At 36.3% G+C, this 288,358-nt stretch overlaps 12 protein-coding genes and 1 non-coding gene across 18 annotated transcripts in view; 7 read left to right on the top strand and 6 right to left on the bottom strand.

Annotated features, from left to right (window-relative positions):
- The window catches only part of LOC120631912 (transcriptional adapter 2B), a 10,058-nt gene extending 1,877 nt beyond the window's left edge, over nt 1-8,181 (bottom strand). The window contains exons 1-9 of one of the 4 annotated variants that reach the window (XM_039901599.1): nt 7,985-8,181; nt 7,838-7,897; nt 7,615-7,756; nt 6,187-6,404; nt 5,707-5,779; nt 4,373-4,526; nt 3,005-3,227; nt 823-896; nt 1-88 (exon numbers count right to left, since the gene is read on the bottom strand). The exon at nt 1-88 is cut by the window's left edge and continues 54 nt beyond it. In XM_039901599.1, the coding sequence (XP_039757533.1) occupies nt 1-88; nt 823-896; nt 3,005-3,227; nt 4,373-4,526; nt 5,707-5,779; nt 6,187-6,404; nt 7,615-7,756; nt 7,838-7,897; nt 7,985-8,095 (1,143 nt within the window). In that variant the 5' untranslated portion in view covers nt 8,096-8,181. The remainder of the gene's footprint in view (nt 89-822; nt 897-3,004; nt 3,228-4,372; nt 4,527-5,706; nt 5,780-6,186; nt 6,405-7,614; nt 7,757-7,837; nt 7,898-7,984) is intronic. The other 3 variants (XM_039901600.1, XM_039901601.1, XM_039901602.1) reach the window with 3 other exon arrangements.
- Nucleotides 8,182-9,442: 1,261 nt separating this feature from the next.
- On the bottom strand, nt 9,443-14,127 carry LOC120632232 (adenosylhomocysteinase). Its single transcript, XM_039902036.1, has 4 exons — nt 13,904-14,127; nt 13,038-13,228; nt 10,661-10,813; nt 9,443-10,481 (listed from the first exon to the last, which is right to left on the bottom strand). Exons 1-4 carry the CDS (start codon nt 13,923-13,925, stop codon nt 9,555-9,557), a joined length of 1,293 nt encoding a protein of 430 aa, XP_039757970.1. The 5' UTR covers nt 13,926-14,127; the 3' UTR covers nt 9,443-9,554.
- Nucleotides 14,128-14,330: 203 nt separating this feature from the next.
- LOC120632063 (WD repeat-containing protein 37) lies at nt 14,331-25,405 on the top strand. The gene is made up of 10 exons (XM_039901832.1): nt 14,331-14,744; nt 14,823-14,939; nt 15,809-16,000; nt 16,587-16,759; nt 16,906-17,134; nt 17,623-17,761; nt 18,637-18,706; nt 19,661-19,837; nt 20,718-20,867; nt 21,605-25,405. The coding sequence occupies exons 1-9, from the start codon at nt 14,567-14,569 to the stop codon at nt 20,841-20,843; spliced, it is 1,401 nt and encodes a 466-aa protein (XP_039757766.1). The 5' UTR covers nt 14,331-14,566; the 3' UTR covers nt 20,844-20,867; nt 21,605-25,405.
- Nucleotides 25,406-27,101: 1,696 nt separating this feature from the next.
- Nucleotides 27,102-58,557, top strand: LOC120631922 (probable ATP-dependent RNA helicase spindle-E). Its single transcript, XM_039901623.1, has 26 exons — nt 27,102-27,311; nt 28,204-28,398; nt 28,656-28,877; nt 29,411-29,486; nt 30,547-30,839; nt 31,851-32,065; nt 32,411-32,589; nt 33,977-34,140; nt 35,053-35,220; nt 37,251-37,413; nt 38,476-38,603; nt 40,510-40,719; nt 42,647-42,876; nt 43,480-43,534; nt 44,157-44,248; nt 45,322-45,445; nt 46,789-47,004; nt 47,327-47,542; nt 48,746-48,871; nt 49,431-49,591; nt 50,738-50,857; nt 51,512-51,634; nt 52,767-52,914; nt 54,523-54,644; nt 55,218-55,442; nt 56,205-58,557. Exons 1-26 carry the CDS (start codon nt 27,102-27,104, stop codon nt 56,341-56,343), a joined length of 4,320 nt encoding a protein of 1,439 aa, XP_039757557.1. The 3' UTR covers nt 56,344-58,557.
- On the bottom strand, nt 32,947-33,018 carry Trnad-guc. Its single transcript has one exon. It is a non-coding gene; the product is annotated as a tRNA-Asp (tRNA).
- Nucleotides 58,558-60,703: 2,146 nt separating the features above from the next.
- Nucleotides 60,704-86,098, top strand: LOC120632380 (C-1-tetrahydrofolate synthase, cytoplasmic). Of its 2 annotated transcripts, none has more exons than XM_039902239.1 (15): nt 60,704-60,886; nt 64,031-64,229; nt 65,956-66,092; nt 67,742-67,976; nt 68,634-68,745; nt 73,780-74,005; nt 74,257-74,430; nt 75,261-75,426; nt 76,933-77,236; nt 77,842-78,059; nt 78,627-78,837; nt 79,799-79,947; nt 80,732-80,835; nt 84,936-85,221; nt 85,744-86,098. In XM_039902239.1, exons 1-15 carry the CDS (start codon nt 60,849-60,851, stop codon nt 85,984-85,986), a joined length of 2,802 nt encoding a protein of 933 aa, XP_039758173.1. In that variant the 5' UTR covers nt 60,704-60,848; the 3' UTR covers nt 85,987-86,098. The 2 variants fall into 2 exon arrangements, with proteins under 2 accessions (XP_039758173.1, XP_039758174.1); XM_039902240.1 differs by lacking the exon at nt 60,704-60,886 and adding an exon at nt 62,835-62,900.
- Nucleotides 86,099-89,373: 3,275 nt separating this feature from the next.
- On the bottom strand, nt 89,374-102,037 carry LOC120632172 (G-protein coupled receptor Mth2-like). Its single transcript, XM_039901979.1, has 9 exons — nt 102,019-102,037; nt 101,459-101,759; nt 99,265-99,432; nt 96,160-96,278; nt 94,796-94,874; nt 92,660-92,820; nt 92,366-92,504; nt 91,316-91,405; nt 89,374-90,686 (listed from the first exon to the last, which is right to left on the bottom strand). Exons 1-9 carry the CDS (start codon nt 102,035-102,037, stop codon nt 90,473-90,475), a joined length of 1,290 nt encoding a protein of 429 aa, XP_039757913.1. The 3' UTR covers nt 89,374-90,472.
- A 2,843-nt stretch (nt 102,038-104,880) lies between these two features.
- Nucleotides 104,881-213,944, bottom strand: LOC120631995 (RNA helicase aquarius). The gene is made up of 27 exons (XM_039901724.1): nt 213,776-213,944; nt 212,235-212,335; nt 210,795-210,951; nt 209,591-209,795; nt 208,539-208,731; nt 206,988-207,141; nt 147,592-147,705; nt 146,777-146,880; nt 146,338-146,449; nt 145,615-145,828; nt 140,485-140,533; nt 139,669-139,904; nt 138,720-138,937; nt 127,352-127,521; nt 124,975-125,106; nt 124,028-124,165; nt 122,933-123,024; nt 119,833-120,031; nt 118,906-119,089; nt 116,366-116,490; nt 113,268-113,428; nt 112,832-113,099; nt 111,681-111,852; nt 110,748-110,918; nt 109,946-110,143; nt 106,049-106,222; nt 104,881-105,113 (listed from the first exon to the last, which is right to left on the bottom strand). Exons 1-27 carry the CDS (start codon nt 213,860-213,862, stop codon nt 104,940-104,942), a joined length of 4,302 nt encoding a protein of 1,433 aa, XP_039757658.1. The 5' UTR covers nt 213,863-213,944; the 3' UTR covers nt 104,881-104,939.
- On the top strand, nt 149,145-182,752 carry LOC120631998. The gene is made up of 16 exons (XM_039901727.1): nt 149,145-149,564; nt 149,865-150,035; nt 150,425-150,543; nt 152,458-152,536; nt 153,622-153,782; nt 156,651-156,789; nt 157,651-157,740; nt 158,986-159,191; nt 172,541-172,766; nt 173,117-173,299; nt 175,302-175,417; nt 176,713-176,791; nt 178,436-178,599; nt 179,682-179,826; nt 180,847-180,939; nt 181,811-182,752. The coding sequence occupies exons 1-16, from the start codon at nt 149,287-149,289 to the stop codon at nt 182,016-182,018; spliced, it is 2,457 nt and encodes an 818-aa protein (XP_039757661.1). The 5' UTR covers nt 149,145-149,286; the 3' UTR covers nt 182,019-182,752.
- On the top strand, nt 184,703-189,367 carry LOC120631997. Of its 2 annotated transcripts, XR_005659071.1 has the most exons (4): nt 184,703-184,964; nt 186,440-186,572; nt 187,039-187,283; nt 188,065-189,367. XR_005659071.1 is itself a non-coding variant. In XM_039901726.1 (3 exons), exons 1-3 carry the CDS (start codon nt 184,778-184,780, stop codon nt 188,252-188,254), a joined length of 510 nt encoding a protein of 169 aa, XP_039757660.1. In that variant the 5' UTR covers nt 184,709-184,777; the 3' UTR covers nt 188,255-189,367. The 2 variants fall into 2 exon arrangements, 1 of the variants encoding a protein (XP_039757660.1); XM_039901726.1 differs by lacking the exon at nt 187,039-187,283 and having other exon boundaries at nt 184,709-184,964.
- Nucleotides 191,986-205,705, top strand: LOC120631996 (probable G-protein coupled receptor Mth-like 5). The gene is made up of 8 exons (XM_039901725.1): nt 191,986-192,419; nt 193,037-193,172; nt 193,609-193,789; nt 195,894-196,191; nt 196,546-196,624; nt 197,525-197,721; nt 199,345-199,480; nt 200,844-205,705. Exons 1-8 carry the CDS (start codon nt 192,230-192,232, stop codon nt 201,100-201,102), a joined length of 1,476 nt encoding a protein of 491 aa, XP_039757659.1. The 5' UTR covers nt 191,986-192,229; the 3' UTR covers nt 201,103-205,705.
- Nucleotides 212,227-230,122, top strand: LOC120632171 (zinc finger protein 836-like). The gene is made up of 11 exons (XM_039901978.1): nt 212,227-212,289; nt 214,181-214,577; nt 215,143-215,311; nt 217,698-217,796; nt 218,868-219,034; nt 219,392-219,579; nt 220,349-220,490; nt 223,724-223,849; nt 226,023-226,147; nt 229,373-229,492; nt 229,980-230,122. Exons 2-11 carry the CDS (start codon nt 214,194-214,196, stop codon nt 230,050-230,052), a joined length of 1,593 nt encoding a protein of 530 aa, XP_039757912.1. The 5' UTR covers nt 212,227-212,289; nt 214,181-214,193; the 3' UTR covers nt 230,053-230,122.
- A 9,067-nt stretch (nt 230,123-239,189) lies between these two features.
- On the bottom strand, nt 239,190-276,009 carry LOC120631903. Its single transcript, XM_039901579.1, has 2 exons — nt 275,885-276,009; nt 239,190-239,955 (listed from the first exon to the last, which is right to left on the bottom strand). The coding sequence occupies exons 1-2, from the start codon at nt 275,906-275,908 to the stop codon at nt 239,230-239,232; spliced, it is 750 nt and encodes a 249-aa protein (XP_039757513.1). The 5' UTR covers nt 275,909-276,009; the 3' UTR covers nt 239,190-239,229.
- Between the last annotated feature and the right edge of the window lie 12,349 nt (nt 276,010-288,358).

Below are 288,358 nucleotides of genomic sequence, written 5' to 3'. Positions count from 1 at the left end.
GCAGGAGCTCTTTTTGGAGCAGCCACATGCGGTACTTCCGTCCCGTGTGCACTTTGGGCTGGTGGAACTTAAGCCGCTTTCTGCGTCTCTGTACAGCAAACAAATACATTCTCATTCCAGGTCCAGACGGAATGAAGTCACTAAATGGAATAATGTTGCTTGAACAAACATACGAAACCTTCTGGTAACATTAATGTTTTAATTGAAGCAATCTCGATTGTGTTATTTTATTCTGCTTTTTTAACATAATCTGTAGGAATTTCTGTATACAAAACTGTGTACGGGCAAACTTTATCTGCTACGATTTTTTTTATACATAGGATTTAAACTAAGAAGTATTGAGTTATTATAACACGTAATTGAGCGACGTGCACCAGAGCTTTATAATTCACTCATAAGAGAGGATCTGTAGTGGGAAAGTAACGGCTAGAATGTCCCCATTCTAGCCGAGACATTTTTCTCCCAGGGTAAAGGACAAAAAGTTTTATCAACCGATTGGTGAACCGTGGTGATGTTTAAATAATATACGTGTAATGATCAACAGGGGTAAACTTCTCCTATTGCCGTGCTTTGGCAGTCACATGACAGGGTTTATAATCTGGGGCTATAATTTTTGACTTTTGTCTATGTTAGCCCTGCAGGAAAACTAAACCACTGTTCCGTGCTCAGGATCTCCTTATGCAAGACTTGGCGGTGTGACAGATTGATGTGGTGAAACCTGCTGAGCAATACTTTGTTCCCACTAAAAGTTTGGCGTGGCCAAAGGCAAGCTTATTATAAGCCCGATCGAACGCCATCTATAAAACAATTATGAATAAATACCTTTTTCTTAGAAGCTGCGTGCTGGTCAGCGTTTGATCTTTTATCTGGTGCGTGTCCAGGCACCCACTGCTGCCCTGGCGAATACAATCGTTATACGGAGTCAAACCCACCTAGCGTGTAGGTACTGAAGCTAACGTCTATGTTACTAAACACATCCACTAAACAATTGCCTTAAACTCTGAATGAGTTTTATAATTTCGTAGATAAGTTCTCCATGAATCTTCTCTATGAATGCAGTGGCGTGCATAGAGGGTATGCACAGGGTATGCAGATGGTATAAAATTAAAAAAAAATCAAGTAAGAGTTATAAAAAGCCTATCATTAAGTATTTATAACTTGTACTGTTGATTTTCTTCATTTTATATCATCTGCATACCCTTTGCATACCCTCTATGCACGCCACTGCATCAATGGTCTCGGTATGTCTTTCAATCGATTTAAAGTTTTTGTTACACTGAAGCTTAGGTACCGAAATATCTTGTTGAAATATTTTTTCTGCGTAAACTACAAAAAATGTGTTTTACAGAAGAAAACTTGTTTTCGTTCATCATAAATTTTTGACTTAATTTTTCATGTATGCGTAACCAGTGACGTGCACTGAGTTATTAACCTGGGTATGCATAGAGCATGGAGATTGAATTAAATGGCATATATCCGTCTCCTATACGAGTTATATATCAATTTTAGGGTAAGCAGTGCTTTCGTGCATGTACGATTAAACATTTCAATTGTATACGATTGAAAGCCATCTTCATTGCGTTTAACCAAAATCTTAAAATGTCAATAACACACCTATTTTCTGACTTTTGTACTTGGTATGTTTTAATACGGTAGGTACCTTAAGCCGTCTCTGCGAAAGTGTGCTGATGGACGGAAGGAAAGACATCGAAATGATCCTATATGGGATCCGATTTCTATTGTGATCTATGTGTACTATGGACCCCAAAAAAATATACATTATTGTTTCAAATGAAATTTTCTATTTAAGATAAAAAACTATTCAAATTTGACTTTGTTCAAATGCATGCTGCTACTTTACTTTGTTTACGTATGATATATAACCATGCAAATCAGACTATACTATTTAAATAATATGCACGATTAATTTCGCTTAAGCTCAAAGCATATGAACAATATGAAGCGTGGAACGAATTGACGCCATGCACCCGTTATGTAAAGATGATGGCTGATGACTGATGGCTTAATAAAGCACTGATTTTTTTTTAAATCTTAACAAAAAACGATTGTAAACACAAAACGTAAAAGTGGTAATAAAATTAAAAGTAAATCAGGAACAAACAAAATACGAATATGAAAATGACAATGTAATTATTTAAGACGCCAACGCCGTTATAAGGAACATTATTTTTATGGAAAAACATTTCACTGATTGAGTGTCTGACGACCTCCCTGTAGTGGGGGGGGGGGGGGGGGTTAATCAGTGGTTCAGTCCCCTGTGGGGGCAATTAGGGAAATTATTATTTATGAATTTTCTCTGGTCTGGTCTCGTGGAACGGTTTGGTCGTGGCTAGTAACAACCGTACAGACGAATAGAGAAAAATTTAACATTGTAATATTGTGTGACAAAATTGAAATCTTCTTTTTGTCATTTTTGCAACCTACAAAACAAGGTTTATTATCATCGTCAGCACAATCAAAAAATTAGGAACCAGACCAGAGGGAACATGACCCGTAGTCCACCAAGCTAGCTAATCGCTTTGGATTATGGAGAACACTAATGCCCATTTTCACTTTTGAGATTCCTAGGCATACTTTACACCAATAGTTATGACGTTATTCCGATTACGAACGATAAATATCGATAACAGTAATCAGTCGGATATCGATTACGATATCGATTATTATATCGATTATAACATCGATTATGACATCGATTACTGATATCGATTATGATATCAATTATGATATCGATTCCGATATCGATTATAATATCGATTATGATATCGATCATAATATATTCGCATTCGATTCAGTTGATGCCCAGATTTAATAAAAACCGGTATCAGGCATGCAGATTGCCTCAGGCTGTTTTCCGCCACCGTTAAAGCAAATTTTCCTGACCACTATCACAGCTACAAGGGCAAATATATATTAGTAGTAACTATATAGTATAGTGGAATATCGGGCGTCGGCGTCATATGCAATGCAACAAGCGAAGTACCATCGCGCGTCTCACGTCGAGGTGGTGAGGATGCTTCCTGTGGGCCGCGTGCTGTTCATAGTGAGCGCACTCCTCGAGCCTCGTGACCCCCGCCAGCCGGTACCGATGTAGTTCCGCTAAGCGCACGCGCAGCTCTCTCTCCCGCCACAGCCCAGCCACTACTGCCGCTTGCTCGCTGCGCCCGTAGAACTGGGCAGTCCAGCGCAGGCGCTCTAAAAAATCTCTGTAACAGAGTTGGTGGGTTGTATGCACTGACCTCGTGTGATGACGGAAGATCAGAATAAATAAATAAATATACTACGACAATACACACATCGCCATCTAGTCCCAAAGTAAGCGTAGCTTGTGTTATGGGTACTAAGGTAACTGATGAATATTTTTTATGAATAGTATACATAAATACTTATAATATATAGATAAACACCCAGACAATGAAAAACATTCATGTACATCAGACAAATATTGTCCAGTTGTGGGAATCGAACCCACGGCCGGAAAGGGTCGCTGGCCACTGCGCCAATCGGTCATCACAGTTGCCACCAGCCCACCTCTACCCGCAGATGTCGTACGAGGCGACTTAGTTACCGGAGAGCGGACAGCAGCGTCCTCTCTGCTACTACCATGTATCGCGATCACTAACCCGTCTGCCCAGCGTGGTGTTTTCAAAATTCATAATTTATTTATTTCAAGTAGGCCTACTTTATAAGCACTTTTGAAACGTCAAGTATGTATGTTTGAGTGACTCTACCACACTCTCTGTCTGTCTTTCTCTCTCTCTTTAGTCCAGCAGTGGACTGTTATGAGCTATTGATAAGGGGGCGTCCATAAATTACGTAATGTGTTTTTTTTATTTTCTGTCCCTCCCTCCCCCCTGGTGAGATGTCGTGAGTGAAGTCGAACCCCCTCCCCCATCCCCCAACATCACGTTAGATTTATCAAAATGTTGGATTCTTACGTTAACGCATTGGATTGTTATTGTTAAAAGAAAAAATAAATGGTATAATACAAATATGGTGGTTTGACAGTCAGAAGATGTATAACGTCGAAGTATGAATGAAATTATTTTCTTTCGAACGAATTAGTGAATGATCTTAATCGTATTACGATTGCATTAAAAATTAAATCTTAAGCATCAATACTACTAGCACTATACTAGCGCACGCGGATAAAACATATCGCGAACGTATTATCTTCTGGCTGGCATTTACATTATAACTGAAACTTAATATAGCCGTTAATTTGGGTTAAAATAGCTTTTTAATGATGAAAGAATTGTTAAAGTCAGTTGAGTAGTATTAATGTTTATCAATTACAACAAACAAACAGATCTTTCCTCTTTATAATATTAGTATATAAGTATAGACATACTTTTTCTCTTTGGCAAGTTTCCCAAGTGTCTTTTGTTTGTTTCTCTGGTTATTAAAGAACACCGAAACTAGTTGATAATCTCGAACCAGTCTTTTTCTTCTCGTCCTTTCCCGCAACCGGCGCGTATAAATGTCTACTTGACTCAATTTAAGGGCTGAAATAAAAGTATAGAGTAAAGAACAATTTCATTGGTGCTAATTCTGTTCTCTAATTGGTGCTAATCTGTAATCTCTAAACTAAATTGACATGTTTGAAAAAAGTGCTATCCTTTTCCAGAAAGAGATAAAGAGTGAAAGCACTACTTTTAGACCTGCCTATTTAGTTTTAGCTAACGTAAAACAGAATCGGTGGAAGGTCGGAAAGGATAAGGAAAGAACAACGTAGATCTTTGTCTTTACCATATCCTTACATAGAAGATTTTGTGACACCATGATATCAATTTTGCAGAGCTGAAATAACTTGGCATGGAACGTAACTTACCTACAGTCCCCCATTTTTTTTTTTTACAAAATATATAAAAAAAAAAAAAATTGGAAATAGCTGGGCATGAATACAAATAGTTATGGTAAAAGCTAGCAAAATATAGTGACCCTTAGTAAATAAACTTAAAACTAAAATTAAATATATGAACTGGCTCTATAATATAGTTTTATGGTTATAAAAGTCTGACTTAACAATTATTTATTGTAAAGTCAACATCTCCTGAGGATGCTCCAGTTTCGGAGCGAAACGTTCGTAGAGGGTACATTGCCGAAGATCGGTTTGGTGTGGAGTATAAGGATTAAAGAAATTTTAAATTACACCATACAGATTTTCCTGCTTTTCGCGGAGTATAGCAAATTAAGCTTAATTTTCATAATATATCATGGAAAGTAACCCTTCCCGTTCTATCCAATGGTTATACATGTCTAAACATGAAATCAACCGTAAAAGTGAATCTATGGTATATATTAGTTTTATTTTAAAGATACGTTTTCCCTCTTTAACCCCTAAGCTTTTAAATCTGGAGTAGAATTAACGAAAAACATTAGTCACTCCTGTTGCTATGTGACTAACTTTGATAGTTTATATTTTGGAAACCTGATGTTCTATGACATTTTGTGTTGTTGTTGAAAATTTTGTTTGTGTTGATTCCGAGTATTAGTTTATAAATGTTTATTGCATGGCCGCTACACCTATGCAGTGAATCCATCCATTCAATTTAACTTACATGAAATGTACTATGAAATACCTAGGAAGAGTTTAAGCTCGGAAACCAGTCTCATTCGGAAGATAAAAAAAAATTATCACACAACAATCATACTAAAAACATACAAAATCATACTAAAACTTACCAACATCTAATTCATCATCCTCTGAATTGAGAGACAAGGCAGATATTAATTGCTCGGCTTCATGATCATGCTCCTGAAATACAATTGATTAATGTAAACATCAAATCAATCAGCTTCTATGTTCTATCTTCTCTATGTCTCTAACAAACAATTCAGATTCACTACACACTCACTCACACTCACTCATACACACACTAATCTCATTCACTATATGTATACAATTCTGGTGAAAGAAAGATTTCATTGATTATTAAAATCACTATACCACCCTTAGGAGGCTAACAAAGTAAAATTATATGAGCAGTAGCATTCAATAGTAAAAATTACTGTCAAAATGAATAGGGAGAGAGAGAGAGAGAGAGAGAGAGAGAGAGAGAGAGAGAGAGAGAGAGAGAGAGAGAGAGAGAGAGATCAAGAGTTGTACAACATTACACAAATGCAACATTCTCGACTTGCTAAACAGATAATAGAAAATCTTACCGTTTCAAAATCATCCCTATTTGATGAATAAACAAGTTGAGCAGCTTCGTCCGCTGCTACAGCTAGTGGCTGTAATCGAGAGATGGCACTGGGACTAAGAGGGCCTTCATCTCTATCCGCACATTGCAACAATGGGCGACTAGTGCTTTCTACATTGCCCCATGTTGCCCGTCCTATGCTTCCCTCCAAATATCTAGTTATGTATTCATCTTTTGCCTCTGGAATATTGAGTATTATCAATGGTTTTAAATGGTTGCTGCTGAAAATCTGATTATTGTGTTCATGTCATCACTGCATATGCTGAGCTGTAATCCCATTCTGAGTAGTATTAGTAATGTTTCTATACATGGGATGTGTTTTTTGTAGTACTCAGAACAAAAAAAATAACGTGTGTGTACTTATGGACACGCGATAGACTTTATACTTCTTTGGTGTAACAGGATAAAAATCTTTTCGAAAATTTTATCTTTCGCCTTATTCTGCGTTTGTAGAATAAACTACTCTAACAATAGATAAAGGTATTTAATATGATGAAAGATTTATTATAACATATTATCTAGTTATCGGAAAACCAAGATTCATCAATCAAATTTGAGATTTTTGTTTGTACAATTGAATCAATTAAATCATCGGAATGAGCCGGCAGACTTTGAATTTGCAAACTTGTGGGCTATAGCTAACTTCAGGGTGTCGGATTTTCGTGACAGCGTTACGCGCTTGCATCGCAAGAATTCACTCTCATCATATTTCCCTTAAGCGCCAAATGAAGTATAACTTCAAAAAAAAAATTATTGGTACTACTTGAACATAGCATATTGGGCAGTTTTCTTGATATTACCATCAATCAACTAAAAGTACTGTAATCTAATGTGAAATGCCTTTGCCTCATATGGGGATAGAACTACGCCCATTACCCTATAATGCTGATGACATAATTATGATTATGCTCCCAGATAATAAGTTTCTCAAGTTACATATAACTTTTTAAAACTATCACAATTATATTAACGGTTTCAAAAAATTATTATAATTTCCATAGAAGATATATTTCTGTTTTCATATTATAAGTAATAACAACAGGATTATCTAGGCTTGACAATTTTTAATATGCAAAACTTGCGTATTATGTGCAAGTGAACATGATAATTATAGTTCATTATTATCTATGACCTTAATGGAAACATGCTAGACTTGTCACTATGGATTTTTTTAATGAAAAAGTTGCAGAGTTCTCAGTGTTAATCCCAGCAAATAGTTATAGAAAGTTTTTCAATATTAAGTCAACCTCCTTTCCAACTGGCTTGTATAAGCAAACCAATAATAAAACTATGCAGTATGGTCATAGTCACCATCTCACTGAATGAATTGACTTGCTCTTCAGCATGAAAGCTAGTAGTATAAAAGTGACAATAACAGTGTGAGACATACCATCAGGTGACCGTGTTTCTATGTGTTTAGATATATCTTCCCAGTTACCAAAACCGAATTGTTCTATTGCATCTAAAAGCCTAACTTCCTCATTTGCAGACCAACTACTTCGACCTAAAAAAATACCAAACGCTCCCGAGTCCTAAAAAATTAAATACATAAGTTATTTTTTTTATTATCAACCAAGAATAAATTGCCGATTTTTTGAGTCACATTAATTTACCATAAATTGATAAGAGTGATCATTTTTGTGCGCGCCAATCTCAGCACCCAGCGAAAAACACTGAAAGAAAATGGTACAAAAAATAACTTTAGCCATTCAAAATTTGCGCCAAAACAGTAAACAAAAATGGCAACGATGCTACTTCACCTGCAAACAAATATCAAAATCTTTACATTCTGCACATCTTACACGCACACCATTAATTTCTTCCTGACAATAAGTACAATTGTATTTCGCATACAAATCTGAAAACGACATTTTCTACTCAGAACATCTAGAAATTTGTACGCAAACGCTAACGAGATTTTATTAAAATTACACGACTGCCATTTTTCTGACTATAGACAAAGCAGAGTCGTGACAGAGACCTTAAAGAAAATTAAATCCGTACTTGGTTAAAGCCACAGACTGGTAATGCAAGTTGTATTATTCTCTTTGCTATTGATGCCGCTACCTTATACGTTTTGTTTTCAAAACGTGCAATTGCCCGTGAGGATACAAACACTATAAAATATAAAAATGAAAACATCTAGATTGGAGGGTATAAATATATGTTTTAAAGCGAGTTTAACGTCGACACAAACCTTTGATAGAGGATATAAACGTTACTGTACATTGAGTTTACAAGCAGATAAATGATATAACCAATATATTTAAAATGTATTATTATTATTATTATGTAAGCATAGATAGGCCATCACATAGGCCTTTGAAAAAACCAATGAATTAGGTCCTGTATCTACTGATTTAAGTTATGATGTCTTGAGTATAAAAGAGGTCACTGCCTGCATCCGAGTATTGGACCAAAATATAAATTATTTCTGATAAATACAAAATAACTCATTTAAAATACTCTTACAATATTTGGTTACTTTTATAATGTGTAATACTTACGCACATCCGAGGTGCTATTTAAAAAGAATGCAAAGTAATAATTAATAATCAAAGGAGAATTGACCCGTTTTCAATTTGGACGGACAAGGCAATACCTAAGTAACGCTTAATCAAAGAAGGTATTTTTAAGAATTCCCAGGTATACATTTACCTTTCACTAGGCAACTTACATAATATGGTTATTGCCACAAGGTGTGGTATTTAGTGTATGTGGTATTATATTTTTCACTTCTCATGCTTAGTACGTACTTTAGACTATGTGTAGGCGGACAAAAAGATCAATTTTATGCACTTGTACATAAAAGTATATAGTTACATTTCTTTCTAGTTTATTAAAAAGTTTCATCCTTTTCTCCTTATTCCTTTACTTCTTGATGTTTCAAATACTGGGGGCATTTTAAACATCAAAGAATAAAGGAACTTTCACGAATAAATCACAGAAACTACAAGAAAATAATAACCCAGGTATAGTTTTTTTCTAGACCTTTTTTATGTTCCTCATAATTATAAGAAATTCAATTATTGTCATTTCTTTTGAATCTACCACCATTACCATTTGATCTGATCTGATATAACTATAGTAAACTGCAAAATCTCTTTTTCAGATTAGTGAACCTAAATAATGAATACTTCAATTCACTGTATCTTTTGTTGTTGCAGTCATGGTTTACGGAAAAACTGCAATTGTGGTGGTATTAAATAAAATTATTATTAAAATTGTTAATGATTTATTTTGTGTTTGAATAAACCACACTGTTATTCGAATAGTACAAATTGTTTTTATCGCAAACAATATAATAGAGATTTCATCTTCACATTCAAATCAGTATCTGTAATGGTCTGGTTTATAGGGACCTTCGACAGACACTCCAATATAATTTGCTTGTTTAGGTGTCAATTTTGTAAGTTTAACACCCAAGTGGTCAAGGTGGAGGGCTGCAACTTCTTCGTCTAACTTTTTGGGCAAGGTATGGACGCCGATGGGATATTCATTATGTTTAGTCCATAATTCAATCTGTGCCAGCACTTGGTTAGTAAAAGAATTAGACATGACAAAAGAGGAGTGGCCGGTTGCACATCCTAGATTGACAAGCCTTCCAGATGCAAGGACAATAATATGGTTGCCATTTTCTAATTCATAACGATCAACATGTTGTTTAATATTTACTTTCTTGGCATTCTTATCCAACCAAGCAACATCAATTTCTGTATCAAAGTGGCCAATATTACACACAATTGCATCATCCTTCATAGCTGCGAAATGCTCTTTGGTGATTATTTCAATGTTACCCGTGGTTGTGACAAATATCTGACCTACTTTGGAGGCCTCTTCCATTGTTGTCACTTGGAAACCTTCCATTGCTGCTTGAAGTGCATTAATAGGATCCACCTCTGTGACAATAACCCTTCCTCCAAATCCTTTGAAGGCCTGAGCACATCCCTTGCCAACATCTCCATAACCTGCCACTACACAAACTTTACCAGCAATCATTATATCAGTAGCCCTTTTAAGACCATCCAGAAGAGATTCTCTGCACCCATACAGGTTATCAAATTTGCTCTTTGTAACAGAATCATTAACATTAATTGCTGGGACTTTCAGGAGACCTTCACGGAACATTTTGTATAAGTTGTGTACACCTGTGGTTGTCTCTTCAGAAATTCCTTTTACATTTTCTAAAAGGTGTGGATATTTTGTGTGTACCAAATTAGTCAAATCACCTCCATCATCCAAGATCATGTTCAAAGGCTGAAAGAATTGTAAAATGCATTATTTTTAAGTTTAATGTCAAACAATTATAATGAAAATAACAAGGCCAGTAAGACCCTGTATAAATGTCATTATCGATATCAAATAGTGACGGTTTAATTCACTAAGTGTTTTAAATATATAAATTCTAATGGAACAAAAGATCAACATCAACTAACCTTTCCATCAGAAAAGATCAGAGTTTGCTCAATGCACCAAATATATTCCTCATCTGTCTCTCCTTTCCAAGCATAAATTGGAATCCCCACAGCAACCAACGCAGCTGCTGCTTCATCTTGTGTACTGAATATGTTACTGCTTGACCATTGCACCTATAACAAGTAATATCATTTATTATGTTTTTTAATAAACTATTATTTGCAGTTTTGTTGCCTGGTGGATTACTTTCAAATGAAGGCTACCAATTGCAATATGTTTTTTTTTAATGTTAATATTGAGCTACTATGATATACTTTCTTCCTTTCTTCTTATATACTTGTCAAGAGAATCATTGGTATATCCATTTAATTGTCTGTTCCAGATATATAATACAGGCAGTGAGGTGAACAGAGGTTATCACCAACTTGCGATCTAATGAAACACAAATTTTAGGGCAGACAGGTTAGGTAATAATTTCCCATTAATGTAAGTAAGAATCAATATATTACACCTATTTATTGTTAATAAATAGGTAATATTGAAATGGATTCATGATACAAAAGGAGTATACATATTACATTCAAATACACCTTATGGCAATTAAATTAAAAGGGGCTAATCTCATTAATGAAAGTAACATAAATTGTATCAAAACATTAGATTTATTTACTGTAATGGATTCATGATAGAAATGGAGTATATGACTTTTAGATACCCCTACTGGGAATCAACTAGCTAGTTGATAAAAGATTACAAATATGAAATGTTTTATTTCATCACATGACCCACAGATCAGAGGCGTGTCGTAAATATCGACAAAACAGATAGACAGCTTTTGATAAGGAATGTAAATTTTGACTTCATACAATAACAGAACAAAGATTACATCATATTATTATCTCCGGTGACTTTATCTCGCAACATTCAACTTGAAAATAATATGAATAACTTCAAGATGATAATAACTCAGAAAAAAGGCGATGGTTGACAACGTAATTTTAGGAATTGATTGTGCAATAATATAAAACTACTTATTGTAAGCTGTTAGGTAATTAGATGAAATTACAATCCTTTAATACTCTAAGGAAAACTATGTTTATTGTGTTTTCATTTATGCATTTGCAATTTGTCTTTATCCATCTTAATTAACATAAAAACCTGCAATTTAAAATGTTACATCTCGTTATCATTTAAAATGCTAAATAGCATGTTATACTAGCTTACGTATAAAATACTGACCATATTTTTTTATACTTAATCAGTCTTTTGCAATGACTCATTGCATGTCAATGTTAGAAAAGGCGATGGGAGTAGTTCTTTCTAAAAATCAACCCACTGCCAACATATTAGGACAGCTGTTCCCTGCACCTTTGTCCTTTGTGTTTGTGGTTTTGTTTATAAAGCACCTTGTAGGAACAGTTTCTTTGTGAGATGGGTGGCAGCAAATAGTTAAATGTGCTGGTTAAGCAATGTTAATAAACATGTGAATGCTTGGTAAACAACTGAATTACTATAGGCATTTATAGTTAATTGTTTATTTATTTATTTTAGAGTACCATTCAGTATGGTGCATTTTTTTAGTTTTCTTTAAAACTAAAAAAATAGTAGTCTATCCTTTTTCCTTTAGGTAACGCAAACAGTATAACATATTATTAAAAGCCTGATGAAATATATGGAAAAAGCTGGTATTACAAAGCAGAGAATCTCCCCTAAATAAAGAAAATAAAATAAGAATCCTGTTATCAAATTGCAGTTAAAGATTTGAGATGTATAAAATAACTGAATAGGAACAGTGGTATGTATGAGAAAGCAAAAAAATTATCACTTCCTTATGGCTGAATCACAGCCATTTGATATCAATGTTTACATTAATGCCATAAATTTGCTTATCGGTTTCAATCAAGATAAAAAGTGAATTTACAATTTACTGGGTACATTTGAGTAGTGTGTCCTATCGGGGAGGAGCCCTGTGCCTAGCAAGGAGTCATTAATGGGATGATGATTTTCATTTTACCTATCATCAGGTAAGACCCTGGTCTAGCTTCAAATGTGATTAACACTAACATTACAAAAACAGTTTTTGAAAATGTGTGTTTTTATATTATTTTAAGCTAATTTATCCGGAAATATAAATGACTTAAAATAGAACTTAGAGCACAAAGATTGAACATGTAATCCTTAATAATATTATAAATGCGACAGTGCATTTGTTTGTTTGTCTTTCACACCCTAACCAAGCAATTGATAAACTTGATTATTGGTAAAGAGTTAGTTGAAAGGATGAACATTAACATAAGCTAATTTGTATCCCAAGAAAACCAGTTTTTCATGGGATTCGTAAAAAACCATAATAAACGCAGATGCCTGTGTTAATAAATTTAAAAGAGTATTACTCACTTCAGCTCCTAGCTCTATAAGTGTTTCAATAAGTACTGCAGTTTGAACTGTCATATGTAGACTGCCAGCAATTCTGGCACCTTTGAGTATCTTGCTAGCCCCGTACTTTCTACGGCATGCCATTAAACCAGGCATTTCCTTCTCTGCAAGCATGATCTCATTGCGACCAAGTTCAGCCAACTTTTCATCAGCTGGAAAAGTTAATTTTACAATTAGTTTATGATTATATGTATAACAAAATTTTTTAGAATTTAAGCATCAAATGTACAAAGAAAAAATAAAGAACTTACAAATACAATATTATGATCACTATTTTAGACAAATGACATTCTGAAGAGGTGGTGTGGAGGATTTATGATGTGGAATACGGAATTTTACAGATTTTAATTAAATAGGTAGTTGGCAGACCTAAGAAAAGATGGGCTAATGATATAATCCACATCACTGGTATCCAGTGGATGAAAGCTGCCCAAAACAGAAAAGTGTGGAAAGATATGAAGGAGGCTTTCACCCATCCTATAGAATTCATCTAACATAAGGACTAACATATTAACACTAACTTAAGAATTTATTAAAAATCAAAATAACCAATTACTAACACAAGTAGTTTGTAAGGATTGAAACTTTATTTTTTTTTAATTTAATTGGAATGGAATAAAGATTTATTATTATTAATATAATAATCAAATAGGATGCTGCCTTAAAGGTAACCTATAATGTATTTTTAGAAACATTCCATGGCGAGGCAGAAGCTACTGGGCGACATGAGATATTATAAAATTCATAATCATAGTTAATATACTTTATCTAAAGGGTATAAGGTCTATAACGTCTTTACTAAAGTAAGTAATAAATACCGAACTTACCGATTTTGTATGCGGGTTTCATTTTTGATTATCGAAGAAATTTAAGAAAAAAAAATATTTAAATATCTTCAGTTAACCGAGGTTAATTTTATTAGAAGAAATGTTTAAAATTGGGCACGGATTAGATACAAGAAAAAATATTAAGTTACAATAGTACCACGGCCGGCAAACGTGGTTTTAAAATGGTTGGTAAAAATGAAAACGAAGTATGTAACTATGTGAAACTAAGAACGCACCGCGCGCTTTTTAACATAGACTATGGATCCACACTCCACAGATGGTTTACGTACTCTTTTTGACAAGACTGCATGGGTGACAACCTTTGCCTATCCTGTGTTGAAATTTAATTAGAAAACAACAACTGTCGATGGCTAATGTCAATAATCAATTTGTCAATGTCAAAAAATACTAAAGTAATTTGTTGCGAATTTTAGCAAATAGGAATATTGTTAAAATTTTACACAGATTTATTGAATGATTACTTAAGAGTGTTATGTGTTTTGTCCAATTCGTGGTGCGATTCTAATTTGGTTGCACTAGTTCGTCTTGCCATCTATCTAGTTACAGTTGTAAAATTCGAAATTTGTTTTTATGTTATGTGCAACCGTGTGTAATGAGTTAGGCTAGAAATCCCTCAATTTTATGTAGTATCCTTTTGCGATCATGAAATCAAGTAAGCGTAGACTTCAAGCGCTTACTGAGAGCTCCGATGGAATGCCAAATTATCTTAAAATGGAAGACTCCGAAACATCTATACCTCCCGTTTTCAGGTCTCGGTTACATGAACTTTTTTCACAAATAGAAAAAGAGTTTGACCTTTTATACACTGAAAACCTGAACTGTAAGTATATACAAACATATTTTACCAGTAAATGTGTATTTAATGAAATTAATGTGAGTGTTAACTTAATATTTTCAGTGCAAGAGAAAATAGACATACTTAGTGAGAAACTGGAACGTGAAAGTTATGTTGGAGATAAACAAAACATTGACTACATTGAGTTTGAAACTACAGGAAAGAGTTCTAAAGTAAAATGTAAGATAATTTGGTAAATTACATAGGTATTTTGATTCTGCACTAAAGTGTACTGGACTACAATGACATAATATAATGGTACAGCCTGTGGTGAAATGCCTTGGCCTAGACAATCAAAACTAAAATCCACATAACCCTCCTTAGTTTCATAAAAAAGGCTTAAATTTCACAGGAAAATTAAACAAAGTTGGCTGTAAAGATACACAACTAACAAAATAATATGAAGCTGGTTCAAAAAGAGTTCCATGGTATTATAGCTGTGCTAGGTTATCTTTTTTCTTAGCAGGCAATGCCATATTCCATTTTAATCCTTTTTACTATATTTTCAATTGCTACATTACAATTGCTACAACAAGAAACCTTTAATACTTTATAATTTACTAGCTATTGCCCATTTTGTTTAATGTGATTATTACTTTATATTTAAATAAAAATTATTACTATGACACTAATGTTAGACACTTTTGTTTTTACCAGCGATTTAAAAAGAAAAATTAGAACACACAAGCTGCTATTGCACCTTAACTATGATAGTTAGATATCCCTATATTCCTGACAGACTTTTTTGTAGGAATTAATTAGTACTTTTTTTTAGTAGTACATATGTTTTATGTATCATCAATAGTTTTCTAAGCAGATACCAAGTAATGAATTTTTTAGGCAAAATATTGCTTCTACTCAGTTCTACTCAGTTCTACTACTATTTTCTATTTTTAATTATAGTTGAGACAATCTTATCCGAAGCCCTAACCACTGAGCAATAACCACTTAGACATATAATGTGATGTGCATTGGTAATAAATAAGCAACTTAAGTTGGAACCACTGGAGTGACCATCTTAGCCTTATTGTAATTTGTTTTATTTACAGTGTCTCAAAACAATTCTCAAAAGGTGAAGACAAGTCACAAATTGAAGGTTCAAACTAGTAAGATAGTATCTAGTTTTAAGGCACCTACATACAATTGCCAGCTGGTTCGGGAGTTTACGGGACATAAGGATGGGATTTGGGATCTTTCTACTGCTCGTCCTGGCCAGGCTTTGATTGGGACTGCCTCTGCAGGTAAAATCTATATAAAAATATTGCACACTATACTTTTTACTAAATATTAATACCAGGTGAAAGTGCAGTTAAGGGCAAACATGCTGTGAGCCTAAAAAAATGGCCTGGGAATAACATCATTAGAAGAATTTATTCATTAAATAATACTTCCAAGAGTTTCATTGTATTTTTATAAAAGCAGAGAGTAAATCCACTCACACTTGAATCTTTGTTACATATTTTTAAAAGGTTATGTTTTTTATGCAAAGTTAGTAGATGGACTACAATTCCAACAAACTGGGCAGGACCAGTCTGTTAAAGGAATGTGACCTAGGAAAGGAGGGGCTGAAGATATAATCCATATCAATCAACAATCTGCCCAAGACATAAAAGTGTGGAAAGATATGGAAGAAGCTTTCAACTATCCTATGGGATCCATCTATCATAATATGGACTTACATACTAACACTAATTCAAGAATTTATTGAAAATCACTATAACCATACATACCACAACCACAGAACTAACACAAGTATTTTGTATGGATTGAAACTTTTTTTAAATTTATATGGAATAAGTAAAGCTTTATTATTATGTTCTTTTATAGATCATACAGCTTGTGTATGGAGTGTGGAATGGGGCAAGTGTCTTCTTCAATACACTGGCCACTCGGGTTCTGTGAACTCCATTCGTTTTCACCCAAATCGAGATATTGCACTTACAAGTAGTGGTGACAACACTGCACATGTGTGGCAAGCTGCTGTTAATTGGGATTTACCGGTAACTACTATGATATTATCACTTAGTTTTTTATGTTTTAAAAATGTGATTTAAAGTTAAAATTTCTTTCTGTGCTGTAGTCAAAGGTAGTACTACTGTAGTGGTACAAAAAGTTGTGTATAATATTATCACTTTATTGCTTATAGCGTGGCCAGTCTTCGGAAGAGGAATTAGAAGGGGGAGGAGAAGAAAGTTTAGGAGACAGCGATAGACCAGAAGTGCTTCGGACACCACTTACAGAACTTACTGGTCATTTAGGCGTTGTAGTCGCCGCGGATTGGTTACCAGGTGGTGACCACGTCATCACCGCGTCTTGGGATAGAACAGCTAATTTGTATGATGTTGAGACTGGAGACTGTTTGCAGATACTAACAGGTAATGTTCTTTATTTCGATGGCCGATTGGCGTAGCGGGCAGCGAACCTGCTTTTTGAGTTCAAGGCTGTGGGTTTGATTCCTGCAAGTGGAAAATGTTTGTGTGATGAATATAAACGTTTTTGTGTGTCTGGATGTTTATATGTATATTATAAGTATTTATGTATATCATTCATAAAAATATTAATCAGTCATCTTAAAACCCATACCACCTACGCATATTTTGGGGCTAGATAGTGACGTGTGTACTGTATTAGTATATTATTTTTTTATCAAGTGCAATTTAAAAATAATATTACGTAAATTTAACGCTTAACATTGTTTCCGTAATCAGAAGTGCTTTGACAGCCCCCAGATATGGTAGCTATAGCAATTTTCTATCAAGAAATCATTAGAACTAGTTTCTCGGTATGCACGGTAAGCTGTCAGTCCTACACCTGATCTTCTGTGTTTTTTTAATAAATAAATAACAAATGGCATCGCAATCAGGTCACGATCACGAGTTAACGCACGCGTCCGCCCACCACAATTCGCGCCTCGTGGTGACCGCTTCTCGAGACACCACCTTCCGTCTGTGGGACTTCCGCGAGCCGATACACTCTGTCTCGGTTTTCCAAGGGCACACTGAGTATGTTTTTTTACTACCAAGTATATTATTTTGAATTCACTTATCCATACTAATATTATTAATTCGAAAGTGTGTCTGTCTGTTTGTTACCTATCTTAGGCTCCACCGTTCAGCAAATTTTGATTAAATTTGGCACACATTCGGTTTGATTTATCACAGAAACCGGATGGCAAAAACCACCATCCGGTGGGATTAAATAAATGGTATTTTTCACTTATGCATGGCTTGATTCTACGATTTAACTTAGCTGGTGAAATTTTGCATAAAAATAGTATATAGTTAAATCCAGGAGAGGAGACCATTATCCCGTGAAAAAGGTTTCTAAACATCCAATATTAGCAGCAACCAGTCTCCTGCTATAGCTAATGTATCATAGTTCCTTTTACATTGATTATGGCTTTAAAAATTTAATAGTATTTGGAAGCATAACGTCACTAAAAATTTGTTTTCTAATGATTAGAATTTAATAACGTCCTGCTTTCAAAAATTTCGTAAACTTCCTATCAACTCTTTACCAGCCCACTATTTTGCACGGATCCCCTCCCACGATGATAGGGGGTTAAGTCCACCACATTGGCTCAGTGGGAATTTGTGGAGTGCACATACTTTTGAGAACATTATGGAGGCATCTCAGGCATGCAGATTTCCTCACGATGATTTCCTTTACCGTTGGAGCAACCTTAATTGCACATAACTTAGAAAAGTTGGAGGTGCGCTCTGGGATTCGTCCTCGGCCCCCCGGAAGTGAAGTCGAAGTCCCACCCGCTGACCTATCACCGCTGAATATGTATATTATATTGATTTACGATACGTAAAGTTTAAATATGTACTACGATCATATGATTACTAAGATCTCATGAAGTTTTATTTTCTAGGAGTGTAACATCTGCAGTGTTTACGCGCGAAGACAAAGTTGTCTCCGGATCGGATGATCGATCAGTAAAGGTACGCAATTAATATTTTTTTCACGGTTTTTGGTGTTTCCTGATTCATACAACTAGAATGCCTTCGAGGCAACAGTGAAGAGGCATTTTATAGGCGATCGCGCCTCAACTTAGATCGCTTCGTTGCCGTACATCAGGCGTGATAGTTGTCAAGCGCAAGTCTAACTAGTATAAAAATATAAAAATACTAGAATATACAACCTAAACATATTTATCGATTTATGTCACAAGTTATGACACCTAGAACTAACTTCACGATGTAGAGTTCAGGTGTCGGTGCGCATCGTAAAAATTCACTCATAATTTTTCTCCATCGCGCCAAAAAGAGTATAACTTCAAAAAAAACATTACAGTATCCACCTTATGTCCCTTAGATACGTAACAACTTATCATTTGTCATGCAAGCAATATTGTATCCACCAATTAATGAGTGCAGTCGTGACATAGTTAATTTTAATTGGTTAAGTCAAGGTTAAAAGAAGTTCAAATTCAAAACTTTACATTTTAACTAGATGGGAGTTGGTACTCTACTCGGTTCATGAGTTCAATGACTGTTACGTGTGTATTTAAGCCCGGAGAAAACAAATAAGCAGTATTTTACCCTGTACATGAGAATGGACGTAAAGCAATCCGTCTCGGTTTTTTTTCATTAACACGTGAAAATCGTTAATGCCCACAAATCTGCAGTGCAGTAGCCTGTCAGGTTAATGTTATAATGATATCCTATGGCAGAAGAGGCTGGTGGTATTCAGTGGGAGATTAACTAATGATGATAATGATCATCAGCAGTGGCGTGCACTTCATACATGCACAAAAGCACTGCATACCCAAATTATTTTATATAACTCGTATTGGAGGGGAATATTTCCATTTTATGCCAAGCACCTGCTTTATGCATAGCCTGGTCACAAACCCTGATCATCAGGCCAGTCAAATTTTCATCACTTTTTTCTAGGTATGGGATGTACGTAACATGCGTTCCGCACTGGCAACGATTCGCTCTGACTCCTCGGTAAACCGCGTGGGAGTGAGCGGGAATGGCCTGATAGCAATCCCTCACGATAACCGCCAAGTGAGGATCTTCGACTTGCAAGGGCAGCGTTTGGCGAGATTGCCCCGGTCCAGCCGACAGGTATTTTACACCACTAAACATAAACATCATTCTACGCCACGCAACGCGAACCGTGTAGAGTTAAATCAAATTGGTGTTTTCCGTGATGCGTGCAAAACAGTCAACAAACAGGTTATTATTTACAATGTGTAAAACCACATCTAATACAGCGTGATTACTATACATTTGATGAATTTCTTAATAAAGATTGGAAGCAGCCAACTCCGCTCTCATCTCCCGCAAGATAGAAAAATGATTGTAAATGTTGATGTTGGAAAAGAGCAACTACTGATTTTCTGGCCGGCTCTTCTCGGTAGAATTTGCTTTCCGAACCGGTGGTAGAGTCACAACAAACATACATACTTGACATACTTGACGTTTCATAAGTGCTTATAAAGTAGGTCTACTTGAAATAAATGAATTTGGAATTTTTTTGAATATTACGACATGGGTGTCTTGATTATTTCATCCTTTTTTTTTATATCCTTATATTGCTACCTCATTTCGACGAATGATAGCGTCCCTCTCATTCGTGTATTTTGAATATTGCTGTCGCGAATCACAAAAATTACAGCATCCCTTTTTACTCGCCATAGACTGTGAAGCTTGTATATTTTTTTTTTTACAAATATTAGTCTATTCTGTTATATGCTATGGTTTATGTACATAATTCAAAACAGATAGGTACTCTAAAATGCCTAGCTCGGGATTTAACTGGGGCTTCTTAACCTTAGTCATAGCACTATTTCCATGTTGAACACTATAATATTTGTCCGTTAATTGATAAAAGTATGTATTTTAGTTTATTATGACGTGTAGTAAATATAAGCTATAAATTATATATCAGCTGGTCAAAGCAGCCAACACCAGCCAGCAACTAATACTATAAACTTACTTGTAGGGTCACCGTCGAATGGTAACGTCAGTGACATGGGCTGAAGACATAGCATCCAGCATCAACTTCTTCAGCTGCGGTTTCGACCGTCGCATCCTCGGCTGGTCCATCCAACCTTCCAAGGACAACTGAATCTCTACCTTACGGGCCTACAAGGTATCGTACTGACATTGTGTATTACAGTAAACGCTAGTAAATTAATTTTTAGAATCAATGTATATCATCATCATATCATCCCATAATCGGCCCACTACAGGGCACGGTTCTCCACCCACAATCAGAAAGGTTTAAGGACAGCTTAAATCACACCGGTCCAGTGTCGATTCACACACCTTTGAGAACATTATGGAGAACTCTCAGGCATGCAGGTTTCCTCACCGTTAAATACTATATTGTAATTGATTCTTTGCCAATGGAGACGCTTCTGATTAAAAATCATTCTCATTTAAACGTCTACAAGAATTATCAGTGTATGACAATTTTTTTTAAGATTCACAGAATCTCCGAAATAGACCTATGAGCAGTTGCTCATAATTATAAATTTCATTGTAATTTATGTAGCAAATAAGCAATAAAAAATTACCATCGTAAATTCAGCGTTAGTCCAAAGTTAACTGTAATATAAAAAAAAATATTCGAGCTTCTAAACACTGTGGCTAACAACGCAGTAGAATTGAACATCTTGTTTAGAAACTTTAATTGGTCCATCCAGCGCGGCGCTCTGATTAGAAAGCATAGTAAAAATGAAAATTGTTCAGAATTTGCGACTGTAAAACGAGTAGCATTAGGTGTATTTTTGTTTGTACACCATTGTTCTAAGAAGTACATTTTGATGCGGTTTTTCGCATTACATAGTCTTCACATTATAGCAAGCATTGCATTTTTATTTGCAGGCAACGAAGCCCCGAAGCAGTCGTGGAATTACATATCTCTTAAGCAGATCGGACGTTGACGTCAGAAACTCGTTTTGTATATATATTTTAGTAGTAAGTATAATTGGAATATTTTTAATTTTTGAGTTGAAGTTTAAAATAATAAGGTTGTAAGTAAATATCGGTGCCAATTCTATTGCACACAAGTGACACTAAACTACAGCTAAAATAAGTGCTATACTTTTCTAAATGAATATTCCGAAAAAGGCAGCACTACCTTTATTTCTGGCAATCTAGTTTCAGTCTAGATTTTTATACAACAGAATTGGCACTATTATTTATTCAGGTTAAACATAAAATATCTTTTAGGTATTATGGTGTGGTTTTGAGTTGATTTAAAAACAAAACTATATTTTAGTACATTTTATTAATGCATTTGTGAATAGTAGCAGAACAAAAAACAATTTTTCAGTGATAATAAGATGTTATTAGTAAATATTACTTTGTGATAGAATTAATATTCCTACCTAATATACTGCCTGTATTCTATAATGTGATCTGCGTGATAAGATAATAGACGTTGTTGTAAAGTCAGTTGTACAACCATCCTAAGAAGCGATACGTGTTTTTATTGGGATCAGTATGGTTTACATTACATGTACAGGGTCGGTACATTCCCACACACGTGATATTTGTTTCTCATTCGCACACTATTCGCACGACGCATATTGAGTGAAAGAGAAAGCACTACATCGGCCGTATTAACTCACTTTACTCTCCATTGCCTTTGGTCATTTAAGGTTTATTTAAAATTAGACATGCATTAAAAATGACAAGAGATTTTCATTCTACCTAAATAGACCTTTATTATTTATCCATTTAGTATTTATCCATTGGTCGTTACGATTGACTTCTGGAGGTGTTATCTATAGGATATTATCCCTTAACGCGAAATTTGTTGAGATTTCGGCGGGCCCTCTCCCAATTTAGCATTCGGAAATGGTATTTATTCGGGAGGTCCTAATTAAACTGACAGCTGTAATGTGACAAGAAACGTCTAAAATATGTAAAACAGTTGCTTTGAATTGTTTAGTTTATAATATTTACAATTGATTTTGCACATTTTTGATATAATAATTCATTACTAATCTTATATAATTTGCACAAAATCTTAGGAAAGTGTTGTTATGGAAAAAATATTATTGTTGGATTTTAGAAGTTTACTTATAATTAAGGTTTGATTATTTATAATGTGCTAGTTTGGTATCATGGTAGTATGTAGTTATAAGCAATTTAATGTTTAAAAGATGTATTTGGAGTATGTATAAACAACTTAATATTTAACGTGACCTTGAAGAAATATGTTCTTATTTTTATTTCAAAATAGCGGCCACGCAAATTACACGTACGAATCAATACAAACAATTATTTTATTAGAGTAAATCATATAGACATTAGCGTTAATTTTTCGAAATAACTAACACAAATAAATAAATTAAGTCCATCTGAACACTAAAACCTAATCCTTTAAATTTTATTCTAGAATATTAGATACAGTAAATACTACCTAAAACTTATAAAATAGTCAAAAAAATCTCGTGAAAATCGAACCCTCAAACCATCTTTCGAAAGTTGTAGATTGGTGAAACGCAATGTTTTAAAAAAAACTGATCCTGTATATGTATATATTACGGTTAAAAATAGGCATAGTTATTAATCGTATTACAAATAGAATAAAGAACTAACAAATATTTTTTAATTCCTAAAGCATTTTGAATAATATGTCTTCTGTTAATTATTTTCAACAAGAAATCGTCACTGGCAGCATTGAGCTCAAAGCGTCGATTGCTTCCCAACATTCAAGTTTGGTATGAGATGATAGTTTGCAAAAAAATTACAGCATAAGCCTGTTAGTGTTATCACATATTAAAAATAATATCTTAGCATCACATAATATTATAAAACATATCTTTAGATATACCAGTGGGTAACATATTATTGTTTTGTATAAAACACTTTTTCCTAGTCAGGTATGCTAATGAAAGCTAACATGTAAAATATTTAGATGGGTCTGATGGTTGCTAATAATTAGTGTAGATACAGTATATAAGAAATACAGGGATAAATAAAAAATACAAGGAAGCTTTCCGCGTGGAAGTAGTTTACATTCACACTAACAACTTTTGTTCTACAACATTTTCTTTTTACTCAATAGTTTATGAAATATTAATTAAGATACTCTACTTGTCACAAATCTGTAATGTTGTATCGGTAACAGCGGGCGTACCACGGGTCTATCGTGCGTGCTTGCAGCGGTTTAGCAACAGGGACATGTATTTGGTTTCACAGCGTAATGTCACATTACCGAAATAACATGATTCATGAAACTGAGTTTTGAAAAGTCGCAGAACTAAAGTTGTTAGTATTCATGATAGGAACTACATGGCCGAGTGCTTTCTGGTATTTTTTATTTAACCCTGTACACTCCTTTGCAATTAAAACGGGCACTTTTGATTTATATGAGAAATAGATTTGATGCAACAAAATAAAATAAATATTATTTTCTAATGTAAAAGCACTTCAGTTTGGTAATTAAGTCTATCTTAATTTGTTTTATTTTGATTTTTAGGAAATTACTGATTTTTACCAAAAAAAATTAATTACTGCAATTGACTTTCTCCTTTATTTACTAAAAATTACAAACAATAACACAAAAAAATAGTATCGAGTGTGGCTTCCTATGGCAAAAATAACTGCTGCATAATATAGCAATTTAAAGCGCTACCATGTTCTGTGAGGCAGGGTGTACAGCTCTAACAGTACTTTACAACGTCGGTCCTCAACAAATAAAGAGATTCTGGCTTTATCTGAAAATAAAACCTTGCTCTATTCTACATCGGTCCATGTCGCACAATTTTGAGAAAATCTTTACCTTGCAATACGCACCGTATTACCACGGAGTAATTTAGGACTCCTAGCTGGTCTTCGACAGTGGATATATATCAACTTCTAGAAGTTTCCTCCTTACAGTCCATACGCTAACACTCACATTTCTACCATCTTCAAAATTGTTTTTGATGTTATTGTTGATACTTTCCAATTTCGTAAAGCTCGCCTCACAATATATCGACTGTCTCTGGGCTCAGTACATCATTTTTCTTACTGATAAAGGTTTTGTTTTCAAAGAACTGGTTTCTTAAAACCTAGTCGGACTACGACCAAACCGTTCAGATACATAACATTGAAGATAATCTAAAGTGTTTCTTCTTCTTCTTTTGATTTATGGCCAATTTGAATTAATTGAATGCAAACAAAACCTCTTTTTTAAGATTTCCGTAGTTGTATTGTACAGAAAAGCTTTGGGTGCCAGTTTTTAATGCAAATGAGTTTATATATATAAGATGACGTCATCGTTTATCAGGTGTTTTGATTTTTATAAAGTTTAATTGCTTCTTTAGCCCTATTAATTATTTACCAAAGAACAATTTCTTAATAATGTTAAAATGTTTTGTCTATATAGCTTGAGGCTTGGTATAGGTTTCCTTAGATATTCAAGCTTATTATGTGCCTAACATATGCGTTGTTTTAATATACCTAGCAATTAATTAGTTTTGCAGGTTTCCTTTATGTTAATTATTTTTAAACTTGTCAGGGTGTGGTTGATAGATTCTATTTTAATTATCATATCTTTATAAACTGTGCATGTACTTATTAAATTAGGATTAAATATACAAAATTTTAAATGTATTAACTGTTACCCCAATCTCCCTGTACTATGGTTCATAAATCTCTGTAAAAGAATAAATAAAATTATATTTCATAGTGTGTAGTTTTAACTTTTCCAATATCTAATAACTATTACCGCCAGTCTGCATTCCTTCGTTCGCAAGTATTTAGTAATTTTCTATTTATCAAATCGAAAATTCAATCAAAAAAAATCTAACTATTACATATTTTGTTCCATTAATGTGAGGTGATTGTGATAATTACATTCATTTATTAAAATCTTAAGCTAGGAAGGTTCAGTAGTTCGTTCAGTACTGCTAATTAGAAAGTTTATCTAATTCTTCCATAAAACTTTAAATTAATCGTATTTTTAATCTGTGGTTCACTCCGAACGAAACGGTTAAATTCAAATTCAAAATTCACTCAAATTCAAATTTCAAGTACTAACCTAGGTAGCTTAACTTTATAATCATTTTTGAAACTTCAAGTACTTTCGTTTGTAGTGATTCTACCACCTGTTTGGAAACCAGATTCTACTGAGAACAGCAGGAAACTCAATCCTCCTCACTGTATTGAGTGTGTTTTTACACATTGTTTAAATTTATGCATTGGTATGTTCAGAATTTCTTTAGATGTAAACGCGTATACTCAATCACACAAAGGAGTGCCTTCCGCAGACGATATTCAGATATCACTAATTTATGTCCGTTTCTAGTTAGTCGATTGTTAATATCAGGTTTTTGTTTATAAAGTGTTACAGTAATTTTATAAAGCAGGTAAATAACCAAACTTTTGATAACTATAAATTCATATTTGCCAGATATTTTATTAAATTGATTAGGATTTTACATATACGCTTATAATTATTTTAATAGTTAATAGATTTCAAGAAACAATTTAAGTTATATTTCAATAATAACCAATGTTCATAACATTGAGTTGGTGGGTATTTGGATATAAATACGACTGCATTATTGATACACTTCATCCTCCCGATGTCGTCGAGCCCTGGGGCTCTTCTCATGGCGAGCTTTCGCGCTCGCCCCACTCCCCCGGCAACCCCTCAGGTCGTTAGCGGCAAGTGTCCATCCGAAAATCGAATCGATACACTTCAGTCCTGCATGGTCTCGAACGATGCAAAGATGCACCCGGGGTCTTAGTCGTTTATCAAATGTCACAAGTGCCTCTGACAACGTGTGAATATACATCGAAAATGGGAAGGTACCCAAAATTGAGCCTTGTGCGACATCCTTTAAGGTCCCATAGATTAGGTCTGTTATGATATTACCCTTCGGATATGCATACCCTTCGGATATCACTTAGTTAAATGATAGTAAAATTAAGTGCAACTTTTTTGATCCCAAAGTGGCTTAGTGTTCATAACGTGTTGTGTTCAACGCAATCATATGCTTTGGACAGTTCACCGATTACACCAATGGCATTCTGAAAATGTTCCCAGGCATTGCGATGTAGTTAGGGCGTGACGTCACCTGTGTGTAAGCAAACATTACCGACAGCGTTCTCTCCACGATACTTTCTTCTTATGTTACTTTCGATATCCAGAACTAAAGAAGGGTTTTTTTTACCCTGCGATACATGGCACATCACTGTTGACTTGTTCTAAGATCATTAATCTGTGGGTCTGCGGTATGGAGGGTAGAGGTAGTCTGCGGTCCTTATCTGTGACTGTCAACTTTGAATCAAAATCTAAACTAATGCTATAGTTTGATATCTCTCTATATTAACTTGTTATTGTTTTTGCATTCCGCTCTATGCCTAGTTAAACGAAATAATGGACGAATTAAGGGCATTTTTAAATAATCCTTGCCATTCAAGCCAGGTAACAAAACTTCGAGGTCCACTAACCGGCGGGCATCGTATTACGAAGAATGATACTATAAACGATTTAAACAGACGTGAAGATCACCGGCAATCGGTTGTAGAAAGCGGCACCGATTACGCGTTAGAAATTAAGGAGAGGGAAAACGAAATTTACCTAAAGGTACTGGCTACTGGTTATAATTCCTTTACCGCCTTTTTATAACATCGTCATTCGTTAATATTCAGCTTACCCTACTTTTTACCTACTAAAAAGATTATTAATTTAAATTCATCTATGGACCTCTCAAGAGTTGTTGTTTTGATGTAAAACCTTGATAATGAAAGCTAACAGGTTTTGTAAAATGTAGGATACTAGCTGTTGCCCGCGACTTCGCCTGCGTGTGATTTTGTTTTTTTGATGTCGCATTCAATTTAGTTGTAGTTCTAAAAAATATTAAAGTATTAGTATCGCTAAGCCTAAATGAGGTGTTTGCTGCTGTCCGCTGAGGAGTTCTGTCCTCTATCTCCAACCACATTCATCAGATCTGCACAAAGTTTTGGGCAAAATTTGTCGGAGTTATGGTGTAAAGTTGTCAAACACTTATCCCCTCTGCCAAAGGAACCTACCTTAATGTCGGGATAAAAAGTACCCTATATTACTTCTAAAATTTCCAAGAATATGTGTACAAAGTTTCATGAGGATCGGTTCAGTAGTTTTTGCGTGAAAGCGTAAAAAACAAACTTACATTGACATTTATAATATTAGTAGGGATTAATAGGATTTGTATCCGCTTTGAAAATCCCTACAAAGTACAGCAGCAGACATGTGATTCAATCAAATCCTATTTCTATTCCTCTATTCCAGTCTGAAGGGTGTGGTTGCTTGTGTATTTAGTCTCATGATGCTTAACACCTACATCTCAGATTGATGGACAAAGGGTGACACTTTTCAAAATGTTTCCCTTCTGAGTGTTGCTCTGTCTATAGGCGGTGGGTTTCCTATTCTATATCCGGTCTGTCAATTAGTAGTATAAAAAAAAACAAAAACTGTACTTTTGTGTTGTGTATTCTAGAATGAAAGGGAGCGGGAGAACTTTGAGAGTATTTCTGGTGGCTTGGACTCACTGGAACAGCTGTCATCCTGGGGTGCCTCTATGCCAAATGTGGCCAGATTGACTGAGGAGGCAATGACTGAAGTGTATAGCAAGTACTCTTTTCAGAAGAAAGAAGACACTAAAAACCTTGCCATCAATGCTTTTCATGATGATGTAAGTACATATTAATGCATGAATTGCAATACAACTATGATCTACCTCTATGAACTTGATTGTTTTAACATTATCATAGTTGAGAAGCTGACGTTAGTTGGAAAACTTGGTGAATACTTTAAGATAATGAATATAGCAACCTTTGGTGAAAATGGTCAAACCTCTGAATCCTGCTCTGTTAGGAGGCCTCTGCTCCACTATGAGACAGCTGCAGATGACAAGAATATCACAACTAATAATTTAATATACTTTTTCAGATATTGAACAGAATAACAGCTTATCCAGTAGTTATAATTGAAGGACCTACGGGTTGTGGTAAGACAACCCAAGTACCACAGTGGATTTTAGATGATGCATATAACAGTAGGAAGCCATGTAAGATTGTTGTCACCCAACCGAGGAAAATAGCAGCTATATCTATTGCAAGAAGAGTGGCCCAAGAGAGGGGATGGGATGTTGGTGGGCCTGTTGGTTATCAGGTACATATTGTTATATTTTAGGGAATATAATGTAACATTAATTAATTAACAATTAATTAAATCCTTTGCAAAATTAATTCCTAACAAAATCGAAAATTTAAAAAAAAAGAAAAGTATATTAGAAATAGTACAAAATAAGGCGGACATAAGGTAATGTGTATCATGAGCTACAGTCAAAATGGCTGAAGGTAAAAAATTGGAAATTAAAAGAGGATATTCTTTGGGAACTCTTGAGGTTTTTTTTTAAATTCGACCACCCCAAGAGGGTTAAGTTTTTATGAATGTTTGTCTTGTATAAAGTTATATAACCTGATATTTGGGCTTATGGTTAAATATTAAGAAACACATGTTTGACACCACAGAATTTTATTGATGCATCAAAAACCAATCCACTTAACAGGTGTTAAACTCATGACTGGAAAACAGCAATGCGACTTAGTGGCAGAAATAGGCATGGCGGTAGTACTTCTCCTGACGTGCTCTGTCTGAATGCTCTGATTCTGCTTTTTATCTAGATTTTCATGATTTGACAGGTTGGTCTTGAGAATAGAACAACGAATGATACAAGAATTCATTATGTAACGACAGGAGTGTTACTACAAAAACTAGGTAAGTTCAACGCACACCTAAATTATTTACTTGCCTACCTGTAACATATTGACGGCCGATTGGCGCAGTGGGCAGTGACCCTGCTTTCTGAGTGCAAGGCCGTGGGTTCGATTCCCACAACTGGAAAATGTTTGTGTGAAGAACATGAATGTTTTTAGTGGGTGGGTGGGTTGTTTATATGTATATTATAAGTATTTATGTATATTATTCATAAAAATATTCATCAGTTATCTTAGTACCCGTAACACAAGCTACGCTTACTTTGGGACTAGATGGCGTTGTGTGTACTGTCGTAGTATATTTATTTATATTTATTACAAGTATATACTCCAACATAAAACGTGTAAATGAAAACCGAAATAATACGTTACAGGCTTTACCTCTAAAGGTACATTAGGTACTGTCTCTGAGACTTATCTATGAAACCGAAAACCTAGTTTTCGTGTAAACCACTGTCATGCCATAGTATTGACTGAAAGAAATCAGATGCATCCCAAACATCACATGCAAAATTAAAATCGTGTGACTCCTGTCATTTCATTATGTACGCGTCGCGTAGCGTAGGTACTGTGCCCGTATCGGTCTTTTATCTTCAATAGGGTTGTAATAAGTGAACACTTCTAATGTGTTGAATTAGCTTGTATGGAAAAATAAATATGATTCTTTTGATTTAATATTTTTACAGGGTGATTCCTTATAAAATACACTTGTGCACCCTTCAACAGTAGGTATTTAGTAATTCCATTACACGTTGTATAGTAAACCAGTTCGCAAACTCGAGACTCAAAAAAAAATTCTAAGGTGATAACTTTCAGGTGATAACTATTGACGAACAGTTGATGCATGCCGTAGCTTAATTAGTGAAAGCGCTCAGGCCGCGATTGCCCGAGAGTCGCAGGTTCAAATCCTGTCGGTTCCGAAAATTTTTATATGCATTTTAAATTTATAAAAAACAATATGGTCATCGCCATCCTCTCACTACCATGTACCTACACATTTTTCACGTAATGTACGCATCATAACTTTGATGAAAAATTGATGATAAAATATTCTTTTTCAGTGAATGCAAAAAATATGAATGAATATACACACATAATTCTCGACGAAGTCCACGAGCGCGGGCAAGATATGGATTTCCTACTGTTAGTTGTCAAAAAGCTTCTATACACAGTATCGCCGACTGTGAAAGTGATCCTTATGTCAGCTACATTCAATTGCAAGGCATTTGCGAACTACTTTATGACACCAACACCGCAGGGGCAGCAAATGTCCTTATTCCTAAAAGTAACAAATGACAAGCCCACTTTCACTGTGAAGACATTTTATTTGAACCATTTAAGTAAATTCGGTGCAGTAAGTATTAATAAATTTATTAGTTTCACCCGGCTAAGTTTGTTGTGGGCTTCTTCTTAGACCAGGGCGCGATTGGAACCCTCGTAGCTTTAGTTTTAAGTTTACGATTGTTGTTATCGCCATCACTACTCACTGTATATAATAACGCATCAAAAGTGCCATCTATGTGCCTATTTGAATAAAGAAATATTTGACTTTGACTTTGAGTTAAGCTTTTGACTAGACTTCTAAATTTCCAAAGTGACCGCACGTCAGCAGATAAGATAAGAATATTTGGCAGAAGATGCTACTAACGATTTTGTACGATCATGCCGCGTTTTCTATTATAACTATTCTACCATTTTGTTTAAATTATTTGTTAATAAATTAAATGGTGTAGTAATGTTAAAGACGACGCGACGAGTATCCATCATATTTACAACGCCTGGTGTTATAACATGCCAACCACAACATTGTAATGAAAATGAAATGAAAGTAACTTATTTGTTATCTTAAATTCATTACAATACAAAAGGCTAGGATTCCCATTAAAGTTTAAGAAAACCTGTATTTGGAGGCCTCGCTCTTTCTGATACAAATTTTGTAAAACACTTTAGGATAGGCATTGTAAGATTTACAAAAAGCCTACCCCCCAAGGATTTATAACTCATGCTGGAGATTTTCTTCATCTTATATCATCTGCATACCCTGTGCATACCCTTTATGCACCCCACTGAGTGTTACAACAAATCACTGGGTAACACCCAATGCCATACATTGATGGTATGTTTACCTTCAAATTGCGGGGCAAAAGCAGCTAGGTACGGTTGGTAAATGTGGCGTTTTGTGAGATGGTAGTCTAATTTTTGGGAATACAACATAGTACCGTAAATATAAAATAAAAATGCGTATCGTGGCGTGAATCCACTGGCCTGAAATTCAAAAGCAAAATTTATTCTTTATGCATTGTTTGGTTAATGTATCACATGCAAAGCAGATTCATTAAGTTAATATAAAATACCGTGTATACAGATTCTGCAACAAGCAACACCGAAAACAGATGAGCCAGTTATCTTACCAGAAATGTACCACCTCGTCATAAAGTTGGTCAACGCGTTTGAACAGATTGACAAAAAAGAAGAGTACACAGACAGATCTGAAGCAAATCTACCTTCTGTTCTCATATTTCTACCAGGAATATATGAAATTGAGGAGCTCTATGCATGCCTCATGGATGATAACTTAAAGTGAGTTTTGTTTTTTAGTCCTAATGTATGTTTATCTCATTGTAAATAATACAATATTGTGCGTAAATATTTATATCCACTGTCAGCCTACGATGGCTGCATTCATATTGTGTGCATAGTTGTTGGATCAAGGTTCGGATACAGAAGGCAGCTGTCACTTTGAAGCCCTGACCGCCAGGTGATTGGGCATTCCGAAGCCCCGCAAGCCTAGAAGTGGATATTTTTATTATCAATTTTTATTAGTTTTTTTTTAATGTATATAACTTAACATTGTTAAGAATAAAAAAAGTCCAAATTAATAAGTTATAGATAAAAAAGAAATATGGATATGTATATTTATTAAAGGAAAAAGATAGGCGGTGCTGAATGCGTTTCGTACAAATGGTGGGTGCTGCCATTGCATTCCACCATCACCGCTGACGAGCAAGTAAGGGTGTTCCAAAGAGCGCCCCCCGGTCACCGAAAAATCATTCTCGCCACGAATATTGCCGAGAGCTCCATCACTGTTCCTGATATCAAATACGGTGAGTGAATCTATGCCAATATTAATAGATCTGATGAGTTATTTGTATGCACGTGCTAATGTTCTGCTATGAAACTAACTTTTTTCATTTAATAGCCTTAATAATTTCCTGAGAAGTTTATACACTATTTTAAATCACACTACAACCTATATGAGCCGAGCAAAAAGCCGATAAATTACGAAGATAGCCCCCAATAAATGAGATATTCGGTAATATGAAAACACTTGAGCACACTATAATAATAGCATTTTACAAAAGTCGCAGTTTAGTTCAAATATAATCCTTCCGATTTTTAGGTACAAATAAAAAAAATCAAAAATTTTAAATTGATTGAAAGCTACAAAAATAAAAAAGGTACTCCACGGCGGGGAATCGAACCCCGGTCTCCCGCGTGACAGGCGGGGATACTTACCACTATACTACCGAGGATGTACAATTATGTGTGAAAAATGTGTCTGCACTCATTGGCGACCTTGATGACGCAATCATAAGATAAATACTAAGTCTTTTATTTATCAACTTGATTGTTTTTTAGCGATGTTCTTTTTCTTTATCTTGTTATTAATATACTTACATTTTTATTAAAGATTACCATTAAACTATTAATAAACAAATTATGTTAAAATGTTTTAAATGTCAATTGTTAATAAAAATTTGTTGACGTATTAGATAATATAACTAATATATATGGTTCATTCATGTTAAATATTAACCAATATATAATTATTGTGTTTTCATTGGAAAAAAACCTGTTTCAAGTGAATACTTTCCGATAAGTGTGTTTACTAGGAAGTGTTTTGTTTTTAACCAACTTGAAAAGGGCAGGTTCTTAAATCGATGTGTTTTCGTCGATATTAACGCGGAACGTTAGATCTACGCAAACAATAAAATTATGCAAATATAACCCTATACGTTTCACTAAAGGCTGTTTGTAAATGATTACCTTAGCAACAAGAACTGGATAACTTTTCTTAAGAGTGTCACATACTGGAGCACATACCATGGATGGAGGTACATTGTACAATCATCACCCTAAAACTATTGAACGGTTTTAGAGCATAGACCCACCTCGCGGGTCCAATGCGGATTGGTGGGCTTTAACGACAATTGTCACAAGTTACTGATAATAGCCGCATCCGACGGCTTAACGTGCTCCACGGGGCACTGCCGCTTTCCTAACTCTGGGATTGTACATACAAAACACAATTCCTATAAAAGGTTTGGTCCGTTCTTGGATTTGAACTCAGGACATCGTGATCCGTAATTTAACTTGCTACTAGACCAACGAGGCACAAATGATGGGCAATGAAGTTTTCTAAAGAAATGAATAAGTAGTTATTTATCATTTTTAATGGTTTTTGTTTAGTGTGTTGTTTTCTTTGTACAGTAATTGACTTCTGCCTGATGAAAATACTGGTCGCAGATCAGAACACAAACTTTACATCACTCCAACTGTGCTGGGCCTCGAAGACCAACTGCGAACAGAGAGCGGGACGTGCCGGTCGTGTGCGGGACGGCCGAGTGTATCGACTCGTTACGGATAAGTTTTATGTGAGTTTGCTTATAACAGTTAATGCGTGAAAGTTAACTATTATGCATATAACAGTTAACGCGTGAAAGTTAACTATTATGCATATAACAGTTAACGCGTGAAAGTTAACTATTATATGTATGGAATCGGAAAAGCGCCATCTAGTGTCGATGCTGATTCCTGGTATTATTGAAGAGCAACTTCTTTAGAATGGTGAGATTTCAAACCGGATGCAACGGTAAAAACGACAGAGACACAAATTCGAAAATGTGTAGGATGAAGCCAGCAAAGAATGAGATAGAAATATTCATACTGTTTTATCTGTATTTTTCCTATTTAAGTTACCAAGGAAACCGAATAATATCTAGATAAAGAAACAAACACATAAATTCATGGTCAGAGTGAGATAGAAAACATTATAATTTTTTTTTACCTATTCTAGTTACCATGGAGAATAATAAACCTTACATTTATCCTAATAGATCTGATTTTGGGGACTTTTATCCTCGAAGACATGCCAGCCCCATCACTTTTATTGAGTATCACTAATACTTAATTTGGAGATTTTTTTTTAAAACTAAAAAATTTAAATAATATTCCAGTTTGTAATCCTAATTGTAATAGACAATCTTAAATGTAATGACTTGGATTCACATTTACAACCCATGTGAATTTGTGTTAATTATTGTCCGATATTTTTGTTCTTGCCATACCCATACTAATATGTAACCACGTCTGACCTTAAATTTAAACACAGCTGATGTTATGGTTGTCACAGCGTAATTTTTTTATAACGTCTAATAAACCAGGAAAATGTTTGCGGTACATAACTTTTTTTTTTAACCATGAATACTGAATATCCGGATTTGCATATTACCCCACTTTCCAACGAAATAGCGAAGATCTCGTCCTAATGTTTTTTTTTATTACAGGATCAGTTTTCACAAGAATGCCAACCAGAAATTATCCGATGCCCTCTAGAGCGATTGGTACTTCTAGCCAAAATGTTGGACATGGGTCCGCCCAGTGATATTCTTGCTCTTGCGATGGATCCACCGAACATGTCCAACATACTCCGCACCGTACTCGTGCTCAAGGAGGTAAACACCAGTTTTAGAGCTGTAGTTTAGACTTGTACACTCCTATAACTACAGGCTGCTGTCTGCTAGTTTTTGGGTCTTTTTATCGTGCTGAGTGCATCTACATAAGATTGTAATATAAAATAACTGCAACTAGATGGCGATGTATGTATTGTCTTAGTATATCTCTTTTATTTATTTTTTTATCTATCTTTTAAGGTATAATATAGAATAACTTTATTGCAACTAGATGGCGATGTATGTATTGTCTTAGTATATTTATTTTTTATCTATCTCTTAAGGTATAATATAGAATAACTTTATTGTATGGAGGGTAGAGGTAAGGAGAGTCATCTTATATGGGAGAAAAGTTGAAAAAGTGTCCAGTTGTATGCGCTAAATAACAGTTAAAAAATCCTCCACAATGGCGCTGGTGGATGCACAGGGTATGGTATGAATGTAGCAATCGTAGATGAATTGAAGTATGCCGAGTTAAAAAATTTAATGTCATTATCGACTAAAGTAGTTAATTATTGAGAATTTCAACAACTTACGTTGTACAAAATATTGTGTATAATTTAATACATTTTGACGACACTTTTTCATATACACAGATGATCCTCCTTACCTCTACCCTCCATACTTTATTGGAACTAGATGGTGATGTATCTATTGTCTTAGTATATATCTCTTAAGGTTTAGCCAGCGTTTGCAATCTAAGCTCACAAAAATATGTTTCTTGCGACACCACATTACAGATCTTTGAATTTCTTTTCGCTGCTATAGCATGCATATTTACTTTATATATATTATTAATATAGATCATCTTGGCGCAACGATGAGCGCTAGGAGGTCCCGGGTCCGATTACGGGCAGGGGTATTTGGGAATTTATAATCCTAGTCAAATATTTCTTTATTCAAAAAGCCACATAGATTGCACTTTTGATGCGTACATTACATGTAAAATTTGACACAGAAGTGAGTTGATGTCGATAACTAAATTCGTCAACTTAAAACTAAAGCTACGAGGGTTCCAAACGCGCCCTGGTCCAAAATGAAGCCCACAACAAACTTAGCCAGTTATATTTTTTTTGTTATCACCATCTTACATTTACACCCAAGCATTTTTATCGTTGACGTAGTCCTTAATACGATAATAGGACTTTTCTATAAGCATACGTTTAATACAAACTTTAATTTCTGAACTTTCTCTGGTCTGGTTTGTTTGGAGGCTTTGGCCGTGGCTAGTTACCCTACCGACAAAGACATGCCGCTAAGCGATGTTTGTTCCGGTGCGATGACGCATATATACCGATTAAGGGTATGACTACCATTCTCCCTAACAGGTAAGCCCGCTACCATCTTAGACTGCATTATCACTTACTACCAATTGAGATTGCAGTCCCACAATAGTAGAAAAAAAAAGCCTCCCTTAAGTCTATACTGAAAACTACTGTTACTGAAAACTGCATTAAAATCCGTTCCGCTATTTAAAATATCTAATTTTACGAAGAGCGGTAAATAAACAAATAAATAAAATAAATCAATAAATTTTCTACGAGAATACACATATCGCCATCTAGCCTCAAATTAAGCGTAGCTTGGTACTCAGATGACTGATGAATATTTTTATGAATATACTAGTTTCACCCTGCCAGGCTTCGCTGTGGCACATTTTTATGGAATGATTAAGAAATGAGAAACAAAACAAATAATACATTACATATAAGTTTTATTTTGCACTTATTTGCGGTTGTCAGTCTCGCTTTCGGCAGATGGAGCGGTCACTGGTACACAGCAAAATATTCATATAAATACTTATAATATAAATATAAACACCCAGACCCTGAAAAACATTCATGTTCATCACACAAACATTTTCCAGTTGTGGCTACGAACCCACGGCCTTGGACTCGACGCTGCCCACTGCGCGAACCGGCCGTCTGCTAAGATTATTTAATAAAAAAAATCTATGGCCTAACTTCCCCGGGTAGACTCGCCAGTTAACTCACACTGGTGTTTTATATTACATTGAATACAACTTTTTGCAGGCGGGAGCATTAAAAAAGACACTGTGCGGCGAATGGTCTCGATCAGACGGTGATATCACATACTTGGGTCGTATTATGGCCAAGCTACCTCTCGACGTCAAGGTGTCCAAGCTGATAGTGCTGGGATATATCTTCGGTTGCCTTGAAGAAAGTGTTATAATGGGTGGGTAACTGCTATTGGTGCTAAACTTCTTTGGTCTGGTGGACTCGACACGTCTTTGAGAAATTTATAGAATTCTCAGGCATGCAGATTTCCTCGCGATTTTTTCCCGTTGAAGCAAGCTATATTTAAACGTACATATCTTACAAGAGTTAGTGGTGTCAAAAGTTCTAACCACATTATATACCAACTTTAATCCCTACTAATATTATAAAAGTCAATGTAAGTTTGTTTGTTACGCTTTCACGCAAAAACTTCTTAACCGATCCTCGTGAAACTTTGTACACATATTCTTGGAAGTGTTAGAAGTAATATAGGATACTTTTTATCCCGACATTAAGCTCGGTTCCTTTGGGAGAGGGAATGAAAGTGTTTGACGTTTTCACACCATAACTCCGACAAATTATAACCAATTTAAATAATATGTGGGTTTAATTTTGCCCAAACTTTGTGTAGATCTGATGAATGTGGTTGGAGATAGACGACAGAACTCCTCAGCAGACAGCAGCAAACACCTCATTTAGGCTTAGCGATACTGAATACTTTAATTTTTTTTAGAACTACAACTAAATTGAACGCCACATCAAAGAACAAAATCAAACGTCGCGGGCAACAGCTAGTAGTATTATAAAAAAGAAAAACGGTCTAAATAATTTCAACCATATTGCAATGCTCTGACACGGGGCTTCATGTTTATATGCCTATCTACTATCTTACAATAATGTGTATAGTATTGTGTGATATACATGAAAGCACTAAATAAATGAATTATCTTTATATATATATTTCTTGTGTGCGTGTGTATGTCACTGAACTCCTCCTAAACGGCTGGACCGATTTGAATGATTTTTTTAGTATGCGTTTGGGTGGCACCCTGGATGGTTTAGATTCACAAATCAGCCCGACAGATGGCGTTGGGGTCCGCTAGTTATAGTATAATAATTCATAATAATAATGTATGAAATGATAATGTTTGAAAATATGCTCTGGAAAGTGCAAGCTTCACTTCGCTTCAATAGAGTCCGGCCATGTCACGATCTTAACTAATATATTTGTTATTCTCAGCTGCTGGCATGACTGTGAAGAATGTATTCAGTAGCCCCTTCCGAGAGCGTCTGAACGCTTACAACTCCAAGCTAACATGGGCCGACGGTTCTACGAGTGACTGCATAGCTATTTTGAATGTTTATAAGGTAAACTGACTCACGCCCGTAATAATAAACCGACATCGCGCTAAGAACAGGTTTCTAAGTTCGGAAATCAGATAAGAAAAGTGCCCGATACATTTTATTTTTGGATTCTTTGAAACAGATTATAATAGTTTTAGTTTCTTTCAAAGCGTTTTCCTACTTTTTCAGTCTAATTTGATTTATTAGCAGATATAAGTAATTTCATGTATATTTTAACTGTACTACACTAATTTCGCATGCCATTTTAAAGGTGTATAAGTAGCATATTCTTCGGACTAACGGATCAAGAGACTGATCACTGGGATAAATAAAAACATTTATTTGCAAGAAAGTTTAAACAATATATAGATGTTAGTAAACAATACAGTCAGTTTAGAGGCCATAACACTCCACTAAACTATTAGTGTGCAAATTTGGTTAGTGAAAAGATATTTTTAATTGCGCAATATATTAAAAATAAAGTAACAAATCAATAGAATTAAAAATGATCCTTAACTAATCAATTAAAAACCAACCAATCAAATTAACCATAACTTATATTTAGAACGAAAATCAATCACATTATAATACAGATGCTGTAACATCAAAGCATTTTTTGAGAAGCATTTTACTTGAAAGGCATACATTTCTAGTTATTTTGTTTAATAATCCTTTAAGCCCGCCAACCCTCAAGCAACGTTGGGGGCGGGTATACGAGACGTACAAAACTTGCATATAAGACTTTAACGACCTTTACTAGACTTTGACTAGACGTACTAAACTAGCATAAACGACACTTGCTTCCTGTATACGAGACGTACTAAACTTGCATAAACGACACTTGCTTCCTGTATACGAGACGTACTGAACTTGTATAAACGGCACTTGCTTCCTGTATACGAGATGTACTTTTCTTGCATAAACGACACTTGCTTCCTGTATACGAGACGTACTAAACTAGCATAAATGACACTTGCTTCCTGTATACGAGATGTACTTTTCTTGCATAAACGACTCTTGCTTCCTGTATACGAGACGTACTGAACTTCTATAAACGACACTTGCTTCCTGTATACGAGATGTACTAAACTTGCATAAACGACACTTGCTTCCTGTATACGAGACGTACTGAACTTGTATAAACGGCACTTGCTTCCTGTATACGAGATGTACTTTTCTTGCATAAACGACACTTGCTTCCTGTATACGAGACGTACTAAACTTGCATAAACGACACTTGCTTCCTGTATACGAGACGTACTGAACTTGTATAAACGGCACTTGCTTCCTGTATACGAGATGTACTTTTCTTGCATAAACGACACTTGCTTCCTGTATACGAGACGTACTAAACTTGCATAAAAGTCGCTTACTTCCTGTATACGAGATGAACTAAACTTGCATAAACGACACTTGCTTACTGTATACGAGACGTACTGAACTTGCATAAACGACACTTGTTTCCTGTATACGAGATTTACTAAACTTGCATAAACGACACTTGCTTCCTGTATACGAGAGGTACTGAACTTGTATAAACGGCACTTGCTTCCTGTATACGAGATGTACTTTTCTTGCATAAACGACACTTGCTTCCTGTATACGAGACGGGCTTCCTGTATGCGAGACGTACTAAACTTGCATGTAAGACACTAGCGTCCTGTATACTAGACGTAATAAACTAGCATAAAAGATACTAGCAACCTGTATACGGGACTCACTAAACTTGCATAAAAGACACTACCAACTTGCATACAGGACACTCGATGCAACACAATTGCTTTTCTACGATGTGAAAACCTGAACCGAGAACTTGGCTTGGCACCAATGAAACCGATCGTTACTCTGTTACTCGGCGGAACATTTACACCCGCCCGCTAGGCCCGTCAGTCTCTAATGAAATAAATCATAATTTTCGATTTCGTTAAAGGTGTGGAATCATCTACGTCAGCAAAATCACTTCAAACAGCAAGGCACTAGCGAAGTTCAGTGGGCGAGGCGCTTCTACGTGCAAATACGAGCTCTTAGGGAACTCAACGATTTGGTCAAAGAAATACAGACACGCCTATCGAGGGAAGGAATTGATGCCAGAAACGTTACCTCACCTTGGAACAAACATGAACTTTCTCTGGTACTTAAGGTGAGTTTGAAACTGTTTACTTTTAGTACGGTCTGACTCGCTATAATCGCTTAAAGCAGTACTATTTTAATATTATTGACGCTTGTATTTCTGAAATATAATCCTTACTAGATGTTTCTTTGTCCGCGTTTGTTATGGCTTTTTTTTACAAATCCCGTGGGAACAGTTTGTTCTCCAGGTAGAGCTTATGTTAGGCTCCGTCCTTTCAACTAACTCTATGCCAAAAATCGAGTTGATTGGCTGATTAGATTGTGCGAGAAGGAAGGACAAACAAACAGAAACACTTTCACATTTATAATATTAGTAAGGATTATTTTAGGGACGATATTGTATGCCATATAAAAATGATTTAAGCGATGGCAGTAAAACAAGAAAGAAAATGTGAAATGCATAGCGCAAACCTTAATATACCATTTACATTTACATACAACTATAAAAGAAGAAAAAAAAAAGAAATATATATGGTTAAATATTATTAGCTTGTAGGTAAGCACTATAAAATAAGTAAGACTAATATGTAGGTAATTTGATGTCATGTAAAAGTACTATATACGTATAATCAGCATGCTAGATCAGAAGGTCTAATCACAAAAATAAAATTTATTATATTGCATTTATTACATTGCATCCATAACATCGCATCCATATAGGATTAGGATGCGATGTTGATCGGTTGCGCCGGTGAAACTTTATTTTTATTTATGTTACTCCACTACAAGTTAGCACTGACTGCAATCTCAACTGATGCAGTCTAAGATGGGAGCGGGCTAACCTGTTAGGAAGTATGGCAGTTATATTAAACCCATTCTCCTAATCGGTTTCTACGGAACATCGTACGCTACGGAACGCTAAACCGCCTGGCGTTACGCCTTTGACGGTAGGGTGGTCACTAGCCACGGCCAAAGCCGTACAAAAACTTGAATATAGTGTGATACGGCCGTGTGATGTGGTTTGCAGTCATTGTACTATTATTCCGCAGCTTGCGAACCCGTTTATACAGGGTTAAATAAAAATTCCAGATAGCTCTCGGCCTTGTATTTCGTATCATAAAAACTAACAACTTTTTTTCTACGATTTAGTTACTTACTTCTAATTCACTGTTAATTTAGTTAAAAAAAAATAAATAATTGTTATTTTTGTAAAATGACACATTACACTGTGAAACCAAACACACGATTCGCCAACGTCGCGTAGTCGGGTAATTGACCGCATGATAGAGTCGTGATTCGTGCGCTGTTGCCCATGTTACATTATAGAATAGTAACGAGTATTTTATTTATTTATTTAAACAACTTTATTGCTTGACAAAGGAAAACACACAGGAACACTTACTTTAACATAAATTATGTGCAAAAGGCGGCCTTATCACTAAAAGTGATCTCTTCCAGGCTACCTTCACTAATGGAATAAGGCAATGAGAGACGGGAAATCGCAATACTATACATATAATTACACATACATTTATTCACTAAAAAAATACATAAATAAATAAATAAAAATAGTAAATGTAATAATATAAATGTAATAGTATATATACGTAAATATTTATAGTATTAACATGTTTATAGAGACAAATAGTGCCTCCTTAACGACTTTTAAAAATCGCAAGGGGAGCGCCGAATGTCATCAGGGAGGGCATTCCACAGCGTTGCCGCTTTAACAGTTAAGTACTCCGAATAACTGCGAGAGTTACTTTACCATTCTTAGCATATTTCTCTGGTGGATCGCTGGGAGCCTTGGGATGTGCACGGGCCAAGAAATTTGAAGCGTTCCAGAGTATCTATGTAAAATATTGATTTTTTAATATTTCACAAACTATCCAGTTAAAAAAAGTCGTAGAGCAAAAGTTTTTATGCAAACAACTACAGGCCGGGAGTTTTCTGATATTTCTTATTTAACCCTGTAAATAATCTGTATATTGCCATAGGTTATATTGGCCGGCGCGTTCTACCCTCAATACTTCGTGCAAGGGTCAACAGACGGGGATCGCGAAAGAAACGCGGTACGAGTACTGGGAGGCCTCGATCCCCGCAACAGTGTGTACCTCAGGGGATTCCCCGACGGCCAGCCGGTGGAAGTCTACGCGACAGCTATCAAGAATAAAGTGAGACAGCAGATTGGGGATGAACCCAGAGTGACGTTTGATAAGAACAGCCGGTGAGACTTTTTTTTTGTTTCATATAAATATCAGACTAGCTTTTGCACTCTATTTCATCCACTATTACATGGGCTAAAAACTCCTTCGTTGCCTCTTGCAGGATTTTGATGCGCGCGACGGTATATTGAAGTCTTACCTTTTTACTGGTCTTATCATATAGGAATAGGACGAGAAAATGATAGACATAAATATCTCGTGACACACAGGATAGCTGTGTTGGAGACGAATCATTATAATTTTAGCCCAGGAAAACTAATGGATGGAATTATCTCTATGTAAAATTTCGTCAAGATCTTAGGTAACAAAGGATAGATTTTTGTTCCCGCGTGCTGTGGAAACGGTCACCTGTGCTGTTCCCGGAAAAAATGTATTCAATGTCTTTTTCAGGAATGAGAGCTATCTTTGTGTTAAATTTCATCAAATTCAAGCTGAACATAAACAACAAACATATAAATATTTCTTTTTTGGCATAGAATAATTCGATAGTAACGGGGAATTTTCGATATACTCGTATATAAAATTTAACTAAAAATGTATTTTTATAGTTATAGGTATATTCTTATATGCTACCATGTTATATTTATTGTTAAAGTTTGTTTCAGAAAAGTGTACTTGACTTTCCAAGACAACCAAAACTTGAGAAGTGACCAGGGTGGTGTAAGTGTCAAATACCATATTAATTTTTTTTAGTATTTATGTTTTCAATATATGTTATCTTTATCCCTTAATTGTGTGCAATAAAGAATTTATCTATCCATCTATCTAAATTTTGATATAGCTGTCACGGTATTATTTGAATTTTCTCTGATCTGGTCTAGTTATCACCCGACCGATAAAGACCGTGGAAACCGGTACTGCGTTAAATTTAACCAGCCTAACAGGTTTGTTTGTACTTGCATATTGTCTTATATTGCATAATCACGTACCCTCAGGTGAGATTGCAGTTAAGGGCTAACTTGCCAAATCAAACATTTGCTTCCTGTAAATAACAGTCTAATAATCATTAAAAAGGGTATGTGTTGCGTGCATATATGAAATATTGCGTGTCATAACTTTTCAACTTTCAACTCAATCGTATGCCAGCAATAGCTTAAAAAATAATTACTTTAGAGAGAGTTATTAAGACCTTATCCACCACGCTGCTCTAATGCGGTATGGCGTGCATGTTTTTCACATACTCTTTTGAATTGTGCATAGATGTATTTCGAATTGCTGTAATGATCATTGTATTTGCCATCATCTTCATCAGACTGGTGACAGAAATTGTTTTATTTTCAAGGATCCAACCATACCCGGTCAAGTGTTGTTGCCTGTGTATAAATCAATTAAAGCGAGACAGCTGAGGATGGATATAAGAATACCTTTGCTACCGTACGTATACTTTTTTCATTAAAAAAAAATTAAATTTAGGCTTAGGTATTTTATAAAGTTTATATCTTGATTGTCTTATTTTTTTGTGTTGTAAATGGGCTAGGTATCTGAAGCAGAAAAAATAAAATAATAAAGATGAAAATAAGTACAAGCATTCCGTTTTTTTTTTTTGAGAGAATTCGAGTCTTAATAATTTTTCCAGACTGGAAATTAATCGAATATTTCCAATTTATTCTTTGCTTAACTAAGAGGTAATCAGTGGCATTCATAGAGGGTATGCACAGGGTATGTAGATGATATAAAATGAAGAAAATCTCCAGTACAAGTTATAAAAAACCTAAGGATAGGCATTGTAAGAGTTATAAAAAGCCTACCCGTAAGTATTTATAACTCGCATTTTATATCATCTGCAAACCCTGTGCAAACCCTGTGCATACCCTCTATGCACGCCACTGGGGGTAAGATAACATGCAATGACTGTAAAGGAAGTCCACACAAAATTGTCTTGGAATCTATAGATGGCACAAAGGAATCAGAAGGAAATCTGTTAAGAAAATCCAATCCATCTATTATTTATACATATACATACATTTTTATCTATACTATGTTGCAAATAAAATAGTTGCACTAGTTTTATTAAGTGGGAAAAAAATAATTATACTTTTGATAACTATAAGTACCTGTGAGCGAGGCATTTTGAAGAAGAAGAAGAACCGTTTCTAAAAATGTGCTAATTCATTATTATTTTATTTATTGAAGAAATAATTAAATTTATATTTGATACGCTACACTTGGTATTTCGGTATATTTAATTCGGATGCATTAGCGATACATTTCAGTTATGCGGGGACACTCAGAAAGCGCAAAGATACCTAATGTCTAATGTCCATTTTAATACTCAAATAATATCCGTAATCTATAGATTTATTACTAAGCAACGTTGTTATTTCGCAAAAATATCCATTCTTTTTTTTTACAAATAACAACTTGGCTAACCAACTTATCAACAGTTTACGGATAGATTGAATATAAGAAAACGGATGTCAGTCGTGTCATTTGAATATTTTCTTTAGAATTGAAAAAGCGGTTGCGCTGGCCGAAGGCATTGCAGAGATGAAGAAAAATACGAATATGGACAAAATGGTGCCGCGGCTGCCTGAAATTGATGACACGCATTTTCCCTTGCAAATATCTCAGGTGAGTTCTTGGAATTCCGCAACAAAGTTGCTATTTGCCTCATAAAAAACTGGATAAAGCTCGGAATATCGCAAAACCGAAATGAGATCTTTAGATCTATCTGCAACCTGTTGATAACCAAAGTTGTAGACATACGAGAAGCTCGCCGGGTTCATTGGCATTTCTTGATGAACCCGTTGGTTGATGGACGGTGAACACTGAAAATAACATGAGTGTTTTGAGCTTAATGATAGAAACTAATAAAGATTTAACATCCTCCTAGTAAGCATCAAAATACCTGTGTCTTGTTTTTCTCCAGTTGGGAGACGCCTTTAGTCCAGGTGTGGACTGTAATATGCTTTTGATGATGATGATGAATCCTGTGATGAGTTCAAAAAACCGACAAGTAGACGGATTCGCTATTTTTAGACGGTTAAACCCTACACACCTCGCTGTATGGGCGAATAAGCGGCATTACGACAGTGTGGTTCTGCCATGCGAGAAAACACCGCAGGAAGGAACCTGGTTCCATGATAACATGTGCGTGCAAAAAAAAAAAGGACTTTTGACTAATTCAGTAGGGTTTACATGCGTGACCTTTCTTATTATATTATAAATAAAGTAGTTGTTACACGCGTTCTTCGTCCGCGTGTGTCACGGTTTTTTACAGATCCCGTATTTATTTTACTCTTCGATAGCAACTATGGAGGGTAGAGGTAAGGAGAGTCATCTGTGTATATGAAAAAGTGTCGTCAAAATGTATTAAATTAGGATGGCGCCACATTTGCATCAGGGTAACTCATAAAAGAAGCGCCAAATATAAATATTGTTAGAGTAGGCTTGAAAAATAAACAAGGAAGTATGGAGAGTAAGGTTATATTTACCACAATATTTTGTACAACGTAAGTTGTTGAAATTCTCAATAATTAACTACTTTAGTCGATAATGACATTAAATTTTTTAACTCGGCATACTTCAATTCATCTACGATTGCTACATTCATACCATACCCTGTGCATCCACCAGCGCCATTGTGGAGGATTTTTGAACTGTTATTTAGCGCATACACTGGACACTTTTTCAACTTTTCTCCCATATAAGATGACTCTCCTTACCTCAACCCTCCATAATAGCAACAAAAGACAGGATAAAAAATAAAATAAAAACACCATTGAGTGGTATGTCTTGGTCTGTATAATGTGGGTCATTGTGTGTGCATGTGTACATGCTATTAAATGCGTCTATATACATTATATTTTAAATCGGAATAAATGCTTTCACACTTCTTCAGTGGCTCAGTTTCTTCTTAGAAAGTTTTAATGAATAAAACATTTTTGAAGTCGAATTCGAATTTAAATTTACAGCTGGTTAACATCGGCCGTTTCTGGGTGCAATACGCTGACGATTCAACATCCTCGGAACTGCGTTTGATTCAAACATCGCTGAACCGCAAGCCCTTGCTCTCGTACACAAGCGCTGTTGCCGTGGATGCGCTGGTAGCTGCGCCGTATTCCGACGCCAATGGTACCTTGTTGTTCCGCGCAAGGATAACGCGTCTGCTACCTAACAGTATGATGGAGGTAAGACAGTAGACTCCATTTTAAGGCAAGCAAAGTCTCATAATACGAAGCGTCGCTCTCAACACTTCATTAAATAGGGATCGTGTCTTCTGACGTCATTATAATATCTGGGGAAAATTTTGGGTATATGCCAAGCAAATTTGTCTTGCAGGTTCATAAAATTTACTTACACGTATTCGAAAATTTGTATAACAGGTATTTGTAAAATTTTATGGCACGTGTCGCCATTAGTCTTACCAATGTTGTCAAGCGGGTGTTCGTAATTTTTTCTTGCAGTTATTCGTAAATTTGTCTTGCAGGTATTCTTAAATTTGTCTTTCAGGTATTCTTCATAGATTTCGGAAGCATGGGTCGTGTTGGATCGAACAGCCTAAGAGAGCTTCCATTGGGAGAGTGCAGAGAAATACCTCCCCTAGCGATGCAGTGTGTGCTAAGCAACATCGCGCCCTCACCTCTGTTGCATGCGCATGCGCAGTGGAGTGCGAACGCTGCGCGACTTTTCACTGACCTGGTCTCCAAGGGTCGGCTTCTGGGGAAGGTGAGACATTTTAAATCAATCTACTTAATAAACCGTAAGCGATGTTAGCGCAGAGGGTAGGACTTCGACTTCACTTTCCGGGGGCCGAGTTCGAATCCCAGCTCCCACCTCTAACTTTTTTAAGTTACTAACGTACCCAGCCCGCTTCGCCGGTCTAGATTTTGCTTTATTTTATTTAAACTATAAACTTACATCATTAAATTTTTAATTTAAGTCTCATAATATATTAAATCATTTATTTCTCTCCGTATTCATTCTCTTCTCGAGCGGATGAAGATCATTATCTACACCCATGTACACCCAGCAATAGAATATCATCATAGTAAATAAAAGCTGTATTTGACAGTTTGACAGTTCAAAAATAGGATTGCTCCGATCGTCGCCAAACTTTACAGGATTACTCGCCAGGTCAATCCGGAGATTCCCTGAAAGTTTCATTGAAATCGGTCCAGCCGTTTCGGAGCCTATACGGAACATACCCACACACTTTTTCTTTTATATATATACTCGTAGATAGATGGGCGTTTTTTAAGCAATTAAAATACACTTGTTTCAACGTTGAAAAAAACATCGTGAAGAAACTTGCAACTCCATTATGTTTTCAAGGATGTGTGGAGTCCACCAATCCGCTTTGGGCCAGCGTGGTGGACTAGGGCTTTAACCCTTTCTCATTGTGGGAGGAAACCCGTACCCTGTAGTGGGCCGGTAATGGGTTGATATGATGATGATCATATATGTTTTGATATAATACTGGTTATCAAGAACACAATCTCAAAATTAAAATTTTAAAAAGTAAAGGCTGTCTTACGTAGTACTACCACATTCTACAGTGAAGAATACGTCGAGTAACGCAGCACTTGCTCTTATCCAACATTAACTTTTAATTTTTAAATTTGACAAACAAAATTTTATTTCATGAGAATAAAATAAAATCGGAGTAGCCAGCTTCCATGCAAACTTGTCATTATGAAATGCACCAATTGTATAATAACCTTTATTTAAAACCTAACACATTGTTTCTGGTAAAAGATAATTAAAAATAAAATTTGTGACACATTAGTGATGACAAATTGGTTCAAAGGCAGCATAAATTTTATTTAGTTATTTATACACTAACTTATTATAAGATTACACCATCATGAGTAGCAAATTCCCAGCGTGTTGTAAAACCGATACATTTGTAACTCTTATCATATTTTTCAGATTTATTCGGTAACTCATGGAATAACATCCATTGAACTGTTGGCTGAAGGGGGAAAGATTAGCGTTAATAAGGCGCTTTTAGAAAAAGGTTATGCAGTCACTAGCGAGGAAAGTTACGATTCAAAGGTAAAACTGACTTTTTATAGTATTGTTTTTCCACACATTTAACTTTTTCTTCTTTGTACTATATTGGAACATAAAATTAAATTAATAGTTTGGTGGATAAGAAACGTTCTATATCGATTGTGAACAGCGCTTTGCGGCGGTATGAATTTAATCATTCCCGGTATTTTCGGTACGGTAGGCAGCAGAAAAAAATATAAACAAGTGTTTAATATGACCAGCTGCTTTGAAATTTCTGAATGCAGTAATTAATGTTTGATTTTTTTTATCTCTGGTGTTGTAAGCTTCAAATATTAAGAATATTGCTTACTATTATAGATTAAAATTCGATGATAAAAAAAACTTTTTTATCAAAAAAATTACTTTGCATATTATATAATGTATGCATATCTAATAGACATTTGGGTGTTATGGAAGAATCGATCAACTATTGAGTTCATTTTAAATTTATTAATGAATTAATGAATGAATATACTTTTATTGCACACCACAAAAAATACATAGAACAAAAAGAAAAGTATAACAAAACAACTTATACAATTTTATGTATTTGTGTTGCCAGCTAAATCACGACCTTAGGCAAGTGGCCACAGAACTCAATATGGCTCAAAAGCGTGCATACAATAAGGAGCAAACCGAACTAGCGTTCAGCCAATTGCTTGAATTCGAAGAGCCTAACTACAAGGACTGTATCTCGGACGCGTGTCTTAAAGGACCTGATAGGTTAGTTGTGAAGTTTATAAACTTTCTTTTTAAATTCTGACACAAAAAGAGAATGAGAGAGAGACGTGTGGTTGATTTTAGGCTTTGATGTGATTTGGCAAGGAATTGAACGTTCGCCTTTATAATAAAGCTAAACAGTGTGTTTTCTTAAACCTCAAATCCTCTGTCATGTAACTACGAGTCGAATTTGATTTTTTTTATTGCATTTGATAGTCAAATCGCCGAGCAAGGTAATTAGAGGTTTTTAACATCGCCATTATGAAAAAGTCATAAAGAAAGCTAAGAGGAAACGAACTAATAGCGCGGATGTGCTATGCGACGCGGTGTGTCTGCGTATATTATGTAAAAAATCCGTAGCATTCAAAATTCATTTATTTCAATTAGGCCTAATATAAGCACTTTTGAAACGTCAAGTCTGTCTGTTTGTAGTGACTCTACCACCGGTTCGGAAAGCAGATTCTACTGAGAAGAAGCCGGCAAGACATCAACTATTTTGATTTTACATTTTAACATTCATTTTTGTATCTTGTCAGAGATTAAAGCGGAATCCTTAACGCCCTAACTATTTATCGTTTTGTTAGGGCGTAAAGGCCAATTAAGTGGATTTTGGAATGGAGTGATTTGACAGGCCTAGCTAGTAGCATAGGCTATTTATCCCAGGATAACATACACTTCCCACGGGTTTTGTAGACACCTTAATTAAACCAGACGAAGAAACGCGTTTAGCGGGTAGCTTTCTATTAAAGAAAAATCTATTACATTTTGTTTCAAACTGACCATTTTGACGGCTGATTGGCGCAGTGAGCAGCGACCCTGCTTTCTGAGTCCAAGGCCGTGGGTTCGATTCCCACAACTGCAAAATGTTTGTGTGATCAACATGAATGTTTTTCAGTGTATGTATATTATACGTATTTATGTATATTATCCATAAAAATATTCATCAGTTATCTTAGTACCCATAACACAAGCTACGCTTAATTTGGGACTAGATGGCGGTGTGTGTATTGTCGTAGTATATTTTTTTTTATATTTTACTACATACATTGTACTTTATTTCATTTTATAATTATTAAATGAAGAAAAATCTATTATATTATTTTTCCAAGTTACCATACATTTTACTTTATTAAATTGTTCTGTGCGTAGTCCTCTGGAGTCATCGCTACATAACCTGATGTATGCGAGCCGCGATAAGCAAGTGCATGTTGAATGGAACTCCGTGAACTCTGTTCTTCTTGATACGCAGCCACAAGAGGTTTACGAAAGGTAAATATATTTTATTAACAGTGAGCTTCGAATCCATTGTTTCATTTTCCCACTTCTGATAAAGAGTGAGTAATACGAAGCGAGCCGCTCATTTGCGGGTCGGATGTAATATTTTTCAGTCACTTACACAGTTTTCTTTGTAAGTTGTGTGTATCCGAAACTCTTTATCAGATGTACATGAAATTTAAATGGGACTATATCGCAATAAACACCTTTCGAACAAAAAAGAATTTTGCAAATCCATATAAAGATTTACTGATTTATAAAGATTTTTATTAAGTTATGCCTCCTCTCTTTTGTAGGAAGTTTGTAAAAAAGTAGTTCCAGAGATATAAATAAATGATAGAGGGTACAAAAGGCATGATGACAGTTACAATGAATAATATTATGAAAATTAAGCTTAATTTGCCATACTCCGCGAAAAGCAGAGCATAGCAAATTATAGCAAATTAAGCTTAATTTTCATAATATATCATGGATTTCCGCAAAGTAACGCCAGCTTCTATCCAATCGTTACAAAGAATCGCTAAAATGTATAAGGTGGTGGTTTACAAATCGTACAATATCCTAACGTATTTATACGATTTATTTTTCACAAACCCACGACGTACTTAACCTGTACGTTCCCTATTTTATTGATAAGTGTTGTCATAGATTGCTGGTATCGGCAGAAGTAGGTCAGAATGACGTGAGCAGTAAGCTGACCCTTCGTCACACGACCCTGCTTCCGAACATCAGAGGTCTGCCCGCCATCATTGCGCTACTCTTTTGTCCAGAGTAAGTCATCATTTCTTTACATTTTTCTCCTATTTATTATCTTACTAATGTTATAAATGCGAAATTGTGTTTCTTAGTTTGTTTGTCCTTACCTCACGCTCTATGTCATTAACTTTATTTTTGGCATAGAGTCAGTTGAAAAGAATTAGAGTAATTAATAGCAATATTATGATTTCAGAATTTTCTCTGGTCTGGTCTCGTTGGAGCATTCCGCCGAATCCTATAATGTTATTAATGCGAAATTGTGTTTCTTACTTTGTTTGTCCTCACCGCACGCCCACTCTCATCAACTTTATTTTTGAAATAGTGAAAAGCATTAGAGTTATAGTTATAGATATTACTTATCCTAGCCGAACCAACGTTTCCCACGGGATTCGTAAAAAAACCGTAATAAATAAGGACGAAGAACGCCTGCAATAGCAGTGGCAAGTTAGAGTCCAAGACTGTGGCTTCAATTCCCAAAACTGGAAAATGTTTGTGTGATGAACATGAGTGTTTTTCAGTGTCTGGGTATTTATATGAATGTTATAAGTAGTTATGTATATTATAAAAATCCCGGCTAAGTTTGTTGTGGGCTCTTCTTAGACCAGGGCGCGTTTGGAACCCTCGTAGCTTTAGATTTAAGTTGGCGAACGAAGTTATCACTATCCCGTTACAATTATGTAAACAAATATGTATGAACGCTTCATAAGTGCCTGTGATAGGCCTACATGAATAAAGAAATTTTGAATTTGAATTTGAATTTTATATTATATTGTATATTATAATGTATAATGTATATTATTCATCATTTATCTTAGTACCCATAACACAAGACCCACCCAAAAAAAAAACACCGGCTATTTTCGTTGTGGGCTCAACTCACTTCTATGTCCCGCATCAAAAGTGCCATCTATGTGCCATTTGAATAAATAAGTATTTAACTTCGACAAGCTACGCTTACTTTGGTGCCAGATAGCGATGTGTGTATTGTCATAGTATATTTATTTAATTTTCTTAGACAGCATCATCACTTAGTCAAGATTACAGTCAAGGACTTAAACGAGAAAAAGTGGCTTATGAAGCTCAATGGATTAAAAAGAGAAAAAGTGGCTTATGAAGCTGTATGGATTATTGTTTTTGGGTACCTTAGGGCAGAGCTCCGTCGCGACACCGGCGGGTCTCGTTACGTCAGCGTGCTATGTGGGCTGGGGAGCTCGGAAGATAGCTCACCGCGCTTTCCTGAACACGATATCCTCGTCAACATCGACGCAGAACTCAGCATCGAAGACATCGGTCTCGTACGTATCTTCATACTCATACTATTGATGCTTGTTTCCTTTCACATAGTACAAAGGTCATTAGGTTTTTGACCACACCGTTACCCATTTTTCTTGCACGTTGGAAGGTCGGCAAGTAAAATGTGAGCAGATTTATGGTTTTAAAGAAAAAAATATTAGTCTATGCGATAAATTACTTTTATTTACCCACCTTGCTGCACAGTGCAATTTGACGGGCTATTCCGATTAATGAGTACGTTAACGGTGATAAACAGTGACGACGGATTTACATGATCTACGAGAAAAAGGTCTGACTACGCTCCGGGCTGTTATTAAGAATTTCTTAACAGTGCGTGCACTAAAGGATATTTGTAGGTACACAATCTTCTAATGCGAATTTATATTCAAAAAAGCGAACAACTTCACTGTATGTTGTGAGCGAAGGCTTTAAATTCCTTATAATTTATTTTATTCCAAGCGAAAACTTTTCAACTCCCACAACAATATTATTGTCTTTAAATGTTCTCCACACTTCTTAACTATTAATTAAAAGTAAAATATAGTCAGGATACGCTTAAAATTATTTTATATTAAGCCCTAAATACACAGCATAAACATTTAACTTTAATGTTCAGTCCTCAATGGATGACTCCTATTTAAGTAGTTTGCAACGGGGACGGCGGTATTCCTTTTTTTATATGTAAATAACGTAAAAATATGTAAACGCCTTACCAAGTAAGAGTATCGTTTAAAAACTTATTAACAACCAGTCAATAAAGACAGTCGCCAAATTACTAGAACAAATGCCGCGGGAAGGATTTCTACAAGAATTCATTAAGCTTTGCAGTTAATACACGTACTAAAAGCCTGACCAGGAAATTAAAAAAACCTATTCTGGGGACGCCACTTTGCATTTATACATTTGACAATGTGAAAATGGCGAGGTTCCTTATTTTCCTGGTCAGAGTTTTCCTGCTATTCGATCTGGTATCCTTTCCATGGCATTTAGTTATTTGGTGAATGCCTTGGTGCTCTATTGGTTACTAAGTTTTCGAACGATTCTCGAGTCGGAACAAACATTGTAAAGAAATTCTCAGTAGCGCAGTTAGAGAAACACTTCTCTCGTGGGTTCTAGTAATTTAACGACTGTCTTAATGTATGTAACGAAATTACTCATCTGGAAAACGGATGTTTTATAAATAACTAGCGTACCCAGCCCGCTGCGCCGGGCTAGATTTTGCTTTATTTTATTTAAACAATAAACTTACATGATTAAATTTTAATTTAAGTCTCATAATATATTGAATCATTTATTTCTCTCTTCTATTCTCGTTTCGAGTGGGTGAGGATCATTATCTATCAGAATATCATCATAGTAAATAAAAGGTGTATTTGACAGTTCAAAAATAGGAGTTCTCCTGTCATCACCAAACTTTACAGGATTACTCGCCAGGTCAATCCGGAGATTCCCTGAAAGTTTCATTGAAATCTGCCCAGCCGTTTCAGAGCCTATACGGAAAATACCTACACACTTTCTCTTATATACATAGATTTGTAGGCAAAATTCGTTATATATATATAAGCCAAAGCATAATGATGATGATGATGAGATATTGTTCTCTTGTTCAGATAAATCACATACGCCACTTGATGGATAATATGATGTTTTGCAACGAAGGCCAAGACATTCCTACCACCGACGATGACTTCCGACCTAGAGTTCCGAATTTGATACGCGAGGATCTTATGCAGTAAGTGGGCACTAATATATTTACGAAAAATATTCTGTGTATAGTTAGATGCTTTGTCTAATTTGGGATGATGCTTAGTCTAACTTGTCAATTGTTAATTGTCGTGTGGAAGGCTTTAGCCGTGGCTAGTTACCACCCTACAGACAAAAACGTGCCGCTAAGCGATTTAGTGTTCCGGTGCTATGTCGCGTAGAATCCGAATAGGGGTATGACTACCATACTGCCTAGCAGGTTATCCCGCTACCATCTTAGACTGCATCATCACTTAACATCAGGTCAAATTGCAGTAAAGGGCTAACTTGCAGTGGAAAAAAATTTTAAAACGTAGCTCTGGGCTGGTATAATAATTTCTAACAGAAAAATTATTAGCTAAGCCTTATCTACTCCCAAAGTTTTTTCCACTGTCAGAGCAATGGGCGCGCGGGTGGAAATAATATGAATACGAAACGGTGGTGGACAAGTTAATTTTATCCCTTTTCAGTGGATATAATCGGGATACGAATTTTTTATTTCCTACTTATGCGTGCTGGAATCCGTAGATGAAATGTACGCTAATGAACTGAATTTTCCCAGATTGCTGCTAAAACGACGCAAACATCGCGAACCCGAAATCGTGTTGAACGCGTGGGAGTGGAGGTCCATACCCGAAGACGAGGTTCTTGAGATCACTAAGCCAGACTTTGAGGAAAGGGCGGTTGTGTACCCACTTCACGCGCCCATCGAGTTGTATCCGATACCGAGAGAGCATCTCGTCTTACTGCACAAGGAGAATGAAGAGCTGAAGAGGGTGGTCGCGAGGTAAGGCTAGTATCATTAGTCAGCTACAGAAAAGGGTCACTTTCTGTTATTTTTTAATGTCCTGTGTTGTTGATACAAAATCAGGAATGATTAGAAACAAGTTCTTTGGAGTTTAACTTTTCTCACCCAATAAAGTGATTTTGTAAAAAGTAATTATCACATGTATGAGTAAGTTATACATGTATGTGCCGAAAAGAGAGAGAGAGAGAGATAAGAAAGAAAAAAAGACTTTTATATATAAATATATATATATATAAAATTCGTATATAGGAACGTAAGAAGTGATAACAAATATATGCTTATATCCTTTTTGTTGATACTGTGTTGGTATTGTCACTACGGCATACAAGTCTAACGAAAGAAGAGACTGAAAAACATGTAAGGAACATATGCGTTGGGAAGCGGCGTACAATGATTTGGGGTGCGATGCTTCTCGAAACATTACGCAGAAAAACGCCCGTTGGCGTTTGTCCTGTGGCCAGCACATAACATAGTATCGGTATCCTCTCTGGGCACGATTCTCTTCTCATTGGAGACTAACATAATGGTGCTTACGTTTGCGCGCCCTGCTACTTTGGTACACTTACGATACTTTTATTTTATTCGGAAGAATGCACTATAATCTGATTTTCAAAATATTTATGAATTTTTACAAATGTATCGGTCATCAAAAAAATTAAATTGTAGATTTAATGATTTGATACAGCTTTGACGATAAAAGTAGTCAAGCCTAACAATAATCACAAACACTTTGCTTCCCAGAACGGTCGTGACGTCATCAGCGGAGCTCGTTTGCAAGCTGTGCGCAACAACGCCCATGCCAGCGCACGCGATGCGCATACACCTGTGTTCGAACGCGCATCTCGACAAGGAAGAAGATTTCCGTCTCCTTGAGTCTTAAATTATTCCTTTGGAGACCAAACCACTGTGTTTAATGCTGCTCTCACTCTACTCCTTACGTGCTTTACACCGTCTTCATTCAGTATCGAGACTTCATTCCGTAATTCTTAAGCGATTTTTACGGTTGACACGTTCCGTATCCTTTCAATGAGATTTGCACGTTAAAATCTTGGTGTTCTTTTAAGTCTTGTCAAACGTGTTAAAGTTTAAATTTGTACTACTGTGGCTTTGGTACTCCTTTAAATGAGGAATATTACTCAATTTTACCGTGATATTATAGTGTTTTGATGCTTAAGAATTACGAAATTGCGACTGTGTACATATTATACTACAGGGTGCTAATGACCCTTTTCACTGGTAATGCAGTTAGTGTAGTACCTATAGTGAAGTGCGATCAGTTTTTTACTAACACTGACTGAAGTGCCAATTCTAATAAAAACTACGTCTAATCATTGGGTATGTTAATCATTTTTTTTTTACTGTCAGTTTTAAGTGACTGTAAAGTAGTCCGTTATTGAGTTTGTTGACAAATATGCAATGATTACTATATATGTAAAAGTTAAACATATTAAATTATGGCTCTTCTGGGATATGAGACCAAATAGACATGCAGTCCCGGATTTCTTGAGAAGTATTTTTCTTATATTATGAAGGCCGTCTTCATATTTTATTATAGCATATTAACTAGGAGTAAGTATCCTTCGTAAAATTCCTTTATTGTTTTTTTTTAAATAAGTTTCAAACATATTTCACGTACTCATCGCGTACGGGACACGTATGACATTTTTTTTAATCAAAGGTATATTATCTTTATCATTCATCATCATTTTGTTTGTTTTGTTTTATTTTGTTCCTCGTTACATTGTAGCACATTGTTTCCGGATTTATATATTTGACGACTCAAATCGTCATAATTTTGTGATATTACGTTATTAATTTAAAGTACTTATGTAGATAATATCCTAAATAATAAGATAGTCGCATAGCATTTTGTAAAAAATAGTAAATACATTAATATTGTGGAAATAAGATTAAAATTTACTTACACTTTCTCTAAGAAAACCAACGATAGAGGATCTAATTCAGTTATACTGTACCCTTATCTTAACTGACAGTTTTAAAAATAGTGCTATTATTTTTTAACAGGTAAAATTATAAACAGAATATCACTCTGTCTATAATAATCAATTAAGAGATGTGGGTACAATATAATTAGCACCTGTTTCTATTAATAACTGAATGAAAAAAAATCTAATAACTGTTCTGTGTTCTCAAGGTGATAAAAATATATAAGGCTTTTCCGGAGTCTACTATGTTCCTATAACAATTATCTGCATAAGAATTAAAAAAATGTCCAAAAATGTGAAAGATGTAGATAGAGACTATTAGATTTAAGATTAGAATCTCTTTGTATTTTTTTTTCTTTTCTAAACAAATGCAAACGTCCGACCGGAATGAATGCGATTCATTAATGCGATGGCATGGCATAACGCTGCATTCATTTCTATTTTGATTGCTCGCTGCCACAAACTACAGCAAAACCAAGGCTTCCAAAGTAAATCCAGGATATTGTGCTAATTTGCTTTTTGGGATTGACCAAAAAACACTACATACATTCGCGTTTTCACTAGCGAATTAGTGAAAATAAACTCAATTCTTAAGTGGATTATATGCAGTCCCGCGCAAAATCTCACTGAGAAAGCTGACTAGAAATATTGAATGTAACTTATAACATGTTTGTCCTTGCTCTTCAAGATATGCCTTCCTTTTTGTTGCTTTAAAGGACGATCACGAAAACATCAACTTTTCCACTAGCTAACTTAATTAAAATAGACATAAAATTCGAGAGTGAAGTTCGTATATTTTATGTACACTGACGTCTGATGTCAGTATATTGATTTTTGTGCCTCTGCGATTTCACAAACACAACTGCTTTGTTCTCGGAATCACCCAACAGGTTATATTGGTTACAGAATCATTCCGTTCGGAAATCGCATTCATTTGGGAGATGCGTCGCAATACATTTATGTATTCATTAGTATTATTTTTTTTTAGAAGAAGTCATTGTTTTGAGTTTTAATTATTTGTTATTACTTTATAAGAAAGTGATGATTACTGTTATTGTCCTCGGACACATTTTCTATATTATGTACCTATTAGGTAAACTAAATTAGTTTGATTGAAAATCATTACCTATTTTGAAAAATAAACTAATATACAGTTTATGAAAGCAGTGTTTTAATTCAGTGCCCTTAGTGTTAATACTCTTGTCAATCGGTACGTAATTGATAAATTAAAATAAAAATATCCCTAGACCATTAAAAAATCGCCATATACACCCAAAGTAAGCGTAGAGTAGCGTGTCCTGTGGAGAGATGTCTGATGAATATTTTTATGAATAATATAAATAAAAATTTATTATTATTTAAACACCCAGACACTGAAAAACGTTCATGTTCATCACACAAATATTTTCCAGTTGTGGGAATCGGACCCACAGCCTTGGACTCAAATACTAAAAAAAACCGGCGTATTTGACTCGCGCTAGGTTTCGTATATTGGAAGGAAATTATTTTTTTGTCATAATAATTGACGGACGAAGCAGATGGCCCACCAGACGTTAGGTGGATAAAAACAGCAACATTTCGCAAGGTAATACGATCTACGAAGTGCCGACCTGTGTCCATAAACCATAAACCGGAGGCGTAAGCTTTAAGGCTCTTGCGCCTGTAATTAACCCGATAACTACGCCCCTTTCGACCGAACACAGAAATTTGCATTGTAGTACTTCCCCGGACGACTACTGTCTAACAACTAAAAAATAATAATTATAGTTTTTTTTTTTTTTTTTTTTTTTAATTAAAGCGGTCTCAAGTTACAACCCTTAGGAGTCTAGCAAACTCGAATCTTCCTCGGAGTCCCAGGTTTGGGGCTCGGGGTGACCGTTCAGGGCGTTGGCCCTTTTCGGTGGTGTTCACCGCCCTCTGCTACTACAGACGGGTCACTTGGTAGGACCGTTGGGTCCGCGGAGTCAGGTTCGGGGGAAGAGTCGCGGCAGCGCGATCAAGCCTGCGTTGTGACGCGGCGATCAGCGTTGCTGCGGCGACTTGGCATTTCTTTGGTGGGGCTTGCGCCCGCCGCTCAGCGAGGTCGAGCTTGCCAATGTGAGTTGGCAAGCGCCCAACAGCCAGCGGCGAGGTAGCGTTTAAGGGTCTAGTAGGTCTCGTGGTAGACCTCTAATGTCCGGTGGACGCCGATGGTATGGCGCGATGCCCCTCAAGTGGTGGGATCGCGCTCCGTCGGCGCGCGTGAACATTGAGGTGCTCAGGCGGCGGATGAATTCCTCTATCAGCTTTCAATGTGTAGGTCTCTGGCGATGACCTGGTTCCGTACGAAACGTGGTGCTCTTGTTATCGTGCGTAGCGTAAGCGACTGCTGTGCTTGCAGCGACTTGCGGCCTGCTTCATTGGTCAGCGCGTACCACGCCGGGGCCGCGTAGGTGAGTCGTGTGCGGATGTACGCAAACGAAGTAACGGATCTCTTTATATCTGATTTCATCACGTAGAAATTCTCCGAGCATAGCTCTAACGCCGGCTGAGTGTCTGAGCTTTCTAGCTAATCATACCATGCGTCCATTTACAAAATATCATTTATTTCGTAAATGGACGTGGGTACGATTCCCACAACTGGAAAATGTTTGTGTGATGAACATGAATGTTTTACAGGGTTTGGGTGTTTATCTGTATATTATAAGTATTAATGTGTATTATATTCATTCAAAAAAATATTCATCAGCTATCTTAGTACCCAAAACACAAGCTAAGCTTACTTTGGGGCTAGATGGCGATGTGTGTATTGTCGTTGTATATTTATTTATTTATCATTTTAAAGATAAAAAAACTGTTTGCATTTTACGTATGTTAGAACACGCTAATCTGAGAAAATACCAGTTTTCTTTAAATTATTATTTCTAAAGTCTGTTTATTTAGGAAGGCTACCTTTACACCAATAACATATTACTTTTAGGTCATATGGTTGAAACCACGGAATAGTAAGTACTGCATGTATAGCTAGAGTTTCAGGTAAGGATAAATTTTAGGAATTGCTCCTGCTCCAACGCGTTTATTGCGGCTGTAACCTACTGTTATATCTATAATTAAAACTAACCATCATACCTTCAAATACTGAAAAATATTTCATATATTTATTGACCTTATGTTTTTTTTCGCGTGCTTTTTTGTATTAATTATGATTTAAGTTTTCCTTTGAAATAAATAGTTTTCAGAATGCAGCCTCAGAAAGAGTTAGCTAGGTAACGTTCACTATGTTTATAATTTACCTACATATTCTCAGGTAGAACCGGTTTTGTACCCACATTTCCGAAGACCGCAATTAGTGTGTGGCCTGACGCTAACAGGATCGCTTGTTACCTAGTAGTGTTACTTATTTATCGTGAGTGGCTAGATACATACATTACCTACGCGTAAAACGCCGTCTTACTTAAACATGTGGGAAACGCAAGCGGATTTGGATTCTGTTCTTTTGTAAGTACAAATATCTTATATTTATCTACTTATACCTTATATGTTTTATCATAATGAGATTCTTAATTTGGCAAAAGTTAAGTTGTCCTTACTGTTGTCTGTACAAGAAAATGCCGGGTTTAATATTTTTACATATTTGCACATGACATGAAGGGAGATGTTAGGTTAAAAAATTGAAAAAACGTCCAAAAGAATTGCGTGGGTAGGTATGCTATTCCGGTATTCGCCTTGCATATTGATGGGTAGGAAGCTCATAATTTAGGAAGTCTGCACGCTTCTCTAATTTGGGTGGATGAGCATAAACGATTATTGATTATCGTTATTTTTTGTGTGATGAATGTCATCATCTGATGATGCATTCATAGATTCTTTCGGACTAATTTGTCAGGAGGTTGTCAGGCAAAAAAAATCGTTTCTCTTACTTTCTCTCTGTCTCTTAATATGTGTATAATCTGTAGTTTTTAAGCGGCATCGTGCCGGAACGCTAAATCGCTTGGCGGCACGTCATACTCAGTACGCACGGCTTAAGCCTTCCTACAAGACAAGACTAGAGAATATTCAGACATTACAACTTCCGACATTTTCCTCGCCGGGCACCGAACCCGAACCCTTATAGCACCACAACGCTAACCACCTGTGCCAGGGATCCAATATTATCTCATATCGTAGTGGCCTAGTGATATCTACTAATTAATTAGAGTATCAATCAGAAACTCTAATCTTCTGATTGATACTCTTACTGCTGCTGATAACATGTTAAAAGTTGTAACAGGCTCACCGAGGATGGTGTCGTGCGTGAAGCTCGCCAGTAGTTCAGTTCAAAAGTTCGACGACATACGGGGAAACCTAAGCTAGTGTGAACTACGCGAATTTCCTTACTACTTACTCCGGGTTGCATTGAGACAGTAAATAAATACTTAAGCTAATATTTACCGTGACTGAGACTGTCTTTCCAGAAAATCCCAATTAGTAGATACTTATATATTACTGTTGCAGCTGTTGCCCGCGACTTCGTCTGCGTTTGATTTTGTTTTGAAAGTATTCAGTATCGCTAAGCCTTAAATGAGTATAGTAGTATATATATATATATAACATGTAACTGTCAATTAATTATAGACAAATAATTTGTAATAAAATGAAATTGCGACTATAATTAAAGATCTAAACTATCCTATCTCTTAAGTTGGACCAGACTGCTCACGGTGTGCCAATTTAATTTAAAATCGGTTAAGTAGTTTAGGAGTCCATCGCGGAAGATTTAGACCAGAATTTGAACCCAGGAACTTGCGATCCATAGATGCCGACTACGGAATCAAAGTAATAGTTAAGGTCAAGATAATGCTTAATAATAGTTACTTGTTATTAACTCTACATGCATCACATTAAGTTAAGATAATTACTGTTTGATGATAATGGTTTATCTATATTAGGATTGGTAAAAATACCACCGAACTCTTATTAGATTGGAAACAATTTTAGTCATGTTAGATGTGCTGTGGGATCTTTCGATGTTAAGTTTCTAAATAAAAAAAAAAGGAAAATGAGATTAGATTTTGTTCGATCTTTATTCAAAGATCCTTTTAAAAAATTTTGTACTCAGTGCTTAAGGTAAGTTAACATTGACTTATTTAAGCAACTATTTGTAGATTATAACTATTTGTATATGTTATAAAAATTTCTTAGAAATTTGTATCGAATTTTGGCACTAAATTGGGTTTTAAACTTACGTAAGTTTAATCTTATTTGATGGATTAAACAACACACACGTAGGTACACAATTTCGTACAAGTTTTTTTGTGCTGCGAAAGTAATCTGTAAGTATGATGTAATTTTTTGAATTTGCCCGAACATTGAATTTGTTGCAAGCTGTATCGAGTCCGGGTTATCTAAGGTGACGGACTGAGCAGTAGTCTGTAATCATCAATGAGCTTTAGATATCAGTGGAATTTTCGCTATTTGACAGTCCACTTGTGAGTATGGCGGCAAAAGTGATTTCGGGAACTGAGGTCGCTCGGTATGTCCATAAATATATTTTTTAATTTGGATATAGATAATGCTTGTATGTTTTGTAAACTGACTGATATATATTCGGTGAATTGATTTTCAAACTATTTCCAAAATGCAGTAGCAATTAAATTTTGACTGTACTATGGATTGATACACTTCATCCGACCCACAGAAAACATTGGCTCAAGTTCCCTTCTTTAAATATTTTATATCTCCCAATATTATATTATGTTGAACGAAATCGAATATCATAAAAATACAAATGTGGTACATTTGTTACACTACCTGAAATAAAAAATTGCTCTACTTTCTACCAAAAATACATTTTGAAATATAGCATCTATTGTACAGTATTATTGTAGTGAAGTATTTACCGATTAATCATATAAATGAATTAATATTTATCAATGCAAAAGTACCTTTATTAAACATTTAATTTACTTAAGATTCGCGGGTCGGTAAATAATTGTTACATATTGAGTTTTTATTAAGACATTCTCATCTATACCCTACGTCCATGAATCCCGCTTATAATCAGGCGTTAAGAGCGGGTATAAAGCAAATAAAAATCAAATTTCACCCGCGCGCCTTACTATGTAATGCTACTCGGCAGTCACCGCCCACCGCACGCTCGGATTTTTTGGCACAGTATGCAAAAAATACAGAGAGAAGGTAAAGCTTTGGTCTTACACGCTGGGCTGGATGGCTTTAAAATTTGTGACAATAGCCGAAACCGAAAGCCAAATATATTTGCTTTCGAAGCGACGGGGTATTATACGTACTTATATTATGTCGCACTGCTGGGGCAGTCCAACTCTCTTAAGAGAGGTATAGGTAGAGCTTTGTTGTAGGTGTGTTTGAGAGTGTAGCTGATTAACCCAAATTATTTTAACAGCGTAACGCGGGCTTGTCGGCGTGCCTCGGAATGGGGCTCTGCCAGGAAAAGTTTGATTCTACAATTTGTGAATTTGTTTTGATGTATTTTTAAAAGGAACCCATTTTCCTAACTTGTGTAGGTACTGGAAACAGGAAACCTCTTGCCAGAAAAAAACGCTTACGCCCAGCATTGGTACATTAAAAAACTGAGGATTTTCCTTATAGTTTTAATGCCCACTAGTAATTTTTTTTTTCCACTAGATCTATCGAAAATGACCTGCGCCAGCAAGTGTCGGAGATGCGCCGCTTATCTGCGAGCTTCCAGCCTCGCATGGCGATCGTGCAGGTGGGCGGCCGAGAGGACTCCAACGTGTACATCCGTATGAAGTTGAAGGCGGCTGAGAACATTGGTATCCTGGCCGAGCACATCAAGCTACCCCGAGACTGCACACAACCGGAGGTGAGGCTCGCAAGGCTTTTAATTTTTAGGGTTCCGCACCCAAAGGGTAAATCGGAACTATTATTAAGACTTCTCTGTTCGTACATCTGTCTATTTGTCCGTCTGCCATCAGGCTGTATCTAAGGAACCGCGGTAGTTAGACAGATGAAATTTTCACACATGATGTATTTCTGTTGCCGCATAACAACGAATAAATACTAAGAAACCGAATAAAATAGATATTACGAGTTTTTTTATAGATAGACTTATAGATTTAGTTTACTTATTTACTTAGACTTTACTTTTTATAGATTTTATGGTAATTGGTAGATACGTCTATTTAAACGACACAAAGTACCGTCGTAAATATGCTCAGCTGAAATTCTGTTAGTTTCCCTGACTTTCTTTTGTAAATCCTTAAGTATTGTTACGTTTATCTCCGCGATAAGCTGAAAAGCATGTTTTAAGTATTAAAAGTACCTATATATCATCCTCAAGCATGAAAAAACGTGTTAAGTATTAAAAGTATATATCATCCTCAAGCTATTATCGTGCCTCTGTTAGGTCTATCCTACTTAATAAATCTCGATCTACCGTGACGACTCACCCGCCTGGCGCCTGGCTTCCTCTAAAATCGGTCTATCAAAAATACTCTTCAAATCCAACTTAGAGGCCTACGGGATCGTTTAAAGCGTTTTTATCGAGGGTGCAAACAATAATTTTCCCTAAGTATTTGTTTATGTATTTCCTTAATTTAATCATCCTCCAATAATGAACAATGAATACAGGTATTCATTGTGTTAAAATTTAATTTGATAGTGTAGGTAAACTTTTGGATCTAAATGTATTTATTTACATAAACGACTTTACGATGTTTTTCATAACCGCGATACCCCTTACAGCTGACCTTAGCTGATATGAGCCGAAGCTGCTAGTATCACATGATCTTGAATTGTTTGTTGTTTTCGTTTTATGTTATTGTATTACGCCGAACAAAGCGATGTTATGGAATTGGTCAAACCTAGATATTATTATGACACTAAATATATGAAATGAATAATATACGTAAATACTTATAATACTCGTATATAGATAAACACCCAGACACTGAAAAACATTCATGTTCATCACACAAACATTGTCCAGTTGTGGGAATCGAACCCACGGCCTTGGCTTAGAAAGCAGGGTCGCTGCCCACTGCCAATCGGCCGTCAATCGGCTGCCAATCGGCCGTCAATATTAATTATATATATTTATATATAATGAAGTGTTGATAGCGGAGTGGTTAAAGCATCGGCCTTCCGTTGAGACCGAGTTCTAGCCCCGGCATCAATCACATTTCGGAGTTTTGTGCGTTTTTAATTTAAGCTACTTAATTATCACTTTAAACGGTGAAGGAAATATCGTGAGGAAATCTGCATGCCTGGTTAGATTCACATGCTCTTGAGAACATTACACGATGTTTTCCTTCGTGCTGGACATAGGTCTTTTTTTGGGAGTTCCAAATACCACGGTCTTGTGCCGCTTGGTCCATCCGTCTAACTTGTCGGGGTCTACCAACGTTGCGTTTACCGGTGCGAGGTCGCCATTCCAGCACATTCGGACCGCAACGTCCACAGCGCATTGCTATTTAAGCACCTCGACTCATATAACTTGATAACTCCGGTTCTTCTTCTGATCTCTTATTTCCTGATTTTATCACTGTTTTCTTTATTTTAGCCTATATTTACAAAACATCTTTGCGTAGCTCCTGACCAAGTTGGCGGCCTTAAACGATTCGCCTCTGGTGCACGGCATCATCGTCCAAATGCCTGTCGACTCCATACACTCCATGGACGCTCACCTCATCACCGATGCAGTTTCACCCCAGAAGGACATTGATGGGTATAATGATCATGATTAATTTCTATGTGCAGCCAACACTCAGTAATAAACCAGCATTATGCCAATATCTGGTTCTTAAGATCGGTCAAACTCGAGAATTTTACATTGCCTAATTTACATTGCCCGTACTCGAGAATTTTGTATTAGCTCGATGTTGACTTACGAATAAGGAGGAGGTTATCAATTCTTTTTTTGTCTAAATATGCTATCACAGAACTCTATCATTTATCATCATCATCATCATGTCAACCAATCGACGTCCACTGCTGGACGTAGGTGTTTTGTAGGAAGTTCCACAATACACGGTCCTGGGCCGCTTGCCGCGTGACTCTGAGCTCTTCTTATGAGGCCCATAGTTAGCGACCATGTCTCAGTTCCGTAAGTCATCACTGGAAACACGCACTGTTCGAAGACTTTAGTCTTCAGGCACTGAGGGATTTTGGACGAGATTGAAAACGAGTGTCATTTATAAACTGATTTTAAAAAGATGTTTTTTTTTCATTTGGTATACTTTCGATGTGGTTCCATTTTTATCAGGTCAAGATCTATTCGAAGTTACCTGGAGAAAGAAGGGAACTCTTCAAATATAATAAAGCCACGTCTAGCGATTTGAGTAACTTGAGCATTTGCTTTCGAAAAGTATCATTTGGTCAATTGAAACTGTTGGTAAAAACCACCGATGGCCACAGGAACTATGCAATAATAAGTATTGCACAGGCTGCGATTCGATTATGGTAATAATAATAATAATTATTAACATCTTAAGAAGCTTTCGCTTGGTTGTTGGATTAAGGGTCAGATATAGAAGGCAGTAGTCCTTGAAACGGCGCGTATTGTGAGGAGGTTCCTCACTCTGGAGGCCTAACTGCCGGTTGCACTCAAAACCCCGCAAGCGGCGCTTGGAGATTTTTTCTCATACATTTTTAAATGTTTTTTTTCAAGCATAGTTAAGAATTAAAAAAAAATTAAAATCAATAAATTGTAGATAAATATAATTATAATATTTCAAAGTATGATAGAACTACAATGTCTAGTTCCTTCTTACCTTTTTACCATCAAACTATCGTATCGTAAGATGCTAAAGTTTCGTTAGGTCGTACGAAGCGCTTTGGTTCCCCGTTTCTTAAACTAAAATTACGAGTAGTGAAATTCTCCGAGCGACAAGGAAAGATAGCTAAAGAAGTTGATGAAGAAGTGAAGTAAATGCACACCGCTAGGATCTGGAATGCCCTTCCGACTTCCATTTTCCCCAGTGCCTACAATATGAGTACTTTCAAATTAAGAGTAATAGGCATCTAGGCAAGCGCGCTCCACCTTAGGCTGCATCATCGCTTACGATGGTAAGCGGCGGTTGCAGTTAAGCGCTCGTCGATAAACATAAAAAAAAAAGATTGACGTCAGTTTTGATCTCCCGACTAGCTAAAAACTGTTTGAATTCATTAGAAAAAATTCTGATGAATTGAGAACCACCTCCTTTCTCTACGTCTACGTCTACGTCGGTTAAAAATAGGAAATTATATTTTATATTGCATGCATATATAAAGTACTACCCATGCATATATGCTTGCATGGGAATTACTGTACCCATGCAATTATTTTATGTAAGTATGTTCACATTCTAAGTTCTTCAATTTTATTTTTGTTTTCAGCCTTAATACTATGAATGAAGGGCGAGTTGCCCTCGGCGACATGACAGGTTTCATTCCTTGCACGCCAGCTGGTTGCTTGGAGCTCATCAAGCGTACGGGAACTACTATAGCCGGCAAAACTGCCGTAGTTCTGGGTCGGAGCAGAATTGTTGGCACACCGGTCGCTGAACTGCTAAAATGGGAGCACGCCACCGTTACTGTATGCCATTCGAAGACGAAAAACCTAAGTGAAGTGGTTAGTATTTAAAATTAGGGCTTTAGATACCTAGATACTATTTAATTCACATTTATTACTATTTTTTTTATTTTTCATTTGAAGTTTTAGACAGAATAACGGAATACTATGACAATTTACTGGCTCTTTAAGAAAACATTAAGATGAATTTAAGAACTCCTTCTCATTGTGGAAGGAGACCCGTGCCCCGTAGTGGGCCGGTTATGGGTAGGTATGATGAAGAAACGAAAAACTATAATATGTGTTACCCATATAAATCATTTACATGATTTGTTGATGCTGAACTTGCTTGTTATATAAATCAAAGCCTTTTGCTTAAGAATATACACACACACCCTCTCACACAAACAAAAACACACACTCACATGCGTACCTTGTATAGTAAATAGGTCGTAATTTTGTAAACAAATAATCGTCTGTATAACCTTTTGTATATCGTCGTACTTATATCATGTTTGTTTGTATACGTACATTTCTTTTACATACTGTAATTTGTTAAGTCTATATTTTTAATTGTAATGTAAGAGTGGAGTATGACACAGGGGTAGAAATACTACTTCTTAAAAGAAGGCTTCAGCGAAATATTGAGACTACCTACATTTTTTTAACGTTTTTTTTTAAATTTTTATCATCCAGCTATACAATGATTTGTTGTAGACCAAGACAGCTGACATCCTAGTAGTGGCAATAGGCAGGGCGGAGTTGGTCCGTGGTTCATGGATTAAGCCAGGCGCAGTTGTCATCGACTGCGGAATAAACGCAATTCCTGGTAAGAATTATTTATAGAAACTGACTCGTTAAAAAAATCTTTTTTAAATACCTATTGGATTTTTCGGTCAAGAAAATCTTAGTTCCGTAAAACATCGAGTCAAGGTCAAGTTACGAGTAACAGGTCAAGTTCGATCTTAAGTATTGATTGACCGATACCTGAGAACATGTTCTAAGGTTTGTTAATATATACCTACCTTACCTATATTTATATACGGTACCTTTGTACCAAGCCGCAGTTGGGAAATCGGTCTTGACTGTCCTCTTGCTTCGGAGTTAGGATAGCACGTTAACAGTGGCATGCATAGAGGATATGCACAGGGTATGCGGACGATATAAAATGAATAAAATCTCCAGTACGACTCATAAAAAACTTAAGTATAGGCATTTTAAGAGTTATAAAAAGCCTACACTTAAGTATTTATAGCTCGTACTGGATATTTACTTAATTCTATATCATCTGCATACCCTGTGCATACCCTCTATGCACGCTACTGAACGTTAAGCCATCATCCAAATTATAATCACTAACATGGGTAAAACGCTTAAAGCAATCTAGACCGCAGAATCAAGTCCTTTACCTAGCGGTGGAATAAGTTCAATTCAATTCAATTAAATTTCAATTAAATTTCAATTAAATTCAATTTTATTTATTAATTTGCTGATACAGGTAAATAGGTGTTACAGGAAAAAAATTTACAATAATAATAATAATAACAATCCTTTATTGCCATACACTATTGTTAACACAAGATTAATAACTAAAAGAATCATCAATTAATATTAACAATATGGCAAATGGCCGCAAACTCAGCCTTATGCTGCGCATTAGCAACAATGCTCAGCGCTGATTTTCAGTCTGCACCAGTATCAGACTGAGCAAACAACCGCGACGCCAGAGTAAATTTAAGAAAGAAATTTAAATAAAAAAAAAAAAAATCCAAATAAACTGTAAAAGAGAGCCAATAAAACTAAAACTAACACAAACTTAAATTAAACATTTACAGTAGGTAAATAAAAGTAATTAAAGAAAATAAAATGAAATTGTAGAAAAAACAAAAAATAAATACATAATTATTCCAAACAGTACTCATTTTGCATAGACAAATCTCGCTGCTTCAATTTGTAAGCTAAGGTATAAATTTTGTAGCTTGTGTTTAAATACTATTTCGCCAAGAATATTATCACATGTACGGAACGGAGGAGGAAGATCATTCTAGATCTTGGCCGCAACGAATCGAAAGCAGCCCCTGAACCCTGCCATTTTGTGTTTAGGGGTGGCTAGTTTCCATTTATTAATAACCCGCCTTGTATCATTATCTCTTTGCCAGTCCAGTTTCTCGTACAGGTACGGTAGACACTTACCATGCAGTAACTGTACCACGCCAAATTGGCATGCAAATTGTTTTCAGGGTAGTGTTTAAAATTTTAATTTGTTACTACTAGGTACAATTAAGATATTGGCAATTACAATGTTTATAATAACACAATACAATTAATAAAATAATAAATTACAATTAAGTTTATATGGGCACATGTCAAATAATACAAATAAATTAATAATTACTAACAAATGCCATTTTAAATATTCATCAATAGTATAAAAAGAATGTCGATTTAAATATTGAAATACAATAATCTTTTAAACATTTCACGTCATTTATTAGTGGCTTCATTTCGTCAGGTAATTTATTGAATTTTTTTTATTAAGTATAAATGTGAGAATGATAATTTATCTACTTACCCTCCTATTTAAGTTATATATTGAATGCAAAGGTAAATGACCATATTTTAGTATTTCTTACTGATCAGTGATGGACCACAGTTTCTTTTCATTGTTCTGTCCTGCTGGTTCCACCACCTTCATGGTTCTACTCAAAACAAGAAATTCTTATAGTTTCGTCCTACGAGTACATTATGTTACCCGTTCGTTAGGCAGTCGAGAGGTCCTCGTGAAATCATAAGTCATTCAAATATCTTTTGTAGAGATTTCCACTCTCAACGTATGGTACTGCTCGTATCCAGCGGTAGGTACATACTGTGCTGTTATTTCGTAGTAACTAGAAAGTCATAAAAATTGTGATTTAGGACTCAGAAGAGCTATAAAATATGAAATAAGTAAACTTTATGTGTGTTTTCCGATATTTTAATCACGACTTCACTAAGATGATAACGATTATATTTGTTTCAAGAACGTCTTAGGTTTTTTATTTATTTTTTATTAACTATACTTTTATTAAAATTTACAACCACTAATCAAATTAGTTCTTATTAATTTAAAGAACTTAATAATTTATGATTTACTATTATATATTTGACTTTTCCTTTTTTACAAATTTTCTCACAGAATTAAAAACATACAGAACCCTCATTCCGTTGACGGCCGATTGGCGCAGCGACCCTGCTTTCTGAGTCCAATGCCGTGGGTTCCATTCCCACAACTGGAAAATGTTTGTGTGATGACATTAATGTGTTTAAGTGTCTGGGTGTTTATATATATATTATTCATAAAAATATTCATCAGTTACCTATCTTAGTACCCATAACACAAACTACGCTAACTTTGGGACTAGTTGACGATGTGTGTATTGTCGTAGTATATTTATTTATATTTATTTATTCAGCCATTACCTATTGCATGCAGTGCAGTGTGTCCAAAAACAGTGAAAACGTCGTCTTATTTCGCACCCGCGGAATGTTGCTTGCTCAACTAGCAAACTATTTTCCATTTTCCAATTTTATTGTAAGCGTCTGGAACATTAGAGGTATAATAATTACTGTCGACTACTAAATGGTATGAACCGACTGACTCACCACCTGTTCGAGCAACTCTACTAATTTGGGGTGGTTTTTGATGCTTCAATACGAGAGGTGCTTCTGTATGTTCTTAATTCTTTGAACACCTAAAAGAAACAAGCATTAATTGAATTATTTTTATGGAACTAGTATTTTACAAGTTCATATCACACAACATGGTATGTTGACATTATGCTTGTCTTTGTCTTTGTCTTTTTTCCCTGAACCTGAGGTAAGCAGCTGAACAAACGGCGACAAAACAGCAAACAAATGTTTACAAAATATTTAACGCGTTCAGTGATAAATTGTACAAGCAGGCATCATTAGCACATAATTATGTCCACGCTCACAATTGGTTCATCTCGAACTTTTTATATCTAAACAATTTCGTGTTAGCGTGATAAAAATATTAACATTAATAATATATAATAGATACCTATTTCAAAACTAAATCCAAAGGTAAATAAAAACGTGTAAAATTGTGTATTGTAAATAAAATAAAAACCTGTTTCGCTCTCTAAAAATAAATAAATTACCGACGTATCTATGCAGTGGTTAATCAACTATTTAAATTAATTAATTTGAGTTAGAGAACTTTCAGACAAACTGACATTGCCGCCGCTTGATGATACTTATCGCTTAGTAAGAGCCGCGTATGAATTTTCATCTGTTAATTTCTGCGTAAAAATGTCGTATTTCCTTAGGTATACCAAAACTGGAGTAGTGCTTACTAGTGTTCCTTTTTCGAAATCCGTTCTGCGATAGTATTATTCCACTTTCTTTTATACTGATTGTATTCGTACCCACTGCGGATTGAGTTATCGTTGTAAATAAACGAGTTAAGCTAAGACGATGGACGTTAGTTTTCCAAAGTACTGGTACGATTGCATTGCAGAAAACGCTTTGATACTTCCTCCATGAAGTGAACAGATGACTTAAAACAAGTATTTAACAGGGAGCCGCGGAACACAATTGGAATAACATCGTAGGAACTGTCAAGCCCTAGAAAAGACCACCTATGTATAGAAATGGATGTCAATCGTTAGATGATGATGATGACTCTTATACTAACGATTATATAAAACGGCCGGTATACAATTGACGGCCGATTGGCGAAGTTTTTAGCGACCCTGCTTTCTGAGCCAAAGGCCGAGGGTTCCATTCCCACTACTGGAAAATGTCTGTGTGATGAGCTTGAATGTTTTTCAGTGTCTGGGTGTTAATATGTATATTCTAAGTATTTATGTATGTTATTCATGAAAATTTTCATCAGTCATCTTAGTATACATAACACAAGCTACGCTTACGCTTGGGGCTAGATGGCGATGTGTGTATTGTCGTAGTATATTTATAATTAAAAAAAAAACAAAAGTATCTGGGATATTAACGCACTGTCTACAGACAGCAACGCTGTTCGTCTGTAAGGGCGTTTACCTAAATTATCAAGTATTTTTTAAAGTAAACGACGTATATTCAGGTCTGAAAAATATACTTACCTAAGTTGAAGTCTAAGTACTATAAAAATTAACTTTATTTTTTTTTATTGGCTAAACCTACCTAATTAATATAATGCTTGTTTCGTATTGAACACTTGCGCTAACAATGAAACACGTTTCTAGACTAGAGAATTCACTTTGATGAGACAGACTACATGTTGCATGGTGATAGGTTGTATAGGATTTTTTGGGCATCAAATACACCCTGAGTAGTTCTCAGAAGTTATAGTGAAGTGCTTATAGGTCACGGTTAGTTAAAAAATCTTAATATTTTAAGACCAAGGCGAAGTCGCTCGAGTTTGGACTCCTAGTTGACACTATGTCCACGATAACATCAAATAAGTCGCATCGAGCCGCTGGCATCGCAATACCGTGGAATTTGGAAACCTTTGTGATGTGATTGATGTCAGTCATCTCTTATGTGTGTTCATATAAGTTGATAATATTTATTGGCTATTTATATTTGATATTTAGTGTGATATTTTCTGGTTATTTATATTTATACTAGTAATATTATAAAGTTGAACAGTTTGTTTGGTTAAACGCGGAACTGGAAAATTATTTTTGCGTTGGATAGTTCATTTATCCAGGAAGGCTTTGCATAAATGCAATGGAAGTCATAAGTAGCAGCTAGTGTTTTATATATATAGCCTAGTTAGACGTATTGGCAAAGTGTAATCTCTCTCTGGGTATTTAAATAAACAAATGAATAACGATAATTTAAAAACAAATGTTAAAATCAGATGCATCCAAGAAATCCGGCCAGCGTTTGGTTGGCGACGTGGCATACTCGGAGGCAATAGAAGTAGCGTCGCACGTAACACCGGTGCCCGGCGGAGTGGGTCCGATGACCGTTGCAATGCTAATGAGGAACACTTTGATAGCTGCAAGGCGTCAGCTAGAACGTGCTACAGCATCTGTGTGGCCCCTACAGACCCTGCGTCTTAACACGCTTACCCCTCCACCCAGGTAAATATATCATTAACTTTTCCCCATACTTTAAGATATTTAAGCCCGCAATCACGAGCTGCACCGGCATTAATTTTGTCTGCGTAAGTACGTAAATTAGCTATATAGCTCGTTTGTCAGCCCGAAATAAAATTAAATGCTGCTCTCTCTAAATCTCTGTAAATACGAAATATACTAATAATCAGACCGATTATTGTTGTTCTAGTCAAATTATCATATGTCTTATCAAATCTGAGCCTGTTATTTTACAGTGACATCGTCATAGCACGCTCTCAAAAGCCGAAACACATCAGTCAACTGGCAGAAGAAATCGGCCTTTTCCCCAATGAGGTTTCTCAGTACGGCAACACAAAAGCGAAGATATCGCTTTCCGTACTGGACCGCCTGCGGGATCAACGGGGTGGAAAGTACATCGTCGTTGCTGGGTGAGTAATTTAAAAATACCATATATATATACATATATATATGTATATATAAATAAATTAATTATTTATTTGATTATCTCTAAAATATAATTTTTATTAATACATAACTATAACCTAAAATAAACTATTTAAAAACTAAATAAAATCTAAAACGTCCTCGAAACCACCGCAGCGAGGCACAGTTCCTAAGATGCTGGCAGCATTGCCCCTCTGGATGGCCAAACTAATTCGTTGGCCAAGGTAACTGCCCGCTCTAGGATCACCGGTAGACTCGATAACCCTTTTCGATAATTCTTTGAAATGGGCTCTTGCCTCCGGACCCCACGGTCCCAAAGTCTCTAATATAAATAATATATATATATTAATTAAACTCAATAAAATTGACCACAAAAGTACCTACTAGTAATATATTTTACAAAATATATATTGATCTATTGAAAATTTTGTTATAAAAAAAAAAGCTTCTTGGAGCCAGAATTTTAACAATATTAACTAAAATAGAAGCAGCTGTTACTTTGCAGAATTCCATGATAATTATCTTAATTTGCTAATAGATTCAGCAATTATTAATTGCACCGAATTGTACTCTCTTGCTGTAAATACTTTTTTTTCTTTGGTGTACAATAAAAGTGTATTCATTCATTCATTCAAAGTCCACTTCTCTCCGCACTTGCTTAGAGAGTAAAGATTGAAGAAATTATAAACTACACAGTACTTCAACGTAGATTCTCCTGCTTCTCGCGGTGTATAGCAAATATAACTTAATGTTCATTGCCAATATTAACACTTAGCTATCGTTTTCCTTTGAATTTTAATTATATTTTACGCAGAATAACACCTACTCCACTGGGCGAGGGCAAGAGTACCACTCTTCTAGGGTTGGTGCAAGCTCTGGCCGCTCACCGTGGCCGCAACGCGTTCGCTTGTATGAGACAACCCAGCCAAGGACCAACTTTTGGCGTCAAAGGCGGCGCTGCTGGGGGTGGTTACTCACAGGTACAAAGAAACCCACCATTATTAATAATAATATTTTTTATTTTGGTAATTATGACCAAATTTCAGTTTCTACGCTATTACTAATAATTATACATTTGTACATATCTTTAATATGTTATGGTTAATATGTTCTATGTTATATGTTTATTTTATGTTAATTAAGTTTAAATCTTAATATTTCACTAATGTTTGTGGTACCACCTACTTATTTCGTAAAGCATTTTCTTGTATGCCTTTGGTTGCCTGGAAGAGATCGCTATTTAGCGATAAGGCCGCCAAATTGTACGTTCTACCTTATTGTGCTGTAGTATTTGTATCTCTGTACATTTTCTCTGTGGTGTATAATAAATGTGTTTTAATTCATTCATTCAAAAATAACATTAGATAATAATATAAAATATACAATATAATTACCACTTACAAGTCAGAATTTCTGATTTGTAGATTAAAGAGTGGTCCATCTATTAAAGCCTTCAGAATGGCGTTACTGCTTACCCACGCTATTTTTAGAAATGATGCTATTCGTTTTCTTCTGATAGCAAAAAGTAAACAGTATGAGCCCTCGCGAACATTTCAGGTGCAATATGATAAGTCCAGTAGCATTCTCAAACCATCAGTACTCGTAGGGAGTTAAGGAATGCCTGTGCATATTACAGCGTACCGCCAAAGCCCTACGCTCTCAAATTACATTATTAGTTATAAAGATAGATAGATGATTATTACACAGAAATTCATAGGAAAAAAACATAAACGAGATACAATAATAAATTTATATAACCATTGGTATTCAAAGACGGCCTTATTGCTGATCTTTACTAGACATGGGTTGTCTAAGGAAAGTTATTTAAGAGTATAAAGGGTATTATTAAAGAGGATATAGCGGCGCAATCCATATGTATATACTTATAATAAAAACTGTAACTGAATATATATTGAAATTGACCGGGAGATAATTTATAATCGATACAGAGTCAAAACAGATTTTTATTTTATTTTTGTCTGTCTGTCTGTCTGTCTGTCTGCGTGTGCGTGTGCGTATGCATGTGCGTGTGCATCTTGCTAACGCAGTATACCACGTAAAATAGTAGTAGGTACAGGTAACTACGATGTTTATTATGTTAGCAGTTTTCATGGGTTGATATCCAGATTTCCAGAGATTTTTAAAAATATCTAAATCCACGAGAAGGCGCGGGCATCAGCTAGTATATGAAATTAACTGATTATAAATAAAACTGGTAAAGAGTATGACGTGCGAAAAGATTTTTGAAGATTTCGAAGTGCTTTTTTTTTTATGAAACTTTTTTTTACCTAAATCATTGACGCTAAACACTTAGCATTTCGGCAATATACTATACCGCGTAGGACCATATGAGTGGTTTGGTATAGGTTTAATAAGCTTAAAAGCTACCATACTTCTTTATCTTAAAACTGCTTGGTTACTAAGCATCAGGAAGATTGCAGTACAAGCGCTAATTCTTAGTAATTTTTAAAAATATATCTTAACAGGTTATACCAATGGAAGACTTCAATCTTCATCTCACGGGAGACATTCATGCTGTTACTGCGGCAAATAACCTCTTAGCAGCGCAAATGGATGCCAGAATCTTCCACGAACTCACACAAAAAGACGGTCCGCTGTATGACCGTCTTGTACCAAAGATCAAAGGAGCGAGGAAGTTCTCCGCCGTACAGCTCAGAAGACTGAAGAGATTGGGTATCAACAAAACAGACCCTGATGCTTTGACGCCGGAAGAAAGGACCAAATTCGCTAGACTGAATATCGATACCACAAAAATTATGTGGAACAGAGGTAAGTTCTTGATATTTATAGGTGATAAAGGAAATTGAAGTTCTAACGGCCGATTGGCGCCATTCAGTGGGCAGCGACCCTGTTTTCTGATCCCAAGGCTGTGGGTTTGATTTCCACAACTAAAAAAAAATTTTGTGTGATGAAGTATGAACAAGAATGTTTTTCAGTGCCTCTGTGTATATTATAAGTATTTATTACTAAAGTCTAAATTGAAAATTTATAAAAATATTCATCAGTGATCTTAGTACCCTTATAACAAGCACCCCTTACTTTGGGGCTAGATGGCGATGTGTGTGTTCTCATAGTATATTTATTTATCTTTTATTTTAAAAATTAAGTGTTACCTGATGCCCATGGAATTTTTGATTAGGATAATCCATGGCATAGAGATATTTTCCTACGCTATAAACAGCCCACGATGACTATACTATTTATCAGTATTTGATGATTTATTAAGCTAGTAAATATCATGGAATAAAAGAAATATTCTTTGACTAAAATAAAATTGATTATTTTTTGTATTATTTAACTATAAATACGTACCTACTTAAGTTCATTAACTCGATACAACTGAATATGATTGAAAATAAAATATTTATTTGCAGTTGTTGACCTAAACGACAGATACCTCCGTAAAATAACAATCGGTCAATCCCCCACCGAGAAAGGTTTTACACGGGAAAGTAGTTTCGATATATCTGTAGCATCCGAAATTATGGCTGTGTTGGCCCTGGGCAAAGATGTTGAGGATATCAAGGAGCGACTGTCTAGTATGGTGGTGGCATTGGACAAGAGCGGCAACCCTGTCACTGCAGATGATCTGGTGGGTATTATCATTTTTATAAACCGTATTTATTTTTATTGTTTTTGTACAGCAAGCAGTTGTTTTATTTTGTCGGAACACCCGATCACCCGGATCGGGTGTTACCGCTGTACTCTTTAATCATAAAATGGGCATGCGCAAATGTCTACGCATTCCAGTTAATAAGTAATTCATTTATAGGTTTCTTACTTTGAATAAAATTCCATTGGAGGATATATAAGTTCAGTTTCGTGCGGAAAAAATCATGTTCACAACGAGAAAAACCTGCGTATCTTTCACGCAGCTTTTTCCGCACGAGACCAAAGTTGGTTGTACAGATGCAGTGAACTTATTACGATAATAGCATGTTAAATCAATGCACAGATGTTACATAGGATGAAATTTTAGGTACTAGAGAAGAAACACTTTTTTCAATTCGTAATTTAAAAAAAACCCTTCTCATTGTGGTAGGAGACCCGTGCCCTGTAGTGGTCTGCTAATGGGTTTATATGATGATATAAAAAAAAACAACCAAGTGTAATTTAGGAATAAAATTACTGAAATTTTCTTTATTAAAAAAATCCTTAGGGAATGACTGGTGCTCTGATGGTGTTACTCAAAGACGCGTTCGAACCGACCCTGATGCAATCTCTGGAAGGTACCCCGGTGCTGGTACACACGGGGCCCTTTGCCAACATCGCGCATGGATGTTCTTCAATCCTGGCGGACAAGATCGCCATGAAACTCGCCCGGGCGGACGGTTATGTGGCTACTGAAGCTGGATTCGGATCTGATATTGGTAATTATCTCATAATCTTTTTGTAGATAAAAATAAAGGCTAATTTAATAAACCAGGGCATGAGCAGAATTAAGTCCTATATTTTTTTTTCGGATGTACACCTCTGGGCATTCTGGGAAAAAAATTACTGTAGTAAAAAATTTAATGAAATCTCATAAAATTGACAGTAATTTTATTTATATCCCTACTAATATTATAAATGTGAATGTAAGTTTGTTTGTTACCCTTTCACGTGAAAACTACTGAACCGATCTTCATTAAACTTTTAAAACATATTCTTGGAGGTATTAGAAATAATATAGTATACTTTTCACTAAAAAAAAAAATACGTAAGATAAAAAAATGTTTGTACTACATACCTAGTCATAGTTACATAGTGGAACATAGTGGTTATATAGGTGTAGACTATGTAGCAGTACGCTGCCTCCCAAAATTACGCGGGCGAAGCCGCAGGGCACATCTAGTCTAGATATATTTATAGAATATAATTTTATTCATCAATTAATGAAAGTCCACTGCTGGACTAAAGGCCTCTCCCAACGTCAGCTGCTGATTTGTTCATAATCATATGAACCGATAGACGTCCATTGATGGCTATACTTAGTATTTTTAGAGAGTTTCAAATTACACAGTTTTATGGCGCTTTCGTGCGTACCAGCGCGCTTGATATCTTCTATCCACCTAATTGGGGTCTCCCAAAACTCCGCTTACCAGTGCAGGGTCGCAATTCCAGCACCTTGGGACCTCAACGTCCACCGTCAGTTCTCAGAGCTATATGCCTTGACAATTGTTACTTTAGCGTCGTAACTCGTTGAGCTGTGTCGGTAACTTTGGGTTTTCTACAAATCTCCTATTTTCTGATTTAATTACGAAGAGATACTCCGAGCATAACTCTCCATGCGCCCGCAGAGTTACTCTGAGCCTCGTACTTCGTTGAACATAGAGTTAATTTTTTGTACAGGTATGGAGAAATTCTTTGACATAAAGTGCAGAGCGAGTGGTGATACTCCGCACTGTGCGGTCATAGTGAGTACGGTACGCGCTCTCAAGATGCACGGAGGTGGTCCCACAGTCAGCCCGGGCTTACCGCTGCATGACGTTTATGTGCAGGTAATAAGGTTTTTGTTTGTACATATACCTTCCTTTTATTGCAATTTGTTTAGTTTATTTTAATTGTAACGGGAAGAGCGGAGTCTTCTGTCACATGGGTAGTAATATTACTCTTTAAGAAGACTTTAGCGATATATACCACTTTGTTTCTTATCGAAATAAACTTTATTATTTTTTATTTTTAATATTAAAATCGTTGGACGTATATGGTCTAAGTTAAACACTTGCCATTTTGTCGGAATGGTTCCGCTACGTTTTTCCACGACATTCTGACATTTTTAAGGTGCCATCACACTTCAATTGACAGCATATTTGTAATTTCGGGTCGTGAAAAAAAGGCAGTAATGTTTATTATGACATTGATTAATGAGGCGATTAATTATGGAAAACCTATCAGCAATTAAAATTACGTACGCCTTATTTGTTCCTTACTTGCCTTTTAAAATTGATTTGATTTGTGTAGTTTGCGTAAATTTATATTTGCCTTAACTTACTATCGTATATAACTTAGAATAATGAAATAAATAGTGAAAACTCTATTGGCAAATGTAAGATCTATATACTTAGTTTGTCCACTGTATAAGCTATTTGTATTCCAAATAAATAACAAAAGAAAAAGTACCGAAGAAGAATCTGAACCGATCACGGTACTTAGTTTTTCTCCTTTAATTATTATTAAATATAGTTTAGGTTTTTGATCAAGTTCTCTCATTCTTCAATAATCAGTTCTCTTATAGAGCACAAGTAAGATTAAACAGTAAAAAAACGATATATTATGTTACAGGAAAATTTGGACTTACTTAGCAAGGGTTTGTGCAATTTGGGTAAGCACATCAGCAACGGAAACAAATTCGGTGTACCAGTAGTGATAGCTGTTAATAGACACGGGTAAGAGGCTCACCTCACATCAATATAAACAACAACTTCACGACAAACTGTATTTCTAAAAATCAAATTAATTGCTATTGAAGTGAAAATTCTTTAGAATCGTTGTGATTTCAAACCGGATGCAACTGAAAAAACGACAGGTAAGAGACACAAATACAAAAGGATTCAGCCGGCGAGAGAATGAGATAGATCACATATTTTTAATGCATGTGTCTGCGCCTGCGTATTAGGAAGTTTTAGTATAAGTGTGTTGATTGTTGATGAATTTTTATTTGTGGCAATATTTTCATCTCCTTGATAAATTAATTTTAAAGTTATGCCAAAAACTAAAGTTAAAAAAAAAACCGCGCACGCGCTGCACTACGGAGTTATAGTGTATTGCTTTGTGTTATAATAATTATTGAAGGGAAATTAGAACCGTTGTGATTTTAAACTCGATGCAACTCAAGGCTTCACGATCAAGAAAGAGACAGATTTATAGACGACACACGTATGGGAGGAGAGTTAAAATACATTACACATTTTGTTTTTTTAAATAAATATCTTTCGAAACGGCTATGAGAATATGTCGTAAAGTGCATATATTAAATACCGCTAGATGATAGAGTTTTGAGATTTTTATAGTAATTATGGAAGCCTCATATGCTTATACACCAGCAACCATGCTTTTTGGAATGCTGCTTTCTATCTATCTATCTTGTAATGAGGCCCGCTTCAGCGGGTGCACTTCGACCCTCCAGGATCTTTTGTGCTCGCCCCGTCCTTGTATCCCCTCACCCTAAATAGCTTCAAATATCCACTCTAAGAGTTTGATTGAAGCTTTTAGGTTGGAGGCACAGTAATTCCATTTCATGACCAGACTAGTAGGAACTTCTAAATGCCATGTTTTTAATACAGACATAACAGATCATCTACCCTTACTACTTTCAATTCAAGGATCCCCAATACAACGAAAAATTGACCAGGGTTTATACACTAGGACCAAAATTGACTATGACGGAATTAAAAATAGCTTAGAGCATTATGACTGGTCTGCTTATTTATCTATTAGGGATGCAAACGAAGCAGCACAAGAACTTACCAATATACTACAAGAAATTATCCTAAAGTTTACTGATACCTTTATAGTATCGAAAAGAAAAAGGCCACTTAAACCGTGGATCACGTATGGTATAATCAAATGTTTTAAAAAACGGGATCGACTACATTTAATTGCAAAAAAAAATCCTGAAAATGGGGAACACAAGTTAAAATAATTATAAACTACAGAAATATGTGTAAAGAAATTGCTAAAAAATTAAAAATAAACTACTACCAAAATAGACTCCGGCAACACAATGGAAAGAATAAACCTACCTGGGATATACTTAAAGACATATGTCAGTTAACCTCTCAAAAAACCACAGCTTCCGATTTATTTGGTTTAACTCCAAACCCAAAAGAATCTCTAGATATAGTTAACAGTTTTTTCACTAGCGTAGGAAGTTCACTTGCCGATGAAATATTAAATAATATAAATAAATCTGAAGAACACATAGTTTCTCTACAAAAAACATGTGCCCATAAAGGGAATTCAATGATGCTAAGCCCTACAGATCCAAAAGAAATTAAAGGTATTCTAGGCAACCTAAAAATACACTGTGCCCCTGGTGATGATGGTGTATCCTCTGGACTTTTGAGAAAGTTTCATGACATCTTATGCTTCCCTATTGACCATCTTTGTAATCTTAGTTTAACATCAGGTACCTTTCCATCAATATTCAAGCAAGCTATTATTATCCCAATTTACAAGAGTGGTGATAAAATGACTGTATCCAACTATAGGCCCATTTCGCTTTTAAAAGTACTAAGTAAGGTATTAGAAAAGGTAGCTAATAACAGACTGTTGAGCTATCTGGAAAACCATAACCTGATATCAAACAAACAATACGGTTTCCGGACGAAAAAGTCCACCGAGGATGCTGTAATATGTTTATCAAATATTGCAACCAAGCACATGGACCAGAGACTCAAATGCCTAGCAGTATTTCTAGACCTCAAAAAAGCGTTTGATACTGTTTCAATACCTCTACTTCTACGGAAAATGGAGTGCCTTGGCATACGGGGAACGCCACTGGCATGGTTTAAGGACTACCTTAAAGGAAGAAGCCAAACAGTCAAAGTTTTGGACTACACTAGCAACACCCAGAAAGTAACACATGGTATACCTCAAGGGAGCACGCTAGGCCCTACACTTTTTTTAATATATGCCAATGAAATGTGTGATTTAGAATTGGATAACGCCCAAATAATTGCATTTGCCGATGACACTGCCATAATATTTCATGGAAGAACATGGGAAGAGACCCGCAAGACAGCTGAAAAAGGACTAGCGAAGATTAGAAAAACACTGGAAAACAATTTACTTACTATAAATGCCCAAAAAACTAAATACATTTGCTTTAGCATCACGCCAGCTACCCAACCGCCTACTAATTTCACACTCAAATTGCACTCTCTTCAGTGTACCACATTGGAATTCCCACCAAATGACTGCTCCTGTGCAATTCTCGATAAAGAGTCTTCCATGAGGTATCTAGGAGTAATAATCGATGAAAATCTAAACTGGCACCCCCACATTACAGCCCTTTCTAATAGAGTCAGAAGACTTATTCCAGTATTTAGAAACCTCCGTGATATTGTCGATAATAAATTGATTACACTCGTTTATAAAGCGCTGTGCCAATCTCTTCTGATCTATTGCATATCAGCTTGGGGAGGAGCCGCTACCACGCATATGACTGAGGTGGAAAGAGCTCAAAGAGCTATTATAAAGGTCATGCTTACTAAGCCCCGCAGATTTCCTACAACTGAACTTTATACAATTTCCAAACTTCTTACAGTACGGCAACTGTATATCCTACGTAGTATTACACGGTACCACCGGACCTATCGAATCCAATCTATTAAAATTTCTCCCCGTCGTCGACCTACAATACATATTCCTCGAACAAACAGTGCATTTGCACAGCGTCAGTTTTTGTACTTAGGGCCATTTTTATATAAAAACATTAATAAAAAACTAAAAATAACACATTTAAATAATTACAATGTTACAAATAAACTCAAGAATATGCTGAGTCATCTAAATTATCAAGCTACCGAAAATATAATTCGTTCGTTAAGGTAAATTAACTAAATATGTATAATATTTTATAGAATATTAATTTGAATAAATAATAAATAATCACCCACACACATGCACGCACACACACACAAACTACACACACACACACACACACACGCATGCTCACACACACACGCATGCTCGCACACACACATAAACACACACACTTATGTACGTATTAAATACGGGCACAGCACATATGGGAAGACACTGACCCCCAAGACACGGGATATCCTAGTTTGGGGGTCCAGGGTAATTTTAGAAAAAACATTGTACTTCTAAGCAAATAAAAACTTTTTATTATTTATTTATTTAATCTTCTGGTTGTGGATAAGCCACTCCCAAGAGGTCCAACCGCTTTCTAGCCAATCCGTCGCATTCACAAAGTAAATGCTCCATGGACTCGACGTCCTCGTTGCAGGCCCTACATGTAGGGTCATCAATTATGCCCATTTTGAGCAGCAGTGTCGAAGTGTCCTGTTATGGCCGCTATGGCGTATCTTGCCTGTCTCCTACTCAGTCTGTTAATCTTGTTTGGAAAACAAGCTCAAGTTGCGCCCAAGAATTTCTTGGAGTGCCTTAGAAGCTGCTTTACGGCAGAAACAATCATGGGGGTAGTAATTCCCCGGACGAGCTTTGTCACGAATAGCTCTAATACTTACTACCAATAGCTATTAATACTATTTCTGTCGATATGTTATCATAATAATATTTATCTCAATAATAACATTCTGCGGATACATTTATTTATTTATACATTACTTTGTTTATCATAAGAAAAAATGAAGACCAATCCGAACGACGTTGTTATATTTAGTTTTAAAAGTGTGTTTTATTTTGTGTTTTCTAATTGCAATTATATTTAGGCCTACTTGAAAGAAATGATCATGACAAAAATAAAAAAAGTTTTAAAAGTTTTTTTAAATTTCACCAGAAATGACACCGAAGCGGAACTCAACATGGTCAAAGAGTACGCAATGAAGAACGGCGCATTCAGTGCAGTCATATGCAACCACTGGGCCAAAGGCGGTGCTGGGGCTTTGGAGTTAGCTGACGCTGTGATCGCTGCTTGCGACTCTTCCTCTACTTTCGAATACCTCTACCCACTGAACATGTCCATCCAGGAGAAGATAAAGAAGATCGCCGAAGAAATGTACGGCGCTGGTCAAATTGAATATTCTAATGAGGTTTTGGAGAAGATTAAGGTGTTCTCTGAAAGGGTAAGTCATAAAATGTGCTAGACTTATGACGAAAAAACTGACTGACTTACTGACCGGGCGCTGACGTGAGTACTACGGTCATAATATATAAGTGGGAGGTCCCGACAATCCCCGGAAAACATATTTTTTTTTACAATCTTGTGAAAGTCTTCGGCCGTAGATAGTTACCATCTTACCACAAATTATGAAGTATATATACTCATGGAATTTACTTATAATTTCAATATATTATTGTAGTCTTAAAATGTTTGGATGCATGTCTAATCTATTCACAACAAACAAACAAATAAATAAATATACAAAGACGTACCGCGTAGCGTTTTAGCGTTCAAGTATTGCTGCGTAGAATATAGCCAGGGGTATAAAACCTCTAACAGGTTAGCCCGCTTCTATCTTAGACGCCGTTATCACTTACCAGAGGAGATTGCAGTCAAGGGCTATTTTGTAGTGGAATGAAAAAAAAATATTAAAGGGGCTGCGAGGTCCAACACTAAAAAAATCACTATAATCATCATTTTACAGGGTTACGACAAACTGCCCATCTGTATGGCCAAGACATCCAACTCTCTAACCGGTGATCCGAGCGTCAAAGGCGCGCCCACGGGCTTCACTCTCCGAATCAATGACATCTTCGTATCAGTGGGCGCCGGCTTCGTGGTGCCCATGGTGGGTGAAATATCTAAAATGCCCGGCCTCCCAACTCGACCCAGCATCTACGACATTGATCTGAACACCCAGAGTGGTGAAATTGAAGGGCTTTTCTAATTTGAATTAAAATCGTTATTTTTATATATAAAAATCTATCTGTGAATGTTGAAAATGTTTATCCTTATTTGAATAACCAATTTTGTTTTATTAAATTAATATTTTCTTAAAAGGTTGTATTATTTTATTAAGTCAGTCTTTATATTAAAAAAAATAACAAGAGGTTTTAATAATTCCGTATCTTTTTATTTTGTTAAGATTAAATAACATTACAATTATAGAAACATAAAATATACACCGACGAGGCCCCAAAACTCTTAAGCCCCGAGGGCTCCGACTAAAACCTTGCGCTATTTACCTACTGTGTTTTCATAGCTAATTATGATGTCGTCCTTAAGATACCCATAAGATTTGCACGCTCGCAATATCCCTTAGACCGCCTTCGCACACCCAAACCATTTTTAACTTTCTCTATTGTTTGTTTTTATTGTACTTTTTTTTATATACTTCGACAATACACACATCGCCATCTAGTCCCAAAGTAAGCGTAGCTTGTGTTATGGGTACTAAGATAACTGATAAATAATATACATAAATACTTATTAATATATAGATAAACACCCAGAATCTGAAAAACATTCATGTTCATCACACTAATATTGTCCAGTTGTGGGAATCGAACCCACGGCCTCGGACTCAGAAAGCAGAGTCGCTGCCCACTGCGTCAATCGGCCGTCTAATTTCTTTTGTATTTTTTTTGTGTGTGTAATTAAGAATTCAATCAAACCTTACGATTGCAAGTATAGTCTTATAAGTACTAAGGGTAGGTCCGAATGAAAGCGGAGCAACGTAAAGAGCCGTAAACGTAAACAATTATCGGCCGTCGCCGGCTGCATGTGTATCTGCACATGCAGCCGGCGACGGCCGATAATTGTCGCTCCTTAGGTGTTCGTACTTTTGACACAGTATAAAGAAAAGACACAGTAAATTCGACGTAGTATATGCTGATATAGTCTAGACAGCATCGAGACTGTCTATAGAGGCGATGTAAGTCACTGACTTCTGAGGCCAGTAGGGTTCGTGTCTCGACTTTCTATAGCGGCTATGTAGGTCTGTTACTATTGAGGAGGCCAGTGAGGGTCCTCCGTCGCCCAGCACAATTCAGCATTTCCAGTACGATTGCTCTGTCTAGATGGCTTCTTCCATCTATCATCATCGTATCAACCGATAGACGTCCACTGCTGGACATAGGTAGGTCTTTTGTAGGGAGTTCCAAATTCCACGGTTTTGTGCCGCTTGGATCCAGCGGCTACCTGCGACGCGCCTAATGTCGTCCGTCCACCTCGTCGGGGGTCGACCAACGCTGCGTTTAACAGTGCGGGGCTGCCATTCCAGCACCTTGGGACCCCAACGTCCATCCCTCCTCGGAACTATGGTTATTGATTAAACCAAACTAGAAATGGTTTCCGTTCGTTTATTTTAATTAAAGTATAAAAATAAATACATGGTGCAGTCGGTAGGATATCAGGTACACTCTACGTTTAGTCCTGCCGTATTGGGGTTTAATTTCAAGGGAATAAATATCAATCAACAACAACACAACAAAACCACGCCAGTTCCCGCCGCTCTGCTATACTTCCCACCGCCACCTCCGCTCCGACCAGCACTGTTGTCGGAGTCGTGGTCTTAGGAAACAATACAAAATCGGCTATACCACAACTCTCTAAACTTAATGAGCTACAGACCTGTCTGTGTTATCTTTTTAACAATATTGTCTGGGATATATTGTATCAGAATTGCCAATTTAGTTTAGAGATTTGAAAACCGGATTAACTCCATTATAAAGATAAGTAATAAATAAAGTTAAATGAATACGTAACATTGTTAATAATATAATTAAGAATAACAAAATAATAATTTAATATGGCACATTTATTATTAACAAATAGACAAGGTTAACTCTTAAGTCTTAGTTAACAAGAACGGTCGACGTTCTGAAACACCTTCGTAAAACGTAGGTTGATTTTTTTTCATATTTACACAGCGATTAAAACCGCGCCATGTCACTCGTCTGCGAATTAGCTTATATAGCTTATTAGCTTTTATATTATTTTATTTTTAATCGTTTGTTTGTCTCTCTGTCTGATCTTACCCTGTAACGTAATGTTAAAAGCAGTAACTGTATGGATAATTTTACAATAAAAACTTTTTATAATAAATATAGGATTGGTCAGGCCAGGTTCGTACCAGGGTGGTACTCGTACCTGGTTCATAGGGACTCTTTACTAGTAAAGAGTCCCTTTGAACCAGGAACGAGTATATGCCACGCAGTATCATAATAACGGGTACGAATAATTAAGGATGATCATAATATAAATATTATAATTGTAGGATCTGCTGATAGCGTCCCCTAGGCACTGGCTCGGCAATGCTCACGACCGTCACAAGTCTACTCTCGCCTGTGGCTCGGGTAATACTGACGTAGTAACATTGCTCAGGAACACACGAGACAGTGTAATCACATACACTACAATAACGAGCTAGAAATCCGTGGCCGAAGATAATTATCTACCTACCGTACCCAAGTGTAACAGCAGTCGGGCTTGATAAAAGAAAAGATTATTATTTAGATAGATCTGCACGGCTAGCTTGGGCAGGAGACAATAATCTCCCAGGGGAAAGGATAAAAAATTATCTTCTCCCACAGCTATATCAACTCTCAGGGCATTGGCGCACAAGTGGAAATATTAATGCACGCCTCATAATTTCATTTATTACAATGAAATTGAGATTATTTGTAAATAATAATTAAACTACTTACATCTAAATAAACCGTGAAAAGCAATAGGTTTCTATTCCTAAATACGCCTATAAAAAAAAACCAACTCGATAAGTGAAGTATTTCGCTCTTTATCGTGACCACAAGATACGGGATCGGACGTCCAAGACAGAACTTTTTAAAACAATTTTTTAATCAGTTTAAATAATAAAAAGAGATTTAAAAATATCATGTGTTAAAAATACTGTTTTTTCTCAACATTTGTCTATTTATATTCACTTATAAAAGCAATAAAGAATAAAAAGTGACCTTTTTAAGTTGGAGAATCACTCTGTGTGCGCTAACTGACAGTAATACCCACCTCAACGCTTCGCTTATGAGGCGTGCAATAATATATTTGTAATAACAAACGGGGGTAAACTTCTCCTATTCCATGTTCCCGCGCTAAAATTATTGTCAAAAAATTTGTGTCTTACTATACCATCTAAAATTATATCCCCCGATTATATCCCCAGACAAGAAATGTAATGAACGTGCCCACCTGCTATAGCGCGGGAACATGGAATAGGAGAAGTTTACCCCCGTTTATTGATACACATATGTTATATGGATATCATTTCCACTTGTGCACAGTGCTCTGAGAGTTGATAAAGCTGTGGGAGAAGATCAATTTATATAGTTCCCCGGGGATATAATTGTCTCCTGCCCATGCTAGTCGTGCTGTGTTAGCCCTGAAGGTGGTATAAGTTACATTATTATAAAAGTTCCACATTGCACTAATACTAGCATCATTTGATAAAGCAGTGTTTGCCTTGCAACGCACGGTCTTAGTTTGAGACGAATCACTAATATGAATAACTAATAATTAAGCAAATAAGCCATTTAATTATTACCATAGATAGGTACTTATTAAACGAATAATGGTCAATGAGACACGGGATTATTGTGGCTTGTGAGTCATAATAATACGGCATTCAACATTATCTACTCCACACCTTGAAAGTCGAATAGCGTGTGATTCCGAAAATATCGCAAATAAGTAGTTAAGTTTCCTATAGATAAATATGTGTATCAGCGGTCAGACGTAAACACCGTTACACGGAAATAGGTGTGCCGGTTTATACGAAAATACTTTTTTTATTTACCTTGCAGACCGTAAGAGTACGTCGATAGGTGCGCTATAAATGTAAATAACTGAAACTGGATGTCCGAGCTTTATAAACACGATAAGTGGATTGGTAGGTACCTCCATACTAATTGGCAATTTTTTATTTATTTTGCCGGTTTTAGACTTTAAAATTTTATTTTGATTACCGGCATCATTGATCTGCTCTCTCAAAAATATTCTTTTATAAACTTTTATAGTTGTTACCTGGTTCAGCTTCAGTAATGATCATTAATGATCGTTTTGATACTTTATTCGACCAGAATTTGAGTGTGCAGCCTTCAAATTGGATCTATTTACCTTAGTTACAAACTAGTACAAATATATTACAATAGTAATATATTTGTACGTACGTATTTTTACAAATACGGATTAACATAGTGAAAACGATTTATCAGAGTGCCAAGTGTGAGATTTTCAAACTATATTTATTTATTCGATCGCGTGAAGGGTAATTACGATTTATTTGGCATCGAAAAAGCGCTATCTAGTGACAGTTCGGTTTCCCAGTCTGTCACTAGATGGAGCTTCTTCGATACCAAACTTTCACGCGCTCGAATAAATAAACGTAGGTAGAAAATCAGACTTGGCATTCAGATAACTTATTTTGTGAGCCTCTCGTGCAGGCCTACTTCAATAGTGTGATTCACCACTTCTTCTTCATCATCACCGACTGCTAGGTGGCGTTCGACGGTACCGGATATGCAGTTCAGCCAGCCCCTCTTGAACATTGCTTTTAACACGCGTTTCCGAAACGCGACGAGCAGCATAAATATTAAAAATCCTTGTAACACATTAAATGCGTCTATAATGGCCCTGAAACGTATGTAAACATTTTTATATTAATAGAATAGTAGGTAAACACCAAGATCTTATTTTCTTGTAGCACACGTTATATTATATCGTTTTACTAAACAATTTCGTCAAATACTAGTCTTTTCGTACTTTTAGATATGAAGAAGTTTGTAGTTGGTAAGTATATAGGTCTCCAGTATTTTATCTAGTCATTCGGATTTCAGATACACTTTGCAATATTATTCTAATTGGTTATATTATTTTGTGATGAAATGAAACGTGAGACGAAAATTAAAGCAATTTTAAAGCTACCTTTCGTAATCTCGATAAACAAGTTTTTGTTATTTATACAAAACGACACGCGCATAGTACATACGCTACAAGACGCGTACCTAATAAAGTGACAGGAGTCACATGATTTTAATTTTGCATGCATTGTTAAGGCTGTATCTAATTTCTTTTAGTAAAAACTATAGCAGTGGTATACTCATAAACTATTAGGTTTTTGGTTTCACAGATAAGTCTCAGAGACAGTAAATAATGAAGCCTGTGAACTATTATTTCGGTTTTCGTTTACATGTTGTAAACTGATATGGGAACACAAACACGAAAACTGTTAATGTACTTTTAAACGATGTTAATTTACTCACCAAATAATACTAGGTTTGCATAACGAACTGATCATTTCAAATATCCACGGCAATCCCATAATTATAATCATTCGAACTGTCATAACGAATCTGTAATTATTTAATTTATCATCATCATCATCATATAAACCCATTACTGGGCTTGGGTCGCCCTCCGCAATGAGAAGGATTTGCGGCCGTAGTCCACCACGCTGGCCCAGTGCGAATTGGTGGTATCCACACGCCTTTGAGAACATTATATTTAACTCTCAGGCATGCAGGTTTCCTCACTATGTTTTCCTTCACAGTTAAAGTCGGATTTTTTGCAAACAAAAATTCATAAGTACCTTGATAGGTTTACATAAATTAAACATATTTGAATTTGATTAAAAGTATGATAGGTATTGAACATATATGTATGTATATATGTATTATACGATACATTTTAAGGTATTTTATAAACTTTTTTTATGAAAGTCGACAATATCTATATAACTACTAGCTGTTGCCCGCGACTTCGTCTGCGTTTGATTTAGTTTTTAAAATATTCAGTATCGTTAAGCCTTAAATGAGTATAGTAGTATATATATGTATAACATGTGACTGTCAATTAATTAAAGACAAATAATTTAAAAATTGCGACTATAATTAAAGATCTAAGCTATCCTATCTCTTAAGTTGGAGCAGACTGCTCACGGTGTGCCAATTTAATTTAAAATCGGTTAAGTAGTTTAGGAGTCCATCGCGGACAAACATCGTGACAGGAGATTTATATATATTAAGATGTTATTGTAAAGCGTTGCGCCCCTTTCGTTATTGTTAAGACTTGCGGCGCAGTGGTGTGCGCTGTGGTATTATAGCAGGAGGTCCCGGATTCGATCCCCGACAGGAATAATTTGGAAATTTACAATTTTAATTTTTTATCTGTGAGTGAGTGGCTGGCGGGAAGCTCTTACGCCAAGGCTTGCCATCCTACCTGCAAAACGTGCCGTGAAGCGATTTAGCGTTCGGTTACGACCTTAGATGCGGTCAAAAATAAAAAAAAAACAGAAGTGAAATAAAAAAACTTACTTATATTTAAGCGCCCTCATATGGGAAGATGCAAACGAAAGCCTCCAGAGGTGAAACGAAATGTAAAAAAATATACAGATGTTGGTAAAGATCAGGATCGCCATCACGCTGTACATATAGTGCCACTGTACTCGCATGTCTGGAATTGAACCATTAATTAAAATTTGTGTCTTACTATACCATCTGTAAGCAATACTACTTTAGGATAACCTTATTAGGTTATTTTCTTTGCATCATTCTCTATGTACCTCGATATAGACACTTTAGACAGGTACCTATATTTATGGTACTTACTATAAAACCAGCATGTGTTCAATCCTATGCCAGGCTTGCGATGGTAGCCTGGGAGAAAATTGATAATAGCCATTGCGACTGTCAAAACTGTTGGGCACCCCCAAGCGTACAGTGCGTACCAGATGAAAGCCTTCCAACCGTAGTCACAGATAGTTGGACGTCTGGAAAGAATTTATAATTTTACTGTTCACTCGCAAGTGTGATTTAAAACGTCGTATGTAACGCGTATGGATTGATCATTACATCCTCGGCTTCCTTATAGAACTGTAATATACTATATACCATACTTGTTGCATAATGTACTATAAGTAATCAGATGAGCTTACGTGAATTTTTGTCGGAATATATTTTTATTACATTACTATGTAGCGATTGTCTGCAACCTGACCTGATGGTGAGTGCTGGCGCAGGCTAGGATCGTGGCTAACCTGATAGGATTACGCTAACCAATGCACCCGGGAGTTCTACATTAGAGAATCCTTGACTCCAAGAATAAAGCTCTTTAGTTGTTTTAGTCGCGTCAAGCAAACAAGTTCTTGGTTGGCCGGACTTGTTAAAGTCATCTTATATATTTACCGATATTCGGTAAATATATAAGTTATACCGATATTTGGTAAATATATTCATAGTTTAATTTAGAATTTAGATATATAAGTATTCAAATTAAAATTGAAATGTTTTCAATTGCAGGTTGAAAAATTTGATCTTGTAATAATAATACTTTACAACCTGCCATTCTATGACAAGCAAATTAAAACAGTACTAAATGGCGTTCGCTTGAATATAATATATACTTACCTACGTAAAAATGATTAGTAATAAATTTCTTTGCTTTTAAAAATTAAATATTAGGCATAGGTTGGTGCCTAGGTTTAGCGAAAACTGGCAGTAGTAGCGTATTTGGATTTCCTAAGTATGGCCTTCGGCTTATACTTAGGTGCCGACCCAGTTAAGTTTGTCTAGCTAGAGATTGTTCTGTTCTTTTATGGTAATGACTAATGAGACACTGGATACGTACATATAGGTATAAAGAAGGTACGTACGCCACATGTATCTACGTCACTTATGCACGCATTGTTTGATTTATTACTCGTAAAATTTAACGCGTAAACCTTGAAAGTTATTGCATTGTAAAGCTGTAATTTTTTATATGTAATTAGGTATCCATAAGGACTCCATTTTTATGTTTACTTAGGTAAGTGGAATTTTCATGTGATAGTGCTTGATTCTGATGATGCAACCTGGTTCTTTGCCACAGCGAAGAAAAAGCGATAGGTTTCGAAGCTATGAGATAGTATTCACTAATGCTTAGTTGTGTGGCAATTTCTAGTTCCCATACAAGCGTTTAGGTTATATCTCTGAAGAAGGATATAAGATTTTATTTATTTAAACATCTATATTGCGTAGTAAAGGATAAATTAAAAATACACATAAAAAAATTTAAAACCAAAAGGCTTTAAATTTTTTTATGTGCCTTATCACTAAAAGCCTTATCACTAAAAGTGTTCTCTTCCAGGTAACCTTAACGGTAGGAATATACATGAGAGACGGGAAATCGCAATAACAATAAAACAATAATAAATTTACACACTAAAGTACATACTAATAATACGTTATATAATAAATTATAAAAAGAAATTAATAATAATTAATTATTAATTATTTATTAATATGTATAATATATACAATTATAAATATCTTCTAAGATCTTCACCTAAAGAAATGAAATCGACGGTATAGCCTTTAATCCATAGAAAATGGTTCTGATTTAACTGAAATATCTTACTCAATCGCCCGATGTAATAATAAATCAAATCTAAAAACTTTAGTAGTGCTTTACCTATCTACAGGGATTCATACAGAATACAGAGTACTCACTTCAATCGGTCATCTGAAGATTTTGTATTAGATTGTTTTAATATTGAGTGTTAATCAGTTTTGATTACGAATTAGATGTCATAAACTAAACTACACGTCGAATTGCAACTTCCAATTTTAGGAGTCGTTTCGACCTTCCTTCTTTTTTGAAAAATTGAAGCGTACTAAATCAATTTTCTTGACTACTGCGATTTACGGTGACATTATGAATTATACGCACCGACGCACCGCTCAGCTTTGCGTTATTATAATACTGACCTTAAATTTATGAGAATCTGTATTGATATGGCGTTCGTCCAAAAGAAGCTTGCAATTATAAAGAAGTAAATGAAGAAACCTGAAAAAAAACAAACAATAAAAAAAAAAAAAAAACAATTTAGGCCACATTCCTACTTCATTATCAAAGGGCGTATTTACCGTAGGTCCAATAGGGCCAAGGGCCAAGGGTAAATGTACTTTTTATCCCGGAAACTGCATAGTTCCAATGGGAAAGATGCGTGATTCTATGATAAATAAAATAAATATACCTACTACGACAATACACACATCGCCATCTAGCCCCAAAGTAAGCATAGCTTGTGTTATGGGTACTAAGATAGCTGTTGAATATTTTTAAGAATATATTACGCATTAATACTTATAATATACAGATAAAAACCCAGACACTGTCACAATCATGTTCATCATACAAACATTTTCCAGTATTGGGAATCGAAACCACACAGCCAGTCAGCCTTGGACTCAGAAAGCAGCGACCCTGCTTTCTGAGTCCAAGGCTGTGGTCGTCTCTAAACGTCTCTAAACGACTAAAATCGTTAAAAAGTAAAGAAACCTAGTTTACAAACTATCACATAGATCGAACCAAGTATACGTTATTATATGAGATAGGTAAGTATGGCTTTTTGTTTTACCCATGTTTTATTTTATTTTCTCGTATTCGGCGGTACCTAATTATAACATCACTGAGACTCAATTCCATAGGTAAGGGCGAAGCATATTAATTAAAACGCGCCACAGTTTAGGGGCGTCCATAAATTACGTGAGGTGTTTTTTAAAATTTTCTGTAACTCCCCTCTGGTGAGATGACGTGAGATTTTTAAAAATATGGGTTTTTCTTACGTTAACGCGTTGGATTGTTTTTGTAAAAAGACCAATGTATCAAAATAGTGTAAGTATATTTTTTTGTTTCGTCAGGAAAAAAAATTTGCGTGATATTGGCCGAGACCTCCCCTCTCTCCAGCGTAAGATTAGATTAGATTTGACTCGACCAATCTCCCTCCCTTAAGCATCTCAAGTATTTTATAAACGAACCCTTTCTGACTTCACGCCAAGTAACTATTACACTATAACTGCTTGGTCCGTCAATTATAATTATTAAAAGAAAAACCAAAGAAAACCAGACATTTTAAAAACTATTTTTTACGATAAAAGTTGTACGAATATTACAAGCAACAGCACAGCAGCTTGTGTTCAATTTTTTTTTTCTCTCTTGCGTGAAGTGTGTCTGGAACCATACGTATATAATACGTATGGTGTAATCACTGATCGTATCGATTTCAAATTGTTACAGTGCGGAATGCCTGCGTGTATAAATGAACACATGTGTTAACTGAGCCACTTACCTCGTGCAGCACATAATCCCATATCAGAGAAGGGAAGATTCAATGTCACTACGCCCAGTATGCTCAGTCCAAGCGCTAAACTTCCGCAAAAATTTATTATGCTCTTCCCTTGTAAATCCCTGAAACATGAAATCAATCAGACATCGTTTTTATCTCGATCACCCAGCAGTAGACCTTTTGACTTCACACACACAAAAAGGTCTACTGCCCTTTTTGTGACAGCGCTCGTCCGGGGTAGTACTACCGCAATGCTTATTGCCTCTAATCAGCATCTCTGTGTTCCAGTTTGTAGGGCGTGGTTGCCGATGTAATAACAGACATATCACCACGGCTTAGATTAATGGACTCTGCGCGGCACTATGTAGGATGTGTTACTTACATACCCTGCGAAGTGTTTCCGTATAAAGGCGATGGGTTACCACTTAGCGAACATCAAGTGAACCATTTGCTATTATTATCTTGGTCCGTCAATTATTACTATAAAGAATAGTTCATTTGAGAGTACAAGAACATCAAAGGAGTACTAGCAGTGGCGTGCGTAGGAATTTGGACCAGGGTAAGCATAAAGAAGTAAAATGGCAAAATCCTCCTCCGTTGCCAGTTATATGAAAATTTTAGGGTATGCAGTGCTTTTGTGCATGTATGAAGTGCACGCCACTGAGTAATAGGACACCATAAAAAACATCGCTATAACTTGATTGGGAGAAATCCTTATAATTTCAAAAAATATACTTCAAGATTTGGTATATACTCGTATATAAGCCTAAATATATCAGTGAGCGTACAAGAACATTGAAATATAATTGTAATGACTTCAAACCACTTTTACGCGTATATATCTGTGCATGTTAACTTGGGTGTGAAATATTGTTTAAAAGTTTGAAATCTTGCATAGAAATAACTTGCATACATAATCTTTACAATACTTTTCAATATGATTGAGCCAAAAAGATAACAAATATGGCGGTACTTGCATAGGTTCATTTTATATATAAATATGTATAAAAAATTATCATATGTGTATGTAATTTATCATTCAATTTTTGAATGACGTGCTTAGCGATAGCGTTTTTCTGGAAAAATTAACGCTTTCCACGGAGTTCTAGAAAAAAGCGACAGTAGCGAAAAACTTCGAAGGATACAGCTAATTGTTAATTCTTTTCTGAAAGCAATTACAGTAAGATAAGTGGCTTAATGTAAGTTAAGCCCCATAAGTGTTTATAGGAAAAAAAAGGTTGACTGAAATGAATGAAAGTTTTTGTGGTTTTTTTTTAATTTTCCATTAGCGAACGAATTCGAGCGCAACCGCTTGAAGGTAGGTACCTAAAACAGTTGTAGTGATTTGCTAGGGCAAAAAAAGATTACATGCGACATTTAATTCATTCAGGAATTCATCTATCATACAGTAACGTCGCTGTAATAATAAATTGAAACACATTGTTGAAAATTATACATTGTTATGTCCAAAATCACCTCAGGAATAATATTGAAGAATTTAGGAATCATATCATTTATCATATTCAAAGCAACGTCGCATATGTGATTTCTTCGAGGAGGGAATCAAAATGTTATCTATAGGTAAGTTTTTCTCAGTTATCTGTGAATGATTAGGATTACTCAGCACGGTTTGTTTGTCGCACGTCACAGCCAAATTTAACATAAAGGTTACGTTTAGATATGATGCGAGGAAATCGCCATGCGAAAACCGAGATTGATTCTGTCATCGATCGATTCTCGGTCTTCTAGACTATCGAGTTATCAGGTAGTTATCTTATAGCTGTCGATCGATCGATTGATTGTCGTTGCTTGAGTGGATGTGTTAACACATTGTTGTGGCCCAGACTATTCCAGTCCTCCAAACTCGGGTGTTGGAATTGCGAACGAATACCGGTAAACACAGCATTGGTCGACCCTTAACGTCGTGGAAAGACGACATCAAACGAGTCGTTGGGAGCCACTGGAAACAAGCGGACCAGGATCGTGGATTTTGGAACGCCCTACAAAAGACGTGTCCAGCGCCCATAGCTTGTTGACAAATTAAGCTTTTTTATAGTAATAATTGATGCGGTCCAGCAATAGATGGCCTACCTGAACCATCGACTTTAAACAGAGCAACACTTCACTTGCTGTATGCACAAAATAGGAACACATCTTACAATGTGCCGCCGTAGGTCCATAAACCTGAAACCTAGGTGGTAAGATTTCTGTGCCCGTAATAACACCGGTACTAACAACGCTTCTGTAACACGGTACTGCTGCTTTGCATGTAAATGAGCATGAAGGTACTTTCCCAAACGAGCTCTGTCACTAATAGCTCTAAGTTGCTACTACAACATGTCATTCTAGTCTTTAAATTCAGACCCTTTTTAGCAGTTGGTTATCGCTAGCGTTCGCGTTTAGTATGAAGACGTTAGACGTTTTGAAACATTATAAAAGAAAACCATATTTTTACAGGTTTGCTATCCCTGACCTCGATTTGTACATATTCATTGTACTTCTAATTTGCACCAAACCTTACTGTGTCTGTGATATGCCTCTTTCTTGCCCATCTTATGAAAAAGTAGGCGAGTGCTCAGTTAAGAGACTGATAACTGGTGAACACAAGCAGTGGCGTGCATAGAGGGTATGCACAGGGTATACAGATGATATAAAATGAAGAAAATGTCCAGTATGAGTTATAAAAAACTTAGGTATAGGGATTGTAAGAGTTATAAAAAATCCTATCCTTGAGTATTTATATCTCGTACTGGAGATTTTCTCCATTTAATATCATTTGCATACCCTGTGCATACCCTGTGCACGCAACTGAGCACAACGTTCTATTTTTACAACATAATGCAAAAATAGTAATGATAAACGAGATAGATAAAATGAAACATTTTCTTCTGCATTTTGTGATGGAAGTATAGTTTTCACGGATTGCTATGGCAACAGAAAAAAGGTCGAAGTAATAATAAAACAACGTATAATGGCATGGCAATGTTAATAATGTGTACGTACTGTTTCATATTGCACTTTACGGAACCCTTCGTGGGCGAGTACTACTAACAATTAGCATGTTTTTATAGGTGGATGTGTAAATGGCTTGAAAATAATATTATCTACCTCATTTCAGGGAGCGCACAGTAAACTATCGCAGTCAGGGTCAAGAACACGGCCGACACCAGCATACAGTACCCGAGGATCCGTTGGTCAAAAATTACCTCTTCTACCTCGTCGCACACCACTGCGGATCTCTCATTGGAGTTCAGCGTTCGGTTAGCTATACAAAATCTGTAATTATATTTAATTAAGATTTAAATTTAGTTTTTCAGAAGACGGCTCTTTTGTTCTAATTTTTTTTTTATGAAATTTTGATTTTACTGTAGACTTTACACCTTTTATATTTCATAAAAAACTATCTTTTTATTTCTTAAATAAGCGCTGGCAGCCTAGAGGTTAGAATTTCGGAACTCAGATATTAATCCATGCAACCTTTTAACTTTTCAGAGTTAGGTGCGTTTAAATATAACTTGCTGTAACGGGGAAAGAAAAAATTTTGAGGAAACCAGCATGTCTGTGAGTCCTCCACTCCACAATGTTTTCGTGTGAAGTACCTATAGGTACCAGTCTTCACGTGCGCACTTGGCTAGAGCGTGGTGGGCTATCTTAATCAGAGAAGAGACCTGTGGCTTCTTGTGGGCCGGTAAAGAGTTGATAACGATGTTGATGATATTTCATTACAAGGGACAAACAATTTTTTTTACAATACATCTTAACTGCGGTAAAACATTAATGTTAACATCTATTAATGATTGTGTCAGACGTACAAACTCATAAGCGTTCTGTTTTACTAAAAAATAAACTATTTTTACTCCTTAACGAAATTCTTAACATTTGTGAGGTATGTAACCTATTACTAAAGGCAATCATTCTAAATACTCTTTTAAGTTTAAATTCTCCAAAGTTGAAATGGCCAAAATGAATGCCAACTTTCGTAAAGAGACGCCAAGAAGAATAGCATTAAAGTACTTTTTCCATATATTTAAACCTTGAGTAACCTTAAAAGCGCATGCGCGTTGTACAAAACAGGGAAAAGAGAAAACGTACCGACCTCAAAAAAAAAACACGCCAAAGCATGAAGACTGACTTTTCCAAGTAGTCAAGTAGAGAATACGCCAAATTTTAGCTTGAAGTTTTTTCCTGAAGACCTTAGTTTACCTACTAAAAGTTTGATATCTTGGAAACCTGACACTCCGAAAGACTTTATCTCCTACAATTCAGGTTGGCTTTGTTTCCAGTTATTGTGTTTAACACGGGCAGTGGCGTTCAGAGGGTTAGTGGCCAGGGTATCCATAAAGCAGGTACATGGCATAAAATGGCAAAATTCCCCTCCAATACGAGTTATATAAGATAATTTGGGTACGCAGTGCTTTCGTGCATGTATGAAGTGCACGCCACTGAATACGGGTTTTATGAGTGGCACAGGTTTTGGATAAAAGATAAAATGCAAGACAGCAGGAAAGTAACCCAGGTTCAATAATAATATTCAAACCCGTTTTCGCAGGAACAAGAAACCATTAGTCTCTGCAGAGAAAAAAGATGGTGACTTACGGACTTATGGACAGATAAGACAGATAACGGAGTGGGCATAAGTGCCGTTTTTATTTCGGAAACTAAAAAGGTCAAGCTTGTCTGTTTCGTCAGGATTAATAAAACGAATGCAAGTAAACAGCAACTTTAAAAGGTGTGACTACGGATAACGAAGTCCTGGGCTAGATTTCCGGATCGAGCCAAAAATAGTGTTTTTTTGTCATGCAATTTCCAGTATTAGCTTAGAGTTAGGATATGGCATTTCCCACTCTTATATTAATCGTGGCTCAGGATATTCAAAGCACGCGGTGTTAGGATATTCAATAAGCCCAGTGGTTAGGACTTCGGCTTCATTTCCGGGGGGCCGAATTCAACCTGTAACTTATGTACGTTTTAGGTAATTTAAATATCACTTGCTTCAACGATAAAGAAAACATCATGGGGAAATATGCATGCCTGAGAGTTTTTGAATGCGTGTAATGTTCAAAGGCGTGGAATTTACACCACCGATCCGCGCGATTCTGCCCTTCTCATTGTGGGAGGACCCGTACCCTGTAGTGGGCCGGTAGTGGGTTCATATGACGATAATAATTATATTATACGTTGTGTCGGAAATCATCATCAATATTGCGTTAAATCTGCTAACCTTCATTCGAGAGTTAATTCTTTAAATCTGTGAGATAAAAAAACCTTTGCCCAACTGCTGAGCACGATGAAGAATACTTACTGATCGGCTTCCACTTGTGCTTCTAACGCGAACAACATAATCAGTCTTCCATCATCAGTCACTAAAAATTTGTATTCCGATTGATTAAAATGATACACGACGTCACAGGAAAGTTTAGTTGGAAACGTTACATTGTTGGCCGTGTCTACGCAAAGGTTTTCATTATCTGCCATAACCCCCTGACCAGGTTTACAACAATACGAGTCCTCAGGCTCACAGGATATCAGGCCGAAAGCCGCGAAAAGCAGTAGCACTTTCATCTTAATGAAAATAGAATGGTGAAGATAAATGATTACGCTTGCTTATTTAATAAATATCACTCAAACATAAAACATTTTTTTAACACTTCAGGTTCACACTATTTAAAGAATAAACTTTTCGTCACTTAATAATAATAATATTCGCTGTATACGCCTTGTCGAGGCGCCAGCGCAGTTTGTACTAAAGATACTCGTACTAAATTTTACAGTCGATATACCTACCTATTGTTATGAGCTAGAGTTATGGGATTAGTATTATAATATATACTAGATCAGCTTGAATTGCGTGCGTTTGTTTACATCTGCAATGTTGTTTCATATTCACGTAACGCTTTTATCTGGAGCTGTCTGAAAAACAGATGTTGTTTTGGATTTTATTGCCGCGGCAGGGTCAACCTGAATGAAAGTGAAAGTTTTTGTGCTAGGAGAAGAGTGAAAGTGAAAGGCCTGTGTCTGTAAAACTTTAATCGTTAAAGAAGCAGAGCTAAAGAAGCAGCATAGTGCTTTTTGGTTTCACTATGATGGGCAATTTTAAAGTTACTTATGTGCTTTATAATGAATTAAATATCTCTTGTTTCGGTGAAGGAAATACTTCATGAAGAAACCTGTATGCCCTAGGGTTCAATACAACGTGTAAATCAAAACCGAAATAATACTTAACTGACTTAAGAGGTACATTATGTACTGTCTCTGAGACTTGCCTGTGAAACAGTAAACCTAATAGTTTTGAGTATACCACTGTGATAGTTTTTAATGAATAAAATCAGACACAGCCCTAACATCACATGAAAAATTAAAATCTCTTCTCTTTATTAATCACTTTATTAGGTATGCGTAGGTACTATGCGCGTGTCGGTCTTTTATTTCGAATAGGGTTGTCATAAGTGAACACTTAAAATGTTTTGATTTCGCTTGTATCGAAAAAATATGCTTCTTGTGCTTTACTATTTTTGCAGAGTTATTCTTTATGAAATATACTTATGCGTCCTTCAATATTATTTCGTAATTCTGTTACACGTTGTATAACTGTGTCTAAAGGCGTGTAAATCTACTAATTCGCACTGCTGATTGACTATAACCCTAAACCCTATTTCTGGTAGGTGACCCGAGCCCTGTAGCGGGCCGGTTATGGGTACGATGTATAATAATAGTGATGAAAACTTAAATACCTATTAAAATTAGTACTATTTAAATAAGTAAAGCGGCCGGCGTATATTTTATAAAAATAAACGCCGGATATAAATCGGATCGAGAAGGTTACAGTGGTTACAGGTAACAGTTAAGACTATCAATAGCACCTATTGAATATTGATGTTAACAAACTTGGCTTTAAGTTTTTTGGAAGTAAAGCATGAGTAAAATCAGTGCGTAACAAGACTCGTCGCGAAGGCGACAAACCATTGCGTCATACTCGCCTCTTATGATCTTAGGTTTTGACACACCCATATATGTCACATTGACTTATGGCTAGTGACAAACCATAGTGTCGATTTCAATCTAAATATAATGCATTGGTAGCTATTTATTAGTTATATTATTAGGAGCTTTTTGTGACAGAGCTCGCCCGGGGAAATACTTCCGGCCAGTAGCATGCACAGGGTATTCGACCAAGGTATGCATAAAGAAATAAGATGCCATAAAATCGAAAAAACCTGCGCATTTATTAGTTTTACAAAAATTTTGGGGTAGGCAGTGCTTTTGTACATGTATGAAGTGCACGCCACGGCATGCTTATTTGCACTGCAAAGTTGCATTGTTGCAATGCTGTGTTTGTGTCTAAAGGGTAAATCTGATTAGTCCGTCAACTATCGCTATAAAAAAAACATAATTTTAATTTTTTGCGATGGTTTTCTACGGTCATCTATCGCTATAAAAAAATCCTAATTATTTTTATAGCGACAGTTGACGGACTAATCAGATGACCGTAGAAAACCACCGCAAAGAAAAAAAATATGTTTTTTTTTTAAATTATGTACTAGCTGTTCGCCTCTGTTTTAACCCCGTTAACTTAAGGTTGTAACGTAATATTTTTTTTTTTAGTAATAGGTAGTATATCGCCTCTCGTATAATCGGTGTTAGCCCAGTGGATGGGAGCTCGACTTGACATTCGGGGGGCCGAGTTTGACTCCCAGCACATACCTCTAACTTTTGAGCAATCAAAATGTAACTTTCTTCAACTGTGAATAGAAACAGCCTGAGGATATCTGCATGCCTGTGATTTCTCTATATTCTCAAAGGCGTGTGCAGTCAACCACAAATCCGCAGTAGGCCAGCGTGGTGGACTATGGCCTTAACTGCTTCGCATTGTGGGAGAAGATCCGTGCCCTATAGTGGGTCGATAATGTGTTGATATGATGATGATGACAATTTACGGGAGGTAGGTCCGCTACCATTTAGACTGCACCAGCTGAGATTGCAGTCAAGTGCTTACTGAGCGAGCTGTGCTTAAAGAGAATTGAAGAATCGAGGAGCAAGGAGCACCAAAATGTCAAATGAAAAAAAAAACAGTAGCTAGCGAATTATTACATTATTGGTGTAAAATTTTGAGACGCGACGTCGCGCCTGGTACTTCATTAGTAACATCGAAATACAATTAATGTTATGTGAAAGCATTGGCCAAAGAGTATCAATAGACAATCTACGTAAAGTTGTCCGCTCGTATGGGAAAATAAATAGGTAAATGCTGCATTATTTAATAATTTAGTGACTAATACCATCGGACATTCAAAATATTTGAATGTCCGATGGTATTATTTATTAGTCATTTAATTCGTACGAATCACTTTGTGTATATTTATAGTACATAAAAGTTATTTTAATGTGCACTGTGGGTGTACAGCATATTCCGAGTCTTTGAAGTAGCCATCGGACATACAAAATACTTAGAATCAGTCATTGAACGCCTACGAATCACTTTGTGTGTATTTATAGTACATCAAAAGTTATTTTAATGTACACTGCGTTTGTACAGCATATTTGAAGTAGCCGACGCTTCCTTTCGGCATGAGCCAGTCGTCATTTTGTGATTTAACAAAGCGTCAATTTTTTTTTAATCAAGTATCTATTATACTTGTTATCAGGATAAAGCGTGATTGTCTTTGGGATAGAAACAACGTTGGAACAGTGGGGTATATTATTATATAAATTGACACAGAGTTTAGCAGTTGCAGATTATTTTATTTTAAACAAATTAAGGTTAATCTTCATTTCAAGAGTAGTGTTCAAGCATTGGACTCCTCCACTTCGTTGACGATGTCCGTGGGAGTGAACGTGGGCCCACCAGTGGGCTCCTCGTCGTCACTGTCGGGCGCGGCGCCGGGATGTGCGGGCACGAAGTGTTCAGGACGCGGGGCTAAGCCGCCCGAGCCGGGTGCACTCCACGACTTCTGCGATTTCTGACCACAATAACAATTTTTTAATAAAAAGAAACCGACTTCAGTAATAAACGTTTTTCATACTAAATAGACAATAAATTGAATAAAGCAAACTTGAATACTGTAGTTGTTTTAGTGTCGTTATTCTGTACTTTTGATTTTTGTTTTACAAACGTTCTGTCAAAAGCCCGAGCTAAGGATTGATAGTCCAATTTGAGTATTAATCCATTGGAAATAAGATTCATTATACTCCGATGTTCAAGTATTTCTAGAATCGAAAATGACTCCTCGATGTGAGCGTGAAAATCCGTGGTTTAGTACCCTAAGGCCACTGAATACATCTGCGTAATCCTTTACCTTGCAAACTAAAAAAATAATTCAGCAAATACGTCTATACAACAAAATGAAAACCGAAATAATACTTGATGGGCTTTAGAGGTACATTATATACTGTTTCTGAGACCTATCTGTGTATCTGTGAAACCGAGCACCTAATAGATTTTGAGTAAACCTAAGCCATATTTTTAACTGAAAGAAATCAGATACAGGCCTAACATCCAGCTCAACATGCAAAATTAAATTCATGTGACTCCTGTCACTTTATTAGTTGAGCGTTGCGTAGCCATGGTACTATGCATATGACGGTCTTTTAACTTCAATAGGGTTGCCATGAGTAAACAGTTAGAATGTATTGAATTCGTTCGTATGGAAAAATAAATATGCTTCTTCTGATTTAATATTTTTACAAGGTGTTCCTTTTGAAATATACTTATGGATCCTTCAATATTATTTCGTAATTCTGTTACACGTTGTATAATATTATGAACGAGTTCTGGACGAACCAAAAATCTTCCGAATTGAAAAACCTCCTCTCCTATTGAAGTCGGTTAATAAGGTGCAGCATATCTAAGGAGGTCCATCAGTTGGTATGACGATGATGATCTAACGAGGGTTACCTGCGTGTCGGACTGTCGCACGATGTCCAAGTACATGTCGTACACGAAACGTGCCATGTGAGGCATGTCGCGTACGCTTAGAACCATCGAGTCTGGAACGGTTGCAGTTGCGCTGCGCTGTGCCGGGTACCTTTCCCCTGGGATGATCTCCAACTCCAAGGAACGTTCTACAAGCTGAAAAAAAATGTGTTTTTAATATTCGAAATATCCTTACGCTTCGATTTTGACTACAATGGAGGCTTCCCAGTTTTCCCTTTTCAAGAGTTAGAGGTTTTTAAATGTCACCCGATAGAAAGTGTAGTTGTGGCCTAAGATAGGACGCGCTTGCCTAAAAGATGTCTATACACTCTTGTATTAAAGATACCAGGATATATGAATTGGGAAACACAGAACTCTGAAGGATGTTCCAAACCACAGCCATGCGTATAAGAAAAGCAAGATGCAAATCGCTTTGTCCTAGTTTTTGGGATATTGAAAACCCTTGGTGATAGCTGTAAGCTCTTAGCACCTCGGCTTCCCTTTCCGGGGGACCGAGTTTCAGAGTTAGTTATGTGTTTTATGAGCAATATAATATATATTTTTGTTTACATATATAAAAACAAGGTTTACTTTGACCCACAAATATTTGAATACATGAAATATTACTTGAATCAACGATGAAGGAAAAAATTTTTAGGAAACCTGCGTTCGACTGAGAGTTCTCCACGTTGTTCTCAAAGGATTGTGAAATCTAGTAATCCATATTTAGCCAGCGTTGTAGACTGCGGAAAGACGTTCATCAATCTTTCTTAGGTTACTTATTTATAAGTTATGTGTGTGCGTTCGTTACAACGCTCTACGCAACCACGAAAGCAATCTTGATGAAGTCTGGCGAACATGTAGCTTGTATCCTGATGGACACAGGAAACTTTTTATCCTGAATCCTGGCGGCCGACTGGGTTTTTATTCACAGCAAGAATTCGTGCGCCCGACGGTTTGTATCAGAAAGGTGGATAAAAAAACGTTACGCAAGAGGATGTCAACGCCATAATTACGTATTCAAACGGCTAAACTGACGTTTGGAAACCATTCCAGATTTGTTTTCCTCGACATCAAAGTGTAGACGAAACTAATGAATAATTAGATACGTCAATGTATATATGGCGCAGAATTAGTGATGCTCATAAATTATCAGTAACTAAAAGCGACCACGCACTAATAGTTAAGCCAAATTATTGAGCAGTAAGTTTTAATTAATCAGTTGACGTCACGAAATATACTGCGATGTATGATAAAATATAGTGCGATGACGGCAGATAAGAATGCAATTGTTAACATCCCTTCTCCTCCCGCAGCACGGCTAGCATGGGCAGGAGACAATTATCTCCCCGAGGAAAGAATAAAAATTTACATTCTCCTACAGCTTTATCAACTCTCAGAGCACTGGGAAATACTATCCAAATAATATATGTGGATTAATAAACGGGGGTAAACTTTTACTAATCCATCCACTTTAATTATATCCCTTGTCAGGGGATATAATCGGGGGATATAATTTTTATCTTCCGCCCGTGCTAGCCTTGCAGGTGATGTACGAGGCAAATAAGGGTGACTAAGCAGAAGCGTCTCTTGTGCTACTAATATACCATCCACTGCGATCACCATTCCGTCTGCATAACGTGGTGACTGGTGACTCGCGCATACCCTCCTAGGATAGGGGCGGCCTTTCGTCCAGCAGTAAACTGATTTAGGTTCTTGATGATGATGATGATGAATATACCTTTGGAGGCTTTGACGAGGGAGCTGAATCTAGCTTATGATTGTATGTACAAGAGACATTTATTTGAAAAATACTGCATTCAAAATTATGAATAGCAATATTTTAGCTTATTTGTAATTTAAAAATCAGGGTACAATTAATAATTTAAACTACCTACCTACTAAGTTGATAAAGGGTAATTTTTACTATTTAACTAATATTTGACGGCTGACTGGCGCTGTGGGAAGCGACCCTGCTTTCTGAGTCAAAGGCCGTGGGTTCGATTCCCACAGCTGGAAAATGTTTGTGTGATGAACATAAGTGTTTTTTAGTGTCTGGGTGTTTATCTGTATATTATAAGTATTTATGTATATTATTCATAAAAAATATTCATCAGTCATCTTAGTACCCATAACACAAGCTACGTTTACTTTGGGTCTAGATGGCGATGTGTGTATTGTCGGTAAAAAAAAAAAATTATAATAAACATATTCTTATCATTGTAATCGTAAACAGTCGACAAATTAATAGAAGAAAATATTAAGTGGAAACGGAACGTCTCGATCTCATTGAAGTAACTTTACATACCGTGAAAATACCGAAATTATGCCAATAAAATCTTAACGAACCGTAGGTTAATGTGCTATATAATAAAGAGGAAAGTAAAAGTTAATATAAATTATATAATATACTAATACATATGAACATTCCTAGGGAAAGGTGCTTAAAAAGTTATTAATATAAAGTAAATTACCAGTACGATGCCGCGTAAAAACAGACCAGGAGTTATAATTACGATACGTGTGACAGGATAGCCGGACGCTACCATCTTAGACTCCAACACCAGGTGAGATAGCAGTAGAGAGTTAACTCTCTATTACGAAAATCAAAAACGTTATTAATTATGCAGTATTTAATTTAATTTATAAATTAATCCACAAAAGGTCCTGACTAATTACAGTGACGTTAATGTTGACTGTTAAATTATGATACTTACGAATTTGTAATGAATGGGAAATCCCATTAAAACGCAATTCCGTTTTATTTATTAATTTATTTATATATTGATTAGTAATAGTTAGTAGTTTCTGCTTGAATGAGCGTGTGTTTAAATGTGTGTGTATGGGTGCGTGTGTGTCTTTATTTATGTAAAAGTGCGGTCTTTGCTAATTTATTATCAGATTATTTAATATCTCAGATATTCAGATTATTAATAAATAAATAAATAAATATACTATGACAATACACAAATCGCCATCTAGTCCCAAAGTAGGCTTAGCTTATGTTATGGGCACTAAGATAGCTGTTGAATATTTTTAAGAATATAATACGCATAAATACTTATAATATACAGATAAAAACCTGCCAAATTGTACTCTCTTGATATGTATTTATATCTTTGTAACTACTTTTTTTTCTTTGGTGTACAATAAAAGTGTATTCATTCATTCATAAAAACCCAGACACTGAAAAACAATCATGTTCATCATACAAACATTTTCCAGTTGTGGGAACAAAAATAATCTAAAATAACTCAATAAATAATAATAAAACTTAATAAAATCTAAAACGATTTCGAAACCACCGAAGCGAGGCATAATGCCTAAGATGCTGGTAGCAATTGCCCCTTTGAAAGCGCAAACTAATTCTTTGGACAAGGTGACTGCCAGCTCTAGGATCACCGGTACACGTTAACCCTTATAGACAATTCTTTAAAAAGAGCTCGAGTCCCAATCTTCAGGGTCCCCAAGTCTCTATCTACTACTACTAGTTACGTTATTACCATTAGTTACTTTATTGGAAATTATTATAAATATATTAATTTCAAAAATGGCAGGATTAGCTATATTCGTATCCTCATATTATCTCTGTTTATCATCAACCGAATCCTATAAACGTCATACTGCTGTGCTCAGATCTCCTATGTCATAGGAGAGGCGGTTTTAGATCATAGACCCAAAACGCTGCTCTAATGTGCGTTGTTGGGCTTTAATGACTATTGGTTCAAGTTAGTTATAATAACCGGGACCGACGGCTAGACGTGCTCTCGTGCTCCATTTCCTAACACCAGGTACTGAAAATCTTTTTTATCCTTGTTTATAGTTGCATTTCATCGATTGCAATTAGCTTAAACAATAGCATCAGTGAGGTTATCTTACTTGGTTAAACGTAGGCTGCAATTCAAAGCAGTTTCTGAACAGGTTGGCCCTTGCGAAGACGTAAAGGCCAAGTCGAGCTCTCGACGCGGCGACGATGAGACGACGCAAATCGCGTACGTGTCCCACAGCCTTAGTTCGCACCAACGATATAAGGGCGATGTCGTTCTGCTGCCCTTGGTATTTGTCCACTGTTGTCACCTAAAATAATTTTCAACTTTAGTACTAGCCTTTACCATATGCGTAACAGGCAAAGCGTCGACCCGGTTGTATCTGTTTCCTAAAAATAAGAATAAAAGTCGATTATGCTACGATCGGGTAAACTTAAAGGCATACAAATATATGCAAGATTACCTCATCTACCATTTTTAGTACCAACACTTTCCATGAAATAACGCCAATAGTTACCGTAACACTACATCAATCATTTGGATTTTTGTGATCGCAATGCCTCTTTGTGGGGTTAGCTTCGACGTGGTGAGGATCTAATGACTTTCGACATGATTGGCTCAACTGATACTTATAGACAATTGGAGCAATGTGATCAGCAAATAACAGTCTATTATAATATCATCAGCCATTCATCAGGTACTGTAATCTAAACTCGAAGATCACCTGTCCGACTTTCGATTGACCAATAGTTTTCAAAGATATGAGAATATCTACCACTCGAAATTCCTTTTGTAAACACCTGAATTTACTATTGCCCAACGCCCGAATGTCCTGTTGTTAGAGCCCAAAATTCCCCCGCTACTAGCAAAGAAGCAGTTGAATTCCAGGCGTTGACAATATCATATCTACTAACCTTATGTGGTCTCCCAATGAGTGGGTTGTCAGCGCATCGTTTAGTGATAACATCACGGATGAGGTGCTTCTGTCCATTGTAGGTGGTGAGGATGGAGATCCGGTGAGCTGGCCAACCGACCAGTCGCATAAACATGAAGACTGCCACAACGTACTCGGCTTCCGCCAAGTTCTAGGAGAAATAACATCAGGTTATCATTTAATTTATTTGTAATTAAGCTATTAATATGCCATCTTACACTAGAGAGAAATTACTCGTCATTGTAAGCCCGACTACAGAGCACAGAAAAAATGTCCTTCACATAATGAGAAAGGTTTGGTTCGTAGTCCACCATGCTGGCTATGTTCTGACTGGTAGATTTCTCACGCCTTCGAGAAAGCTTTCCGGCATGACGGTCTCCACACGATTTCCTTCATCTTTAAAGCAAGTGATATTTGATTGCTTTTACTATATGGTAAATTTGGCCGACCAAGCTGATGGCCACCTTGACGGTAAGTAGAGAACCATCGCCTAAGCCAACGGAGCATCACTTCAATTGGCATGCAAGGAATGCGTCTCATACGAAGACTCAGAATTACTCAGCGGCTTAAAAGAGAGCCATGCTCGGAGTATGTCTACCTAACCAAAGTAGGAATGAGCGTAAAAGAACCAAAGTTACCGACATAGTTTAGCGAGTCGCGAAGCTGAGTGGAAAGGGGCGGAGCACATAGCTTGTCGAATCCGACATGCTGGAATGGCCAACTCACATAAACGTAGGTGGTAAACCTCCGAATAAGAGCACAAATGACATCAAACTAGTTGGAGTAATTCGCTAGATTCAAGTGGCACGAGAGCATGATATTTGGAACTCTCTAAAAGACTTATGTCCAGCATCGTCCATTGGTCGACACTTGACATGATAATGAAGATAGTGATTATCATTTCTAATCTTACCTGGTAGAAGTAAGGACTTGGTTCGGTCTCTCCCGCGCCGTTAAAATCGTCAACGTTGATCAGCTGAAAGTCGTGGCGCAAACCGGCGTTCGCCGCGCGGTACTCCGGCAGACGACAAACGTGTGCCAAGTCTCCTAGATTGCGGTACCTCCAGCGGTACAGGTTGCAGATACTGGGGAGATAAACGTAATGTCAAAACAAAATGACTTATACTGAGCCTATTCTCCCGTCGTCATAAAGAATGAAGGAATCATCTTTTTTATTTATGTGTTTTGACCGAAATTTTGAACAGGAGGCGGCTTATCTGCTGGCAGCCGGTTGTTTGAGTGGTGGCCACTTCTGAGGGTGGTCATGGTCCGTGAGTTTTTGATCCGTCCGTAAGTCCGTATTTCTAGTCTACGCGTGGAAACACATATAAATGTTTACTAGTGTTTTACTTTAAATTCATTTTAATTATTGTATTAATGAGAGTTTTCTGATATTTCTATTATTATTTAATATTTTTTTATTTTCGATTAATTATTATCTTAATAAAATATATATATAGGGAACAGAACTTCTCAGATGGCTTCAGAAATTCACTTGAAATCAGTGGAATTACTTTAGTAATATACCTAGAACTCTATTCTAGAACGCTAGGGAATGTCAAAATTTGTTTTAAAAGTTTAAATTCTGTACAAAACTATCCATTTAAGTGGGTAACACTAGAAAATTATACGTTCATCACACGTGCTCAAGTTACCTTTTCGTTACGCGAAGATATAAACGCAGGTATAAATTAGAGGTGACGTTTATATTTGTGGACTAGGATTATGAGAATTTATTAGTGTTGTGTTTGGAGCGTCACGTTTAGGATTTGAGGTCATAAATTTATAAACTAGGCTTGTGTTACGTTATTTTAATGTCCTGTATGACTTTAAACAGACTTAAGACATAAAATCCAATTTTTGTAACAGAGTAAGACTAAATTGCTCGATGGGTACACTGTTGTGAGAGAGTGTTTAAACAAACTAGCTTTAATATTTCTTTATAGTGGGTCACTGACGCTTCAGAAGATGAAAACGATGTTCAACGTCAACTTTATTTGTCCTCGACGTCAAGGAAAAATGACTACGGCTAAAAAAAAGCAATTTATTAAAAGAATCTCTCACCTAGATCGTGCTCTTCCTTGCGCATCTAGTTCTACATAGGGTACTCCTAGACGCACCATCCGTGTAAACAAGCTCTGTTCCATGTTACAGTATTTCTGGAAGGCCATGTTCTTGACCACCGGCGGCAACTGGTGGTGGTCTCCGATCATTATCCAGCGCTTGAGACGTGAGCGGCCGTCTTGGGGATTTTGCAGAAGAAGTGGGATAAAGGTTTCAATTTCCAGGATTTGAGCTGACTCTTCCATCAATATGTTGTCGTATTTGAAACCTGTCAAATTAAGATTGTATACATTTTGAAAAAAAGCAAAACCACATATGATTTCGCAGATTCATGGTCCGAAAGTGAGGCAAATATATTTAACTACGTATAATTTTAAAACACATCGATTTGAATCCAAAAGTTTTATTGCATAAATATTAAGTACTTGAGACATACCCATCTGCACTAGCTCCGAACGTTTCAGGGCAGCGTGTGTGCACGTCATAGCGATGATCTTTGCCTCCTTAACTAGGAGATATTTGGAGCGGTCCAGACCGGACCTCAGCAACTCGAATGCACGAAACTCTTCCAACTCCTCGAATATGTGATCTATATAGCTGTATTAAGAACATAATGTAAAATTTCTGGGCAAAGCTATTTTCTCAAAGAAGACAACTACTGCTTGAATTTAATAGAATCAATCGGGACCAAAACGTTGAGATTTATCTTAAGAGGTATATTATAAAACTAGGAAACTGCTAAATTCAATCTGATTAATTTGATTATTAATTTCGGGAATTAGCAGTTGAGCTGATTTGTGATACTCCAGTACTACCTACTCTAGTACACAAAACTAATGTCTTACGAGGCGACTAAAGGAATATAGCAGAGATCTGACAGCAACGTCCTCTGTGCTACTCCTACCATATAATGTGATCTACTCGTCTGCACAGCGTGGTAATTATAAGCAAACCCTCCCGTTGGGAAAGACCCTTATTCCAGAAGTGGATTGTTATAGGTAATTGATGAAAAAAATCTGTTATATTTCTATGCGGTTCCTGGAAAGGTAATTTCTGATGACATCCACATAAATCCTACAATTTAACAATGCCTAGAGCCCTCTCACTTATAGGTCTATCGAGGGACACACAGAGTTTTTAGTGGGTGCAAGTCCCACATCCGTTTCCCCCAACGGAGTGGTACGCGTCAGGCATTTTCTCTGTATAAAAAAAGAGTCAGGTTTTGCATCAACTCCGACAAGGAAGCTCGGGGTTTTAAATCATTACCTTTAGCAAAATTGCTCTAATAATACACAATGACTGCTTCATCTAAACATTACTTACTAGCTCTTGCCCGCAACTTTGCCCGCTTTTGTTTTTCGAAAGACATGTTCCTCATAAATATGGCAGCACTTTATGTATTTAGGATATCTAAGCCTGGTGTAAAATCGTCAAAAACTTTCGTCCCATCTCCCAAGAAAACTGAGCTTAATTTCGGGATAAAAAGCATCCTATATTACTTCTAATACCTTCAGGAATATGTGTACAAAGTTTCGTGATGATCGGTTAAGTAGTTTTTGCGTGAAAGCGTAACAAACAAACTTACATTCACATTTATAATATTAGTAGGGATAGGGATTACGGTATCGATGAACGTCATCTGCTCTGTCATATAATTAATTTAAATGCTATTGAATCACCACTAAGCTAGTTCATGAGCCATTTAAATGATAGGTTATAGCTTTAATGACGGTTACTGCTAGGCATGGCGAATCTGATACTAGATTCGAACGAATGAACTCAGAAAATGACGTAAGAAACAAACGCCGAAATTTATAAATATTGATTGAAAATATTGCTTTATTCAAACTTAAAACATGGTATCTTTGGCTTCAAATAGAGAATAAATAGTCTTATTTACTCCCACTGAAGTAATGGAATAGAATAGAATAGAAAATCTTTATTGCAACACAACACAATAAATAAATAAATATACTACGACAATATACATATCGCCATCTAGCCCCAAAGTAAGCATAGCTTGTGTTATGGGTACTAAGATGACTGATGAATATTTTTATGAATAATATACATAAATACTTATAATACACAGATAAACAGCCAGACACTGAAAAACACTTATGCTCATCACACAAACATTTCCAGTTGTGGGAATCGAACCCACGGCCTTGGACTCAGAAAGCTGGGTCGCTGCCCACTGCGCCAGTCGGCCGTCAAATATATATATACAATAGGGAAAACACAAGGAAAACAGTAATAGTACTTAGTGCTAGGATGCAAAGGCGGCCTTATCACTAAAAGTGATCTTTCCTGCCCATATAAAATATAAGTTTTTACAATTGTAGTCATTAATATTTTTATATATTTACTTTATAATAAATATATTCACCTAAGTTTCCTATACTTTATTTTATACCTATATTTTTATTTTACTTTTCGCACAAGTAGGTACTACTTTGTAGTTCATCTTGTTCCTTTCAATCTTTCGGTAGTAGTATAGCTTTTTGTGACAGAGCTCGTCCGGGAAAGAACTACGATGCTTATTTCTACCGCTAAGCAGCATTGTTGCTGTGTTCCGGTCTGAAGAGCGTAGGTGCCGGTTAAATTACTAGCGCATGAGGCTTAACAACTACGCCTCAGGTTTTTGGAGACACGGCGGCACATTGCAGGACGTTGTCCTTGCATACCTTGTGAAGTGTTGCTCTGCTTATAAACCTCTTACCACCAGCAGGGCTAGCACGGGCGGGAGATACAAATTATATCCCCCGTTTATATCTTCAGAGGATCCTCAGAGGAAGGGATATAATTAACGTGCCCACCTACTAAATCGCTGGAACATAGAATAGGAGAAGTTAACCCCCGTTTAATAATACACATATATTATTTGGATATTTTTTCCACTTGTGCGCCAGTGCTCTGAGAGTTGATAAAGCTGTGGGAGAAGATTAATTTATATCCTTTCCCCGGGGATATAATTGTCTCCTGCCCATGCTAGCCGTGCACGTGGGCTATTTTGGGCTTGGTTCAATCTCACTGCCTACCTAGGCAGTGAGATTGAACCAAGCCCAAAATAGCATGGAAGACATCTCATAGGGACATAAGCGTTACTTGTCCACATCTTGTTTATTATCTGACAATACCATCAAAAGAAAAGTACTTATTAAATAATTTTATTTATTTATATATTTAAAAATAATAATAATATAACATATCATATATTTACTATAACATATCATAAATACATTAATAACAGTAAGTAGTACTACAAGTCGTCTTCAATGTAAACTATAGTGGTTTTTGACAGCTTTCTTAAAAATATAAAGTGACTTAGACTGCCTTCAGTGGCGTGCACAGGTTTTTGACCAGGGTATGCATAAAGAAGGAAGGTGCCATAAAACGGAAAAATCCTTGGCATTTATAAGTCATACAAAAATTTTGAGTATGCAGTGCTTTTGCGCATGTATGAAGTGCACGCCACTGACTGCCTTATGTCGATTGGGAGCGCAATAATCAATAACAAATGTTTATAAATACCGGTAACAACTCTCAGCAATCTCCATATCCTGCTCGTAGGAACGTGCGGGGAACAGTGGCTTCGGAGCATCGTCGAAAAACTCGTGGAATGGAAACTCTTTGTTGATAGTCTCTATCGATTTAGCCTTAAGGAAGAAAATGGTGTATGAGTATAAACATTTATACATATATTAGCTATTTATGCTTCGTCTGCGTTTGATTATGTTTTTTGATGTGGCATTAAATTCAGTTGTAGATCTAAAAAGAACAAAGTATTCAGTATCGCTCAGCCTTAAATGAGGAGTTTGCTGCTGTCCGCTGAGGAGTTCTGTCCTCTATCTCCAACCATAGTTTGGGCAAAATTAAACACATATTATAACCTCTATAGTACAAAAATAATTATTTAAATCGGTTATAATTTGTCGGAGTTGTGGTGTAAAATCGTCAAACACTCATCTCCTCTCCCAAAGGAACCGAGCTTAATGTCGGGATAAAAAGTATCCTTTATTACTTCTAACACTTCCAAGAATATGTGTACAAAGTTTCATGAGGATCGGTTAAGTAGTTTTTGCGTGAAAGCGTAACAAAGCAACTTACATAATATTAGTAGGGATAGGGAAGTAGGCATGTGGTGTTATGTATGACTTACTCGTATTTGGCATTAGTAGGACTATTAATTACGAGTATGCTAATATAAATTCTATGCCAATAGCCCAAAGCTATATTATATAGGATGGATTGGAACGAATAAATTACGATTTAATTCCTCTACTATCTTAGTCGTAAACAAAATGATCACATTTTCCTTGCTTCCTACAATCATTTAAGGTTTAAGGCTTTTTTTTTTTATTTGACCCCGGAAGAGCTGTCACGAAAAGCTCTAATATTTACAATTTAAAAATAGAATCTTGCGCACTGATTTTGGCAAGCACAGTAATTAACAGTATTTTTTTTTAAATTCCTAATGACTATTTTTGTGACTGCACAACATGATAGATGGCAATGAAATAATAAAAAATAAAATATTATAAAAAATACGTTTAAGTGAATACAATTTACATTAGTTTAGACTATACTAGTGACCCGCCGCAGCATCGCACGGGTATAAATTAGTATCGCAAAATATTGATATAAACTTTTTTGTACTTAAAAAAAATTGGTTCTTTTACATATATTATATTAAAATACTGAAAACCGCTTCAAAATCCGTTGCGTAGTTTAGCGGACAGACGAGAGAAGTTACTTTGTTTTATACTATGTAAGTACCTACCCACGATGGGTGACAAAAAAAACAGAATTTAGGCACATGTTTATTCAACTATTATTATATAGGTACTATTTATTCAAGATCGTTAATTTATTCACTTTTATGAATAAAACACCGAGAAGCGACAGTTAATATTATCAATATCGAAATCAAGTATGGATGATCTCATAATATAGGTAGGCAACACATTCTCATAATGAGACTCTAGTAGAAGGAAGTATTTTAAAAAATTTCAAGAATGAAGATCTTTGGCATACCTACATATTAACTCTTGTAAGTATTGATATTTGCATAAGATAGTAATAAGTTCCTTGCCGTTCAAGGCAAACTAGGTGAACGTGACAAATGTGAACATTCAGTGACCCGTTCACTCAAATCTTTACCAAACAATAAATAATCATCATCATATAAACTCATTACACTAAGGGGTACAGGTCTCCTCCCAGAATGCGAAGGGGTTAAACCAAATAGTAGATATAGAATAGACTTACAAAAAACGGACATTAAATTGTAAACCGAAATAATTTAATGTTTTAAGTTGACATAGTTTAATATTTTAATCTATTGTAATAATAATAATTTAATTTGATCATAACACTTTATTGGTCGTATATCATACAGGAAAAGAAACAGTAAGGAGTATACAGTACACAATGTAGACATGCAAAGGCGGCCTTATTGCCGCAAGCAATCTCTTACAGGCAACCTTTGTAGTCAGGCTTACAGCAAGAGAACGGGATATGGCCAAGAGTGTTGATAGATATACATAAATACCAAAACGTATAGATTTAAATATATAGACAATTTATATAAATAAACGTAATATGTAATATATATAAATAGATAACATACATAAATATAAGTATAGTAATAAAGAATCTACTTCAAATGCCATCACTCAAAGAGAGGTAGTAGTCCTTCAGACGACTCTTAAATATCGGAGGGGAATTACTTCCACGAATTTCAGCAGTCAGATTGTTCGAGAGGATAATTGCCTTAAAGGTGAGAGAATTAAAGGTTTGGGCGTAGTAATGGAATGAAAATAATTTCGACAAATGTATTGCAATGCCCCGCCGCGCCGGGGCGTCATTTAATCTCTTATGTAAGTACATAAAAGCAATTAATAAACAATAAACATAAATAATTTATTAATATCCACATATCGCGCAGTCGCCATCGTTCTAGACAATGGCCTAAACCCTTCTCATTTTAAGGGACACCCGTGCCCTGCAGAGGCTAAATTGTGCTGATTATGAAACTGACGAGTCTTGCTAAAATAATAGGGAATTCAAACCTGATCCTTGCTGCACGTGTGCAGGAAGGTTTGCCAGCGCGGCCGAACGTGGTACACGTGGAAGTGGTGCGCCAGTTCGCAAGTCGAGCCCGCATCCCCGCCCGCACCTAGCGTGCTTTGCAGTCTGGATACTTGCTCCAGAAGCTCGAGGCGTTTCGCTAGCACGTAGTTCACACGACCGTATCTAAGAAAGAAACACAACTTGTAATATTTTTTAATATGTAGTTGTATAGCTTTTTTTGACAGAGCATCTCCGAGGAACTACTACGACCGTGCTTATTTCTTTCGCCAGACAACATTGTTTGAATGTTGTAGGTATTCCAGTCTGGTTGCCGGTGTGATTACAGGGCGGCACTTTTCAGGACGTGTTCCTTGCATGCCCTGCGTTGTACTGGTTTTTATAGGCGATGGAATTCCAGTTACCATCAGGCGGGCCATTCGGGTCCCTCAATAATTAGTAAAAAAAACTTCGTAAATAATTTCAGGAACACGATCGAATATTGTTCTTGATAGCAACCAACTTTGACGGCCAATTGGCGCTGGGCATCGACCCTGCTTTCTGAGTCCAAGGCCGTGGATTCGTTCAACTGGAAAATGTTTGTGTGATGAACATAAATGCATTTCAGTGTCTGGGTGCTTATCTATATTTTGTAAGTATTTATGTAAACTATTCATAAAAATATTCATCAGTCATCTTAGCACCCATAACACATGCTACGCTTACTTTGGGTCTAGATGGCGATGTGTGTATTGTCGTAGTATATTTATTTAATTTCCAATCAAAAGTGTTCATGCATTATCTTGCTACAGCTTGATGGAACCTCCAGATGGGGATGGGGGGGATTATATACCACGAACCTTGGTGCTTTTTCGGGATAAAAATGTAATGTCCCTCTATGTCTCGAGATGTCTACACTACTGAAATACCTGGAGAAATCCTTATCAGTCTGCAACGCCTCTTCACCGTGCCCAAGACGCAGCAGATGCCGTTCATCCACGTCAAGCTCAGCCACCTTCTCGAACAACTGGTTAAGGGCCTGGTTACTGTGAGTGACCACCAGCGTCCGCTGCCACGGGAAGTTGTGGTACAGGTTCGAGATTATCTGCACCGCTACGTCGGTCTTGCCTACAATTCAAATGGGATATTGTTTAAAGGAATAAGTATATCATTATCACTACAGCTAGTTGCCGGAGTTTCTTCGTCTGCGTTTATTACGGTATTTGACAAATTCCTTGGGAACCGTTATTTTTCTTGGGATGACAAGTAACCTCTGTTACTCTCCGTTTTTTCAACTATCACAAAAATCAGGTTGATTGGTTGCTCAGTTAGGACGTAAAGGAAGGACAAATAAATGCGGAAGAGTGCTTCCGCATTTATAATACATGACGGCCGACTGGCGCAGTGAGCAGCGACCCTGCTTTCTGAGTCCAACGCCGTGGGTTCGATTCCCACAACTGAAAAATGTTTGTGTGATTAACATAATTGTTTTTCAGTGTCTGGGTCTGGTTTATCTGTATATTATAAGTATTTATGTATATTATTCATAAAAATATTCATCAGTCATCTCAGTACCCATAACACAAGCTCGCTTACTTTGGGGCTAGGTGGCGATGTGTGTATTGTCGTAGTATATTTAATGTTTATTATTAATACATATTATAGTCGTAAAAATGTAATACGCCCGTTTTGACATTTGTCATCGCGACGTAACTAGTTATGGAACCATAAGACTCGGTACTCGATACTCACGATAAATCAATTCAGGTTTGTATCAGTACTTGATTTATGTATTGTAAAGTGTTCGTTCGTTCAAAGTATTCCTTTAACTTTACAACCAACCAGCGTGACTGGCTGTTGATTATACGTCCACTTTTCAACATGTTGAAACAGAGTTAGTACTATATAACAACAAACACAAAAATCGAGTCAAATCACTATGTTTAAATAAATGTCTTAAATAGAAGAGCCATAGTTAACGTAATAGTAAATAATATATATCAAACTTAAACGAGCGCACAGTCAACTTTACAAGATGAGGAACGAAAAACTGCGCAGTGCGCGCGGGGACGCTTCAGTTATGTGCCGTTTGGTCAGATACATCAACTCAGACTCATTATTTAGAACCCATTTTGAGAACCAAGCTCATTCTTTGCAGTAAAGATAACTACACAATATTTAATTTCGATATTCAGTAAAAAAATGGTTACAGCTCTAGTATAAAAAAAAAAACTGAGAACGTAACTGTTTTCGGAACGTTTCGCAACAATTATAAATTGCATGCTACTATGAAGTAAGCGCAAAAAGAATACTCGCGATATATTCTTTAATATTATTTAACGTCCCAAAAAAATTTACGTATTTTTTAAAACACTGTATGTAATTGATTTTTATTTTATTGTTTCTTTCAGTTTCGTTCCAAGTTACATATTATGGTCTTGCACAAATGTCAAAACGGGCCTATTACATTTTTACGACTATAGTAAGGATTACTAAAGGGCTACAGGCTACAGGCTCACTACAGGCCACGGGTGTCCTCTCAGAATGATAAGAGTTTAGGCCGCCGACCGTCAAGCTGGCCGATTTCGGATTTGTAGATATCACACGCCTTTTTGGAACATTTTGTGACAGAGCTCGTCCGGGGAAGTACTGAGGGGAGTACTACCGAAATGTTTATTTCGGCCGAAATGCAGCATTGTTGCTGTGATCCGGTCGGAAGGGGCGTGGTTGCAGGTGTAATTTCAGGTACGTGAGGTTTATTAACACCTACGCCTAAGATTGATGGACACAGGGCGGCACGTTGCAGGACGTGCTCGTTGTATGCCCCACGAAGTGTTTCGCTGTTTATAGGCGATGGTTTCGACTTACCATCTTTTGCAATCAATTTGCTTGGTACGTCAATTATTATATAAGAATTTTTTTTTATGAATAACTCTGTCAGCAATAAATTAATAAATATACTACTACAATACACATCGCCATCTAGCCCCAAAGTAAGCGTAGCTTGTGTTATGGGCACTAAGATGACTGATGGATATTTTTATAAATAACATCCATAAATACTTATAATATACTTATAAACACCCAGACACAAAAAACGTTTTCCAGTCGTGGGAATCGAACCCACGGCCTTGGACTCAGAAAGCAGGTTCGCTGCCCACTGCGCCAATCGGCCGTTAATGTTTTTCTGAACCATTTCATCGTCATCACCATCTTACCTGCTTTTATAGTACTAGAGAAATATAAATAACATTTTAGAGTTCTCTTTATTGGTTTTTCCGATGAATTCAGTAGTAGATTATATGAAGCATCTGTTTACCAGACAAAACTGAAGTGGGCCATTTATCATGTGAGTTCTATCTACCAGGAACCATGATTCGGCGATTTCGTGTACTTTGAGTACTCAATGCTTCATTGAAATTAATTGAAATGTTTACATTGTTACGGCTCTATGAAAAACCTCTGGTTACTATCAGCATACCGGCATTTCCAGATTAAAAGATGACTACGCAACTTTATAATCACGCTACAACTCTGAAATGTGTGTTTATGTGTCAAAGCTAAATATTACAATACAACTGACATTACCAATCCTCACCGTTGGTTTCGTGAAAGGCGACTTAGCAAATATGGTGACGTGCCGCTAAGCGATTTAGCGTTCCGGTACAATGTCGCGTACATACCGATTAGGGATATGGTTTTTATATTACTGCCATCACTGGCATCACCACTGCAGTATCACTTTTAACTCCGTTGGAAAGGTCTTTAGTCCAGGAGTGGATGTTATATGATGATGAGACTTTAACTCATACTTATGTTTTTTTTTCAAAGATGAATATAATATAATATTGAACGATTTACTGCGCCATGGAGATTGTCAAAAAACCTACTCCGTCAGCGTAAAATATCTATCGATGTATTAATTCCACCCTTATTTTGTAATTAGAATTAAAATTTCCACCACGATTAGTAGTTTACACGCGGGTGACAAAAGGTTGGTAAAGCTTAAAGTATTAAAAAAGTAGATACCAGTTCCAGGCGGTCCGACAACAAGGGTGAGTCCAGGCTGCATCCCCGACCGAATCGCTTCCACTTGAGTGGGCGTGAATAGGATGTTGTTCCTGAAAATGTAACACTCATTGAATATCATCATTCTACGTTTATAAGCGTCCCACAGTTGGGCGTGGCGGCTGGGCTTCAACCAAGTTACGCATTAAGCAGGAAGAAAGCATTAAAACGAAAAATTATTTTCTAATACCAGATATATTATATAGGTATATACTAATTATTATCACTATCTTTATATTTTATTGTAAGTTTATTATATGTAGGTATATATTATATTTGTATATATAGGTATATATGCATGTTTATTTTAATGCACCACCTACCTCTCTTCTTGAGCTGTTTTTAACGCCTTTGGTTCGCCTGGAAGAGATCGCTATGTAGCGATAAGGCCGCCAAATTGTATACTTTTTGTTAAATTTTTACTTATAATTTTACTATATGTTTATGAGGTGTACTATAAAAATTTATTCATTCATTCATTTATTCTCATTTAACCAAGCCTAGTCATCAGGAAACCATTTCAGGATTGGACGTAACGAGGAAAATGAATTTCGACGAGAGAATTACTATACAATACATTATATCCCTAGTACTCGTATCACAGATCCGAAAAAATGTCATGCCTTTACTTTGTTAGTAATCGGGACTAACGTGTTAACGTGCTCACTGAGATATGTTAGTTGACGCAGCACCAATTTTATTCTCCCGTCTTGTATTGAGAATTAATTGAACAAGAATCTCAACCCAACAATTTAAGGCCCAACACGGGAATTTATCTGAGGACCGCGTGATCAACAGTTTAACGAGTAATCTACTAAAGCAAAGAAGCCGTTACAAAACGAATTTGTCAATATCGACCCATTACCGGCCCTCTACATCGCACTTTCAGAATGAGAAACATTTTGTCCGTAGTCCGAAAAAACTGTCAGGCATGCGGGATTCCTCGCAAAATGTTTGTTTACCGTTAAACCAAATGACACGAATTACAGAATTGGCACCATTGTTTATTGGATTTAACTAAAGTAACGCTGTTTCTATCCAGGAAATACTACTTACTTCTTCGGTTCATTGTAGAGGTAAGGCCCCCGCTTCGGTTGAACGTGAGGCTCTACTACGATGACCTTCCGAGCCTCATCTTCGTCCATCGCATTCTCCCCTAGTTCTTGTTTGCGCTTCACATTTTCGAAGGTCAACCTGGTTGAAACATACTCTTATGTAATATAATTAAGTAATAATTTCAATAAATATCTTGTTAGTGGATCTTGCAAAAATTATGACAATTTCTTCAAAAAGTATTGTGTTCACATTTTATATCAAATCGCCATAATATAGTGTTGCCATATTATACTTAAAAATTTGCATTTGTGATTTTGTGAAGCGAGAAATGATAGCGATTATTCAAACACCACCCTTGCACCCTTTTCTAAGCTAGTAACGCATAGGTGAGTTTCTAGATTTAGATGCTCACGAGCGGGGGCATTTACTTAAGGACGTTTAAGGGCATTAACGTTAGGTGACCTACCAGGTGATTGACTCGCTACGTACGCTACGTACTACACGGTCGGATAAGTTATATAATCCCACTTCTTTTGTCGGGGCCTATTACTTATATAGTATTAGATATCCGACTACAAGGATAATCGGATTTGTAGATAAAGAAGAGGTTGTATGGGGGATTGTTATCGTACCTAAAACTCAAACCAAAAAGAAAAATTCTAATAGTAGCCCATAATCAGCGGTTAAACTATATCATGGACACTGCCCGTATGCAAACTAGAAGTAATCGCAATAACCTACACCTTTAGTTTTAGAGTGTCAAAAAAAAATCTTGGTCTTAAACCACGACACAATCTCAATTAATGCGTCTCGATTTAAAATTAGCTTGAATATTTTTTCATAGGTACAGTCAGTTATGAGCGATTTTTGTTGCTTTGTACAGCTGTCACAACACAAACTTAGGGTACGATTATTAAAACTTAAAAATTCTGAACTAATGGGCTTACTTGAATGGACGTATTAGTTTCCTCGGATCGTCAGTTTGCACTTTTATCTCATATCCTGGAAAGCTGTTGCGCAAATGCTCCATGTCCAGAAAAGTGTCGTTGAAGTCCAGAGTTGGGATCTCATTGGGCATTCTGTTGGAAGTAAAATGAACAGTTTTATAATTATAATAAGTGAAGTATTTAAATGAGCGAACATGAATGTATATATGTATCGAAATTACTGATTTACGCTTACTGAAATACTAAATGAGCGAAAGTATCGTGGCGTCTACATATCTTCAACGGCCAGTTTGAACAATCCCCATAAATATTTGTATTCAAATCAACAATTGCAACCCGGGGACAACGAGACTACCTTCAAAATACGGGTACGATATTAGAAAGATTGTATAAATAACAAGAATCCTTTTAAATCCTTGTTTCAATGGACAATCACCTAAATATCTAAGGATAGCTTTCGTTTAATCTTTATCCTTACTTTTATTATAAATGCAAGTTTTTTGTTTCTTTGTTTTTCCTTCTTTAACGCCCTCAAAAATCGACTAATTAATTTGATTTTTGGCATAAAGTTAGGACGCAGAGTCATAGGTTACTTTTTATCACAGAAAACCAAACAGTTCCCACATGATTTTCAAAAACTTTATCATAAATCCTTTGCTATTTAGTTTACATCTTCATTTCAGACATCTTAATTTTTGTAATAAGTTCAATGACTTGACAGTTGGCAATATAATGGCAATATTCATTATCTAAAGTAGTAACAATCTTTCTATTACTCGTCTCGTCTACGTGAGCACGCTCACGTGCCCGTTATCCTAATAATAGTAATATAAATAGACTGGTTTATATTTCGTCGATAAAAACTCAAGGTTATATGCTGATTTTTGAAGCGCTAAATGTAGCGTGCCCTAAACGCTTACGCTTATGCGAAAATGCAGCCAAAAAAACGCTAATCTTAACCTTGAGTTTTTTTCAGGTTGTTATCGACGAAATATAAACCAGTCTGCAACAACAGAAGTATGAAATTCATCTTTGCATATATGCTGGAACCAAAGGTAGCAATATTTATTACATCTTCCGCGGCTTCGGCTGCATGGTATTAATAATTGGGTTCAGAGATAAATAAAAAAAAAACTGGAAGTACAATATAAATACAAAATATAAATACAAAAACTGTATACGTTAAAAATTCGAAAGCTTTTTAATTTTCCGGGTTTAAGTGTAATTTAAAAAATAAAAAAATGTGCTCATTTGGGGGTATGAGCAATCTCCCATCGTATCGTAATAAAATTCAGCCATTGTAACGTGAAAGAGTAATAATACTCAAGAACAAGAAGGAAGAATAGGTAGGTAATACTCGATGAGTTCTCTCGTTCAAGTGATGCGAATGTGATAAAAACACGTCAAAAACCTACACGTAAGCGCAAAAAAACGCTAATCTGAAACCGCATTCCTCAATTTAAATAAAATATTATCTCATTCCACTGCGTATACTCTCAGTTTCAAGAACTAGTGGGTGGCACATATAATATGTAACGTTTGTTTTGATGCGAACGTGAAAAGAAGCAGTTTAAAATTTAGCTTATCTTGAAGTTTTATATATTATAGCTAAATACAGCATATAAACAAAGAAATAAATAAATATAAATATACTACGACAATACACACATCGCCATCTAGCCCCAAAGTAAGCGTAGCTTGTTTTATGGGTACTGAGATGACTGATGAATATTTTTATGAATAATATACATAAATACATATAATATACCTATAGATAAACACCCAGACACTGAAAAACACTTATGTTAATCACACAAACATTTTCCAGTTGTGGGAATCGAACCCAAGGCCTTGGAAAGCAGGGTCGCTGCCCACTAAGCCAGTCGGCCTACGAAGAAGAAGAAGACTAACGAGTCTTCTTCTTCTTCGCAGGTCGACGTTATCTCACTAATGCAAAAAAAAAAACTTTGTGTAATGATTCATAAAACACCCAATTGCGCAGTGAGTGTTACTAATTTTGCCACTCCAGACTAGTTCCAAGGAACTCTGTTAACAACTTTTCGGCCGATTCAGTGCTCAGGGCCGGTAATACTTGGCGCCCCATAAATTATTGGAAAAAGTAAAATCATGAAATATTATCCAACAGTTTGTTGATTTGGATGAAGAAACTGAAAAGGCGCATAAATACAGAAATTGAAACATCAATTGTATTAAATTTTATAGAACGCTTCGACGTTCGCTGCACTTTTCGCATTTATTGTACTTAGTTAATGCCCTGGGCATGGCCCTTTAGGCACTAGAGTAAATACGCCCATTATCCTAACTAATATCCAATCGAGACATTTGCGTACCTTATAAAATAGTGAACGTTCCATACCTTGTATAATGCGCCTGTCCAGGATCACCGTATCCCAGCACAATGTCATGCAACCAGTCCGGGACAACGCATTCAGTGTTCATCAGCTCGCGTATCGTCTCCAGCACTGCTTTAAAGTTGTTCTCTTTCGGTTTGCGGCGCATCACAATGTTGAATGTTTCATATACGTCCTGAGTTTGAAGGAAAGTAAAAAATATATCAAATCTGATAACTCATGCATCATTATTCTGGTGGATCCTCTGGTGGATGGAGGTAGATTGTCCACACGCCAGCTGTTTTCAGCGTCTCGTTATAGATCACGATGTGGAGGGGAACGGTTTCTACCAGAACTACATATTTCGATGCCACGCCAGCACCGATACATATCCATTATTTATTTATGTTTATACAGGTGTGTACAAAAGAAATTCGTGAGTAGGTTTCTGTGATAAGTAGGTATCGGGTAACAACAAATAAAGCTACCAAAACCATTTAGGTCTAGACTCCTAACTCACTTCATCGTTCTAAAAGTCATCGTCAATGATTCAAGAGATTTTTCAGAATATGATCAAACTGGAATCGACTCGTTGTCGACTTTATCTCACTAATGAAAAAAAAATTTTTTGTAATGATTCATAAAACAACCTTTCATCCGATTACGCGATGCAAAGGTGCGCGAAGGTAACGTGTTTAATCAGTCTATACAGTACTCGTGTGTTTGTTTCTATGCGACGTTCTAGAAGCCAACCAACCGACGAACCGACGTGGTAGAGTGGACCAATTTTGATCATTCTTTCAACTTATTTGTCTTATAACCGTGTGAGTGTCACTTAAAAAATGGCATAAATCGAAATACACCAGTGCCACAAGCAAACGTCAAATTGTCAAAGTAAAAAAAACTAGACTAGCTGTCGTTTACTTGATTTACGCATTTCCGTTAAAGGTTAAGCCTTGGGCCTGGTTAGGTTTCCAAATGGACTAAAGTATTTATAAAAAGAAGAAACCCCGGTTGCTTAAAAAGTCATTTAATCGATACTCACATAATATAAATAAAAATTCTAACACAGTCAAAATGCCAGGACCCATTGGGAAGATTTGATTGAATGAGAAGCGAATGAAAGTCATGCTTTACTGCATTGGAATTTATTATGTAAGTATTTGTTTTATGTGTATCTTATTTAAAACAATTTCGATATACTGGGCTAATAAACTACTGGGCTTGTTTTCTTCTGCTGTTTTTTTTTTTGTTATTATTTAACGTATTTTTTTAAATAAGTTTTACGCAGTCTGGTTTTTTGTTTTTTGAGGAATTTTTTTTGGCAAATTTTCTCACCCTACCTGACAGCGACTCCCAGATTCAGAATTAATGATGCATATACTCAGTCTGATAAATTATGAACTATTGTTCACGGGATCTATTTTTGAACATACCGCACCCACTAAACTAAGCAAATGTGCCAAATTTAATGTGCATACATGTGGTATGTTTCAATTAGAATATGTTTGCTGATGCCTTAAATCTAAAGAGCTCAGCTGGTTTTCCCACTCATCCGAAATTATGAAATTAATTTTCTTCATTTACCTACGCATTCTTAGAAGAAGCTAAGAATCTAGGTACTAACGTACTTCTCGCCTGGGGTAAACCGAACGACCGAATTACGAGGCGGTTAGTAATTAAGATCTCTATATTTATTTATGCGTGTTCTATTTTAAAGCCTACGAACTCGAATTATTATTCGAATTACTACCAGCTTTTGGCAGCATCTGTCAAGCTCAACAGTATTCACACTGCGCCTATGCATTTCTTCGAAATCGGAAGTCAAATTTTTATTTTTAACTAGCGTACCCAGCCCGCTTCGCCGGGCTAGATTTTGCTTTTTTTTATTTAAACAATAAACTTACATCATTTTTAATTTAATTCTCATAATATATTAAATCATTTATTTCTCTCCGTATTCATTCTCTTCTATTCTCTTCTCGAGCGGGTGAAGATTATTATCTACACCCATGTACACCCAACAATAGAATATCATCATAGTAAATAATAGCTGTATTTGACAGTTTGAAAGTTCAAAAATAGGAGTGCTCCGATCGTCACCAAACTTTACAGGATTACTCGCCAGGTCAATCCGGAAATTCTCATAAAGTTTCATTGAAATCGGTCCAGCCGTTTCGGAGCCTATACGGAACATACCCACACACTTTCTGTTTTATATATATAGATAGATACCGCACTAAAGGTTCGCGGAGTCTTGCGGATTCAATGTCTCATTTTGTCACATGCCCCAAAATTCAGCAAAATGAGTTGAGTTGAGCACTACTCAAATTATCATCATCATTACACACAGACAGAATAGTCTATAACGGTCCGCTGCTGGGCTGAGGGCCTCTACCAACGGGAGGGCTTGCGCACCACACAGGGTAGACGGACTGGTTATCGCGGTAGATGATAGTGGCTGTTTATGCCCGTTCTCAGTTTAATCGCAGAGGAAAAACGGAACAAAGGCAAAGATTCATACAAGCGCGCTACGATAGGTACGCTACTACAAGCTTGAGGCGCGTGTGTGCGTGAGCACAGGCGATACGTCGCGTACGGAGAGAAATCGGTTTATACCGGCTCGGCCTGTGCTCAAGCTCAGGGGCTGCAATACACGTTGCGCATCGTGTTTTCATTTAATTTAATGTTTATGATAATAATTTCATAATTTAAATAGTGTTTAAATGTAATTTTATAATACCTAGTGATTTAATAAAATAGTGTAAATATGGTTTACTGTACAGTGTGTATGAACAATAATCCCAAATGTAAAAATACCTTAAGGTTTCAATAAATATTTCTTTTACATCTTTTATTTTCTCGTTATTGAAGTGAAAAGTTGTATGTACGAGTATCACGCGATAGCAAAGTTTTTTGTTTCTTGTGCCTTGGAATGCCTCACTAGACTCAGGATTCTAATTTACCTAATTCTTCCTAGCCCGAATCCTTCACTAGCTCGGAATTTAAATTAGGCAATCACAAGAAAAACAAACTTTGCCATCTTCTTGAACAAATAACTATTGTTTATTAAATTGTATCCTCCTGTGCCAATCCTACCAAAATAGGAATAAATTTTGCTCGCTTCTTAGAAGCTTTGACTCTTTCCGTTTCTTCTCTGTGGTTTTATTCTCCGAGTCGACTCGTGCGAAACCCGCGGGAAGCGGAGGGAGGGATGGTACTGTATTCTAATCTGCCTTTATCACACGACGTAAAATTACTTAACACTCAAATAACAAGTACTTAACACTCAGATACACTTCCGCATATATTACATCCATGCGTTGCAGACGAGATATTATGATATGAGATATACCTATCATACGCGATGATGTCATTATTCGGACTGACCAGATGTTTTCTGCGCTATCGTTTGGTTGATATCAAGTACATTATAAAAGCGAAATTAATGGCGGGTCAAGTGCTAAAACAAGACTTTTTATGTTCGAATTTAACTCTGTGTTGATTACACACGAGTTTATTACTCTTTCTGCCAAATGAGATCAATAAAGATTGAAATCGGGTCTCGGCGCCATCGCTACGCCTTACTACGCACGTTTAGTCGCTATAAGAAAATATTACGGCAATTAAAGTATTTCTAGGTTTATAATAAAAACGTACCATCATCATCATCATCATCATCAACCTATTACCGGGTCACTGGAGGTCACGGGTCTCCTCCCAAAGTGAGAAGGGGTTAATAATAAATATACCACGACAATACACACATCGCCATCTAGCCCCAAAGTAAGCGTAGCTTGTGTTATGGGTACTAAGATAACTGATGAATAATATACATAAATACTTATAATATATAGATAAACACCCAGAAACTGAAAAACATTCATGCTCATCACACGAACATTTTCCAGTTGTGGGAATCGAACCCACGGCCTTGGACTCAGAAAGCAGGATCGCTGCAAACTGCGCCAATCGGCCGTCGGAAAAAAAGTATAATATTGGTTAAAATGGTCAAACCAGGAAAACAACAATAATTGAAAATGAAAAGTTAATTGGTTCAAAAACTACTGATTGAACGAAGACAACTTCTAATTACAATGAGCCTGCTGCTAAGAGGAACTTCTCAGAAATTCATCAAGAATTGCATCATGCGGATACTCATGGATACTTATTTATTTTTATTGCACTACAAAATAGCCCTTAGCTACAAGCTTATCTGATGGTCAATGAAGATGCTGTGTACAGTTTAAGATGGCAGTGAGCTAACTTTATAGGCTTATGGCAGTTATAAGCAGTGTCTTTTTAATTGCCTTAGCTGCAAGCTTTTCTGATGGTCAATAAACATGCTGTGTGAGACGGCAGTGAGCTAACCTTATAAGCTTATGGCAGTTTTAAGGTGTGTCTTTTTAATTGCCTTAGCTGCAAGCTTTTCTGATGGTCAATGAAGATGCTGTGTAAGATGGCAGTGAGCTTACCTTATAGACTTATGGCAGTTATAAGCCGTATCTTTTTAATTGCCTTAGCTGCAAGCTTTTCTGATGGTCAATAAACATGCTGTGTAAGATGGCAGTGAGCTAACCTTATAAGCTTATGGCAGTTATAAGCAGTGTCTTTTTAATTGGTTGTGTAAGATGGCAGTGAGCTAACCTTATAAGCTTATGGCAGTTATAAGCAGTGTCTTTTTAATTGGTTTCTATAAACGACATCGTACCGGACAAACGTGACATCGTACGCGACATCGTATCGTCGCTTGGCTCGTATTTGACCGTAGGGTGTTAACTTCCTACTCTTAACCTACCTATTAATGCGGGAGACGCTTGCGGATGCCGATTCCAAGTTTGTAATGGATAGTTAATAACCAGAAGGCCAAACCTGTGCCAAAAATACTGACTGTTCGTTAAAAAATAGTTTTTACGCAGATGTTTTTCAATTACCGTCCGAAATAGATACTAGTAGGTCGTAACTCATATCATAAAATGAGGAAAACGTTAACAAAAAACTAGCCTCTGGTCGCGGTTTCACTGGTGTAAGATTTTTGTGTACAGATTCATCATGACAAGTGAAAAAAGTTATTAAACTGGTTTCCACTGGTTTTGGTTAACTATTTAGCAAGGAGTTTCATAAATATTGGATGGAAGCAGCCGTTTAGTACTTTGACGTACGTAGTACGCGACAAATCTGTGTCGTGCAATTTATAATAATTTTAAGTATTTATATATTATATGGGCCTCATAAGAAGGCTCGGGGTCACTCAGCGAGCGATAGAAAGAGCTATTTTAGGAGTACCTCTACGTGATCAAATCAGAAATGAGGAGATCCGTAGAAGAACTAAAGTTACAGACATAGCTCAACGAGTCGCGAAGCTGAAGTGGCAATGGGCGGGGCACATAGCTTGGAGAACCGATGGACGTTGGAGTTCCAAGGTGTTGGAGTGGCAACTTTTTTGTATCAAACTTTGATGCTATTTTAAGGCAGCGTGTGATACTGTGATAATTATGTTTATTCCAGCCTAATCAAAAAACGTGTGTTTATGTTTTAACGGAGTGTTTTCCAAAGAAATTAAAAAAAGTGTAATATATTGTGCATCCGTTTCTATTCTATAAACAGCAATAACAAAGGTTGAGAACCTCCTATTACATTCGTACCCCATATTGCCATAGTGGAAATAAAATATGAACTTTGTATCATGGGGCATTAAAGCAAATGACTTGGGGCCCACTCATAGTATAATACTGGCACAAAAATATTGAAAAGTTTGTTTTATGTCGCCAAGCCATTAAGTGTCTACCGATTATTTTTTGTAACATGTCTTTTGTGTAAAATATTATATTAATTAAAGGCCCGCTGCGAAGCGGGGATAACCCAGTGGGTAGGAGCTCGACTTCACTTACGGGGGGGCGAGTTCGAATCCCAGCACGCACCTCTAACTTTTCTTAATTATGTGCGTTTTAAGTAATTAAAATATCACTTCAACGTAGAAGGTGACAAACGAAGAAGGAAAACATCGTGAGGAAACCTTCATGCCTGAGAGTTCTACATAATGTTCCTTTGAGAGCATTAAGTGTGGAGTCCACCATTCCGCACTGGACCAGCGTGGTCACTGTGGGTGTGGGAGGAGACACGTGCCCTGTAGTGGGCCGGTAATGCGTTGATATGATGAATTGAAGGCCCGCGGTCCCACCGATTTCTTACTTTTCTATGAAAATATTAGTTTTAGTAGGTATAAAGTAGATAAAAAAACAACAAAATTCATTCATTACAAGTAGGGCTAATGAAACGTCAAGACTGTCTTTTTACGACTTTGTGACGACTATAACAATACTTAGTTGTTCCACGAATCTCTTCATTTCAATCAGAGCACGTATTAAGAATTAAAATTCGTAACTATGCGTATAACAGCTAATGGTTGGAAGATGGCTATCAAATAATAAGTACCTACATTAGAGTTCCGTAAATTTGTTTGCTATTCTAAAAAACCTGCCAAATGCAGATCTTCAATAATTTTGAATTCCGAAGGTACCTTGGGATGAACCATGCATTTGGTTTAATTGTTTGATTGCATAACACTTAAATGATCCAGGAAACATAACATCCATTGTTTGTAAAGTACGACCCACGTAATCGGTTGCGTAGAAATTTTTATGTGTGTGTTTTTTTTTTACCCGCGTCAATAGAGCAAGAGGCCCTACGAAAAACAAAAGCAAAACTATTTATATTTTTCCGGGATAAAAAGTAGCCTCTGTGCTATTTTAGACAATAATCTATCTTTGTGCTAAACTTTATCTATAATACATCCGTTCAATTCATCCAAAAAAAATTTGCATTTATAATATGTGCGTAGTAATGATAGAATAATAATATAATAATAGATAATATATATATATATAATAGATAATTACAGAAAACTGACCGTTGTTTGTGTTAAGTAGACCTTTTTTTCTCGATAAAGATTTTTTTAAATAATTTAATTATTATTATAAATATGAAAGGTTGGTTATTTGGATGTTTGTTACTTCTTCACGCCGCAATGGCAGGACCGGAAGGGCTGAAATTTTGAATGAACATATCTTATAAAACCAGCTTCATTTTATTCTGGAGATATAAAAGCTCCCACCGGAATATCCGTAACCAGAACGTCTATAAATCTATAGCCGAGCGCTGAAAACAGGCCTCCTCTGTCAGCGATATTTCAAAAGTTTACTTTTTGTACTGAAAAAAAACAGATTCGCACGCGCACTCTTTTTTTGGGGTTCATTATGTAATCCATATTTGTTCAGCGCGCACTGTTTAGTACCTATGCTATTTTTCGCTATTTTGTATGGCCGATAGTCTCGTTACTTCATATTTAAGTATGTATCGTATGTTTTATAGTATATATTAGTTTATTATTTTTTATATTTATTATTATTAGTATTTTTTGTGTGTAATCTTGATAAGTATTAGTTTGTAATTGTTCGTAAGTATGTGTATATAATAATAATACACCCCACCAATCGGTTTCCCTTGGTTTTCCTAATCCTAAGATTGCTTGGAAGAGAACGCTACTAAGCGATAAGGCCGCCCTTTATATCCTACTTTTTAAGTTTATTTTTGTTGTGTCCATTATTTTTTTTTTCCTATTTGTGGTTTACAAATAAAGTGTATAAATAAATTAAAAAAAAACTTCGTATGCATACGGATAGACAAACTATAGGGCGTATGCATACCTAAATTAAATCTCTAATCGCTGATGGCATAGCAAGATTACATTCAAGGCAGTATATGCATAAATTTGCGCATACCATACTAAGTAGACATAATTAGCATAGCCTAATAAGTTACAGAGTCAACAAAAATTTAGGTAAGGCGTAGTACACAGTTTCGCAGACCGATTTCAGCTATGTAGTTTGTTCAATCTCCAGATAGATTTTTCCAACTACGATAACATAGTGCACAAGTTTGTGTGCACACACTGGTTTACTCCCCATTCCGTCACTCTCAGAAACTGATGGTACGGCACGAATGGCAAGAGATCTCGCGCAGGAGAGACACCTTAACGTGCTCTCCGAGGCACGGGGGTTAATCACCGCCAATTTCCAAACTTCGCGATGCAAGTAATAATTTCTTGATACAAAAACGCAATACTCCGGATCGAACCCAAGACCTCGTCATCTGCAGTCGAACATGCTTACCTGATCAAAAAAGCAGTTGTATAATCTCATTAGTAACATCCTTTGATTTTAAGGATGGCTGATATTTTCCTTATCAGTTCCGTTACAACTTTAAAAAACCACTTCCGCTACCACTTGTACGTCACAACCTTGTATTTCAAAATTGCTTGGTAATTATATATGCTTGGTCTGTCGAATATTAAGTATCTACTTTAAAAAAACAGTGATCATAATTTATGAATAGACTTTTTTGTGGCAGAGCATCAAAGTGTTACTGTTAAGTGTTGTCGGCAGATCGGAATACAGTTATCACCAGTGGCGTGCACTCCATACATGCACAAAAGCACTGCATACCCTGAATTTTTATATGACTCACTAGTGTACCCAGCCCGATACGCAAGGCTAGATTTTGCTTTATTTTATTTAAACAATAAACTTACATCATTAAATTTTTAATTTAAGTCTCATAATATATTAAATCATTTATTTCTCTCCGTATTCATTCTCTTCTATTCTCCTCTCGAGCGGTTGAAGATGATTATCTACACCCAACCCAACAATAGAATATCATCATAGTAAATAAAAGCTGTATTTCACAGTTTGACAGTTTAAAAATAGGAGTACAGGATTACTCGCCAGGACAATCCGGAGATTCCCTGAAAGTTTCATTGAAATCGGTCCAGCCGTTTCGGAGCCTATACGGAACATACCCACACACTTTCTCTTTTATAAATATAGATAGATAGATAGAAGATAAATGCGAGGGATTTTTCCATTTCATGGTACCTTCCTTCTTTATGCATACCCTGGTCAAAAACCCAGTGCACGCCACTGGTTATCACTTATCACCACCCCTCCTCTTCCCGCGGGTGTCGTACGAGGCGACTAAGGGAGTATAGCGCTGAACAGTCGCAGACAAGAGTTAATAGTTGGTTTATTATATTTAGCTTAGTCAGTTACTGTTAGCGCAACGAATTCTAGAGTATCCTTTAAAGTCAAGTATTAGATAAAAGGTTATTACTCTGTATTTATATCTCTATTTTTTTTTCGTCTGGGGTCAGCATCATTGTTGAAAATTTCCATGCTCTGTCCCGGTCTGAAGGGCGCGGTTGCTTGTGTAATTACAGACACATAAGATACCTCCGCCTTAGGTTGATGGTCTCTGGGCAGCACGTTTCAGGACGTGTTGCCATGCCATGCGAAGTGTTGCTCTGTTTATAATCGGTGGTTTGCCACTTAGCATCAGCTTACCATTTATTTATTTTATTTTATTAATACTCTTTATTTTTACACGACTCAGAAAAACGAGACAAAAAAAAAACAAACACATGAAGAATGAAGCAGGATACAAAAGCCGGCCTTATCACTAAGTAGCGATCTCTGCCAGGCAACCTTAAGATTAGGAAAACTAAAAAGAAAAACGAATAGGTGGGGTACACTATTTAGTACATACATGAAAATATCTACATACTAATACATAAACCAGACTACACAGATACAAAAATACTATTGATAAATATAAAAAATAAATAAACTAATACATATTTTAACATAACATAAATACTTAAATATAAGTTTGAGTAGATAAATAAAAAAATTTGGAAAATCCAAAAGTGCACGACTCATTAATGAAATAGCTATCCAATTATTTGTCAATAAATAACGAAAAAAAAACACATGAGTCGTGCAAAATAAAAAGAAAAAAAAAAAATTTAAAACAGCTGTACTAGGAAAATGATGTCCCTGGTGGAATAAAATGTACATAATATCTATAGATATAGATATATCACCATCCATGTTAATTTTACATGGATATATATAGAATATAGATTCACAGATAGACAGTCTTGCAGTTTTCGTTTTTTATTAATTGCAATTAAACTACACTGAATTAATTAATTATTCGCATTCAGTGACCTACAATCGTCGATAAGAATAAAAAAAAAAAAAATTTAACTCAAATAATGGATTTTTTCACAAGTTAGTGTTTTCGGGTTTCACACATGACGGACAGGAAATTTTTTTGACCTATTTTGGTGTTTTTTTCCAATTCTATTGCAGTAAATAATTTTTTTAAAAGTATGGAATTAATCTCCATTAAATTATCTCGACAATAGTATGCAAAATATCTTGATTCCGTGAACTAACAAGGCTATAATAATAAAAATAGCCGCCGAAATGAGGCGAAAAAAATTTTTCGATCGTAAAGCACTCTCTGATGCTTCGCATCATGAGTCGTGCAATAATAATAGTCGTCTTTACTGAGCGAGATAATGAGCCTTAACAGCATTTTTAAATATGCCCAGTGACTTCGACTGCATCCGATTCGACTTTGTCTGTTGATCAATACTATCAAAAAAAAAAAACTTGCGTGTAGGTACTACTTCTATTATACTATATATCTAGCTTTTGTCCGCGGCTTCGCTCACGTTAAGTTCAATTTTTGATTTGGTAAATTTTAGCTACAAAGGTTTAAAAAAATGTCTTACTGCTAATAAAAAAAATCGGAGACATTCATATACATTTTCATCCCCTATTCGATGCCATTGGAGTTGGAATTTGTGAAACACGTTTTCTTTTTTTTAAATTGAAAACCAAAAATCAATGTTTCATTGATGTAACTCGAAAAATAAATTAATAAATGAAGAATTTTATACAAACTTTGTTTTTAACCCATTTAACCCTTTTAGGGTTGGAAGTTTAAGAAATCCTTTCTTAGCGGATGCCTACGTTGTGATAACTATCTGTGTGCAAAATTTCAGCCCGATTCGTCAAGTGGTCAGAGCTGTGCGTTGATAGATCTGTCAGTCATTCAGTCAGTCACCTTTGCCTTTTATATATACGAGTATATAGAAGTAGATGTTCCTGGTGTGTCGCCTGAATCAAAAATTAATTGTTTAACGCAGTGAAATTAACATGAACTGAGCTAAACTTTTTACTATGTATATCAATACTTAAAGACTTATCATAAATAATATGAATAATAATCTTATTTTGATTTAATCAAATTAAAATAATCGTACTAACAATAACTCTGATTGACTGACTAACTTCATCTTGTATTACATAAATCTGTACTTTTTCGGAATGAATCTCTTTTCTTATCTTACGGCGCTATAAGAACTTTGATAAATGGGTACATTTATGTACATTAAATATTTTTAAACATTTCGTATTTCATTCATAGATAATAAATAATTTACATAATATAGATAATAAATAATGTAACTCCATCTGTACATACCTCTTTACCCTTGCTAGCTTGGTCCAAATCCAATCGATACTGGTTGGGGTCCAATAGCAGTCTGAAAGTCCTCGAGTCGCCATCCAAATCAGGCCTCGGCTCGGGACCTTCTTCAATGACCCTGCCAGATGCATCCAACATTCCTTCAACTTCGCAGCCTCTTACGTAGAATATCCCGGCTTGTTCTACCATACTCTTCTTGTAATCATATTTTGTGCCTATAAAAAATGTCCGTTTGTTACCTTTTATCTTTACCACATTCATGTTTCATTGCTGAGTATAGGCCTGCTTTTCTCAGGGAATTAGTTTTAGAGTTTAAACCCACCAGGCTCCAATGCGGCAGGGTGGGTTTATAACTTTTATCACTCTACGTAAGTGATAATAAATTGAACTACAGCTTAACGTGCTCTCAAAAGCATGGTGATGGACAACGCAAATTCCCAAACTGTATAGAAAGCCAAGTTTTCTCGTTTGCAATACGCACCGCATTAAACAGGATTCCCTTCCGGCTTCCGTTCTATCAACGATATTTTCTAGCCTAAAGCGTTTCAGACGTCATTTTGCAGCTAAGCGTTAGTCTGTCTATATTTACAAAATGAGGACCTAAAAACATGGCATCGCTGTCAAGTACTAAATGTTTTATTTATTCTATTTATTTATTTATTGAACTTTTAACTTAAACTGAACATAGACAAATTTACAGTTATCTTTAATTTGTAAAACAATTTATTTTTATATAAAGTATAGTAAATATACTTAATACTTATTTATATATACTCGTATATAAAACCAAATGTGTACTTTACATCTTATACTATCTTATATTGGTGAGTACGAAATAAATGTATGTAATGGTGGAATTTAAAATCTAACTGTACCTGATTTAGGTAAAAACCTATATTACAGAAAAATGTTGATGGAATAGAAAAGAAAACATCTGTAAACGTACCAATTCCTTGCGTCGGTCGTACCGTGATTAGAAAACACACGTCATGTTTTCTTAGACTCTCCCATTCGTGTTTGATTTCGTTGCGCACACTGAGCGTGACGGTCACGTCTGCACGCACTCTGGAGGGTGCCTTCTCTCCTATATTAGGTTTTGCCACTTCGACAACTGCGAAACTCTGGATCGGATGCGCCATTCGAGCCCAACCTCCGAAGTATACGCTGTCATCTTCTGCTCGCCTGTATAAAACAAACCATCAGTACCATCGCCGCTAGTTCCTAAGATTAACACGTTAAAATAAAAAATCCTCATCTTAAGAATAAGAATAATTTATTTAAGACTACCTGATACTCGCGACTTCGTTTGCGTAGACTAAGGTTTTTTATACCGGCAGGAACTCTCTTATTTCCCGGGATAAAAGGTAGCCTATGTTCTTTGCAACGTCAAAGGATACATGCATGCAAATTTCATCCAAATCCGTTCAGCTCTTTTTGCGTGATTAAATAACAGACTTCAACACTTTCACATTTATTAAATTACTAAATGTGCCCTTCGGCTTCGCCCGCCTAATTTTGGGAGGCAGCGTACTGCTACATAGTCTACACCTATAGTCATATATGACATTTTGAGATTTTTTCACAAACATTTTTGTATCTTACGTTATTTTTTTTAAAAGTATACTATATTATTTCTAATACCTCCAAGAATATGTATAAAAAGTTTCATGAAGATCGATTTAGTAGTTTTCGCGTGAAAGCGTAACAAACAAACTTACTTTCACATTTATAATAGGGTTAGATTATTATTTAAAACAAGTACCATGGCGCCAATCGATAGACAGCATCCTCAATATCCTGCCGGATTTCATCTGAAACAATAGTGCGAAATAAATTTTTGTTCATTGCATTATTTTTTGTGTTCTGGTTTTTTAATCCCAACTGTTTTCCATGTTTGACGGCCGATTGCCGGCCGAAATCTACGAATTGCTTGGCTTTTCTTTAATATAATACCTACTGATAAATAAATAAATATACTACGACAATGTACACATCGCCATCTAGCCCCAAAGTAAGCGTAGCTTGTGTTATGGGTACTAAGATGACTGTTGAATATATTTTGTGAATAATATACATAAATACTTATAATATACAGATAAACACCCAGACACTGAAAAACATTAATGTTCATCACACAAACATTTTCCAGTTGTGGGTATCGAACCCACGGCCTTAGAAAGCAGGGTCGCTGTCTACTGCGCCACTCGGTCGTCACATAACATATAAACCTTCCTCTTGAATCTCTCTCCATCTATTGCTGAAAACTGTATAAAAATCCGTCGAGTAGTTTAAAAGATCTAAGCGTACCAAGGGTGGGAGCTACTTAGTTTTGTACTATGTATGTGTACGAAGATTACTATAATTCGAAAATAAAATTGGTCTAAGTAATTTAACTTTTTTCATATTCTTAACGTTCTTATTGCGAAAAAAGTGATATTGTTTATTCGATTTTATATAACAAAGACGTGAATGAACTGTTATCAACATGGTAGCTAGGTGGGTATTTTAAGCTTTACTAATAGTCACATAACCTTGAGGCAATTACCAAGATGAATAAGTAAACATTGACTTCTATTTCGTTTTAAATATGTCTTCTGAATCTGTATATTCGTAACGGTAAAGCAATGAGGATATGATGGTTTTTAATGAAACATTTATTTGAGTTTCTCTTCTATTGTAAGATATTTGTAGGTATTACAATAATATAACGATAAATATGTAATTTCGTATTAAATTATTGTTTTATATTCAATTTAAATTTAATTGAAAATATTACTGCCGTGTTATTTTTTTAAATCAATCTGATTACCTTCCTACGAAAAGAGTTACCCGTGGATAAACACTTCCGTGTTGGTTTTTATAAAATGCTATTGGAGAAAATCCAGATTCGGCAGGGTGATTACGTATCTCGCGACAGCTATGCGACAGGCGTAAATCTTGCAATCACTGCTGTCAAACGTCACTTTTCCATACAATAAATAAACAAAAGTGACGTTTGACAGCAGTTATTGCAAGATTTACGCCTGTCGCATTGCTGTCGCGAGATACGTAATCAGCCTCTCGGTGTACGAAAATTTTGTAGATAAGAAATACGATTGAGTACGAAAGTGCCATCAATGAGTATTAATTAATAGGTACGTTTGAGGTGCTGGGTTCGGTCAGGGTCGAGGCAAGATTTATATATTTTATCGCCAATCTGGGACAAATTTGAAAATATCTAACGGTTTCCACTTTTTATTACCTACTGAAACTTATCTGACAAGATAACCTTTGTGTATGTGTATCTTATACATGTTACTTTGGTAGGTAACTAACCTACATTTAACCTAACACACCTAATGACTCATAAAAAAACCGAGAGAAAAACTTGCGCCACGATAACGCAATATAGCATTGTAGGGTACATTCATGCTCGTTAGAATTCGCAAGGAAGCAACTAATAAAACAAAAACCAGTTAAGTGCGAGTCCGACTCCCGCACTGGGAATTCTGGACCTTTGAAGGAATTATTAATAAATTTATTATATTCTACTGTTATAAGTTTTAAGAGTATTTTTATTTAATTGGTTACTATCGCTAGAATTAATACATCATTACAGGCTTAACCTAATGCGATAAATAAGATAATTCTAAAAGAAAAAAAAACTAAAACTTAATAAATAGGTAGTTGCGAAATCACCAGGCCTAGGGAACATAAATCTAAATTAAATCTTAAACGTCTTCGAAACCACCTCAGCGAGACATAATGCCTAAGATGCTGGCAGCATTGCCCCTTTGCAAAATAAATTCTTTGGGAAAATAAACTGGTGGAACTTGTCTTCTTGGTCTCAAGTCTACTTGGTTAAATTATTCAGCGGTTCAGAAACAAAAAAAAAGTATAAAAACGCATTTATACATGTTACCCTAAAATTACCAAATGGAAACTTGAGGAGGATAAAAAAATGCTAAGTCATTCAGAAATACGTACACCGAATTCTGGGAATTTCTAATTCACACGAAAGTTTGAAGAAGATTGAAAAGAAACATTTCGTCTCGGTTTCTTCGGGTTTTCAGGAACAAACAATTCTTACATTTTCGTCGTCTGAATAATAAGCATTTTTGTTTTTTTAAAGGTCGCCTATATGTCAGAAACTGTTAAAATAGGCTGTGAAATTAAATTTGTTCTTTTCAAATAGAGAGGTAAAAATAATCAATAATCAATAGGTGTTATAACGACCTTCCTGGCGCAAGAGTGAGCGCTGTGTATTTAAGTTAGAGGTTCCGGGTTCGAGTCTCGGCAGAGACAATTTGGCAATTTATAATTACTGAATTTCACTGGTCTAGTCAAAGGCCGTGGCTAGTTACCACTCTACGGACAAAGACGTGCCGCTAAGCGATTAAGTGTTCCGGTGCGATTTCGCGTAGAAATCGATTAGGGGTATAACTACCTATTAGTCCGCTACCTACTTAGACCGCATCATCACTTACTAGCAGGTGAAATTTCGATCAAAGGGAGTAGAAAAAAAAACAAATTATACTTGTATATCTATTACATCATACATTAGTCGCATTACATCAAGCATGAAATCACAAAAGAGAATCCTTCGGAGCCCCACCTAGGTAGCGAAACACCTACATGTAAATCATAATAGACCTTGTACAACCCATAAGCGACTTGCGAATAATCGTATACATTAACAAAGCTGTTGTTCCGCTAGGTTAGTTACAATCAAACGTTAACGTTCAAACTGATCTGTTGTTCTCTTTTTCACACGCTTTTTATAAGCTTCACCTTTAAGTTTGTAAATGACTCCTTTCAACTTGATTTCGACCGTCTTCAATAAAACATAAAAATATTCATCAGTTATCTTAGTACCCATAACACAAGCTACGCTTACTTTGGAGCTAGATGATGTATTGTCGTAGTATATTTATTTATATTTATTTATTTATTTATATTTATTTTATTTAATATTTTTTAAAGTTTGTATGTTTATAATTGAAATTATCCGGGTAATTCTTTGTCGTTTATTTACAATTAAAAAAAACTAAAAAAAAATTATTAGTCTTTTGTGTGTCTCTTATGAAAATTGGGTACGGTCACAATGCTTGCGAGCTATTGGATTGCTTTACGTCGAGAATGGCGCGAAATGTTAAAAGTATTTTTTTAAAATCTATAGTCGATAAGGCAGGAAACCATTATTTTTAGCCGATTTCTCTAATACTACTAAATTTGATGGTGAATAAGTTAACGAATAATTTTGCTCTTATAAAAATAATAGTTTAAGAAAAACTCAACGCTTTTTAAATAAACTAAACTAAAAGGTAGAAATTAGTTTGGTTTTTTATACCACACTTTGGTGGCTTTTTAGTTTTTTTGAACAATTCATTAATTGGAGTTTACTCCCTAAAAATCGATTTTCATATATAAGGCGCCCGGTATTAGAAAAATGTGAGGAGTAAAATGTACTGATGAATGACCTCGTTACGTTTTCTCTTTGCGACGTTGCATGTCCGGCAACTGTGATGCGCAAACATGCAACGACGCTTTCGTTTAATTAACTTATTTTTCCTATTTAAGTTACCAAGGAAACCGAATATTATCTAGGTAAAGAAACAAACACATAAATATATGGGACAGAATGAGATAGAAAACATTATAATTTTTTTTTCCTATTCTTGTTACCATGGAAACTAAATAATAAACATTACATTTATCCTAATAGTTCTGATACTCTACATCCACCTCAATCTCCCGTAGGCTACTTTTAAGAAGTTAAAGGTTGTGTGAATAAATTGCACAGGATTTTTAATTTACCCTTTCATATGGTATAAATTTTTATTCAGCTAAATAAACTCTTTTTGTGTATTTCGACAATCGTACTTGACGAGTAAACTCCAGTCGTGCGTCGGAGCTGACACACACATTTTTTTTTTTGGCCTTATCTCTACGGGGGTCGGGACAACATGACTGGGGAAGTGCCGTTTGTTATGTATCAACTAGTATCTAGACTCTAAGTAGTGGTTTCGTCCTGATACTCTGCCGTATCGTCTCACTGCTGGCCACAGGCATAGCTCAAGAGAGGATGAATTTAGAGCGTAGACCATCCTTATAAAGCGCTCCTTACCCCTCACCTAATACAACTCAGCTGCGTCGCGAAGTTCATAAACTAAAACCTATTGTCCTATTTATTTAAAAATAAAAAAAGGAAAAATACAAAAAGATGTTAATTATACAAATAGATACGACTCTCCAATTTACAAGCTTTATATTTTAAACTCCGTGTAGAGGGCTGCCTGGAGGCAGAAATTCTAATTTGTAATTATTTTGTATATTTAAAATTAATATCTCATGTAAGTTTTTGATTATTACTGTTTTTAATTATTCTGTTATATAATAGTGTAGATGGGTCATAGTTATCAAATAAAGAATTATTATTATTATGATTTTTAATTACTCCATTATTTACTGATTTTTATTTCTTTATTTAAATTCTTAGCAATTAAAAAAAAACTATTAAAAGTTTATAAAAAAAAAATACATTCACCCTCCGCTTGCGGGGCTTTGAATGCCCAAGCAACCGGCGGTCGGGGCTCTAGAGTGAGGAACCTCCTCACATTACGTGACGTTTCAAGGCTGCCTACTGCCTTCTGTATCCGACCCTATTATTATGATTAATAATATAAAAGGTTGCCGTGTGGCTCCGCTGATCAGAACCCGTCCTCTGGCGTACGTGGCGACTAAGTGAATATAACGGAGAACGTGCACCAGTGTCCTCTGTGCTCCTAATAAAATCTATTGCAATCACCAACCCGTCTGCCCAGAAGGGTGATTATGGGTGAACCATTCTGTTGAAAGAGTCTTGAGCAGTGGACTGTTATAGGCTATTGATGATTAGGTAAAATGTACTTACACGTGCTCTCCAGTCGGAACAAATTGAAGTTTCTCAGCAAATAGTCGTGGAGCGTTAGGAACTGCAAGTTTAGTTTTGGCAACGCGAGGCAGTTCTCGCCGCTGTAGATCTCCGTGGGAACAACATTCTCGTCCCAGATTATCTCCTCGGTTGGATAAAGGGGCATCGAGTTTAATTCTTCTAATTGGGATATACGACGCTCGTGCCGGGATATCTGATAAAATTATTAGACAATGGTACCGATTCTGAGAACACAATTTTCTAAACTGAACTGAACTGTACTTTCCTTTTCCACAAGGAACATTTCAAAAAGGATAACACTTCTTTAGACCATCCGACTGGCATATCCTTTCTTTCAAACCTTATAGTCAAGAAAACATAGTGAAGAAACCAAAGCATCGTCATCGTCATCATCACTGTAACCAACTGTCCACTGCTGGACATAGGTCTTTTGTAGGGAGTTCCAAAATCCACGGTCCAGGGCTGCTTGTTTCCAGCGGATCCCAGCGGCTCAATTGATGTCTTAATAATCAAACCAAAGCATAATTTAAACATATTCATCAGCAGGGCTGTTAACATACTGTGCTGAAAAAACTATTTTATTTGGCACTCGAGTTTCTCTTGTACAGTGTCACAAAGCAACAAACCTACTTACCTAATACATAATATGTTTACTGATTAACAAAAGTAACTTACAATCTACGAAAAAAGAATACTTCTCACCAATAATTCTTTCAAAAAGTCTTTATCCAATCTATGCCATGACGCCCCTTCTAATTTGTCTTCTGGTGGGATGAGGTTCAGGTATGTAGCAATTGCTCGTAGAGCCTTATCGCTATAAAATAGAAAAAAAAAACTTAAAGTAAGCTAAAAGTAGTTAAATTCTTCAACAACTTCTTTATTATAAAGATCTCATGGACAAGTACGAACCGTCTTGTGTCGAACGGCATTTCAGATCTTTGCCGTATAAATATGGCAAAGATCTGGAATGTCTTATAATTGCTCCATCTTAGGTTTCATCATTAGTTACCATCAAGTGTGATTGCAGATAACATATTAAAAGAACACGGAAAGGCTCATTTAGGCGCGTGTCTGAAATATTGAGATGTTCTCTCTCATTTGGATGCTGTTTTACATTCTAAATACTTAATCTTTTTTTTACCTGAGATTCCCGAAATGCTTTTGTAGAGATTCCCTAGTATCAACGCTGGCGACATTTGCAAGGGCGAATAATCTTAGATCTGGAAACTTTGAGAAAGCAGCTTTCTGAAACAAGAATAAAACTTTTTCTAAAACCAAGATTAAAATTAGAATCAGCAGACGACCTTTAACCTTGAGGTAATGTCTGTGTAATGGAAATAGGACCGGTAAGAAGTTTTCAGGAAAGTGGTTACATTTGTAAAAGTTAAAAAACGCAGTGCTCCCTTGTAGCCAATAAAACCTTTCAAAATAGAAACCAAATATAATAACAGGAGCCGCAGAAAACAAAAAAACCTTGAGCCTTAAAATGGTAATCACAGAAGAATAAAAAGGATTTTTTTACTTTTCCATCGCTGTCTTTAAATAAGATTCTCACTCACAGGGATAAATAAAGGGGAAGACAGTATTAGTACCTACATATTGCGATTTTTTGGAATTATTCGTATTCTTTGAATTATGAGCTAATATCTTGTCGGAGAATTTCTCTCTGACCTTCCCTGTCCTCTCTATCACTCTATTTTCCCTTCAATTATGTTCGCGATAAATTCATCATGTCTTAGTTTGTGGCTAAAAATTTTCCCTATTCTGATTTCGAAGAGGGAATTATTCAGGTATCGTTATTTTATTTGACATAGATCCGCTATTAAGCAAAATATAAAATTAGAGGTTTAACTTCGCTTGAGGGAGCTTCCACTCGTTTGAGCTGCGCCGCAAGTTGTAAGTAGGTATACTTTTTAATATTAGGGTGGCTTAATAGTGGTAGAATTTCAAGCTCACCTGCAATGAAGTAATGCGCGAATAATGTAACAGAGTCATGTCCCGATCGGTCATGGGGTCGCCGGTTTCGTCGCTGATTTCAAACCGAGCGTAGAATTTAAGCATTTGCAGGAGCTGTAACAAAGAAACACAAATATTTATTCATCATCATATCTCATTACCGGCTTACAACAGGGAAAGAGTGACCTTGGTCACTGTGGGAGGAGACTGGTGAGACAGGTGCCTGAGGCTTCACACGCCTTTAAGAGCATTATGGAGAACTCTCAGGCATGCAGGTTTCCTCGCGATGTTTTCCCTCACCGTTGAACCAAGTGATATTTTAAATACTTAAAACGCACATTACTAGCAAAAGTTAGATAGGCGTGCTGGGATACGAAATTGCCCCGCCGCGCCGATAGTTAAGCCACTTGGCTATCACCGTTTCGTATCTTCTTACCTGTTCTAAAACAATTTTTGGGGTTCCGTAACCGAAGGTTGCAAAAGGGGCTATATTACTATTACATCCGTCCGTTTTGCCGTTCGTTTGTCTGTCAGCGGGCTGTATTTCATGACCCGCTATAGGTAGAGAGTAATTCTGACAGCATCAATATGGATGGCTCTATATTAATATTTTTTACATAATATACTATTGAGCAATTTAGTGTCACACAGAAAAAATATTAAGATCCAATAATATCAAAAATTTGCTTATAATTCTGCGCCTAACGTTCTTGCCTTGCTGACGAACCCGGCTTTTGTGCATAAACGAGTTCTCAAGGGAAGAATTAACCAAGTGATAAAAAAATGTTAAGGAGATTGCACAAGGCTAGTATCTACATTTTCAGAAATTGTAATTTCTGAATTTTTTGTAGTCATGTCTGGTTAACCTACAAATAGGTACGATATAGCGATTAACATCTTATAGTGAAATAAAAAAAAAACCACATACTCAATCCTGTGTATTTGTTTAAACATTATTCTTAACAAATTTAGACCCATCCCATCCAAATAGGAACTTTGCATATTTACGGTATCAAAAGTAGCCATTGTTCGGGGCGCAAGCTATTGCTAATTGCTATGTGACTAACTCATTACGGCTAGTAAAGGCAGGAGATAATTTTTTTTTTCTTTACTATATTTCTACACCATTACTCAGTAAGTAAAATAAAGGAAGAATGGAGAGAAAAGAAAAGACTGGAGTAGAATACAAAATGCGGCCTTATCGCGTAGAAGTGATCTCTGCCAGACAACCTTACTATTAGATTAAATTATATCAACTCTCGAGGGATAAAAATCACGTCCACCTTTCAAAGCACGGCAACAGGGAATAGGAGAATTTTACCCCAGTTCACTAACACGTGATTTCCCGGCTAGAAAAAAAGCCCATGCTAGACGTGCAAAAGAATAAATATTAAAGGAACTTTCGCTACCATACTATAAGTAGGACTTCATGGTAAAAACGCCTTGAACTCCAACGTACAGTAGCTCCACGAAACACGTTCACGTTGCCGCTAAGATAGACAGCGAATATTTTTTATCATTAGTAGGATCAGCGCCGGCGCCTTGGCATGTCGTTCCGTGCGTATGGCGCCTGGTATTTACGAGGTTAAAAAATGTTTTTTCGTGTTTACTGAAAACGTATTAACCTAGTACCCGGACAATTAAGTGTATGTGTGCAATCATTTATCTAAGTGAAGTTTAGTGTGAAATATTAAAATGAAACTTGTTTTATTTCTTGTGGCTTTCGGGCTCACTTCGTGCGGCTGCGTGCCTGAAACTTCATATTGCTGTAAGCCGGAACAGGGTGTTCAGGCGGACAGTGAAAATGCCTGCGTCTTGACTGACTCAAACAATAATATTATAAAGACAAGTACGAAACTAGCTTGCAAGAATGTCACTCTAGTTGATGATGCAGAGTTTAGCTTTACAATCACTGATGATGGCAGGATGATCATCGATGTAGAGGGATTAGAGCCTCAAATAAACAGTGACATGTAAGTTCAGATTTATTTCTTCAAACATATATAATATCATCATAATATGGGCACAGGCCTCCTCTTTCATAGGAGAGAAGGTTTTAGAGCATAGAACCCCCCACGCTGCTCCGATGCGGATTGGTGGGCTTTAATGACTATTGTCACAAGTTAGTGACAATAGTCATAATAACTGGGACCGATGGCTTAACACGATCCGCTAGCCACGGGGGTTGCCACAAAATTTTAACAGAAAATACACTATAAATGTGCACTACACTATAATTGACAATTCAAAAACTTTGAAATTATTTTTTACAGGTTTTGTATAGCCAATCGGACATTAAACTCGAGTGGTAGATTTATAGTGTTTTGTAACGAAGCTGAAGAAGAAATAATTATAGACCAAATCATCCTCGCGTACTGTATGTATGTGTCGGTGGTTTTCTTGTTACTGACTATGATAGTTTACTGCGCACTGCCTGAAATGAGGTAATATTTTTGTCTATGCCAGTCCAACTAGCTCTTAAATATTTATATTATTATAAATTTATTTTTAGTTTTTAATAATCCCACAAGAACTATGCAAAATTAACTTTCTTATTACGTCAGTGCATTAAAAAAACATCACACACACTACCACATTATTGACAAACTCAATCATATATAATGATGATATGATTTTTAATCAATTTTTGAATTATAATCGATTAAAATAGGCAAATTGACAGTGACAGCGTCAGTGCCTTATATAGAAGCATAATCTTAGACAATAGAATCTTATTAATGTTTAAACTTATTATTTATATTAATAATTTTGGTCGAATTCTGACCACAGCTGGGCGACCACGAGTTTGGATAATTACGTGTGTCTGTTTCAGAGATGTACAAGGGAAGAGTATAATAAACTTCTGTGGGAGTTTAGCGCTAGGACTCGGACTTTTTGGCTATCTACATTTAGGCCTTGAGTATTCACATTTAGGATTATGTGCTACACGAGGTAAATATTCTTTACTACTTTTCTTACGTTCTTCAAAATTCAAAATTAATTTATTTCAAGTAGGTCCAGTTTATAAGCACTTTAGAAACGTCAGGTCAGTCTATTTGTAGTGCCTCTACCACCGGTTCGGAAGGCAGATTCCACCGATAAGGGCCGGCAAGAAACTCAGCAGATTTCTCTTTTTCAACTATATTATATACACTATATTGTGAGAGATGAGAGCTGAGCCTTATTCCAAGCAGCCTTGTCGTTAAGAAATTCGTATAGTATAATCGTATAGTAACCACGATTTATTAATTGTGTTTTAACGTAGTATAAACTTATGCATTCGCAGGTCCAAAATTACCTTGGGAATCATATTATAAAAGCATATACTCAATCCGACAAATTATTTTTGCACCTTTCGCAAATGATATGCAGATGTCACTAACATAATCATTTCGAGTAAGGCGGTTGTTTATATCCACTTTTCGTCTATAAAGAGTCTCGTGGGAACATTATGTATACCTGGTATAAAAATAGCAAATGTACTCTCTGTCCTTGTATCTAACTTTATGCCAAAAATCAAGTCGATCGGTCGCTTGGTTCGGGCGGAAAGTAAGTACACACAAATGAAAAAGTTTAATATTTATATAGACCTTTATAGCTTAAAAAAAAAATCAACGGAGTTTTTGATGTTATTTGATTTTACTTGGCGTTACTTCACGGAATTTAATGATATACCTACTTACAATGAATATTAAACTTAATTTGATAAGAAATTCAGAGAGAGAATTGCTAAATTATTCATTATTATTGTCAACATCTCCTGAGGATGCACGGAGTCGGAGGGAAACGTGCGAAGAGAGTAGGTACATTGCGGAAGATATTTTTTGGCCTGGACTAAAATGATTGAAGAAATTGTAAATTACACCGTACGAATTTTCTTGCTGTTTGCTCATTATTAGCAAATTAAGTTTAATATATGTTCTTTTTTTTAAATTAAATAAATATAATACAACAATACACACATCGCCATCTAGTAGACCAAAGTAAGCGTAGCTTGTGTTATGGGTACTAAGATGACTGATGAATATTTTTATGTATAATATACATCAATACTTTTAATATACAGATAAGCACCCAGACACTGAAAAACATTCATGTTCCTCACACAAACATGTTTTAGGTGTGGGAATCAAACCCACGGTCACGGACTCATAAAGCAGGGTCGCTGCCCACTGCGCCAGTCGGACGTCTTTGTAAATTATAAGGGGCTTATAAAAATACATATACATTTCCATATTTAAAATAATATGTTTAACGTCGATGATTTAGATCAGTTAAAAAAAATCTCTATCTCTGAAGCGATTAGCGGTATTCGGCCCTGCAGACAATTTGTAGAATGATTGCAGCTTACAATAGTTAACACCCATACATACATACGTGCTTTTATTAATAACCTGAAGAATGGCGTGAAAGTAAATGAATGAGGTCTGGGCTTCGGCCGTGGTGAGTTACCACCCTACCGGCAAAGATGTGCAGCCAAGCGATTTTGTGTTCCGTTACCTACGTTACCACGTAGAAAATGATTTGGATGTCTATGGGATTACAATAATTGCCATAACCATAATTGTGGACTACCACGTGAGATCGCAGAAGACATGTAGTGGAATTAAAAATAATACGAACGATGCGTAATTATAAACATCTGTTTAATGCGTTTACCCCCCCACAGAATTCAGTGCTTATGCATTCTGTGTTATCCCCTTATCAGGAAACGTGGCACGGATTAACTATTCCGACTTTATGACAAGTTTGCAGTGTTTTGTCACAATTAAACTGACAACACCTTTCAAATGGCAGCGCGTTGAAAAATACTGCATAACTAAACGTTACGCCACGTTTATTAATATGGCCTTTAATGTGTTTCAGGTTTCCTTGCTTATTTCTTTTTGATAGCCAGCTTTTTTTGGACCAACGCGATATCCATACAGATTGTCTTAAGCTTAAGGTTGGTACCTTCTTTATCTTTTTATATATTTTTTATTAGTTTTTACCAAAACTTGGAGGAATTATCAATTTTATAAATTTTAAAATGCAAATAAAAATTTTCGGAACAGACAGAATTTGAATCTGCGACTCTCAGGCAATCGCGGCCTGAGCGCTTTCTCCAATTAGGCTACGGCTCTCCTACCGTCGATGCCGAAATTAATATATGCCTTTAACATCAGTCTCATAGCGACTGTAGCGTCATCTTGTAGGAAACGTTGCGGTTTCGATCTACTTTTTCAAAGGTCCATATTTCAATGAGACACGTTTGAAACAAGAGATGACACATTGCTTTTCTATAATTTTTTATTAGTGTTTTTACCTACATTTTATTATCAATTTCATAAATTTTAAATTCATATAAAAATATATCTTTTTTATCTTATTCTTATCTATAAATTATCCCATTACCGGCCCACTAAAGTGCGCCAGTCTCCTTCCAGAGTGTCAGTCCTGTAGGGTCATAGTCCATCACGCCGGCCAAGCGCGGATTGGTAGGTCAGGCATGGGGTTTCCTCACGATGTTTTCCTTCACCGTCAAAGCATATGATCTTTACATAGTATGAAACGATGTCACTCCCGCTTCCCGCAGCTTAGATAATTTTAAACTATTAATGCATATAATATTAATGCAGTTGAAGGAATAGATAGAGTGATTAAAGAGCAGGGTTTATATAAAAAAAATAAAAAAATATACTACGACAATACACACATCGCCAACTAGATCCAAAGTAAGCGTAGCTTGTGTTATGGGTACTAAGATGACTGATGAATATTTTTATGAATAATATACATAAGCACTTATAATAAAAATAATATAGAGATAAACACCCAGACACTGAAAACATCCATGTTCAAACAAACATGTTCCAGTTGTGGGAATCACGTCCATTGACTCAGAAAGCAGGGTCGCTGCCCACTGCGCCAGTCGGGCGTCAAATAGTTTAAGTATAGTAAGAATGCATATTATATATAGCAGAGAAAAGTAAAGAAATTGAAATAATTGTAATGGGATGCCGTAATAAATAAAATGTTATCGTATTTCAGACGTCCAAGTAAAACAAACTACGGTTGGAAGGAATTCATCTGGTATGCACTGTACGCTTGGGGATGTCCAATAGTTATAACAGCTACCACGGCTATTGTCAATTTTCACCCTGGCTACCATCCCAAGGCTGGTATTGGATTAAATACATGCTGGTTCTATGGTGAGTATCAATGCGACATCATCATCGTTGTCAACCCATTTCTGGCCCGCTACAGGGCACGGGTCTCCTGTCTGTATGAGTACCATCCGCACCAGGCCGTAGTCCATCGCACTGGCCAAATGTGGATTGGTAGACTTTAAATGCCTTTGAGATCATTATCAAAAATCATGCAGGCCCTCACGTTGTCTGCCTTCACCGTTAAATGGTGATATTTTATTTGCTTAGATTAAGAACGCACATAACTCCGAAAATTTAGAGGTGCGAGCCGGGGATAAAACTCTGACCGAACTATCGCCGCTTTTAGAATAATTACATGAAATTTGTACGCTGCGGTTTGGCCTTGCCGCTTCTCAATATCAATTGTATACCTAGTATCGAGGATATCATCGCTAAAGTAATATCCAATTTTCGAATTGATACTTTAAATTCGGATATTGACATTTACGTTATGTTCTGAAAAATGAGTTAATGTATAATGAAAAACAAACGGTTAGTAAGCGCAAGATTTTTTCAGAAAAGTAATAAAAAGTAGATATTTGTGAAACACAAAGAATTCGATTAGGTACATTTGTTATTTAAGGCTGTTAACCCATTGTGCGTCTTACGTCATATGACCTTGACATTACTTCCAGTTATAAAACTTATAGTATATTGACCGCGGGTTTTTGTTTTATTCAGTTCTTTTATTTAGAAATAATTAATTAAACCGTAGCTGAAATTTCGGAGGGGTCTTGATTCTTGTTCGATCGATCGATTGATCAACTGCTAATATTCATAAGAATTGAACCGTCTGAACAGATATTCAATCGAATTGAGCTAACAAATATCGATTCAATTAAAGTTGAACACTTTTCAACTTTTGTTGATATCTTTGTTGAAAGCGATTCGACTCGTCTAAACCTGGCAACGATCAATTCTCCTTCAATAAATAATTGCGCATGGTATACGTCGAACACGTGTGCTTTTTTTTGGATACCAATGTTGAATCAATTTTAATTTTACCGTCAAAACGTGTTCGTGCAAATTCCTTTTTAATATGTTATTAATAACAAATGCTGGTCAACTAAAATCGAACCGTGTGAACCCGTCATTAAAATAGCCTAAGCGCAATTTTTGCTCGATCGCAAACGAGGAGTCGTTTTCGAGTATTAAACTCCGTATCGTCCAAGTGAAATGGACTTAATTAGACTTGTTTTAGAATCGCAAATCCTTTACTTATGTTTTTTTTTTACAAACGTTCTGTCAAAGCTAACTAAAGATTTGTAGGCCTTTAGGGAGCTTTAACTCGATGTATATAAGATCAATTTTACTTCGATGATCAATTATTTTCATACTCGAAAACGGCTGCCCGATCGAGCGACGCGGCGCGCGGCGGGGAGCGGGCGGGTGGAACAGGCGCGCGTTGTTTCCAAGTTTCTTTGACCCCGTGTGCACGTGCAAGAAACCAAATAAAGAACGGCTTCTTATAGCGTTCCCAAATCATTTCAGGCATACGAAACCGAACTGACGGAACCGGTTCAACCTGAATATATCCCGGTTGTTTTGGTTGCGGGAGGGCATAGAGGTACAGTTCCATATATGCAATGCTGTGTTACGGGCTAGAGTACGCAGTTGCCGGTGTAGTTACAGGCCGCTGAGGCTTAAACACCTACGCCTCAGGTTGACGGGCATAGGGCCGTACGATGCAGGACGTTCTCCTTTAGTGCCCTGCGAAGTGCGCTCTTTTTATAGGCGATGAGTTTCTTCTCTGACCATTTACTTACCATTAGGTGGGTCGTTTGTTTGGTCTGTCAATTATTACCATAAATAACAAAAAAGGGTACTAACGCACGAACTTCTGGTAGAGCTTTTCGTGACATTGCTCGTCTGGGAAAATACTGGCGCCATTCTTATTTCTGCCGCCAAGCAGAATTGCTATGTACCGGTCTAAAGGGCGTAGTTGCCGGTGTAATTACAGGCGCATGAGGTTTACACGTGATGTGTGAATAGGTGTCGTAAAATCTCATCTATTTTTCCAAATATTTTTTTTCTGTTTCCATGCTAATCGTCAAAGTAGCTTTTGAGCATTAGGTACATTGAACCTTAAATCAAAAAGAAATACAACCTTTCTCTTTCTTTTAATTTTAATATCCCTACTAATATTGTCAGTGTAAGTTTGTTTGTTACGCTTTCACGCAAAAACTACTTAACCGATCCTCATGAAACTTTGTACACATATTCTTAGAAGTGTTACAAGTAATATAGTACACTTTTTTATCCCGGCATTAAGCTCGGTTCTTATGTGGGAGGGGATGAAAGTGTTTGACGATTTTACACCATAACTCTGACAAATTATAACCGATTTAAATAATTATTTTTGTACTATAGACGTTATCATATCTGTTTATTTTGCCCAAACTTTGTGTAGATCTGATGAATGTGGTTGGAGATAGAGGACAGAACTCCTCAGCGGACGGCAGCACAGCCCCCATTTAAGGCTGAGCGATCTATCTATCTATCTTGTAATGAGGCCCGGTTCAGCGGGTGCACTTCGACCCTCCAGGATCTTTTGTGCTCGCCTCGTCCTTGTATCCCCTCACCCTAAATAGCTTCAAATATCCACTCTAAGAGTTTTATTAGGCTTAGCGATACTGAATACTTTAATTTTTATTAGAACTACAACTAAATTGAATGCCACATCAAACAACAAAATCGAACGCAGACGAAGTCGCGGGCAACAGATAAAGGCATCAACCTATTAACGGTCCACAATATGGCATGGGTCTCCTCTTAGAAAGAGAAGGGGTTAGGCCGTAGGCCACGCTGGCCAATTGGTAGACTTCCTACGCCCCTTATAAATATAGATAACATTACTTAGTGTCATTTCAGGTAATTACCAGAGTTGGCAGTATTTGTACAGCGTTATAACGGTATTGATCTTAGCAAACATCTGCATATTTATCTACACATCGATACATCTCTGGCGGAATACATTCTCTTCAAGTCACATAAAGGCCCTAAAATATAAGTAAGTGTTGTATCACGCACCTATAGCTTTTTTGAAGTGAAAAATGCGCGCGTTTTGGGCGTCTTATGGATACGCGTCATTGATAACTTGACTCCTGACTGGCCTGGTGCATATCTTTCAGTTTTTATAAGTTGTCGTTTGCATGTATTGCACTAGACTGCAATTTGACTGCGCGTATACACGCATGTCGGGGTATAATAGTGTACCTACCCAGCTTTAAGTTACTCAGCGTGCGATGGAAAGAGTTGTAGTCATTATTATCAACATATCAACCGATTGACGTCAACTGGCATAGGTATTCTGTAAGGAGCAAACAGAGCAGCGCTATAGCTGCTAGGCTGCAGTGCCCGAAGCTATGACGCCAATTTCGCTAACTTAGAAAAACTGAAAGTTGTCATTCTCCATGACCACTCAGAAGTCTGTACTCGTGACGTATTGCACAAGACTGCAATTCGCCCTCGTTTGTTTTATTTTACATAAATCCCGCGGTAATCATTAGTTCTCACGAAATAAAGAGTATCCTATGTCCGTTTGAAAAAAGCAAGCTACGCAACATTTCGTCAAGATCTATTCACCGCCTATAGGTAACACAACAAAGGTTTTTAACAACAGATCTCTGCTGTTATTCCGACATAAAGCATCTTCTAGGCAAGCGCGCTCCACCTTAGGCTGCATCATCGCTTACCATCAGGTGTGATTGCAGTCAAGCGCTCGTCTATAAACATTTAAAAAAAAAAGAATAATTCTTTGTCCTTCTATAGTTTGCCAGCTACCTTCATGCCAAATTTCATAAACAAAGAAATAAACATACATATTCTTTTGCATTTATAATTACTAACAGCTAAATTTTCCTAATTACAGGTTTTTAATGACAGTTCGAATGTTCATCGTGATGGGATTGCCGTGGGTGTTTGAAATGATCAGCTCATTAAGCGGACCTCACATAGTTTGGTAAGTAAAATTAATTTTCCATTAATTCCCATCATCCAAGGCTCAAAGACAGATAAACATAAAACAATGCGCGAGGGCAGCCTTATCGTTTAAAGCGTTTCTCCTGACAACCTTTAACAGAGTAGCACGCCAAGGGAAGCGGGAGAATGCAAGAAGACAAATTAATACAAAAATTCTTAATTAGGTTTATTATATACTAGCTTTGCTTTGCGTTTGATTTTGTTTTTTTATGTTCTAAAAAAATTTAAAGTATTCATTATCGCTAAGCCCTAAAAGAGGGGTTTGCAGCTGGGTTCGCTGAGGAGTTCTGTCCTCTATCTCCAACTACATTCAGATCAACACAAAGTTTGGGCAAAATTAAACACATATTATAACCTCTATAGTACAAAAATAATTATTTAAATCGGTTCTAATTTGTCGGAGTTATGGTGTAAAATCGACAAACACTTTCATCCGTTCTCCCAAAGGAACAGAGCTTAATGTCGGGTTAAAAAGTATCCCATATTACTTCCAACTCTTCCAAGAATATGTGTACAAAGTTTCATGAGAATCGGTTAAGTAGTTTTTGCGTGAAAGCGTAACAAACAAACTTACATATAATAATTTTCATAAGTAAACACTCAGAACGTTTAGAATTCGTTTGTATAGAAAATTAAATATGCTTTTGATTAAATATTTTTACATTCCTCATGAAATATGAATCCATCCTTCAACATTATTTCGTAATTCGGTTACACTTTGTATTTGTGTAAATATGATAATTTTGTAAGTTGTTTACCGTTTTCCGAGTAACCTTGTACTTAGGAACGTACGTGAATAGCTACGAGCCGATGATTTTAAGAGTAGTTCAAAATTTAATTATAAACCGCCGCGCCCGCCATTCGATATTTGACCAGAGAGATTGAGCTCTTTTCTTCTCTCAACAATTTACAGTTTATCTCCACGCTGCTCCAATACATAGGCGGGCTTAAACGATTGTAATCACATCTAAGTGATAGTAACCGGTTTGTACTCGATGCAAGGACAACAATTTCTTGGAGCAGTTTGACTGGTTAAATATCCAATTGGCGACGTAAAAATTAGCAGATATTTTTTGGAAGAGATCTCTCTTTTTGAAGAAAAAAATCTAATAAAGCATTCCGAATCTAATTAGCTCATACTTTTAGGAGCTTCATCAAGAATTAACACGTTTTAGAACTTGTTGACTAGCATTCCATTAACTAATCAATTTAACTTTTTTTTCAGGGTCATAACCGACATATTGAACACTTTACAAGGATTAATAATATTTCTGCTGCTCGTCGTATTCCGAAAACGCGTGATAAAGGCAATGTCGAGGAGGGGTTGGCTGGACTGCATTTCAGGAGTGGTGGAACGCCACCTGGCGGTCGGTGATGATGACGAAGAAGACGTGGTGCATCAAACTATGGATGTCAGCCTGCAAGACGGCCTGACCAGTTAGCTGGTAAATTTTCCGTTGGGTTAACAATTATTCTCCTAAAACCGTGTCCTGTACCGGTTTAGTTCTACTTACTACGTCAATGTATTTTGATTATGTATCTAAATACGTTTAAACCGTGAAATGGATATGTTTTTCAGATCGGCACAAAAGTATTAGATATTCATTTAATTTTTATTTAATATAATTGCATTCAAGGAGATAAAGAAAAAAGCTTCCACCTTAAATGTATATAAAGTTAAATAACATTTTCCGCGGTAATAATATGTATTACACTAGAATACATAGTCTTTGTATTATTTCCGCGAATGTTAAAATAAGCATTGATTTCATATGTTTCTTTGTAAGCTCTCTGAAGGAGTATTAAAATTGCATAGTTAGTATACGATATCTTATAATATAAGGAAAAATATAAAGTAGATTTATTATAATGTTACTTTATGAAAGTCAACATTTTCATGTCACAAGCAAGATCTGAACCTGGTTCGCATTCAAGCTTTATATTATTACTAGCTGTTGCCCGCGACTTCGTCTGCGTTTGATTTTGTTTTTAAAGTATTCAGTATCGCTAAGCCTTAAATGAGTATAGTAGTATATATATATATATATAACATGTGAGTTGTGACTGTCAATTAATCATAGACAAATAATTTACAATAAAATAAAATTGCGACTATAATTAAGGACCTAAGCTATCCTATCTCTTATGTTGGACCAGACTGCTCACGGTGTGCCAATTTTATTTAAAATCGGTTAAGTAGTTTAGGAGTCCATCGCGGACAAACATCGTGACAGGAGATTTATATATATTAAGATTGATCTTAAGTTTTATATTATGTAAGTGTATTGCTAAGCTTTTTAAACTTTGATTCGTTAATAGTTGGTAATGAGACCCATTACACTCAAAGTGCCATATTAGATTTATCATTTTTGTGATTTAATTTATTTAAAATAATTTATGTTCACGTTATCTATATTTACTTATAATAAAACTGTAACTGGAAGATTTCTGTACATTTAATATATTTTGAAAGTTTTGACCGGGGGATGCTTTATAATCGATACTGAGTCCAAAACAGATTTTTATTTAATTATTGTCCGTCTGTCTGTCTGTCTGTCTGTCCAGGCATCTGATGTAGCTGTAGCTGACATTCAGTTACAATAAGTTTCCTCCGGGAAATGGGACAATAAATTTTATCCGTTGAATTTGAACCGATTTAAATAATTCTTTTTTATTTGAAAGTGTATTGTCCTATTTTAATAAGGATCTAATAAATATTGTCGGAGATAAAGGACATAACTCTTCACAAATAACAGCAAGTCGCAAGGCCTTATGGGACAACGATCGAATGCATGCGTACCATTATACTAATATTATAAATGGGAAAGTTTGTGAGGATGGATGTATTTATGTATGTATGTATCAACTAAAATAGTGACAACGTAATAACTCAGTATACCACGTAAAATAATAGCAGGTAAATAGCTAGCGTAGCCACGATGATAATGATGTTAGTATCAGATCTACTCCAGCTTCTCGATTGACTCATACGCAGACGAAGTCGCGAGGGTCCGCTAGTTCATTCCTAAATATTATATTCTTAAAAAGTTACAATAATTACCGGTCTGGGATCATTAATTTAACCGATCGAAAATTTTGCTGCCCGGAAAAGCTATAATATTTTAATCAAATTTGGTAACATACCGACGTACCCACTCATACCCACCAAATACATTAAAAAGATCATAAAAATAGGTCGAGTCGTTTCAGAGAAGTGCTACCAGAAACACGCGATTTTGTCGATTATAAACATAAAAATCGTTGCTCTTTATTATATTAGTATAGTGGTATGTATAATATATATTATATATGCTGGTGCGCATTTCACAAAAGGAATCCTTCATAAATTAATAATTTATCCAGGTTTAGCTTTTTTGCGCGCGCACAGGCAAACCTGACAGAGGATATGTGCTAGCTGAGGAAATGATTGTTTTAATGTATATGTGGAATAACTACGTTATATGTTTAATTTTATATGTAAACTAAAATGAATATGACTGGATACGTATGTACTTTATTGCTATGATCGAATATTTGTTCTGTCTAATAGTGATAGAACGATGTGTAAGGTTATTTCAGTACTTAAATGAATAAATAATTTATGATCTGTCTGAATATGAAAGTACGAATAATAATAAATATCTATTTTTTATTAAATTCTTTTAATTAAAATATTGTGTATTTGATTCCCTGAAGAAAAATACGTACATGGAATTTTAGGTACTATGGGTATAGACAACCAAAAAACAATATCCGCCATATTAATATCCCACTCTCCAAATTTTTTGATAGTTTCTGGCAGAAGTAACGTATTGAATCAATTATTGCTGGTTGCAACCTGTCACTTTCATTTTCGATGAGATATAATATATACAACTGCAGCTTAGAGTTACGTGATTTAAAGATGAATAAGGCATGGGGCACGGAGAAAAGTTGAAGGCCAAATTCGCCAAAAGCGATCGACTGCTTAGTTTGAATCGGTTGCATCTATGTCATGGATTCACTCAAGATTTCATTCATACTGTTAATTTGCCAATACAAATTATTATTAATTAGTTTATTTATTGTTATATAATCTATCATTATTCCTTAAAAATGATCTGTAAATTTGAATTGTAAGTATCATAATATGCACAGCCTACAAAAATAAAAATATACATTCCATTAATAATAGGAATATATATATTAATTAATGAGTAGTTAAATTATTTAAAGAGAAACCCGACATAGAAAAAGGTAGCTATTGTTAAGTTTTTTTTTTTTATTATATAAAGAAATATACTACGACAATACACACAAATTGAATATTTATGAAATTTAAATCGAGTTTAATTAGAATAACATGTTTACTTATTCGCGCAGCGTTGTGCGTTGTGGCATTTAAAAGGTTTCTAGTTAGATTACCGGGTCGATTTGGAATCAATAAATCTACTTATACAAAGGGTATACCTATAATTTTGTAAACAATTTATTTAAGCGAGAACATTAGCCAAAAATATAGATAAGGCAGGATAGAATTAGACGGAGCCACAGGATAAGAATTGATTAGCTGAGGTTTTTATCTAGGGTCTTAAATCAACCAAAAGGTGCCTGTAATGCTGAAGAAGGGTGTCGCGTCGTATCGACCTAAAAATTTAATAAGAATAAGGAATAATATAACTTACAATATTATATCCATATCAATATCCAGATCCACACATCCATAATATCCCTCAACACCGTCGTTTTAATAACCATAAAGAAAAGAAAAAGAAGTTGAAGAACCATATTATACCAGGTTAATTTAATAATGAATTTCTATCTATAGGTGTTTATTGTAATCTGTGGAGCTTGGAGCACCTACCAGTTTCTCATTCAATTCCTATGAGATAAGACGAGTAAATCTTTACCCTTCAGAAAGGCTAGAATGAGCAGAAGACATTTTCTCCAGGACAAAATGTTTATCCCCTCCCACAGTTTTATCCGATTTCAAAGCTCTTTTAATATTCCATGTTTTTATTAAATTTTTTATTTAGATATAAATTTTTATTGCCGCACCAAGCCGTTCCTTATAAGAACTACTTTCGCCAAAGGTTGTCTGAGAGAGATTGCTTTAGCTATAAGACCGCATTTGCACACCTAAACCAGTTTTTTTTTATTTTTGTTTTTGGGCGTGCAATAAAGAATTTAATAATAATAATAATAATAATTTCAACCGGTCGGCTGTGCTCGGAGAGTGAATAAAACTGTGGCAGAAGATAGACATTTTGTCTTTTTCCGGTGGGCAATAATGGTTCATGCCCATGCCTTCCCTGTAGGTTGACAAGTTAGGTTTATCCGTCGTCAGAGCATATAAGTGGGATTAAAATTTTGTATCGTATACCTATGCTAGCCGTTCTGCCAAAGCAAGGCAACACGTGAAGGTGAAGTTTACCCTGTTTCGACATTATACATTTATTATTTCGATATAATTACCGCGTGTATGCTCTGAAATTGGCAAAGGTGTGAGATTTACATTTTGTAATTTTTCCATTGAAGAAAATGTCTCCTGCTAATGCTAGCCCCGTAGGGCCAAGATGCACGCCTCAAGATAATCATGTCTAGGTACTCATTTACTATATACACTCGTCCGATCTCAACATGAATTAAAAAAAAAAATAAGGCACGGCAGTCAATGAAAATGAGTCATTTGGAGCGAACATAAAACTTAGGACACATTACTATGTTAATAATATGTCATCATAACAAAGGAACCGGCTCTGGATGTATGAACGTAGTTAGATAGGTATATCGAAAAGGAACGTGTTTACTCTGTCGGCGACAACGTCGGCGCACGCGCATCTCGATTCGAGCCAAACAGTCCAAGTGTCGGGAGGCTTTAATATAATTTGTCGATAATTTACGCCCCTCGAACTTCAATCGCCATTGCCATTTGTAGGGTGATGTGGTAACGTGCGTGTCGTTCTACAGTGTTGGTTGGTCTAGTTTCGCTGAATGCCCGTTAAAATGTTACATTTTAAGGTAAGGTTTACAAATTTCTGAATTACTTTAAAGTATCAACCTCGTATCAAGGGGATACCGCGCTAAACCTATTCGAACATGTGTTTTTTTACAATAAATTATTATTGCAACGCTTTAACAATAAATTAAAAAATTCTATAATTTTTGTATTGCATCCTTATTTTGAAGTTAATATAAGTTGCTGTATTTTGTTATTATTTAAAAAAACCTTTAAACTGCGTAACTAGTCCTCGTTTCTTCTCATTTGAAGGTAGTTTTTTCTACTTATAAAAGTTTCGTGAATGAGGATGATTTAACTTAGTTCTTTATAACCATATAACTATTTTGTCGTCTAATTTACAGAAATATATTAAAAACTGGGATAATTATATCGTAAAGTTAAAATTATTGTTATAAAATTCAACTGTGTTTAATTACACAGTTGAATTTTGCGAAATCACCCTTTGTTACGTTTAAAGTTGTTACGTGATTTTAATAATTACTTCAAAAATAAATATCCTAAACGAGGTACAAAAAATTTTGTGATTTTAAACTTAAAAGCTTAGTGTGATTTGAGGTGTTCATGCAATGCAATCTCTACTATTGTATAGGGGTTAGATACAAGCTGGTTTTGTCACGTGGGTCTGTTTAATTGACAAAAAGCTAGGTAGTAGACCCCTTAAAATTTGAGAATATAATTTGAAACATTATTTTAAAACAATGTTTTACCAATATAAACATGCTTGCGTTGTGTAGAAGATATAAGAAAAAATTAAGTAGATACCAACCAAAGTACATAATAGTTCTAATCTTATAAAGTTGCGCGTTTTTAATTGGAAGCGAACACTAAAGAAGAAAACGAGATATTATATTTGGTAGTTTTGGGAAAACTACACTTGCTTAATAATTGAAATTTTAAGCAAAGTAGAAGGTAAGGTGGTTATAACTACCGAATAATATAATCATGCACATTTGTAGGTACCTACCTACCTACCTATTATCATTTTTAAATAAAGCGTCTGTTATGAAACGTTGCAGCGATAATGCTCGTGTATATAGTGGAAGAGAACAGATATGCTTGTATTATCGCGGTTGTACCTATTCAATGTGTCCCTAAATCTATATAATACAACAAAGTCGTGTTAGTTACACCACTTATAACTTGAGAACGGATGGACCGATTTTCATTATTTTTGATTTGTCGGATTTCTTTTAGTCCGGAAAAGGATAATAAGTATAGAATAATAATATTTATAGATAAAACAATAATTTTAAAATCAAAAGAATAATCTAGCCGTTAGTAACAAAACACAATTGACAGCGCACGTCAGTTTGTCTATAAACGTAGAACGGTTGATATGGCCTAAAGAGAACTACATTAATCCGTAGTAAGATGAGCAGTACGTATTTTACTTTACAAATTCGCGGGGTCAGCTAGTATAGGTATACAACAACACAAGTAGCTATGATAGCCTAGTGGTTAGGACTTCAGCCTGCCTATCTGGGGGACCGAGTTCGATCGACTCAAACTTTTCAAAGTGTGCAGAGATAAATCGCGAAAAAACCGGCACGCTTGAGAGTTCTGTTAGGTTAGGTTAGGTTATAACATAAATATATTCTATAGGTTTACCTTTGTTTGTATGTGAAAGATTCTAGTTCTCTTAGGACGCACTTAATTTTATTTTAGGTCTTACTTTTGTTTTATAAAAAAGATTCTGGGTCATTTAACTTTGCCAATCATCGGCTTTTGCAATGACCTAATTGGCGCCGTAAGTCTGTTTTTAAAACATTAATTGTGTCTCGAAATTAAAACAAAATATTAAACAAGATGCTAATTACCGATTAAAAACTCACTTACAATGCTGTGTTTACTTTTCAAAGTAAGTTTAATCAGTGGATTTCTTTTATTCAACGGCAAGTCAGCCTTTAACGGGTTTCACCTGGTGGTAAATGAGGATGCAGTCTAAAATCGTAGCAGGCTTACCCGTTGGTTTAAACCCATACCCCTAATCGATTTGACATGGTACTGGATCGAGAAATCACTTGGTGGCAGGTCTTTGTTGGTAGGGTGGTATTTGGTAACTAGCACTGGCGTGCACTGGGTTTCTTACCAGGTTATGCATACAGCAGGAAAATTGCACAAAATGGCAAAAATCCTTCTCCCATACGAGCTATATTTAAACTTTAGGGTAGGCAGTGCTTTTGTGCATGTATGAAGTGCACGCCACTGGTAACTAGCCATGACCGAAGACACCTACCAGACCAGATCAGAGAAAATTCTGAAATATTTAATTCCATGACCACTGCGCCAGGGTGTTTTTTTAGCTTATTTAACTCTTTTCACAAATGGTGTAGGGCTTTAGAACACAAATTCTTGATGTTGGTTTTATTTTAAGTCTCCATTTATTTATAAATAGACTCGTCTCTTCCGACGTGGTAATCCTTATCTTCCAAGACTTTTTTGCCGGACTTTTGGACTATTTAACAATGTTTTAGCTAAAATAATGCTTATAATTGTACTGATTATCAATAAAATTAACAAGTTATTTTACTGTACAAAGAAGCGAAACACAGTAGCCCATAATAATGTGTCTAAATTTTTATATTAAACTAGCGTACCCAGCCCGCTTCGCAGGGCTAGATTTTGGTTTATTTTATTTAAACAATAAACTTACATCATTAAATTTTTTATTTAAGTCTCATAATATATTCAATCATTTATTTATCTCAGTATTCATGCTCTTCTATTCTCTTCTCGAGCGGGTGAAGATCATTATCTACAAACATGTACACCCAACAATAGAATATCATCATAGTAAATAAAAGCTGTATTTGACAGTTTGACAGTTCAAAAATAGGAGTGCTCCGATCGTCACCAAACTTTACAGGATTACTCGCCAGGTCAATCCGGAGATTCCCTGAAAGTTTCATTTAAATCGGTCCAGCCATTTCGGAGCCTATACGGAACATACCCACATACTTTCTCTTTTATATAGATTATACAGATATCTAGTATAGATTGTGTTTTATTCCTTCCGTTGATGTAAAATATATAACTTCTCTTTACAACTTAATATAACTTTTCTTCTTAAGACAGTAATCTGGTCTGACCAGAGGTTTTTTTCCTCGTGGAATATAAAAAAAAATATTTTAATATTTACACATCTATGTTTACTCATTTAAGTAAAGTCTAAATCGAAATGACGCACTGAAATTAAAATTTGGACAAAAAGCAAAGAGAACTAGTAAATATTAGAGCTGTTCACAAGATAAGTAAAAATAATTAGCTATTTACTAATCCACGGAATTCCCTTCTTTCGTAAACAGATCTGTTTGAGAATACCAAGAATCGATTTATGCATCACAAATGATCGCACACAAACAATAGTTAGTCATAACAAGATAGGTATCTACTTATCTTCTAGCTAGAGTTGGGCTGAAAAGTTTTTTAGAGATTCATAGAAAAATGCTATAAAAATAGTGGACCTAATATGTATAACTTTGGAAAAAATCCAGTCTTTTTAAACCCTGCCGGTCGCACTAGTCATTATAATTGTTTAATATATAGTTTTAACGGCGCCATAACAAAAACTTAAGAGCTTAGAGTTCATTCCACATTTAGCACGAATTCACTTATGATTCCAATCAAGATTTGGAATTACATGATTCTGGACACCGCCTGGATTGCTAACGGAATTCCGAAATTACGAGAAAGCGATTAAAGCCGAGAATTGTGTAAGATCAGATCATCTTTGCTTTTGAAAAATACTCGTAAACCTAGGCTTTCTTCTTTGACTTGATGCAAAACCTAACGCATTGTTAAATTGTAGTATATCTATGAATGGATGTCATCAATATGGATAAAGTTAACCGATTTTCTTATATTTTTTGATAACCTAGTTTTTTTTAGTGGACACTTGAGTAGCACCGTTCTGACCCACCACTAATACCCGTTATTAATATAATAACGGGTATTCATCAATTTAATCCGAAATTTCGTTGTGCTATCCTTATCCTACCCTGTGTATAGGGATAATCTGTTGTTGTAATGTGTTTTTGTTTTAATGAAAACACTGCTACTGAATTATTTAGCTTTTGTGATAGTATTCTAGACCTGTTTTAATTATTACAAGTAACGTAATATCATAATATTGTGTTGGTAATTATTTCATTATGGGTTCGCGGTTTTCATAGTGGTGAGCGGTAATAGCAGACAATCTCATTACCTTGTTATTTATTTTAATTTATATCACAATTGTTGCCGTAGTATATACAGCTTTATTCATATATACAGTAGTATTTACAGCTTTATTCATATTTTCACATTAAAAAAAAATAAACGGGATATAAAATTGACTTTGGTATTCCAATGTTTATCCTAATAAATCGGTGATAGCTTAGTAAATCTAAACAGCCTAATGATTAGGGCTTCGGCCTACCTTTCGGGAAGACCTAATAAATTGATCTCATTTTTCAGAGTTATGTAGATTTTAAATTTATGTATTTAAATATCACTTGATTTAACGGTGAAAGGAAAGCTTCGTGAGGAAACTTGCCCGCTGAGAGTAGGTACTCAAAATCGTGTAAAGCGTGCATATCCGTACTTAGCTTTGTCGACGCCGGCCTGAACTATTCTTATTCTGAGACGAAATCCGTGCCCTGTACTAGGCCGGTAATGAGTTGACAATGATGATTATGATAGTATGTAGATTGAAGTTTTATAACGAATATTTAATCAGAATTTTTATAAAATGATTTTTCCCATCTTCCCAATTCGAAAAAAAAATATTCTGCGTATTTTATTCTGTTTCTCATAATTTTTCTCATTCTTCATCATTCATTTCCGTAGATGCAAGCAATTTTTGTGCGATCGGTGAAGTGGAAACAGATACACTTTCAATTTTATAACAGGTATAAGTATGGATTATTGCATCGGTTGAAAAATTGATCAATCAATAATTTGTGTTCTTAGATATCAAAGGAGTCTTATTTCATTGCAAGCAGCCGAACCTTGGGGAATCACACAACTGGGCTAACAATTTTATAACACAGGTGATCGCTATAAATGGGTCAGCGAGCAATCAACGATCTATAATCATATGTAAGGAGGGTAATTTTATTAATTTTATTGCTCCTTAACAAAGGTCGGCTCGCGATTCATGGCCAAGAAAGAATTAGCAAAATGTATTGTATTAGTTCATCTAAAATCTAAACAAAGTGACTCCTTACACTCTTTTTTAAGTTGCAGATTGTAATATCAGGAATCGTTAAACCTAGAGAGTTGAACTTTACACAGAATTTGTATTTCTGTGAGTTTCCATTTTTCTATACATGAAACGTAATTTTGATGGTCTTTTTTTGCTCGATCTTAATAATCTCGATACTATCCAGTGTTTCATATTGCATATTGGTAATTGGTACGAAACCCTTCATCTGCAATTGCAGCTCGAACTTAGCCCTGTTTTTTATCATTGAGAGGTTTGCGCTTTACTAAAATCTCTTCTGATGGCACAGTTATCTTTATGTACATTTAATTTGTACACTTGACTGTGATATTAGGGGCTTGTGTCCAAAGGTCAACCTTCGGAACATTGACGTTCAAACTTTTGAAACATCAAATCTTTTTTGTTTTTTGTTACAATGACGGCCGATTGGCGCAGTGGGCCGCGACGCTGCTTTCTGAGTCTAAGGCCGTGGGTTCGATTCCCACAACTGGAAAATATTTGTGTGATGAACATAAATTTATTTCAGTTCTGGGTGTTTGTATGTTCGAGTATATTATAAGTATTTATATTTAGGCATATAACTAGCTCTTGCCCGCGACTTCGTCTACGTTTGATTTTGTTTTTGGATGTGGCATTGAATTTAGTTAAAGTTCTAAAAAATTTTAAGTATTTAGTATCGCTTAGCCTTAAATGAGGGGTTTGCTGCTGTCCGCTGAGGAGTTCTGTCCTCTATCTCCAACCACATTCATCAGATCTAAACAAAGTTTGGGCAAAATTAAAAACATATTGTAACCTCTATAGTACAAATTATTTAAATCGGTTATAATTTGTCGGAGTTATGGTGTTAAATCGTCATAGGAACCGAGCTTAATATCGGGATAAAAAGTATCCTATATTACTTCTAACACTTCCCAGAATATGTGTACAAAGTTTTATGAGGATCAGTTAAGTAGTTTTTGCGTGAAAGCGTAACAAACAAACTTACATTTACATTTATAATATTAGTAGGGAGTAGGGAGTAGGGATTAATAAAAATATTCATCAGTCATCTTTGGGGCTAGAAGGCGATGTGTGTGTTGTCGTAGTATATTTATTTATTTACTATAGCTACTACTGGTTTTAAAGCCAGAGTCTACCGTCGTTTTAGTAGTAGCGGAGCTTTATGTGGCAGACTCGCACGGGGAAGCAGTACCGCCATACGTATTTCTGCCGCCGAGGAAACATTGCTCGCACAACAGGCCCATTAAGTTTCACATCTACGTCTAAGGTTAATGGACACAGCGAGGCACTTTGCAAGACGTCTTCGTTGCATGCCCTGCGAAGTGTTGCTCTGTTTATAGGTGATGTTTTTCCACACACCATTAGGTGGACCATCTTGTGGTTTTGTCTCAGAATGAATACTATAAAAAAACTAAAATCGGCGATTTTTTTACCATAGGTCATTCTTAAATAATCATAGTAAATAGCAAAGTATTTATATATTTGTATAATTTTAAATAATATTTATTGCACCACCTACCTCTTTTCTATGTTTTTTCCTTTTACGCCATTGGTTGCCTGGAAAAATTGTTATGTAGCGATAAGGCCACCAAATTGTACTCTCTTGATATGTATTTATATCTCTGTAACTACTTTTTTTCTTTGGTGTACAATAAAAGTGTATTCATTCATTCATTAATTCAAAGTAAATCCATCCTTCCAACCTTCGTACACACGCTTACCTGCCAAAGCCACGATACCCCAATTTCTTGATAGTCCATCGTTCTTACCTGTGTACCTTTTAGCTTTTATAAAAATACGAAGGTCTGCGGTTCACGTGCTCTAAAGCCATTTCATATGAATATCATAGTTGACGAGCTTTAATTTATAAGTGTTAACATTCATTGCACTGTGGTATGAGATAACGCTGGCTTATCCGATTAAAGCAAAGGCAACAATCGTACGTTCTCATTAACAATTGAACTGTTTAACATTAATGATTAAGAGTTAAAAATAAAATCGGTTCAATAAACTTACATTAGGTAGGTACGTGTAACCGGATCTTGCGTTGAATGATATTATACTGACCAACAGCCAGTTACTATAAATGTATATATGTATAATAATCAAACGTAATATAAGTAGGTAGGACCGAACCGTAATGCTGTTTGATAAAATTTTAATTTAAATTACGTCGATTTTCACGACATCCCACACATCTGGTACTGAATAAACCGGTTATTATGCGTAAAATGCTTACTGATTATGGAAATAATCTAATGAGTTCATATAAATCATAGCTTATTTAAACATATTTTTATATGACGTTCAACAAAAAATAAATAAATGGTTTTTTTATTGGCTTGTTTTCGACCACTGTTAGTTGTTATTTCCAGATAATTTAAATAATTTAAAGTGTTACAAATAGATAGAAGCTGATGGCCCATTTGATGGTACCTGAGTGGAAAAGCATTGCTACACAGACGAGACGCAACAGAGCAACACTTCGCATGGCATGCAAGGAGCATGTCCTTCAAAATGTCGCTCTGAGTCTATCAATTTTAGGCGTAGGTGGAAAGCCTCATGTGCTTGAAATTACACCAGCAACCACGACCTTCAGACCCCAACACAGCACTGCAACAATGCTGCTTCTTCTTATTTAGGTGCCCGTTCAACTAGTGAAGGTTGGCCGTTAGTTTTAGATAATTTTTCTTTTCTCTCGCGAGGCTAAACAGCTGGGCGGCACTCGCGATCCCAGTCCACTCCCTAATGCTGCGCAAACAAGATTCCCTCTTGCGACCGATGCGTCTCTTTCTAGCAACTTTGCCCATCATTATCAGTTGCAGTAGCAGACTACTTCGAGCGTGTGCTTCGGCGTGACAGATACAGATATCTGGCATGCCGAAGCACATGCCCTAGATAAGCAACTTTAACAATGCTGCTTAGCGGTACTATAAATCTTGGTGATAGCACTTCCCTGGACGAGATCTGTCACAAAAACAGCTCCAAAAATATATATATTATTTATTCCAAGTAAGGTTGGCCCTAGCAGGCTCCTTGCAATGTCAAGAAATCTTATATGTCAGCAATGAATGTGGATTATATTACATATCGGTTATGATTTAAAACTTACAAAATAAACTAAAGTCAAAAATAGCATCGTTAACCAAGATACGTTAACCATGTTCCAGAGCTTTGTTATTGTACTTTTTGAATGATAAACCGTTCCTTATAACAACTACTTTCGCCAAAGGTTGTCTGCGAGAGATCGCTTTAGCGCCTTATATATATAATATAATAATAATAATAAACCGTAAAGTATCAATCATCATCATCATCATCATTAATAATTAATAAAGAATAATTAATAATGAGAGACCCGTGCCCTGACTACAGGGCACGGGTCTCTTCTCAGAGAGAGACAAGTTAAAGCCGTTGTCCACCACGCTGACCAGGTGCGGATTGAGAGACTTCACACGCATTTGAGAACGTTCTGGATGGGGAACTCCAACATGAAGCACGCAGGATTTTTTCCTACGTTTGACTCGCCCTAACCACTAGGCTATATCTATGAAAACATGTATTATTTTCAGGAATCTCTACTGTTACTGCTGGTGGCCAGCGGGCTGGCGTTATCAGCAGATCCATGTTGCCCAAACAACGAAGTTATCAAGGCTCGTGGCTATTGCGACAACAACTCCACGGAGCAGATTAAACTGAATTGTTCGATGGGCCGCATGCTTCTGAGTGACGTAATCCTTAACGGGGACAAGGTTTCCACTAAAGATTCGCCCAATTACATATTTGTGGAGGATCCTAGACTGTAAGTACTTATCAAGGAATTCACTTGTCATCATCAACATCATCCTACAAACCATTAAAAATCCACTTTGCTGGATTCAGGTATTTTGTATCGAGTTCACAACACAAACGGCTCGCTTGATGTCGTCTACCTACCTCGTATTCTTTTTCGAAGTGAAAAAAACATGCTTGATTGGGTGAAATTGGTTTTCTACCACCCATTTCGTATGATCGTAATAAACGACGATGTTACTTATGTTTGATGACAACGACGATGTTGCACTTTGAGCGGGATCGATGTATTGTTATGGCGGTATCTTTTATCTAAAAAACTATAAATACAATTTGGTACTCCAACTTTAATATTTCCAGATATTGCCTCGGCCAAATGTATCTTAACGCCAGCGAACCAAGCCAAGGACTAATACCGGTAGCAGTGACGTGTTTCGAGAAGATTCAAAAGAACGACATAGAAACTGGGGGAATTTTGACGCTTGTTTCTGTGGTCTTCCTTCTCGCTACATTTTCAATTTACATGTACTTGCCGCAATTGAGGTAAATAATAGTAATAATAATCTCTTTATTTCAGGCAAAGCCCATAGTAATACTTTTAAAATTACAAAATTAGAGAAAATAACAAAACTATACAATATCAAATTAAAATTAAAAATGCTATATACAAAAAGCTATGTAATTTTTTTATTGGCCATCATACAAAAATGTCTGCTATGATTATGACCATTAAGAATACACAGAATCCTCACTCAGCCATTATTTTATGTAGTGCATTGTGTCCAAAAACAGTGAAAATGCCCCGCGCGAGTCTCACTTTACACCCGCAAAATATTGCTCGCTCACAAACTTTCCCATTTTTAAATTTTATAGTGAGCGCTTGGAACCTTAGAGGTAAAATAATACCGTCATCTGCTAAATGAACAAACTGTTAGTCACTTCATACGAAGTGACTAACAGTTTGTTCGAGAAACCGTTTTAAAGTGGAGTGGTTTTTAATATTCAATATTAGTCATTTAGACGGTTTCTGTATGTTCTTAATTCTGTGATTATGACGTATGGGTACGTTTACGTGTAACACGTAGACGAGTTTGTACTAAATTTAAATTCGTTAGTGAATTAATTAACGACTAAAACCTATATTGTAGAAATATAGTTAGTTTGCAATTAAAATTTGTTATAAAATTTTTTGCGAGGAAACGATATTAGGATAGGATAGAATGTATATAAAAAAATTCCATCGTAACAATAGCAATTAGAGAGAATTCCGGATATCCTTTTTAGAGATCTGTACAAAAATGGCTAAAAAAGGAACCCTATTGGTGTGACCTCGTCAATTTTTCGCAAAGTATATTATTTCAACATGCAGTGAACAGTTTCATAAATTTTAATGCTTAAAATTTATTTTATTATCATTGCCAAATTTGTAGTGGGGTTACTAGGTCAATTACTTATCCTATCTTCCCATTTTGTAAACCAAACAATCTGAAATATCTGCCTAATTATAGTTGTTAGGTTTAAACAAAATAAAACGATTTGTCGAAATGGCAGAAAAAAAATAACGACAATACTTTACTTCTTCTTCTTCTTTTGCTTTTTTGGCTTTTAGGTGTGCCAAATCGGCACGTTGTATTTCGCCAATGTCACTTATACTTGGAAGATCCACAAAGGTGATTGTCAAAAAGTAAACATTATATAAATATAGCACTAAATACTTTACTATCAAATAGTGATTAGAAGCATAAATAATCGTAGTTCCAAACAATAACAAAAAAACTTTTTAGTAGTCCCTAGTAGTGGAACTTAGAGGAGTACTACCACCATGTATTTTTTTGCCGCAAAGTAGCATTGCTTCGAGGCTGTAATGTGGCCTGAAAGGGCGTGGTTGCCGGTGTAATTCAGGCACATGAGGTTTAACACCTACGTCTCAAGTTGATGGACACAGGGCGGCATGTTGCAGGACGTGCTCGTTGTATGCCCCACGAATTGTTACGCTGTTTTTAGGCGATGGTTTCCCACTTTTCCAATCAATTTACTTTGTACGTCAATTATTAGATACTATAGATTGTTGATGGCAGAGTAAAATGTTCCTGGGAATCCGCCAGTTCATTTAATATTCACTATTAATGAAATAGTGAATATTAAATGAACTGGCGGATTATATTCTATTTCAAATTCATTCATTTCACTTTCACATTGATTATGATATTTGCCACTAGCTAGCGTATAAGTCAATAAGCATGGAGTATATGACCTATACTTACAACGAATCCAAATTATTGTTTTTAAATAGCGGAAACTACACAGACGTCTGAGTTATGACGACGCCTGACGACGCGATGACGTCTGACGCGTTACTTCCGTCAGAAAAAATCTGAGTTACTCCTTAGACCTAACCTAAAGAAGTTTTACTTCAAAAAAACAAAAGTATTTTTTTCTTGTTCATACAGGCGGTCGAAATTCAACCGAATGACTAAGTTTTTTATTACGGCATGGAATCGCAGAAGTTCTTACTGAGTTTTAATTTATGATTAATCTTTTCCAGGGACCTCCAGGGAATATGCTACATGTGCATGTGCGTCAGTATGGCTTTAGGGTTTTTATCCCTTGGAATTCTGCAACTCAGTCCTGGATTTAGGGGTCAAATATGTGCTATAACAGGTAACCCATCGTGTGACTGTTTAATGAGTATTTTATTCATCATCATCATCATCATTATTAACCCATCACTAGCCCTGTACAGGGCACGGGTCTACTCTCAGAATGAGAAGGGCCGTAGTCAACTAAGCTGGCCCGGTGCGGTAGATTTCACACACCTATGAGAACGGTATGGAGAACTGTCACGCTTGCAGATTTACTCACGATGTGTTCCCTCATCATTAAAGCAAATGATATTTTAAATTCCTCAAATTAAAAACGCACATAACTCCGAAAAGTTAAAGGTGCGTGCCGAGGATCGAACTCGGTCCCCTCGAAAGAGAAGCCGATGCTCTGGCCACTAGGCTATAACCGCTAATGCTTTATATTATTTTACTAACAACATGCTGTTGCCCGTAAATTCGTCCGCGTTTGTTTTTTTTAAAGCTTCATTTAGAAACAGTTTATTTGAGAGATGTGTGTTTAAAGTTCTTATCTTTAAAGTCTTTAGGCTTTAGGTGTAATCCTTAAATTGTTTAAAATCGTGAAAACCTCTCAATTTAAAGTCCAATTGGAATGAATTAAAAAGTATTGAACTGCTTTAAAACACCCTTGATGATAAAACTATTTATTTTTAAAAAGAATACTGCGAATAATGTAACCCACTTTTGTTTCCACCAGCGATTTAAATAATTTTTATAACACAAATTATTTATTCAGTGCGAATTAACTACGGTAGTTAGATATATTCCCTAGCGGACTTTTTTATATGTTATAATGAGTACTTTAATAATTTAGTTTTTATGTAAAATTCAAAAGTTTTCTCAGAGCACGTCAATTGATGAATTTTAAAAGCCAAATTTGCTAGCTGGGCTACGTTATTGTTACTAAGTGATAGTTTAGCTTTCTTTTGGTGAAGAAATGCTTAAAATCGGACCAGTAATTCCAAAGCTTAGTATATACTATATACTACGACAACGCACACATCGCAATCTAGCCCCAAAGTAAGCGTAGCTTGTGTTACGGGTACTAAGATGACTGATGAATATTGTTATGAATAATATACATAAATACGTATAATATACATATAAACACCCAGACACTGAAAAACAGTCATGCTCATCACACAAACATTTTCCAGTTGTGAGAATCGAACCCACAACTGGAAAATGTTTGTGTGTGTGTGTTGGGTAAACACAAAATACTCTTCATGATTTAAATCAAATTATCCTCGCTATATGTTAGTATCGAGTATGATTGATAATTTATTTTTTACCAATTTGTGATCTAAAACTTAAACGTGAACGTTATTATTCCAGGTTTCCTAGTGTACTTCTGGATGATAGCAACTTTCTCGTGGATGAACGTTATAAGCATCAACATGTATAGAACAGTGCAGTAAGTAATGCTTAATTATGTATTTAGGCTCTTTTATATATAATCTATATTTATAAAACAAAGTCGTGTTAGTTACACCATTTATCACTTGTGAACGGATGGACCGATTTTCTTTTGTTTCATTTGTTTGATTCCTGTTAGTCCTTGGATAGGATAACAAGTATTAAAATATAATATTTATCAAAACAAAAAAAAATTTTGAATCAAAACAATAATCAAGCCGTTCATTAGTAATAAAACACAACTGACACCGCACGTCATGTTGTCTTTAAACGTAGAACGGTTGATGCGACAGATAGAGAGTTACATTAATCCGGAGTAACATGAGTTTAACGTATTGTATTTTACAAACACATTGTGGCCAAATGAAATTCGCGGGGACAGCTAGTATTTTATAGAAATAGATAGAAAAGGATAGAGGAGGCCTATGCCCAAAAATGGGCATTCCAAATGACGTTAAATACTTAACATTGACATTGAATACCTAACATTGACATATAACGATTTTATAAATGACAAAGTAAAATAACAAGAATAATTAAGATTAAAATTTAAGATAGCAAATGATTGTAAAATTTTGACATACACAAACTGACTAAAATTACAATGAATCAATTTATTAATTACTATGTACGACTGAAAATTGTTATGTGTTAAAACGAATGCGAATGTTTTACAGTTGGAAATAAAGACTTTATTATTATTATTATATATAATATCTATTTTATAATAATATGTTGTGTATTTTAATTTTTGAAGGAAATAAATGTTAAAGAGTATGAATATTAGTGTAATATTGATCCCACAAAATTAAGAACATACAGTAACCGTGTACACGACCTAATATTGAAACATCAAAAACCACTTCACTTTAGAATGGTTTCTCGAACAAAAGGTTAGTCACCTCATACCATTTTGCAGTAGACAGTAATTATAAGTTTTTGTTAAAAATAAAATTGGTTGCCTGTAAAGTCGGTATACGGGCGAAAGTTTTACGTGACAACGACTTTGAGTGGTAAAATAATTTTAATGTGAATATTCATTCGTATAGTAGGAAGAAGGATGAAATAATAGTAACAATTTAAAACATTTATTTATACAAAGAATTATATTTAAAACATTAATTTATACAAAGAATCTCGCACTGAATTTCATATTAACAAAATTTTATTTTTACCTGTACACATACATACGTATTTATATACAAATATACATACAATAACTTGCAATACATTTGCGTACAATGAAACAGCGTTTACTACAAAGGGACGCGTGCTTTTCACTTTTTATGTCTGTCTCTCTCGCTCTTAGGCGGGCTAACCATGCCCGAGTGGAAGGGACGCGTGCCTCTCACTCGCTCTCATTGTGAGCGCATAACGTGAGCGGAGCGTAACGCAGTTTCTTGAAGTGTCACCCGGCAAACCAATTTATAAGACGTTGTCACGTCAAAAGTTTTATTTATTCCGCGGGTGTAAAGAATGACGCGCGCGGGGCGTTTTCAATGTTTTTAGACAAAATACACTGCATAAAATAATGGCTGAATGAGGATTCTGTATGTTGTTACTTCGAGGATTAATCCATAGTTTCAAAAATATATACTGATTACAGACTGTAGTAAAGTTTAAATTATTAATATATTTTCAGGGACGCTAGTTACTTGAAAAAGACCGAGAGGAGGCAGCATTTCATATACAATTGCTACGCTTGGGGTTTCGCCATTTTCTTCCTGATCGTGTCTCTTATCACCGATTTGGTAGAAGGAGATCATTATAAACCAGGCATTGGGGACAGCAGTTGCTGGTTTAGCGGTAACCTTTAAATACTATCTCAGAATCAAAGTCAACACTTGACGATCACCCTAAATTTATTAACGACACACTGCTAGACACAGGTCTTCCTCTCATAGGACATAGGGTTTTAGAGCAAAGACCCAACAAGCTGCTCCAATGCGGATCGGTGGCTCCTAGTTTGACGGCTGCTAGTTAGAGGTTGACTTCGCCAATTTCCTAATTTCGGACTGGCAGTAAAAATTATTTAACTGAAAATCCCAATACCTAACAAGTTTGGCTCGGCTAGAGATTCGAACCCACGACCTCGTGATACGCGGTTAAACATGCTAACCACTGGACCAATGAGGTAGTTGTCAGCAGAATTTGACTGCCTTACTGATGGTACTGACGACCTCCCGAGCGGTGAGCCCTTTGGTTTTACGTTGGAGATCCCGGGTTGGATTCCCGGCACAGGCATTTTGGGAATTTATAATTTTTCAATTTTCTTTGGTTTGGTCTAGTGGCAGGCTTCGGCCGTGGCTAGTTATCACCCTACCGATAAAGAAGAGCCGTAGTACGGTGTCTCGTAGGAACCGATTAGGATGTATGGGTACCTATAATATAACTGCCATACTCCCTAAAAGGTTAGTCGCTACCATCTTAGACTGCATTATCACTTAACATTTTTTTTTTCTCCTTCTGTCAATCAAGTTTTTATTCGCAAGTTGTGGCAGTGGGTCTACAATACATTTACATTTATATGTTTTTTTCATTTTATGTTTAGTTTTATAAGATTTATTGTAACCTGTTGATTGTCCATTAAATAAATAAACATCAGGTAATATTGCAGTCAAGGGCTAACTTGTAGTGGAATACTAGTCACTACTGACAGACAGACTTGCTGTTTCAAAAATATCACTTGCTTCAACGGTGTAGGAATCCTGCATGTCTGTGTATTCTCCATAATGATCTCAGAAGCGTGTGGAGTCCACAAATCCGCACTGGGCCAGCGTGATAGACTACGGCATAAACCCTTCTCATTGTGGAAGGGCCCCGTGTCCTTAATTGTGCCTCTAATGGGTTGATATGGCAATGATAATGAAATTTGTTCTATCTTTCAGGTCGTACCGAAACATGGATATTTTTCTACGGACCAATCGCTACACTGATCACCGCTAATATAATGCTGTTCCTTTTATCCTCCTTCGAGTTGTGGAGGAGTACGAGGAAGTACGAAGTCAACAAGTTGAACAACCTTAAGCATAAGTAAGTAGAATTTCACACAAGAGATGAACGTAATACGTATACCATTTGGCGTGCACTTCATACATGCACAAAAGAACTGCCTACCCAAACTATTTTATATCACTCGTATTGGAGGGGATTTTTTTTATTTTATGCCATGTACCTACTATATGCATACCCTGGTCAAAAACCCTATCCACGCCACTGACGTATACCTACCTAAACAAAGGCTAACGAAAAGAGATAAATTCAAAATAACAAATACTTTAATCATGCTGTATATAAACATACTAATAATCTGTATAATAGGTATTTAAAGAAATATAATCTTTTATAAACAAAACATTAGTAATTATAAACAAAAGGTGATAAAAAGAATCGACTTACTAGAAACGGACATAAATTAGTGAAAATTACAAAAACCCTTCGTCGGTTACGCTTTTATAACATAATACCGAAGTTAATATTGGATCTGCCTTTACCCAAGTTTAAACAATGCATTAAAACACATCTACTTAATCGTGGTTACTACACGATTGATGAATTACTAAACGACAAGGCTGCTTGGAAGCAGGACGCTGCGCTCTAATATCTCACAAGATAGAAAAATTCTAAAGATTGTGAAACTGTAAACTGATTTTGAAAAAGAGCAATCTGCTTAGTTTTTTGCCGGCTCTTCTCGGTAGAATCTGCCTTTTGAAGAGCCGGTGGTAGAGTCACTACAAACATACTACCTCGACCTTTACCTTTTTGAATTTGAATATACCAAAACAAAGGCCAACGAAAAGAGATGATCAATGTACACAATCTTTTACGGTTTAATAAATTAGCATTATCTTTGGCCTTTGTTTAGAAACATACTATGTTTTATATGTACCAGCGTTAACCTCATAATCACGACAGTATCTACTAAAGAATGATGCGATGGAACTTGAATACAAAAAAAGCTTCTACGAAAAAAAAATATTAACCTTTTTGCCTTTTTGAAAATGGAAAATCAACTGGACTCACACAATAAAAAGGTAATTTTTTTATTTTTAGGTTCTTAATTTCTCTCAAGCTGTTCCTCGTCATGGGAATTTCGTGGATCTTTGAAATAGCCAGCTTTGCTCACGGCGAATCACACATAATATGGTAAGAACTATAAATATTTTCTTTAATTTAAATTTAATTTATCCCACGGCGCGGCCTTTAAAAACGGTGACTCTTATCATGTATTTTAGCCCTCAATCCTCCTTTAGTTAATTATACGATCTGAAATGAATAGCGATATAAAAACATATAAAAGCTGATCGAATTGTATACCTAGGTTACCTAGGTTATATTTTTTCGCTGTTGTGTCAAGTGGCACGCAATGGATATTTAAAAATATGTATACACAGGCAAAACTTATCTGAGAGGGCGCCACAATCGGTCCGGCTTGATATCAACAAGGCACTGACCCGCGCTATTCTAAGCCAAGGTTTTTTTTGTACTTTCTCTGACTAAACTCACAAGGGTTGCTCTGTGGATTTGTTACATTAATAATATTTATTAAGAAGGTTTATAAAATACACTTTATGGATGTAGGTAGATGCATCAAAATATAAAAGTCTACGCTACTGAATTAGGATAATCCGTGTAATGCTAGTCGCAAGTTAAAAATAAATAAATATTTTTTATAATTACGTGATCAAATCAGATATTACGAGATACGTAAAAGAACAACAGTTACCGATTTAGCTCAGCGAGCTATGTCAATGGGTGGTATAGCATAGCTCGGTGAACCGATGGACATTGGGGTTCCAACTAGTTTCGGCGAGCCGCTTAAAGCACAAGTCCCGAAATTTTCAATTGCTTACAAAAGACCTATAACCCCCGTGGTTTCTCGCGATGATTGATGATGATGATGATATTTTCCTTCAATACAATTGTTACATTCCTATTTAAAAAAAAAAAACTTTACATTTAAAAGTTTCCAGGCTCTAACCGCATCAATTATATTCAAATATAATTTTAATTCCAGGCGGATAATGGACATATTCAACTGTCTCCAAGGAGTAGTTATCTTTTTAATTCTGGTCGTATTCCGGAGGCGTGTCGTACAAGGACTGGCCAGCGAAAATTGCTGTTCATTCATCACTCGCCCATGGGCTGAACGGCTAAGTCCCGATGATGATGCAGACGATCAGGAAATACTGGCTGATGATACCGTAGAGGTTAGACTTAACTAAATATAAGTGTTAAAGTATATACCGGGATAATTTCAAAATACCAAAAAGCTCTCGACCTGTAGTTGTTTACGTTAAAGCTAACAACGATTGTTTTAAGACTTATTTTTTAACTCGATAATTTATGAAATATTCAATATTCTCTAATACAATGATACTCTGTAATGTACCTAACGTCGGAGACAGCGCGCTAACCATGACTACAGGGGCATGTATTCGGTTTCACAGTGTAATGTCACTTTACAGAAATATTTGTCTGAAATAAATTAATACTGAATTTTTAAAAGTCGTTGTTAGTTTTAATGGAACTGCAAGGCCAAGAGTTTTTTGGTATTTTTTATTAAAACCTGTATGTAGCATCGCAGCAATGGCGAACACTGGGCATCTTACCAGGGTATGCATAGACCAGGAAAATTGCATAAATGGCAAAAAATATCCTCCGTTACGAGTTAATTATCAATTTTAGTGTAGGCAGTGCTTGTGTGCATGTATGAAGTGCGGCGTGCACTGCATCGCAGTATATAAAGATTATTAATTATATAAGATTGGATTAATCAAAACATTACAGCAACAAATACCTATGAGAATTTTTCATTTCTTATCACTTAATGGTTCAAAGACTAAAACTTATGTAAACACCCGACTGTGCTAATTTTCAAATCAACAGTTGTTACAACAAAAACTTTTTTTCTCACAGAATGGTCTCTGGTATTATATCTTTATTTTGTATCTAGTTCAAAGGAGGGTATCGTTTTGAGGGTTTTGTATCTAGTGTGTAGGTCGTAACCTCCACAATAAAAACGTTAGGGATGTGTAATGAATATGCCATAGGTTTTTTTTTTGTACAGTGTAGCCAAGTAGAGTTAAATTAAGCTCTAGGAAGATTAAGCTGTAATTTATTAAGTATAAACTTAAGCGTTAATGTAAAAGTATGAATCTACAATACTCGATATTTTAAGAACAAATATAACTTATAAAAATATCTACGTTAACGTTAGTGTTTTAGGAAATCCCCGAATGGTTTTCTTTGAAGTAAATACTTCTTACTATTGAAATATAAAGATCGATGTTATATTTATTGTAAGTAAACATTTTACATATAAGACGATTTATTTCTAATATTTTTAATTAAATGCATAAGCCCAATTCAGGTTAACTTTCTGCGGAGAAAGTTTTCAACTTTCATTGAACTTAATGTATTAAAAAAAAAAACAAAGATATCACCAAATAAGTAAAATTTGATTACATGCTTTATTTGTGTCTTTAAGTTACCTATTATGATTTAATAAATCAGTTTTTTACATTAATTACAATAACTAAAAAATTATTAAGTATGTTAACTTTACATTCATATTTTGTAAGCAAGCGTTTACTTAAATTATTGTTTTAAACTAAAAGTTATTAGTTTTTACTTGGTATATTAATTACTTAAATATTCCAACTATATAATATAACATTTACGTAAATTTATAATTTATATATGAACAATAACCCAAATGCATGATATTTATATTGTAAAGCAATAAATAAACGTGTTAAAGATGCAAAAGTTTAATTTAATTACTAGTAAACAGTTTGCCCACGACGTTATTCGCGTATAACTTCTAATACCGCACATCTAGGTACTAGATTTTCCTATAACAACTTTTCCTATTTTCCTATACAACATATCCTATCAACAGATTTCAATGCTCTAATTTCAATAATAGGTAGATTTTAAGATTCTTCATAAGGATGAAAGTTTGTGTTGCGATTGTTGACGCATTATTTCCGTTTTTATATAATTGTTTGTAGACAGCTTCTGAAAATCACACTTTCGTAAAGATAAATTATTTAGAAAGCCAAAGCCTTTACGGAACCATTTTAGGTGGTCTGGATTTTATTATGCGAATTTCACTAAAAAAATTACATGTAAAAAAGTAGGTAAGTGTGAGAACTGACATCAAAAATCTGTAATTAATGGGACAGAACAGTTTTCCGGATAAAATAGGCGGTAACTTAATAATATCTAAAATCTTAAAACCCTAAACGCCCTTTTAGGAAAGATTTCCGATTATATATGATTTCGATTTATTATGATTATTTTTGAAAAAGTCTAGAAACTGAACATTAATTATTATTGGTTATTAAAATCTAATTCGATTTGTGAAATTTTTAATGTAACAACGCCATCTATACGCCAGATAACCAAAAAAATATTATGCCGTATTGCTATACCAAAATATATGATTATTTGATGGGAATTATTGTAACAGAATTAAAAACAACTATTATAATTTATTTTATCATTGAATTAAAGAAAAGATACAAAAAAATATCCCATCCAATCTATTACACTCTAAAATATTTCTATAACATGTTCAGACGTTCATTGTAACATTTTCATCATTATAAAAAAATCTAAATCGAGGGCGTAAACGTAATAAAAATATGCCACCGTTACTCATGATCACATATTGGGTGTCATTAATGTTCAAGCTATCATGATGTCCAAGAAAAGGGATTGATCAAGGCAAATGAATCCCTTTGCCACAGGATTGATGATCGTAATTTGGCTAAGTGAATTATTTTATTGTATTTCTCGTCACTAGTTACATTTTAAGTCTCTCAAGTGAGCAGTGTCCAAAATATTATTCATGGGGACTTTCTTTTTTCTGATCTGGTATTATTATTTTTGAACTTTGACATTTGTAGCTTTCATATTGATCCTTTCGCTCTTGGACCGTCTTGGACTTAACAGTGGGAATATTTGCTGTAATAAAATGAATCTTATTTACACGAAAACTTTGTTGTTGTTGATGTCGTATGCGGCGGCCGGAACGGAAGTAAGCCAGAATGATCTAAACGAAGTATTAGACCAGGCTGGCGGAGTGGAAATAAATAAATCTTGCGAACTTCACGACAACATGGCCGGCTCTGACTACAAATCATTGGAACTGCGTACTCGAAGTAAGTATTTATGCAAGTCCCAAATACCCACTATGTCTTACATCTGCAATCATTACGTGGATCTGAGATCTAAAAAATCCACCTCTCCTTCAAGAGAAAATTGATTATAGATGGATTTAGATGGCCAGAACATGCAACTTAAATAAGGCTGATCAATACTTAATTAATTCTTCGATCCAAAATACACATATTTCTATCATTGAAATATACTTTACACGTAGGTAAAGTATGTTTCAATTCTAGAAATACAAGCTGTTGCCCGCGACTTCGTCTGCGTTTGATTTTGTTTTTTGATGTGGCATTCAATTTTTTTTTAGTTCTATATAAAATTGGATGTATTCAGTATCGCTAAGCCTTAAATGAGGGGTTTGCTGCTGTTGGCTGAGGAGTTCTGTCCTCTATCTTCACCCACATTCATCAGATCTACACAAAGTTTGGGCAAAATTAAATACATTTTATAACTGTAGAGGATAGTACAAAAATAATTATTTAAATCGGTTATAATTTGTCAGAGTTAGTCAGTCAGTCACTTTCATCCCCTCTCGCAAAGGAACCGAGCATAATGTTGGGATAAAAAGTATCCTATATTACTTCTAACACTTCCAAGAATGTGTGTAAAAAGTTTCATGAGGATTGGTTAAGTAGTTTTTGCATGAAAGCGTAAGAAACAAACTTACATTGACATTTATAATATTAGTAGGGAAGTAGGGATTATAAAAGTGATTTTCATGATTAATATTATTGAAAAGATTGCTTACTTAATATGATAAGTAAGAAAAAATATTGTATATTTTAAGAGGCAATGTTTGTGAAGAGCATACAATACTAACTGAAATTTATGTAAAGAACAATTTATTGAAAATTTTGTCAACCTTTATAGTGAGCTCTATAGTTTTATATGTAGGAGACAATAAGTCTGATCCCTGGCAGGGAGGGAATCTATGGGAATTACTCATTTCTGAATTTTGTCTTAACTGGTCTGTTAGGGAAGCTCTTGCCATCGGTAGTTGCCACCCTACAACAAGACATGCCATGCGATTTCACTTAGTGACCACTTGATTTTAGTAGTATAAATTTAAAAAGTTTAACTTTCACTGCAGCCGTCATTCCTTGTATATTTAAAATTACTGTTTAATTGTTTTGCGATGAATTTCAGCTATGTTACAATTTTCTTAAATTAAGGTTTTTTTCAGAAAATGTTAACATAAAATAAAAATAAATAAACCTCTTGTGACTTCTTACCATATACCATATCTAAGAAAAATCAATAATTGAGTATCCTAGAAGTTATTTGTTAACAATACAAAAAAATGTGTTTGAAATGGTCCTAGTGCTTACCTACTTTCATAAGGTATGGCTGGTGCCAGCCAGGCAAAGTGGTGTAACTGATAAACAAACACTTTTGGTGCCTTTAATAAAAAAAAAAATATATCATTTTGGTGTTGCATATTGATATGTTTTGTTTACATGATAAGGTCTGGTGGATCCACAGTCGAAAACTGAAGGTGCTAGTTCTACTGTACTGGAATATTTAAAGAATTTAACTACTCGGTTCTGTGTCAATACACAAAAGCTGTCAAAAGAAGATTTGGAAAAATTACAAAATGAGTATGTACTGACTAAGGTCCTATACTTTTTAATCCTTAAACTCATATTGTATATTTCTATGCTTACTATATATTGAGTTGCAAAAAAAATTATCATAAATCACTATAAAAGTTTTTTATGTTTCAAGAATAACTAATATTTTTTAATAATAATTTCAAATTAGTTAAAAAAAAATAACTAATTCATCAACAAATTGTTGCGATCTTACAAACAAAATTTAATGTTGTACTAACAGCTTTGCATAATAATATATAATTTTTTCTTAGTATATTCTTACATATAGTATATGTTACTATGCTATTGAACTATTTATAGGTTAACGAAAATCGCTATGTTCCTGGGTAAAGGTATTGGTTTTGCATGAAACTAAAATGATTATAAATCATTTACTTTTTAAATCCTCCTTCTGGAATGCTTTTCTGTATGATTCTGTTTATTGATTTGCCTGCATTTTTGTTTTGCTTAGGTTAGGCCTCAAGAGAAAAATCAAGGTGCACTTTAGCAGCCTTTCAACAGGTACCAAACCTGTGCAAAATGCTTACTACTATTTTAACTTAATCACCACATTACTTGAAAAGGATGAAACAGTTTAGTAAGCATATTGGCTTCAGCCGACAGGTTGTCAATGATGCAATTACAGCAAAGCTGACCAGGGTAGTGCAAAGTGCACAAAATGCACTTGTGCACCAAATGCGAAGTGCATTTTGTCATGTAGGTACCTTACTTGTTTTTTATCTGACATGTGTGAGAAGCAAATAAAAATATTAACTTAACGGGCACAATGTACGGCACATACATATTTCATATGCACATAATAAACATTCTCCACACTAACATTTATTATAAGTGTAAACTATACATATTATTATTTTTCAAAACCAAGCAATTTTTTTTTTTATTTTTTTTTTCTCACATTCTTTATTCACTTAAAAACTATCAAAATGACTTTTAGTGGTTTTTTAACTTAAAATATGTTGGGACTTTTAAGTGCTCAAATGCAACCTTTTAACAGTTTAGCAATGGTTTTATAAAAATGTTGTCAAATAGTTTGAAATGATTTGGGACTAAAGTTTGAATCTATTGAACCCTATGTGAATTGTTTAATTTCATCTGAGTTACATTAGTACATTGGAAATTACATTTTTATGAAGGCATTAGTAAATAAATAATTTAATTTATTTTTTTACAAATGTATATTTATTTATTTATTTTAATTCAATTAATACGGTTAACACCAATTACACTAATTAAATACACAGCAGATTAAAACGATATATATATATATAATATATATATAATATACTTTTGTGTGTATTCAATATTAATATTATACATCATATATACATAAATATATATATATATATATATATATATTTATGTATTATATATATATATATTTATGTATATATGATGTATAATATTAATATTGAATACACACAAAAGTAATGAGTTTTAAGTACATCAATTATACTCTCAATAATTTTAATTCCAGGCGTTTAAAGGAGATGATCAAATGTGTGCAAGCATTGACCTGCATTTTTATCATGGTTTTTATCCGAAAGATTATCGTACCTGCACTGGCCAGAGATCTTTCGATAACCCTTCCCCAAGAAGCTGAAAGGCCAAATTCTGACGATGATGCAGACAACCAGGAAATCGCTGAGGATAACGCGGAGGGTTAAACTTGACTAATTGTGTGTGTTAAGTATATAATTAACAGGTGCGTTATATAAAGATTTAGATAAATTATCAACCTTTCTACTTAAATAGTAAAGACTCCAACTGCTGTTAATTTGATTATCTACTGCTGTGGTTTTTTACAGTTTTGATAGATTTAGTTTGAATTAACTGCAATGCATAATTATTTGTTTTATTGAACTGTAGTGTAGGACATTTTTACCTAAGTATTGTCATACTTCATCAAATTGGTCAAAAATAACCCAGCCCTTAAGCTACAAGATTTTGGCTTAAATTCTAAATAATGACATTGTTGGAAATTTTGCTACCAGTGTCACACCATAGAGTTCAACAAATAACACTCTTCTTGGTAATTAATGTTATAGAATGAAAATTTCAATCCAATTCAATAAATAATGGAATCATTTTCAAATCAGACACACAAGGTAACATACATACAAGGTTTTTATTTAGGGTCAGTGCAGCAGTCTGTGGAGCAAAATTTTACTTTCCACCACAGAATTCTCCAAAAATAAAACCTGTATAATTCTATACATTAACACATAAAGCAGAAGTTTATTGTGTACTTATTATAGTTATGTATAAACCATCACTTTTAAGGGCAGTAATTAATTAATCATGAATATTTAATACTCAATATTTTTAAGTAATTACTCCTTCTATAAGTACAGAAGTTACTTGATGATGTAAGTGAAATATTAACTATATCGAAAAGATATCTTTTTCTTGCAGAAATTAAAGGTTGTGTTAATATAAATTGCAAACTATATATTGTTTAATATTTCTTGCGAAAACGCTCGCCGTGTCATGGCCGGACTCGAGACGTCGCGTCATAGGCAAATTAAGCTTTTAAGGTCCATATTACTTGTCTAAGTTTAAGATTTTGGTATTGATAACACAAAACTAAGCAACTGATAGTTTGTCATTATAAAATACTTGATAAAAGCTATGGTGCGATTTTCGAATTTTAAGCAGTAGAAAATTATGATTATATATATTTGACGACATTCGGCGGCAATGACTGGCATGGCGATTGTTTGATTTTGTATTTTTATTTATTAAAAATAAATACCAATCTCACTTGCAAAATAAATAAAAATACGTCATCCATATATCATAAGATAAATACAATATTTTAGCGATTCTTTATTACTGTCATCATGTCTATCATTTCTATTGTAAATATATTTTAGATCTTACTGTTATTGGAAAGCTTTCAACTGAATTTACGTTTGAAGCTTATGGAACTAACTTAAATCCATAAATATATTTTCATAATTCAGTTGTTTCTGTACACTCCTCACTATGATCGAATAATGACTACCTATGTAAACTTTACATCCTTATTGTATAAGCAAGCATATTAAGTATTGTGTATTTTAATCTAAATTTTACTAGGATACTATCCTTAAACTACTAGTTATTTTGTGTATTGACTGCTATTTCAATATAAAATATTATTCTAAGTTATAAATTTACCTTAATGCATTTACTAAGTATAATACTGCTTAATTGTTTAGCTTTAGTTAAATACTTTTATGTGTGTATGATAATCAACTACTAGTCATTTTGTGCATAGATTCAATAGAGGTTACTTAAAATAAATTTATGAACTTAGTAATTTAACTAAATGCCTGTGCATTTACTAAGTCATTATAATATTAGGTATATGACTTATGTATTTAGTTAAACCTAATGCATGATATTTACCCAAATAAATCAGATAATGATGCACAAGTTTTTAATTACTAGCCGCTGTTCATTAGTTCGTCCCTGCAAAATTTTTAGTTCTATATTTTTTCCCATATAAACTTTTATACCTAATGAGGTTAAAACTATCAACATATACACTAATGTTGATAAATTTTACTAAAACTATGTTACCTGGATATCAACACAGTAAAAAGAAACCACCTGCTTAATTTCAATGGTCCTAATTTTGAAAAACAGTCATACATCTTCCAACTCCTATTTAACACTGTTGGGATAGATTTACAAAATAAAAAATTGTATAATGTTACTCCTTAATCCTGCCTGTAAAAGAATAATCTACTTTTTCGCCGATTTTATTAATTTGAGAAATTTGTTTCATTACTCAATTAAATCATGGTATATTGAGCCAAAAGCGAATCCTGTAGAGTACCTAGTCAATTCAGATTCTACTAAAAAATTACAAGTATGGGTTTTTCCACAATTCCTTTTTATTAATTTACTAGCTGTTGCCCGCGACTTCGTCTGCGTCTGATTTTGTTTTTGATTTGGCATTAAGTTTAGTCTTAGTTCTAAAAAAATTTTAAGTATTCGGTATCGCTAAGCCTTAAATGTGGGGTTTGCTGCTGTCCGCTGAGGAGTTCTTTCTTCTATCTCCAACCACAGTTTGGGCAAAATTAAACACATAGTATAACTTCTATAGTACAAAAATAATTCTTTAAATCGGTTATAATTTGTCGTAGTTATGGTGTAAAATTGTCAAACACAACTTTCATCCCCTCTCCCAAAGGATAAGAGCTTAATGTCGGATAAAAAGTATCCGATATTACTTCTAACACTTCCAAGAATATGTGTACAAAGTAACATCGGTTAAGTCGTTTTTGCGTGAAAGTATACAAACAAACTTACATTGCCATTTACAATTTTAGTAGGGGAGTAGGGATTACTTCCCGTCTAAACTATTTTGCAAACGTGTTGTCAATTTAGAATCCCTAAAAACGCTAGAACCCACAGCATTAGAGATACGCCTTTCAAATGTCGATTCTATGTATAGTCGATACCATCAACAAGTCAATGCACTAAAGGTAATACATTCTTAAATCGAGTAATATGATTTGAACATTAACTTGTAATATTATTTAGACCTTTAGATCAGATAACTGATTTAATGGACAATACTTAGCTCTAAAATTTATAGGATAAATCTTAAAATTACATAATAAAAATAATTATTTATTAACCGCCAACCGATTGTTATTTGCCGTTAAACAGATCTACATGTTACAACCGTAATAAAAAGAACTTCCAATTTTACAATCGACTAAGTTTTACTTTATCGTTCACTTTTCATTCCACAGCATTAAGGATGCATTCAAATTCTATACATGGAACTCCAATTAGGTACAGTAGTCTGTGTTTTTATTTTCCGATTATTACCAGCTTTTTGAAAAAATATAAACGTGAACTAGCTTCGATTGAAATGCTTTTGTATTTATTAAAAACTTAAAAAGTTTTACCTTGGGAAATAAGGGGAAAATTTGGGGAGTAGTTTGTTAAAAGTGTAAATATTGTAACTAAAACTGAAATGTGACGGGTAAGTTTTAATGTATTGGCTTGTGTAATGGACTTTAGGTTCTAAATCTGAGATACTACCGGTTTTAATAGCCCTAGATAAAAAAAGAAGAATATATACTGCTCTGTGATATGTTGACACATCTGGGTTCTCACAAAATGATTATCCTATGTGACGACCGCGCGCAAATTTGTCTCTTCGCCTTATCGGTTGAATAATAATCCTTCTAAATACAATAAATTGTCCATTCCAATTACTCAAACGAGCGAACGAGCGTCTTTGGGTGTCTTTGTTAACAGTCCAATTCAGTTTGTTGTCCGAATTAGTGACTATCTGCGACTGGCAACATTGGTCGTACTACCCTCCATAATTGGTCGACCATCGTCTGTCAGTGCCAATTTAATAATTATTCAGTTTACATTTTTACAGAGGTTTTGAACGGTTAGAAATATCTAAATCTGAAAGTTATAAAAAAAATGCACAAAATAAGTAAAGCTCCATTATGAAAAGTAGTTGGCATATAAGTTGACTCTGCTTTCTTCCGTGTTCTAAAGACTAACAAGTGTAGTGTGCCTTTGCGTGCCTTGAGGTATTATAGAAAAGTTTATAGCAAAAAGTTCTAATGCACGATACTTATGTGCTTAAACAATTTAATTGAATTTCAATTAAGTTTAAAATGATTCTTACTTACGCAAAAACTTTAATGTTTTTGTTGATGTCGTATGCGATGGCCGAAACGGAAGTTGGCGAGAATGATCTAAATGAAGTATCTGACCAGGTTTACGGTGTCAAAATAAATAAATGTTGCGAACTTAACGAGATCATGGTTGACTCTGTGTGCAGATTAGCGGAACTGCTTAATCAAAGTAAGTATATAGCCAATAACTATATACATATGCTGTAATAATATATATGCTAAATAGCCATATTTTGCGCAGACCAAGCGCAAAACAGCGCACAAACCTATACTAGAATGAGATGTGACTTGGCTTTATGGGACTTATAATTATTTTTACACTACAAACATTGCATTATTATTAGTTTATTAGTTTTGCCATAATTCTGTGCAGGTCTTATGAGTAGAGCTAAGAGGGGAAGTATAGATATATTGTTCATGCACACATCATCATCTTTTGGATGTTTGTTAAAAGAAGTTGCAATGTACTTAATAACCTAAAGCTGAAGAAATTGTGTGTACGTTTGTTTATTTGGAACTGACAAAACAGAATTATTGAAAAAATCTTTATGTTTTAAAGCTTATTTAATGATAGACTTTGTATCAGTATGACCCTAGCTTACATAGGTAAAATCACAATGCACAGCTAGTAAATAATACAGCTGACAAGATTCTTGAACATGCTAATATTTTGAACTTGAGTTAAGTTCATAATATGCAAGCCGGTTCAGTTTTTTTAATCGATTGGTTTCAAAATCAAATATATGGTATTTAGTTGCATATTTACATGATTATTTATATGACTAGGTATGTGGGAGCCTCAGTTCAAGACAGAAGACGGTATAGCTGCTGCATTGAAATATTTTAACTATGTTACTGGAGTGCCGGACTGCGCCACAACACAACAGAGGCCTATATTTGATTTAGGAAAATCTGAAGATGAGTATGTATGGAATAAAGTCCTTAACTTTTTAAATGCAACGCTTTAAAAGCTTAAATATGTAAGGGTATAACAGTTGGACATGATTTGATATTTGAGTTCAATATGAAATAGTTTGAAACTTCATTGAATTCTAAGAGTAAGAGTTTACCTGCATCAGAGAATTAGTACAGTAAATTTATTTTTTTATGAACCAAGCAGTTCAGTATTGTAATTTTAAAACTAAAATAATAATAATTGCAAACCTACTTGATAATAAAAACTAAACAACTCAATTTACTTGGGAGTCTTAAAGATTAGAAAAATTCATTTTGGTTCGTATGAAAATATGGGCGGAATTCAAATATTCAGAGGATTTGATTTGCATAGCAATTTTTCGCATGAAATATTATATTAGAGATAACTACATAAAATACTTGAAAAAATCTTTTTATTCCAGACTAAATTTATTAACTGATGGAAGACTACAGCATCTGATACACCATTTGCATAGCTCTGATCAAATTAAGGATGATCCACTGATAACAAATACATATAGTATTCACGAAGCCATTGCTATTCCTGAAGTAAAGGAACCATCATCTTATATCCATGATCAAGCCAAATATTGCATGGATAAGGTTAGTAGTTTGATTTAAAAAATCAAATATAGATGTTGGTGTTCCAAAATGCTGAAATGGTGACCCCACACTGTAAAATAGTGTTGGTAAAATTCTCACTTAGGCCTACATCAAGCAGGTTGCAACAAGTTGCTGGATAGTATTTGTTACTTGCGGATACAAAGCAAGAAAAAAGAGTGGCATTTTGGTACACAAACAAATTTGGGATATTTGTCAGCCCCAAAATTTATTTTCACATTTCTCTCAGTACCAAATTGTCTAGAATTTTGAAACTTAGCAAGAGTCCTCTACACGCCTGTAAAAAACATGCCAAAATAAAATCCAAGATTCGTACATACCTAGTCAAGTCAAAGATTTTTGAAGTGAAACTTCTTTAGAATCATTGAGATTTCAAACTCGAAAAAACAAAAAAATAAGTCCATAAAGACAAAAACACATAAATGTATAGGATTCAGCCGGCGAGAGAATAGATAGAACACATTCTCAGACTACATGTGTTTAATGCATGTGTTTGCACCTGCATATAAGAAAGTTTTAGTATAAGTGTGTTGATTGTTGATGTGTCAATATTTTCATCGCCTTGATAAATTAATTTTAAAATTATGCCAAAAACTAAAGTTGAAAAAAATCGTGAATACTAACTACTACTATAAAAACTGCAAAAAGTTCTACGGAACGTGTTAGAGAAAAAGAAAAAAATTACACTACTAGATGTGCCCTGCGGCTTCGCCCGCGTAATTTTGGGAGGCAGCGTACTGCTACATAGGTGTAGACTATGTAGCAGTATGCTGCCTCCCATATTATTTCTAATACCTCCAAGATTATGTATAAATAGTTTCATAAAGATCGGTTCAGTAGTTTTCGCGTGAAAGCGTAACAAACCAACTTACATTCACATTTATAATATTAGTAGGGATGTTATAATGATTAAAATTGACATAAAAAGCTTTGATAAAATACTATGGAAATTATGAAGTAATATCACTGTATATTGGAAATATGAATGATATACAGTTTTTCTGTTTTAATTAACTGTTGATCTTTTCTGGCAAATAATTAGAATGGCCTTCATGATTTATTTGACTCTATTCATAAAATTTCTTCATTAGTCAACATAGAGAAAATGATTGTGTTGTACAAATTCCCGTTTAAGCGAATAAAATTAACAATTTCGGACATTTGAAATAGTAAAGTTTATATTCCATTACCAAGCTATCGTAGTTAAACATGGTAATAACGAAAACAGAGAAAAACCTCATTTTAACCAAACCTTATTTTTTTAATTAGACTTTTCAGAAGTTTCACTTCTACCATGTGTGATTTGCACACACGCACACTTTTTTATAGTAATAATTGACACACTATGCAGATGGCCAACCTGATAGTAAGTAGAAAAGCATCGCCTATAAACATAACATATTACAGGGTATGCAATATTCTACTAAGTGCTGCCCTGTGTCTGTCAAGCTGAAACATAAGTGTTTAAGCATAGTGTGCCTATAACTACAACATGAATCCACTCTTAAAACCCGAAAACAGCTAAAATTTTGTTTAGTGGAAGCTTTGATAAAAAGCTCTGCTTTGATAATATTATAACGTTTATTTTTTAAAGGAAATTGTATACAATTTTACAATAAATTGCCAGTTGATTTATTGGAGATGTCTCTGAAAAAGTTCAAAGTTTGTATTAAACGTAAGCCTATAGAAAAGTCCTATTATAGTATAAAGGACTATGTCAACGAGAAAAATGCTTGGGTGTAAATTATTGCTCTAACCAGGTTTCATGGTGATAACAAAAAAAAAATAACAACCGGCTAAGTTTGTTGTGGGCTTCTTCATAGACCAGGGCGCGTTTGGAACCCTCGTAGCTTTAGTTTTAAGTTGACGAATTTATTTATCGCCATCAATTCACTCCTATGTCATATTTTACATGTAATGTACGCATCAAAAGTGCCATCAATGTGCCTATTTGAATATTGAAATATTTGACTTTGACTTTGACTTTTGGAGGTGATCAATGTCTATGAATATATTCATGGGCAATCAATCAAGTATGTCTTTAATGTTTATATTAATATTTTACAATATACTGTTTTATTTCCAGATTATAATAACAAGTTCAAACATAACTGGTCAATATGCATTAGTGTGCGTACCGGAAGTTATAATAAATTGGAAAGAAACAAGTTTTCTCATGAAGAAAATATTGAATCCTCTTTTCCACGCCATTGCCATGGTGTTGTATCTGTTAGTGGCCATTATATACTTTGTAATACCAACACTACGTGACCTTGCAGGAAATATTATAACTACTATTAATATTTGTTTGATAGTCAGTCAAGCTGCTGATCTGGTCAGGATTTTTACTGAATTGAGCAATCATGTTAGTTTTATGGTTACTGGTGAGTTTGTTTACTCTTTGTTTTAAAAAAGTGACTTAAGTGGTAATTTTAGTCTATTCTTGCATAAACTTTTTCTGTTACAAAATACATAAATTAAGTTAGTTATGTTGTGTGTTTGTTTTCAATTACTGTTGTAATAAAATATGTATACAGTTAATTTTCATGAATAATTATATAATTTTACGCCTTTGGCGCTTTGGAGAGATTATTATGTAGCGATACATTGTACCCGCTCACTAACTGGTTCTATTCTTTTTTCCTTTATGTACAGTAAAAGTGCTTTTATTCATTCAAATGAGCGTATCGGTATTTTCGATCGTTACAATTTTATTAACTGTTATATTGACTTTGCAGATATTATTCTATACATCAGCCTTTTGGGAGCATTCTTCTGGCTAAACAGTTTCGGATTTTACATTTGGAAGACGTTTAAGTAAGTATTTCTTATTGTTTAAACAGCTTTGTCTGACGTGTAATATTTAAAACGTTTACCATTTTAAATATTACACATCAGACAAAGCTACTACGGCATAATATTACTTCGGCTTCATGACGGCTCCGACATATGTTACGCCTAAGTTTGTAGCCACGAAGTTTCATTTAGCTCTCTCAAATGGAGATAACTTGAATATTGCATCTTTTACTTAGTAAGCAATTTCTCGAGCGTTTTCCTCATAGTGTTATGAATATTTGTATATAATCGAGTAATTCTGACCTAAGCTTCGCTTCTTGAAGTATAATTTTGGCGTGTAGGTACTGTATAAGATATCCCTATTTTCCTACTCATCTTTTATATGCGAAAGTTTCTACGCGTTTATATGAATAAAAATGGACAAACCAACAAATTATATTCTAATTTATAATATTAGTCACTTTTGGGGCCGAGTTCGAATCCCAGCACTCACCTCTAACTTTTCTAAGTTATGTGCGTTTTAACCAATAAAAATATAACTTGCTTCAACGGTGAAGGAAAACATCGTGTGGAAACCTGCATGCCTGAGAGTTTTCCATGATGTTCTCAAAAGTGTGTGTAGTCCACCAATCAGCACTGGTCCAGCGTGGTCGACTACGGCCTTAACCCCTTCTCATGGTGGGAGGAGACCCGTAACATGTATTGGGTCGGTAATGGTTTGATATGATGATGCTCTTTTTCTCTTCTGTCTTCTCTGTCTCTCCTTTTAAATATCATATTACAGATGAAGAATAGAGACCAAACACTGTACAACTGGTCGCGTTTATTAATAACGCCTCACTGGTCTATTCTAATAGAGAAAATTCTAAAGAAGATCTTTTCCAAGTCGCGATTAATTTAGATACTGATTTTTTCGTGCAGGTCTAGGAATGTTTTCTTGCGTGTAACAGACGTGCGTAAATACTGTTATTATTCGAGCGTAGTATGGTTTGCCGTTGGAGTTATGGCCGCGATGGCGATCTGTGCACACTTCCTATTGGACTCTGGCTCGAACCCATACAAGAAGATGAGACTCTCTAACACTATAATACTTGAGGATATTGAGCAGGAAACTATAGGTAAGTGTTATGGTTCGGCCATCGATATAATGCATTCCTCTCATTGAAATAAAGATATAAGAAGTAGAGCTGGCAACATTCATACATGCATGGTTTAGGAAAACATAACCGAAAGCTCTTGGCCTGTCGTTATTTACATTAAAACTAACAACTTTTGTTCTACGATTTTTTTTAACTCAATTGTTTGTGGAATTCTAAATATTAAATATTTAACATACATGCTCTGTAATGAAACAGCGCGCGAACCACGACCCTTTCGTGCCGCCCATGCCGACTACGCGGCGTTTTCGAATCACATGTATTTGGCTTCACAGTGTCAACGTCACTTTACAGAAGTAACATGATTTTTTCTTTTTTTTGTATGAAATAAATTAAAAGTTAATTTTGAAAAGTCGTAGAACAAAAGTTGTCACTTTTAATAATAGAAATTTAATGATGCCACAAGGCCGAGAGCTTTCTGGTAATTTTATTTAATCCTGTATAAGATAGCGGACAAGTTATAGTGAATGGACTGTAGCACTGATTTACGATAAAAAATATTTTTATGTTATTATTACTACTACCGTGCGTTATCATTATAAACTCGAATGTATCAACTTTTGGATAGATGATGTATTATAAAAATTAAGCTTAATTTGCTATACTCCGCGTAAAGCAGGAGAATCTGTATGGTGTAAATTTTATAAATTTAAAATGCATATAAAATTTTTCGGAACCGACAGGATTTGAACCTGCGACCCTCGGGCAATCGCGGCCTGAGTGCTTTAACCAATTAAGCTACGGCTCTCCTACTGTCGATGCCGAAATTAGTATATGCCTTTCACATCAGTCTTATAGCGACTAGCGTCATCTAGTAGGAAACGTTGCAGTTTCGATCTACTTTTTCAAAGGTCCATATTACTAATCAAAGGATAATTCCTCCAAGTTTGGGTAAAAACACTAATAAAAATTATAAAAACTGTATGGTGTAATTTATAATTTCTTCAATCCTTATACTCCACACCAAACAGATTTTCGGCAATGTACCCTCTACGCATGTTTCGCTCCGAAACCGGACCATCCTCAGGAGATGTTGACTTTACAATGAATAATTGATTAAGTGTCCTGCTTTTCGCGGAGTATAGCAAACTAAGCTTAATTTTCATTATGTATCAACTTTAAAATAAATTTGTGCTGTAAATAGGTTGAAAGATCTTATAAGTATTAAAAATCCAAGTTGTTCTTTATAGCGAAAAAAAGATTTGTTACCAAATTTTGGAAAACTTTTAGCGCTGTAGAATTATGAATTGTGGTCTCGGGTTCGATACTTGACAGGAGCAATTTAGTTAAATTTTTGTTCGTTCTCCGGCTTAGTCTGGTGGGAGGCTTCGGCCGTGGCTAGTTACCACCTTTCGACAAAGACGTGCCGCCAAGTGATTTAGCGTTCCGGTACGATGTCGTATAATAACCGAATAGGGGTATCAGTTTCTTACAACTGCCGTATTCCTAAAAGGTTAGCCCGCTACCATTTTAGACTGCATAATAACCAGGTGAGATTGCAGTCAAGGGCTAACTTATAATGGAATAAAAATAAAAAAGTCCTTCTATTATCAACTATTTTAATTTTTTTTTTAATTTTTTCAGGGTGGCTGGGCATCGCTGTGTTTTTTACGCCGGTTGCGTTTACAATAATATTTAACCTTTTCTTTTACGTTACGACGCTTAAAGTTATCAAACGGATAAACATATATGGAAGGATACATTACAAGTTAAAAGGATGGTATGCTATATCTATTTTTCTTATCACAATTTACAGTTAAAATTTAAAAAAATCCATGGTTAAAAGTATCCCATAGGTGTGCCTGGTAAGCTTTATTAACTGAGGTGAATGCGGGACTTAGTACGAATTATAAAAAGGTTCCCCATTATTGTAACCACCAATCCACACTGGGTCAGCGTGGTGGACTAGGCCTAAACCTTACCTAACCTAAACCCTTCTTAGTGTGGTAGAAGATGATGATGATTGTATCTAGATGGCGCTATTTAGATTCGATACAAAAATCGTAACGAATCGATATCGTTCGAGTAGGTAGAAAATGTAGCTTCTGACAAGAAATATTCAGTATCCGCCCGGAGTTACAAAATTGGGCCTAGCCATAAGTCCTAATATCACAGCACTTACAATAATAGTTAAAAGTTCGCCTACGCGATTTATTATTATTGACTACTAGCCCACGAATTCGTCCGGTTTTGTTTTTCCAGCATCCCGTAGGAACAGTTTATTTGGGAGACAGTATAATATTGCCATTTAATTTAGGTGTAGATCCACAGATATTTTCAAGTTGTGTCTATGTTAATTTTTTGCAATTTACTATTTTACGAATAGAATATATAAAAAGAACTGTGTTGTTTAGGTTTGGGTAGCACTTAAATTTTTTAAACTCGTAATAACTTCTAAATTAAATGTCCGATAGGAATTAATTAATAAGTATTTACCTGCTACATGAATACTCTTGATGATAATATTATTTGTTTGAAAATAAGAATTAATACTGCGATACTAATGTAACCCACTTTTGTTTCGGTAGAAAGGTTCTAATAAAATTTAAAAACACAAAAGCTGCTAATGCGACTTAACTATGATAGTTAGATATGTTTCTACGCGTACTGAATAGTTTATTTCGTAGAAAAAATTTGGCATAAATTTGGATCTACATTTTTTTCAAAAATAATTTATAGCCTGTTACTTGGTGATAGTGTTTAGTTTTCTTTTAACGAAGCAATGGTTAAGAATGGTCCAGTACTTTCGAAGTCTATTCGGTACAAACAAACAAACACAAAAATCCTCTTTACAGTACAGATTGGAGCAGCGTAGCTTTATATTAAATGCTGCATAACTCCAGTAGGCTGTTAATGATAATATTATGTACTGTTCCTCAGTAATTTTTAACTTTAAAATATACTAGCTGTTGCCCTTTTTGCGTTCATTTTTCGGTTTCGGTTATACGGTTTTTTACAAATCCCTCTAGATAAAAAGTAGCCTATCTTCACTCCTTTCAATTAACTCTATGCCAAAAATCAAGTTGATCGATTGCTTAGTTACATTTTCGCATTTTAACAAAAGAATATTTTATTTCTTTCAGTTTTGACCTATTTCTGCAAATCTTCTTAATAATGACAACAGCATGGCTATTCCTTTTGCTATCGTGGCTTAACTTCGACGGCTTGTTCTACGCACACATAGTCGTAAACTTACTGCAAGCTATACTGATCTTCTATGTGTGCGTGGTCAGGCAGTCGCATGTGACATTCTTGCTGAGGAAAAGTTGCTGTTACGCCGAGCCGATACCCACTGGTGAATGGGGAGATGAAATGACGCACATGAATGGTGGGAATTATTGATTGGCCCGTGGAGTTTTACGATTTATTGGTTGGAAATGGCTGCTGTTGAAACTCAAGTTCGAGACTACAGAATTCGTGGTTAGTGCTACACTTATAAAATGTATATGTGGGCGGATGCCCGATATGAGTGGATGTTCAGATGAATCGGTGTTTTGATTTACAACTTGGATGATGCCTCATTAGTGCATTTCGTTGCGTCTTAAACACAGCCTGTAACGTCGTTGTAACCCGTATTGCAACGACGCCACGCTTCAATGTGTCATTTCATTTGAAATGTATGAAAAACGAAGCTGCGCCGACGCAATACAAAGGAAGAGGCATCGCCCTTGAAAGTTGCTGTATTGTCTGATGATTTATCAAAATCACAGCTAAATTAGGCGGTGAATTATTAAGTAATACCTCCGCCTAGTAACGAGAAATAAAATTACCTACTGTTAACTTAAGCACCCGTGCATCTTAACACCGACTAATATCGGACATAGTAACATTATTTTGTAAGGTGAGGGTAGGCAGATAAAGTTGAAGATAGTAATTTAGTTTCATTTTGGTATTGCTTTTATGGCCACCTGGTTCAAACTAATAAAAAACAAAGTAAAGTATAAACATAAAACATAAGTTTTAAGAGAAGTATTTTTAACTATGGTCTGACTGCACTTTACAAATTTTCTATCAGTTATAGAAAATTGGTGATTCAGGAATTTTCAAAAAATACATGGTTTCATATCGTGCCTTATAATAATAATGACAACGATAAGTGCAAAAAAGCGCGTATTTTCCTATAAAATAAGTGGAAAAATTGATATTATCACTAAAATTGTTAACACGAGATTAAATGTATACAATGTAAAATCGTATAAAAATTATTCTTAATTTGTAAGTGTATTTTGCTATGCGCTTTTTTCTTGTCATTTTGAATTAAAAAAGTATTATCCTTTCTCTATATGGATACTCGTTTAACGAATTTCAAATGAAATACATAAAATATGTTTTTATCACACTTGCTCGTAACGTGGACCTCATTACATCGATATGAGGCTGCTAATGATCCAATGGACACGCGTGTTTTATTTAAAATTATCGTTCTTGTGCTTTATTTATGATGACCCGATTAAGTTCAGTCTGTACTCACTGCAAGTTATTTGTATAAGGATGGATGCTGGCTGTACATCGGTTTACCTTGGCGCGCGGAAAAAAAAACCGTCGCGCCATTTTCCGTAATGAATATTATGTTATTAATTATTAAAAACGCTTTTTAGTGTATTAATAATTTGAAATTGAAAAGTAGTGCAATAGATAGTAGATTTTACACCGCCGGGCATAATAATCGTGGCACAAATCGGGAGTAAATAACCTGTTTCAACCAAAATCTAGAGAGCTGCCAACAGAACTTTCACGCAGTGGAAAAGCAGCCAAAAAAGGGTCATTTATTTTTTTGAGAACAAATTTAAAAGTTTATCCTGTTTTTGCAAGTGTGATGAAAATCGTCGAATGAAACGTGTATGGTATATTGTTATACTCTCTGCTTACTTAGTCCGCTCGCTTTTAGCACATGCGCCTAATGCGTCGACTGTTAAATGTAATATAACCATACTTGGTGCATAAACGATTGCTATGATTTTTGACGCTGTAAAAGAAGTAATTGATAAATTATTTTGTTAATATATATCATACATTTGATAATACGATTTAACGCAGTTTTACCTTCACTCAGCTATAGTTATGCTTGCGGAAAGTGTTTCATTTTCCGGAATAAAATATAGTCCATGGTTTATAATTCAGGCTATCTTCATTAAGTAATTCAATCCATTTGCCGGTTCAGACATTGCGTCCTGAAGGAGTTGCAAACATCCAACCAAACAAATTTATATAATTTTATAGCATTCCTACTATACAGTAGAATAAACTTCTACTAGTAGAATTTCATTGCGAATTTGTGAGGGGTTATGTTTCTAATTCTAGGTAAAACTGCAGAAAATCATGTCGCTCGTCGCTTACTTTTCAATCAATCGTCGCTTACTTTTCAGTACTGCAATACCGCGCAAGTGGAATTACCAAAGTTTTCGGGGCAACAAGAAACACTCTTGCACATTACTCTTAAAGTGCTTTTTAAGATATAAACATAATGCGAATAACTTTTACGAATATCTGTCATTAAAATACAATATAATAACTTTTCTACAATATAATTTTTTTTATAATTCTTAGTTAAAATAATTTGCTTTAAAATATTCTTTTTCTATTATTCACGCGAGTTTTGTATTAAATTATACGAGAGCTGTTTATTGTACCTCCTAAAACATACACTTAATTGCACGGTATTGTTAGCGAAGCGACAATAAGTAAAAGTGCTTTGTGCCGAATGGAGTTAAGTTTCGCATGAATAGTCCCAATCAAATGAGCAAAATACCAGATTTTCCGTATAATGCATGCCTCCACTCCGTTCCGTTAGAGAGAAACGCTACGAAAGGATTAATTTTATGACATCTGCACTCTTAATTATTAATGCCAAAAAGAAAAATATTATGTATATAATTGATTGATTGTGATTCCATAGTCAAATGTGCCTTAGAATAGATAAAACGAACAGTATTGTGCTAAGCAAATAGAACGATCGATTTACACGGTCCTATTCGTTGGTAGTTGCAAAATGTTTATCAGAGCCTGTCACAAGCTTATTCACTTAGATATATTAAACTTAAGATAGATATATTAAACTTAAGATTTATTTAGAATAAAAAGGGTAGCATTAGACTATATTCATATTTACCTAAATCTGGGGGCTTACTTGCTTCAAGCAGTATTATTTTTAATGTTTTTTTTTATATTGACGTCTCTAAAAGAAGTTAAATAATTATGAAAAAAGTAAAAAAATATTCAAACAATACTGGTTTAAGCAATGGCTAGCAAGCCCCCCTGAAATAGTTTATTTTAATAGGTTTGGTTTTCCTAATTGGTCGCATAATACGAAGTTGTTTATGTGCGCAAAGCACGGTATGATTTCATTCTTTCACGAAAATATATGTCATTATATACAACTACGTGTACATTAGACTATATTCATATTTACCTAAATCTGGGGGCTTACTTGCTTCAAGCAGTATTATTCTTAATGTTTTTTTTTATATTGACATCTCTAAAAGAAGTTAAATAATTATGAAAAAAGTAAAAAAATATTCAAACAATACTGGTTTAAGCAATGGCTAGCAAGCCCCCCTGAAATAGTTTATTTTAATAGGTTTGGTTTTCCTAATTGGTCGCATAATACGAAGTTGTTTATGTGCGCAAAGCACGGTATGATTTCATTCTTTCACGAAAATATATAAGTCATTATATACAACTACGTGTATGCGATCATATGTAAAGTGTGATCATATGTATTACAAACGAGACGATTTATAAACGTACTTGTTTGTTTAGTTTTCTATATATTTCCCTAGTGTTAGATCTGAATGTAACGTGCTCCGCGACAATTCATATGCAAAAGAGTGAATGTGAGTCGATAATATCATGAAAAAAGCGTCAGCGTTGCAACGCTATGAGCTAGCTAAGCTTATGCTGCTAACACATTCACCGATCGTCTCGATGAGATTACGCTAACAAATCGGCAGAGTGATACTGATAGATTGCGCATTTAGATTCGGCGCCAAGTTTAGGAGAAGGTAATAAAATGAGCAGCGAAACCATTTAATGTTGTATACAAGTATTAATTTTGTACACAAATATCAATGTTGTTCACAAGTATTAACGTTGTTCACCAGTATTAACGTATTACACAAGTCTCTTATCGATAATCTTCAATTAAAGTTAACCTTGTCACAATGTTCCTCGTGGAAAGGACAGCATTAATTTAAGATTTGACAGTTTAGTAAAACCTATGAACCGTGAGAACAGCGCGTAAACGGCGTTATTTGTAAACGTATTGTTAAATTTGCGTACACTTTTACGCGCACAAATTAGTAAACAGGGCTAATTTAGATTAAGTTAACAATACTATAGTTTGTATTCTATAGTAAACGAACTAAACTAACATATTGAGAAGATTAACAGTTTTTGACACTTATTTAACAGTTCTGATATTCTTTTGCGTACACAGTTTTGCGCCCACATATGAATAAAAAGGGCCTAATTCAGCTTAAGACTGTTTAATCACGTATTTTTTAATTTAAGCAAAATATAATTTTTTTTAACAGTGATGATTAATTGATATGAATTTAATGACAGTAATGATATGATTTTGTGGTAAAACCCATATGGAGTTCTCGAGGGTTTTCCAGAGCATCCGGATCAATAATAATGATGAATTTATGAACAACTATGGTGCATATTCTTCTGTACAGTGTCATTAAGTTCTCAAAAGAAACAAAAGAAAACACAAGAAGTGTTTGCTCTGAGTGATTTACTCCAACTGAATCTGCACTATTGTAATGCGATCACGTTAATATTATTTAGGAAAACTGTAGTTGCTATGATGTTTTCATTTCAGTGTCGAATGTTCAGTAGACTTACATAACACTAAAAAGTCGTTTGAAAATTTACGCTGCATTTCTTAAAAAATCAAATATGTATTTAAAAAATCTCATTTTGTATTTTATAATCTCTTCAAATTAAGACTCATATTAGGTACTTAATAATTCTTTAGTTTTAAAAAAAAACTAAATTATTTTAATTAATTTTAACTTTCGAACGATTAAAAATAAGTCTTATCTTATAATAATCTGGAAAATTATTTTTATGAATTTTATTTGGGCTCATTGAAGATACTTAATTAGTCTTAAATTAGACCAAAATTTAACCCTAAGTTTTATTGTATTAAGATATTTTAGGTTTAATAATAGATATTAACTATAACATTTATTTCCCTGTGTTAGTATTGATGTTTTGTATATTCTATAAAAAAAAAGTGAAGACAAATGTTCGTAAGACTGCAGTTTTTTTACACTCTTAAATTATGAATAATGATCTTTTTGTCCGTCCCATACAATTTAAATGTAAAAAAAATTCCTAGTGCAGCAATTTTGACAATTTTATGGCTCTCTTGCACTAATATTTAACTTAATTACTTTTTATATTTAGTACGTATAATTTAATTTGTCATAGATATGTAGTAACTTTTTAAAAGTTTATGATTTTACTCAAATTAAAATAAAATCATTAAAATAAAACGCATTAGTGTTATTTTCACCCTTTAGTATAACTTATGCGGTCTTCTTAGTTGAATAGAAATAACTTATTTTAAAGCAGGGTCATAAAAAATACAGATATATCCATAGATGTAAAAGACTCTAAAAAAATTATTTTGTCTTGCTAGGATAAGTTTTATAATATTTGGTTAAGTATACACGGTGACTTTTGTTTCGTCTTACAAGTCAATATGTCCAATATCAATATGTAAAACCGAGTATATCTATACCGACCGACTATATATCGACTGTAAGCAGCATGAATCAGCGGTGGTATCATTTCAATCAATTGCGATTGTTTCATGAAGCAGAATTCCACTCCCTAGCAGAATTAATTGATTCTAGTAGTTTCCTAGAATTTTTACACAGGTTGATATCACTAGATGACTGCACTGGTTGTGATAAAAGTTTATGATTCACAATATGACCTAGTAGGCTGTTTTAAGATTCTATATTATATTTGATGTGAAACATCAATTTTCGCGCATTGGCTGTAAATAAGACTCGTATGTCGTCACAGCAAATGGCATGACGCTCTCTTATGCCGTCATGATTCCTTAAAGCCACCATTCTCGAGTCATCCCTTTTGTGTTGAGGTTTCCCACTTGGTGGGCGTCCCGCGAACTATTTTATCACAGAGCAGAACAAACGTCTGCAGAGTCCGCTAGACGAAACATAATAATAGAGAAAGCAAACTTCACTTACCTGTAAGAACAGCTGCCCCTCGGATCTTCTAGCAAGCGGCGCCAGCTGGCATCGCACCACGAGATGACAGTCGTCCATGACTGTGTTGAAGAACCGACGCGTGGGTAATAGCGCTTCCAGGTCTATCATGAGCTCGAGGAACCGCTCACAATACCTAAGTCAAAAGGGGCTTGAAAACCTAATATTAGCCAAATGAAATTAGAAACAGCTTGGAATAAAATATAAACCTTTGCCAGTGCGATACTTTATAAATGTCGGTACTTTTAACCGGTAAAGAAACGTGGAGACACCTGTTTTCGTAAAGAAGCAATACCGAGGTAAAAGCCAAAGGGGAGTTTAGCTACGTAGTCATATTAGGCCAGAAAAATAGACAACAGCTTGGAATAAAACATAAAACTTTTCTAGTGTAACACGTTATAAAGGTCGGCACTTTAACACTGTAGTGAAACGTGGAGACAACTGTTTTTCTAGACAAGTGCGTTTTTCAAAAAAATCTCCTAAATTTTTATTCCTATACTGAAAACAATAATTAGTAGTTATAATAATATATGGAATTACTAAGGACTAACTCTAAGAAGAGAGCAAATATATTGCAGAGATAAAATGGTGCCTTTACTTCTTGTTGCAGTGGCAGTTCTATTTACAGATCTTTATTTTTTTTTATTATACTTATACATTACGCCATCTTTAGAAACGAAACAGTTTATATACAACGTGTAACAGAATTACGAAATAATATTGAAGGACGCATAAGTATATTTCATAAGGAATCACCTTATAAAATATTAAATTAAAAAAAGCATATTTATATTTCCATACAAACGAATTCAAAACATTCTAGTGTTTACTTATGACAACCCCATTGAAGATAAAAGACCTTCACGCGCATAGTACCTACGCAAGGCGACGCGTACCATATAAAGTCACATGATTTTAATTTTGCGTGTGATGTTAGGCTTTTATCTGATTTTTACACCCTTTTTTTCAGTGAATACCATGGCAATGGTTTACTCAAAAACTATTAGGAATTCGGTTTCATAGATAACTCTCAGAGACAGTACATAAAGTACCCCTAAAGCCTGTGTGTTTACAAATAGTACGTAAAAACAGTATTCTACAACGAAAAATATATATTTAAAAAAGGGTCATCAGAATTTTAAATGGTAACTAGATGGGAGGACAGCACTTTAGCCACACTTAAATGAAATAGAATAGTTAACACAAAGTTGCGTTAAGAACTTCAAGCAGCACCATCTTGTCGACGCAACCAAAAAAGTTATATTACTTATGTTTAAATTTTTATCCTTCGTTACCTAATCATACTAGGTGGAAAGGGAGATGGAAATATAAACGCTCTATTCTCTTCTTCTTTTTTCCTAATTCTAAGGTTGCCTGGCAGAGATCGCTATTAAGCGATTAGAACGCCATTTGTATTCTACTTCTTTCTTCATGTTTCTGTTTTTACTATATTTTTGTATATGTTAATGATGTGGCATACAAATAAAGAGTAAAATGATAATAAACTGGCTAAAATTCGATAACACTTCTCACCTGACTGCATAAGGGTCAACGTCTTCCGTCTCGGGTATACTCTCCAAAATACGCATAAACTTGATCATTAGTCTTTGTAAGTATCTCCGCTCCCACAGTAGCTTATCCATCAGTTCTGGCTTGTCCTTCTTCTGGATCGCGCGCCAGTATTTACGCCATTTCGGCACAGTTTTGAACTCTTGATTTCTTCTCCCTGTAGCAATTATAAGGGTATTTTATACTGTTTTTAGCAAACTAAGAAATTATAAAAAATTGTAATTAGTATTTTAAGCCACATTTGTAAAGTACACAAATCTTTTTTTAGGTTTGAATAACGCTCTTATATAATTGGGAGCCTGCTAATGCATACTAACATTAAAAGTTTTTTTTATAATATGTACATTTCTTAAATTGTATCAAAACTTAAATAAGATGATCCATGTTAGTTAAATTTGAGAAAAGAGTTTCCAGACATCTGCGCAGCTAGAATGGTCAGGAGACAATTATCTCCCTGGGGAAAGGATAAAAATGTATCTTCTCCCACGGCTTAATCAACTCTCAGAGCACTGACGCACAAGTGGAAATAATATCCAAATAAGATATGCTCTCCTATTCCATGTTCTCCTATTCTATATCCCTTCTGAGGGGAAATAATCGGGGCATATAATTTTTGTCTCCTGCTAGCCCTGCTGGGGAAATAATAAAGGAGCTGGTACCTAGTAATGAATTTATGACGTGACTACAAATTTAACATAGTTAGACAGTTGAAAGCAAACATTTTTTTTCACGACTTTAGTAAATGATTCACATTTAGATTAAGTACTTGCGAACCCGCCATCCCCACCATAAACGCATAGTTTCTAAGGCGATGGATAATTATGTTGGAAAATATTTGTTACTTTCATTTTGAACAATAAATAAAAAAAAAAAGTTAAATGGTTTGTATTATACTTCCTTCACGTGAAATTCTACATTACTGATTTAATCACATAGGCCTTCAAATATGATACAAAGAGGTTTACAATCATGTTTATTTTGATGTTGAAACTTTGAGGTACATTTTATCCACTTACCTTCTTGCAAGCTGATCCACATACTGAGAGAGACAAGCCTCTTGACCTGGTCTCTACACAGCTGCACCTCCATACTTCCAAAGCAGTGATTAAGAAAAAGAAGTAATGCAGTCTGTTCACGCATATTTTTCGCTTCATCCACTACGCTGGCTCTTAGCACTTGCTCGAAGAAGGCGGGAAAATGTTCCGGCTTTTTGAGAAATGCCTGAGAAAATGGAATTTTTTTGTTTAATATTTGGAGATTGAAGCCTCTAACAATAGAAAACAGTGATTTCGACACCAGCCTTTATTTATGATTGTATGTTGTCCATAAAAAAATATCATTATTATAATTAAGTAACAGTTTACTAGGCTATACAGAATTGGTATCTATTTATATATATATATATATATACACACACATCTCCATCTAGCCTCAAAGTAAGCGTAGCTTGTGTTATGGGTACTAAGATGACTGATGAATATTATTATGAATAATAGGTATACATAAATACTTATAATATACAGATAAAAACCCAGCCACTGAAAAATATTCATGTTCATCACACAAACATATTCCAGTCGTGGGAATCGAACCCACGGCCATGGACTCAAAAAGCAGGGTCGCTGCCCACTGCGCCAGTCGGCCGTCTAAACAAACTTATATATATGGGATACGGATATCATCTATATAACAGCTGGCAGACTGATGCCGTATTTGCACATACTGTTTAGTAGGTACAAACTACAATATCCTTTACTAGAGTTAATATCATAAATAAAAATTCATTTAATGAAAAAGATTTATTATTAACTAGCGGTCTCTTGCGACTTCGTCCGCGTATAAGTCAACCTTAAAAGATAGATCTGTCGCTTACGTTTTTAAGAACTTTTAAAGGGCATTGTGATACATGATTTTATTTCAACTTTAACCGTTTACGCAGCGCAGCGGAAGCTCTCAAAAGGAAAAAGAAAAAAAATTGAAACATCCTTCACTAACTTCTATTGGTCTCAGCCTGATGATATATAACCTTTAGCCTTCCTTGACAAATGGGCTATCCAACACTAAAATATTTTTTCAAATCGGACCCGTACTTTCTGAGATCATCGCGTTCAAGTAAACAAACAAACTCTTCAGCTTTATGTATTAGTATAGGATTAAATTCCTGTACTCTTTTATACACTGAAAAAAACATGCTTAAATTTGTATTGGTTTGATACAAACCTGCCACGCAGGTACTCTCTCCCTGAACTTTTCGTTAATCATGACTATAATTGACATCATATGGGCATGCGACGCCTTTTCTGTCTCATAGTGTGGCCACAAGTAGTTCTCAAGGTATTGAGAGAACTCCAGCATCATGATGCGGCGAACTGCAAAACTGTAAAATAAAATTCAATTAAACGATATACGTGTGACGTATCGTAAACATATTTTAAACATTTTACCAGTAAAGCATGGATAGCATGGTCAACTATGTTCACGAGGTCTTCAGTTCAACTCGATTTTCTGTTTGGATAGAGTGAGCATAAGGGGGCGTCCATAAATAACATGAGCTGTTTTTATGAATTTTGTGTCCTCCCCCCCTGGTGAGATGCCGTGAGATTTTAATCAACCCCGTTCCCCATCCCCCAATCTCACGTGAGATTTTTAAAAACGTGGGTTTCTTACGTAAACGCATTGAATTATCTTAATCGTATTACGATTACGCTTAAGATTAAATCTTAAGTATATACAATCTGGATTAAATTTTTGTTGTCTGAGACCCCCTCTCTCCAACGTAAGAATATGAGATTTGACTCGACCCCCTCCCCCCCTTTAACATCTCTCGTAATTTATGGACGCCCCCTTATCAATTGTTGTTCATCGCCTTGATTCGACACGTTCCGACACGTCGGTCGCGGTTATTATTATCACTAATATGTTAAGTCCACCCACATTGAAATGGTGTGGTGACTCTATGCTCTATAAACTACTTTCCTATGAGACTGTGGTCAACAGTGACTGTGAGATAACAATAGGCATCTAAGATGATGTGTAAAACTCATCTTGTGTGTGCCAAATGGCGAATCGGTTTTCGTTAGGGCTCATTTAACAGTTTTAATACTTAAATATATGTTATATGTCGTTATATTCATATTTGAAACGTTCTTTACATAATAATCATCTTATTTTTTATGTAAATAAGTACTTCCATTATGGCATACATTTTATGCTGTACTACTACAGATGAACAAATACACATAATGCATATTGATTGAAGGAAGATAAAAGAACATTTCAATCATAAATTTTTCCATAGTGTTCCGTAAAAGCGCGGGAAAATGCTATCATCGTGTTGTAACATCAAATCGTGAAACTTCATTATCATAGACATACAATAGGTAGGTAGGTATGTAGTTAAACAATAGAAAAAAAATCAATTAAATAATAAAATGGTGTATTTTAATAAATTAAAATAAAGAGCATTAATAAAAAAGAACATTATAATTCGTGTTCATAGCTGGCTTATTAAAAAAAAATTATTGGGTCAATGAACTAAATCCATTAGGCCATTGACCCTGACTCAGTGTTTTGTTAACTTCAGTGGGGCTAAGAAATATTGTTATTGCATTTTTTGAATTAGTACTAGTAAAATTGATTTTTATAAAAAAAATATCTGACCTGGATCCAAGAATCTCTGCTTGGTAAATCGATTCCACAATTGCAGCATCATAAGGTAGGTGATTCTCTTTAGTTTGCGGTGACCAGTACTGATTTGCCAGCTGAAAATTATTAAGCCATATTGATTTTAAATTCAGTGTGGGGTGTTATATAGATTTCATGCAAAGTGGTAAGACCAGTGGGCTGCACGTCTAATATAAAAAGGTGTAACTCACATAAAATGTTTAAATTTAAAGGAGTGCTTAAAGAGTACATTTGTTTTATAAATTCAAATGTCTTAGGATTATTTTTAACAACGTATAATACATACATTTAAAGGGCACTATTTGAAATAAGAATAGCCTGTTTTCATGTCTATCAGTTGAAAGCTAATTAAATATTCTTGTCTAGTATCTATAATAAAAATACTATGTTCAACATACATAAATATGGGAAACATAGTTGAACACAAATCTGTTAGAATCCAATGCAGATTTACTAGTACTCAACATGTATACAAGCATCTTACTCTTTTGAATTTATAATTTCTTCATCTTCTTTATATGAAATATTTTAACTAGACAATAGTAATTTATGATTAACAATGTAATAAGAAGATTTGGATAGCAATAACTACAATTAAAATCTTATTTAAGATTGATCTGATGTTAATCATTTTTTATTAAAATACTAGTTCCCAAGATAGTCAAACAACCTCTTCAGAACCTGATGAAAATGTTTATGAAATACACATTGTTTGACTAGTCCTATTAAATACACCAAATATTACTGCTGCAGTTCACGTCATTAACATCGCATACAAAGCATATATGGCCTTTTTTATATTATGAACATATACAAAGCATATATGGCCTTTTTTTATTTCTAGCACACTAGTTGATGCTTAGAAATCACACACTTTTAAGCTATTGTATGAAATTCTTCAATTTCTTCATAACTGATCTGAATTTATTAATCAATGTTTGTCATTTTAATTGATAAAAATATATTGCCAGATGTCTGCATTTACAATACATCAAGGAACTGTCCTTAGAGAGATTTTATCACTTCAGTATTGTTTTGTATGCTTAATCTATTATTGTAACAGGTTTTTCATAATAGTTTGGTCATCTGATGAATAGGTAGGAATTGGTATGTATTATGAATATACGCATATCTATTTACCTATAGGTTTTTCATTCTTATTGAGTAATTTTTTTTTTTTAATTATATTTATTTCTAATGGGTTTTTAAAATACTATAGCAAAAATAAGCACTATATTATTTAATGTGACATACTTCAATAATGTTAACGTGATTAATATATGGAATACTAATGGAAAAGTTTCAAAATATTTTGAAATTTATAGTACAACCTCAAAAAGTTATAGCTGTATGAATTATACAATATTAGTTAATAAAACATTTTTTTTATAGCACTTGCTTGTATATATTTTTATTCTACGTTTATAAGATACACTTTTTTGACCTGGTACGGTCAATTTTAAAGAAAAACACCAGCTATTACCAAACATAACCATAACCTCAAAATTTAAACTTACGAGTGTTATTCGATCAGCATTTATTTGTGATAGTGTCGGAAGCGGTATTTTTGGCTTATCAGCATTCTGTTGCACATCCACTTTCATTTTAGTTATTTTAATATTTGGAAATAACTAAATTAACAACGAAACTCGACCGTTTACTAACAATAATAGATCCAGTCTTCAAATCCAGTTCACTGTCAATGCCAAAGTCAATTTGACGTTGACATTGATAACTACGTTTAGGACTCATCAACTTTCTGATCTAAAAGATGTTTAGATACTCATTGGTTTTTCTCAGATTAGTATTAATTATTAACAGGTAAAAATCCATAGCAATAAATTTATCGGCGATCTCTTACGTTCTACCTCCGGCTCTACTGAGGCACAAGTAAATATACTAATTGTAAACTTTTGTTTCAGATATTACACAAAAATGATGTTTGATCCTCCTGATTTTCCTTATAAAGAAATAACAGAATCTTTAAGGGATCATTACGGACCGGATGATTTGCTATTTACTAGTAACGCAGCGCTAGTTAACGAATCAATGTCAAATGATGGAGATCTTGTGACAGTTACTGAATCAATTATTTCCACCGTTGAAACCGATCTAACATTGAATTCAAATGTTTCGGGACGCTACTTCAACGTTGAAAATGGCCCTCTTCTGTGTGCAGAAGAACCGACTAGTGAACGAAATCCAGAACTCTACGTTGTACAGTCGGATAGTTTTTTTAATTATGAGCCTACTCTGCTAGACGATAATACAGTTAATCAATTTTTACTGCCTATACAAGTAAATTCCGAAAATAATAAGGTTAATAATTTCAGTTGTTAATTATTATTTATTATTATTTATTGACTTAACAATTTACGAGAGGCGAATAAGTAAACATATCCAATGGAGAACGGGTAGCTGTTAGCAGCAGCCAGCGTCTTCTGTGCTACTACTACCATCTACTAAAATCACCAATGAGAAATTCAAATTCAAAATTTCTGTATCCATGTAAGCCTATCACAGGCACTTATAAAGCGTTCATGCATAAATGTTTACATAATTGTAAAGGGATGGTGATTACTTCGTTCGCAAACTTAAACCTAAAGCTATGAGGGTTCCAAATGCGCCCTGGTCTAACAAGAGCCCACAACAAACTTAGCCGGGTAAATTTTTTTTTTTTGCTGTCACCATCTCACGTTAAATTTATATTCAGCTATGAAACTAGAGCAATTCACACCTAACTTAATATTATAATAGGATTTTTCTGCAAGCTTACGTTTTATATAAACTTTGAAATTATTGAGAGACATCTCAAAGATTTCATTTGGTAATTTGTTACAAAATAATATACATTCGAGAAGAATGATAATATTCATATTTTTAGGAGGTGGAAGACACCAGTCCTCATCTTTTGGCCTTGCACTCTTGTGTGCTCTGTCACGAGATTTTTACAACGGACACCGATCTGCTCGATCACACAATCTCTTCACACTGCTCCGAAAATGATCCAGCAACTTCATCGAGTTCTGCAGTGGACGATCTTGTTTACGAAGGTTACAGCATTTCTAAACGAAATTACATTTGCCTTTTTTTAAGTCTTATAGCGATTGTGGCGCCATCTAGTCTGAAACAGATATTTTCGGCCACCGTGCACGGTGGCCTTTTAAATTTATGTTTCAAAATGGCTTTTTAAATTTATGTTTCAAAATTTTCTATAAGTGTAGTAAAAAAAAGGGAAATTAAAATATATAATTTCTTAGATAGTGACAGGTATCTACTTCACTCCAAAGTAAAGTATTTCTATTTATATTCTAAAATAAAATTACCTACCTTAGGAATTAAACGATATTATAAAGTCCAAAAAACTCAATATACGAGAGAGAATTGGTACGGTGTAGTTTAAGTTTTACTTTCTTTATTATTTAAATACACCACATCACACGGGCATGTCAAAAGACGCTCTCGGCTCTCCTTTTGCTCTGAAAAAAAAATATCCACAGGAGATGTAGGCAGGATACACAATTTCTAAGACTACATTAGTAACAGCATAATATAAGCTTTACGTGCATGGTACTGTGATACGTGGTAACACGGACATCCGCATACCGACCACTACTATCACAGTGTATAGCGTGAGATATTCTACCCATTCAATCGCCTGAAAGTTATTCTACGATTTGTTTGGAATAGAGTGCCATCTAGTAAATACTGTTTCCCAGTATAGCAACTAGATGGCGCATTTTTGATTCCATAAAAATCGTATTTAGCTGTCAGCCGATCAATTGATTAGAAAATCTCACTCTAGGCACTCTGAGTGCGGACACAGGGGTCTCGCTACCATGGTGCAGCCTTATCAATGATTCGAGGCGCCCGGCCCGGGTAACATGTATGAACTCTCCCAGAAGCCGACAGATAGACAGACAGACAGACAAAAATGAAAAAAATAACCAGAAATCATTCCAGCAATACAGATTACACTCATCATCAACATTATCAACCTCTTAGAGGATAAGGGTTTCACCACACTTGTGAGGATTTGTAGACTTAGCACGCCCTTGAGATCATTATGGAGAACTCTCAGACGTACAGGTTTCATCATGATGCGTTCCTTCCCCTTTAAAGCTGATATTTAATTGCATAATTTCAAAACGGACATGACTCTGATTATTTCTTGTTTCAACTTTAATTTTATTTCTACTTTTTGTTTAATTTAATTACAAATTGTGTACACATACTTTGGGTTTTAGCTTAGAACAAAACTTTTTATTACTTATATTTAAATCTAACTTTAGTTATTCCCTGTTTTGTGTACCTATGTAATAAATAAATAAATAAAAGTTAGAAGTGCGTGTTGGGGGACAAACTCCACCAGACACGAAAATCGAAGCTCTAACCAATAGGCAATCACCGAGAATACACTATTATCTGCTCATTCCAGCCATCATTCTATAAGATGCTGTAATTTAAAACCCGCTATTAAAAAAAAATGTTTGAATATTTAATCTATTTGTAGGTATCTATTTAATTAACAATTCCCTTTAAAATACCTTTTACAAATGACAAATGTAGACTACCATTTTGTTTCATGTGCTGCTTAAAACTAAGCATAGTTCAGCAATGCAATTAGGTCGAATGCTTTGATTTTCTCTCGTTTTTGGTCCGGAATACGAACGGACTCGCGACAAAAGAACGAGCTCCGTGCGCTCTGCATTTATAAAATAGGTCAGCAAATTGCATACGTACGTACGGCTAAATGCTAACACTTATTAGTTTATTAAAGAGACAATTGTAGACCAACCTCACGTCGAGGACATACCTATCTAGTAAAAAGCTTATAAATTCGTACCTCGGAATACACAAAGTCTGTATGTCTATATTAAACCTACCTGGCTAAAAGCACAACAAAATTCTATGATTATAATCCTCTTTCTGCTCAGAGTAATGGGCTTGTGATGATGATGATACGGTGAGCAACAGCCTTGCGAATACTGTTAGGCCAGCAGAATTCACTCCAGCCTAGTAAATAAGTTTATGCGAATTGTACTTCATCACCATCCGCGTCTTTCACTGGCCACAGGCCAACTCTCTCAAAGGAGAGAAGTTACCTCGAATGCAGGTTAGAAGCCTGTAACAAATTTTATCAGGACCGTCGGCTTAACCAATCTGAGCCAATTTCCTAAATCCGGACTGGTCCTTAGAAAAATACAATTCTATCTTAGCTAGCAAATCTCGGCCTGACCATTACCGACTTTCAAACATTATGGAGAACTCTCAGGAAGCAGGTGTCCTTATGATTGCTTCCTTTACCTTTACTGCGAGTGAGTGATATTTGAAAACGCACATAACTTAATTTAGAGGTGCGTGTCGGGATTCGAACTCGGTGTCCCCGAAAGGTAACAAAAACCACTAAAACTAAACCAAAATAATCTTATTTTGTAGACTCAAGCATTGCCAGCAGTTCAAATTTGGAGTGCGAGTGGCTTGTGTGCAATGTATGTGAAAGAGTGCTGTCCACCGCAATGGAGACGGAACCTCGAGGTAAATTAGGCACTTAATTAAGCAGTATAGCATTTTTTTTGGAGTAGAGCTTTTTGTAATACAGGTTGTCCAGAAAACTACCGCCATGCGTATTACTGCGACCAAGCACCATTACTGTGTTTCGGTCTGTGGGGCGTGGCTGCCGGTGTTATTAAAGGGCCATAAGGCTTTACACCTCAGGTTGATTCTAGTACACAGGGCGGCACGTTGTAGTTGGTAGTACATGTTCCTATTATGCCCTACGAAGTATTGCTGTGCCTATAAGGCGATGTTTTTCATTTACCATACGCTGGGCCATCTGCTGAATCAATTAATTATTGTTACAAAAAAAAACAGGAGCGCAGTTTACTACGAGTTTCATTCAACTGAACGGCATCATAATCTTTTCTAGAGACTTCGATATTATAAAAATCCACGGTGTCTACTAAATGTTGCGTTTTCCTGTTTCGGTTGGCCATTCCGGAACTTCAGGCACTCGACTTGAAATTCGGTAACAACACCACTAAAGATCTAGAGTTAGTGACTGAGCTATTTATCCGTTTGGTGCGATCTGTCTGGTGGATTCCACTGTCCACACCATATAACCCCAAAAAGTCAGTGCGAAGTCTTACTCCTGGGCTATGCCTGCTGCAAATTCAGCTTTACCCATATATATGGCATACACGCATGGCGCTGAGCGATGACAGCATTCATGAGGGATGCCGTATCTATGACGACGCTTGGCTTGGTGTTCTTGCTCAGAAAAGGATACGAAGGCATACCACTGGATCTTCAGATTGCACAAAAGGGTTTAACTGCCATTTTTGCGGCCGTGAATGTCGCTCGCGCATAGGCTTATTTAGCCATACAAAGAAGTGTCGCTTAGTGTATTTGAGCCGTCTCTCAAGACGTACAGGCCATTGATTCCCGCGAGTGTCGTACGAGGCGACTAAGGGAATATAACAGAGAACGGCGCCCATGACCAATTCTTTTGCCCAACGTGGTGATTGTGGGTAAACCCCTGCTGTTGGGAGAGGCCTTTAGTCCAGCGTTGGTGAACCAGGGTTCAAGCTTTACAAAATTTGGTTTCAGAACTGCTTTGCTGTGCCGATCTGAACGGCAAGAGCGATATAAACGTGCGCAAATTCAGCACGATGTTCGTATGCGATTATTGTAGTTACCTCTTCTCGAATGGAGATGCTATGGACCGACACCGTCTCGTCTGCTTCGGTCAGGGGAACTTTTACCCTATGGACTTGGTAAGACTTAAATCAATACTAATTCACACGAATATCACATTGTAAAGAAGATGACTATTGTAGTCACAAGAAAGTAGTTAGTGTATTTCCAATGACTTAAAACACCGGAATTAAGAATCCTGGACGATAGAATTTCATGAATTCAATTGCGTTTTAGACAATTATTGCACCGATGTATTAATGCTTTTTTTATATATATATCACATGCAACTTGCCAGCAGGCTGCATCCCTAGTATCGGGTTGAGGAAGGACCCTTAGTTTCGCTATACTGTGCGTTTGGTTTCTATCTATCCACTGCGCCATAAGGGCATAAGTGAGCGTCATGCCAAAACCTTAAATCAGCGTTTCATGTACAGGATACGTCTTTATTAGAATCAAGTTCGCTGCCTCCGAATGTTATAAGCAACAGCAATGGACAGCAATATCCTAATACAGAAGATGGAAGTCAGCGACCAAGAGTCAGACACAGGAGACCTTACTCTACCGGCAACAGCAATAAGATGTGGAACTGCGGTTCTTGCAACCAACTTTTTGCTACAGCTAGGTAATACTATTTAAATCTATGGTTATTTATGTATTTTTCATATCATCATGTCCTTTGATGGGGTGCCTAGTAGAGATTGCTTTTAAGCAACACAGCCACTTGTTGTACCTTTTTTTTTATAAAGACTTGATTGTTCGCATCAGTAATGTTGTTTTAATCGCTGCCTAAAAGCAGGAGGTAATATCAATTGTATAATAAGCATATAATGAGTCAAGTTCTTATTACGTACAGATTGAGCGTACCATTACGCAAGTATAGCTAAGCCGGGCTTCCACAGGACTTGCGGGCAGGTGGGCAACCCCTGTACCCACCGCATAGCATTCTGAGTCTTTAAACATATGGTATGAAAATATCACACGTTGCTTTTTATGTTCTACATTTACGTTTTTGACATTAGTAGGTATTGTATAGATTTCTCGTTTCTATTCTCATTTTTAGACTGTAACACTCATTGGCAGGTACTCTGAGTATGAATTTGCATTAATAATCATCATTTGCCGTATTATAATTAACCAACATTGAGCTGAAGTGGCGATGTTCCGATCACACAGCTCGGAGAACCGATAGATGTCCCAAGGCTGAATGGCCACATCGCGGCGGTAAATCGGTGATATACCCCGACTATTGGGAGATACAACATCAAACAAGTCGCATTAAGAACTTTCTACAATAGACTTATGTCCAGCTGTGGGCATCCAATGTAGGTTAATCTATGCTCAAAACCGATTTCGAGCACCTGTTTTTAGTTCGATATATTATATACGTACAGGGAACTGTACCGCCACAAGCGCGGTGAGGACCGGCCAGCTGGCAGTCCACTGATGGCGTACGTCTGTGAGGAGTGCGACAAAGTGCTTGGCAGTATGTGCGCGCTACACACACATAAGAAGATGCACAAAGTATCCAAACCTGTTAGTACATTTTCTTCTCTATTCAATAACTATTACCTTCTAGCTTTTGCCCGCGACTTCGTACGCGTAGGTAATTTATTTTCTTATCCCGCAGGAACCCGTTATTTTCCCAGTATTAATTGTATGTCTGCGGCTCTCTAGACTCACCTACAGACGTTAGAGGCTGTACAGTAGGTACGTTTATCTGTTAAAATTTTCCTGAACGTGTGAAAACTAGTGCGCCGATGTATTGCAATACGTAACGTAAGTATCCCTCCGGGGCAGGGCAGGTTTAAAAAAACGGTACAACGTTGCGATCGTGTTGATAAATTTTTTCCTTATGTTGCCATTTTACTAAAAAACTAGTCACCGAGGGCTTTATAGGGCCGATTTCTATATCCCTAGCATATCTATACTGATATTGTAAAAGCGAAAGTGAGTCCGTTTGTTTGTTTGTTTGTTACATATGTTCAACTCAATCGATTAAATTTAGTAGAATGCATCCTGGATGTTTCCGATTGTTAAAAAAAAAACCCTTTGCTACGCTTTACAGTAGAATCAATCTTAGTAACGGGATAGATTGCGTCCTGGGGATGCATATCCAATATCCAGAGTAAGCTGACGAACAGAGAGACGAAATTGCGGGCTAGCTATTTTCTTATATGCCTACTTTCTTAGTTCCCTTTTTTTAGTTTCTTTTAATAATAATTGCAAGCAGACCGTATATAATGTGGAAAAACATAGCCTATAAACAGAGCAATACTTCGGATGGTATGAAATTCGTCCTAAAAAGTAACGCACTGTGTCCATCAACCGGCAACCACGCCTTTCAGATCGGTACGCTACAGCAAAACTGCCTGGCCTTAACACTTCCCCAGACTAGCTCTGTCACAAATAGCTCTACTGCTATGGAACTACCTGCGCTGGGTAAGGGGCAAACATTTCAGACACATTATATTACAATTTACATGATAAAAGTATTCGACATTGGAATCAATTTCAACTACATTAACAGTTTAGGTCTGGTTCTTTATCGATTGTTATTCCAAATGCTAGTTATATTGGAAACTGAAGCCGTTTGAAGCGAATGAGTAACTCTGAGGGTAGCATAGGTATCCTTGGCGTCAAAACGGTTTCTATAGTTCCACAGGCAATTAAAATTGTGCTCTCGGTCTTGTGAGCGACCTGAGAAAGACGCAGTCACTTGTACTCACATTAATATATGTTATTTTTTTTTTATCTATCATAGCATCAGTGAGATTCTTTATTGTCCATTACAATCTACCCTATTTCAATTTATTCAGCACAATAAATCATGTAACATTTACTATACAATATTTAAAATAAATTTAATTATATAATGTAAGGTATGTACACCCAGTTTGGGCGCAGCCATTTTTTTATATTTATATAAAATACATACATAAATTAAATAGTTTTACGAATTTCTAAACATAAATAAGACATCGTATTGTTTATTATTATATTATATATTTTGGACAGCCGATTGGTGCAGTTTGCAGCAACCCTGCTTTCTGAGCCCAGGACCGTGGGTTCAATTCTCACAACTGGAAAATGTTTGTGTGATGAGCATGAATGTTTGTCAGTGTCTGGTTGTTTATAAGTATATTCTAAGTATTTATGTTTATTATTCATAAAAATATTCATCAGTCGTCTTAGTACCCATAACACAAGCTACGCTTATTTTGGGGCTAGATGGCGGTGTGTGTATTGTCGTAGTATATTTATTTATTTATTATTATTTACTTGACTAATGATTGACGTGATTTTAAATGTTATGTAAGTTTACCTATCAATGAGTGGGTAAGTACCCTATATATATAGGGGATATAACAGACAACCGACTGCGATCACCAACCCGTTAGCCCAATATGGTGATTATAGGCAGACCCTCCCATTGGGAGAGGCCTTTGTTCGTGCAGTGGACTATTATAGGCGGTTGGTTAATCTTTATCTTTAAACGAGCATGTTCTCATTCTTGTATATATATAATTGGAATCTCGGAATCGGCTCCAACGATTTTCATGAAATTTAGTATACAGGGGGTTTCGGGGGCGATAAATCGATCTAGCTAGGATTCATTTTTAGAAAATGTCACTTTATTTGTGTTTTCCGGTAATAACCGATTTGGTGCGACGAAGTTGCACTAGTCAGCTAGTTTATACATAACTACCAATCGTATTACAACTGTAACCAGTCAAATATTAATATTTTTTTTAGTAAAGCTTCTTGTGACAGACGTCACAAGTTTTTTTTTTTCCACTAAACTTTAGCCCTTGACTGCAATATCTCCTGGAATTGCCTGGTGTAAGGTGTTCTGGTCAGAAGCGTTCGGATTCCGGTTTGCCTTAATGTTTCTGTAATTACCGGCACATGAGAAATACTTACGTCTCATGTTGATGGACACAGGTCGGAAATTTGTAGGACGTGCTCTTTGCATACCCTGCGAAGTCTTGCTCTGCTTATAGGTAGGCGCTCTTATCCGCTTTCCCGTCATTTGTTACTATTTAAGTAACAAATGACGGGTATTTATTTATTTATTTAAAACTTACGTTGGTTCTTGTCAATCATAATCATCATCATCATCATATCATTATGAAAAATAAGGTTAATTTGTTATTATTCATTGTAAAGTCAACATCTCCTGAGGATGCTCCGGTTTCGGAGCGAAACGTGCGTAGAGCGTACATTGCCGAGCTTCTGTTTAGTGTGGAGTATACGGATTGAAGTAATGATAAATTACATATATACAGATTCTCCTGCTGTTCGCGGTGTATAGCAAATTAAACTTAATTTTCATAATATATTATGGATTTCCGCAAAGTAACGCCTGCTTCTATCCCATAGCATCATATCAATCAATTACCGGCCCACCATAGGGCATAGATCTCACACAATAAGAAGGGGTTAAGGCCCTACGGTCTTCACCACCACGCTGGCCCAATGCGGATTGTTGGACTCCACACACCTTTGAGAACATTATGTAGAACTCTCATGCATGCAGGTTTTCTCACATAGTAAGGAAATCTGCACTTCACCGTTCAAGCAAGTGATATTTTAATTACTGATAACGCACATAATGTAAAATGTTGGAGGTGCGCTAGAATTCGAACTCGCTTCCCCGAAAGTGAAGTCGAGCTCCTACCCACTGGGCTATCACCGTATCTGTGTATAACTAATTCCACGGTTCGCATGAAGTAATTTCTTCAATATAATGTAAGATTGCTATCCAGGGCTACCCGTGCCGTGTTTGCGGGCGCCGGTTCAACCAGTCCGGCCACTTGGCGATACACATGCGTATGCATACCGGAGAACGTCCTTACCCCTGCGACCTTTGCTCCAAGGCCTTTAAAGTTAAGGTACGTTAGTAAAGGTATCTGCGTAATAATTGACTCGTAGAACTCAGTTTCTCTAAAGTTCAAAAATTTTTTCGTAAACTCTTTTTTTCTATGCTCACGGAGGGGAAATACTTAACTAATTAATTTTAATAATTAGATTTACGTATTTTTTATAAACGAATAAATAAAGGTTGGGTTATGTGGGATTTTCTTCCTACTAAAAGCTCCTTGGTAGCCCCTCAGCAAAAATTGGAAGGTATCGGAATCTCCTAAATTAAAAATGTGCCTTCCTCGCGCGACACTCAAGAAACGTCCTTCAAACACACACCTTTTGATCATCTTCATTATCTCACCGATAGACATCCGATGATACATACATCAGCAGATGTCTATCGGTAGATCATTGGTAGATATTTCCTCACTTAGTCTTGCTAATGCTACTTTCAACAGCTCGTTTTTTTTTTATGTCACTACAAGTTAGCCCTTGACTGCAATCTAACCTGGTGGCGATGATGCAGCCTAAGATAGTAGCGGGCTAACCTGTTAGGGAGTATAGTAGTAGGTTACTATATACCGCTAATAGGTTTTCTACGCGACATCGCACCGGAACACTAAATCGCTTAGCGGCACGTCTTTGTCGGTAGGGTGGTAACCGGCCACGGCCAAAGCCTCCCACCTGTCCAGACCAGAGGAGATTCAGAAATTATCCTCTGCCAGGAATCGAACCCGGAACCTCCTACTTAAATTCACAGCACTCACCGTTGCGCCCGTGAGGTTATATACCTGTATCAGCATAATAGCTTGATGTACCAGCGTAATATCAAGCGTAGTTTCTTGATACTACGTTGGTGTGGTGATCATCATGATGTTTGGTATTAATCCCAAACCCAATCATATGAGAGAACGCAGTCTCTGCCAATTAAAAAAAAACTTATTCAAAATCAACCGATGGAGTTTGCTGATAGACAAATCTTTTGCTTAGGATTTCCAAACACCACGATCTTGTGCCGCTTGAGGTCATGAAGGTTTCTATGTCATTACATATAATGCTCCAATGTTTTTATTTCTTCGGCAAAGGAATTTTTAGATAGTGCCATATAAATAAATAAATAAACTACGACCCATCGCCAACTAGCCCCTAACTAAGCCTAGCTTGTGTTATAGGTACTAAGATGACTGATAAATATTTTTATGAATAATATACATAAATACTTATAAAATACAGATGAACACCCAGACACTGAAAAACATTCATGTTCATCACACAAACATTTTCCAGTTGCGGGAATCGAAACCACAGCCTTGGACTCATAAAACAGGGTCGCTGCCCACTGCGTCAATCGGCCGTCTAAATTATCATCAGCGTGATCAACCAATTATCACTACAGGGCATGTTTCCTTTCATTATGAAAAGGATTTAGGACGGAGGGTACAACGCTGTCCGGGTAGTCTATTCACATGTATTACGGATTTCATTAAAGATAAAAAGTTCGGCATGTGTAATCCAAGAACATTTGTAGCTGCATCCAAGTACCATAATTCCCGTAATTAAGATCTGATTGAGATCTTAATAAAGGTTGCCAATCACATAATGAAACAAATATTATACTTACCACGCCAAACACCCTGTTACAGTGCAAACAACTGCATGAAGTGGCGTGCATAGAGGGTATGCACAGGGCATCACAGATGTAATAATGCTTAAACTTTAAAATGATATTGGAAAAGAGCAATCTGCTGAGTTTCTTGCCGGCTCTTCTCAGTGGAATCTGCCTTCCCAACCGGTGGTAGAGTCACTACAAACAGACTGACTTGACGTTTCAAAAGTGCTTATAAATTAGGTTGGTAGGTGCTTGATAAAATGAATTTTGAATTTTATAAAATGAAAAAAATCTCCAGTACGATTTATAAAAACTTAAGGGTAGGCTTTTTATAACACTTGCAAAGCCTATCCTTAAATTTTTTATTACTCGTACTGGAGATTTCTTTCATTTTATATTATCTACTCGCTTAGTGCATATCCCGTGCATACCCTGTCTGCACGCCACTGATGCTATTAAACAACCTTTGGTTTTGTTAATAAACAACCATCCCGTCCTGTTAAAAACACTGTTTATTAGCAATTACAATAACATTCTGTAGAGGTCAAATGGGTTCCCAGTATTTTTATAGGATAATGTGTGTGAAATGGTAGGTGGAGCGAGACGATCACCGGCGGACCCACACTGGCGAGCGACCCTTCGCGTGTACCGCCTGCCCCAAGACGTTCACCGCCGCAGCACGCTTGCGTGAGCACGCTCGTATACACACCGACCAAAGGTTACCCATTGTTGCTGCCTTGCCTTCAGATCTCGATATATTATGAAAATTAAGCTTAATCCGCGAAAAGCAGCAGAATCTGTATGGTGCGCTTAATTTTCATAATATATCATGGATTTCCGCAAAGCAGCGCCTGCTTCTATCCAATATTCATATCTCGAACTGAGTTAAATTGATAGCTTCTAATAGTTCCATCATTTTAAAGTCAGTGGGAAAGAGATGAAGCTAGCTGCATACTTTTGGTTAAGTTTAAGGCTTCAGGACAAAATACAGGATAAGTTTTAGGTTTTTTTTACAGGAAAGGTGGGGATGTGGGAATCCACTTACGTAATACCCACTAAACCCCAGCGGCGTGTACGAGTGTCGTGACATCCCAGCGCTAAGGTTTTAGGGATTAGGTATTTTCTCCACTACAAGGTAGCCCTTGTCTGCAATCTCACCTGGTGGTAAGTGAAGTTGCAGTCAAACATGGGGACGGGCTAATTAGACGCGACAACGTTCCGGAACACTAAATCGCTTGGCTTGGCACGTCACACGTAGTGTGGTAACTAGCTATGGCCGAAGTGACCGAACAATAGTTGTATGTCAAACAAACCTGTGCACGTGCTCGCACATCATACATGCACAAAGGTACTGCCTACCTTTTTTTTTTAAGCGTGGTGGAAAAGCTTTATTGCTACCTCCGATCCTTTATGACGGTTGTGTGGAACTCCCCGTTTAAAGGGGGTATACCCGAACTAAAAACTTTGCTTTGTTACACGCCCGGGGAACAGGCACTGCCTGCCCTAAAAAAGATATATATATAAAGAAGGAGGATTTAACATTTTATGCCATTATCTTGCTTTATGGCTACCATGCAAGAGCCCCTGCTCATGCCACTGACTGTACCCTAGTTTGGCTTGGCAGGTTTAAGGTACAGTGGCAGGGCCGTATATAGGGAAGGTGGCTTTGGGTCAAAACCCCTGCGAAATATCTTAACCAAGACATTTTTTTTTCGTATTAACTCTACTAAAATATTTACGAATCTTTTTTCGGAGCTGTGTTCCGGTAATTGGATTCCACGTTTTTTAGTACGAGAGATATCGAAATGGAATATATCGTTAATTAAACCTTTGATGGAATATTTCTGCTTTATGTATATCCTACTTTATGTCCATACTGAGCAAACCCTGTGTCACTTTAACACAGTTCCAAGGTCGTCTTTCCCCTGAAATGGCATCCTGGCCACGTCCTTGCTTAATTATCGTGTGAGTTATGATGACCATTATATATCATTACGTTAATCTGCTAGCAACTTAAAGACCAATAACTCTGCTAAGTTGTTGTGGACGATTCTTAGACCATGGCGCGTTTTGAAGCCTAATAGCTTCAGTTTTAAGTCTACGAATGAAATTATCGCCATCAACTTACCACCAAACCAAAAGTGCCTTCCACAGGCTTATTTGAATAAATAAAGATTCTTATTTAAATTATTTCACGACTAAAATCAGTGGCGGATTTGCAATCTTAGCCGCCATAGGCTACATGCCATTTATATCCATCATAAAAAGGGAGGTTGGAAGACACATACCAACCTCCATTTTCTTATGACCCATCATATTATACTAAATACGAAATAGTACGAAATAAATAATTTACATTATAAAAAATATATAAATAGGTAATTTCATTATATTATGAGATCCGTAGAAGAACCAGAGTTACCGACATAGCTCAGCGAGTCGCAAAGCTGAAGTGGTAATGGGTGGGGCACATAGCTCGGAGAACCGATGGACGTTGGGGTTCCAAAGTGCTGGAATGGCGACCCCGCCATGTAAACGCCGTCTTGGCCATCCCCCAATGAGGTGGACAGACGACATCAAACGAGTCGCTGGGAGCCGCTGGAAACAAGCGGCCCAGGACCATGGATTTTGGAACTCCCGACAAAAAGCATATGTCCAGCTGTGGACTTCAATCGGTTGAAGTGATTATGCATATATATTGGATAGAAGCACGCGTTACTTTGCGTAAATCCATAATATATTATGAAAATTAAGCTCAATTTGCTATGCACCGCGAACAACAGGAGAATCTGTACTATAACAATTATTGATTGTAAAGTCAACATCTCCTAAGGATGCTCCGGTTTCGGAGCGAAACGTGCGTAGAGGCTACATTGCCGAGGATATGTTTGGTGTGTAGTATACGCATTGAAGTACTTATAGTATTACACCATACAGATTCTCCTGCTGTTCGCGGGGCATATCAACTTAATATAACTTAAATAACATATATATATATAACAATATACATAACAGTTATATTATTAGTAAAGTAGTCGTAGAGCTTCGTATTTGTGACAGAGCTCGTCTGGTAAGTAAGTAAAGTACTAGCTACCATCATGGTTATTTCGGCTGCAAAGTAGCATATTTGCAACGCTGTGTTCCGGTCTGAAGGCCGTGGTTGCTGGTGCTATTAAACGCACATGCGGCTTAACAGCTCAGGTTGATGGACACAGGGCGGCACGTTGCAGGACGAGGTCCTTGCATGCCCTGCGAACTTTATTTTATTTATTACTAGCGTACCCAGCCCGCTACGCCGGGCTAGATTTTGCTTTATTTTATTTAAACAATAAACTTACATCATTAAAATTTTTAATTAGTCTCGTAATATATAAAATCATTTATTTCTCTCCGTATTCTTTCTCTTCTATTCTCTTCTCGAGCGGGTGAAGATCATTATCTACACCTATGTACACCCAACAATAGGATATCATCATACTTTGACAGTTCAAAAATAGGAGTACTCCGATCGTCACCAAACTTTACAGGATTACTCGCCAGGTCAATCCGGAGATTCCCTGAAAGTTTCATTGAAATCTATCCAGCCGTTTCGGAGCCTATACGAAACATACCCACACACTTTCTCTTTTATATATATAGATAGATAGATAGATAGATAGATTCACATAAAAGTTTACAAAAAAAAATACTTTTGTAATATATGCTAACAAAACTTACCATCTGCTTAGAACAAAAAAAAACAAAAAAAATGTACATATCGATCTAAAAATACGCAAGCGTAATTTGGAAACATTTATTGTTATACGATGCGATGCGGTGTATAGTTCAATCTACAGTTGTCTCGATTTTTCGGCACTAATATTTCGCCGTACAAGTACCGGGCCTGTTAGGCCTTAGGGCAATCCGCTACTGACTAAAATTCTAACTCCGCTTTTTGTTGCAGGCCGTATAAATGTGATATCTGTGGTGCTGCGTTCCGAAGGCCCTACGCTCGCACTGTCCACAACCTCATACACACGGGAGAGAAACCTCATGAGTGTGACGTGTGTGGAACTGCCTTTAGGTATATTCTGATCATAATTGTTTTGTTTTTGTATACTAATCCATGCATCATTATTATTTAATCCTTTTATTATATCCTTTTTTCTCGCCCTTGCAAAGCCAATCGACTTGATTTTTGGCATTATCATACTAAATTTTATTGCAATTACGTTCATATCTTAATGACGCTGAGATCTCCTTTTTTAGCAAATGTTAAACCTGTACCAGGTGGACTCGCTCTTCTGTAACAAAATGGGTAGAAAAATTTAGCTAATTTTATTAATCCAACATTATACTATTCAGAAATTAATTATTATAACATATAAACTTATTTTTTTTTCATGCATGCATGCAAAAAAAAAGGGTGTGTAAATTAAATCAATTTTAATCGGTTCTCTGGCTCTTTTAAAATTTCATTAATTTCATTTTAGAGGTTTGCAAATTTTTCCTAACTCATTATATCGTTGTTTATATTATTCCTATTTATTGGGTTAACTGGTGTTACATAGACGTTCGGGAGACATGTGGAAGCACAAACGGACGCTTCACGGGATTCACGCTGTCAGTGGTGAGGCGCGTTAGAAAAAGCATGGCAACGACCTACGAAAACAATACTGTGAACTGTGATTTTAAAGTAAATTGCTACATTATACCTACCTGTGTATTTAATTGCCTCTCGAAAAATGTGATGAATGCATCACATTTGGCCGCATCGATTTGCATTTTATCTAACGCATATTTAAGAAGTTAACATCTTTATGTAACTGCCTTTCCACATGGATTCAGCTTTGAGTAACGTATTATATAATTGATTAGTGAGTAGCATATTAATTATATGTGCAGAAATCCGTATTAGAGTGGAGTACCTTTTATTTTAAAATAACCTCCAAAATAATAGTAGATTGTGCTACAAGGTCATTAAATCCATTTTATGACCGCGTTACACACTCTTTACTTCGATTGCGAGAATTTTTTTTCGAGGTGTAAGGTTCCATTCCCGGGTCATATCACATACGGTAAGATAAAACAGGTTTTATGACCGAAGTTGGCACTGTTCTTTTATTTCAATTGCGAAGATATAAAATATTGTAATCAAAATAAATTATTTCTATAAAAGAAAAAAATATTCAAAAAACAAACATACATAGAAAAGATTTAAAAAAAAACTACATACCCATTAGTTTCGTGATTTCCCGCCAATTGCTCATATTCACCCGAGCACAGACTATATAAATGTATGTTAATATTTTTTTGTCGTTGATGGCATTTATTCAAAATTGTTGGTTTTGAAAAATCAATATCATCACGAAATGGACATAATAAACAAGAAAAAAAAGAAAATTAAAAAATTTAACAAATAACGTACTGTTTATATATTCTTTGCATCAAAAAAAATTATATATTCACCTAAAGGTTAGAAATGCCTTAATATATTCAACAATACTAGAACCCAGAGCCAGAAAGTCAATTATAACTATATACTTTTTTACACAAGTGCTAAAAATTGAGTTTTAGTCCGCCTACACAGACTTTAAGAGCATGAGAAGTGAAAAACCTTTGTGAACCTTTCTATGCAAAATTATTGTTTCGTTATGAATTTTTTAATGACAAGGCAGTAGCAGTGATAGCCAAGTGGATAGGACTTCGACATGCTTCTGGGAATCGAGTTCTAATCCCAGCGAGCACCTTAGACTTTTTAAGTTATGTGCGTTTTAGCAATTAAAATAATAGGTACTTGCTTTAAAAGTGAAGGTAAACATCGTGAGGAAATCCGCTGACTGCCTGACATTCCTTCATAATATTCTCAAAGGTAAGGTATAGTTTACTTGGCACGCACTTGGCAAGCGTGGCTGACTAAGGCCCAAACTCTACTCATTCTGAAAGGAGACCCGTGTCCTTTAGTGGACCGGTAATTGGTTGACGATGATGATGTTGATGAAGATCCATCATTCAAATAAGTAGGTACCTAAAAGATCAAAGAATTCGTGACGTTGAGTGAGGACTGGCCAACCGCGCTCTGCGTTTGTTAGAGAGCCGCCATTTTGAGGTCGGTTCGCTGCGTCACACATACGAATCTCGACTCTGCCAGGTACACGGGACGTTTTAGATTCAATCATCAGCCGTCGTCAAGATCACGTAGTCATATAAAACATACGGCCGTGTCCATGCGTCATGGACCTACCCACGATTTTATAAATCTTATACCAAACTGCCTGCTTTTTTTTTCGGATTGTGTGTAGCTGATTAACCCTAATGATTTTAACAGCGTAACGCGGGCTGGTTGGCGAGCTTCGGAATAGGGCTCTGCCAGGAAGAGTTTGAACCCTAGGGCTCGAAGAAGCGAAGGGAAAGTCGGCCTGAGGGCGCCTCATGTGAGGCCGAACGTCGGCTAAGGCGACGATTGGAGTGAAAGGGTTACGGACGGTGATTAATCCGCACGCTTCCGAGAACGTGGTGCGAGCCCACGTCCGGTTGACGTTAGAAGTCGGGGACCTCGTCTTCGCCGCCACTGCCTGCTTTGGTTGAACGGTACTGATTATTAAATAGGCGGTAGAGTAACGGAAGCCGGAACAGTATTTCAGATCTTTGTGAAGCGTATCAGACACTACCAAGCAAAGCGTTCCGTGCGTATCCATAGGATAATATCTACTACGCACCGGTGCAGATCCTTGCGATGCTTCGCGGTTCGATGATAGACAGGTAAGGGCGGAACTAAATTAAATAGTTTCTGATCACATGAGTACAATTCTCCATAACTCATACACAGAGCCTCCTTGACAGACTAGTGGCTTGATTTCAGCTTTACTTTCGGAGGGACCGAGTTCGGCACGAACCCACCTCTAGTTTTAAGCAACAATGTTCGCGATGTGTAGCAAAACATCGCGAGGAAACCTGCATGTCTGAGAGTTCTTGATAATGTTCTCGAAGACATGCGAAGTTTACCAATCCGTACTTGGCCATCGTGACGGACTACGGCCTAAATCCTTCTCACCCTGAGAGGAGACTCGTGCTCTTTAGTGGGTAATGGCATGATTATGCCGTTTCTAGAAGTTTCCACGACTGCTTGGTTGGGAATAGCAGGTCCGAATAATAATTAAGCGGTCTTATGTACGATTCCCGTGCAGTTATACATATCTATCTATATATCTGGTCGTAAAACAATCTACAGCGCAGTAAACCATGCGTCGATAATGTGTACAGCAATTTTCCTCTTTTCTTTTTTTTATTCCACTACAAGTTAGCTCTTGACTGCAATCTCACCCGGTAAATGATAACGCAGTCTAAGATTGTAGCGGTTTAAACTGTTAGGAGTAAATCAGATACAAGTGTTGTCAGATGAAGTGACAAAGCACTGCACAGCTGTTCCGACGTTATGCCACGTTTATTTTTAAGGCCCTTAAAGCTGTCGAAATTTATACCTAGTATATATAATACTTACTCATTCGTGTATATTGCAGTAATCATTTACTGTGAAGTTACTAGGAGTTCATCACTGGTTGGAAATAGCAGTAGCAAGCCAAGTGACTTGGGTCGACGCTCTTTTTACGTGACGTGACGTACACCTACTGTCCGTGATCTTGGTCAAGCGCAAACCGGATGTCATTAATAATTAAAAAAAAATGCCTTATTGCCATTATTAAAAGGCCAATCACCTTTGCCGGTGTGTAATACGGACATTGCACAGTGTTTATTTCACAGGAAAATATAATACTTAAGATCTAATGACGATTCAAATAAAAAGCAGCGTATTCATCAACAGTAAATATTTATTATAAAAATTGCTCTTATAGCCACATTTCTGTATCTATAATATATATAATATTTTATGTTCATTCTTTGTGCCATTGTTTCACAAAATTATTCCTGTTCTTGTTATTTTCGACACAACAGCTTAAACAATAATTATATTACAATATTTCTTAAATTAGACCACGGTGAAACCATTTCGTATAACTTTAAACTTGAGGAAACGTAACTATAAGAATTCGATGTGCAGCACAAGTGTATACAGAAATGGTTTCGCGATTTTCTAATAGGAGTATTTTTTTTTCTAGAATATACACAATCGTTTCAATAAAAATCCTGTCATTTTTGGTAACCAATGGCAATGAAAACACTAAGGAATTACACTTAGATAATTATAAAGTTACGTATGATGATGCCAGGGACGCTTCTTGGAAGAGTACCCGACAGTTGGTATGGCTACATTATCGTGTTGAAATAATTTCACGAACTTAATATATAAAACTTATACCTACTTATAGATTCTTCAAATGCACGTGCCGTTAACAAATTGAGCATATAAGTCTTTACCGCTTTGTATAAAATCTATATCGTTTATGTATTTAGTAATGGATTAATGTGTGAAATGTAAGGGTGAATGAGTGAGTGAACCGGGGATCGAGTGAATGAATGCATGTAAAATTTAATGTGCAAGTTAAGTACGGAAATTTAAGTGCGCTTCTAGCAATGTTTTTCATTGATTGAAGTATTTTATTGGAACTCAGTCGTTTGATAACGTAGCCACACCATTAGAAGACGGATGAGACAAGGTCTACTGTCCACAATTATTGCTGTAGTCACAACACCGTACATGCCTCGCCATGTTTTCATATATAATCCATCACGAAAGCTGAAGACAGTTACTGAGCATTAAGTATTTGTTCATGAGGAGAAATTTTTGTGACAGTTGCTATGACAGAGGTGTAAGCACAACATGAACAACAACAATATGGTGATCGTAATGTTTACCAGTCGGTTAGACGGCTGCTAATATTAGCTGAAATACATAATTTCAACAAAGTATCAGTTCCGACAATATCACTGAATCCTAGAGTAGTATCGGAACACTGTAACGTCAAAGTGAAATAGACCCAATGAAGTAAGTTTTAATGTCATAACATTTAGTGCTACAGATTTTATATTTTACAAGCGTTCCGCTAGGTAGCGCTGGCTGTAGAAATGTTGACAATCTTGAGCTTTAAAACAAGGAGGATGAGGTCAGTTTTACTTCGACGTGAAGGTGTTTATTACATGAACACCACTCTACGATTACTGACGCGGAAATATTAAGCTGTCGTACTGGCCGGTGCACTGCCAGTGTCGTTTTCTACTGCCAGTTTTGTTTGAGAAGCTGAAGGTACTGTCATAAAAAAAAAAATACAGAAACTGGTACAACTTTCGTGGCGGATATAATATTCGAAACGAGGGACAAAACACAGGGAATAGGCGTGATAAAGTAATAAATAGTGCTCTCCGCTTATTTTGTACATAATTTCGAATAGACACATATCGGAATTAATACCAAAAGTACGTGTTGAGCACGATGCACAATTTATTATTTAATTGATAATTTATACAAATATATTTATAATTTTTATGAAAACAATTATTTCATTGAAAAAATGGAAAGTTATTTTAATAATCTGTTATTTGTACATGTTGCAAGCATATCATATATGTTTATGCCTCTGTCGTTTGCTGTTCATATATTTTATTTATTATTCTAATTGGTACAGTCAAGATTTTTTTTTTATAAAATGTCCCATGCAGACTCACTAATTCACTTTAAGTACGTAACGAAACCTCAAAATTCCATGCGACAGAGGCACAAATATGTGGGCTAAATTTTAGTACAAACGTGTAAGTATTTTTTTTTTTCATATAGACTCGTTTACCCATATTTCACTAACTTACATAAGTAAACCATCACAACCAACCATACGGACAAGTTTAAAAAAAAATATCTAGATAGGTAAGTATTCAAAATAAATCGTAAGATTGAAAGGGAAACTGATCGAAACTCAACACGAAATTATCCAGCTAATGAAATAAACCCATCTACATAGTCGAAAGGTGAAACAAAGGAGTTAGTGTTACCATACTTAAGATAAACTCCTTTATTTTAGGGAACAAATCCCAACCAAGCGGTTTCAGTCAGATTAAAATTGTTAAAAGATAAAGCTTGTGCTATAATTATGCTATTTTTTTTATAAAACCTATTTTGAATGGTAGGTAACCATTTACCATTCGAATAAAAACTAATGAAAGGAATGCAAAATTTGCTAGCATTACATTGCATGGCAATAAATAAACTGCCAAAACGGACCTAACGACCATGTGTATGGGTTACGAGTTTAAAACCCATGTAAAAACCTAACTAGACATCTCCCAATCTGTACTGGCAATATTTTGTGACACTTATATTAAAACGAATTATAATATTAACAATTATGTAACTTGTAAATCTGTACTTGAATGTATTGGACAGAATAGAGGTCGTATGATACAACACGTTTTCCAAGAGCCCAAGAAGTGATAAAAGTGGAAGGGGGTTTGATGTTTTTAAGTTGAAATTCTCTAGATAGCTCTAACATAAGATTAGTCTACTCGAAACAGAAAGTTGGTCCTACACAAAATAGAATCTATTCTTCTGTGGAAATATAAAACATAAGAGAATGTTAAAACAATGCAAGCCGACCAACTTTTTTATTTAAAGTAAACGCCGATTAAGGTATTTTACGCTTAACAAAATGTTCATTATAAGAAGATAAAAACACGAAATTTAATACATTACTTCCTTGGATAAATTAAAAAGTTTTAAACGTTTATAATTTTAGAGGGAGCAAGTTCTGTAACTGAAAATCTCAAGCGTAACTCAAGCGTATTGATCATTGAGTTTTGCATTGCTATATTCTAGTTTTTAAATGGCTGATAAGACTAATTATAGAAGTACCATTATTATGTCTGCGACTCAATACCTACTATGTTATAACGTTATGTTTGTGACGTACTTTCTCAGTATAGTGTCATAGATATAATAATGCGTAAACATAATATAGTGTAATCAGTAACATTAAAGTATACTTAGCAATTCATATCGTTTTTACTACTTAAAGGTATGTCGCAATTTTTATGATATAATTAAAAAACTGTTTCTCTAGGTCGTTATTTCTACATGTTTGATGTTTCTAGGTTCGTTTGGTTTCCTTTTTTATTAATCTCCTTAATAACATCAAGAGTTAGCAAAAGGAGTTCTTACTTATTGGAACTGTAGTGTGAAGTGAAGGTCACGCCAAGGCTTCTAACCTGATTACGCGGTGCCGTGCAAGATTGCGTTCTCCATGCGACCAATCACAGGATTCCCTCAAACGAGCGCGTACTGTAATTGGTTAAATTATAAGAGCTGGGGAGAATCTTGACGGATTTCTTCTTAGTTGAATATGCATTCCAAACCGATGGTAGAGTCAACTTTAAATAATATGACTCGTATAGTTTTTATTTCTAGTTCTTTAGGTTAGATCGGATAAAGAAGTATCTCTCAAAAAATTGGATAAAATACCTTATTGTAGAGACTTTCAACTGTTACTAAATACCCTCCAAAATCGAGTCGTTGGGCTGTTGGAATGGTGGAGTACAACGGTCGGGCCGACTCCGCGTCCACATCGAATACCATAAAATTACTTTACACAATGTATTTACAACAGTCGCGATCACCGCGCCATAATGCCCAACTCCGCATATAATATGTACACTACAATTTAAGAACATAGAGTTTCTCTCATTAGCTACCGAATCACAATTCAAATATTTGAGTAATTGACAACGGTGGACAAACATGCGCCGGAGCACTAATGCATCTTACTTTATTTGAAATTTGTACTTTGCTCTATTTAAAAGTCGTGCTAGATAGGTATGTTTGGTCCATGCAGTCGCAATTCCGTGTGCGCGAAGTGATACGGCGGTGTCATCGGGAAGGCATCGCTATTTGGGGCGGTTAAAATGCAACAAAAAATACGTTAATGCAGCCTTAACTCACGCGGCTTTTGCCAGTGTTTTAAACCCGTTTGGGGTCCTTATTCATGATCTTGTATGAGAGTTTGCGAATAAGGGCTACGGTTAATAGAAAACGCATTTGGGATAAAATATCCCAAGAGCATACCAACCGGGCGATTTTATTTATCGTTGTCCTTATTAAAGCACGCTTGAGTAAAGTCGGGTTAACGAATAAGTCCGCATTTTCATTACTTTGTTATTCATCTGAGTTAACGGAGAACCCCAATATACTGGATTTGTTCATCGGCTATTGGCTAACTTCACTGTTTCGTCACATCAGTGAAGATTCCCCGCATATGGTGCGTCGACAGAGTTAACGTCTTATGAAAATGCGCGTATATAAATAAATAATTTTCAAATATGAAAGGAGAAAGAGCTCGTTATGAAAATTATTTCATTACGCCCGTGAATTTTAAATGCCATTTTACCCGATGACACGCAGTTACAATAAGCCGCATTTCACGCAAGTTGCAATCAACCCAACATCTCTAATGAGAGGACCTGTCATTACAACGCCATCAACGCTGTCTCACCATCTTGGTTCATGGAATTGTATGGCATAGAATCACATTGACCAGACCTCTCTTAGGAAGGCCGGGTTGTATATAATTGTAATATAATTTAATTCAGTATCTTCGATGTCTCAAATCTCATTGCATTTCTAACGCACTTCTTCCTATTCTCTATTAGATGTCACTACTGGAGGATTCCCTCGATCGTACCCAATGGCCCCCCCGTGAACTCAGTACAAAACTAGAATTAAGTAAATACTGCAAATTAATTGTTATTTTTCACTTATATTAAAATCATTACATATTAGGAACTGCATTTAACTGTTAGTAGTAAATACCGTAAGAAATTATTCAGTGGTCATTTTTTATTAGTATACGTTTGATCCTTAAATTATTTATTGTTCTTAATTGGTACATAGATAAAAGAGAAGGTTCACCAGGGGGCCAGCGGATTCTCGGACAGATTTCGATACATTCACAATTCCAATTAAGATGTCTTAAGTACAATCACAATAATGTTCAATCAGGTTTGACAAATTCCAATTTTTCAACAGAAGATGCTAAGTCGCGAGACTTTCGTAAGAACTGTTGATAAGGCTGTATAATTGACACCCAAATTACAGTGCCGCCCGGGAGCAGTGGATGCGGAACTAATGAAAGTTCGTTGGTTAATTTAAGTACATACTACGTATTTAATTACAATTTGTTCAAATGACAGTAAGTTCGGAACTGCAGCCCACAGCCCACAACACGACTAGCGCGCTCTTTGCGGCGTGCGGCGTGCGGCGCGCCGCACTCGGCACATGTCCACCCTGCGCCGGCTTCATCCGTGCCAGTGCGCTCTTTGGATGTGCAACGAAACAGACTGAACAGAACAATGAGCACAGAGCCCAACTACTTAAGAGTTTATATACAAAGATCACACTTCCACGAACGGCAGAACCGTAACAACAACCCACCTGAAGTCACGCTTCGTCGTAGAGATACATCCGATAGAATAGAAAATATCAAGACAGAAATAATTTCAAATCGTCACTCCTCTCTCAACGTAATAAATATAGCATTTATCTAATTAATTACACAATAATTTCAACAAAAATTTCAAACACCCGATACGAACGATAATAACGTCTTCGGCAAAGTCACTCCAGTTTCTGAGTTCACTCAAAGGAAAAAAAACTATCAAAAATAACTCGGGTCGCGAAAGGGTCCCGCGTGTCGTCCGAAGCTAGCACCTTCCCATTAATAATCACATAACACTAACTAGTGACTGCGTGGCGGCGTGGCGCCGACTAGATGAGCCGCGCGGGCGGCCGGCGCCGCGCCGCCCTCGCTCAGCTGGCGGCGGCGCGGCGCGCGCGGCGGCTGGCGCTCAGTGCGGCGCGGGCGCGTCCTGCCCGCGCGGCAACCACTAACTCGTGGGCACCAGCAGGCGCACGAAGCTGTCCTCGCTCCAGCCCCAGTCGTCGGGCCATGCGTCCTCGGGGGGGTCGAGCGCCGACCGCGACGACAGGCTCAGCACCGAGCCCCAGTCGATGGCGCGCGGCTCCTCGTCGCCGTAGCCCGAGTCGCGGTCTGGCGGCGGCGCGGGGAAGGGCGTGGCGCGGCCGGCCGCGGGGTCGCGCGCCAGCGCCTCGCAGCGCGCCGCCGACGCGCACGCAGCCTCTGGCGCAGGCGGCTCCTCCGCGCTCTCGCGCTCCATTTCGCGCTCGATGCCGCGCAGCGTGTTGCACACCAGCACGGAGCGGCGCAGTGACGGGTCGGCCGTCTGCCGGAAGCGCGCCAGCTTCAGCGCGCACAGGTTCATCATCTTCAGGCGCCGCTCGCGGTAGCAGCGGCGCGATGCGCAGCGGCCGGCCGCGCGGCCGTCGCAGCAGGCGCGCGCCGCCGCGCCGCCCAACTCCAGGTACGACTTGCCGTTCTCGGCGCGGATGGTGTCGTGCGCGCCGCACCAGCCACCGCACCAGCGCCGCCGGCACGCGCGCCGCTCCTCGTCCTCGCGCCAGCACTCGCCGCCGCCCGCGCCGGCGGCCACGGCCTCCAGCCGCGCGATCGAATCCTCCCAGCGCGCGACCTTGCCGCCGCCCTCGCACGGGGAGCCGGCGCGCCGCTTGGCGCCGCACCCGCCGCCCGAGCCCTGCAAACAGCAAGCAGCGACATTGTGACTAGTGCAAATACATAAGGCTCCTGCTTACACAACACCTTACACCTTAGCATGCTTGGGGCTACGAATATTACCAAAAGAAGAATTTCAGCGGAATTAAGCGCGTAATTTTTCGGTTTTTTTCTCGGTCAAATTATAAAAATAATTGGGAATGAGTACTATTTTAAGATATACTATATTCAGTTGTATGAAACCGACTTTATTACAAAAATTTTAAATATACAAAACAAATAAAACCTTAAGATCTAAACAAAAAGTCCGTTAGGTTACTAAAAGTATGGTCCCCTCCTAAAAGGAGCATGGATCGTTCGCAGCAGTGATAAGGCTACGGTACAGATACCTGGGCCTGCTTTGTGAAACGACCCTTCCCTTTTTTTGGGCTCAATATGCACCCGGGGAGCAACCCCTGCAGAAAGGCCAGGTAGAGAGTTCGTGTTCGGTGATACAACTATGGGATTTACCCGGACAACTGGCGTCCGCATTCTTTCTCTACAAAGTATTCGCTTCACAAAAGATCTACAGGCAAATTAGTAAATCAACAAAGATGTCCTAGTTCTACTCGGCGCGGCGCCGGGAATAGTTTTATTAATCTTTAGGTCGCTAGTCTGAATCCACTTAAATGTGAGGTAGTGACTATTCCTTCTAACATTTAATTATTATGGTAGGTACCTACTTTAGTTTTTTTACATAAACATTACTTAGGTAAAATAAAGTGCCAATACATACAATTTTCTACACAGAGAAGCTCCCAGATTCCGAATATTAAAATGACAACCAATTAACTTTTGGAAGCGATAGAAGTTGAATTAAAAGAATGGTATAGTTTCTTAAGTGGAAATTAAAGTTCTTATTATTTTAAACGGGAAAAACAAGCTGCTCTATCGTAGCAGCTGCACTGGGTTTAAGTATAGACATATAGTTGACTGCGCCCGGTCTTCAGACATTTCTATTGGACGCTATACATAGCTCCTTCAGTACGTGGGCTAGTCGGAGCATTATAATTTCGCAGCGCAGAACCTTCGATGGAAGTAAAAAAAGGGACCTTTAAAAAACAGATGGAGACCACGTCCACCGGGGGCAGATGCCCATACACCTGCCGCCACAATTAGGTGGCACACGCCTTAGGTACGCACTTCGCGGGCTTAAGCACGTATAAATAAACAAACCACTATCGAAAGTCGATAGTTATCTAACTGGACCTACATTTTTTCACCACAGCGAGTACATACACTACAAAAACTCTACCTAGTCTTTAAAATGATTAAAGTTAAAAAGAAAATAAAACGAATGATTGTATACGCAGGAATATGTCATTATAATATATCATTTTTCTTCCCCTTTTGATAATGGTCGAACCGAGTAAGGATCTCGAACTATTTGGATTTCTGCCCATCTGTTACCATTCGATGTAGATTCTTTGATATAAAAAAAAAACATAAGTGACAGCCAGTTGGCGCAGTGGGCAGCGACCCTGCTTTCTGCGTCCAAGGCCGTGGGTTCGATTCCCACAACTGAAGATGTTTGTGTGATGAACATGAATGTTTTTCAGTGTATGGGTGTTTATCTGTATATAATACGTACTTATGTGTATTATATTCATAAAAATATTCATCAGTCATCTTAGTACCCATGACACAAGCTACGCTTACTTTGGGGCTAGATGGCAATGTGTGTATTGTCGTAGTATATTTTTTTATTTAAGTACCTATTATGTCTATGTAATAAGGTAGTTTACTATTAGAACCTATTTCCTTTATTTCACATTTTACATATCTGTTCACCTACCTACCTAATTCTCTTATATAGCCTAAATTTAAACTAAAACCTATGGCGTGCGAAGCTACGAGGTATCAATATTATGTAAAAATATAGCGTATAACCTAATGATTCACATTGCAAGATTGATCTGTTTTATAAAGATATATAAATTAAAAATGTCCTATGCATATATTTCAAAGGCACATACACAGCTAAGCAGAGTTATTTCAAGACGTTGCATTGAATGCGGTGGAGTAGATAACGCAATGAGAATCGAGGCAGCGCCGACCGTGCAGTGGCAACTGGCACGGTTGACTCAGCGCAACGCTGCAAATAATCATTTTGCGTCACCCTTTTATCGCTCCGCGGAAAACGGGGCGTTCCATTGTTCACTCGCGAACGCAACTCACCGACCCCTTCGCTTCGGCTACGTTAAAAACCGTGCAGTGCAGTTTTGAGAGATCCAAAAATAGACGATGCCGCGTGATATCATTATAGTATCATGCGGTCCCGAAGGTATATAGGCAGCTGTATTATATAGCGGTGTCGTCGCCAGCGCTGGCGCTCATGAAAATAAATTTAGTATGTGACGTTGACTCGCGGCGTTGCCGCATCGCGCCTTGGAACGTGGCCGTGCGAGGTTGCCACACCGCCCGCTCTTTCTAATCTTGTCGTAAAGTTCTTTTTCTGATGCGCAACGCGTCGCTCGCTCTGTCCGCTCGAAACTTGGAAATGTCTGACGTTTATTTTATCGCTAGCTACGGAATCGTGCATTTTATAGCCCCATTGTCTATGTAGAGTTATAATTAGAAAATTATAAGCACTAAAAATAACTTTGCATTTTGGCAACGACTCTTCTTCGAAGTGGACGGGTTAAGTTAAAGTAGCGGTGCTAATTATCGGTCAGTGAAGGTAGGAAAAGTTCGATCGGCGGCGCGGCGGGGCGAGTCGAACGAACTTTCTATGGCATTGTAAAGAGCGAATAGATGGCGGCACCGCATTGCCTCACAACGCGCTAAGCCATGTCGGTTGTCGAACGAGTGCGGGTCGGAGCGGCAGCGGGGCGCGGTGCGAGGGGCAGAACGGGTCGCGGGCGAGGGGCACGGATCACGGGGGACGGGGAGTGCCGTGGCTGTGTGCGTTCGTGCCCATGCACGTTCACACAGCCGCAGCACATAATAACATCGCGTAGCGGCCGTCCGCTTCTATCTAACGCTACAGCCAGCTACCTACGCTTCGACGAGCGTTATATTATAGTCAACTATAAAATGGGGTTGATAGCGTGGGGTGTACAGCTCGGCATTGTGAAGCTAGGCTATAAGAGAAAACACAAAAAGCTCGTGTTTAGCATTGAAATACCTATGATTATGTATACAAATGATTTTTTTTCGAATGTAACTACCTATATTTGTTTCTTATAATATAAATAGCAATCTTGCCAGTGTGAGTTATATCTTAACTGTATATGTCAATTAAAAGAATATATTATTAATACTACAAACTATCTTTATTAAATAACTCTAATTATTAACTAACTAGAATTTAACGACGTTGGCGTAGATACGCCAAACAAAGCGCTTTTATAGCTTCTATTTAATAATTTGATGATAAGCGATGATAATAATTATGCGTAGAAACTTCAAACTAGGTAGGTTCAAATGATCCTGATTGTTTTTAGTGGTCCATTTATAAATTTTTGATAGCGTGGAGAGGTGTTATCGAATTCTGAACGACCGATTTGTGATTAACATTCCTTTTAAGTACAATAGAACACGTGCCTTCATTCAACGGTTGATCCAATAATACTAAAATATCCTAATTTAGTTGTTCACATTACCCCGCAGTTTTTTTATATTATGGAACTTTTGGAACTTATGGAACAGCACTGATTATAATATCCATATAAATTGGATAATAAAACTATTCCTATTGTATTTATAATTTATCAAAAAGTTTCCAATTTCTGTTTTCAAAAGTCATCATTTTATTATTCGTAAAATTTTACAGTAAGTTTAAAAAAGTCAACTCAACCAATAGTTAATCATCTATCCAATAATATATGATAATAATGTAGTTTTTTAACTTTTAACATAAGTAGAAATCGTCGAAGTACAGATTTTACCCCTTATCTGGTAACACTGGCTTGATCGAGAACGAGATTGTTTACAGGTGGCTAAAGATTATAGATTAGCCCTAGCCGAGTGGAGCACCGTTATAAATTCTTTACGCGCGGGAAGATTTATTGATTGTTTGGTCTCTCGGAAGCCATAACAATTGTTATAATGACTATGCTGATTGGTATTGATGTGGATCGGATTATGATTGTTTACACTAATTCGTTTTAACATTTGATTTCCATAAATTTTAGTAAAAATATTTTTCTATGAATCGAGAGTGCAGTTTCTTCACTACCTTCTACATTCTGTCTTTTTCTTTATTTCTATTGTACTATTATGCGATAAAATAATAGTTTTTATTGGGTACCAAATACTTTCCTTAACTTGACATAAAATATTCGATACGGTTACTGGTCAACTGACCCTACTTATTTTATTCAATATAATAATACTTTTTTCAGCTGCAACATTTATTTGTATGAAAAAAAGGATAATATATGCACCTACTCAGAAAACCTTAGAGCCAAAGTTTCCTTAACGAGTATAGTTATACCTATTGGGGTTTATTCGGCATGAGCCAACGCCAAGGCAGTCTCTGGCACGCACATTTCCGTGAGCGGCGGGCGAGCGAGGCCGCGTGTGCATGTGTGCGAGCACCGGCTCATACGTACACGCCAAACGGGCCGGTGTGCGCCGACCAGTCTCACATCCTGTTCTCGGTCTGCGCCCGCGCAGCTTCGGCTTCTCGGAGCTTTTTATACAACTGTCCCGTTTTGTATTAGACTATAGTTTCAAGTTTGCTTGCGTTTTGTAGGTGAATATACATATTTGAATAAACTTTACGAAATGAATTTAGGTATAATTATTAATATGTATATTGTTTTCTTTAGAATTAACATCTTTGATATAATTGTATAAATTACATGAGATCGAATTAGAAGCACTTTTGAGGAACTTATGTGTGAACTTTGATGAATTCTTAGAAACATCATCATTTTTGAACTGATATTACTTAAGTCTTCGTATAATTTTGGTCTAAGCCTGCTATACTGCTATACAGTCGTAAATAATCCCTCGGTTAGACATGGGCTTTACTTAATATGCAATTAATTGTTAAAATTGAAGGATTCTGAATTCTGAAAGCTTTATATAAATAGTATATTTACAATATAATATTTTTAAAGTAATAACATAAGTAAATACTAGTAAAAGTCATAGGGTATTGGTAAATAATCCATATAAACAATACCATATCGTCATTTACAAGTAATAGGAATGGTTATAACCTCTAATGGTAAGATAACTACCTCTTCACGCAACAGTTTCAGCAGAGCTTTGTTATCAAATATTAAAAAAAACAATTCTATTATAAATTCATTAAAAGGCCGATTGGCGAAGTGCCAGTGACCATTCTTTGTTGAGTCTAGGCTGTGTGTTTGATACCCACAATTGGAAAATGTTTGTGAGATAAATGTTTTTCAGTGTCAAGGTGTTTATCTGTATATTCTTAGTCCTATTTATTTTTATTATTCATAAAAATGTTCATCACTCATCTTAGTACCCATAACACAAGTTACGCTTACTGTGGACTAGATGGCGATGTGTGTACTGTCGTAGTATATTTATTTATAAATAACAAATCCAAATAATTTCTATTGTTTTTCTTAATATTAGTTAGAGGTGACTTGATATAATTATTTGTAATCATTAAAATTAAATTAAAATAATAGATATTACTTCTCATATTTTGTAGTTTTTTTTTTTTAGAAAAATATTCTACTAGCACATAAAGTAGCCTTAATATTTTTTCAAGCGCCAGAAGTGGATAATAATTGTAGCGCAACCCTATTCTAAAACCAAACATCAATTATATCGATAAGTGGGCAGTTTTTTTGTATAGACTAAAGCTATGCGTGAACGACGTTGTTAAGCAATCCGTTAAATAACTCGAAGGTGACAGTGAAAAAATGAACAAGGCCGTTTAAACGCAAACAAAAGGAATCCCTCAGGAATGTGTTCCCGCATAAAAAGGGAGGGAAATCCCGAAACGCATTGTTTACGAATTATGAAGCTCCGTACGAGACGTGGCACTATGCGTTTATTGTGTTTTCATTTATGCGTAAGAAAGATGGAAGGATGATAAACCGCGTGACAAGTGCACGGACGTTTACAATAGTAGGGGTGAGGCATTGCCATTATAACCGTTGCTTTTTTAAATATATAGACACATATAAGACGTGTGGTGGCGACAGTTCTTAATTCAAATTCTGTTGTCGGCAAACTCGTCTTCCCGCGTTTTGTACAGCGTCAGCGTTCTCTACGTTAGTAATAATAATAGTAGTATATTTATAAATAACAATAAATATACAACGACAATACACACATCGCCATCAAGCACCAAAGTAAGCGTAGCTTGTGTTATGGGTACTAAGATAGCTAATGAATATTTTTATGAATGTAATAAACAAAAAGACTTATAATATACAGATAAACCACCCAGACGTTGAGAAGCATTCATATTCATCACACAAGTATTTTCCAGTTGTGGGAATCTAACCTCAGACTCAGAAAGGAGGGTCGCTATCCACTGCGCCAATTGGCCGTCAAATACTACCATCTTCTGCGATTAACCACCTGTCTACCCATCGTGGTGATTCTAGGCAAACGGAGATCGCTTTAGTTCAGCAGTTGACTGTCATAGATTATTGATGATAAAGAAACTGTCTGTGATATCGCCTCTTTTTTTTCTTTTTTTTTGATTCCACTACAAGTTAGCTTTTGGACTGCAATACTCCTGGTAAGTGACGTCGTAGTCTAAGATGGTAGCGGGCTAACCTGTTGGGGAGAAATTCTTTTTATTATGTTTATAGACTTTATAGACCAGGGATATATAAGGGCTATGCCGTATTAAATGACGGCTTCCTTAGCTTTAAGAAGCCTACACGAAAATAATATCATGATTGATATTATTTTCGTGTAGGCTTACTAGATCATCGAGTAGTCATAAAGAACTCCGATCCAGAAGTCTAGACAGAGCGACAGAGCAATCGTGTGGTAAGTGCTGAGAGGTGTGGGGGGGAGAAAGATCCCCTTACTGACCTCAGTAGTAAGGGACCTAGATACGCCGCTTGAGAATGACAGCAATTAACACGAGATCAATTGGTACAGAACAATGGAGAGCTTAAAATGGCCTATCCGCAAAGAGATATTACAGGGTTACAGGCATACAGTTGTAATGTATCGTAATCAACGCCATTTGGCATTACAACCGACTTCAGTAGTTCCTTTAATTCGTTAAATGTTGCCGCTACATCGATATTTTGAAGTACAAACTTAGAAGGTTATTTTTTTGTTTTGTGGGAGGCTTCGGCCGTGGTTAGTTACCACCCTACCAAAAAAGACGTGCTGCTAAATGATTTAGCGTTCCGTTACGAAGTTATTTCGCGGAGGGACCGATTAGGAGTGTGTGTTTAATATAACTGCTGTAACTATCGATATGAATCACAACATTATCGTGAAGTTTGGGATTCAAGAACTGACTGAGCTGTTCCAAAGACAAAATATAATGATATGTAAGAGCAAACACCCGATCGGGCAGCAAGGCCATGAGTGGCGGACCGACATTCCTCCCATACTGGCGCTCCGTCCGCGTTCGGGGAACCGTGCGTCATCTAACCGTGCAAAAACTACCATTTTCCCTTTCGATGCATATATTTATACTTGCATTGCCATCTATCACTTAGAATTTCTTCTTTCTTTTTTCTAGCATAAGTAGTGTTATATCATGTTCAAATATGACCTAAGAGTACTCGAGTTTGGATCTCGCGTAGCTCTACATTAAAGGTTACGAATATACATATATATCAGCACGTAGAAATGTGTACGTGCACGTCGAAAGTGTCTATTTAAATAAATAAATATTTTACTTTGATTTTGATAGAACTACTTTCTGATACACATTTTGGTAAGTCATTAATGTAAGTGAGAAACAAAACGGGACTGCCTTACGGCTCAGGCTACTGCAATGGCTTCAGTTAAAGTACAAATCGCGAAGATATATATAATATCTTTTTGGAGAAATCATTGGCATACTAAACATTTTCCAGCTGTGGGGATAGAACCTACGGCCTTGGACTCAGAAAGCAGGGTCGCTGCCCACTGCGCCAGCCGACCGTTAAATGTCCAGTCGTCAGATATTGCCGGACTTCAGATAACACTTATTAAAGAAGAAGATATAATTTTGACGAAAGCTATATAAGTATAACGTTATTATTCCGTAGAATGTTACAAGTGTGTTATAAGGTAATATCTTAGAAGCTTTCAGTTGGAAGCATTCTAAGGTATCGTTTTATTATAATTGAAATAGTCACTTATACAATTTAAACTCTCTTTAGCAGACTTTAAAAGTCAACTAATTTTTTAATAACATAAGGCCATATAATTAGTATGTCCAAACCAGAGTCCATATCGATAACATTTTTTGTTTGAAAGTGTTTACCATTACATTTTCCGTCATATATTATCAAGATCTTATGTACATTTTAATAATATTTAATGAGAATAAAAAACTATATATCTAATGTACACGAGTTAATAAATCAGTGCAATAGTTTAGTAAAGAGTACCTATAGGTTTCTTACTTAGGTAATCTTCCTAGGTTTTTACGCTCCTATGTTAGAGTCTAGACTATATTAGTCACAATAGCTAGAAGTAGGTTCAAGCTAGGTAAAGGGTGAAAGAGAAAACCATTGCACTCCATAGTTACAGGATCAGCGGAAGCTTTGCATCACTATCACTACACTCAAGGATGCATTCGTTGACTAAACGTTTCAAACTAAACTTAACTAGGAAAGTACATTGTGTGTATTCCATACAGACAGGTACATGTAGATCGTAGCGTGCACTTCACATATGCGTAAATGCAGTGCCTTCTCCAAAGGTTATTTTTTTTTAATCCGTATTAATGAAGGGTTCTTCCTATTTTGCCATATCATCTTTCTGCTTAGTGCTTACTGGTCTAAAACCCAGTGCAAGTAAGTAAATGTAGAATCTAAAAAAAAATACCTATGTAGTATTAGTGTTGCGACCTGTCATTTTAACATAAATGGACAGCAACGATAACGTTGATGCTACGTTAGTGTACATAAAAACTTACGCAAAGGCTACCTACTGAATCTACTGATTTACTAGTTATAAACATAAGGCATATATCCAATGTTTTCTACTAAGAGTAGAGACACATGCTTTATCTCAATAGAACGGACGGGCTTTAGATTTCCGGTTCACAAAAAACTAATAAGATACGTTGGTCAGGCAACTTCTGCTAATGCAGTAGCAAAATGACAAAGTCACCTTTTTATTAGCACGGCAAACATAATATATCTACTCTTCACGCTGCTGAAATGCAGGTTGTGCGAGCTATGCACTTATGCTCTTCAAGGGGTAGAACAACGTAAATTAGTTTTTTTTTACCTGGTATAAAAAATATTTTATTTCCTTGGTATAAATTTTTTTTTTTTCACTTTACACCATGCTTTCACTGAAACAAGAAACAACCGTTCTATCTTGGGCATATAGGTTCGCAGAACGAATGTTAACTGCATGCACTGACTGGTCTATCTTTAGCCACCGCATTCACTTAAGCGAACGATAAAGCTCGGCTGTTGCCATTTAATTAAGTAGCCGGAAAGCAATAATCGAGATTACAAGCGCCGTGCGACAAACGGCAACGGGACTGGTTCAAGGTGCTCGCGAGTAGTTAGCGGTTAGCACTGACATTGTAAGAGTGCGTAGGTGCATAAATCTTCAAACCGCAGGATGAACTTCGCATCGTGCGCTTTGGAGGCGATAAATCAGCGGGATAATGACGTCACAGCCATGGCACGTACCTCGGAGAATCCCCGGAAGAGAGCGAATAAAATAAAAATGTCACGTAGCGATCAGCTGTCGGGAGGCGGGCGTGACGGGCTCTCGCAGCGATACGCATAACGACGCCGCAATAAAACTTATTTTTATGTTTTTCGCTCACAATGGCCGCGCGAAGGTCGAGCTATCTAAATGGGTCAATACACTCCGCGTAGTACGAGCGGCGAACACGTGCTCCCGCGTTTGTAAATAGCGAGATATCGGCCGATTGTTGCAGTGATTAATGGGGGCGCGTAATGACTCGCCGCCGCCCGCGCCGCTCCGCTCTCTAATGTGTTCATTCATCGCCCCGACACTATTATTGTTTGAGATGGTTTTGTGAGTTCCGGCATCGACCCGGCGACATTAGCTCCAGTGTCAAGGTTGCACTTGATATGAGCCGCCCCCAATTCTCTTATCAGCGACACTTCCGTAACTATCAATCGCTTTGTGATACCAATCTCACTATTGTTTACGTTCTATTCCGAAACTGATCAGATTCTTTAACTTTTTCAACACGTTGACAACTTGCATGCTTTTGTGTTGAAGTGACAGGTCGCCAGCGCAGTTAGCAACTGTCAGATCTTTTCACTCATGATTATGTGACAGAGGTGATTAAGCTGTAATTGGAATAATGTAGTTTTACCCATCGAACTCAAAACCCGCTAAATCAACATAAAGACAGAGTTAATCACGCAGAAGTCGGACTTATGTAGTTTTACCTAACTTTAAAACCCTCAGCTAGATAGAGAGATAGAGGACGAGCTGTGATACTAACAAACCTATTAATACTCATTACTTTACAATATTAGCTTCTATATAATTACGCAGTGCAAAAGCATTTTGGCTAAATTACTTTACAAGTTTCAGGTATTTACTAGTGCCTACAAAATAGTAAACACATGGGGCATGTAGGCGTAAAGGGTAATCTATGTGGGAGTCATCGGCAGGCGTCCGCGATAAGGGCGAGGTCACGGTTATCAATGGCGGCATCTCCATACGCGGCCGGCCTCGACATCTCGCGCCCATTCACTATGAAGACGGCCCCCGCGACCCGCACCGCGCCCGCACCACCCCGCACCCCCTTGGTGCATCCATGCAACAAGTTAGGGCACAGTTTCTGTCTTGTAAGGAGTTCCGCAAGACGACGCACTTAAACTACTTAGCCGCTCCAAACTTTCCCGCTTCGCGCTTCCAAACTACTTTCTACGAAACTCCAAAACGCAGGTAGATGCAGTAAACAGTTATTAACTGTGGACACCCACATAGAGTTACGCTATCGAATAAACTTATCGATTATATAAACATCCAATTGGCGCTGTGCACTATTTGCGATGGTGCACATTGCCTTTGAACGGTGACATAGCAATTTAAATAGAGTTCCGGGTAAAACAGGGCGGTACATATTTTCCGGCTGTGATGCCCAATTAAATATGGATGTGATTGAAAAACGCGTGTCCGGTAACGAGCGTGTACATAATTGGTGGGTGGTGGATGGCCCGGTGTGACCCAGTTGCGTTGCCCGGCGACCCGGGTGTCCCGGCCGCCGAGCTCCCGCCCGCCCCCGCTGCCGCCGCCGCCCTCCCTCCACCCTGCCGCACTAAATAACCTGCCCGAAAGCGACACCTTAACAAAGGTCGTTCAACCATTACGGGGTAATGCCACTTCTGATTTTTCACGTGTGATACAAAGACCCTACTAACGTCTACTACCTAGAGATACGAATTTCCGATTCGATTCCTAATTAAAATTCGATGAATATTAAAAAAAATCTTAAAAGAAAACATAGGCACTACAAGGTGGATTCAAGTTTTCGTAAACTGCTTATAAAGGGTACATGGTGTATTAATATTAAAAGTCTCTCTGGAAAATCATGTAGCGCTACTAAGGCAAAGTGGAAAACGCGCGAGCAAATAAACTTAATTGTTATAAGCCGGGTTTGCCGACTGCCACCCCTCGAAGATGACTCCTCACGGGGCCGGAGGGGGAGCCGCGTAGAGTTGTATTTCTCCGAACTTGTGCTAAATTTCACTTTCTCTGAAGACGTTGTGCGTACACTTAGCCGCCCACTCCACCCGTTCTTGCGAACAAACTTTAGAAAATAGTTTTCCCTCGCCTACTTCCAAATAAGTTGCCTAGTTACAACTTACATTTGTTCATTGATTAATTTTAGAGGCTAACATTTCTAATCACAGCAGGGTGCGGACTCTGAAGTTCTTGATTGTTAAGACGATTAGTACTAATTCATGTCTCTGCACTGTTTCAGCTGCATATGCAGTTTTCAGAACCTGCTCCTCTAAGCGTACTTTTCACCCTCAGTATGACATCGTTATCTTAGCGAACCCTAAACGAATAAAACATAAAAAACGTACGTCAAAAAAAGTCCTTCTCTACTCACAAAAACCCACCCACCACCGCCTCGCCCACTCTGAAGTTATAAAACACTGAAGGCGAATAATATGACGAGGGAGTTTCCGACCGTATAGCCGGGGGATAGAGTCGAAGTTTGCGCTGGCAGAGTCATTCGTCTGAAAGGCAAGCACACGAGCGTGGAAGCTTTAAAGTAAAATGAAAGCCGACTCGCTCTTAATTCACCAGTACATAGATACGACCCGACGTCGATAGAGCGCCCCCGGCCCGGCAACCGCCCGCCGCCTCCACGCGCCAGGCATAAATAAGGGGGGCAACTCCGCTTAACAAGAGAGTGAGCACCCTCCCCCGCAGCGGCTCTGGATGGGAGCAGGGGGCTGCGGCGAAGGACGAATTAAGGAGATGAGAGAGCACACGCTCTCGAGACGCGAAACATCGTGCCAGAGAGAAATAAAGGAGAAAATTCAAAGTCGACCAACGCTGCTGACGATGCTTTAGAGATACGGAACGCTAATGAAATTGAATGCAGACACTTAACTGATTTCTGTATTTTCGTATCAGTTAAAGGAGACTTTGCAAATGCTACATTTCTGTAGAAAGTGTTTGTTAATGTTATACCTAGACTAGGTATATACTTTTATGTACCTACTAGCTCTTAGGTTTGCTCTTGGAAAAAAGAGGTTTATTTGACAGCCCAACTGGCGTCCGAACTCTGCGATGTCAACGTGGCGATTCGCAGCACGTGAGTCACCTCGTCTCATAAATTACAAACTATATCCCTCTGGAGTTAGGGTTTGTTTTCGGCAAAATTGCCAGCGCTCCTTTGTCTTTTGGCACGGCGACGGGGGAAAATGAATTGTATCTCCGAGCGATAAAGTCGAGTTTAGACGGGTGGAATTCTAATATTCTTGGGAAGAGGGTGGGTATAAATTTTCTATGGGGGCAGACGGTGCGACGTCGCGCGAGGGCGCCGCTGAGTCACGGCGGCGGATGCGGCGAGGGCGGCGGGGGCGGGCGGGGAGGTGCGGGGTCGCTAGGAGGGGCACATATTGTAAGTGTCTACCACTCACATGTCACAAAGTTTTCTCCGCATCGGGAAACTTTGTTAACGTCAACCGAGCACGTGGCCTTCGATATAACATATACGTACGAGTATCTACATAATTGCCGCGTTTCCCGCCTTTTGCGAAAACTTATCGCCGATACATTCGAGTTTCAATAATCAATGTCAATATTTTCGATAATTTGTTTAGCTTTGTTTAATTTTCAGAGATTCTAATAGATTGCATTTCACCGAAGTAATGATTATAATTAATAATTATTATCGCTAGATAACTAATATGTATGTGAGATATTAATTAGGTACTTATTGTTGTACGTAACTATGTAGTTGTAAAAGTTTCGCACATCGTTATAAGCGTATTGGCTTGTTGGTTAAACCTTCGTCGGTCATAGTCGATAAATATATAGTGCTTGGATTCTACAACGCTTTTCAGTCTCACTTTTGTACATAGCAAGTCATAGATAAATAAATACATTCCTATATAAATCTGTAAAACGGTCGTTTATTAATGAATTAGGGAGATTCAGTGCCTCGTTGGTTAGTGGTTAAAAAGTTTCTACGTATCAAGAGGTGCCAGGGTTCGATTCACGGGTCGGGCATTAAGAATGCATGGGAATTATCACATGTAATCATAGTTAAACCCCACCAACCATCTTATACCAATCATAAAGCATCGTAGTAGGTTTATGCTCTTTATAAGAGAAGAGGAATGTGCCCAGCTGTGGGACCTTAATAGGCTAAGCAAACTTAGTAAGATAACTTATTAATATACTCGTAATACTTTAGTAGGTACTTTTGTAATAGACGTATGTTCATAATTGCGGTCCGGGTGATACGGCAATCGTTGGAGTTACATCGGACCGTCACCTTGAAGGTGATAAGCGGTGATAAGAAACGATATCGCTTGCAACATTCCGAGTTAGCGCTTTGCTTTGTGATTTATATTTTTATTCTTACGCAAAACTACAATCGGTGTCTTAAGGAATGATTTCTTTGAATGCCAAACTTCGGAAAACTGAAAACTGTCTTAACAAGATTATTATTATGTACATTTGAATCATAGCATATTGTCATAAATATATTTCCATGCACAGTACATTTTATACAACAGTTGTTAGTTGCATTTATTACAGTAAAATATAGACGTATTAGAACCTAGTATTTAGGTATTGGTAGGTACATATATATATTTGGTAGTTAAATGGTCCAAGGAACTAAACATTATCATCAACTCCTTACATCATTTCCATAAACCCTAACAATAACAAATTATTCGTATTTTTGCCTTTGGTAGTTAACAGAAAAGTTAAGCAGTTACCTATATATCACGAGCTTGGTTTGTATACTTTTACCCCTATTTATGATAGTTTACCCAAAAGTAATTTATATATATATATATATCATTATTATGATATTTGTTTTTTTGGATTTCTCTTAGACCGGAATAGGATATTAAGTATTAAAGTATAACATTCATAAAAAAAAATAATGATCCGCGGTACGAAGTTCGCCGGGACAGCCAGTATGTTATAAACTGTTTTTTAAAGAAGTTTTTAGCTCTTACAAACACACGCACTTACAAACACACGCTCTTACAAACACACGCTCTTACACTAACAAGCGTCAAAATTATTCAATAATTTGAATTTGAATACAAGACCTTTCTGTTTTAATAAAGTTAAATAAGTAGCTACAGCCAAAGTACTACTCCTGTGTATTAAAAATTTAAAATCATAGTTGTGAAACGTCAAGTGTCTTTTTTTGTAGTGACTCTACCAACTGTTTGGAAGCCAGATTATAAAGAAACTGATCAGCATTTGTACCTTATCCTTAAAGTTATAGTTTTAATAGCTAGACCATCATAGCTTATTAGTTAACTACAAGATCTGCAGAAGTGATAGCGCTAAAGTCAATAGCAGCAACATAATATATCGCAGTAGGTACACACTCGTACGGCATGAAAGTGTAATGACAATGAATTCGTAATCTCACAGACGTGCGCCCACGAACCAAAGCCTACAGGACTGAGCTCCTCTCCGCTCCCAATTACATTAGGTAGTGAGCGCTAGAGGGCGGCGACGTTCTTATATACCCAACCCCCCTCAAGAAAACTCGTTACAAAGCGCGGGAATGAATTTTCCCGCGCAAACTTATACCGGTCTCTACCTACTCCTTCGTCTTTGCGAGACAGTTTTTCACGAGCTTAGCAGGAATGACGTCGCCGCATGCTCTAAGCCAGCGAATTGTCTTTCGTGCGAGAATTTGATTATAAGCTTGCTAGCTATTTTCTTTTTAGGAATTTTCTGAACACTCTTTTCTTTAATCAATACGGGTAAAAAGCTAGACTTTCTTGACTTTCCAAATATAAAAAGTAGTTTGTAAAATTAGTTTAAAAAGAAACTCTGAAAGTTAATAGGGAAAAACTGAAATGGAAAGTTTTACTTTTAGTTTCCTATAATAAACATGAGGTTCGGAATTTATTAAAGTTAAAATTACGTTATTAATTATTTTGAATATTGAATATTGATTTATTAAAAATCTTTTCAAGGTCTTTACACAGTTTTGAAAACAATTGCGGTTCATGAAATCATATAAATCAATATAAATCATATGCATAGTTGTTGCATATGATTTACATTGATCGTTGCATATGATTCCGTAACTCGGAACTGCAAATGCTTCCAAATACAAAACTGCCTAGATCATGGGGCAAAGAAATCAGGAACTATTACCAACCAAGATAATATTTTTTTCCCTACTCTAGCTTTTACTAGGATTAAACTCATAGAGTTTGAAAGAAAAAAGTTAACTTAAAAATAATTTCGTTGTACTTTCTAGTAAAACTTTTTTTGATGCCAGTGTAGCTGTTTATTTTGAAGACATCGCCATGGGATCCTATACCCTACATTAAAGGCGTTCTGACACATATTATTTCAAAAGTTACTTTAACTACTTGTAGCTGAATCGTTAAAATTATAACTAAAAAAAGATTTCATTCCCTTTTATTTTTAATCCACAATATTTGAATTTGAATAGTAACTGAATCTTTTTATTTCGATTTAAAAGAAATTATTAAAATATGTATTGTGTTTTTGTAAATTCTAAATTTTAAAAAGAGAAAAAACGGTACCAAACTATTCCGTTTTACCTATTTACCTGTTTAAAGAAATAGGTTTTAAGTAATTCTTATTATATGTTTTGTGCAATCTATAGTCAAAAACTCTTTCTCCTTCGAGTGATGCAGCCCTCTGAGACATAATATTGATGATGATGATGATGTAGTCTGTAAGCAATTTCAAGATGCAAAGTTTTTATATCCCGTTAGACCGTTACTCGAAATAAGCAATAAAGGTTATAAAGGTTCCCGCTGCAAGGGGCCCGAGCCCGAGGGAGCGCACAAAGACCAAACCCCGAATTTAGAAATGAGCTCCCTTAACCCATTGCTAACTCGCAGATTAGGGGCCCTGCAAAGTCCCTTTGTAGCGTCCCCTGCTACATTCAAATGGAGAGATAGGAATAAGTTTGACAGCCCAGTGGTTATGTGGTTAGAGTGCTCAACCGATGTGAAGGGTTCGAATTTCGGTTCGGAATGTTGTAAAGTGTTATTTGTTTTCTAATCTATTTGGAAATGGTTCTTGACCAATCTATGCAAATAAAACGGTTGGGAATTTTGGAAAGTGTTAGTTGGTTAGTATCTAGGCGAATCAGAATATTCTTTGCGCTTCAATAAAATTTAAAAAAAAACATCTTTAGGGCTTTAATGTGCTTTTTTTCAATGCTTATTTAGAAAGTCATATTAAGAACGTGATGGCCTTTTTTGCATTACATATTTAGGTACATATGTAATGCAACAAAACAACATAGGGTTGGTGGAGTTAGAGCAAGTTAAAGTCCAGCAGAGGGTGGTTTTCTTTAATGCCAACATTTTAGAACTGCCAAAGTTTAAGGACACCTTTTCTCGTTATCCTATATGTTCATCTGAGCCGATCGTAAACATCCGCAGGACCCGTTTACAGAGGCGCAAGAGCAACAAGTAACGCGTTTTCACCTATTAATAAAATATATTTTTAGGTACCATTTTGGGTAGGTTAACTTTCAACTCGGATACTGATGTAACATTGTCGTTAAAGCTGACTAAATAATAATATGACCTTTATTATCCTAGCGATTCGACGTGAATTGTGTCCACAAGTTATGTTTTTGGAATACTTTATTTAATTTTATGTGGTGATGCAGCCTAAGAAGGAGCGCGTTTGTCCAAAACATTTTCATCCACCCTTGATTTGAGAGTCTATAATCTATATGCTGGGGAAAGCAGCAGGATTAAATTTCAAAGCTTTGCGGTGCGCATTAGAAAGAAACTAAGAAGCAAATTGCTTTGGATGTATCTATAGAATATCAACTAACTAATTTTGCCTTCTAAAATGCCTCGTAGATGGACGATATAAAAGTGAGGGGAACTAGATTAAATGATCAAGGTGTGTTAATTTTTAGGACTACGCAGACCCCGGAGGTCACATAAAGATGCGGACCTGTTCATAAACAGCGCAAGTTCAATAATTGATAGCTTGCATCATCAGTCCAAATCAATGGTATGAAGCGGTTGCTGCGGACGTGTGGTCGCGAGTGCCGCTGCCGCTGTTTTGCATAAGTAATGACCATACCTCCCCCCCTGATCCAGTCCTCCCCCGCCCGCCCCCGCCCCGCGCTAGGCCTATCGATTGCGGCGCGAGGGCGGGCCGCATCGTCGTAATTGTCACACTGAGCGAAATTAAACTCCACCCTCAATATCGACCTTATTACTGCGAGCATAAAATCCATTCTCCATCAACTGAAATTCAGTTACCAAATGTGATAGTCCGCTCTAAGTTTGGAGCCAGTAATAGAGCCTTCGAAGAGTCTATGACAGAGCTTAATTAGACAGGCGCGATAGCAACAAATGGATTTTACTTGTTCCGTTGGGAACGAAGCGCGAATCCTTGCGATCGTCAGCGATTTAAAATTAGTTATATAGATTATAGGTATATAAATATATAAAGTGCAGACAGGTGCCGGCGACCGAAACCTGTAATTGACGGGGCGTAGGTATTTGTAGACTGTGTTAGCAACGTCTCGTGGAATCGGCATTCGTATCGTGTTCTGTAGCCTTAGCACAATATTTGCTAGCTCGTAATCGAGGAGTCGTTTTCGAGTGTGTAAGCACTTATACATCGAAGTAAAATGGATTTTATTTAAATTGCAATAAAGCTCAAATTTGCCTACAATTGTTTAGCTCGGGATTTTGACAAAAAGTATGTAAAGCAAAAATCTGAAGAACAGAATTCCGTACTCTAAAACGTGTGAGATTAGGTCTGTTTCACTTCAACGATACACAGTTTGATATGCAAAAACGACTTCTCGATTGCGGGCGAGCAAATCTTGTACTACTTCTACTGTTTGGATCATTAAAAATATAACCTTTGTTTAAAAAAAATATATCTTTTTTTATATGGTAAAGAAAAAAGTTATGCGTACTATGCGTGCTGCCTGTAATGGGCCTGATAAGAGAGCAAAGAGTCACCGCGGGCGATGGAAGGAGACATGCTCGAGTGTTCAGTGAAGTGGCAATAGATGGGACATAGCCCGGGCGAGTGATGTCAGTTGGGGTATTTTGTGCTGAAGCGATGGTGGACCCTTCAGTAGGTGGATAGACTACATCACGTAGATTTACAGAAGTCGCTGGTCAAAGAGTTGCGTAATCAAATTCCTTCAAAAAAAACCTATGATTAAGATATCCTCAGTTGATGTTAATGAGTATAAAAAATAAGGATTTTGAATTGCTAGAATGCTTGGTGTTAGAATCTCGAGGGGCCTTTTCTAAAACCAGTTTTAAGCCTGATTAATAACACAACCCGTAAGAAAAATGATTTCAACCCCAAATTAAAATATTTCCTGTCAAAACTAAAGGATTTATAATCAACGTTAACGTAAACGTTTTAATATTTGTACCACCAGCAGTCTATTCTCCTCTTCTTTTTTTTCCTAATTCTAAGGTTGCCTGGCAGAGATCGCTATTAAGCGATAAGGCCGCCTTTTGTATTACTACTTCTTTCGATGTTTCTGTTTTTGTTATATTTTAAATATGTTAATGTTGTGGTATACAAATAAAGAGTTTAATAATAAAACGTTATCAAGCTTGGGTATGAATAAAATAATTGGTATACCTAAGTTGCTTTAACTTAATTTTAAAAAAGATAAAAATACTGGCAGGCACATGGCACTTTTGGAACCCTAATAGCGTTAGTTTTCAGTTTACGAATGCATGACCATGACCTCACAATAGTGGAAACAATTATGTTTGAACGATTAATAAACGCCTATCATAGGATATGTTACTCTATATTTCAACAGCCGCCAGGGCAGGTCATAAAAGTTGAAGAAGTAGGAACTCGATTTCTGCGCAGGGACTAGGAATCTATAAGATAGTGCGCGGGGTGATGCGAGCTAGTATCAACTCTCGTGGCTGCGTACAGCGGTTAGAAAACAATTCCGTATCGTTTCGCGCGACAGAACGCAAGTCGCATCGCATGTACTAATAGCAACGTCTAATCGCGCCCCGTTTTTTAGCGCGCCAGCGACGAAAGTGCGGTGAAAGTGGCGCGTTGACGTCACCCACACACGCGCACCACATGCGTGCTGTACGCTGGTCGCTGGGGCTGCCAAGTGATGAGCTAAAAGTGACTTTGGACTCGACTTGCACTACTACTCTTCTAAATATGTATCTGTTATCCTAGTATTTTTGTTTTATTCATCATATTACGTAAGTTCATACGAAAACCAGCGTTGGCGCAACCTAACCTTGTTTGCAAAAGACCTCGAGTGGCCTACAAAACTAATATAACATTATTTATAACGTATCTTGAAAATATTTTTTTAAAGTATTTCTTTAATCATTCTTTCTATCAATAAGGTAGTGTCTTAAGGAATTCGATATCGAATTTAAACTCTTCTACGGCCACTACTACTTCTACCTCAATCTCAAATCTTTTGGTTTTAAGATTAGTGATAACAGTTGGACTAGTATTATTGAGAAAGAATGAATGGAATTAACTTAAAGAGCTTTCAAGTTATAATGTTAATGTAATAGGTACAATTGGACCTCGACTAAGAATTTCAGTGGAATAGATTCGACTCACGTTTAAATTGAATCGAATTCATTGATATTCTAGTATAAAGTCCATCACTAGTTGCAGGCGACGTGACAGCTGCGCGGGCGCCGCTCTCCGATGCTCTTGCTTCAGCCGCTCGTTGCGACACTGCGCATGAGAAATACGACCGACCGGCTCAACACGCGGCCTCTCTCGACACGTTCGCTTGCCCAACAGAAAAATACTTTGTGCAAGTTTGTCTTGGCTCTTAATAAATAGCCATAATAAAATATAGTAATACATACTTGGAAACACAATTTTCTTTCTGTTTTCTACCTACGTGATTCATCATCTACATTGCAATATCTGTTTTGTAAAAACGGGAGTTTCGATCGGATCTATTCAGCTTCAGACCGGCTGTATTAATGTTGGAATAGACTTTGGACTGGTCAAATAGCCTGTTCAAATTTATCAGCTGAAAAAAGGGCGTTTATTTCTAAAACGGACAAAGATTCGGGAAATGTCAATGTGAATAAAATCAAGTCAAATGTGAATAACAGTCATGTAAAAATAAAATTTTAAATTTCCGTTAAAAATAGCACGTAGGTACACGTAATCTAAAATATAATATCATAGGAAAACGTAATCTAGCTTTATTATTTTCTCTTTGTTGGATAAAGAACACTTGATGTTCTTTATCCGACAAGCTTCAAAGAAAGATTCCATAGTTTTTTTTTTCTTACGGCACTGCTTTAACATCAGTACCTATGTAGACTCAATGTTTAACCACACTAGCAATAAGCTATAGCTATTGTTCTATTGTGCCTAGATAGACCAACAAAAAAAGAGATATATATATAAAAGTTTTAGTAAATATTTAAACACGTGACAGCTTTTGGATTACCAATGTTGATCCTAGATCTCTTGCATAGATATCCACATACCATGGCTTTGTGCTACTTGTAAGACTCCAGAATCAATGTAGTGCGATTGCGTTTCAGAATCTTGAACCCTATCGCGCCCTGATCATTATAACAGCTAAAAACTCTGGGCAGTTTGCTATTCTAAATCCTTCTAATCCTCAGTATAACTCAAGAGTAATAAAGCCATCTCCATAGTAGGTGCTATGTAACTATGAGCTTTTATTATCAGCCCTAATTTTTCCGTTTTTCCCGAGTCATATATTACGAATCCATCTTTATCATCAGTCCATTAACGGCCGACGGCCTCCTCGGTCACGTCGGTCTCCTCTCATAATGAGAAGAGTTTAGGCCGCAGTCCGCCATGCTGTCCAAGTGCTGATTGATATTTTTTGATAACATTATAGAGAACATGACAAGGTATGCAGATTGCCCGATTTTCCTTTACCGTCAAAGATATTTAACTAACTTAATTAAAAACGCACATAACTCCGAAAAGTTAGAGGTACGTGCCGGGGGGGATCGAACTCGGTCACCCCGAACGAGATGCCGAAGCCATAGCCACTGGGCTATCATCGCTTACTAGTCCATCAATAAATGGATATGAAAGTAAATGTTCCAGAGGATTATAGGCGTTCCCCGGCTCAACTAATTGGCTTCATACGGGCTTGTGATTGAATGCGGGTTGCTCCTTACGCCCTTTCAAAGTCAACACAAATACTTCGCCAACGGTATAAATAATACACCTGTTAATCCCTTTTAATCCTGTTTTGACGACGAGCTTATTTTGTCATCAATGACCGGTTTCGCGACAGTTTCACTTGATAATGTGATGACGCAGTGAAAAATGGATCATGTTAAACTCACAAGTGTACCTACTGTTTGTGTAATTTCTTATAGCATACTATGTTACTGCTTTGCAAATATGTTTACACGTTATGCTACATTTATGACCTGCATATAGATCACTGTATTTATGATTACCTTTATAACTAATGTGAGAGATGCGTTTGACCAACAAATAAAAGCGCTCAGCTAAGCTACGCATGAAGGCCTATGATATTATTATAAGTAGAAAGGATAAGCGACGTCTGACACTTTACATCTATTCCCTTCTGCCAAGAGTGCACAACTAAAAATAATGGTAACTCAGAGCCTTTATCATCCCATTCAGGTCTGCTACAGAGCACCGATCTCCACTCAGAATGAGAGGGAAAGGGTATAGGCCGTAGACTTCTCACGTCTTGGAGAACTCTCAGACATGCAGGTTTCTCACTCTGTTTTCCTTCACCGTTAAAGCAAGCGAAATTATAATTGCTCAAATTAAAAACGCACATAGCACCGTAAAGCTCACGGTGCGTGTCGGGGATCTAACTCGGTCCCCCGGAAGATAGCCGGAGCCCCAACCACTGGGCTATCACCGGTTTTCACGTTAAAAAACTGTATCAGACGTCAGCCATTTGCAATTGGTTAAGACACAGCCCATTGTCTATGACATAACTATATAAACTCAATGCGACGGAATAAAAAAAATATTTTCATTGAATCGCGTTGCAAAAAAAATTTGACAGGGAAAAGCGAAATGAACGCGACGTCTACTCGCAGGCGGGTGTAGATTAAACTAAAGATGGGACGTAGATTCATTCAGTTATCAGAATGAAGGTTAATGGCTTTGGTGCACTTGATGGTTGTAGTATAAGAGACGACCTATCCTTTGAAATAAAGTGTATGAATTATTCTGTTCAGTCGGAACCAGCGTTATTAGATTATCTTTATTTTTGTATAACGTCTATCTAAGATGGTATGAATTATGTTTACAAAAATACTTGTAGGTTAGGTAGGCTAAAATCTTATCGATAGGTACATAAGGTGAAAGAAATATTGAATTTTGCCTTTATCACATATAAATATTATGTGAAAATTTATGAAGATGTTATTTAATTTATGAGGGCATCTGTTACTCAACCAACGACAAACAAATGTTAGAAACATAAAGCATTGGACAGTTTGATTTTGGATAAGCAAATGATTACTATTTGGATTTAATCATGTTTCGAGACATGTGTAGAAACGCACGTTATTTTTTTTATTGTCAGGCAATTTAGACTGTACGATCCACACCTACATACATCAACAGAGTACTTATTGTGTGTATAAATTGAATGATGTTTGATGCGCTGGAAACGATTTTTTTATGTATCCACTGGATGGAAAATGTCACAGTGGCCTCTTCGTCTATAACGGTGGTGTAGTAAGTATGAAAGTCGATCGCCGGCCCGCGCACCGCCCGTGGCGTTCAATTAATTACGCGATGTGCGAGATGAAAAGGAAAACGACCGATCAGCTGATGTGATGCGTGCACCCAGATATCAAATCAGCGTGCATCTCACCCCTGTCACGTGGAATCGAACCTGTTTTACGGTGCCGTTATTGAAAATACTATATTAATGTATCTTCCATCATTCTCAAACAATTAATGTACCATAATCATTGTCAGCCAATTTATCATATCATATGTTTTTTATAGTTTATTACGGTGTATTTTATAGGTTATTGACGGACCAAGAAAATGCCCCATCTAATGTTTTTGATGAATGTTACATTTAAATACTTATTATCCTATTCCGGTCTAAGAGAAATCCAAAAAATCACATATAAATAAAATTGGTCCAGCCGATCTTGAGTTATAAATGGTGTAACTAACACAACTTTCTTTTATATATATAGATATTAAACGGGGTTAAAAATCTCCGATTCCATGTTCCCGTGCTTTAGCAGGATGACATGTGAATTATGTATAGACAGGGGATATAATCGGGGGATATAATTTTTGTCTTCTGCCCATGAGGCGTAGGTGTCAACTGTCAAGCCCCATATGCCTGTTATAAAACCGGAACCACGCCTTTAAGACCTGAATACAGCATTGCAACAATGCTGCTTCGCAGCAGTAATAAGCATGATGGTGGAACGAGCTCTGTCACAAAAACCTCGGTATCTAAGGTGTTAAAAGTAAAATGACTTCAGTTTTCCAGAAACAAAACAGTTTTTAACTCCAGCTCCCAGAATACCGTTTGACTTGAAAAAAGTTGTTACTAAGTTATTTGCGACCAAAGCCTCCAATCAGATTTGTTTATCACAATCATAATATGAAACAAAGTACAAAGTATTGCGCAACAGAACAGTGCTATTAATAACTCAGTAAGAAGTTATTCAGTTCCCTAACCTTTGCCAATTTACTTTGCAATGTATAGACATAACATATCGCTAAGAGAAATGCTTAATCATTTTTTCATTGCAAATTCTGTGAGCAATGACGTCACGGGCTCGATGGGAGGACTAAAAAAGATTAGAAGGGGGGAGACGGGATGGCATGCGGGGGCGACCTGACGCCGACGACTCCCCGTTCCCCCTACCATGAGCACACAAAATATAGAACTCGATTTTGAATCGAAAAAAGAATTCACGAGATTTCTGTGTTACTGTGGGAGTGATTATCTCTATGTGTTTTAAATTTAAGACGAAATGATTAACTAACTGATGGATAAAAATAAGCTTTACAAAAACATTTTTTTACTAAAAAAAACACTACAAAAACTTATAAAATTCAGGCTGTACAGATCGAATAAGTGAATCAAAATACGTTGCTAGCTTTATTAAACCCGTATAGACAAATGCGATGGAGAGAAAGAGTCATACATAAGGAATTTATTGTTGCCGTGCTAATTTTATCGCACTAAAAATATCAACTTTATAAAACTCTAATTGTAACAGTCTGGCCGACAAGGCAGTTTAAAAATAATATTCTAGAAGGATTAAATTTTCACTAGAGGTGCTAGAGTTTTGCTAATTTGACAGAAGAAGCCGCCAAACTAATAGTTAAATAAACTACAATCAGGCAATTTTTGTACAAAGAAGTTTAGGTAGCATTTTGTGCTCTTAAAGCGTCAAAATTCTAGGTAACACTCTCCTCAAAATCACTTATAGGCAGCGTTATTTCAAACGTTTTAGGTACTTTATAGGTACTTTTTATATAATTATAATGATTGTGTGGGACAGACAATTCTTCACGGTACAAAAACACAACTTCGAGTTTAATTCGAGCTAGAACTAATGGTAGAATCTCTCGTAGGATGGGAAGAGGGTTGCCTCCCCATAGAAATGTGTCGAACCCACACACCCATGCACTACATTACCGTAATTATCCAATTATAAAAACGTATTTAAAGAACAATCTGTTTTATCATTACCGAAGTCAGGTGGCTGACTAAGTCACCTATTCTGTCTCGCCTGACTACTAGAATGACAACTGTTAAAATATTTGAGTTTGAGTTACCAAACTGGCTGTAGAAATGTCAATAAAAAAAATCTTTTTTCAAATTATACGTATTCAAATCTATCTATCTATATATATATATAGGTATATAAAAATGCTGTTCCTTAGTCTCATCAAAACTCGAGAAAGGCTGTACCGATTTGGCTTATTTAGGTCTTGACATATTCGTGGAAGGCCAGGGAAGGTTTAAGCGGTAAGAAAAATATTTAAAATGTCAGCAATATACTTAAACACGTTACGTTTTTCACCAAGTTCCTTACACGACCGGGTCGATTTGGATGAAATTTTATGTGTGTATTTCTATAGATTCCTAGATGAATTGAAAATAAAATTGGACCGGACCCGGTAGATGGTGCTGCTTTAACGGGCAAGACGACTTCTGCCGGTTCCGCTAGTACATTATTTGTAATACTCTTTATTCATAATAATTTATGACTGGGAACTAGAAATGCAAACTTAGGGGAGATATCGACTGAAATCCTCAGGACGATGGTGTCTGATAAATAGCTAAAAACATTTCAAACTCTAAATTACTAGTTTAATAAGTCGTAACTTACATAAACTAACACCGCTAAAATACACAGTATTTTATGTCTCTTTAATTCAGACATTTATCATCTTCATCATCCTCAAGTTCTACGCGTCCCACGGTTGGGCTCATGACTCCTACCATAAGACAAAGGTGTTAGAGTTCATATCCTCCCCGAATGCAACTTACGCACACCGCACTTGCTAGATGTGGGTTGGCGGGCATCAACTACAATTACTACTAACTTTGCAAATCGAGCATTCCTAGGCACGGGGGTTAATTGAACTGCACTAATCAAATAACTCCAGACTTGTATCTACTAAGAAATACCTGATTGGAGAACCCAGGACCTGTCGCCTAGTCATCTACGCTAATCACAAGACCAACGAGGATTGCAGACAATTCGGACATTCATTATCATAATCATATCAACCCATTACCGGCTCACTACAGGGCACGGGTCTTCTCCCACAATGAGGAGGCGTTAAGGCCGTAGTACGCCACGCTTGCCCAGTGCGGATTGGTGGACTCCACACACCTTTGAGAATATGATGGAGAACTCTCAGGCATGCAGGTTTCTTCACGATCTTTTCCTACACCTTTGAAGCACATAACTTTGAAAGTTAGAGGCTGTGATTCGAACTCTGCCCCCGACAGTAAAGTCGAGCTACCCACTGGGCTATGAACGCTACATTCGGGCATTACGCATTAACAATACTAATGGATACGATACTAAATAATGAGAGAAGCTGAAGCGTGCGTCTCCCCCTTTGCGGCTGATTACAGCAGCGCTCCGAAATAAGAATGAATTTTTAATGAACACCCACCCGCCGTAGGGGGCTCTGTACCCTCTTCTGAAGGCTGCGCACTTAGAAGATTAGTCCCGAGAGCCTTCTAGTCGAATTACTAACAACAATCCTATAGCAGGCCAAAGGCGACTAATTTCTAAGCGACTTCGATCTAAAATAATTTGACGGCCGATTGGCGCAGTGGGCAGCGACCCTGCTTTTTAAGCCAAGGCCGTGGGTTCGATCCCCACAACTGGACAATGTTTGTCTGGATGTTTAACTATACGAGTATATTATAAGTATTTACGTATATTATTATTTATATAATTATTCATCAGTCATCTTAGTACCAATAACACAAGCTACGCTTACTTTGGGTTTAGATGGCGTTGTGTGTATTGTCGTAGTTAGTTTATTTATTATTATTATTTATTTATTTATTTAATAGGAGGTTCGCAATTCGTTCAGGATTTAGCACCAAGCACATTTAATTTTTAAAATATAATATTTCATGTTATTCTGTACGATCCTGGTAGTTACGTCGATGATCACGCATATGTTACTTACTAGATGACCAATTTTAATATATACTTTCCTTATAAGCTGTGAAAAGAATTAGAAAACTTTGGATAGCTTTGAGGTGGAATACTAATTATGTTTCCTTGCGGCATTCCATTGTATACCTACAATGAAAAACTAGCTTAATGTGCTATACTCCGCGAATAGCTTCTTTTCGCGGAGTATAGCAAATACAGCTTGATTTTTATTGTAAAATATGGTAGAAAAAATTGAAGTAAGTAGGTAACTACCTAGCCATTTTAAAATGGTTTTCATTCTTTTCAAAAAAATTGTGGTGCAATAAACTGTTATTACGTTACTATATTAAATTTTTCCAACCATGTTATTTTACCTACCTACATTAGCGTTACTTTATAATAAAATTATAAAGACAGTAAACATTTAATACCAGACAAAATTAGCAAACGTCCATTCATGACAGCCGGTCGTTAACTACTAATGATAAAGTTATGCCATTCAAAATACAGTTAACGTATTCATAACAAATAATCTCAAGTGTTATTACATAAACAAACGATAAAACAAAATCACTGTACCCATAACACATAATCATCGGAAACAGAACGGAAAGGCAGTGCACACGTGAAAAGCCAAAAGCAATAAAAGATAAGGCGACGACCTAGCTATGCAATAACAATGTAAATAAATATGCTTTATAGTGTAAACAAAAAAGTGTGCGGTGCTACGTCACAGCGCGTCACGGGTACTACGTCATAGCGGAAGTCCGCACTAGATATATTTACAGTAGCCGTGCAACGGGTTCAATGTCGAGCTATCTATCGCCCATCAATCAGCGATAGTCGGACCCGCGCGCCCGTTCCGAACGCCCCGGCTTTCCTTCGCAGCTTACACCCACCCGCTACGGATCACGACTATCCCATTTAATATTATAAATGCGAGTGTGTGAGTAAGTTGTTACTTCATTCACGCGGCCAATGGATTGACTTAGATTTTGGCATCATCGTCCTCATCCTATTAACCTCACAGAAGTTCATAGATAGGGATATTATACGAGTATTATAGTAGACAAGACGAGTTTCAGACCTGGAACTCAAGCTGCTGCGTTGCAGGTTGGCGTGTTATCAGTGATTACTATAACATTATCGTAAACAGCTTTGTGACAAGGGGATGGTCGGCAGCTATTTCTTAGCGTCTGTTACTGAGAACTGCTTGTCAGAAAAACAGTAAATGTTTTAAACCGGCGCGGTAATCGAATCCAGGGCCTCGTCATGCTGACAACCACACCAGTGTAGCAAAGGCAAATTACAGTAAGATTAACCACGTCACTCGGTTTACGTAATGCGTTTAATGAATGACTCGGTATTGATTTGCATTATTGATTGAAAAGATAGTGATCGACTCACTGAGAGATGCGATATCGGGTTATTTCGTGCGTGACTAACTGTGCGGTGGTTGGTAATCGGTGGGAGCAAGGCCGGCGGTGTTTACAAACTTCCGTCACGACCCGCGACCACTTGTCACTCGGGGACGCGTTGACACACGGCTACGCAAATAATGGCGAGCCCTCAGCAATGACATTGTCCCACTTCGCCCTCGCCACTCGCCAGTCGCCTCACTCCTCGTCTAGACTCGAGATACGGTCGTTGATAGACTGATCGCTCTGATGCAATCATTTTACTATTAGCATACCGAGCATTGTCTCCTTGCACGGCTAACATAGCGACAGAGGTCGCCGACCTTCCCGAGAAATCTTTAACAATGTTACTTTTTTAAGCATTCTAATCCGTTAGCTGTCAACAGCGCCCACTCGTTGTTGCGTTCCAACGGCTGATATTTATGGAACAGTTAAAGAAAACAACCAGAAAAATAGTAAAATAACATTTTCCCAGGCCTTTTAGTCGAGCATAGGATTCGCACAATGATATCTTGACGAGCTTTCGTAAAAAAGTTAAATGATTAACGTTATTCAAAGATAGATTCTATTCTTGGATTTCAATGGCACCCTTATATTTGGGTAGCCCTACGCAGGGATAGGGAGGCGAGGGGTGAATGCATTGGGGAGGCCGGGGCCGAAGGGGAACGGTGCAGTAGGCGCGTAGTGCAATAACGGAGCAGTGAAAGTGTCGCGGGCCGCTTCAACCGTCAATGAGTGAAGACGCACTCCCTTCACCCCTTCTTCTCCTCAAACTTGTAGTTAATAGTAAGTTATTCGACTAGATAACACGTATGTTCCGCAGCTCGCCGACTTGCCGGTGCGCCGTGCGATAGAATCCCTTAAATCGCGCACCTGACATTCGCATTTCGCAAGTGGCCTTTAATTCGCATGTGTCCGGAATAAGGCGACCCAATTTCACGGCCGTAAAGCATTAAAACCATATACGAGTCGTTGAACTCTGGATCGGTATGCCTATGTAAACAGTGCATTGGGTAAACACGGGCGCCCCCAGACGCGCCGCCGCCAATAATTTATGTAAATTCACATCAACGCACAAGACTGATGTTTTTTATGGGCATTTTTTCTCGTTTTGACGGTCAAGTTCACGCCCGGGGTGAAAGTTTAACAACTATAATAAATCTTAAAACTTATTCCCTGCGATCAACGAACTCGAAAATTCTTGCGATTCTGTAGTAAGATAATTTAGCTGTTCTGACTGTTAAAATTGTCAACTAAGTTTCTTCTTATTATGAAACGATGAACTTCGTTAACAGTATCTCTTACTTAATTCCCAATATAAGTAGAAAAAGTAGAATAATTTCATATAAGTATAACTAGCTTCTGCCCGCTACTTCGTCTGCTTTGACTTCAGAAAAAGGTCTAAAACTTAGCTCGTTAACAATTGGTATAGAAAGTACATGTACTTTTCCATAGCATAGGTGACATGCATACAAAATTTCAAAGCTGTCTGCCCGCGGTTTAGGTCGTAAATAATTTTCAATTTTCCCTCGAGAACGAGGTACTTAAGGAATCGGGATAAAAGGTAGTCTACGTTCTTTTCCATGTCAAAGGCTACATGCATGCCAAATTTCATCCAAAACAGTTCAGCCGTTTTTCAGTGATTAAGTAACAAACATCCACACTTTCACATTTATAATATTAGTAGGTTTTGAGTTCTGTAATGTGGTTTATATGGTATTTTTTTGTTGTAACCAATGAAAAGAGAATGCACTGATCTAGAAGGTTTCTTCTCAGGTTTGCTTTTAAGGACTCTTATTAGATGGCAAATAGAAAGTTTGATTTTGGCGTTACATTTCAAATTGCATGAAAAAGTTGCACTGCTTGAAGATTAACCTAAGGAAGGACGTATTAGATAATTTACCTACCAAGATATATAGATCAAAGCAAGGAATGTTAGTAGATACTAACATATAATAAATTAATTCAATGCAGTGAAAAAATGTTAATAATTCAAAAGTAAATTAGATGCGAAACATGTAAACAAAACAAGGCTGATTAGTGTTTTACTACAGACGTGTGGTGAGACGGCAAGCAGCGTAAAATGTTGTATAGGTATAATTATGCGATAATGGCTTTATTAATGCCACTACAAATCTATTTGGTAGGTAGGTAGTTACTATAAATCACTTATGAATGAACGTTATTATTATACGGCGACCGGTCAACGATATCGGAATGGGCTAAAACGTCACTTTATAATCATAAGCTCATAAATAAACATGGTGACGTACCTATCACGGGTGATCAGTTAGGCGCCTCGGTGCTCTGTCGGCGTTCGAAACTCGGAAGTGGGCAGGCGCGGCACGTGCACAGATGGCATGTAAACGCGTTAATTATGTAACATTGTTTTGACATTCGACAACAACGACACATTTAGCGGACATTAAGTGGATCAATGAACTTGAGCCGTTTGTGTTCAATGTTACGCAACGATCGGCATTTGAGTGAGATTAATGCGCGGATTATAGCACGCGATACATTTCAATTTACGTTTCGTTTCATTCATGTCTCGAGATAATGACGGCGTACTTGTTCTGTACGTTTGATGCTCGACATTCGTCGCTTGTCTTACTTATTGCTGAGAATTCGCAATGTTTCACATATCTACCTTGCCAGTCTCGCTTGCTGGCTCCCACCTTTTTGCGGGCACATGCTTCTATTTCTAAACGCACATAAATACTAAATCAGATAGAATATATTCTTAATAAATTACACAACATTTCTTTACATTTGTACAAAAAACATCAAGACAAAAGATTGCGTAAACAATAAACATAGATATGTTATGGGTTGCTGTCTCCTTCTTGACCAAACTTTCGGACGTTGAGTAGAAATATAGTATATATAGCATAAAATAACTAAAATGCCACGATTGCGAAAAATAAATTTATTCGCATCGTGGCTTGCATAGAAAGGGTTTTGTCAAAATGTTTTTTGCACGGGTCATACAGAAAAGACAAGTAAAACATAAGAATATAAAATGTAAGAAGTTCTGGCGCTATGAGTTAACCCGTAATATGCCACAATTGGCACGACGCGTTAATGCGACAAAAAAGGGAAACAAACAATCTCAACTCGGTAACTCAATACAAAGGTAATAAAAATATGATCGTCCGTATTCAATTCGGTACACCTGACAACGGCTAAGCTGAGTATTTTTTCTAAACAGGTGTTTCTTTATGTCCATTCACAAGCCGGTGTCGATGCCCTATATTATTGTAATGTCTTTCAAGTTCATTGAGTCACACAATAGGCTCATAATTGGTCGTAAATGTTTATGTCAAAACATGTCGGCACGATTCATAATGTTTTACATAATAAGGCTCGTTTGCATAAGCGATTATTATGCGTGTCTTCGCCGATGACGTCTGGTGCGTTACGGCAAATTCATTCATTTGTTTATATGTTTACTTGCCCCACGTGGTCGATTGTTAACGGGCGCGATGTGTAATAAAAGAGTTGACGAGATGCGCGAAATGCCGCGTGCGTTATTATATCCGCCGGTAACGCGGATGCCGCATCATAATTATATTTTTCTACATTTCTCAGGCGCATTACGATCTCGCAAATTCAACTCTCCGTGCTTTAAACGAAGACTGTCAATACATATACGAAACATTAACATTGACAGGTTGCTGTACACTAATATTATTTATGCAAATTTGGAATTTTTAAGTTTTTTGTTTTTTCGCATCTTTGACATTTATTCAATTTTCTTAGAGGCAAAAGAATATACAATGGATACGAATAGCATCGCATTGGTTTTTTGATAATCGTTTGGTATAACTGCAGAACTACCGCCAAGAGGCAATCAAGATGGGCTGCTCGGTTGACTGAAGTCTGTATGAGTCGTTTATAACGTGCAAAGCACAACAAAAAGAAGAAGAATGAAGAAGAAGAAGCAAATGGCTCTTACTAATGCAGAATACAATTAAGTTACTCTCATTGTCTTTATGGGACCTTCTTCCATTGCAAGAATGATTGATAGAAATGACAAAAAACACATGAACCTTCCATTGCTTTTGAGCAGTTGGTTCCCTAGAATAGTTAAATATTCAACTTTTAACACATAGAATATTGGAATAATTGTTGATATATATATATATATATATATTTGTCTTGTCAGCCTTTTGGTCAACAGACATCCACAAAATAAACATTCTGATATATCCAATTCTTCATCAAAATCCAATCATTCCTATAACAGCTGCCAAATAAATTTTGAAATTTAAATTATCTTTGGAATTTTGATCTTTATTCTATTCGCCACACGCGCTATAAAAGCAATAGGCAAAATGCTTTTATGTAAGCCGTTTACGTGTGACGTCTGACGGCGGATGCACGTGACTGCAACAAGTCGCATTCCTGAGTGCACCCACCCACCCCCACCCCACGCACTAGGCCTAAATGGAAGTAGTTTGTTCCAAAAAGTTTTTAGGCTACAACTTTTTACTAACAGGGGTGAGGGGTTTATTTACATTGCATACGTGAACATGTTTTGCATATCAGTTGTTGATGTTTATGATTTTTGCGCCTTTTATAAGGTAGTTTTAAACTTCCCATACTGGTATTCTGCATAAAGGTTGTTCTCTGGTTCTGAACATGTTACGAATTATTGAGTTAGCTCACTATCTGCGCGAAAGTTTTACTTGTGACTTTTAACAATCGTATCGTGCTCGATTCGATAACGAAAAGAAAAAAAAACCCCTAAAATTAAAGTAGCAATAATTTTTCCTAAGAAATCGCATTGAAAGGCCTCAAGTTACAAAGAGGAGGAGGAGGAAACTTTATTACAGCCATACGGCTACCTTTAAAAAAAACAGATACCCGAGGGCTAGACATTGATGTCCATCATCGGAAAAGTGGTAAAGGTGAAAACCAATCACATCTTGAAAAAGCAACTCCTTCTTTTTCATGTAATATCAAATAAAACCTCTATTTTTAAAGTAATGGCACGGCAGAACGCGAAAAGCGGTCACTTCATTATATTAGAAGGTCTTCGATCAACAACAGTGATAGTTTTTTTTAATACTTTAGAAACTTGAGTTTTTATAAAGTGCTTACTTAACTTGTTTTTTTTTCTAAATTATTTTGTTTTGCTCGCGCTTATAGTAAGTTGATTATAATTTTAAATATACTATCATAAAAGGTAGGTATATCAGTCTCCAAATCATGCACCTTGAGAAGCCTAAATGTCAAGGTTGAGAAGATAAAATGCAAAAATAGAACAAGGAAACAGCCTTCAAAGTAGATTTTTTAATTCCAAAAGTAGGATAAACTCAACAAAACTTAATGCACTCGGTAAGAAAGTTTGAAATTCAGATTTGCGTAAGTTAGGTTGCTTTATAAAACGACCGCAAGATATAAATGGAAGTTTTCCTAGAACCATTCTTAATTCCGCGTTTTCAAGGCAAGACGTTGAACTGCTTTATCGTAAAACTCTATTAAATGTCGATTCTTAACAAAACAACAGATTTTGCGAATAAAATAAGTAGATAGCTACGCCGAATATTATCTGCCTATCTTTGATAATGATAACTCATTATATACTGAAGTGTATGATTACAATAGATAAGTATTAAATATTTAGAAATGAAAACAGAATAGGAATATTTAGACTTCTTCAAGTAGAAGGTAAGCTCTGGGCGCGGCCCCTACGCTGTTGCTATGGCAATTCGCCCCTCGACTCGCTCATAGGAAAACCCAACGACTCATAACTTGTATTAAAAACATCTAACTCCTCAAGCGTAGGTAAGGCATTCTTCTGTATTCTCTAGCATCATTGAATTCTTGAGATGTTACCAAGCTAACGGAGAAATAGAAAAAGTCATCGTCCATGGAGAAAGAGTTAAAAAAAACCAAGCAAGTATTCTAGGTACGGTAAAACTTGCCCAAAAATAAGCAAGAGTCTGTAATAAAGCGTTATAGAAAGTAAAGTGCGTTCGCGCTGGCAACTGGCGAGCCAACTCGGCGATAATTAATGTGGAGTCGAGCGAGCGAACGGCGCCGGCAGCCTCGCGCCCGCCGACAAAAAACCCGCTCTGCCACAAAAACACCCGTCGCTAGAGCGAGACGCCCCCATGCGATAGAGCGAGACGGCAACGAGCACGTATTTCTGTGACGAGTTCTCGTTTGCCTCGAGCGCGGCGCAGTTATCAGAATACGGCGATTTGATTTAATACTCTACAGAATGCGCCCTTCTATCTATCACATGACGTTTGACAGGTCGCCGGAAACGCTCCGAGATGTCAGATTCGAAAAAGGCGCGCTCTTCGAAACAAAACAAAATTTTTCGCATTTCGCGATTCTTATCGCTACTTATATTAATATATTTGAAAATTAGAAAAACCTTGAATTCATTTTGGAAGTAAGTTTTAAAACTTTATTTAAATGTATAATATCAACCAAGTTACTTCTTCAAGATTATGTATGTAACAAAGCAACCCGCATCGTCAATTCGAGTTTCTAAGCAGTTATATCACGAAACTGGTAGAAACTATAATATGGTCTGAATGACTAGATGTTACGAAAATAAAAGTTTCGCGGGATGAATTAAACTAACTTTAAGAATGCATGTAGTACAATGTAGGTAGGTAGTAAGTTAATAACTAAACAATTTATTTTTCAAACATAATTGAAATAATTTTACTTTTTTTTTGGAATATTAAATTAAATTAAACTAAAGCTACAAATTCGAACGTGGCTGATGAAATGAGCCACGATTGTGAAATATGAAATTTCCAAGCTTATATGTTCAGAACTGACAGTTGCCACATTTTAGACATTTAGCAAACACAGCATAAATTTCCCAAAAAACTCCCGTTAAAGCTGTGAAGTTTTTAGTCTTAGATGTAATTCTACCCATTTTATAACAGATACACCAAAATATTACTCAACGCAGTGAGAATGAAAACGTAAGTTGTAGTTGAATAAAAAATTTAAGAAATTGACGCATAAACAAAATACGTTTAAAAGAGAGAAATTAAAGTGGTCTTACCTGGAAATCACTCCACATTTTCATTGGGATACACCATAGTTCCGATACGAAAACATGGCACGATCACGATAACAACTGTCAAAACTCAAAGTCACTGGCACGGCGTCACTCACTAGCGTCGCGTGCGGAGGCCGAGCGTAGACTGAGGCGATGGCAAGCGGTTGCGGGCGGTTACGACTTTCCTCGTTCGGGCCCCGTCGGCGGTGCTCGGCCCACCTGCAACTCAAACAACAAAACCACCGCTGTACAGCCGTGCCGTAGTCCGTACCCAGCACTGGGTTCTACCTTTTACCTGCTAGAAATACCTTCTGAGTATTCGAAGGTCTCACTGATTACCACTTTTTAGTTTTGTCGGCAAGTATACTTCGTCATGAAATCCTTTTCTTTGATGTTGTTTATGACGTTGCTTAGGCTATTGTAAATTATACCTATATGTATATACTTGCAGGTGCCAGTTATAAGTTAGAAGATAATGCCTTGATTCGTATAAAATAGTTTCGTATTAGTCGAATAAAGATATAAAAAATGTCAATACAAAGTGGCGATATCTGATAAAGATAAACTTAGTTATTTATTCGCACATGCGATAACAAAACAGCGCAGCAACCGCGTGCACTAAGACGCACACATAAATACGTGAAGTTTTCGCCGCACTGATAACGGTTCGGAATGTGACTGATAAAAAAGCTTTCCAAACAAAGTTTCGAGTGCAGGGCGCAACGGCGTAGCAGGAAGTTCGTAGCAAAACTTCGTAGCGGTTCGTAGCGTGAAAGTTTTGATTTCAACGATTTGTGTTGCGGCAAAGAGGGCCGCGAGGCCGCACTAGCTCCGTGGCCCTGCGACCCGCGCTCCAAACTTTCCAAACAAGCAACATCATTCGCACTTGGACGAAATACATTGCTGTATCTAATGATGGAGCCTGACGAAATAGTCTAACAAAACAAGCAATGTATATCGAATATTAAATATAGACGTTTCTTCGCTTACTTCGTGTATTTATCTATTCCGTCATCTCTCACGAGAGAGCGCCACTTGCATGACTAGCAAGGACGCCCTTACCGCGTTGTAGTCAGTTTCGCAAACAATTCATGACACGGCATTTGATAGTCGCGTTCCATGCCGGGCACGGTTCATGCGGCGCGGAGCCTCGCGCCCCGCTCCGCGGCAATGTGCCGCACGCAGATCGATATTATAACTGCGAGTATAACAAAGAAGGAAATTCGAATTTCGAAAATTCCGCGCCATTTTCCACTATTCCGATAAAAAACTCCAAGCGAACGGCGTAATTATTCATTCATGAAATTGGATCTTTTTATTCCATTACAAGTTAAACGTAAAGCATGGGTAAGTACCTATAACGGCAGCTTCATAGAAGCGGGCATGGGAAACTTGAAATGGTTATCATCATCATGATCATTCTTACTGATCGACCGGACGTCTTTTGCGCTGAACATCGGATTTTGTAAACAATGTTCAGACATTAAAAGAGTGGCAACTTCCACTGCAAAATTCAAAATTTATTTATTTTAAGTAGGCTTAATTTGTACCTAAACACTTCTGAAACCTCGAGTAAAGTCAATTCCGCTAAACTATATTCATTTGCATTTGCATAGTAAATGTCAAAAATTTGGAATCAAACTGCGACCCAACCACTTAAAAAGCCAAACCGCCATTCACTGCGCCCAAAGGGCTGTCGAATTGTCTAACTTTGGTTTTCTTTGCAGCGACGTTTTTTGACAATGACAATGCAGATTATTTCAGGACATATAAGTAAACAAACAAGATATTATCTAGACGCATATTTTTAAACTTTCCAATGTTAGGAAGTCTTCAACAAGGTAGGAGATAACCTCCTCGTTTTTCTTAGTTTGCTAATGTTAGATTCAGTAGAAAATATATAGTCTTAGCTCGTAGGTTGCGTTCTGGACACTATCCATGTAATAAGTTCGCATTTCTGATGAAGAAAGCTAATTTTGCCAACTGCGACATTTGGGGCACTAGATATATGATGTCCAGCATGTACTGCGGGGCTAGCACAGGCAGGAGATAAAAATTATATCCCCGATTATATCCCAAGGGATATAATTAACCTGTCCACTTGCTAAAGCACTCGTTTTTCTTAGTTTGGTAATGTTAGATTCTGTAGACAATATATAGTGTTAGCTCGTAGGTTGCGTTCTGGACACTATCCATGTAATAAGTTCGCATTTCTGATGAAGAAAGCTAATTTTGCCAACTGCGATATTTGGGGCACTAGATATATGATGTCCAGCATGTACTGCGGGGCTAGCACAGGCAGGAGATAAAAATTATATCCCCGATTATATCCCAAGGGATATAATTAACCTGTCCACTTGCTAAAGCACGGCAACGTTGACTAGGAGAAGTTTACCCTCGTTTATTATTACACATAGTCGTTGTTTGGATATTATTTCCACTTGTACGCCAGTGCTCTGAGAGTTGATAAAGCTGTGGGAGATGATAAATTTTTATTCTTTCCCCGGGGATATATATTTACTGCCCATGCTAACCGTGCTGGTGGAATGTAGCAGATACAATTCGGAGCGACTAGATGTTATCTCGTTATCGGCCCGCCAAATTTCACTGAGCATTAATATTTGAGGTTTTTGTACAATTGAATCAATTAAATTATCGAAATGAACTATCGAAAAAAAAGGTTTTACAGAGTACAATGTAAAACCTTTATTTTTTGAAAAACTATAATCGACTATAGCTAACTTCAGCGTGTCGATTTTTTGTGACGGTGTGTGCGCGCATCGTAAAAAGTGATCTGGCGGACGATGTATTCCCCTCTCACTCTGTTTCGCAACTAACTTCATCCTGTTAAAATCGTGTAACCATTGTGCGCGTGCATTTCGTTACATCGTAAAATTTCACTACCATGATATTTTCCTAACGCCGCGACGTCAAAGAAGTATAACTTCAAAAAGGTAGGAGATGCTTCATTAGAACTACCTCCTTATGTATGTTTGACTACGAATCATATAGATTTGATTACCGGGTCAATACCAAAATTGTTAAGAAATTCTTAGCGTCTGTCCGGAATTAGGGAATTGACGTTGTTAAGCACCGTTCTGAGTACAGTTGAGTCTTTCACAGTTATCATGACTAATATGTGAAAATAATATAATAATAGTTAAATCTCGCAAACCTGCATTTCAGCAGCGTGGCGGTCAGAACTCAGCAGTGAGACTATAGGCTGAATATATTTAATGAAAAATGCAGAGCTTGTAATATGTACATGTTTCATCGATAATTCTTCAATTTTTAAAGATTCTGTTTAAATTTAAAACTAGCCAATTGAATTGTTAGAAGATTATATGACAAAACACTTTGATTGGATTGGTTTACAATATTTCTATTTTCTCATATCTAGCATCAGAGGCTGTAACGTAGTTTTACTATCTAAATTTTTTAACCCCCGACGCAAAAACAACGTTGTTATAAGTTTGACGCGTCTGTGTGTGAGTGTGTATGTGTTTTATTTATTTATTTTTTTATTGTTTTATTTATTTATTCAATTACAAGTCCATTACAATGTCATATAGATCACATAATTATTATCAATATTTTTCAAAAAGAATGTCAATCTAATGTTTACATTTGAAATGGAACCCTGTGAGGGCGCTGTAACCAGATTGTCTTTTGTCGCATCGTATTTCCCGAACGGATGAACCGATTTTTTTTTAATTATTTTTTTTGTTTGAAAGGTGAATAAGTCAGGTGCGTTTTTACCTATGTGTGATGAAAATCGGTCCAAGATGTAATCCGCCACAAAGTGGCGAATTACATTTTTTTTCATAACTCCCTACCAATATGGGTATGAATGAATGAATGATTAATTTATTATTGACGGCCGTTTGGCGCAGTTTGCAGCGACCCTGCTTTCTGAGTCCAAGGCCGTGGGTTCGATTCCCACTACTGGTAAATGTTTGTGTGATGTGTATGAATGTTTTTCAGTGTGTGGGTTTTTATATGTATATTCTAAGTATTTATGTATATTACTTATTCATAGAAATATTCACCAGTCATCTTTATACCCATAACACAAGCTAGGCTTACTTTGGGGCTAGATGGCGATGTGTGTGATTTTCGTAGTATATTTATTTATTTATTTATTTCTCCACATAACTTAAATGTTGCTTACGGGCTATTTTGTTACACGGTTATAATGTAGGGACTGATGCTTGAACGAGATTAAACCTGTGTCTCCAGCCACCAGGCCCTTTCCTTGAAAACATTATACAAGAATGTATATAATTTAACTTAAGTAATGTCATAATTATAGTTATTTGATAATATTTTATAATAACATTAATGATATAATAATAAACAAACGTACCCTATTCATTCATTCATTCATTCATTTCATTCAATAGGTGTAGGAAATGAAAGGGTTTGACTATTCATAATAATAATAATAAATAAATATACTACGACAATACACACATCGCCATCTAGCCACAAAGTAAGCGTAGCTTGTGTTATGGGTACTGAGATAGCTGATGAATATTTTTTTATGAATATAATACACATAAATACTTATAATATACAGATAAACACCCAGACACTGAAACACATTCATGTTCACCACACAAACACTCTCCAGTTGTGGGATGTTGTGACTTGGACTCAGAAAGCATTAGAATACACTATATAGAAAGTCGGGGGTTTTTAAATTTTTATATTTTATCAAGTACCTCTATCGGTGTGTGATTGGTTGGTGTGTCCAAATATATTACAGCACAAATTCGATATCGCTAAGCAACATTTAACGTTGAGCCAAATCGGTAAATTTGTGGGGGAATTCCAAATTTGGACCTCTAATGTTTTTCCAGAAAGGGCTGATTATGAAGGTCTGAACTTACCTTACTCCCAAGCCTTGAGTGAGAGTGCTCGTTAAGCCTGCGTCCATCCCGGTCACCCTACCTATAGTATATCATTTGTATTTTATTCACTCAGAGTTGTGGGGTCGTTTTCGAGTATCGTAACACTGTAACGTCAGAGCAAAATGGATCTTATATATGAGTTCTTAGAGTTACAATTCATTCGCACGTCTACAGCCAGCCCTTTTGGCGGAACGCTTGTAAAATAGGAAAATAGGAGTAAAGAAATTTCGACTTTGTAGGGAGTGGATTTAGGTCAACTTTACTTTGACGAGAATGTTTAAACTTTATACTAAGGGTAAGATGACTAGAACTTCCTAAAAGTCGAAGCTAAGTCCAAACCTAAATACACTAACAAGCATGAACCCATCCCGCAAAAACACTATGGGTTCCAATATTAAGCTTTAAATCACTTTTAGTATGGGTATGTTGCCCATCAGTAAAACATTAATTAGTCTGATTGATGAATTAATGAATGAATATATCATAATAATCATATTCTTATACAAATGAGAAAGTGTACACGTATTTTTTTATTTTTTCGTTTAAAAACTATTTTCATTTCAACCACTGTAGTGCACGTATTGTAATCATTATTACTAGCTGACCCGTGCAACTTCGTCTGCACCAAATCGGTTATTACCGGAAAACACAAATAAAATAACATTTTCTAAAAATGAATCCTAGCTAGATCGATTTATCGCCCCCGAAACCCCCTGTATACTAAATTTCATGAAAATCGTTGAAGCCGATTCCGAGATTCCAATTATATATATACAAGAATTGCTCGTTCAAAGATATAAGATTATAATTAATATGTATTTAGTACAGTTAAACCGAAACAACAAATTTTGCATAGGATACTCTTTTAGCCCAGGTGTACCTACAGTTCCCGCGGGATTTTCAAAACTCGAAAAAAACTAAGTCGCGGGCATCACCTAGTAATATGACCTTTAGTTCGACCGTCTAAGTAATGCGTTCCTAGCAGGTCATAATTGAATGGACGATGTAACTTTGAAGTGGCGTTGCTTTACTATAAAAATAATTTTATTATTTGCCTACCTACTAACGAATGATTACTTATCATCAAACCATATCATTATACCACTCTTAATTTTTTTATACTTTTGCGCTAACTATAATTGCGAAAGTGTGTGTGTGTGTGTGTTTGTTTGTCCTTCCTTCACTTCCTCGACTATTGGCATAGAGTTGAGAGTAGAGCATAGAGTACGGAGAGTACCGTCACCGTGGGTAACGACGAGGGCCGCAGCTAGTCATTAGTCCTTACAATTGTCATTATAGTCCTCTGCAAGGACGGAGAGTAACATAAGCTTCTTTTCTTCCCAGGAAAGGATCCCACGGGAATTTGTAAAAAAAAAACATATTAAACGCGGACGAAAAACGCGGGCAACAACTAGTACCTATTTATTATATGAGATTTTGTTACAAACTTACCTCAAAATTTTTTTATATTACGAACTGGCAGAGGTCAGGAGCATACCGAGTAGTTAAAAAACCTAGGCATCTCACAAGCTGGGCATCGCTAAATACAATGTAATTTAAAATGCGCAAGGTGCGCGTGCATTTGTCGCTATGTGCACACGACTCATGTATTTTGCACGATCTGCAATGCACTGACACCGACTTGCACGTACAGGTTATTCGAGCAATAAGCTACAAAGAATTTTAACCGCTATTGCAGATATTTAAAGATCCATTTTCGTCTGCGAACATTTCGTTAATTCTGCATCGATTGTGGCTTAGTGTACCGTGTCGAACGATAAGCTGACTCCTCATTTGGTGTCACTTTACGCAGTTATGTGAGAAAGCAGGCCATGTTTGAGTAGGTATTTTCAAAAGTTAGGGGGAGCGTTTTTTTAGTTGTATCATACTTTAAGAGGAGCGATGATAGTTTAGTGGTTAAGACTTCAGATTTCCTTTCAATGGAACCGAGTTCAATCTCCGGAATGCACCTGTATATTTTCGGAGTGCGTTATATTATATCACTTGCTCTATCGGTAAATGAAAATATTGTAAGGGAATTGTAATATGTGCTGGCCCGTAAGCCCTTTTTATTCTGAGAGGAGCCCCGCCCCGTGCATCTATTTTTTTGACGGCCTAGATTAGCACGGTGGGCAGCGACCGCTCTTCCTGAGTCGAAAGCTGCAGGTTCGATTCCCACAACTGGAAAATGTTTGTGTGATGAACATGAATGTTTTTCAGTGTCTGGGTGTTTATCTGTATTTTAAAAGTATTTATGTATATTATTCATAAAATTATTCGTGAGTCATCGAAGTACCCATAACACAAGCTACGCTTACTTTGGGACTAGATGGCTATGTGTGTATTGACGTAGAACATTCATTTATTTATTTACTGTAGTGGGTCGGCCGGTAATGGGTTGATAATGACGATGGTGATACTTTTAGTAGTAGTTTGCGCTGGTTAAGCAATGGTGCCCTAAGTTGGTAACTAGATATTCATCGATAGCTTAGTCTTTACTGTTACCCTAGTGCATTGGGTAGCAGATTAATCTGCCAAGTGATTTTCCCTAAACTCGGTTCTACTACCGATATCAATGTTCAGTTGGGCAGAGTGACACACACACACACACACACAGTGGGTACGAGTTTACTACTTTCTGAAGGCCGAGTGCGTTTTAAGTTTTTTAATTACAATAACACTTGCTAATGTTTTTAATGCTGTGCGAAGTCCACTGGGCCAGCGTGGTGGACAACGGCCTTAACCCCTTCTCATTGTGGAAGGAGACCAGTGTCCTGTAGTGGGCCGGTAATGCGTTGATATGATGATGATGATTATATATTTTATTCATTCAATGATGGTACTTCTAAAAGGTTAATAGACCTGCATTTTAACGACAAACAAATTCAAGCGAGTCGCAGAGAGCGGCTGGACACAAACTGCACAAGATTGCTTGAGACAACGATAACGATAGTGACGAAGAGGTTACCTAAAGTCATCGTGACGTCACATGTATCAAGGTCATCCGCAATTTTACTCGTGCTTCGGACGTCTCGGTAGTATTGTTGCTTCTGTCGCCAAGCTAATGACGTACACGCACGCAAATAAGCATGCTTCAAAATAGCATGCTCCAGCAGTCGACATTTGCTTCTAATAAGGATTTTTTCGGACACATTTGCAGCATTGCTGTTTTCAGGTCTGAAGGGCATGGTGTAATTACATAAATAATAATAAAAATTAAATGAAAATGAGTCTTAACACCTACGCCCTAGGTTGATGGAACCCGCGCCCACTTTGTGGGGCGGGAGGGCATGCATGGACATCCGAATTGTTGTTCAGTTTATAGGCGATGGTTTAAATATATTTTTCTTTTTAAAACACTCATCGCTAACTGCGTTGAATGGATAAGCATATTCATAAGCATGCTATAAATTAAACCTGTTCAAATCCTCTCAAGACACATCCCTTGCCTCGGATAACATGCTCAAACTCGAAAGAATGCTAATTTTTGAGAATACAAGATAAGTATGCTGATTGCGGTTTATCTACTGGCTAACATATAAACAGGCATGGTACTAAATAGTATTTTTTTTAATAATAGCATTATTTTCTACTGAACTTGGAAAACTGCCAGTAAAGCTTTAAGGTTTACTGGCATTTTCCAAGCTCTGTTTATTAATTCCACTTCAAGTTAGCCTTTGACTGCAATTTAACCTGTTGGTAAATGATGCATTCTATGATCGTAACGGGCTAACCTGTTAGGGGTATGGCAGTTATAGTAAACCTATAGACGGATTCCACGCGACATCATACCGTAACGATAAATCGCTTAGTGGCGCTAAGTCGCTCGTCTTTGTCGGTACAGTTGTAGCGACCCTGCTTTCCGAGTCAAAAGCCGTGGGTTCGATTCCCACGAATGGAAAATGTATGTGTGATAGCCAGGAATGTTTTTCAGTGTCTGGGTATGTCAGTAAGTATTTATGTATATTATTCTTTAAAAAAATATTCATCAGTCATCTTAGTACCCATAACACAAGCTACGCTTACTTTGGGGCTAGATGGCGTTGTGTGTATGTTTATTTAAGTAGCTAGGCTGAAGCCTCCGTTCAGACTATACCAGAGAAAATTCAGAAATTATAAATTCCCAAATTGCCACTGCCCCGGGGATCAAAGTCAGCACCCCCCACTTAAAACCACAGCCCCCACCGCTGCGTCAGAGGTCTTCTGTGTCCGTACGTTGACAGATGCGAGTTAAGTATTATATAATCTAATTCACGTTTATTTTTGCTTGTTAATTACAATACAATATTTCAGTTCAGCCTACCGTAATATAAAGCCCGTTCAGTCTTTATGCAGATTTTGGCAGCTTCGTATGTCGGACACCGAATTCAACGTTGAACCTGCAGAGACAAAATGTCACGTTTGCTGCAATGTCATGAGAGACAGACGCCTTTCAAATTTGATTAGGTTCTTTATTTATGTATTTCAAAATAAAGTTTTCTATGTGTTTAAAAATACATTTTACTAAATCAGTGATCTTTAAAGTATCTAATAATATATTTTGGAAATTCGGACACCGCCTTCAAACAGTGTCCCTTAATAAAAAAACTAAGTAACGTATAAAAAAATAATGAAGCTAGTTAAGCGCGTGTATGAATTATTGTTTTGATATAATCTAGATATTAAGACAATAATTTTAGATTTAGAATAATAAAAAAAAATATGTGGTTTAGATAAACTTTAATATTTTTTTTGTGATCCTAAATGTAAACAGGTTATGATATAGTTGTTACCGCGTAATTTTTATAATTCTTCGTAAAGTTATTTAACAATAAATATTGAAGCTTGGAAAAAGTTACACGGGTAAAGTTACCTATGTCCCTTCATCAGATTACCCATTTGTAATTTTTGACTCCTTGGCTTTTATAGTAAAATTGTGATAATCAAAATATTATCAATCAAACTTATGTAATAATGTTTAAATAACTAGTGTTGTTTTACCAATGTTTAAATTTTTTACGAGTAAATATTTACAAAACCCACCAACGCGGATTGGAACAGCGTGGTCGGTCTTTGCTCTAAAACCGTCTCTAATATGAGAGTCGTGGCCTGTAACCTGAAATGGGATGTTAATAGGCTGCGGATTATGATGATTTACAAAATCCACAGTCATCAGTCATTTAGCCGTTAACGAGGTGGACTGGAATACTAAAATTATTTGAAATAATTATATCATACCTACACATTAAAGATTCTTTATACAGGAATGCGATTTCTAGATTCTTCCATTACACTTTTTCACGTACCTACTAGTCGATAGAATCTATAAGAGTTGCGCAGACTGAACGCTATAATCTTCTTATAAGTAAAAAATCTTTTTACTTTTACGAAGACTACAGCGTTTAGAAATTACTTTTTGAGGCTCAATCTACCTTCTCGTAAACTAAGCTTAGTCAAATCCAAATAATGAGTAGATACTCCAAACAGCGCCATCTATTGAAAGCAATATACAGTTTCAGTTCCTACAAAAATATTTTTTTATTACTGTTTTAATTTTCAAGAAGAAAAAAGGTATAATCAAATCGGTACAGCCATTTGCATTTTTTTTTGTGAAACCAAGGCAAAAGATAGATATAGTATAGAATAGAATAGAAAAACTTTATTGCAACACAACACAATAGGAAAAACACAAGGTAAACAGTAGTAGTACTTGGTGCTAGGATGCAAAGGCGTCCTTATCACTAAAAGTGATCTTTGAAATGCAACCTGAGCGTACGAAGCAGATAAAAAAGTGGAAAGTGGGTGGTGCATAACGGATGTTACAAAAATAAAATCAACTTACATGAACATACATACTACATTTAAATATCAACTACAAAAATACCGATATAAATTCATTATATACTATAATAGATATTTATGATATATGTACTAGCGTACCCAGCCCGTTTCGACGGGCTAGATTTTGCTTCATTTTGTTTAAACAATAAACTTACATCATTAAATTTTTAATTTAAGTCTCATAACATATTAAATCATTTATTTCTCTCCGCATTCATTCTCTTCTATTCTCTTCTCGAGCGGGTGAAGATCATTATCTACACCCATGTACACCCAACAATAGAATATCATCATAGTAAATAAAAGCTGTATTTGACAGTTTGACAGTTCAAAAATAGGAGTGCTCCGATCGTCACCAAACTTACAGGATTACTCGCCAGGTCAATCCGGAGATTCCCTGAAAGTTTCATTGAAATCGGTCAGGCCGGAGCCTATACGGAACATACCCACACACTTTCTCTTTTATATATATAGGGATATTTATGCTATAGACATCTATATATTTTTAAAAGTCTTGTATAAATAGAGATAGTGACTAAGTACTAAATAGTTTCATAGAAGTATAAAGTAATTAATACAGCAGCACTACAGCGAGCTCCGTCTGATGCCATCAACGTTCATTGAAGTTGATTAGACCCAGTATGTCCACGCCTTTCGCAGTCACACTGTTATGAAACATTATTCAACTTACCAACACAGACTAAGAAAAAAAGATAGACTGATGTACTAGGAACAGTCCTGTACAAAAAATCGCCATGCCTAAAAACCGTATGGTTTCATTTCTCAAACATCTGCTGCAAATAGACTTGTTGAGTTGGGTCAATACATGCTTTACGTTTAAGATCTTTTACTAAGATGATCATTCCAGAAAGCGTATGGTTATCTGAGTTATCTGATTTTGATAAAATAGAATTTAGTTAGTAAAAGATTAGTAAAGTTGCAAGATTACCAGTTTCAGTTCAGTTGGGTGGACAGTTTAACACGATAAGAAGAGCAATCATGACGTTTTGTTGGATTTTATTGATGTGTTTTTTGTCAAATCCAACGCATAGATTGTGTTTGACTCAAATAGTTGTGCTCGTCTCGTTCAGTAGAGAGGGCCTGCTACCAATGCGTTCCTAGCTTAAATCTGTTAAAATGTATACACTACCAATCGTAGTCATCACAACTACAATGTTTGGTCATGGGCGTTTTGTATTTATTTCAGGATCGCGTGACAAAAAAATATCTCACTGGATCATTGATTTAGTCATAGTCAGCTGTATATTTTTAAGTGATACTAGTAGTAACTGGCAAGTCTTTTTTTAAATTTACAGACAAACTGCCATATCTAGCTTCCATAAGTAATAAATTATTTTAATTATCGATCGGGTGTTCTTAATATTAAAACTGTACGCTGTCTGTAAGCGGACAATGCAGTTTGCATTGTTTCCATCTATCTTTCTCCTAAATCTGTGCATATAAACAAGAAACCATGCTTATTGTTCGTGCTGTGTTATTTTCGACTCGTCCATGCGCGTGAAATTCTTCGCTGGAACTTCAAACGTTACCGTTCAAACACTTACGTCATCTGAAATATCCCTTCTTTTCTATATGTATATAGCATTAAATAGTAAGCGGTGATAGCCCAATGGGTAGGATTTCCACTTCACTTTCGGAAGGACTAAGAATAAGCCCACAACAAACTTAGCCGGGTGTTTTCTTTTGTTATCACCTAATCTCACATTGTCAATTAAAATAATTA

Source organism: Pararge aegeria, chromosome 19 (genome assembly GCF_905163445.1).
Source record: "Pararge aegeria chromosome 19, ilParAegt1.1, whole genome shotgun sequence".
In the NCBI taxonomy this organism is placed as follows: Eukaryota; Metazoa; Arthropoda; class Insecta; order Lepidoptera; family Nymphalidae; genus Pararge; species Pararge aegeria.
Note: the sequence above shows the minus strand (reverse complement) of the source record. Positions and strands in the feature narration are given on the sequence as shown.

Coding starts and splice junctions, on each gene's coding strand:
- LOC120632172 (XM_039901979.1), bottom strand. Junction 96,279..99,264: donor TGTGCGCTCCCTGAAATGAG/GTAGATAATATT, acceptor TTCATGTTTCAG/GGATTTACAAGGGAAGAGCA. Junction 91,406..92,365: donor ATGAGGGCGCTTAAATATAA/GTAAGTTTTTTT, acceptor AAATAATTACAG/ATTCGTTATGACAGTTCGAA.
- LOC120631995 (XM_039901724.1), bottom strand. CDS start 213,862: ATGAAAGTGGATGTGCAACAGAATGCTGATAAGCCAAAAATACCGCTT. Junction 116,491..118,905: donor ACACGTGCAGCAAGGATCAG/GTTTGAATTCCC, acceptor TTCTTCCTTAAG/GCTAAATCGATAGAGACTAT. Junction 110,144..110,747: donor TCATTGGGAGACCACATAAG/GTTAGTAGATAT, acceptor AAATTATTTTAG/GTGACAACAGTGGACAAATA.
- LOC120631903 (XM_039901579.1), bottom strand. CDS start 275,908: ATGAAAATGTGGAGTGATTTCCAG. Junction 239,956..275,884: donor AAATGTGGAGTGATTTCCAG/GTAAGACCACTT, acceptor TGCTGTTTGCAG/GGCTCGGGCGGCGGGTGCGG.
- LOC120632232 (XM_039902036.1), bottom strand. CDS start 13,925: ATGAAACCCGCATACAAAATCG. Junction 13,229..13,903: donor GAAACCCGCATACAAAATCG/GTAAGTTCGGTA, acceptor TAACTTTTCCAG/CTGATGAAAAGTTGGCTGAA. Junction 10,482..10,660: donor TGATCTTTTCTGATGGAAAG/GTTAGTTGATGT, acceptor CAATTCTTTCAG/CCTTTGAACATGATCTTGGA.
- LOC120632380 (XM_039902239.1), top strand. CDS start 60,849: ATGTGGGAAACGCAAGCGGATTTGGATTCTGTTCTTTT. Junction 60,887..64,030: donor GATTTGGATTCTGTTCTTTT/GTAAGTACAAAT, acceptor TTTTTCCACTAG/ATCTATCGAAAATGACCTGC. Junction 80,836..84,935: donor ATAGCTGTTAATAGACACGG/GTAAGAGGCTCA, acceptor AAATTTCACCAG/AAATGACACCGAAGCGGAAC.
- LOC120631996 (XM_039901725.1), top strand. CDS start 192,230: ATGATTCTTACTTACGCAAAAACTTTAATGTTTTTGTTGATGTCGTAT. Junction 193,173..193,608: donor TTAGGAAAATCTGAAGATGA/GTATGTATGGAA, acceptor TTTTTATTCCAG/ACTAAATTTATTAACTGATG. Junction 196,192..196,545: donor TGTTAGTTTTATGGTTACTG/GTGAGTTTGTTT, acceptor TTGACTTTGCAG/ATATTATTCTATACATCAGC.
- LOC120632171 (XM_039901978.1), top strand. CDS start 214,194: ATGATGTTTGATCCTCCTGATTTTCCTTATAAAGAAATAACAGAATCT. Junction 219,580..220,348: donor CAACTTTTTGCTACAGCTAG/GTAATACTATTT, acceptor ATATACGTACAG/GGAACTGTACCGCCACAAGC. Junction 229,493..229,979: donor GTGTGTGGAACTGCCTTTAG/GTATATTCTGAT, acceptor GGTGTTACATAG/ACGTTCGGGAGACATGTGGA.
- LOC120631922 (XM_039901623.1), top strand. CDS start 27,102: ATGGACGAATTAAGGGCATTTTTAAATAATCCTTGCCATTCAAGCCAG. Junction 27,312..28,203: donor AAAACGAAATTTACCTAAAG/GTACTGGCTACT, acceptor TGTGTATTCTAG/AATGAAAGGGAGCGGGAGAA. Junction 40,720..42,646: donor AACTTTCTCTGGTACTTAAG/GTGAGTTTGAAA, acceptor ATATTGCCATAG/GTTATATTGGCCGGCGCGTT.
- LOC120631998 (XM_039901727.1), top strand. CDS start 149,287: ATGAAACTTGTTTTATTTCTTGTGGCTTTCGGGCTCACTTCGTGCGGC. Junction 152,537..153,621: donor CAGATTGTCTTAAGCTTAAG/GTTGGTACCTTC, acceptor ATCGTATTTCAG/ACGTCCAAGTAAAACAAACT. Junction 159,192..172,540: donor TGTCAGCCTGCAAGACGGCC/TGACCAGTTAGC, acceptor ATTTTCAGGAAT/CTCTACTGTTACTGCTGGTG.
- LOC120631997 (XM_039901726.1), top strand. CDS start 184,778: ATGAATCTTATTTACACGAAAACTTTGTTGTTGTTGATGTCGTATGCG. Junction 184,965..186,439: donor ATTGGAACTGCGTACTCGAA/GTAAGTATTTAT, acceptor TTACATGATAAG/GTCTGGTGGATCCACAGTCG. Junction 186,573..188,064: donor TTGGAAAAATTACAAAATGA/GTATGTACTGAC, acceptor TTTTAATTCCAG/GCGTTTAAAGGAGATGATCA.
- LOC120632063 (XM_039901832.1), top strand. CDS start 14,567: ATGAAATCAAGTAAGCGTAGACTTCAAGCGCTTACTGAGAGCTCCGAT. Junction 16,001..16,586: donor GATTGGGACTGCCTCTGCAG/GTAAAATCTATA, acceptor GTTCTTTTATAG/ATCATACAGCTTGTGTATGG. Junction 19,838..20,717: donor TGCCCCGGTCCAGCCGACAG/GTATTTTACACC, acceptor ACTTACTTGTAG/GGTCACCGTCGAATGGTAAC.